We start from the raw sequence: 288,358 nt of genomic DNA on the forward strand, positions 1-288,358 counted from the left end.
TGACTGTATATAGTGCCGTCACAGTTCCATTCGTTGTATGCTTGCTTGACTTGACTATTGGCATAATATTTTCACTTCAGCAACATGGTCTTCCAAAGTGTCAAGTGCAATTGAGCAATTTTCGGTTTTGAACAAAGATAAAGAATCTGAAATGACAAATAGCTTTGACAACACATCCCTTCCAAATATTGCAGCATTGAGCACCTACAGTGGTACAATCTGGTATGTAATCAGAGGGTATGATCTTAAAACTATTAAGAATTTCAGACTGTTTTCTTTTAACCATGACAGAAATCTCTGTTAAATGGTATTCCAGTGTAAAAATTATAAACAATAAAAAAAACAAACGGGTCATTTTTCAACAGTATAAAGGAACTTCACGTAACCTGTACATTTCCAATAATCAAGAGCATTAATGCTAATGTAGCAAATGGTTCAAGATTGATCATTTGGAGAATATAGTTTGGTCACAGAAAGGTGTCTCCTCTTTCCCACTGATGCATTTCATTGAAGAATCCTTCATAGAAGTTGAAGCCTTGATCTATATTCAAAGGGGTCACTTGGTACTCTTCCTTCATCTCCTCCCATGGATGCCTTTGAGCATCTGAGAAAAAAGTAAAATCTTCAAATTGGGGAGTTTGGCTGGTGGTTTCTGCAAGAACTTGGTCCATTCCCATGGCGCACCATTTAGACTGTGGGCTAATGTGCCTTCCTTGGACAGTTAGGTCCAGCTCTGTCCCCAGTGAGTTCAATGCTGCATTGATGTCTAGGTCCTCAAAATTGCTCCCATTTGCATTGAACACATCATCAAAGACCGAGGCCCAGTCAAAGTCTCCCTTGAGGGATTCTGATTCTCTATCATCGTGAGCCAGCAGTGGAGACTTGGAAGTTCTGGCCATCTTCATTGTTCGTTTTGGCAGGGCTTGCTTGCGTTTGCTTGCAGTTCGTTGGTTGTCTGAGGAGTTGAAAATTTGATTACTGTGACCATTTTCCATGAACCGCATAGATGCATGTCCAGTCCCAGAGTAAGGCAGAAAAGATGGAGTTGATGGATTTAGTGAAACTTCAGATGTAGATAGAGACGGTAGTTTGTTTTGTTTGAGGGTGCTAAAATGAGTTGCAGGCATCCTTCTCCTTTTGAATACACCATTAACAAACATATCAGCATATTGTGGATCAATTTGCCAGAAACCTCCTTTACCAGGTTCATCCTTCTGTCTTGGCACTTTCATGAAGCATTTATTTAAAGAAAGGTTATGACGAATAGAATTCTGTAAATAAGATGGAAAAAAAGAGAGACATTAATATGACAAAATCTACATCTGAAGTATGAAAGAAATTACTGTTACTTAACTAGACCTATAAAAATAGTGCTCAAGGTGCATGAGTGTATATTAAAGTGGTATATTATTTATTTACAATATTTTGTTCCGCATTTTTTAGGAATAACCTAGTTTTAAATATTAAATTCAGTCCAATCTGGGCTAACCGTAGACATTTAAACATAGAAGAGACCATTTGGCTCATTATCTCATAGCTAGAGCAATCCAAAACTAATCCCACTGCCTACTCTCTTCACTTATCCTCCTTGTACCTTCCTTTGCTTCAAATATTTACCTGCTTTTTCCTTAAAAGATGCAATGGTCTCTGCCACAACCACTCCCAGTGACAATGTATAATTTTAAATTTATGACTCCATGTCACTGACTCAAAGCCAGAGTAAATAATCTTTCCCTTCTCACTCAATGAAAAAGTAATTTCAAAACACTATTACATCTCCTCTTAGCCATTTCTGCTCCAGTGGAAAAAAAATCGACGCACCCTTCAAGATGTAGTTCGGGACCTGGAATATTAAGTCCTTCATTGAAACTCCTGTGAACTCATCCCTTTTTGGCGTGGAAGCAAGTCATCCTTGATACGAGGGACTGCCTATGATGAGTGGAAGTAGTCCCAGTATAGTAGCGCTCTTTCCCATCCTTGGCACCATCCTGGCTATTCACTCTCAATGGCTTCAATTTTCTTTTTATAACAGGGTTCCCAAAACTGTACACACTTGTCTAACTGTAGATTAACCATTGTTTTGTATAAATTGATTAGATTATATCTTTACTTTGTACTTTATGTTCCTATTAATAAAACCAAAAATCTATTGCCCATTTTTATTCCTTTACTTACACTCAAAGCCCTAGATTTCTCAGCTGATCCATACCCTTCTGTGCCTTTCCATTAAATTCTATTCTTTGTCTTTTCTCTAAAGTGTATTGTTACACATTTATCCACATTGCATCTACCCATTCTGGTAACATATCTATATCTTATTTTACAATCTTGCACACTGTTTGACAAACCTCCTACTTTTGTTTCAGCATTAGAACTTGAGATTGTGTTCTCTATATCCAAGTCCAAATCATCTATATATGACAACAGCAGTAGACCCAACACTGAAGCTGTGGTACACCACTTCCAACCCTTATCCAGTCCAAGTAATACCCATTTGACCTAACTCTTTGTTTCCCGTCTGAAAACCATCCTCACTTCTATATTTCCTCTTGTACCACACACCTGAATTTTACTAACCAGTCTCTTCTGAGCCTCTTATCAAATGCCTCTGAAGTTCCATAAATACCACATTCTTGTGGTTGTCTTTTCTGTTCTCCCCTTGCTATCAACTTTCATTATAAAGCCATCATTTTATATTGCATGAAAATGAAATGTAGTTGTCTCACCAATTTATATTCCATGGTACTTTTTGTTCTATTTAATATGGCTTGTGTTATATGATGTCTTTGATAAATATTAAAGGTGACAAAAATGCCTATATATTATAAAAAGTGGCCATTACACTGGCCACTAATGTCTGCTGCTTGACCTATTAACAAACGTGTTTGTAGGACTTGTGCATATATGGGCTGCTGAGTTTCCTAGACTACAACAGTAACTACACTTCAAAAGTACTGAATTGGCTGTAAAGTGCTTTAGGACATCCTGAGGTCATGAAAGGCGCTATATAAATGCAAGATTTTTCTTTATCTTTTCACATCCCAAGATGTACCAAAGTGATTCATAGGCCATTAATTAATTTTTAAATGTCACTGTTGTTATGCAGACAAATGGAAAAACTAATTTGTGCACAGCAAGGTCCCACAAACAGCAAAGGAGATAATGACCAGTTTTGGTGGTCCTGGATGATCGATAAACTCTCCCGCTCTGTTCAAATAGTACTATGGCATCTTCTGCATCTACTTGAACAGAAATGGGGTCTGGGTTTAAAGTTTACTCTGAATGGCTGCACCTCTGATAATGCATTAGGCCCCCAGTACCACACTGAAGTGGCGGCTTAAATTATAGGCACTTATAATTTTATGTACATTGCATTTTATATTATCATTCATTTGATACTTATCTGCTACTCTGCATTAATCCTATAATCTCCCAAAAAGTTAATTCATCAAACATGGCCTCTATAGCTGAGATTTTCCACCTCTGCACTCCGCAGTTTGGATTAATTTTAAAATCATGGGCTGGGGGGGCCACAGAAACAATTCCAAACCCATATTTAAAAAATGTTGTTCCCCATTCTCCGATTTTCTGCATTTATCTCTCTCTTTATATGTCCTCTCAAGATGATGGAAGATATAATGATGCTTTTTGTAGCTGTGATGAAGTATTCTTTACACTCACATTTCTAATTTCAATACAAGTCGAGAACAAAACAGAGGAAATACCCCCCTGACCCATGCAGCCTTCTTCAGTCACAAGTCCAGGGCACTCTTGGCCACTATTATTATTGCTTCATCCTTCCTACTAATGATAAATCTCTTACACATCTTTAGTGTTGCAATGATCTACCTACAATATTTTCTAAGCTCTCCCACCACCAAAGAAACCACACAGTTAGTTTCCTGGGCAAATACTACCTAATTTGTAGAATTTCTGCAAAAGCAATTTCAATGTTAACAACAACTTGCACTGCTATAGCACCTTTAACGTAGTGAAACGTCCCAAGGTGCTTCACAGGAGTATTATGAGACAAAAAAATTTGACATCTAGCCACATAAGGAGAAATTAGGGCAGGTAACCAAAAGCTTGGTCAAAGAGGTAGGTTTTAAGAGCATTTTAAAGGAGGTGAGAGAGGTGGAGAGGCGGAGAGGTTTTGGCAGGGAATTCCAGAGCTTGGGGCCTAGGCAACAGAAGGCATGGGTTCAAATAGTAACTGTAACTGACTGGATATGTTGTGGAAGTAGAGAATACAAAGCTGAAGATAGTGGATTCAAGCCCCACTTTAGCACTTGAGCTCATATATCAGTTTAATACTTCAGTGCAGTAGTAAAAGGAAGTAATTCATTGTTTGTGGGGCTACCTTTCAGATGGTGTGTTAAATGAAGGCCCCAACCACCTGTTCAGATTGCATTAAAAAAAATCCCAGAGCACTATTTGAAGAAGAGAGGGGCGTTCCCCCGGTGACCTGACCAACATTGTTCTCTCAAACACACCATCAGAAACAGATTATTCGGTTATGTATCTCATTCGCTGTTATAGGATCTTGTTGCATGCAAATTAGCTGCTGCCTTTGCCTGTATAAGAACCTAATTACACTTCAAAAGTGATTAATTGGCTGTGATGTGCTTTGGGATGTTATGGAGTCTGCTGATCCTAAACTCAACAAGTACAGCCTCACATTTTACCTGATTGTGATTTTTTTTAAATTGCAATTTCTAAAAATCCATGATATATGTATAGGAATTATGGCCATTTCTAATAAGATCTTAAATAAAAACAGAGTTTCTCTTAAATGGATATTCTAAATGCAATTTCACACAAATGATTGTTACAGAAAGTTCTGTTCAGCTAAGGTCTCCTCAATAACAACTTGCATTTATATAGCAACTTTAACATAGTAAATCGTCCCAAGGGGCTTCACAGGAGAGCTAGTGAACAAAATTTGACACCGAGTCACATAAGGAGATATTAGGTCAGATGACCAAAAGCTTGGTCAAAGAGGTAGGTTTAAAGGACCATCTTAAAAGGAGGAGAGAGAGGTAGAGAAACAGAGAGGTAATTCCAGAGCTTAGGGACTAGGAATGTCCACCAATAGTGAAGCAATTAAAATCAGGGATGCATAAGAGGCCAGAATTGGAGGAACACAGAGATCTTAGATGGTTTTAGGGCTGGAGGAGACTACAGAGATAGGGAGGGGTGAGGCCATGGAGGGATTTGAAAACAAAGATAAGAATTTTAAAATTGAGATGTTGCTGGACCAGCAGCCAATGTAGGTCAGCGAGCACAGGGGTGATGGGTGAACGGGACTTGGTGCGAGTAAGGATACGGGCAGTAGGTAACAAGGTTTACTTTGAGGCACTGTATAATATAAACATATTGAAATTTTAATGATATGTTCTTACTTTATTGCTACAACCTCAATAAAATCAGAATAGTAACTCTGCTGTGTCAGAAGAGATTACTGAATAAAATTATATAGCCTGCCATCTTTCATTTATTTGGCTGTTCTGCTACAGGTAATGCCTGGCTCTGGTACCTGCTTAGAAAAAGCAATGCGAGTTGAAAGCACTGAATTGAAATACTGCTGGCTCTACACCACTCTGTACTCAGCCAAAGTGGAGTTCTGCACATGTATACTCTGCCAATTAACATCCAAATGTTGCCGATAATTTTGATATTAATAAAGGGTCAACTGTTCCGATTTTAATGTTTAGGAATTTTGCTTTGCAGTTATGCATTGTGGAGCGTGAAGCCAGAATAGTGAGAGTCCTGCTCCTCGAGATGGTTTCATACCACTTCTTGTAAATGAAACCAGGCTACTTACACTAGTGTCAAACTACAGATTATGGGCCCGAAATTGAAAAACTTACCGCACACTGCTGCCGACATTCCTCTGCAACATCTGTCCAGTGCCACTTTCGACGTGGCCTGGAGCGGGCAGGAGGAGAGCGCTGCCGGGAATGCCCACGTCAGCAAATGGCCAAGTCGCGCAACTGACCTCCCGCCCGCCGAGCTGAGATATTGGCGTAGAAATTCCACTTTCTCTTTCCCGCGGGCATTCGACTAGATTTTGAGAGAAAAAATGCGCACCTACCTGAAGCTGCTGCGCCCGCTCGACTTTCCGATCCACAGGCCTCCTCTCGCTGCGCGTCGCAGCGCGTGCATGTCGGGACGTGTGCAGGCCTGGAGCTGGAGTCACATGGCTCTGGGCAGCCAATCAGGTATAAAATATTCTCATTCATAATAATAGGAGTTTCGTAAGTCCGAAACTCCTATTTACTATGAATGAGAAACCCCCCCCAAAACACTAATTAAAAAATAGAAAATATACACTACATATTTAAGATTCATTTAAATTAAAGTTATTAATGTCTTATAAAAAAATATATTTTCCCGATTTTTAAAAAAAGTCTTTTTAATTATGCCTTAAAATAAGCTTACCATGTGGGGAGGGTTTTTAACAATAAAATATGTTTTCATAACTTTATTTTTATATGTTTTGTGTGTTTTAAAACACTTGCGCATGTAAAAGTAGGCTATGCGCCTGCTTTTTCAGGCACAAGATTTTTGAGGACATTTGCTGGGCAAGATATGCGTAAATATCGCAAACTTCCACGTACAAATGTCCTCGCTCCCGATCTGTCATGCTCTAACTTGACAGATTGGAAAAGCTGGTTTTCAGCGCATGTGCATTGCGTACGGGCCCGGGGACGTTGGAATTTCTACCCCACAGTGATGCAGGCGGGAGTCGGCGACAGAACGGGGATGAACCGCTGGCTGGAGGCTGGCCTGTCCCCAACGGCAGGCAAGAAGATGGCGAAAAAAAAAGGTTAGCACACTTTTTATACTTTATTTTGTTACAGGTACTTACCTGGATGGGGTCCCCTGAAGGATCTTCAGATGACTTTTTAATGCTTTTACTTTTCAGCTCCTCGACCCTCTGTGGGCCCAACTCCATCCTCAGCGGTACTTGGGCAGCAAGTGCCTTTGCCGCCGAGAATGAGACCTCCCGCCAAGATTGGCGGCATAAGTCGCTCATTTACCGTCCGCCGACCTTCAAGGGACCTCTCTGATGAAAATCCCGCCGAAAGTAGAGTCAGGTACCTCGCCGGTCATCGGCGGTCCTTTGGGCAGCACTTGGGCGGACGGAGACCTTCATCAAATGCGGGTTGTGTGTGTCAACTCAATGTGAGAAACACATTAAATTGGTACATTGAGCTTAAAATTTGTTTTCAAACTGGATGCCAATTATTGGCACACGATGACAAAACTCTAAAATGAATCCCAGCTTGTATCCCACCTAAGTTTTTTCTCATTCTGAAAATAAGTAATTTTCTATATATTTCATCAATCAGAATCCACAACTAAAATCCCAACTCAGTCGGGAAAGCTCACTGAGTGCATTTTAGAAAAATATGGAAGCAAACATGCTCCACAACAAACGTGGCTTTATTTGAAAGAGAAACTATTCATCTACATGTGATAAAGGGCAAATATTTTTAGACCCAAGATATGTTTTATGTAGATTGCATTGCTTTACAAACAAGTTAACTAACTCAACATACTTTTAAAAAGTGATTTGCTTGGTCAGAAAGCTTATCTGATTATTTGTACAGGAAATCCAAGCCATGTACTTCTTCCACACAGACTAGACCAGCAGTTCTCAAACTCTGGGGAGACATGGACATGTCTCAGGGGTGTGCAGACTTTTATTTTAAACAGTGGGCACCCACTGTGACAGATGAATCCAGCTTTGTCTGAAGCATGCGGTTATAATATTGGGAATTATTGCTCTCGTTGCGTGGCAGAGTCTTGTCCTGCATCAACTCATAAGTTTCAAGTAGGAGCCAGGAGAGGCAGCGAAGATCACCTCAGGGAACAGGGCAGAAGCAGCAGTGTATAACAGCTGGTGAGGACAGTGTTTTGTTGCAATCAAGGTACAATTATAGTTTGCAGTTTATGAATCATCAATTACAAATTGCTTTAACTGCAGTCTCCTTCTAACTCATTGCTCTCACCGCCACATTGAACTAAAATTAATGAAATGGAGATGAGATGTACTCAGGCAAACTTAGCCCATGTAACTGAAACCTATTTATGATCATTACGGCATATTTTCAAAAGCTTTATGAATATTTCAGCCATTATGTCTGTGATGGTGCTGGGCCCACATCAGAACTACCTATTAGAATTCCGTTTAGCAGCCTTTTCATCAGGCCCCTTCAATATTTGTCTTCATGTGTATCTAATTTCCTCTTAAGTGCCTTGATTAACTTGGGTTATCTTTAAGAATAATGAGATTCTAGCTCACGTGGTACCAATAGACGCCTGGAAGGTTCTTCGGTGGGAGATCAGTGGAACCCTATGGAGAAATGAACACTTTCTCTGTTTCTCCAACGATTCCACAGATCTCCGACTGAAGTTGTGGAGGAAGATCAGAACCATCTAGAGAGAAATCTCTCCCAGAAATCTGATTAAAAAGTCATACCTGAAATGTTAACCTATTTTTCTTTTTCAGATGTTGATTTATCTGTGCATTGCCAACACAGTTGCTGCTGTGGCAACACCGTTTTAGCTGCATGCACTAAATTTTGTAGAAAAGACCTTACATTGACTCTCACATTACAGATAAATGTACTTCACATGTATGTTCACTGAACAAACATCTACTACCATTTATTAACCAAAGAAGTAAAGCACTCCAACTGTGCTCATTTTACCAACAAATGCACAAAGTTAAAGTACACATGCATATGCCGTGCGAATACGAGTGTTGAGATCACATGAGCAACAATGACTATTACTCATTTTTATGCAATTAGTCACATTTGGATTCCCAATTAGCCACATGCGGCTAGTGACCAACGCATTGGACAATACTCATCTATATAAGAGTCAAAGATTAGTTAGAATATTTGCAGCAAAGCACTGACGCAAAAGTAGAACAAAGCAAAATGTTCAATTGTACTGAGCTCCTCTCCAACAGGCAAACTGTACACCATTTGTGGTACACCATGACCCCGATTTTAACTCGGGCGAGCCAAGGCCAGGATGTGAAACTCTGGCCATTCTAACTTCCAGGACTCATTTAAATAAGTTAGGCCTGACTCCTAAGGCAAATGTTACAGGAGGTCATGGTCGGTGACCCACACCACAGGAATGGTCCCCAACAATCAGGCAAGCGGTTGGGGGAGAAGGGGGGAAAACAGCGGGTTAGGCAATTGCAATCAGGTAAGGTGTGGGAAGTTTGGGGCCCTAGATTTTTTGGGGGGGCCTGGAGGATCAATCCTGCTCCTCTTGGCCCACAGAGAATGTTTAAAAAACTATATTTTCAACATCTTTTCAACCCTCTTGTGGGCCTGCTGTTCATTTGTGCCCGGTGCTACTGGCAAGACTGGCACCAAGCACTGAATGTGGCTGCCCAGAGTTAAAATAGTCCAGTCTGAATGACATCATCAGTCCCCAATGTTTGAATTTTACCTGCCTGCTGCGAGGGCCTCACTGGCTGGCCAGAACACGGCTGTTAAAATGGGACGCTGCCAGCGAGGATCGAAAGAGCAGTTCAGTGAAAGGATTTTAAGCCCCGCACCCCCTCATTCTAGTCAGGTATGGGGGGGAGGGGGGTGTTAAAATGGGGGCTCATTTTTCTAAATACATATAGAAAACTGGGTTAGAAACATAGGAAATAGGTGCAGGAGTAGGCCATTCGGCCCTTCGAGCCTGCACCGCCATTCAATGAGTTCATGGCTGAACATGCAACTTCAGTACCTCATTCCTGCTTTCTCACCATACCCCTTGATTCCCCTAGTAGTAACTCCTTTTTGAATATATTTAGTGAATTGGCCTCAACAACTTTCTGTGGTAGAGAATTCCACAGGTTCACCACTCTCTGGGTGAAGAAGTTTCTCCTCATCTCGGTCCTAAATGGCTTACCCCTTATCCTTAGACTGTGACCCCTGGTTCTGGACTTCCCCAACATTGGGAACATTCTTCCTGCATCTAACCTGTCTAAGCCCATCAGAATTTTAAATGTTTCTTTGAGATCCCCTCTCATTCTTCTGAACTCCAGTGAATACAAGCCCAGTTGATCCAGTCTTTCTTGATATGTCAGTCCTGCCATCCCGGGAATCTGGTGAACCTTCGCTGCACTCACTCAATAGCAATAATGTCCTTCCTCAAGTTAGGAGACCAAAACTGTGCACAATACTCCAGGTGTGGCCTCACCAAGGCCCTGTACAACTGTAGTAACACCTCCCTGCCCCTGTACTCAAATCCCCTTGCTATGAAGGCCAACATGCCATTTGCTTTCTTAACCGCCTGCTGTATCTGCATGCCAACCTTCAATGATGTACCATGACACCCAGGTCTCGTTGCACCTCCCCTTTTCCTAATCTGTCACCATTCAGATAATAGTCTGTCTCTCTGTTTTTACCACCAAAGTGGATAACCTTACATTTATCCACATTATACTTCATCTGCCGTGCATTTGCCCACTCACCTAACCTATCCAAATCACTCTGCAGCCTCATAGCATCCTCCTCGCAGCTCACACTGCCACCCAACTTAGTGCCATCCGCAAATTTGGAGATACTACATTTAATCCCCTCGTCTAAATCATTAATGTACAATGTAAACAGCTGGGGCCCCAATACAGAACCTTGCGGTACCCCACTAGTCACTGCCTGCCATTCTGAAAAGTACCCATTTACTCCTACTCTTTGCTTCCTGTCTGACAACCAGTTCTCAATCCACGTCAGCACACTACCCCCAATCCCATGTGCTTTAACTTTGCACATTAATCTCTTGTGTGGGACCTTGTCGAAAGCCTTCTGAAAGTCCAAATATACCACATCAACTGGTTCTCCCTTGTCCACTCTACTGGAAACATCCCCCAAAAATTCCAGAAGATTTATCAAGCATGATTTTCCTTTCACAAATCCATGCTGACTTGGACCTATCATGTCACCTCTTTCCAAATGTGCTGCTATGACATCCTTAATAATTGATTACATCATTTTACCCACTACCGATGTCAGGCTGACCGGTCTATAATTCCCTGTTTTCTCTCTCCCTCCTTTTTTAAAAAGTGTGGTTACATTGGCTACCCTCCACTCCACAGGAACTGATCCAGCGTCTGCTGCAAGTGAAGTAGTGAGTGATTAAAGTTTTGTGTCAGTGAAGGCACTGACCTGGGGAACTTAGAATTTAATATATCGCCAGGTGTTCACAAAGATGAAGCGGACTATTCAGCTCAGCGAGGTGACCTTCCACAGATACCGATAGTCCGGTCCCTTCATCACAACTGAATGTTGAATAATTCCAGAGTCTTTGCCTCCATTACATATCCGGAACATCAGGTGCCCATCACTCTGTGAAGTGTGTTCCTGACATCAGTCCTGACATTGCCTTGTATTTGTGTCCGTTTGTCTTACAGTTCTGGTTTAATTTGAAACACTGCTCTGGATTAACCTTTACTATTCCACTTAATACCTTACATATCCCAATAAGGTGCCCTTCCGTTTGTCTCCTTTCCAGGCTTGAGAGTCTGAGCTTTGCTAACCCTTCCTCATAACTTAGTCCTCGGATGCTAGGGATCAGCATCATGCCCCTTTTCTGCATCACTCTCAGGGTTGGGATGTTTCAGTGACCGAAACTGAATGCAGTTCTCAACATATAACCTGACCACAGCAGTACAGCTTCAGCACGATGGTCTCAGACTGGTACTCTGTTAATGTGACAATATAACTCAGCACCAGTTTGATTCATTGATTGCTGCTCTGCAATGACTGGGCATGGTCAGCGTAGGGTTGACTATGACATGGCTTTCAACCTCTCCCACAGCCAGTTCGACACATTTGTGGAATGTGCATGCCTCCAAATCTTTTCTTCCAAAGTCAGCGTCAAGAATGGAATTTTCTTTTATCGCTAAGTTCTATATCTGGGCAGTTGTTAAAAAAATAGCACTCCCCCTGCCCGCCCCCACAAATAGCTCAGCACGTTTATGCAGCTAGCGGCTAAGCCATACAAAGCAGGAACTTTTCAGGTTCAATTCTGTAAACTGTGCAGGTAATTTAGGTAATTTCAGTAAAGTTTGCCTCACTGCCCTGGGTAAGGAAGAGTACAAAGTGACCAGGGTTCTTGCTCCTGACCATTACCCAGTAACTGCTGCTGGAAATGCATGTGTGTGCAGGATCAGACTTGGTACGGATGCCTCACTTAAATTAAAGAAAAATGTTCCTTACAAAACTGTTTATCGCCATCACTATTTCGGTGCAGTGTACTCGGTGCTGAGCTTTATCCGACCTCCATGTACTGTGTGCAATGAAGTTGCATTAAAACTGTGCATGAGCAAGAATGAACGCCAGGGCTAAGCTAATGCCACCCAGCTCGCGTATATAATTGAACGTTTGTACAAGGAGGCACTAATTAATCTATTTTTGATCTATATTAAGTCATTTCACATGCATTGCAATTGAAAGATTCAAAGTGAAAATAAGTAAAGCTTCAGTGAGCGTGAGATATGAAACTTGGCAAAGTCGTAGATAGTGATGAGGGGAGTTGTAGGCTTCAGGATGACGGACAGGATGGTAAAATGGGCAAAGGCATGACAGATGGAGTTCAATGCAGAGAAGTGTAAAGTTATGCAATTTGCATGGACTAATATGGAAAGATGATATACTATAAATGGCGCGATTTTGAAAAGTGTAGATGAGCAGAGAGACCTTGGTGTCAATATACACAAATCCTTAAAGGCGGTGCGGCAAGTTAATAAGGTGGTTAAAAAAAACACATTTGGGTTACGTGGGTTTGTAAATAGAGGAATGGAATAAAAAGCAGAGATCATGCTAGAACTTTATAAATCACTGGTTCGGTCTCAGCTGGAGTATTGTGGACAATTCTGGGCACCACAATTCAGGAAAGATGTAAAGGCCTTAGAAATGGTACAGAGGAGGTTTATCGGGGATGAGGGACTTGAGTTATGACGAGAGGTTAGAAAAGTTAGGACTGTTCTCCTTGGAACAGAGAAGGTGAAGCTGTGACCTAATGAAGGTTTACAAGATGAGGAGAGGCTTTGATGGATTAGATAGAGAAAAGCTATTCCCTCTGGCGAGTGGGTCAATAACCAGAGGTCACAGATTCCAAATCATTGCAAAAGATCTGGAGGGGAGATCTGGAATGCTCGCCCTGAAAAGGTGGTGGAAGCTAATCCCATAAATAATTTTAAAAGGGAGTTGGATAGGTACTTGAGGATCAGGACATTATAGGGTTAAAAACAAAAAGCGGGAATGTGGAACTAAGCACGACTGCTCTTTCAAGGAGCCAGCACAGGCACGACTGTCTGAATGACCTCCTCCTTCTGTGCTTTACGTTTCTATGATTCTATATGACATGGAATCCTTTTTGCAAACTAAACAAATCGATTGTGCAAAAGAAAGTGTAAACTTAATATGCTAAATATATTAAATTACATAAATGATATATTGAAGTTTATAATTGATTGAAGTTTCAACCATAACATAATAATTTTGCAAATTAGATGATTTCCGATTGCAATTTATGGATTTTATTAAAAGTTTATTCCCTAATGGAGATAATCTGGAAGAGTAAGGCATAAGAATAAAAATGAAATCCATCAATTTCCAGATGGTGAACATACTTAGCAATTATATGTTATTCAATCAAATATTAAAAGCACAGCTTCCGTAATGGTTCTGTGGGTAACTGCACTGACCAGATGTGAATCCTCATCATAACCAGGCCAGCAGCTGGAGTCATACAATTGGCCTTGAACTTTCTGGGCTAGGAAGGGAAGAATAAAACAGCCAGTGTTGCTACTATTCCACTATCCAGTACCCTTGTTACAATGTGTAGGTATATAGGTGTTAGGTGAGGACTGGCTTTGATGCCTTTGGTTGTTTAAAAAAAGAAGCCTACTGAGCTTAGAGCTAGCCAGTGAGGCAAGATTCTGGACAGCTGTGCAAGGTACTGGAAAGGCTGGTGGCACCTGTATCCAGGTGTGCACCAGCAGCATCTTGACAAAGGGAAGAAGCTAAGCCACAACGGTCTTAATCAGGCAGTTACATGTTAGTTCTTGTACCTTGAAAGTGTGCCGATGCCACAGTGTGCTTGAGGCAGTCCAGAACCCAGCAGTACTGTGTACTGCTTGACTGCATCAGTGGGTACAGTCTGAGACTGCACAACCTCTGTGGAATGGATTACAGATACTTGAAAAAAAGTATAATATTTAACAATGCTGAAATGACTAACATTCACCAGCGGTTTCCGAATACGGGTATATGTGAAGTGGGGAGATGCTTTGTGGCAAAGATATTCAACTCTTGACCTGTTCATATAACCAAATCATAACAATTGCTTCTGGCTAAGTCAGTCACGGTCAGAAATCCACCATGTGCAGCATTTTGCATCAGGTTCAAAAGGAAATACTAGATGCTTTTTTATAGCCTTTCCCTGCAGCCTGTGTCTTGCCCCAGCACCTCAAATCCATGATATCATTAAAATATACTCAATCACCTCAACTTCAGTCAGTCTACCAATATCTGCCCTTTGCTTTTTCTTTAATGAATGAAAGTGAGAATAATGCAAGAGGACTAGTGTAATTTGACAGAGGGGCATTGAATTGGCGAGTGAGTTATGATGGCAGGTGCTTGCACAGTAAGTGCATCTTAGTCTTGTGGTAATTATATGGACTATATACAACTTATATAATTAAATAGTGATTTTTATATTAATGTAAATTCAGTATGGATATTGTTTCCACAGAAATCATATTTGATATTCATTTCATGATAAAAGCACATCGGATTTAAAATTATACAATTGCACCAACAAAATTAAAAACAAGATGCTACAGTGGATTGATGAGGGATATGTTTGTGTACCATTTTACTAAATGGAGATAATCAGGAAGGTTAAAATTTGATTGAAGTCAAATCCATCATTCTTCAGACTATCCTTAGTTTGACAAGATGGTGCACACACACTTTGGTGTGTTATTCAATTAAATTTTAATGACCTACATCTGTGCCCCTCCATCAAATGAACTTGACATATCACAAGCTATGGCATGCTGCTAACACTGTTTGTTGCACTATGAGAAGAAACATTACACCAGTTGTGGGCCAGTTTCATCATATGAAACTGAGAGACACTAAAATGAACTAAACAGGGCTAACATTAAAATGCGAGAGGGGAATTTAAACTATGTCACGTCTAGTTGTTTTAACAGTTAATTTAGACTAGGTAGTTAGTGTCTCCTCAGGCATCCATCACCTGTTTTGTGCAGGTCTGCATCCATTTATTTCAGTGTTCAGTCATCATTACTGTAAAGAGCAGCTTGAATTATGTCACTATTATAGAAAGACAATGTCGCAGGTACTGGAATCCTTGTCTTCTCTTATTGGAAAGATTCATTACCAACCCCCGTGTCATGTTACCGGATCCAGTTACATTGCTCAATACAATCCTTCCGAATACAATTGGTTAATTGTCAGCTGTCTTACAAGAGACCCTCTGCCCAAATTTTGACCACCTGATATTTTTTTTTCCACAGTCAAAGAATAATTAAATTGTCAAAACGACAAGTAGTAATGGAAAACACAAACACCAATGAAATAATCTCCAACCACTGACGCAACTAAAGAGTGAGCTGTCAGTCTCCTTTTACTAAACCAGAATTCTTCTGGCATAATGGCAAATTAAATGCTCATGTGGGTCCCACCAATACTTAGTATTGGGAGAATAATATGTTCCGTACTGTTCAGCACTGGACCAAACTACACACAAACCAAATACTTTCTGCACAATGAATAGCTCTAAATTGTCCCAAATATTTGCACCAGCACTCAATGAAAGCAGCTATTAGTAAATTAATTTTACAATTTGTTTTGGTACTGTGATTGGGATATAGTGAAAATGATTGCAATCAGATACATTCAGAGCAGTGTTGTCACTTGGTGGGTGTGTGAAACTTTCATACTATGTCAACTTGAACTATGAAAAATATCCAGTAGTACATTATAGATTGTGTCTTTCCAAACTTGGACTGGGTCTAACAAGGCTTTTTAAAAAGTTAGATAATGTTCAATGAGGCACTGGGTGGTTCCAAGTCTGTGGTTGCATTGATGTGGGGAAATTCAAGGTGACAAACTAAGTGCTGCATTAGCAGCATTTCATACAAAGTTAAAGTGTGTTGTCTTAAGCGTGATTTTTCCGCTGGAGATCGAGACCAATATACTGAATACACCTAATGATAACACAGACTCGAGAACAAACTATAAATCAACTGAATTGGAGGTATCCAAGCTTCTTATCTTCAACTGTTACATAAGTGCATACCAAGTAGAATCAGGGAACATCATGTAGTTAAAATCCATGTTCCTATTAATTCTCACAATTCTGGACTTGCTGATCTGAACAGATCTTGTTGAGATGTAGGATTTATCAACCAGTGAGTGAACAGTATTAAGTACAGCCATTCCCAAACTTCTGTGCCCATGAAATCAAATGTAAATGGGACTAAATTGCTTTGGCTTCAAAGGCAAGGATCCCACACCTCGGGATGCAGTTTGGACACCCCGGGCATTGTGATTATTCAGACTTCAGATTTGGCACAGAGTCCACTCCCCAACCCCCCATCCCAGCAACCCTTCTTCCCAAACCCCCATCCCAGCAACCGTGCAACCCAAACATACCCCTCCAACACCTTACCCTTCACCCCAACCCCATCCCCATCCCAGCAAACCTTCACCCCAAACCCCCATCCCAGCAACCCCTTCCCCCTTCACCCCAACCCCCATCCCTCCAATGCTTCACCCCCAACCCTCCATCCATCTAACCCCTTCACCATCGATGCCCAGCCCCATCCCTCCAATTGCCCTATCCCTCCATCTCCTTCTCCCACAGATCGCTCCAACCCCTTCCCCCACCCTATCGATCCAACCCCTTCCCCCACCCCTCCAGTTCCTCCCCCACCTCATCCCTCCAGTTCCTTCCCCCACCCCATCTCTCCAACCCCTTCCCCCACTCCATCTCTCCAACCCCTTCCCCCACCCCATCTCTCCAACCACTTCCCCCACCCCATCTCTCCAACCCCTTCCCCCACCCCATCTCTCCAACCCCTTCCCCCACCCCATCTCTCCAACCCCTTCCCCCACCTCATCTCTCCAAACACTTCCCCCTCAATCACCCCATCCCTCTAACCACTTCCCCATCAACCGCAACCCCTTCCCCCACCCCATCCCTCCAGCCCCTTCCCCCACCCAATCCCATGCCTCCAGCCCCTCCCCCACATAACACCAGAACCTTCACCCACCCCTCCAGCCCCTCATCCCATCTCTCCATCCTTTCCCTCCAACCCGTCCCTCCATCTCCCCCCCCCCACACACCCCATCTCTCCATCTCCCCCCCACCCACCCCGTCCCTCCATCTCCCCCCCCCACCCACCCCGTCGCTCCATCTCCCCCCCCCCACCCACCCCGTCCCTCCATCTCCCCCCCCACCCACCCCGTCCCTCCAACTCCCCCCCCACCCACCCTGTCCCTCCGTCTCCCCCCCCACCCACCCCGTCCCTCCGTCTCCCCCCCCCACCCACCCCGTCCCTCCGTCTCCCCCCCCCACCCACCCCGTCCCTCCGTCTCCCCCCCCCACCCACCCCATCCCTCCGTCTCCCCCTCCCACCCACCCCGTCCCTCCGTCTCACCCCCCACCAACCCTGTCCCTCCATCTCCCCCCCCACCCACCCCGTCCCTCCCCCACCCACCCCTTCTCTCCATCTCCCCCCCCCACCCACCCCGTCCCTCCATCTCTCCCCCCCACCCACTCCGTCCCTCCATCTCTCCCCCCCACCCACCCCGTCCCTCCATCTCTCCCCCCCACCCACCCCGTCCCTCTATCTCCCCCCACCACCCAGTCCCTCCATCTCCCCCCCCACCCACCCCGTCCCTCCATCTCCCCCCCCACCCACCCCGTCCCTCCATCTCCCCCCCCCACCCACCCCGTCCCTCCATCTCCCCCCCCACCCACCCCGTCCCTCCATCTCCCCCCCCACCCACCCCGTCCCTCCATCTCCCCCCCACCCACCCCGTCCCTCCATCTCCCCCCCCACCCACCCCGTCCCTCCATCTCCCCCCCCACCCACCCCGTCCCTCCATCTCCCACCCTGTCCCTCCATCTCCCTCCCCCCCACCCACCCCGTCCCTCCATCTCCCACCCTGTCCCTCCATCTCCCTCCCCCCCACCCACCCCGTCCCTCCATCTCCCCCCCACCCACCCCGTCCCTCCATCTCCCCCCCCCACCCACCCCATCCCTCCATCTCCCTCCCCCATCCACCCCCTACCCCACCCCTCCAGCCCCACCCAATCCCACCCCTCCAGCCCCACCCAATCCCATCCCTCCAGCTCCTTCGCTCCAACCACATCCCTTCCAGCAACCCCCCTCTTCCATCCAGCCTCTTTCCCCACCCCATCAGTCCAGCTCCTTCGCCCCCATCACATCCCTCCACCACCCCCCTTCCTCTTCCATCCAGCCCCTTCCCCTCACCCCATCCCAAATTGATGCCATGGACACAGAGCCATGGAAGTGAATGCCATGGTGCACAGTCACTCAATTATCATGGAAGCTGAAGAAATTAGATGGATCACAACACGCTAGTCCTTTAACTCACGGAAACATTTAACTATTTGCAAGTAACTCCACTGCAAAAGGCAACTGCACATGCCCTGCCATTTAATGAGAGACTGGGCCACTTGAATCCATTCTTCTCAAAATGCTCAGAAAGTACATCCACTAAGAAGCTGAGTCACGCTCTCCAAGACGGTATTCGATTTGATCCGCAGTCCATGCTGGGTTGGTTAATGTCAGTCAGGATGAAAGTATGGTTGTTACAATTTACCTCAGTGCCTCTGAGTGAAAATCAGTTCGGGGTTCTGATCCTGATCACTATCTAGTCAGTCCAGCTGGACATCCGCTGTCATCATCTAAGGACAGGAATGGGTTGCCATAGCTTAATAGCCTACTGACCCCATCAAGACATGCACGTGAATAATGCACACTTGGATATGGTGCCAGAGGGTAACAAGCACCAATGGAACCATAACCGACCATAGAATCCAAATTTTAGAAGAGGAGGGAGAGAGAAAATTGGTGGGGGGAAAAATTGATGGGGAGGGGGGGAAATCAATTGAGCTTAATCAGAGTCATTTGAAACAACCCAGAAAGTATATCTGTTGATTGTGTGACTTTACTATGAACTAGTTATGGTTCCAAGCTATGGTATGGTTCCAAGCCTCTGAGAAACTTTCTGCATTAGAGCAAAACTAACTCTCTAATAGGGTTATTCTTCATCACTATTCTAATCCTCCTCCCTACAAATGTACAATGGGCACAAAAAGAATTGCACTGTTTGAAATTGTTTAACTTATCATTCAGCACTAACAGTACTCACCCAATTCAAGCAGGCTATTGCGAAGCAACAATGCTGGAATGCATAATCACAACTGCAACCCTGGAATAATTCCAGTTATAGATACATATGCATGATTATACTGCTTACCCACGCTGTTTCATATTGTTGAATTATCCTCCAGCAGAACAGCTGCCAAGATCTCTGATTTAAATTGCTCTTTCTATCGCTGATAATTCAGATAATTGCTATTTACACAATTGGAACTTCAGATTATTAAAAGACTACGATAGAAAAAAAAAATATTTAGCAAACATTTTGGGGAAAGCAGAATTTAACCCTATTATCTTCTGAATGCTATAAGCTTCTACCTCAGTCTGTGACGGTCTCTTTATTTGTGCAAGCAATGAAACTTGATGTTTGAACATCGCCACATGATATACAGGCATGAAGCAAATTCAAATAAATAAAAATTGTGTCAGAACACAAGATAGCAAACTGTAAACTCCAAACATGATTTCATAGCAACTAACCCTTAGTAATAGGAACCTCTCAATTAAGCATAAGTGAAATTACTGCCCAGAAAATAAAATCTGGATCAAATCCAAACTGCTTAAATTCCTATTTTCTCCTCCAATATAGTGACAAACAATGTGAACATTTTTCCTCAGCTTTAAATATCTTTAATTAAGTCAAAGCTTATCTAAAGATAAACTTTACAAATCTCAGTTTTAATTTCAATCTAGGCAGCGGCATGATTGCCCTGACTGAGAGCTCCTGATTTGGAATACCATTGAAAGCCAAGTACTCTTTTGTACAGTATTTTTAAATGGTCAGCAAAAGAGCAATGCTGGCAGAGGCCTGGGAGCAGGTTGTCCACCCTTCTTGTTGGAAGAATCCAAAGTGGCAAGAGAAGATCCACAAGAACAAGTAAGGTACTAAATTTGGAATAGGAGAAAAGGAAAATGGATAACTTTAATGATAAATGTTTCTTGTTCATCTCTAATCTGAAACAAGCCAGCCTTTGATTGGGAAACATAACTAACAAGGCCTATGTTTCAGGAATGAGCAGATTGCCACTGTCTGAACGGAACACCCTCCTCCATATCACTTTACACACCTCAAGCTCCATTACCATTGTGTAACTGGAAGGTACAAGAAAATATAATTAAGAATGGGCATACTGAATCATGAAAAGTTAATAAACGCAAATATCTGAACAACATGATTAACTGGCAATTTTCATCACTATTTACATTTGTTATTAACTGCTAGATTCTGAGCTCATTTAGATAATATAGAGCACATTACATATGATTAATTTTCATTTAATGCAAATACATTTTTACTGTACTGTGCACAAGTGCAAAGAGGATATGCCCACAAGTCAACATCACGGAGACATGGCTCCAGGGTGACCAAGGCTGGGAACTCAACATCCAGGGATATTCAACATTTAGAAGGGACAGACAGAAAGGAAGAGGAGGCAGAGTGGCATTGCTGGTTAAAGAGGAAATTAATGTAATAGTAAGGAAGGACATCAGCTTGGATGATGTGGAATCAGTATGGGTGGAGCTGCGGAATACCAAAAGACAGAAAACGCTAGTGGGAGTTGTGTACAGACCACCAAACAGTAGTAGTGAGGTTGGGGATGGCATCAAACAAGAAATAAGGGATGCGTGCAATAAAGGTACAGCAGTTATCATGGGTGACTTTAATCTACATATTGATTGGGCTAACCAAACTGGTAGCAATGCGGTGGAGGAGGATTTCCTGGAGTGTATTAGGGATGGTTTTCTAGACCAATATGTCGAGGAACCAACCAGAGAGCTGGCCATCCTAGATGGGTGATGTGTAATGAGAAAGGACTAATTAGCAAGGCCCCTTGGGGAAGAGTGACCAGAATATGGTAGAATTCTTTATTAAGCTGGAGAGTGACACAGATAATTCAGAAACTAGGGTCTGAGGTGTGATGGTATGAGGTGTGAATTGGCCAGAAATGACTGGCAAATGATTCTTAAAGGGTTGATGGTGGATAGGCAATGGCAAACATTTAAAGATCACATGGATGAACTGCAACAATTGTACATACCTGTCTGGTGTAAAAATAAAATGGGGAAGGTGGCTCAACCATGGCCAACAAGGGAAATTAAGGATAGTGTTAAATCCAAGGAAGAGGCATATAAATTGGCCAGAAAAAGCAGCAACCCTGAGGACTAGGAGAAATTTAGAATTCAGCAGAGGAGGACAAAGGGTTTAATTAAGAGGGGGAAAATAGAGTACGAGAGGAAGCTTGCCGGGAACATAAAAACTGACTGCAAAAACTTTTATAGATATGTGAAGAGAAAAAGATTAGTAAAGACAAACGTAGGCCCCTTGCAGTCGGATTCAGGTGAATTTATAATGGGGAACAAAGAAATGGCAGACCAATTGAACAAAGGAAGACACAAATAACCTTCCTGAAGTACCAGAGTACTGAGGATGTAGTAAGAAGGAGGAACTGAAGGATATCCTTATTAGGCGGGAAATTATGTTAGGAAAATTGATGGGATTCAAGGCCGATAAATCCCCAGGGCCTGATAGTCTGCATCCCAGAGTACTTAAGAAAGTGGCCCTAGAAATAGTGGATGCATTGGTGATCATTTTCCAACAGTCTATCAAATCTGGATCAGTTCCTATGGACTGGAGGGTAGCTAATGTAACACCACTTTTTAAAAATGGAGGGAGAGAGAAAACGGGTAATTATAGCCTGACATCAGTAGTGGGGAAAATGTTGGAATCAATTATTAAGGATGAAATAGCAGCGCATCTGGAAAGCAGTGACAGGATCGGTCCAAGTCAGCATGGATTTATGAAAGGGAAATGTTGCTTGACAAATCTTCTGGAATTTTTTTGAGGATGTAACTAGTAGAATGGACAAGGGAGAACCAGTAGATGTGGTGTATTGGGACTTTCAGAAGGCTTTTGACAAGGTCCCACACAAGAGATTGGGGTGCAAAATCAAAACACATAGTATTGGGGGTAATATACAGTGGATAGGGAACTGGTTGGCAGGCAGGAAGCAGAGAGTCGGGATAAACGGGTCCTTTTCAGAATGGCAGACAGTGACTAGTGGAGTGCCGCAGCTCTTTACAATATACATTCATGATTTAGATGAAGGAATTGAGTGTAATATCTCTAAGTTTGCAGATGACACTAAACTGGGTGGTGGTGTGAGCTGTGAGGAGGACGCTAAGAGGCTGCAGGGTGACTGGGACAGGTTAGGTGAGTTGGCAAATGCATGGCAGATGCAGTATAATGTGGATAAATGTGAGGTTTTCCACTTTGGGGGCAAATCTCGAAGGCAGAATATTATCTGAATGGTGGCAGATTAGGAAAAAGGGAGGTGCAACGAGACCTGGGTGTCATGGTTCATCAGTCATTGAATGTTGGCATGCAGGTACAGCAGGTGGTAAAGAAGGCAAATGGTATGTTGGCCTTCATAGCTAGGGGATTTGAGTATAGGAGCAGGGAGGTCTTACTGCAGTTGTACAGGGCCTTGGTGAGGCCTCACCTGGAATATTGTGTTCAGTTTTGGTCTCCTAATCTGAGGAAGGACGCTCTTGCTATTGAGGAAGTGCAGCGAAGGTTCACCAGACTGATTCCTGGGATGGCTGGACTGACATATGAGGAGAGACTGGATCAACTGGGCCTTTATACACTGGAGTTTAGAAGGATGAGAGGGTATCTCATAGAAACATATAAAATTCTGATGGGACTGGACAAGTTAGATGCAGGAAGAATGTTCCCGTTGTTGGGGAAGTCCAGAACCAGGGGACACAGTCTTAAGATAAGGGGTAGGCCATTTAGGACTGAGATGAGGAGAAACTTCTTCACTCAGAGAGTTGCTAACCTGTGGAATTCCCTGCCGCAGAGAGTTGTTGATGCCAGTTCATTAGATATATTCAAGAGGGAGTTAGATATGGCCCTTACAGCTAAGGGGATCAAGGGGTATGGAGAGAAAGCAGGAAAGGGGTACTGAGGGAATGATCAGCCATGATGTTATTGAATGGTGGTGCAGGCTCGAAGGGCCGAATGGCCTACTCCTGCACCTATTTTCTATGTTTCTATGTTCATGACCTGATTTGACACCTCACAAACAACTTAAAACATCAAGATCAATTTAACAAGGGAGGGAATTAATTAACTTTTTATCTAAAGTTTTGCAAAATTTACATGGAAATTGAATGTAAATAGACATTAATACCAGTTGTGTAAACAAAGCATTAATATGAGCAATGGCATTTTAATAGTAAGCCAAGAACAAAGCTGGAGAGGGGAAAAAGAGACACACGTACAACCTAGAAGTACGTAGATGTACAGCACAGAAACAGGCCATTCGGCTCAACTGGTCCATGCCAGCATTTCTACATGAGCCTCCTCCCACACTACTTCATCTAACCCTATCAACATATCCTTCTATTCACTAACTTGATTGAATTCTTTGATGAAATAATAGAGGGTTGATGATAGTCCATATACACAACATCAACTGCACTTTCAAAAAGCATTTGATAAAGGATCACTTAATAGACTTCTTAGCAAAATTGAAGCCTATGTGAATAAGGGGGCAGTGGCTGCATGGATAAGAAATTGGTTAAGAGATAGAAAGCAGAGAGTGGTGGTGAATGGTCACTTTTCAGACTGGAGAGAAGTGTGCAGTGGTGTTCCCCCAGGGGTGAGTGTTGGGATCACTGCTCTTTTTGATATATAAATAAATGACCAGGACTTGGGTGCAGAGGGCATAATTTCAACATTTGCAGATGACACAAAATACTGAAATGTAGTAAACAATGAGGAAGATAGTAACAGACTTAAGGAGGTCGTAGACTGATTGGTGAAATGGGCAGACACATGGTAAATGAAATATAATGCAGGGAAGAGTGAAGTGATTAATTCTGGTAGGAGGATTGAGGAGAGGCAATATAAACTAAATTATACAATTTTAAAGGGGGTGCAGGAAGAGAGATATCTTGGGGTGCACGTACATAAATCTTTGATGGTAGCAGGACAAGTCGAGACGGCTGTTAAAAAGGCATGTGACATCCTTGGCTTTATTAATAGAGGCATACAGTTCAAAAGCAAAGAAGTTATGCTAAACCTTTATAAAACACTGGGTAGGCCCCAGCTGGAGTATTGTGGCCAATTCTAGACATCAATTCTTGATGCCACAGCCTTAGAGAGGGTGCAGAGGATATTTACTGGAATGATACCAGGGAAGGCGGCCTTCAGTTATGTGGAGAGACTGAAGAAGCTGGGGCTGTTCTGAGCAGAGAAGGTTAAGAGAAGGGTTTAGATAGAGTAACTAAGGAGAAACTGTTTGCAGTGGCAGAAGGGTCAGTAACCAGGGCACAGATTTAAAGTAATTGGCAATATAAAAAGAGGCGACATGAGGAACAAAAATTATGCAGCAAGTTATGATCTGGAACGCACTGCCGGAACGGGTTCCATAATAACTTTCAAAAGGGAAGTGAATAAATACTTGAAGGGGAACAGTTACGGGGCTATGGGGAATGAGCAGAGGAGTGGGACTAACTGGATACCTCTTTCAACGAGCTGACATCGGCACGGATGGGCCGAAAAGCCGCCTTCTGTGCTGCATCATTCTATCTCTTTCTGCCTCATATTTATCTAGGTTCCCCTTAAATGCACCTATACTATTCACCTCAACTACTCCTTGTGCAGCAAGTTCCACATTCCAACCATTCTCTGGGTAAAGGAGTTTCTCCTGAATTTCCTATTGGATTGTTAATAGTGGCTATCTTATACTGAGGGCTCTAATTTTGAACTGCCCTAGTATAGTTAAGAGGCTTGAATAAATAGGCAACTCAGTTGCCAAAGATACTTCTCATCAAACCAATTCATTGCAACACATGCCAGTCATCAACTCGATCAATCCTAGTAGCAGGAATTTTTCAAGCTCCAGTCTCTTGATAATTAGCTTTCCCAATCAATATTCTTTAAGGAAGACAACTATTTTAATCAGTTGGATAATGCAGGATACATTTTATTTTCCCATTTCATTCACACCAGACCTGGAACTAGTGCGACGTAGTCTTGCTAATGGACCAATCGGTAAACTCAGCACGTATACAAATACAATGATGTCATGGCATTGCATGCGGAGATATTTTCCTCCTACTGACTTTTCTTGCCAAGTATGCTAATGTGATTCTTTCCCATTCATCATCAGTCAAAACAAGTGGTGTAGCAACTATTCAACAAAAAGCCAACAGTGAGTAATATAACTGTTACATTAACTGTCATGCCTACACTAAAAACTTGTATCTGCATTTGATCCTTATCAGTTTATAGCAGCATGCCATGCCATTGTACTGGACCCACACAATAATGTATGCACTTGCGCACTGTGCCAACGGCCATCAATTGGCTGATCTATCCTCCGCTTAGTACGTTTATTATTGTTTACTCGGGCGTTCTTCACAATTTTGAAAAAAACATAGCAGTTGTGTTTCCCTGTGTTTAGAAATGGCACACTGGGCTGCTAAGGCACTGCCTGTCTCCTGAGGTCTGCCCTAATCACATTTGGATAGCCTCAATGGTGTTTGAAAGGATGAAGAAGCACCAATCGGCATGTAGGATTGTCCACGGATCGCACCAAATTCACACTACACCTCTTTGCTGCGGCGTTCAACCCATTTTAATTCTGGTTTTAAAAAAAATGGAAAGTATACGCATAGGAAATGGCATATAAATATCAAAAAGTACATATTAATCTAACTGTAAAATAATGTTGATATGTGAAACAGTATGCATTATGACAAGTTTAAGGAATTCAAGTTAATAGGAATAAGACCCAATGATGGTCAATATCAAATGACATGAAGCTTGAACACAGTCCTCGAACACCCAACCTACCTGCCAGCTGGGGTCAGCGTGCCTGTAATAGCAGAAGTTATCGGTGATCCAGTTGTAGATGGCAGACAAGGTGATTTTACTCTTCTTGCTCGCTTGCATTGCCATACAGATGAGGGTGGCGTAGGAGTAGGGCGGTTTCACATGGGGGTTCGTCTTGTAATCGACGTCCTGCACCGGGCTCTGGGAAGGAGGGTGGGACTGGATCAGGGTCTTGGTGCCGGTGGCGGCCGAGGTGGGTTTGCCCAGACTGAGTGGCATCCCGGTGGCAGCCGTGTCTCCGGCTGGAGGGGAGGCAGGCCCGTCCGACCCCGGGAACTGTTGCTTATAGTGATGCTGGGCGTTGGGGGGTTTCTCCAGGTTCGCACTCAGGATGGAGAAATCCTGCAGCCACTGGAGACTCGTCAAGCTGTCGTCCAGGTTCACGGCCCCGTTCACGTTCTCCTCGTCCTCCGGATGAAGCATCATCCAATTCTCCTTAAATTTAGTGGCGATTTCTGGCGTGGTCAGAACAGGCATCGTTTACAGTCAGGTTCTGAACTCGCAGTGAGTGATTTCACTCACTCCCTCTTTCGAACTGTGAAATCGAAAGGATTAGCAAGGTTTAGTAATTATGCGAGGCTGAAAAGAAAAATAATTCAGAATTATAAATCTGCAAAAGGGAAATGCTAGATTATTACAGGGACGATTCAGACGTCAAGCGAGCTTGTGTAAATCAGAACTATATAAATGCTACAACCTGCTAAACTTTGGAGCAAAATTCGCGTTTGACTATTGCGAGGCAATGGATTGGAGTTTCAGGCTCCATCGTTATTTCACACATTGAATATTTTATATAGGCAAGGATAACAGACAGCAGGGAATATCGCCTCCAACTGCAGGGGTAAGAAACCAGTCAGGATTATATTCAAAGTATTAACATTTCATGTCTTTAACATCAACATTCTTGATCTTTATCAGCCCCTTCCTTAAATAGTCAGAATTTCTAAAACGCAAAGACACACTGCACTAAACATGCTGGAGTTTGGGGTCCGGAATAAGTTGTATTTTTACGGATAGCCTGTTGCGTTTCGAGCAAGTGCCCCAGTCTCACCTGACGCCGTTTTCTTTTAGCAACGCTCTGAAATCCTTGAGTAACTGCAACACAAACTCCCCCAAAATGAAGATCTGTAACTTCAAAGTGAATGTCCTTTCAATTTGTTAAAATGCCTAGCAGGGAGTAGGCATCGAATCCGTTGTTGCAGAGGAACAATAATGCCTTCCTGAGCCCTAGTGGTTTGATCAAAACGGGTTTACATTTGCACAGCTTGCGGGGGTATAAAAGCAGGGTGGGTAGAGTGTCACCTCTCCTTTCACACGGTTGCTCAGGCACTTTATATGCCGTTAAACAGATCGCAGGCAGCTGATTGGCCGTCGGTTTCCAGGTTTCACCTTTCACTACTCCCAATGACGCGAGGCAGAACAGCGAGCCGCTCAGGGAGCGTCTCCAAAGTGCCCACTCCCGACCACAGAACTGTAGCTGCTGCTGTCCACCAGAATGTGCATATCCCGGTCTTTCCAAAACAAATGAACTGTCCCTGGCAACCTCTCCGATTTGCACACAAACCAACCAAAACAACCTGTCCTTGGCATGCGCGACAATTTAGACATTCCCAACCAAACTCTCCATTTGCACACTGCCAACAAACTATTCAAACTATCTGGCATCCTTTCTGATCTACATGTTACCAGCCAAACGCACTGTGGCTGATATCATCCGCAAACTACACATTCCCGACCAATCCCTTCAATCTAAATCAAATTACCTGTGTAACCTTCCCCCCACCCCCCCCAATTAAATACACTTATGTGGCCCTCGATATTAGCAGCCGAACTTTACCTGGAGCATACAACAACAACTTGTATTTAGATAGCGCCTTTAAAGTAGTAAAACGTCCCAAGACGCTTCACATCAGATCAAATCAAGTCAAGTCATTCCATCAAATTCTGGTTACACTGAGATGGGTTATTTATTCCATTATAATTACTAGTGAATCCCCCGTGGCATTGCTCATTGGTGTGAGTCAAAAGATCTGAAGGACATGTTAAGTTCCAACTTTATTCAAGAGGAAGGATATACATGGAAGGGGTTCCATGTATGAAATGGGATTTTTTTTTGATTGGCTCAAATTTGCGAGGCACTCACCTGAAAAGCATAATTGGCATATGAATTTGGCAGATGCCAGATACATTTAAAGTGCAACTCATCTAGCTCTACTCAAATATAGCAGGGAAATGAATCTAAAATGAAAAAGGATGCCCTTTTCTTCATTTTCAATAAAATTTTATAAAATATTTATGTAATGTGATAAAAAGCAGCAAATGTTACAACTCGTAGATAAAGACAGATAATGTTGGAATTACACCACAGATTGGTCAGCATCTGTAAATAGAAAACATGAATTAACATTGATTTTCTGCATAGATCTTTCATCAAAATTGTTTTGGAGATCTGATAAAGAGTTTTACTTTCAAGAGGCTGAAAGACAACTGTTGTGTTTTCCAGCTTTTTCTAAAATATGGAACTTTCTAGACTACTATACTTTCAAACTAGCTTTTACAATGTCAAGCTTCCTTTCCACAGGTCTGCACAATGCTTGAGACAAAATACTGTAAGATGCCAGAAGCTCATTTTTGCTCTTTATTTTTAAGTTTGCCTGGTGATCACCAAAATGACAGGCTGCTAAAAAGAAGCCTAGTTTTAATATCAGTAAAGGGACAAGTGTAAGGGGCAGCATCTTCATGAAAAAGTATTTTGCAAACCATTTCTTTTTATTTTGGGAGAGAAAAACCAGAAGAGCGGTGTGTCATTTTCATCACAATTATATCACATGCAAACAAATGAAAAAGTGTTTGCAAGCAATTATTTCCTGAAGGCATCCATGTGTTTGTTACCTCTTGACGTGACTATTCCAATGCACTCCTGGCTGGCTTCCCACATTCTACCCTATGTAAACTTGAGGTGATCCAAATATCGATTGCCCCATGTCCTAACTCGCACCAAGTCCCGCACCCCATCACCCCTCTGCTTGCTGACCTACATTGGCTCCTGGTTAAGCAACACCTTGATTTCAAAATTCTTATCCTTATTTTCAAATCCCTCCATGGCCTCACCCCTCCCTATCTCTGTAATCTCCTCTAGCCCCACAACACCCCCCCAAAAAATATCTGCACTCCTTTATTTCTGCCCTCTTGAGCATCCCTGATTATAATCGCTCAACTATTGGCGGCCGTGCCTTTCGTTGCCCATGTCCTAAGCTGTAGAATTCCCTGCCTAAACTGCTCTGCCTCTTTCCTCCTTTAAGATGCTCCTTAACCAAGCTTTTGGTCACCTGCCCTAATTTCTCCTCATGTGGCTCAGTGTCAATTTTTTTGTCACATAATATTCCAGTGAAGTGCCTTGGGACATTTCAGTATGTTTAAGGCACTATATAAATACAAGTTGTTGTTGTTGAAGGCAATGGTTTGTCAATACACAGAAAAGAAAGTCAGGGTAATAGTTATTAATTTTTTTTTTATTTAGCCATTTCAAATTTTTGTATCAAATTAACCAACATGTCACATGTTAAACAGCATATCAAATTATCAACTTCCTATTCATTTCTAGAATAAGACATAAAACTCTCGTCAAAATCAGGTGTGATTTTTACAGAATGTGTAAAATAGTGTAAAGATAGGTGTTAAAATACTCAATTTTTTCACTTTTGTTGTGTCTTTTAAAATGTTTTCCAGCTTGCCGGATAGGTGACTATAGACTGACACACACAACATTGACTAGGCTGCCACCTTCTGGGAACAACATGTACTGTTCAGCATCAGAACATTTATTGAACACTAAAGGGGGCGATTTTAACCCTCCTCACCTGGTGGATTCCTGGCGGATGGGCAGTTAAAATTGCCCAGGTTATTAATAATCCTTGAGCCCGCTGATCCTGCTGATCACGACTTTTATGTAGGCTATTGGAGGGTGGCTAAGCCAATTGCCCAAAGCTGGTGGAAATCTTCTATAAATAATATGCAGAGCAGACTGCAATTTTAACTCAGGCCCACCAGGCTGAAGACAACGAGGATGTGAAGAGACCCAAATAGGTAAGTTTGATTACTTTTCTTTGTGGGGTCAGGAGGAGCAGGAGTGCTTATCTACAAGGAAAGTTAAGGCGTCCCCTGACCCAGACTCCCCGCCCTTCCCTACCACGAGATGTCTCCAGAACCGCCTAACTGAGTGCCAGTGGCCAGCCAAGAGCTACCTGATTTTCCACAGGCTGGCAGCCGCTTCCCGTCCACTTCCTACCTGGCACAGGCGGGAAGTTAGCCGGCAACGTGTTAACGCTGTTATTCACCATGGCCTCACTCTGCTGCAGGCAGACAAGAAATTAACGCGTCAGTGCAGTTTCCCGTCGGAAACCCGCTACGCCTCAAGAGCCACCCATAAATCTACCTAAAGCTTCCAGTTGGGCAGCTTTGGCAAAATAATTTATAGTTTAAGCCAAAGTTTTACACAGGAAATTGGTGAAAAAGGTCAGTGTATTTTTAAAGATCTGCTTAGCTCTCTATATAACGTTTTGAATCTGTCCTAATATGGTAGTTCAAATGGTTTTAAGAACATAAGAAATAGGAGCAGGAGTAGGCCATTTGGCCCCTCAAGCCTGCGCCGCCATTCAATAAGATCATGGCTGATCTGATCATGGACTCAGCTCCACTTCCCTGCCCGTTCCCCATAACCCTTTACTCCTTTATCACTCAAAAATCTGTTTATCTCTGCCTTAAATATATTCAATGACCCAGCCTTCACAGCTCTCTGGGGCAGAGAATTCCATCGATTTACAACCCTCAAGAAATTTCTCCTCATCTCAGTTTTATATGGGCGGCCCCTTATTCTATTCTATTGAGTAGGTGTTATGAGTCTATGTTAATTCCATGGTATGAGTGATCATGTGGTTAGCATTCAGAACAAATACAGAGGCAGTCAATACATATCAATACCAAAAACTGAATGATTACGCAAGTTGTAATGATTCTAACTATTTAAAATGTTCCAACAAAATTTATGAAAGTTGAGCCAAGTAAAATTCAAAAATAAAAATTCTAAGTTTTAAATTATTATAGAGACCGGAGTCTGATGCAGCCTGGGAATCAATGTATAATCATTATAATAGGCAGTCCCTCAAACGAGGATGACTTGCTTCCACAAGAGTTCACAGATGTTTCAATAGAAGACCCGATGTTCCAGTCCTGAACTCCAATTGAAGGGGTGGAAGATGCCTATGCATGGATTTTTTAACGTGTGGTGACTGTTGCACATCAGCCACCATGCGGGCTCGACAGAACTAGGCCTTTCGTGGCAAGAGTTGAACCAGGACGACTGGAGACCTGCTCTGCCGCACGGGCCTAGTGCGCGCACATATCGCAGTGTGGGCTAGCCCATGCTGCCCCTGGGCCCTCGGCTCTTCTGGGCCCCGTACCTTCATTCGCCGCATCTTCGCCCTCGATGTTCCAGGGCCCGGCGCTCCAGCTCTATTTATATCCCCGACCTGCGGTGGTGTTCTCACACAGATCGGGGTGGCCCACACTGTTCCAGGGCCCGGTGCTCCCCGATGTATAATAAGCTCAGTGTCAGCTGCTGACACCTACTCAATTTGAATGTAAAAAAAATGTTTTTGTCCAAGAGCAATGCCATGGGATTGAACCAGTTTCTATAAAATTTCACTGTAGTTAACTGATGGAGCATGAATGATGTTCCAGGAAATTGTTTGAGTATTGATCATGGTATAAGTAGACTTGCCATGGAATCCCCCAAAGTAAGATATATTTGTTTGACTTAGATACTCGTGTCACATTTATATCATAAAGACAACAGAAGGATCCCAGTACACAGCCATAAAATCCAAAGCACTCCAATTACATGCACTTGCACAAAGACCAGCACAAGCCTGACACCAGACACCTCAGGTCAGTGGGTGATACGTTATTGTGTACGTGTGAAGTATGCCACCCAGTTATAATGACCCAGATTATAGGGCTCAATTTTCCCAGGACATTTGCGCCGTTTTTTCTGGCGTAATTATTTAATTCAAAGTTTCCCCCTGGAATCTGCGCCGGTATAACTGCTTTAGTTACAATTTTTCTAGGTTAGGTTTTTTTGATGTCATAGGGACGTCCCCTCATGTCTGCGGCAGTTTTCAGCATTTTTCGCAGTTTGCCCCCCAAATTTTAATCCACGTTGGCGTATCTGGCCACTCCCGAAAAACCTTCTGGTGAGTTAACAGAAAGCAGCGCACATTGAGAAATCGACGCTGGAAGACATAATTGTACTTCATCAAAGTTTTTGGAGGGAGTCGAGAACACTTTAAATATCAATGATAAAGTTCAACTTTTTTTTTTAAAACCTTTGAACGGAGTACATGGAAGTTTCTTAAATTTCTGAAGTTTCCATTTTTTTTTTTACTCACACGCCATCACTGAATGTCTTCAAGCAGGGCTGGAGGGTTATAGTGTCGACCATCAGAATCGACCCCGCGCCAGGGGCTCGGGGCTCGGCTGGAAAACAAGCCTGGGGTGGGGAGGGGTGGAGGGGGAGAGAGAGAGGTGGCGATCGGAAGGCTTCTGCACAGAGCCTGGGGAGGGAGGTGGCGATCGGAAGGCTGCTGCTCTAGGCACAAGACTGCAATGAGTTTGGGGGAGTGGGGGGAGAAGGGGAGAAGTCACAAGACTGCAATGAGTTGGGGTGGGGGGGAGAGAAGTCACAAGACTGCAATGAGTTGGGGTGGGGGGGGATGTCACAAGACCTGAGTGTGGTCGATTCATACAGACCTTGGGGAGAGACAACAAAGAACCTATCCTGCTTGCCTTTTGCCATTTTGAGCTTCTTGCAAAGGTAAAATTTAACTATGGGGGTAATACTGACAATGCCATACCTTGTGCGAGCCTTCTGCATGATGGTGCTACGTAGGAGACAATTGATTTGACATCATCACATGAGGAACATCAGAGCCGATAGGGTGCTGGGCAGGAGGCCTTACCCAACTCGGGTATATTGAGACAGGCATTCGTACCTGCACCAGAGTGATGCAGACTGTGTCAGAAGGCTGCGTTTCCACAAAGAAGTTGCAACTGAGATCTGTGAATTGGTAAAAGCAGACCTGCAACCTAGAAGCGTCAGGAGGACGGCTTTGTCAGTTGAAGTGAAGGTTACAGCTGCACTTTCATTCTATGCATCCAGATCGCTTCAAGCTACAACTGGGGATGTGTGCGCCATTTCTCAACATCCAACACATGTCTGCATTCGGCAGGTGGCAGCTGTATTATATGCCTGGAGGAATGGCTACATAAAGTTCCCCATGACTGCCCAGGCAATGCGTGACAGGGCTGTGGGCTTCTCCAGGATTGCTGGCTTCCCGAAGGTACAGGGCTGCATTGATTGTACCCACATCACCTTGCGAGCACCTTTGGAGGATTCCGAAATGTACAGGAACAGAAAAGGCTTCCACTCCATTTATGTACAGCTCGTGTTTGACGACATGCATCGCATCACGTCAGTCGATGCAAGATACCCTGGGAGTACCCATGATGCGTTCATCCTATGAGGGTTATATCTGCCATGTTTTAGCAGCAGCCAGAAGGGCAAAGCTGGCTACTGGGAAACAAAGGGTACGGCCTTGCCACCTGGCTCATGACGCCCCTACACGTAACCTGGATGGAAGCTGACCAGGAATACAACATGTCACACATTGCGATGCGCAGCATCATAAAGAGGACCATTGGTATCTTGAACAGCGTTTCCGATGCATGGACCATTCCGGAGGCTACTTGCTACACTCCCATGAGATTGTTGGTCACTTCACTGTTGTGTGCTGCATGCTGCATAACTTAGCCATCATGAGACAGCAGCAGCTGGTAGGAGGAGACCCACCTGAGGTGAGAGTGGCTGATGATAACGATGAGGAAGATGCAGATACCGAGCAGGAGGACAAGGATGAGGAAGCCATGAAACTACCTTAACCCAAAGCACGATGGCGGAGGAGGGCATGCCCCTTTAATGATTGCTTGAGCCTTGCACCAGCAGCTCATCTGTGAACGTTTTGCTGCCTGAAGGCTCAGCGACAACTATTCCATGGACCATGTTTACTGCTTAGACCTGTTCTGTAATGTTGTTTTGTGTTAATGGAACAAATGATGGAAGTGATTCTTGTTTACTTCAAAAGTTGTGTTACTAATCGAACAAATAATGTACATGATTCAGTTTTAATGTAAAATATATTTTATTCAAAAGTTTAACAGTATAACTTAACTTTAATAAAATTATTCTTACATCAAACATTAAAGTTTTCAGTTACGATCACTTACAAACTCTAAGATCACTTACTAACTTTTAAACTCGTAAATTTACATAACTTACAAAAATCTTAATTTGACAGCAACAGTTACAATAACAGCAGCAGCAAAGAAAGGCTGCAGCCATCTCTCCTCCACCTTATTCTAAGACCGCCTGCCAGACTTGCTCTTGGTGACTCTACCACCCCTGCCCGCAGGCAGTGGCGCAGTGTTTCTGAGGTTGGTACCAAGCTTATTCTTTAAGATCTTGGGTGGTGCGCATCTGTTTGGGGGTGGGGGGTGGGGGGTGGGGGGGAGGAGGGGGTGGGTGGCAGGCGGCAATGTGGAGGGCCCAGATTGGGGCTCTTCAGAGGCTGCTGTGGGGATTGGAGTGGGAGTGGCAGTTGATTCTGTCAATGGCTGTCGGGTCTGGGCATGTTCACTTACTGCAGCAGCTAACTCCAACATGCCGTCCCTCATGCGCCCTGACAGTGTCTCCATGACCTGCAACATTCCTTCCCTCATGTTGAACAAAACTGTCTCAACTACCTGTGATGTTCCCTCCCTCATGTTCACTGATAGTGTTTGCATCATCTCCGACATTCCCTCCCTCATGTTCACTGACAGCGCATCAGCTACCTATGACATTTCCTCTGTCATGGCCACTGACATGGTTTCAGCTGACTGAGATATTCACTCACTCATCGTTCCCATTTCTTGTGAGATTGCTGTTACTTCTCCCAACAGTCCCGCTACCTCATCACACACCCCACTGCTGGTGTCCAGGAGTGATAGCGTTAGGTCAGTGCTCTCCCCACTCATTGCCATCATCTGAAGCACATCTGTTAGATTCTGTACCTTAGGAGAGTGCGGTCGAGCTCTCCTTCCCCTCCTCCCAATGATTGTGGCTCACACCCCACCAGTGGAACCTGCAGCCTCGGAAGATGGGGCTTTGGGTGTGCCTCGCTGCACCACACCACTGGGACCCATGGCCTCGGATGGTGGGGCCCTGGGTGTGCCTCGCTGCACCCCACTGGAATCCCCAGCCTTGGACGGTGGGAAACCAAGGAATGTCCCATCAACACTCAAACCACTCATCAGGAAAGGGGTGAGCAACTCAATGGGTAGAACCTGCACCTTCTCCAAAGTCAGTAAAACAGTGGGGGCTTCATCCATCATCTCCCCCACCCCATCACCCCCATGCTCTTGGTCTGGAAGGTGGGATTGGAAGATGTTCTCCCTCTTCAGACTCGTTCTCGTCTGAATATTCTTCTGCATAGTCAGGGTTGGCCTCAAGTTCTGCAAAATATAACAGAACACAGACAAGTGGTTAGCAGCAGAGGAGGGGGCAGGGTGGGTGGTATGAGTAGACTCACACAGCGCAGGCACAAGCTGATTTGAAGGACCACGATGAATGATAGCACATTGCATCAACCGAACTGTTGGCGACATCCCCATGAACCGAAGCATGGCTAGCCCACGCAGTACTTAACATTTAGCAAAGCCAGACTGTGGAATTTGCAGGACTTACTCTCTCCCTCGAGTGTGGGCCCAGCTTGTGCAGTTGTGGTTTGCTTTTCTCCAGGCAGGACCCATCAAAGCAGCGACGCTCTCTTCCAAGGGTGTCAGTGGCTGCAGATTTGCCGAGTCTCCTTCTGTTCGAGTTCTTTCCCTTTTATTATGTGCCACCTTCCTCTGCAAAGATGAAAATGCAACTTTTTAAAGAGAGGGTGTCTTACTGTTGGGTGGGACATATACAGCTGGTTACATTTACAATTCCATTGAATAAATGAAAATATTACTTACACTAACTACTTGACCAAGGTCCTGCCACTTATTTTTACACTGGACTCCAGATCTCGTGGTGGTCAACATTGTGCAGTAATCTTCTGCAACTTGGTTCCAGCATTTCTTCATTTCTTTGGGTGGAACTTTTGGGTGACCTCTGTTGGTGTCCAGCTCCTACCATCTGGTCTCAATTCACAGTAACTAGTGCCTCCATTTCATCCTGTAAGAAATTCTTGGTCCTTGCACTGTGTTGCATCTTGTATTGCTGCAGCTCCGATTTTTCCAATGCTTTCACACAGCACTCAACGATGTCACACACACAACAGGCTCTTTACAAATGGCCGATTGCCAACCCGGAGCTATACTGCGCATGCGAATCCATTGAAATAACGTCAAAAACGTCACTTTTTTTCCCCGTGCATGCGCAGAAGGTGCGGCATTGCTTTTTCGGCGCAGACAGCAGGCTCCACCCCTCCCCGAGGTGACTGGACATGCTGAGTGGCACCAAATTTTAATTATATATCATATTTCTGGCGCATTTCTATCCTAGAAAAATGGGCGTAACTCTGGCAATATGCCAGAAAACGGGCTTGGGCAAAATTGAGCCCAGCATAACCAGAGAATTATTGATCACGTGGTTAGTCAGGCCATTCATATCAGAGAATGAATCACAAATATCAATGCGATTTCTAGAACACGAAACCATGATCATATTTTTACTATTGGCCAATAAATTGGCTCAAACATGACATTCATGTCTCAATAATAGCTATGTATTATATAGCTCAGTATTAAATAAACGTGAATCACCCGTAGCAGGTTTTTTTATTCATTCACGGGATGTGGGTGTTACTGGCAAGGCCATTATTCTACACTTGGGTTGACTTTTCAATCATTTGAAATTTAAAATTTCTTTAATACAATTCAGTTCTCTGCATAGACCTTCATATCAACAACCTGGAGAACAAAGAAACTTTTTAGTGACAGCTACTTCCAAGGGAAAACCATGATTAACATAAAAAATCAAAACACCTAACATGGGCTAGCAGGGTATCAGTTGTGCAAAGCAGGTGACTGAACCGTAACACCCATCAACTTGCTTTGCTAAAGGTGGCCTGAGAACAGAAGAATTACAGCAGCAATATAAAGCCTGTCACAACTGCAGCATCAGACTGAAATAAATGAGCTGCAGTATTGTCAGACTGGTGAGATTTATCACAAGGCTTCTTGAGGGCATACACTGAATAAAAGATACCACCTGTAGGAGTTTATATCAGCCTGAATGACAAATAATAGGACCATAAATTAGAAACTCATCAGAAGCTTAGACCAAAAGGAAACTGTTTCCCGCTCCCACATAATGAGGTAGGTTAGCATGACCTCGAAAGATTACGCACATGAAGTGTTAACAAAAGGGCTGACAAGTTTAACTTTCCCTCAATAATCTGCCTTTTCATTTCTGAAATATTATTTTCCAAAAATACTTGAGTGTTTTCAGTTCTTAATCGTCTTGTCTATTGTACCAAGAGATAAGTTTATGCTTTGTAATAGGTAAAAACATTGCTTAGTACATTAGTAAGCCAGAAAGGCTTAATAATACAATGCCTACCAGTCTGTGTTGAGTTAGCTGCTTTCGGCACCTAGCATAGGAAGGGGAAAGGAATCAGCCAGGATTCCCACTCTTGACTGCTGGCCAGTGAATCCTGCTGGAAAGTGTGCACGAGGTCAGGATCATGCTTGGTTGTGATGCTTTTCAGTCAAATAGCTGACCTCTGCTTACACTCGCTGTTTCAATTCACACATGAAGAATGCCCGTTAGGTTGCAGTCGTGAATCATGGCCATTGCCTGTCAGCACCTTCAGGAGAAATGGATAGACCAAAAAGGATTCCAGAAGGTGTGATACTTTGACTGAACATACTGAAGTTCCAGTGGCTTGTGCCGCATTAGAGAGATACGGGTTTGTAACTCCCATGCAGAAATCCTTAAGCACACCAATCCCATAAGAATTGGGGGAAGGAGAGCACAACTCACCCCATTATGACCTCACTCACCTCCAAACAGCACTTACAGATTTGTACTGTCAGACACTGAAGCAGATCACTGTCACAATGGCAGAAAAGTGCATGGGAAGAGGGCAACAATGGAAGGAGGAAGAAAAGAAAAGCAAATGATGAAAAATGGAGCAGTGGAAAACTAGTAATTTCCGATAAGCTACTGTTGTCAGATATAATTGCCAGATGAGGAACTTGCAGTGATAAGAAAGTCATACAAAAGATAATAGACATAGGAATTACATTTCTTACTTTGCAATTGTGAAATTCTGATCATCTGGAAGGTACTGAAAATGGATGGCATGGTTGCATGAGAGATAATATAACCCCTAGTTTTATGCTGATTAATGCATTTAATTTATTCTTGTACTCGTTCCATTCTCAGCTTTCTATGGGATTTCCAGTATATCTGTTTTGCTCGGCTAAGGAATAAGCAAAGAACAGAGCAACAAGGGGACTTATTCAACAAACTGGAAGGTTAAGTGTGGGTTTTCCAAATAATTATGTACAGTATCTACAAATTTAAAACATAAATATTGGTATTATGTCTCACATCATTGATGTAATGAAGCATCAATAGAACCATGTCAGATTGTAGATATCTACAGAAGGTGCATTTGTCTCTCTCCCTAAATCTTTAGTGTATTATTGATGCATACACACTGACAAAACTTATTCTTAGGCAGTCCCTCTTATAGAGGATGACTTGCTTCCACCAAAAAGGGATGAGCTCACAGGTGTTTCAATGAAGGACCTAATATTCCAGGTCCCAAACTGCATATTGAAGGGTAGAAGATGCCTTTGCATGGATTTTTTTTTTTTTTTTTAAAAACATGTGGTGGCCGTTGCACACTAGCCACCACACGGGCTTGACAGAGCTAGGTCTTGGTCCAGTGGCAAGGATTAACTAAGCCGACTGGAGACCAGCTCTGCTGCACGGACCTATTGCGCACACATATCGCAGTGTGGGCTGGTCCATGCTGCCGCTGGGCCATCGTCTCTTCTGGGCCCCGAACTCACGCCTCTCCTGGGCCCCCGATCACGTTGCTCTACAATCTCTCGCTGCTCCTTCGCTCCGACCTCCCCGCTCCTGCTGTACCTGCCCATGCTCCAATCAGCGAGCTGGATTATGGTGACGTCCAATCCAGTCGCCCTCTTCACAGTCATCGCCCTCCCTGACCAACTCGAGAGCTGTACATTGCAATGGTATGCTCCTTTTATGGCCCCGACCTGCCACTGATGGTTCCTTGCAGGTCGGGGCCTCGCTATGGGCCATGTCGCTGCACCTCCACTCCTTTTATGGTCCCACAGCGAGACCCTGACCTGCGAGGAACCTCTACACTATCCCATCAAACACTCCCCTGGATGTTTGATCGAACAGTGTAGAGGGAGCTTTACTCTGTATCTAACCCGTGAGACAAAACTACATGTATAGATGGAGAGTTGCATATATGTGAGAAAGCATTTTGAATTCCTGTCCATTAATTGACATTAAAGGTTATGGAACAGAGGATGCTGCTATAAAACAGAAGCTATTGCTTAAAAATAGTGAATGAAAATGGTTATATTGATTTTAATAATACATTTCATCAAGTGTACAATAAAACAAAGATGGATACAGTTTTCTTTCTATGGTTAGCAAATTAATGGCCCTTGGGTCATAGGAGGGACTAAGTTTGTGCAGTAATTACTCATTCTTCACCATTCACATCAAAGGGCTTTCTGGATTTTTAAGCAGCAGGGGACAGGGAAGACAGAACATAATCTAAATGAAAAAAAAATTAAGGGTTAACACGTCCACTTAATTCTCACAGTGGTTGTTTCTCAAGTAAATTTGGCCATTTCTGCAAACTCCTCAGCTGTAAGGGGACCATGACCTGCTGCTAAATGCTGTACATGGAATGGTTTTAATGTAATCAAACATTTCTAAAACTGCATCAGGATGTTTCATAATTTATAACATTGACTGTCACCTTGTGGGGTTTTAAGTAGCACTTACTGCTGAAAGGCAGAGCCCTGATAAAGTGCGCCAAGAAACCTTGCCATGGAGGGAGCAAAAAACCATGGCGTGCCTCCATCTCATCGCTGCCATGGTAACCGCTGGTGTGGATGGCATAATAACCCTGTTAAAATGCATCAGCTTGTACTACTGGTCATTGGGGAATTACTGGTTTAACTAACAAATTTAGATGATGGTTGAAAACAAAAGGCAGGAATTAATTTTTAAGATTTAAAAATAGTTTGTGTTCTATTAGTTCCAAGTACTAAAGGTAAGGTCATTTGCTGGCCTGGGAAATCTTGTTTTAGAGGGTGAGATTTACTATTAGGCGCTGTTTTCACTCTTTGAAAGGATCCAAGTATTTTGTTTAGTTTGGATGGAACAGTTGACTAGGAATGTTGTACTTTAGTTTTCTCTATTCAACAGTATGTCATCAAGGAGGCAACGTGTTCATCGCTGCCATCTCCATTTTTAAGTACCACCCACCGTAAAGATTTCTTACACTTTACTGATTAATTTTTCTAACCACCTTTGGGTAATTGGGTGCATCGTGGGGGAGGGGAGAGATGGCATTGTCAGGATTTTTAAATCAAACACTCGTTCCTCTCCAAGTGGCATTGTTCACAGAGACATTTTTCAAACATGTATATTTACTGTATATAATATATATGTATTAAAATACTATATATTTCTCATTATTCATCTCCCTGCACTACATATTTTTTTATAAATGTTACAATGTGCTGCGTCACCCTTTCAGTATGGGAATTACATTTCCCTGTTTCCAGTCCATCCCCCCGCCCCCCACTTCCCCTCCACCTCAACCCCCCCAGCTCCCTCCACAGCTCCACCCCCCTCCCTCCATACCCCTCCCCCACACCCCTCCTCTTCCGCCCCCTCCACACCCCTCCCCTTTCCCCCCTCCACACCCCTCCCCTTTCCCCCCTCCCACTCCCCTCCCCTCCCACTCCCCTCCCCTTTCCCCCCCTCCCACTCCCCTCTCCTTTCCCCCCCTCCCACTCCCCTCTCCTTTCCCCCCCTCCCACTCCCCTCTCCAACCCCCTCCCTCCCCACCTCCCGCCCCGCTCCCTCCACTCCCCTCCCCCTCTCTCCACCTCCACCTCCCGACTGATGAACACCTCTTTTGCTGTCATTTTCTTTTTAAATGTGTAGAGTTTTGAGAAAGGAAATGAGGTATGAGAAAATGTACTGCTGCCAGGAGGTTATTGCCTAGGAATCCCTCCTCCCAATTTTTAATGACAATTTCAATATTTTGACTTTTTCTAATGCAGGTGTTTTTCAAAAGTACCCTAAAAGCAGTAACTCCAATTATTCGCAGTACCACAAGATAGCTATTGATTTTAGTCCAACCTTTCATTGAAAATGACCATAAAGTCCATGCATTGTAGCATTTGATTGGTTCTTAACCGATTCCAGGTTATTTACCTCCACTCTTCCATCTACAAGTCCATTCCATTAGTTGGTTACTCTGTATGAAGCACCAGATATTTGCCTTTTACTAGTTTGAACCTCTGTCCCTTGGATCTACTCTTGCAATTTAATTCAATTTTCTAGCTTTATCTTTCTCATACTATTCACCAGAATCCACTTTGGGATGTCACTTCCTCAAATACATCAAGGTTAGTCAGGCAGGATCTTTCATGTTCACTACTGTTTCCTTAGTTACTACTGTACAGATAATCTTCAAGTTTACCTGACAATAAATTCCGTTAATTTACATGGGTTTGAAGTTGTCCAGTTCTGATGTATCAGCTTTTTTGAATGTGGGCACTGTTGTGTATGGAGAAAGAGTCAGACTGAACACAGAGCTCAAAGTGTGACCGTATTCTTTTATTGCATGTCTCCAAAGTGCCTCTCCAACCTGTGAAGCCTCCTTAAATACCTGTGCTCCCAAGAGATTATGGGATCCCTTGGGACTCCAGGGGATGAACCCTCTGGTGGCTATACAGAGTAAATACAAGTCTACATATATAACAACACTCCCCCCCCCCCCCCCAGTCAATAGTGTAACTATTTACAATGAGAGTCAATCTGGGGCCCTTCTTGCTCTGATTGATCGTCTCGGTGTAAAAGCTGGTGTTGTTGAATCATTTGTTGGGCCCTCGCTGGGCTGCTGTGCAGCTGGCCTTGCTGGGCTGCCTGGTGTGTTGGGCCCTGCAGCGCTGCTGTGGATGATGGGTTCTGCTTCGTGGTCAACTGTGGTGCCGGTTGCCAATGGTGTGTATGTTGGGGGATCAAAAAAGGTAGGGTCCAAGGTGGGTTGCTCAGGAGAGTCCGTGAATTTGAGTTTGATTTGGTCCAAGTGTTTCCGGTGAATGAATCCATTTGAAAGTTTGACCCGAAACACTCTGCTCCCCTCCTTGGCCATGACAGTGCCGGGAAGCCACTTGGGAACTTGTCCATAATTTAATACAAATACGGGATCATTGATTTTAATCTCGCGTGACACATTTGCGCTATCATGGTATGCACTTTGTTGAAGCCACCTGCTTTCCGCCTGTTCATGTGGATCAGGGTGAACTAATGAGAGCCTTGTCTTAAGTGCTCTTTTCATGAGCCGTTCAGCAGGTGGGATCCCAGTGAGTGAGTGAGGTCTCATGCGGTAGCTAAGCAGGACTCGGGATAGGCGAGTTTGCAGTGAGCCTTCAGTTACCCTCTTTGCACTGCTCCCTCTGCCTGACCATTGGACGCTGGTTTAAACAGGGCAGATGTGATATGTTTGAGCCCGTTACGGGTCATGAATTCTTTGAACTCAGCACTGGTAAAATATGGCCCATTGTCGCTCACCAGGACATCGGGTAAGCCGTGTGTGACAAACAAGGCCCGCAGGATTTCAGTGGTGGCAGCGGACGTGCTAGCCGACATTATCTCACATTCAATCCACTTGGAGTACGCGTCTACAACCACAAGGAACATTTTACCTAAGAATGGGCCTGCATAGTCGACATGTACCCTAGACCACGGTTTGGAGGGCCAAGACCATAAACTTAGCAGCACCTCCCTGGGTACATTGCTTAACTGCGAGCATCGGAGTCCGCATCGATACCGGGCCATCACACATGGAATCTGGCTATCGCTTTCATCATTACGATGCCTCGGTGGGTACTGTGGAGGTCATTGATGAAGGTGTCTCTGTCCTTCTTGGGGACCACTACTCGATTGCCCCACAGAAGGCAGTCTGCCTGTATAGACATTTCATCTTTGCACCACTGGAACGGCTTTATCTCATCCTACATTTCTACTGGGACACTGGACCAGCTTTTGACTAGAGATAATAAGGGGTCCTGGCTTGTCCAGGTTTTGATCTGCCGGGCAGTGACAGGTGATTGCTCACTCTCAAATGTTTCCATAACCATGGCTAGATCTGTAGGCTGTGCCATTTCCACCCCCGTGGTGGGCAATGGCAGCCTACTGAGAGCATCGGCGCAGTTTTCTGTGCCTGGCCTGTGGCGGATGGCGTAGTTGTATGCGGACAACGTGAATGCCCATCTCTGGATGCGGGCCGATGCGTTGGTATTTATCCCTTTACTCTCGGAAAACAGGGATATAAGTGGCTTATGGTCAGTTTCCAATTCGAATTTTAGCCAAACAGGTATTGATGCATTTTCTTTACCCCATAGACACACGCTGACTCTTCTTTTTCAATCATGTTGTAGGCTCTCTCAGCCTTAGACAGACTCCTGGATGCATAAGCAACCGGTTGCAGTTTCCCGAAATCATTAGCTTGTTGCAATACACACCCAACGCCATATGACGATGCATCACATACTAGCACCAAATGCTTACATGGATCAAACAACATAGCAATTTGTTTGAGCATAACAATTTTCTCACTTTTACAAAGGCATTTTCTTGGCTTTTGCCCCAAACCCATTTGCCCTCCTTCCATAGCAAGACATGTAGTGGTTCTAGCAGTGTGCTGAGACCCGGTAAGAAGTTACCAAAGTAGTTCAAGAGTCCCAGAAATGACCGCAGCTCCGTCACGTTCTGTGGCCTTGGTGCGTTCTCGATTGCCTCCGTCTTCACGTTGGTGGGCCTGATGCCGTCCGCTGCAATCCTCCTTCCCAAGAACTCCACTTCAGGTGCCAGGAAAACGCATTTCGAGCGTTTTAACCTGAGCCCCACCCGGTTGAGTTGACTAAGAACCTCCTCCAGGTTCTGCAGGTGCTCGACTGTGTTCCGACCTGTGACCAAGATGTCGTCCTGGAAGACCACGGTGTGCGGGACCGACTTCAGTAAACTTTCCATGTTTCTCTGGAATATCGCCGCTGCTGATCGGATTCCAAATGGGCATCTGTTATAAACAAAAAGACCCTTGTGCGTGTTGATGCAGGTGAGAGCCTTTGATGATTCCTCCAGTTCCTGCATCATGTAGGCTGAAGTCAGATCCAGCTTCGTGAACGTCTTTCCTCCCACCAACGTTGCAAAGAAGTTGTCGGCCTTTGGTAGTGGGTATTGGTCCTGCAGGGAGAAACGATTGATAGTTACTTTGTAATCGCCACAGATTCGGACAGTGCTGTCTCCCTTGAGGACTGGGACAATAGGACTGGCCCACTCGCTGAACTCAATCGGTGAAATGATGCCCTCTCTTTGCAGCCAGTCTAGCTCAATCTCTACCCTTTCTCTCATCATGTATGGTAACTGCTCTCGCCTTGTGATGGATGGGTCGCGCCCCCAGAATTGGGTGGATCTTCACTTTTGCTCCTTGGAATTTCCCGGTGCCTGTTCCGAACAGCGAAGGAAGTTTGATTAAGACCTGGGCACACGAAGTACGATAGCACTCGGACGTCGTCCCAGTTCCAGCGTATCTTTCCCAGCCAGCTCCAGCCGAGCAGCGTGGGACCATCGCCTGGTACCACCCAGAGTGGTAGCTTGTGCACCGCTCCATCGTAGGAAATCTTTATGGTAGCTCTGCCGATTACAGGAATCAGTTCTTTAGTGTAAGTTCTTAGTTTCGTAACTGAAGTTAAGACTGGCCTAGAGGTCTTGTTGCACCACAACCTTTCGAAAATCTTTTTTGCCCATGATGGACTGGCTCACGCCCGTGTCCAGCTCCATTGACACCGGGAGTCCATTTAGTTCAACATTCAGCATTATTGGGGGACAATTCGTGGTGAATGTGTGCACCCCATGTACCTCTGCCTCCTCGATCTGAGGCTCTGGTTCGTCGTGATCTGTCCTCCTCTGCAACATGGTAGTTTGAAGGTTTAACAGGCTTTGCAGCTTGCCTGCACACTCGTTGGAGGTGTCCCATTGTTCCACAGCCCTTGCAAACGTACTCTTTGAAACAGCATGAATGGAAACAATGATCACCCCCGCAGCGCCAACAAGGTGTTAATGGCCTTGCATTCATCACTCTTGATGGTGGACTCAGACATCTGTGGACATGCAGCTGCAGGTGTGTGTGACCTGCCATGTATGTTACGATTCAAAAACATCACTTTGTTCACAGTACTTGTAGCAGCACTTGTGTGCTGAGAGATTTGCTTCGTATTGTCACTGGTGGCAATGAACGCCTGGACTATCGCTATGGCCTCACTCAAGGTTTGGGTCTCTACAGTCAAAAGTTTGCGAAGTATGGTTTCGTGGCCAATGCCAAGTACAAAAAAGTCTGAGCATGCGCTCCAAATGTCCTTCAAATTCGCAATGTCCTGCAAGACATCTTAGCTCGGCGACATAACTCGCCACTTCCTGGCCTTCAGACCTTTTGTAGGTGTAGAACCGGTATCTCGCCATCAGAATGCTTTCCTTTGGGTTCAAATGCTCTCGGACCAGTGTGCACAAATCGTCGTACGATTTCTCCGTGGGTTTCTCTGGAGTGAGCAGATTCTTCATGAGGCCATACGTTGGTGCCCCACAGACGGTGAGGAGGATCGCCCTTCATTTGGCAGCGCTCTCTTCCCCATCTAGCTCATTGGCCACGACGTATTGGTCGAGTCGCTCCACAAAAGTTTCCCAATCATCTCCCACCGAAAATTTCTCCAGGATGCCCACTGTTCTCTGCATCTTTTGGTTCGCTATCTGCATCTCTGTCTATGGAGTCAGACTGAACACTGTGAGCTCAAAGTAAAGTGTGACCATAGTCTTTTATTGCAGGTCTCCAGAGTGCCTCCCCAAACTGTGAAGCCTCCTTAAATACCTTCGCTCCCGAGGGGTTATGGGATCCCTTGGGACTCCAGGGGTTGAGCCCTTGGGACTCCAGGGGTTGAGCCCTCTGGTGGCTGTACCAGACAAGACCACATATATAACAGGCACCACATTGGCCTGCTTCCAATCTATTAGCACCTATGCAGTGCCCACTGAATCCCTCACAATAATTTAGTTCATAAACCTCCTCCCCATTCTCATTTAGCATTCTGGGATAAATGCCTTATATCCCTATGGATTGTTTTTAAGCTCTTTTAGCCCATCTAGGATTTCAATTTTATGCATATTGCCTCGATAACTCAGTTTGGGGTGGCATATCACTTTTTTTTCCTGCCTTCTGAATAACAGGAGGAAGTATCATGTACTTATCTGTTTTGAGCCCATTTGGATCTTTTAAGGTTTCATCTAATCACTTATGCTACATTTTGCGTCTGCTGTTATGCTTTTTTTGTGGTCTCCTTTTGTCCCTCTGATCACCCTTTCTGCTGACAGAAGATGCCATCACACCTCGAGCTCTGAGCAGGCCATTAAAAAAATACCCTCAGATCAAGTCAACTTGCCTGCATCTTCCATTATCTGGACAAAGAGCTCCACCTGGTGGTACGACTGTGGCTAAAAAGTAAAACCAGCCAGAGATCTTGCACAAGGATCCTAAAATAATAAGATTTATATGGAGTGGTACAAAGTTTTTTCTCGCCATTAAATCTAATCTAAAATTAGGTGATTGAATCTCCAGATTTTCCAACAGTCTATTGACTCTGGATCAGTTCCTATGGACTGGAGGGTAGCTAATGTAACACCACTTTTTAAAAAAGGGAGAGAAAACGGGTAATAAAAGACCAGTTAGCCTGACATCAGTAGTGGGGAAAATGTTGGAATCAATCATTAAGGATGAAATAGCAGCGCATTTGGAAAGCAGTGACAGGATCGGACCAAGTCAGCATGGATTTATGAAAGGGAAATCATGCTTGACGAATCTTCTGGAATTTTTTTTGAGGATGTAACTAGCGGAGTGAACAAGGGAGAATCAGTGGATGTGGTGTATTTGGACTTTCAAAAGGCTCTTGACAAGGTCCCGCACAAGAGATTAGTGTGCAAAATCAAAGTGTATGGTATTGGGGGTAATATACTTACGTGGATAGAGAACTGGTTGGCAGACAGGAAGCAGAGAGTCGGGATAAACGGGTCCTTTTCAGAATGGTAGGCAGTGACTAGTGGAGTGACGCAGGGCTCAGTGCTGGGACCCCAGCTCTTTATAATATACATTTAACGATTTAGATGAAGGAATTGAGTGTAATATCTCCAAGTTTGCGGATGACACTAAACTGGGTGGCAGTGTGAGCTGTGAGGAGGATGCCAAGAGGCTGCAGGGTGACTTGGACAGGTTAGGTGAGTGGGCAAATGCATGGCAGATGCAGTATAATTTGGATTAATGTGAGGTTGGGGGCAAAAACACGGAGGCAGATTATCTGGGATGGCGGCAGATTAGGAAAAGGAGAGGTGCAACGAGACCTGGTTGTTATGGTTCCTCAGTCACAAAGTGGGCATGCAGGTACAGCAGGCGGTGAAGGCGGCAAATGGTATGTTGGCCTTCATAGCTAGGAGATTTGAGCATAGGAGCAGGGAGGTCTTACTGCAGTTGTACAGGGCCTTAGTAAGGCCTCACCTGGAATATTGTCTAAAATTTTGGCCTCCTAATCTGAGGAAGGACGTTCTTGCTATTGAGGGAGTGCAGCGAAGGTTCACCAAACTGATTCCTGGGATGGCTAGACTGTCATATGAGGAGAGACTGGATCAACTGGGCCTTTATTCATTGGAGTTTAGAAGGATGAGAGGGCATCTCGTAGAAACTTATAAGATTCTGATGGGACTGGACAAGTTAGATGCGGGAAGAATGTTCCCGATGTTGGGGAAGTCCAGAACCAAGGGACATAGTCTTAGGATAAGGGGTAGGCCATTTAGGACTGAAATGAGGAGAAACTTCTTCACTCAGAGTTGTTAACCTGTGGAATTCCCTGCCGCAGAGAATTGTTGATGCCAGTTCATTGGATATATTCAAGAGGGAGTTAGATATGGCCCTTACGGCTAAGGGGATCAAGGGGTATGGAGAGAAAGCAGGAAAGGGGTACTGAGGGAATGATCAGCCATGATCTTATTGAATGGCAGTGCAGGCTCGAAGAGCCAAATGGCCTACTCCTGCATCTATTTTCTATGTTTCTATATCCTTCAATAAAAACTGAACAACAATGAAAAAGTTAAAGGATTGAAGAATCAGTAATGAACCGAGGGAAAAAAAATGAAAAAAAAGGAACAAAGCATAAATAAAGGGTTAAAGAGAAGAGAAAACTTAGCTTTAAAAAAATGCCACCTCCCAGAAAAACATGTTTGGTATCACAAATGACTGTTTTTTCTCCCATGCCAAACATGTTTTGCTGGGAGGTGGATTTTTTTTAAAGCTAACTTATCTTTTCTCTTTAACCCTTTATTTATACTTTGCTCCTTTTTTTAAAAAAATGTCCTCGGTTCATTATTGACAAAACATTGAGATTTAGAGTTTTTAAATCTCACTTAAATTGTGCAGTAAAAACCTTTACACTGATTGCACACAGACTAACTACATACAATTCCATGTCCCCTTTGTTTAAATTAATCTCAAGGAGCCAAGCAATGTGCTTCGATATACCTTAATTTTTTTTTTACAAAATTGATGACATTTCATGTATTTGGGGGAGGATTTCAATTCAGTAACTGGGTCACTTGGTAAAGGCTGTTCTTCATGGTTTAGAAGGGGGCATATCATAATTTTGTGTGATTTGTCAGCTAGTACAAGGCAATATCTCCCTATGAAAAAGTAAAAATGTAATACTTTTTTTGAAGGTCAACCCCTTCCTAAATTTTATACTTGACTTTCATTGGTCAAGTGTTCGGAATTGAACATTGCCTGTTTGTAATGCATGAATTGTATGTAAGCCATAAGACAAAATTAGCACATCAATCACCTCAAGTTAGAATATCAAAATCACCAGCATAATCCAGCAACATTCAAATTGCCATGAAAGTGCATAATCAGGGACACTGAATTAAAAAAAACAGTGACATTGAGAAATGTTAACAAAAACATGGGGAGCTTTTATTGATTGCTTCATGAGTGGTTTATTTTCATAAGATACTGATCTACTCATCATCGAATCTTGCAGCACAGAAGGAAGGAGGCCATTCAGCCCATCATGCTTAAGCTGGCTCTTTCAAAGAGCTATCCAATTAATCCCACCCATCTGCTTTTGCCCATAGCCCTGCAATTTTCTCCACTTCAAGTATTTATCCAATTCCCTTTTGAAAACTACTACTGAATCTGCTTCCACTAACCTTTCATGCCATGCACTCCAGATCATAACTCGCTGAATAAAACAAAATTCTCATCTCTCCTTTGGCTCTTTTGCCAATTACCTTAAATCTGCGTCTGCTAGTACTCACCCTCCTGCCAGTGGAAACAGTTTCTCCCTATATACTCTTAACAAAACACATCATGATCTTGAACACCTCCATTAAATCTCCCCTTAATCTTCTCTGCTACAAGGAGAACCCAGCTTCTCTAATCATATTCAAACAGAAACCTGTGGTCTACGACCAGATATCCTAATTTTTCTTCCTATTGTATTCTACACATCTTGTTGAGATGCAAGCAAAAAAGTTTATTTTTGATTCTTAACCAAAATATTTTTGGACACTTTTCCTCATTCTGGGTATCAATCAATCATCATCGGCAGTCCCTCGGGGTCGAGGATGACTTGCTTCCACACTAAAAACGTAAGTGACTAATGAACTCATTTTCAACGGTGGAAGATGCCGGTGCGTAAATTCTCTTAACAAGGGGTGGCCGTTGCACACCAGCCACCACACGGGCTTGACGGAGTAAGGTCTTGGTCCAGTGGCAAGGGTATCCAAGATGACTGGAGACCAGGCTCCGCCGCATGTGCCAACACATACACACAATCTCAAACATACCCCTACTGTCCTCCTTCCCACAGGACCTCTCTCTACATGGAATTCATAGTACGCAATGTGAGCCTCACGATCTCACAATTGGCCACTGCTGCGCATTCACTTGGTCTTGTCCACACCTCTCCACTCCTCCATGACTTGTCCGTCCTCCATACTCCTGACCTCCATCCCTCGCCGCCTCGCCCCTCCCGACCTCCCGCCCCTGGGCTGCACCACGTTTTAAGAGATGCTACCAATCATCTACCTGCATTCTGATGAAGACTAATTTTGTCGCTTTCTCTCTCTCGACCGTTGTTTATTCTGGGTATGGCAGTCAACTGGGACACTATAACTGCAGTAGTAGTTTATAGGAGAGGTAAGTACTGGTATAAATGCATCTAGTGCAATATTGAGCATAATTACTAGACATAATTTTTTTAAGTATTAAAATTGTGCAATAAAAATTTACAGTATCCTCTGCAATAAACATGGGCTCAACATTAACATGAGACATATTCCAACTCATGCACACAAGCACAGTTCTCCCTCTAAATCTAATAGTTTCACACATACTATTCAATAATCAACCATTATGAGGTCACTATCATAGTTCACTAAAATACTATGAAGAAAAAAACCTACAGAAATCAGTGTGTTAAATATGGAGTAAAATATAAATTAATTCTACAACAAGCTGAAAGTCTGGTACATTACGAAGAATACTCTTCACATTATATTCCCTACCATAACATACAGCAGCCACTGTATCACAGCTGAAGGTGTATTTTTGATATTATAAATCACTAGTTGATTTTGGTATTGCGAATAGGAACATAGGAATTGCTGGAAGCAAAAACAAGGTCCATCTACTTCACCTTGTACCATCATGGTAGCTGCAGGATACATCCATAATGGAGTTGTTGACCAATCGTGGCAATCAATCTTTATCCATTAGTCTACAACAGACCCAGACATGAGGTGAGGAAACCCCCTGTGGTGGAAAGCTTTGGGAACCATGCCAAAGGCACCTGGCCTTCCCAAGCATGCAACACTTACATGAGTAATTTGAGACATGACGTAGAATCACAAAGTATTCTTTTCTGAAATAGATCTATATAATGGGGTCTCCCTCTTTTCCAACATGATGTCCTGGGACAATTGCGGAACCAGTTACAATATAGTACACAGAGATACAGTTGACTGGACTTAAAATGGATGGAGATATAGCAATCTAGAAATTCAGATAAATCCTCACAACCTAAACCAGCAACTATTGCAACTTAAATCCTTCAATTGTAGCAACTTAAACCCTTCAACTGTAACTGTAAGCAGAAATCTATGAACATTTGCCTTATCTAGCATATTATATTAAAAGTGCGGCTGTATCTGCCAAAGCAGCCACAACTTGCCTGTTGCAACGTGCCACTGAACAAAACAGGTGCGGATTCTTTAGCAGCTGCTTACATTCAGCATGTATTAGCACAGAATGCATTTCAATAGGCAAGTCATGTTTGCACTGGGAAGTTCTGCAACATTTAGAAAATCATGCACTTGCTAAGGAAAGATTCATTCTTCATTATTTTATAAGCAATGCAGAGCCTTCCAGATATATCCCACAGCAGCTTATAATGGGCCAATCATCCATGCGGAAACGAGTCCAATATGTGTCTTACACTGTATTTTCCTCTCCACCGAGAGTGTCTCTATTTTAATTCTCTCTCACAATTCTAAGATGTTAACTTGAGGGATTTTACACAGGTCTGGCATCAAAAGTCTGCAAAGTGCCGTTTTACTTTTAGAATAACATAGGCAGGAATATGTTATAATGAAAAGGTAAACTACAAAAGTATACAATACAAAGAAATATAGCAATTTCTTACCTTTTTTTTTAAAGTTAACTTTTTTTCTGTTCATGAACAGGGCATCATGGAAAATGATAACAGATACTTGGCTCCTGCTTATTTATGTACCTTGTGATTAGATCAAAAATGCTTTGAGCACTTAATTTGCAGGATGATTAAGGGAAAATCCTGGCTTCCATATATAATAAAAGTAGGTGTTAATATTTGGGATCCCACATTCTTTTGTGAAGATATCACTGATTATGTCAGAATAAGTGTACTGATGTCACAGCAACTTCCTGTGACATCATAAAGCAGTCCAACTACATTGTGTTTCACACTTAAATATTTTTTACATTCAAAACCTTTGTTTATGTGGCTTAAGTTTTACCTGTGCAATTCCAATTGTACAAATGCATGTGAACCTCCTGGATTAAAACCTTAAGTAGATATGACATTAGACCAGAGGAACCACAAAGTGATTTATGATAGATTAAACATTTAACCAGTAAAATTATCCTGCCATAACAATGCTGTGGCTCAGTAATTTTCGCTTTCTAAGTGGAAGGGTTTATTTACAGCATCCATTGCTATTATTTGATCATAGTTTACTACCATGATAGAAAGTGCAATGAAATAATTAAATACAGAAATACTCTGCAAATATGATCAGGTGCTGCATTTTAGGCATAACCCACCTAATACTTTTTAATGTGTAATAAATGATAGACTTAAAATCTTATTAGTGTTGCAACATTTTATTACAATACATATCCTACAAACAAATGCAAAATCACATTTATATGAAATGACAGCGAACTTCTTCAATCTTTTAAAATGATGCACTTGATACATTCTGTAATAAATGCAGCAATGAAGCTCTATTGAAATAAGTGACTAAATATTAAAAATCTACAATAGACAAAACTGCAGCCACATGATTCTGCAGGATAACCCACTTTATACGGTTCATGTATGTTTTCAGGGTCATTTCACAATACATTCAACTAAGCATCTATTTACAGTACACTATATAGAAAATTAATATTTTCATCCAAAACCGTTTGAAATTCCAGATTTTGCTGAATCACAATCACCAGATCAAATGACAAGATTTTTTTTTTACAAATACGTTCATCATAAGATCAGGTACAAGGCACAGAGTAAGGACACAATGTCAGCGGATGGAGCTGAATGAATATACTGTATTATCACCTGAACAGTCTTAATGTGACCAAAAATCATAAATATTCAAGAATAATGTGAATACAGCAAAAGGTTACACACACATTTTGCTTAGTGCGGATAACCCTTATACATATACTAATCATTTCCCTTTTGCAGAGCTGAATGGAGTGGGAAGAGTCCACAGCATAGTCGGAGACAGCGTGTTTAATCTATTGGAAGTGTACAGAGTGAACTACATTAAAACATTTTGGCTATTACAAAGTATTTAGCTGTGCTCTAATTCACCTGCATATTTTTACCATTTGCTTCTATATCAGTGTTGTTCTTTATAAAAAATCTGATGGAAAACTGGTTAATTGGTTAAGAAAGAACAGAATGGGATGCAAAAGGAATACAGTCCCTTTTACAGAACGGAAATCAACATCAACAATTAGTGTGAAACTACTCTGGGGGAGAAATCCAATGTTTAGGCATACAACAGTACTAGCAATAAATTTCAGCAACATCTATGCAGTCGCGGTGAAGATTTTAAGCAAATAGGTCAAATTAAAGTCTGAAGTAAATATGCAACATCATTTACAAATCGTCATTATTTGTCTTGAAAGTCAGACACAACAGAAGGTAGAGTAAAATCTAATGTAATTAGGTTGGTTTAGGACCAATGTAAAACCCCGGCAATGGTATATTGCAGGCTGGAGCTCGGAGCTTTTACTGCTCTAAAATACAGGAAAATTGTGGGCCATATCTGCTTTAGACAAATCTTCAATACTCGACTGCCATACTCATGTATGGGTTAGTAAGGTAGACACCACAATGCTAGACAGATTACAAGATATCACAAACTATGCATTAAAATACTACTACAGATTATACTTCATGTACATGAAGGTTAAGGTAGCCATAAGAAACGATATACTTTATGAAATAAACTGATATTTTTTAGACTGCAATGGAAAATAATCACCTGTACACACTTCAACAGCCTGGAACAGTGGACCTATAGTACACAACATTCTAAAACATGGTTTAGTATCCAGGAGTTCATTAGACTAAAGACAGTTCGCAGACATATAGGAAAGCGTAAAGTCAGATATTTCAGCACGCTTGGAAAGATACAAAATTTTAAAAAGGGACTTGTGCAAGAAACAATTCATTCTGCACAGGTGATAAAGTAGATACTGTCCAAAGTACAAACTTAGGATATTTGTGTCATAGAATGGTTACAAACATAGGACATTTGTAGCAAGCATGGTTTTATAAATGTAAGTATTTTCTTCAAACCAATCATGCACTATTGATCGTTAGTTCCTTCGGTGCAAAGATCCAAAACAGCTTCAATCTATATTAAGTAGAGTCATCAATAAATAAATGTCTTGGATATTATACTTTAGCCTTGTGCAATTGCATTTCTCAGTTAAACTACCAAGTGTTAATTTTGTTTTCCTATAAAATGAAAACCTGAGCAAGTACAATGAGCTGTCTTGGTTTTCTCTGCAATTAGTGGAGGAAAAAATAAGTTTAATGTGCCCAAGTAGTAAATGTGTTTTGAAATATATTACAGAACAATAACCATTATAAATTAGAAGTTTGAATGTTGTTTGGAATAGATTAGTCAAACTGCCAAAGTTATGGAAGCATAAAGAGGAAACAAGTTTGGGTCACATGGCTCTTTAAAAATATACAATGTAAATGTCAAATTAGCACACCATAAAGCATGGCGAACTATTACAAAACAAGACAGTTAAGTACATCATGAAGACAAATCTGGGACAACAGAGCTTACATGGCACATGCAATTGGTCATTCTGTTGTTGATTCAAATTCTCAAGGAAGCTGGTTCTCATCCTCTATATGGACAGTATTACAGGCAGCAAGAAGAGGCTGAGACGAGCTGTTGGTGCTCTGGCTTTTCAGGCTCTCGGTTGAATCTGAAGTTCCTGTAGAAAAATACACAAATGAGAAATATCTCACATTTCAGGTGACTATAATTCAGCCAAGTGGCTATGACCGCTTCACATTCAATAATATACTTTTTCAGTTTGGGAAAAGAAGGAGCCATGTGTCATTTCATCATATATAAGTGAGATGGCAATGTGATTTATGTGGTTGTACTGTATGTAAGGAAACAAAAAAGTTCAAACATTTTTTCCTGAAGATAGTGTCTCTTTAAGCCAACACTTGCCATCTGTCTCTAAATTAAAACTGAAATAATCAATCTCAGTCTAATCTCACAATTCATTAAATAAACTGATGATCCTTAGTTGATATTGACTGAACACAAAATTCTGGTACTGTCCCTGTGGTTAATAACCACAGCTCCGCTGCTATTTTATCGTCATTTAAATATTTTTATGCAGATATAATTTTATGAGGCAGCTAAAGCATTCATGATTGAGAGTCTTCATGTATTTTAATAAACTCTGTTTTTAAATTGTTTTTTTTGGGGGGGGCGGGGGGGGGGGGGGTTAGGTAGAGTTGCTCATTTATGAGTACTAATTGGAAATACAGAACACACCCTTTTACCGCTACCTGTTAAAGGTAACAGTAATTGGGCAGAACTCTCCAAAGCCCCACAGCATTGGTGAGGCCTTACATAAAACGGGAGACTTATGGAAAACCGAGGCTGCCTCAGAAAATTCTCATTACATAAATAAATAAGGATAAAGTAACAGCAGAGCTGTGGTTATTATCAGACTTTTAAAGATTGGCTAATATTGCTTGGGTATATTATGAATGATGATGCACATTTTGATTGTTTTAGCACAAGGCGAACACTAGGCACAGCATAGAAGGCAGTGGAGTACTTACGTAGCACCTGAGCATTGGTAAGTCATTGCAAGTCATACTGGAGAATCAAAATACTTTGCAAATTTAAGAGAGAATGATGGAAAATAATACCGTAGTTCAAGACATGTAGAACAAATGGTGGCAACATAAAAATGACTGTTTACATTTGAGACAAGTAAAATAATTTAGTTAAAAAAAAACAAATGACATTAAGAATCACAAGTATGGCATTTTTTTTCAATGGTCCCCAGAGTATTCCTTTAATTATTCAGAAATGATCATAACTTGCAAAGTCCACGAGATGTTAATTTACAAGAATGACCGTTCCATAAAATTGCACCTTCAAATTTATTTTCCAATGAATAATCTCAATTTGCAAACCATGAAAAGGCAACTGATCAAAATGTGGTAGTTATAGAAATATAGAAAAATAGGTGCAGGAGTAGGCCATTCGGCCCTTCGAGCCTGCACCGCCATTCAATGAGTTCATGGCTGAACATGCAACTTCAGTACCCCATTCCTGCTTTCTTGCCATACCCCTTGATCCCCCTAGTAGTAAGGACTACATCTAACTCCTTTTTGAATATATTTAGTGAATTGGCCTCAACAACTTTCTGTGGTAGAGAATTCCACAGGTTCACCACTCTCTGGGTGAAGAAGTTTCTCCTCATCTCGGTCCTAAATGGTTTACCCCTTATCCTTAGACTGTGACCCCTGGTTCTGGACTTCCCCAACATTGGGAACGTTCTTCCTGCATCGAACCTCTCTAAACCCGTCAGAATTTTAAACATTTCTATGAGATCCCCTCTCATTCTTCCGAACTCCAGTGAATACAAGCCCAGTTGATCCAGTCTTTCTTGATCTGTCAGTCCCGCCATCCCGGGAATCAGTCTGGTGAACCTTTGCTGCACTCACTCAATAGCAATAATGTCCTTCCTCAAGTTAGGAGACCAAAACTGTACACAATACTCCAGGTGTGGCCTCACCAAGGCCCTGTACAACTGTAGTAACACCTCCCTGCCCCTGTACTCAAATCCCCTCGCTATGAAGGCCAACATGCCATTTGCTTTCTTAACCGCCTGCTGTACCTGCATGCCAGCCTTCAATGACTGATGTACCATGACACCCAGGTCTCGTTGCACCTCCCCTTTTCCTAATCTGTCAGCATTCAGATAATAGTCTGTCTCTCTGTTTTTACCACCAAAGTGGATAACCTCACATTTATCCACATTATACTTCATCTGCCGTGCATTTGCCCACTCACCTAACCTATGATAGTTATCAAAAATTTCACTATGTACTTTATTGAAATTCAATTTCTCTTAAGTGTATATTTGCAAATTGTTCATTAATGTCCTAATTTGAACACAATATCCCTGGATAACAAAAGTAAACAGTTGGCTAAGAAATAAACTTATTGATCATAGGTCATGTTTGATAGATGTGGAGTTATTGTACACTAGTCTTCACAAATACAATGTTATGCTTTCAAAACCAGAGGGAATTATATGTATGTGCAGTAGTTCATCCCTATACTACTCGTTGAATTTCTTTGATGCAGTATTAGGTACTTGCAATATTGACTGCACACTAGTTTACCCCAAAACTCAGTAACAACGTTTCATAGACTAAATTTGCACTGAGAGCACAGGAGAACCCTGTACAATAGGAGAAGAGATCTCTCTAGGTAGAAGTGTGAAATACCTCAAATAAAATCTATTATAAGATACAGGACGGAAGGTTCTTCAGTATGCCTGAGAACATCTTAATCAAATAAACAGAAATGTGAGCTTTCAAGAATCATTGTGAAAATGTTGCTAAAGAGACTTGTATAAATCATTTGAATATGAGTGAACATGTAATGAGTACCATATATAATATGCAGATGTCAGAAAAAGAAAATGGCTCAGTTTTCTTCACTTTGCCAATTTTATCCTCTCCTCTCATATGGCAGGTTCAGTTCCACAGTTGCCTGCAGGGCAGTTACACAGGCACCAGTGGTCCTCCTATATTGGGCACAGTTCCAGGGATGAGGGACTTCAGTTACGTGGATAGATTGGAGAAGCTGGGGTTGTTCTCCTTGGATCCGAGAAGGTTGAGAGGAGATTTGATAATGATGTTCAAAATCATGAGGGATCCAGACAGAGTAGATAGAGATAAACTGATCCTATTGGCAGAAGGGCAGAGACCCAGAGGACACAGATTTAAAGTGATTGGCAGAAGAACTAAGGGCGACATGAGGAAAAATGTTTTTACGCAGCAAGTGATTAGGATCTGGAATGCACTGCTTGAAAGGGTGGGGGAGGCAGACCCAATCGTCACTTTCAAAAGGGAATTGGTAAGTACCTGAAGGAAAATAATTTACAGGGAAAGGTTGGGGGAGTGGGGCTAGCTGAGGTGCTCTTGCAGAGAGCCGGCATGTGCTTAACAGGCCAAATGGCCAACTTCTGTGCTGCAACAAATCTGTGATTCTATTCTATGAGTTACTCATACACCAGCAATCCTCCTGTATTGGGCAGTTTCACAGGCACTGGTGGTCCTCCTGTATTGGGGGTAAAATAACATAGGCAGCAATAGCCCTCTTATGCTGGAGTATTTAATTTGGAATCTGTGGTATTCTGATGAGCTAAAGTTATGCAGGCACCAGTGACCCTTTTGTGCACAGCTACAATTGCAAAGGTACTGATGGACCTCCCTTTATGGGGTGGTCACACAGGTTTTCTATGTTTCTATGTACCTATGACGCTTCTGTGCTTAGCCCAAGTTGTCATTCTTCATGTGTCCACTGGGTAGCAATCACTCAGCCGATTTTCACGTTCCTTATCCCAGGTGCACTGAAGCCAACTGCAGAGTTTTTATTGATCCCCAGATCAGAATAGCTAAATCAGCACAGACCCGGGATCAAAACTGCTACTTTCCTGATCTGTATCGCTCAGCTACACACGGATAAGCTTGATACCATTTTTAAAAAGGAACCTAATAAGCTTGATGAGCAGATATAAAATGTGATTACAGGTAGAACGTCCAAAATCCGGAGTTTTAAAAACCATAATTGTCTGAATACCGGATATTGTGCAGATTGCAAGAGTTGTTGTCCGGAATCTGGAAATATTTCCCGAAAACCCTTTTTAAGCTGTACAGGTACATACCTTTCTCGAGCAGGAATAACAAATACACAGCCCGGCACGGCCTCGAGGCTGCCGTCAGATGTAATGCTTGAAAACCAGAAAATTCACAAAAGTCGGCCAAAGTGTTTCCAGATTCGGGAGGCTGGATTGTCTCCGACATCCGGAAATACGTCCATGAGGTTTCTGGATTTGGGCCGTCGAATTTTCAGCTCCGAAATCTGGAAATACCCAAAAATCAGAATGGCCTCGGTCCTGAGGTTTTCGGTTTCAGGACGTTATACCTGTAATATCTGGTACAGCCTTTTTAAAGTCAAACTGATAAATTATTATTCACAAGAGTAGGGGGATAAAAAATATCAATTCACAAAAACTGCATTTCACAAGTATCAACAGATATTAGTCCGTAATACTATTTAAACCCTTGTTGACTCCTAAATTGATTAAAATTTTGTTTCAATGGAAGCACAAATTAGAATAGCAGAACATCTAATAGTATTTTAAGTACTGCAGCATACCGAGCCATGCTTGTGGCAAATAAGTTCAAAATGTGCATCATCTACAGTACACCTTTAAGACATTCTATCTTAAAACTTAGATTGCATTACCAACTGAAAATCAAAACATAGACAAATGCTAAAAGTGTGCTACAATTAGGGATGCCGTAGATTGTGGATTCCCCTTTAATGTAGAAAATGTCCCAAGAAGCTTTAGGCAGGGCAGGGGGAGGGGAGGGGAGGGGATGGCGAAAGAAAAAAAACACAAAGGAAATGGGCAACGAGCCATGGTGCAAGAAATGACCTTTTGCGAAGGTTTTTAAATATTGGAAAGAAAAGTAGAGACACACAGGGAATTCGGGAAGGAATTCCAGAGTAGGGCTTAGGCTCCTGAAGCAATGTTCTCCCGAAGGTGCGCAGCCACGCACCAATCGGGAGGTCCCACACAGGCCGCTCACCAGCTGCTGCCGCTGGAAAAGATACCGTGCAGCAAATTTAAAGGGAACATGCTCCCCGCAAAATATAGAGGGAGCATTGTCCTCGAGGCTCTTCCACAAATGGTGGTGTGAAGAGAGAACGGGATGTACAAAGGGCCAGATTTGGAAGTGGTAGGAGATGCATGACTAGAGAAGGTTGCAGAGATAATGTGGGATGAAGCCATAGAGCGATTTGAAGATGAGCTTGAGTATTTTTAATTCAATGTATTGGGGGACAGGATGCAGTGTAGATCAGCAAGGATGGGAGTGCTGGGCAAGCAGCACTTAGTGTGGGACTGTGCATTGATAGCTGAGTTATGAACAAGTTGGAGTTTATGGAGAGTGGGAGGCTGGCAAAAAGTACACTGGAGTAATTGAGATTAAAGTCGACAAAAGTGTGGATAACAAGTTTCTGTAGCAGTAGGTGGGAATTCAGGTGATGGTGCTGAGGTGGATATAATTGGTCTTGGTGATGGGACAGGATTTGGGTTTGAAGCTCAGTTCTGGTTTAACAGGATGCCACGACTATGAAAAGGAGCACAGCAGAAGTCCAGAACACCCACATGTAAAGAGAAAGAAATATGGGAGACAATCACATGTCTTAAAGAAACTGGCTAACCAGTAGCTTAGAGGATTGGAAGCAAGACCTCCAGCTCAAAGATATCTAATCCAGGAAGACTATAGTAAAGGGGAAGATGATGGCAGGTTGAAAGGGTTTTGAGGAAGCTTGTATAGGAGTCCTAGACAGTAGGGCCAAAGTGACTGATGGCTCTTTCAGCTAATGCTGGTGCAAAGGGAGAGGGGGGGTGGGGTGGGGGGGGATATGAGGCAGGAGGAGCAAAGTCATGGAGGGATTTGATGACAAGGATTTTATATTGGAGACAGGGAACTAAGTAGGGCAGCAAGATGGGCGATTGGAACTGGTGTGGGACAGCTACATTTTGGACAATTTGGAGTTTATGATGGATGGGCAATGGAAGGAGAGCATTGTTTTGAAGGGGAAGAGAGAACCATGGCAGCCAGGAGTGAAGTTGAAGGGTACCAAAGGAGGCGGGTCTTATGGAAGAGTTTGGAAAGGGTGGAAGAGAACTGGGGAGAAACTGCAAAGTGACAAGATTTCAGGGCTGGAATGGTTGGGAGACTGAGGGAGGTTGTGGGGCCACTCAGCCCTGAAAGGGCTAAATGTAACATTCTGAAATTTTTTTTTAACCATTTTCATGCACACAAGTGTAAACACAATAGCTGACTTGCACTCAAATTCATACAAAGGGAAAACAATAAAGAGTGTTAACATACCAGAATTACTCTTCTATACCAATTGAGCAGGAATCGGGACCCAGAGCTTCCCAAATCAGCAAAATTATGGATAGAAAGGTAAGGATATATTAGATAGGTAATGGAGGTAAGTCAACAAAGAACACACAAAAATGAAACGTAAAAGGTCCTTATTAATGAAGTGAAAAAATAACATTTAAAAAAAACTTGTCGGAATGCATTTTGTTTAAGCTATTGAATGTTCTTAGCGAATTATGGGTGACAGCGCATCAGAGGATTTGGTATCATAATAGCTTGCAACATAACAGCTTTATTTTTTCAGTTTAATTGTTATGCAAATAACTGATTTATCAGAATACTATCTTCAAATATCAGGAAATCTGAAAGAAATATATTACTAGCAATTTTCTGTTGGTAATATCTTGCAAATTTAATTGTAATGCAAGATTTTCTGATATGTTAAGTTTCATACTGTTACACTGAAATTGTAATGTGCAGAAACAATAAAAAGCATGCAATTACGTGGACAGACTGCAGAAGCTGGGGTTGTTCCACTTAAAGCAGAAAAGGTTGAGAGGAGATTTGGTAGAGATGTTCAAAATCATGAGGTGTCTAGACAGAGTAGATAGAGAGAAACAGTTTCCATTGGCAGAAGGGTCGAGATGCAGAGGACACAGATTTAAGGTGATTGGCAAAAGAACCAAAGGCGGCAAGAGGAAAACCTTTTTTCGCAGTGTGTGGTTAGGATCTGGAATTCACTGCCTGAAAGGGTGGTGGAGGCAGATTCAATTGTGGCTTTCAAAAGGGAATTGGATAAGTATCTGAAGGAAAAAAATTGCAGTGCAATGGGGAGAGGTCGGGGGAGTGGGACTAGCTGAAGTGCTCTTACAGAGAGCCGACACGGGCTCGACGGGCCGAATGGCCTCCTTCTGTGCTGTGACCATTCTATGATTCTATGATAACGCGTTTTCCTGGTCTCTCTGGAAGCTGGGCTCAAATCAAAGCCAGTTGGTCATAGAGTTGGCTGGTGTGAGGAACAGAACCATTCAAAGTGGCGCAGTAAAGGTGCTTCTCCAAGATTGGAGTCTCAAAGCGCCAAGGAGGAAGAATCGTGTAAGTTCCTGCCTTGATATTTTTTTTACGGGTCATTAATTGTTTCAGCTCCACGAGTTCAAATTTTGAGCCTTATAGCCGTCTGGTAGATTAAAGAAATTAATATTCTTTTAAAGGCTTCACTGTGCGGAAGAATTTTAATTTTTTTTAATAAAAGAACAATGAAATGCAATAGATGCAATTTATCTAGCTTTCCAAAATGCCTTTGCTGAGGTGCCACATAATAGACTAATGAACTAATGAATAAGGTCAGAGCATGCAGAGGCAGGGCTCAAGTAGCAGAATGGATAGCTAGCTAGCTGCAAGACAGAAAGCAGAAAGTAGGGGTAAAGGGTAGCTATTCAGAGTTGCAGAAGGTTTAAAGTGGGGTCCCACAAGGATCAGTGCTGGGACCACTATTGTTCACAATTTATATTAATGATTTAGACTTTGGAATCAAAAACACAAATTCAAAATTTGCAGATGACCATCAAATTGCATGGGGGGTAGTTAATACTGAGGAGAACTGCAACAAGTTACAAGACGACATTAATAAACTTGCAGAATGGGCAAATAATTGGCAAACGAATTTCAACATAGGTAAGTGTGTATTACATGGGTATTACATTTTGCTAAGAAAAATAAAGAGGTCACATATTACTTGGAAAATAAGAATCTAAATGGGGTAAGAGGGGCAAAGGGATCTGGAAATACAAATATACAAATCACTAAAAGTGACGACGCAGGTTAATAAGGCCAGAAAAAAAAGCAAGCACTAGGGTTTATTTTGAGGGATAGAATTGAAAAGTAGAGAAATTATTCTGAACCTGTATCAAACCTTGGTTAGACCTGGTGTACTGTGTACAGTTCTGGTCTACATATTGTAAAAAGGATATAGAGGAACTGGAGAGGGTGCAAAAAAGATTTACAAGGATGATACCAGAAATGCGAGGTTATACCCATCAGGAAAGGATTAAGAGGTTGGGTCACTTTTCCCGTGAGCCAATAGAGGTTTTTAAAATGATGAAAGATTTTGATGGAATAAATACAGAGTGTGTTTCCACTTGTGGGCAAGACCAAAACCATCAATACAATATAGTCACCAAGAAATAAAATACAGAATTCAGAAGAAACTTCCATCACCCAGAGAATGGTGAGAATGTAGAACTCGCTACTACAGCGAGTAGGAGAGGCAAATCGCATAGATGCATTAAAGAGGATGCTGGAGGGAGAAGGGAATACAGTGTTATGCTGATAGGATGGGAGGAACAGCTGAGAATCGGCTCAAGTGGGGCGGAAACACCAGAATGGATTGGTTGGGCCTAATGGCCAGTTTCTGTGCTGTACATAATCTATGCAATAAGGATTTACTTTGGACAGTTAACAGGAATAAAATAGGCAAAGGCAGAAAGTGAGGAGATTTTCAATTTACATTCAATTATTAGCAATAATCACTCAACAGGTTTTTGTCTAAGTGGAACTAACTGTAAATTATAGTAAGGTAAAAAGGGCCTTGCTCAGATTCATAGAATGGTTACAGCACGGAAGAAGGATATTCGGCCTGTTGAGCCTGTGGCAACTCTCAGCTAGTCCTACTCCCTTGCCTTTTCCCCGTAGCTTTGCAATTTTTTTCCTTCAAATATTCATTAAATTCCCTTTTGAAAGATAAAATGGAGTCTGTCTCCACCACTCTTTCAGACAGTGCATTCCAGCTATTAACCACTCGCTGTGTAAAAAAGTTTTTTCTTGAGAGGCCTTTGGTTCTTTTGCCAATCACCTTAAATCTGTGGCCTCTGGTTCTTGACCTTTCTGCCAATGGGAACATTTCTCTCGATCTACTCGGTCCAGATTTCTCATGATTTTGAACACCTCTATCAAATCTCCTCTTAATCTTCTCTGCTCCAAAGAGAACAACTCTAGCTTCGCCAGTCTATCCACATAACTGAAGTCCCACATTCCTGGAATTATTCTCGTAAATCTTTTCTACATCTTCTCCAAGGCCTTCACATCCTTCCTAAGGCGTGGTGCCCAAAATTATCAGCTGTGGCTCAGTGGGTAGCACGCTCGCCTGAGTCAGAAGGTTGTGGGTTCAAGCCCCACTCCAGGCACTTCAGCACAAAAATCTAGGCTGACACTCCAGTGCAGTGCTGACGAGTGCTGCACTCTCAGTCTTTCGGATGAGACGTTAAACCAAGGCACCGCCCCGTCTGCTCTCATGTGAACGTAAAATATCCCATGGCACTATTTCGAAGAAGAGCAGGAGGGGTTATCCCCAGTGTCGTGGCAAATATTTATCAACATAACAAAAACAGATTATCTGGTTATCACATTGCTGTTTGTGGGAGCTTGCTGTGCGCACATTGTCTGCCGCGCTTCCCACATTACAACAGTGACTACACTTCAAAAGTATTTCATTGGGTGTAAAGGGCTTTGAGATGTCTGGTGGTCATGAAAGGCACTATATAAATGCAAGTCTTTTTAAAGAAATTATCTCAAACTCAAGATAGACAGGTCTTCAGGACCTGATGGTACAGAATTTGTTGAAGTCTTTAGTTAGTTTGCAATTAAAATATTGTATGCAGTTTTAGGCACTTCATTATAGGAGGGCTATGAAAGCAATGGAAAAGATGCTATGTAGGATGTCATCAGGGATAAGGGATTACAGCTGTGAAAAGAGACTCAAAACGATAGGGTTTTAATAAAGTAAATTGTGATAGCTTGTTTCCATTCATCAGTCAGTCGGTGATACATGGGCACAAATGAAAATGATCACAAAATGAATGAAAGGGAGGTTAGCAAAAATTTCGATGCACATTCTTAGGACGATTAAAATGTGGAATTCACTCCCATAAACCAATGATGAAGCAGAGGCCATGAATCTTTTTAAAAGTAAACTAGATTCTTGTTTGAGAGAGAGGAATTTTAAAGGGTGTAGAATCACAGAATTTTACAGAGGCAGCCAACTGTGCCTCTGACAACCCTCAAAGTGCTACTCACTTCGTCCCATTCTCGTGTTCTTTCCTCATACTCTTCTACATTTTTCTTTATCAAATATTTACCCACTCCCCTTGGCAAAGCTATTTTGGATTTTGCTTCCGGTACGGTTTCTGGTAGGGCACTCCATGTCATAACAACCATGTAATTATGATTCTCTGACCCTTTCTTTAAATCCACTGAAATAATATAGGGAACTAAACAACATAAACTTATGACTTGTGACAAAGCATAAACTATCTTCTGATACACAGTGTGCAAGCCAAAAAGATTACATTTTAGATAGGAAAGAACATTCTATTACAGATTTTTAGGCTGATAACATTCAAGTAGGCATAGAAACATTTAACCTATCATATAGTTGTCGGGTGTATAGATGCTGTTAAAAGAAAAATAAAATACAAGATTACTATTGCAGTAGGTTTTGAGATTTCTCATACCACTGCATTTGTTCAGTGGCCATTGGAAGGTCAGTAAGTTGAGGCTATACTTTACTTGCCAATTTCCCAACAATTTATCTCTTCTGGATAGTATTGACTCTCTGCAGGTATATAATGTCACAGGCACCACACCAGTTACCCTCCTATACCTCATCCAAGTGTTTATTATTCATATGTGGACCTGGACAGGGAATGTTAGCAAGTTATTCGATCACAGGGGGAACACTACACACAAGCACAATACTGTCTTTACAGGGAGTGCTGGATAGTGATCAGGAGTTGGAACCCTGGTTGATTTTCTCCTCCTTAACCCAAGATCACTGAGGCCAACTGCAGTGCTCAACTATTTACAATCTATATTAATGACTTGGATGAAGGGACCGAGTGTAATGTAGCCAAGTTTGCTGATGATACAAAGATCGGTGGGAAAGCAAATTGTGAGGAGGGCACAAAAAAAATCTGCAAAGGGATATAGGCAGGCTAAGTGAGTGGGCAAACATTTGGCAGATGGAGTATAATTTGGCAAAATGTGAGGTTACCTACTTTGGCAGAAAAAAAATAGAAAAGCTAATTATAATTTAAATGGAGAAAAATTACAACATGCTGCATGCAGTACAGGGGGACCTGGGTGTCCTTGTACATAAAACACAAAATGTTAGTATGCAGATACAGCAAGTAATCAGGAAGGTAAATAGAATGTTGGCCTTTAATTGTAAGAGGGATAGAATATAAGAGCAGAAGTCCTGCTACAACTATACAGGGTATTGGTAAGGCCACACCTAGAGTACTGCGTACAGTTTTGATCTCCGTATTTAAGGAAGGATTTACTTGCATTGGAGGTTGTTCAGAGAAGGTTCACTAGGTTACTTCCGGAGATCAGGGAATTGACTTAGGTTGAGCCTATAATCATTGGAGTTCAGAAGAATGAGAGGTGATCTTATTGAAACATATAAGATAATGAGGGGGGCTCGATAAGGTGGATGCAGAGAGAATATTTCCACTCAGAGGAAACAAACTAGGTGACATAGGCCCCTATTTTTGCCACAATTGTGCACTGTTTTTTGCCGTCCAAATGTTTTTTGGCGTGAAATACTCACTTTCCAACTTTCGGCAACGACCATGTACGCCAGTTTAAAAATTTTTGCCGCAGACACGAGTCAAAACGGGACAGGGCGCCGTTCTTCTAGACTTAATAGATTTTGGCCGTCCATGATTTTTTTTCAGCGCAGCGCACACTGCCCAAAAGCCTCACAAAAAAAAACATACGTTAACTTAAGGAATCAGCGCGGGGCACAAGAGGACAGGAACAAGGCAATAAGGAGACACGATATGATGCCGTTTTTTTTCCCACAGGAAACTCTTTTTGGAGCAAGGGAAGAAGATTTCCGGGCCGAAAAGACTGCTTCCCACCAGCTGGACCCGCTGCAATACCGGGCCGAAAGGCCCCCCACTTAGTCCCACTCCACCTGCGAGTTGAAGTTCGGGAGCGGGAGGGCCATTCGGCCAGGAATTCAGCGGGTCCAGCCGGTGGGGAGTTGTCCTTTCAGCCCAGGAATTCAGCGGGTCCAGCCGGTGGGGAGTAGTCCTTTCGGCCCGGGAATGCAACGGGTCCAGTGGCAGCAGATCCAACCGGGAGGGGGGTGCGGTGGCCACGGGTCCAGCTGGGGGGGGGGATAGGGGGAAAGAGGTCTTATGTGGCCCTTTCGGCAGCAGTAGGGTACAAACCTTTTGGGGGAGCGGGCCTCTGCTTGCCCTGGCAACTTCAGATTTTCGCGCATGACCAGAGAGATTTTAGCGCAGACTTGAAGCTGCGACCCCCCGGACTGACGTCAGAGAGCATGGCGCCAAATTCAACTATTTCTTTGGTTAAAGTCCTGATTTTTTTTTCCAGGCGCAAACGTACACACACACAAAAAAAAAAATCATACGTTAACATGCGCAGGCGGCAAAAATCCAGCAAGTGGAAAATAGGGGCCATAGTTTCAGAATAAGGGGCCGCTTGTTTAAAACTGAGACGAGGAGGAATTTCTTCTCTTAGGGTTGTAAACCTATGGAATTCTCTGCTCCAGAGAGCTGTGGAGGCTGGGTCATTGAATGTATTTAAGGCGGAGATAGACAGATTTTATGAGCGATAAGGGAATAAAGGGTTATGGGGAGCGGGCAGGGAAGTGGAGCTGAGTCCATGATCAGATCAGCCATGATCTTATTAAATGGTGGAGCAGGTGTCAAATGGCCTTCTCCTGCTCCTATTTCTTATGTTCTTATCAGAGACCAGGGATCAACATTGGGACCTCCCAACTCTATGGATCATTGGGGAGCCTTCAATGGGGGAAGGAAGAGAAAGAGGGGAATAAAAGAGAGACTTGCACTTTTATAGAGCCTTATCACATCTTTCAAGAACATCTCAAAGCACATATAATGAAATGCAGCAATTGTTATGATGTAAAAAATTGCAGTTAAAACAAACCATTTACCAAATAAATGACCAAAACATTCATTCGCTTAAGCTGTAAAAGTACTTCACATTTGCCAAGCATACAGGATTGTAGCTGCCACTCATTCAGTTCCATCACATAATTAAGTAAACCAACATCTGAAATCCTGATTACATATAGAAGAAATATAGTTGTTAAAAGAAAGCTAAAAGACAAGTACCTGGCAGGGAAATTGCCAGAGGAGAATCACCATCTTCATTAGCATGGCTGCCATGTTCATTGTTGCTATCTTGTACAATTTCCTCAGAGCGAGGTCGGTCAACTGGAAGAAAATAAAGAGATAGGAATCACCCTGAAACGACCTAGATCTTTACAGCTACACTGAAAATCAATTTCTGACATCTTGTGGGTAAAACTGACTTTGGCCGATAGAATAAAATGTGCGATATTGGATCAGTCGCTTGTTCCACCCTTCTCATTTTCATTGACTTCCATGGTGCAAAGTCAAAATAACCCCCCCTTGTCTTTCCATAATTTTTATTTACATGGATGTTTTTTTCACTGTTGTTCCTGTAACTTTAAAGCCAGACTCTTATCAGTACACCTTTAAAAAAAGTTATAGAAAAATTATAAATTTTTTTTTCCTGCAGATCTGTAAATATTTTGTAAAGTCCTCATACATTTTGTAACAGTAGTCATACAAGAATACATTAGCATACTGGGGTTGTTAGTACTCTTCAGCGCATGGTGGGAACAGTGATTTTTGGGATCAGCATAATTTGGTGGCATTCCTGGATTTTAACTAGTTTAGGGGACTATTAATGGTCATGACTACATAAAAGGAGTATCACATAACTGGATTATTGTACTATGAGGGGTTTTAATCAAACAGATGAAAGTTCTTGCTGATTTGTGGTCACATTCCAAGTTTCCCCAGTCTTACTTTCTCAGTCGAACAGAACGTTAAAGTAAAAGTAAAAAAATTAAAATAAATGACTGCTTTGTGTCCTTGTGGCGATCTGATTAAATGTGTGCTGTCAACTGTTTAAGCATGGATCGTTACTGGATCCCAACAGTTTATGATTATCACACGGTTAAATGACCCATGCAACGAGAAGGCCACTATAGATATATATTACAAACACCAGGAGACAGGAATATTAAATTAGATTGTAGACATCTTTAAAAAGATCTATGAATATAGCAATGCTCAATAAATTAAACTTGTTATAAGTGCTATATAAAGCCAAATTAGTGTTGTTGTACTGTGGCGACACTAAGGGCTGGATTTTGGTTATTATTTGCGCCGGGTTTTTGGGTAGTATTCATATTTTTGGTGAAATACCCAGCGGATTGGAAAACTGGAAATGTAACGCCCCATTTAAAAAAGGAGGCAGACAAAAAGCAGGAAACTATAGACCAGTTATCCTAACATCTGTCGTTGGGAAAATGCTGGAGTCCATTATTAAGGAAGCAGTAGCGGGACATTTGGAAAAGCATGATTCAATCAAGCAGAGTCAGCATGGTTTTATGAACGGGAAATCATGTTTGACAAATTTGCTGGAGTTCTTTGAGGATGTAACGAGCAGGATGGATAAGGGGGAACCAGTGGATGTGGTGTATTTGCATTTCAGGAAGGCATTCGATAAGGTGCCACCTAAAAGGTTACTGCACAAGATAAAAGTTCATGGGATTGGGGGTAATATATTAGCATGGATAGAGGATTGGCTAACTAACAGAAAACAGAGTGTCGGGATAAATGGGTCATTCTTTGGTTGGTAAACAGTTACCGGTGCCGCAGGGATCAGAGTTGGATCCTCAACTATTTACAATCTATATTCATGACTTGGATGAAGGAATCGAGTGTAATATAGCCAGGTTTGCTGATGATACAAAGATGGTGGGAAAGCAAATTGTGAGGACACAAAAAAATCTGCAAAAGGATATAGACAGATTAAGTGAGTGGGCAAAAATCCGGCAGATGGAGTATAATGTGGGAAAATGTGAGGTATCCACTTTGGCAGAAATAATAGAAAAGCAAATTATAATTTAAATGGAGGAAAAATGCAAAATGCTACAGTACAGAGGGACCTGGGGGTCCTTGTGCATGAAACACAAAAAGTTAGTATGCAGGTACAGCAAGTAATCAGGAAGGCAAATGGAATGTTGGCCTTTATTGCAAGGGGGATAGAGTATAAAAGCAGAGAAGTCCTTCTACAACTGTACAGGGTATTGGTGAGGCCACACCTAGAGTACTTCGTACAGCTTTGGTCTCCTTATTTAAGGAACGATTTACTTGCATTGGAGGCTGTTCAGAGAAGGTTCACGAGGTTACTTCCGGAGATGAGGGGGTTAACTTATGAAGATAGGTTGAGTAGGTTGGGCCTATACTCATTGGAGTTCAGAAGAATGAGAGGTGATCTTATTGACACATATAAGATGAGCGGGCTCGACAAGGTGGATGCAGAGAGGATATTTCCACTCAGAGGGGAAACTAAAACTAGGGGTCATAGTCGCAGAATAAGGGGACGCCCATTTCAAACTGAGATGAGGAGGAATTTCTTCTCTCAGAGGGTTGTAAATCTATGCAATTCTCTGCCACAGAGAGCTGTGAAGGCTGAGTCATTGAATAAATTTAAGGCGGAGATAGACAGACTTTTAAGCAATAAGGAATAAAGGGTTATGGGGAGTGGGCGGGGAAGTGGCGCTGAGTCCATGATCAGATCAGCCATGATATTATTAAATGGCGGAGCAGGTTCGAGGGGTCAAATGGCCCACTCCTGCTCCTATTTCTTAAGTTCTTATGTACCACCGGCGGTTTCGAGCTAACACTGGGGAGTGGACTACTGGCGTGCAACACTAAAAAAAACGTTTCCGCCCAAGTTTGGTGGTAGCAGTGATCCGTAGGTGAGGAGAAAAAAAAAACGCCCGGGAGAAACCAGCGGGAGCAGCTGTTCAATCGGCGATAAAAATGAAACCCTGCAAAAAAAGTTAAGTTTAAGTTTAAAAAAAAATTGTTTTGCAGCAATTCAGTGCAGAAGGGTCCTGTGAATGTTTTCCTATTTTATATTTTTTGTTTTGTTGAAAACTATTTTTTGTGTTTTTTGCCGCTCCTATGCCCAACTCGCAGCCTCGCTCTAAATGTTCTAGAATACCACTAAATTTGATCAGGATAGTGTTTTCTACCAAAAATCCACGTAGAACACAGATTTTTCCCGTCAGGCGGATTTTAAAAAAAAGTGATCAATCAAAATTCCGCCGATCTTAATTAAAAAATCATAGCAGTTTTTTTCGGTGGTAATCCGGTGGTGGCGGTTTTTCACCAATATTCAGCCCAATGTCTCTCCCATTGGGCAAGGTGAAAGTGCAGGTTAAGTGCATTCCTACAGAGAAGGATGAAATCTGAGGATGAGCTATGTGAGCTGCTTTTGCAGATCCTTTAGTAGCTATCTCAAAAGTGAAGTTGACTGAATGGGAAATAGTAAGTATGGGCACGTGTGGGGTGTGTTTGTGGCGGTGCGTGGGATATGGGCTGTGGGGCGTGTGCTGTGTGGCTAAGAAAGAGAATTCAGGTACATAAAGAAGTAAAGTTAAAATAGAAATTACACAAGATCCTTTAAAATTAAATCAAAGCGATTTTATGTGGGCAGCTAGTGATTAACTGAAAATGTAAATAATTTTGTAGGTAGATATTAATTGCTCTGTGTGGAAATATAAAGGGATCAATTTTAAAGGGAGAGACCTGAGTGTGAATGTATACAAATCTTTGAAGGTACCAGGACAGGTTGAGAAGGCTGATGAAAAGGCATATGGGATCCTTGGCTTTATAAATAGAGGCACAGAGCACAAAAGCAATGGAATTATTCTAAACACTGGTTAGGCCCCAGCTAGAGTACTGTGTTCAATTCTGGGCACCATATTTTAGGAGCAATGTTAAGGTCTTGGAGGGGATGCAGAGATTATTTACTAGAATGGTACTAGGGATACGAGTCTTCAGTTATGTGGAGGGACTAGAGAAGCTTGGATTGTTCCCCTTAGAGCAGAGAAGGTTAGGGGGAAATTTGTTAGAGGTGCTTAAATTCATGAAGGGTTTTGATAAAGTAAATAAGGCTAAACTGTTTTCAGTGACAAAAGGGTCGATAACCAGGCGATATAGATCAAAGGTGATTATCAAAGAACCAGCAGTAACATGAGGAAATTTTTTACGCAGTTCTGACGTGGAATGCACTGCCTAAAGGGGTGGTGGAAGCAGATTCAATAGTAACATTCAAATGGGAAATGGATAAACACTTGTAAAGGAAACATTTGCTGTTCTATGAGGAAAGAGCAGGGGAGTGGGACTAATTGGATAGCTCAATGTGCCGGCACATGCACGATGGGCTGAATGGCCTCCTGTCCGATATCATGCTATGATCTCACCTTGATTTTGTGTGCATATTTCTGGAAATTCTTCAGTTGTAGTACTCTGAAAAGCAGAAACCCAAGTTGGTTGGCATATAGTAGTCAGAGCTTCAACAGAATTTTTTGAATTTCACATTCCCATACTTTTCTAAATATATGACAATGCTGGTAAATGAGCACATTAAGGAATATTTGTATTTTTTGTGAAATATTTTTAAATTTTTAAAAGGAAACTTGCACTTATTTTGCTTGATTTAAGAACAAAATGAATATTCTTCCAAACATAAAACTTGAAGTACGTTTCACTCACCCACCCCACTAAATTATTTAGGTTTAAGAACAAGAAACCTGCGGTGACTGTATGTAAGTTACAGGCCACATCTACACTTTTAAAAACATAGATTTAAAATAGCAACTCATCTTTTATATAGGTTTAGGTTTATTACTTTTTGCACTAAAGGTGTCAACCACCAAATCAAGCTCAGGTAAAGCAGAACTATAAAAGTCCCTCTTCTCTGCAAAAAATGCATGTTAACCCCAATCTCAAACCAATGGTCCATCCATGAATTAGTGTAACAAGTTCATTTCCAACAGGAGTAAACTTTTTGTCCAAGTAAGACTGACAAATAGTGCCAAATTAAATACACTTTTATGCTGTAGATCTCAGCCCATCGGGCCCTGGTTTGAAATTGACCAAACCCATTTCACTTGGGACCCAGACAGCCAATAGATCGAATACTTTAATCCCAGGCAAAGTTTCTACTCGTATCCCCAAAGGTAAATTTAGCACAGATTTTGCAGTAAGAATAACGGTGAGGCTATCAGCACTCGCCGTTATTATTAAGTAAATCGGACAGCAATTTCTGGCGTCCGCACATGCATAGTAAGACGAGAAATCAGGAAGTTACATTCCGATCTGTCCTGCTCTTCCATAAGCTTCGTTACACTGAGAGATGTGGCATTAAAACACAGCAAGGACATGAAGTTGCTGTACTTACCAACTAGATACCCAGTAAACACATCAAAAAAAGTGTTTTTTTTTTTAAATGTCCCATCTTTCTTTCCCTCTTGTCCATTCAAGTGTGAGAATTTTTTTACGGCGTGGTAAACAACGTTCCCTATAAGCTGTGCATCTCTGCTCGTCCCACGCAGCCTGGGAACGGCTTTTGCAATGTTAAAAGTTCACGCATTCGTGAAACTATGAATGGTCTGTGCACCCAAATAAATTACGGGGAACATTGGTGATCAGTCTTAATTACTGGCAAACAACCTTCCTGTCTCTGAAAATCTACTCTTACAAGCGTGGAGTCTCATTCCTTCAGAATTTAATTATTGTTGGAGATTTTTTTTTAATCAATTTTTTTTTTAACTTTTTTTTTTCAGTCTCTTATCTTTCTTTCCCTCTCTTTATTTTGTTCTGTGTACACGATTTTACATTGAATTAAGTATTTTAATTGACACTTCCTGGCTTAAACTCTGCGTGTCTCAGTAAGGATTCTTCAATGTGTGTCTCAGTAAGATCAGATCAGCCATGATCTTATTAAATAGTGGAGCAGGCTCGAGGGGTCAAAAGGCCTACTCCTGTTCCTATTTCTTTTGTTTTCTTATGTCTTATTATGTAAGGATTCTTCAATGTGATTGGTTAAAGAGAAATGCTGTTGACATTTGCCACATATCCCCTGTAGAGGGCAGCATGCTGAAATGGATCTCTAATTACAGTAAGCTGCTATGTAAAGTCCGTGGGCAGCTGTTCGTTCACCGCTGACTGCAAAATCCAGGCCCATATGAGCAAAATTCCAGAAAATCTATCTAACCGTACAATTCTACATTAGTCACCCTGACCTTCCTTGCATGACATTTCTATTGTCCTGGTAAATAATCTAGAGTTTTGGTTGATTTATATTTGAATGGGATAGGGGAAAGTAATAAGGAGGAAGTCGAATAATAATCTTAACTTGACAACATTAATATTAGCTCCAGGTTCCTTTTATTCATTGAGATGCAGAAACAGGGAATTTTTTGCCCTTGTTTATTAGTAATGGTCAGTCAACCACATATCCTGTACAACCACCAACTGTTTCTTGTCCTGGTTGCAATCAGCAACTGACTGTACGGAAATTAATTAATTAATACATTTGCAAACTTGGGTCAAGGAATTGTACTTGGTTTTTTTTTGTTAATTGTCCAATAATTATAATCAAAAAATACTTAGCCAAATTGCTTCTTTGAACTAATTTTTCTTTTAGTCGATCCCAACAGCCTCCCATTGTAACTTACTTCTTTTGAGCTAGATTCATTTGGCAGTTGTGGTCCATTCTTTTGTAACAGCACATCAGAATCTTCAGAGAGTTTTTCTTCATCCTCTTCTTGTATTGGGGAAGATGGAGACCTCAGACTGCTAAATTATTGTACATTTTTAAATTAGATATGCTTTGATATAAAATATACATAAACAACGTATAGATTTAAAAAAAAAACTCCATCAGGTCAACTGGAGCTATATACACAAACCTCACTGGTCATGGCAGACCTTTGCTGCATATTATGTATTTTATTTCTCTGATATTTTTTCTTACACACCAATGAGAACACACTAAAAGTAGTATGATAAAATTATTGAGGTATTTTGATCCAAGCTTATAAATTTTAATATTTATAATTCATTGCCTTTGAGGAAGACACAAATAACCTTCCGATTGTACTAGGGGACGTAGGTCTAGTGAGAAGGAGGAACTGAAGGATATCCTTATTAGGCGGGAAATTGTGTTCGGGAAATTGATGGGATTGAAGGCTGATAAATCCCCGGGGCCTGAATCCCAGAGTACTTAAGGAAGTGGCCTGAGAAATAGGGGATGCATTGGTGATCATTTTCCAACAGTCTATCGACTCTGGATCAGTTCCTATGGACTGGAGGGTAGCTAATGTAACACCACTTTTTAAAAAAGGAGGGAGAGAGAAAGCGGGTAATTATAGAACGGTTAGCCCGACATCAATAGTGGGGAAAATGTTGGAATCAATCATTAAGGATGAAATAGCAGCGCATTTGGAAAGCAGTGACAGGATCGGTCCAAGTCAGCATGGATTTATGAAAGGGAAATCATGCTTTTTGAGGATGTAACTAGCAGAGTGGACAAGTGAAAACCAGTGGATGTGGTGTATTTAGACTTTCAAAAGGCTTTTGACAAGGTCCCGCACAAGAGATTGGTATGCAAAATCAAAGTGCATGGTATTGGGGATAATGTACTGACGTGGATGGAGAACTGGTTGGCAGACAGGAAGCAGAGAGTCATAATCAACGGGTCCTTTTTAGAATGGAAGGCAGTGACTAGTGGAGTGCCGCAGGGCTCAGTGCTGGGACCCCAGCTCTTTACAATATACATTAACGATTTAGATGAAGGAATTGAGTGTAATATCTCCAAGTTTGCAGATGACACTAAACTGGGTGGTGGTGTGAGCTGTGAGGAGGACGCCAAGAGGCTGCAGGGTGACTTGGACAGGTTAGGTGAGTGGGCAAATGCATGGCAGATGCAGTATAATGTGGATAAATTGTGAGGTTATCCATTTTGGGGGTAAAAACACAAAAGCATAATATTATCTGGATGGCAGCAGATTAGGAAAAGGGGAGGTGCAACGAGACCTGGGTGTCATGGTTCATCAGTCATTGAAAGTGGGCATGCAGGTACAGCAGACGGTGAAGGCGGCAAATGGTATGTTGGCCTTCATAGCTTGGGGATTTGAGTATAGGAGCAGGGAGGTCTTACTGCAGTTGTACAGGCCTCACCTAGAATATTGTGTACAGTTTTGGTCTCCTAATCTGAGGAAGGACGTTCTTGCTATTGAGGGAGTGCAGTGAAGGTTCACCAGACTGATTCCAGGGATGGCTGGACTGTCATATGAGGAGAGACTGGATCAACTGGGCCTTTATTCACTGGAGTTTAGAAGAATGAGAGGGGATCTCATAGAAACGTATAAGATTCTGACAGGACTGGACAGGTTAGATGCGGGAAGAATGTTCCCTATGTTGGGGAAGCCCTGAACCAGGGGACATAGTCTTAGGATAAGGGGTAGGCCATTTAGGACTGAGATGAGGAAAAACTTCTTCACTCAGAGTTGTTAACCAATGAAATTCCCTGCCGCAGAGAGTTGTTGATGCCAGTTCATTGGATATATTCAAGAGGGAGTTACATATGGCCCTTACGGCTAAGGGATCAAGGGGTATGGAGAGAAAGCAGGAAAGGGGTACTGAGGGAATGATCAGCCATGATCTTATTGAATGGCGGTGCAGGCCCGAAGGTTCGAATGGCCTATTCTTGCACCTATTTTCTATGTTTCTATGTTCTCTAATGTTGCTTCAAGCATTCTGGTCTATGGACATATAACTAGTTATATCAATGCTACTCTGAGTTCTGTGAGCAACAAAACAGCACTCATTTGTCACTTTTCCAGTATTTCTCTCCTCGACAGTCCTTTTTTACCCTTCCTATCTCCAACTGGTAATCAAATTGGTTGTAATCCCAATACCCATTAATGTTCGCATTGGCTACCATCAGTAGGATATCTCATTATTTTAAAACATCGGTAACGATTTAATTAAAAATAAATGATTGACAATCATTTAAAATCATTGTAGATGGCATATTTTCCAAAAAGAACTTAAATTTCCATTTCAGAATTTAAAACTCGCCTGAGGAATTTCTTTGAAATAATTTTAGCAAATCATAAAAGTTAGTGATATTAGCAATAGTTTCATTTGATGAATGTTTCTATATGAGAACTATATGAAATTGAAAACAGGCATCATGCAAGTTTAGAATGCCAACACAGATGTACACAAGTTCCATAAACCAGTAGAAACCATTTAAACTATTACTTTAGGGATAATGGGCTGGATTTATCATCATTTAGCCCTACCACCAGTTTTCCGGCAGTATTTCGGTGCTAAATTATGATTTTGGCGGTATTTTGATGGTAATCTGCAATAAATTTACCACCGGCGGTATTTTCGGCGGTAAATGATCGGAAAAGTGATGAAAATCCAGTCCTTAGAATTTTGTCACGGTAAACAATACCAAACGGATGAGATGGTTGTTGAACACTTACCTTTCTGAGGATTTGCTCAGTTTGGGCTTTTGGGGACAGTTATCTACAATCCTGTCCATTGCTGACAGCTGTCTGCCTGATGGAGACAAGCCATCCCCAATCGCAGAATAGTTTATTTCTTCATATAGGGGAGCTGAAGGGATAGATGGAGAAACTGACCGAAGTCCATTTAAGGCTTCCAGCAGGGAAACTGGCTCAAATCCAGGAGGAATGTGGTCAGATGCCTAAAGATTTAGAAGAATTATGAGTACAGAATTGCTCAAAATAGCTTTACAAATACAAACATAGGAAGAGGCAAACAAAAACATTTGAAGTGCAAGAAGGCATAATCTAACTTTCTTTAAGGTATTTACTTGCTAAGTAACTGATCCCAAAGTTTTACTTACTCAAGCCAAGAAAGAATTGGGCTAAAATATATTCCAAACATTTGTTTTCAACCTTTCTTTCCTTCACCCTCAAGGGAAAATATAGCTATCTAAAACAAATAAATTTACAGATGATGAGGCACCAAAGCTGCTACCCATCAGTTAAGCCAGTAATAAATCCATTGAAGTGCTTTATTTGATGTTACTATGCACAAGGTGATTCAGATTACATTAATCTGAGCCCTCTCAGCATAGGAGACTTAATTTTGCTAAAGGAGGAAAAGCCAAAACATTTGATAGATGGATGTGAAGCAGATTTTTTAAAGAGTAAAAGTGAAGCGGAGAACTGGAAGAGTTTAGGGAGGGAGTTCCAGAGGGCCGAGGTGGCTATAGGCTCTTCCACCAGTGGTGAGGTGAAGGCAGAGCGGATGCAGAAAGTGGAAATATTGTGGTGCATTTTTAGTTCAAAATTTATTCCAATTAAAGGTACTAACTGTAGCAGCAAGCAGTATTTTTCTTGGAAAAAAAACAAACAATAATTAACTGAATTGGTGAATGCAATTAAGTCAATTGACCCTCAGACTGAGGAAATTCCTATCTTCCTGCACGGACTGATTTAGTTTGGTTTTTATTTTGCACACTGCAGCATTAAAATAAACATAAGAACATAAGAAATAGAACCTGGAGCAGGCCATACGGCCCCTCGAGCCTGCTCCGCCATTCAATAAGATCATGGCTGATCTGATCATGGACTCAGCTCCACTTCCCCGCCTGCTCCCCATAACCCCTTATCGCTCAAGAAACTGTCTATTTTTGTCTGAAATTTATTCAATGTCCCAGCTTCCACAGCTCTCCGAGGCAGAAAATTCCACAGATTTACAACCGTAAGGAATTTCTCCTCATCTCTGATTTAAATGGGCGGCCCCTTATTCTAAGATCATGCCCTCTAGTTCTAGTCTCCCCCATCAGTGGAAACATCCTCTCTGCATCCACCTTGTCAAACCCCCTCATAATCTTGTGTTCCGATAAGATCACCTCTCATTCTTCTGAACTCCAATGAGTAGAGGCCCAACCTACTCAACCTTTCCTCATTAGTCAACCCCCTCATCCCCCTCAACGTAGTGAACCTTCTCTGAACTGCCTCCAAAGCAAGTATACCCTTTCATAAATACGGAAACCAAAACTGCATGCAGTATTCCAGGTGTGGCCTCACCAATACCTTGTATAGCTGTAGCAAGACTTCCCTGCTTTTACACTCCATCCCCTTTGCAATAAAGGCCAAGATACCATTGGCCTTCCTGATCACTTGCTGTACCTGCATACTATCCTTCTGTGTTTCATGCACAAATACCCCCAGGTCCTGCTATACTGCGGCAATCTTTCTCCATTTAAATAATAACTTGCTCAGTGATTTTTTCTGCCAAAGTGCATGACTTCACACTTTCCAACATTATACTCCATCTGCCAAATTTTTGCCCACTCACTTAGCCCATGTCTTTTGCAGATTTTGTGTGCCCTCCTCACACATTGCTTTTCCTCCCATCTTTATATTGTCAGCAAACTTGTCAGTCCCTTCTTCTAAATCGTTAATATAGATTGTAAATAGTTGGGGTCCCAGCACTGATCCCTGCAGCACCCCACTAGTTACTGGTTGCCAACCAGAGAATAAACCATTTATCCCGACTCTCTGTTTTCTGTTAGTTAGCCAATCCTCTATCCATGCTAATATATTACCCCCAACCTCGTGAACTTTTATCTTGTGCAGTTACCTTTTATGTGGCACCTTGTCAAATGCCTTCTGGAAGTCCAAATATACCACATCCACTGGTTTCCCTTTATCCACCCTCTTCGTTACATCCTCAAAGAACTCCAGCAAATTTGTCAAACATGACTTCCCCTTCATAAATCCATGCGGACTCTACCTGACCGAATTTTGCTTATCCAAATGTCCTGCTACTGCTTCTTTAATAATGGACTCCAACATTTTCCCAACCACAGATATTAGGCTAACTAGCCTAAAGTTTCCTGTTTTTTGTCTGCCTCCTTTTTTTTTAAATAGGGGCATTACATTTGCAGTTTTCCAATCTGCTGGGACCAGAATCCAGGGAATTACAACCAATGCATCCACAATCCCTGCCGCTACTTATCTTAAGACCCTAGGATGCAAGCCATCAGGTCCAGGGGATTTATCTGTCTTTAGTCCCATTATCTTACTGAGTACCAACTCCTTAGTGACCGTAATTGTGTTAAGTTCCTCCCTCCCTATAGTCCCTTGACTATCCATGTTGGAATATTGTTAGTGTCCTCTACCGTAAAGACCAATACAAACTATTTCTTAAGAGTTTCTGCCATCTCCATGTTTCCCATTATTAGTTCCCGGTCTCGTCCTCCAAGAGACCAACATTTACCTTAGCCACTCTTTTCCTTTTTATATTCCTATAGAAACTCTTGCTATCTGTTTTTATATTTTGTGCTAGTTTACTTTCATAGTCTATTTTCCCTTTCTTAATCATTTTTTTTAGTCGTTCTTTGCTGGCTTTTAAAACATTACTCAATTATCACTTATGTTTTGTGGGACCTGCGTATATGTGGATTTGACCTGGAATTTCAATCATTAGCGTAATCAAAACTTCTGAATATATTTTAAATGAAAAACAGTAAAAAGGACATTCTAATTGGTCGCTATCTAACACCTAACTTTGCCTATAGTTTGCTACTGCCAATTAAACAGTAGACTGTATATAGAATGCAAGGAAAATAATAATTGAGTGCATTCAATTATTTGTTCTTACCCGATTGCACAACTGTAGACCAGCTAATTTGATTAGTAAGGAATCAACAGTGTAACAAACAAACATCACATATTCACGTACCTAGCTTTTATAATACTAATAGGCTAATGTCAGGCAAAACTATCAACTATAGACATGCAGTAGTTTAAAAAAAATGTTTTAATCTTAATGCAAAAGTGAAGATGAAAAAACAAGCAAACAACCTGACGGACTTACTGAATGGTCATCATGATCCATAGTCTGTGCTAGGACAGGACTAAATGAAACTGGTGACAAAGCCCCAGGCTTTTTCCTCACAGCTCGGATCTGCAACAGTGCTCGAAATGCTAGGAACAGAAAAGTTTTGTGTGAACATTGTACTTCCAAGCAAAAAATCCTGCACTACAACACAAGTTCACAGGTATAGAAATCCAATGTCAAACTGCCTATTTTGTTATTCTGTTAGATATACTTAATGTATATTTAATTATACTTAATGTAAATGTAATTATACTTGGTGCTTTTGTACATTTAAAGCAGATAAATATTTTCATATGGAAATAGCTATGACTTCAGTTTTGAAGACGAAAAATTCAAAGGTTTGAAAATGGCTGCTCTAAGTGCACTGCATGCCAAGGTGCTAAGGTACGAAGCCACACATAACAGGAAGATTGCAGGTTAGATGCCTATTCTTTACTATGTTATCCAATCTCTGCCAGGGCAGCAGTGAGAGTACATTGACCTGAAACGTTAACTCTAGTTCTCTGTCCAGAGATGCTGCCTGACCTGCTGAGTATTTCCAGCATTTTCTGTTTTTATTTCAAATTCCCTGTATCCGTAGTATTTTGCATTTGTATTAGTGAGTGTACAGCATTTGGCTTCAGTGTCCACTAATTTAGAGATCAAGGGTTGAGATTTCTACACCTGATCACAATCTAGGAAATCCCGCTGACAAAAATGAATGCATGGAAGTTGGATACAAACAAGACTGTGCTTGGCTATGATGCCCCTCATAGTTAAATAACCTATAAATGCTCACTACCCAGGCTCATAAATAAAAAATTGCCACTTGGGCTATTTAGTAGTTGCTATTTATTTCATGAAGTACTGGTTAATAACAACAGGGTTAGTTAAACATGGTCCTTTCTGCTCCAGATAGTAAATCATAAACTTAAACATTCTACATCATTATTTTGTATAAAAATCATTCAAATTTTAGTTTTAGAAATATTACTTATAAAAATAAAAAGTATGAATAAGCATGCTAAATTTTACTTGTAAAATCTTGTTCGTGGACCTTCAACAATCATCATGCTTGCTTTTAAACCCCATTTTGTGACTGACAGGATATTGCAATACTTACGCAGTCTGCAGATAGGACAGTTATTGGCCTGGTACCGTAGTGTATCTGCACAGGTACTGCATAGGCACAGATGTCTGCAGGGAAGGATTAAAGTATCACGTAGATCAGACAAACACACAACGCACTCATTGCTGTTGTCACTGTTCTCATCATCCGAAGGCTGTAAAGGAAGTTATTTTACAAATAAAAGAGCAAATCATTGCTTTCGCAGTGCTTCATTGCTGAATCTTTTTTCATTTATTTTCTGGTCCATATGGTAATTCCCAGAATTCTTCCCGATTACATACTGCCAGCAGAAAGCATATCATTTGTTTTTAGAATTAGTGTTACTTGCTCTGCCAGAACTCAAAACAAATATATATAAGGGTCAATATTTAACAAAATAAGCAGTTAAATTGCCCTCAGATCCTTCTTAATAAACACTAATATGCTTTAAGCTTTTTCGCAATGACTTTACTGCCCTTACCATGAAAATTATAACCTGGGTTATGACTAACTGAATTTCATTTTTGTACAGAGATGTTTTGGGTTTTAAATAAAAATACCACTCAAACTAGAAGATAACACATTACTGATTTTATAATGCTTAAAAAAAAACTAAAACTGGAATGCATCCAGTGCATGTTTCTACTCTGTCACGGAATCCAAAGCAAAGTCATTAACTGAGGACACCGGGAAATGGGTACCTTTGTTTCTTGGTTATTCTTATTTTCAATGCCATATATTTCTTGTAGTAAATAGCTGACTCGGTCGACCTACAGGAGAGACGAACAGAAATGCAATTCACGAGATGAGATCAAAGACACACTTGATTGATTTCCTGAAGTAAAATATTCTGTGAATCTTTAATGCAATTTTTGCAGTCACCAAAGTTATACAAAACATAACACGTTATATTTTAAAATTTCACTCCTATAAATTAATAAAACACATTGGTTAACTTCCATAGTTAAGTATTCACAGAAATGTCATCCAAGGTGAATTCAGCATTCGGAGTTAAGCTTTAAAAATTAGCTGTGGAAAATAACAGCTATTATAAGACCACTGACTGCCTCAACCACCTGGATGACACTGCTTTGCATCCCACTTCCTGTAAGAAGCCAATTCCTATCTCCCAGTTTCACTGTCTGATGATGTCACTTTCCACACCAGAGCTTCTGAAATGCCAAATTTTTCCTTCGCCAATGGTTTACCGTGACCGTGGTAGAGAGTGGGTCTGTGTCATTTCCCAGGCCTCTGCTCTTACTCCTTTACACACCACGATAGGGTCCCCCCGCTTGTGCTCATCTTTCATCCCACCAACCTCGGCATTTGCCAAGTTATCTTCAGTCATTTGCAACATAATCCCACCACTAAACATATCTTCCCCTGTCTTCCTCTCTCCACTTTCCAAATGACCATTCACTGTGCAATATCTGGGGTTACTCTTTCACCACCCCAGAACCTTCTCATGCAAGCAGAGAATACAACACCTGTCCATTCAACCCTCTCATACACTGTCCAAGGTCTCTACAACAACAACTTGCATTTATAGAACATATTTAATGTAGTAAAACATCCAAGGTGCTTCACTGAAGTGATTATTAAACAACATTGACACCTAGCCACAGAAGGAGATATTAGGATAGGTGGCTTGGTCAAAGAGGCAGGCTTTAAAGAGCATCATAAAGAGAGAGGTTTCGGGAGCAAATTCTGGTGTTTCAGGCCTAAGCCGCTGAAGGGACAGGTGCCAATGGTGATGCGAAGACAATCGAGATGCACAAGAGGTCAGAATTGGAGGAGTGTAGAGATCTCGAGGTTGTAGGGCTGGTTACAGAGAAAGGGAGGGGCGAGGCCATGGAGGGACTTAAACACAAGATGAGAATTTTACAATCATAACATTGTCGGACCAGCAGTCAATGTATGTCACTGTGCACTGGGGTGATGGGTGAACGGGACTTGGTGCGAGTTAGGTTACAGGCAGAAAAGTTTACAGATGAGCTCAAGTTTATAGAGGGTGCAAGGTGTGAGGTCAGCCAAGAGAGCATTGGAATGGTCGGGTGTGGAGGTAACAAAGGTATGGATGAGCACTTCAGCAGCATATGAGCTGAGGCAGGAGCAGAGATGGGCAATGTTATGGATATGTGGTCAGAAGCTCATCCTAGAGTCAAATAGGATGCCATGGTTGCGAACGGTCTGATTCAGGTTCAGAAAGTGATCAGGGAGGCTAGGGAACGGAGTTTGCAGCAGGAACTGAAGACAATGGCTTCGGTCTTCCAAATATTTAATTGTAGTAAAGAAGAGAAGCCGGGGGTTGGCTTTGCATTTCAGGATGATCCTGGAATAATGAGCAGTTTTGGCAGAGGAGAGCAGGACCCGATAGTGCTTTGTGTGGTCCAACCAGATCTGGCGATGAATTGGTAAACCAGTTGTCCAACATAAACATTCATGGATTTAAGGGAGCAGAGATAGAAGCTGTACTTGTAAGTGGGTGGGGGGGGTGGGGGGCGGGGGAGGAATGACCAGCGTGCGAGAGAGAGAGACATTGTTTTAATGGGGACAAGGGCATCACAGGTGGAGGCGAGGACTAGATTAAAGAGATCGGTAGCTGCATAAAATTTGGTGGTGAATGGAGGGTCAATACCTAGACAGTCGAGAACACTCCTTCTGGTTAAAAGAACAATTTGTGTGTACTTCCTCCAATGTAATATATTGTATCCGCTGCTTACTTTACATTGGAAAAGCAAAATGTATAATTAGGTGACCGGTTTGCCAAATAATTCTGTTCTGTCTATAAGTGCTACCCTGAGTTACCTGTTACTTACCACATTTATTCCCTGCCCTATTCTCACTATAACCTTTTGGCACGGGCCTGCGAGACCTTTCCAAGGTCAAAAAACAGCACTAATCCTACTAGGCATTTTGAAGCTTTCTAACCTTAACATTGACTTTAATAACCCGACGTTAACTTCAGCCACTTTGCAAGATTTTCCTGTTTCTATTTCAGACCTGCTTTACACCCCCACCCAGATATTTGTACATTCTCTGCTGCTTCAATGTCTTTAATTTAAAAAAAAATGATGCTTCTTTCTCAGTGTCTGATGTGTGTGCAGTCCACTTCCCTTTATTCTGTTCCTTTTTAAGTGCTGTTTATCTGTAATTATTATGAGCTCTGATGAAGGGTTATACCGGAGACCGTCTGTTTTCGATACAGATGCTACCTGGCCTGTTACCAGTAGTTTCTGCTTTTGTAGAAATTTCTGCAGAAACGAACAAAACTCATCTCAACTACTTAAGTTGGGTCTTTCCCCTCCCCCCCCCCCCCAAAAAAGACAAAAGCGTAAATTTTGTGGATGGACATCCATGGTGAGCAATTAAATCATTTTAATATAGTTTGAAGGTGAGGAATTATACATGGCAGACATGCTTAGTACACATTTGCTTTTTACAAATTATCATGAGCATTGACAGGTTTTGACAGCAGATGGCAGAGTCACACTGCTGTTAGAGTCACACTGCTGTTACAGACAGAATCAAACTGCTGTTACAGACAGAATCACACTGCTGTTACAGAATCACACTGCTGTTACAGACAGAATCACACTGCTGTTACAGACAGAATCACACTGCTGTTACAGACAGAATCACACTGCTGTTACAGACAGAATCACACTGCTGGTTACAGACAGAATCACACTGCTGTTACAGACAGAATCACACTGCTGTTACAGACAGAATCACACTGCTGTTACAGACAGAATCACACTGCTGTTACACTACAAATCCATGGGAATCTGAACATGCACAAAGTGAACTTCTCTGCTGGGAGTTTTACTGGAGCTCACATTTACCATTACTGTTACTAAGCACTTTAGGGCTACATAATCGTTCTGTGTAGTTCTGCATCATATGATCAGAAGAAGGACTGTTTTACAACATGACACCTTAATTCATCTGGGACTGGTCTCTGAATGTTATCTTACTTGGAAATATTCATATTTTCAAGTGACATGATCCCTAAAATTACAGCAGGAAGAATGTCACCATACTTTGGGTGAAAAGCTATAATGGTATTAACAACTTTTTGCTCGGGACAAAGTATGATACAATAAATAATCAAATTGAGAATGGCAATGAGTGAAGTATTTACTCTTCTTTTGTGTTAAAAAATCAGAGGAGCCTAAATGTTGTGTATTCAACTTGTATGCAGTAACTCTTGTGACCCACTTAGAAAGCTTACACTCATATTAGGTTTTTAAAATATAAAATCAGAGTACATAGTAACATAGAAAATAGGAACAATAGGCGGCCCTTCGAGTTGCACCATCATTCACTATGATCATGGCTGATCCTCCTATCTCAACACCATATTTCTGCTTTTCCCCCATACCCCTAGATGTCTTGTGTGTCTAGAAATCTATCTATCTCCCTCTTAAATATATTCAGTGACTTGGCCTCCACAGCCTTCTGTGGCAGAGAATTCCACAGGTTCACCACCCTCAGTGAAAAAATTTCTCATCTGGGTTCTAAATTTTCTACTCCGTATCCTGAAACTGTGACCCCTTGTTCTAGACTTCCCAGCCAGGGGAAAACATCCTCCCCGCATCCAGTCTATCCAACCCCATCAGAATTTTATATGTTTCAATGAGATCCACTCTCATTCTTCTGAACTCTAGTGAATACAGGCCTAGTCGACCCAATCTCTCCTCATATGACAGTCCTGCCATCCCAGGAATCAGTCTGGTGAATCTTCGCTGCACTCCCACTGCAAGTATATCCTTTCTTAGGTAAGGAGACCAAAACTGCACACAATACTCCAGGTGCAGTCTCACCAAGGCCCTGTATAGCTGTATCAAGACATCCTTGCTCCTGTACTCAAATCCTCTTGCAATGAAGGCCAACATACCAGTTGCCTTCCTAACTGCTTGCTGTACCTGCACGTTTGCTTTTAATGACTGGTGTACAAGGACTCCCAGGTCCCTCTGTGTATCGACACTTCCCAAGCCATCACTATTTAAATAATACTTTGTCCTTATGTTTTTCCTACCAAAGTGGATAACTCACATTTATCCACTTTATACTGCATCTGCCATGTATTTGCCCACTCACTCAACCTATCTAAATCGCCTTGCAGCATCTTTGCATCCACCTCACAACTCTCAATCCCACCTAGTTTTGTGTCGTCAACAGACTTGGAAATATTATATTTGGTTCCCTTATACAAATCATTTATATATATTGTGAATAGCTGGGGCCCAAGCACTGATCCCTGTGGTACCCCACTAGTCACTGCCCGAAACCACAAAAAAGACCCGTTTATTCCTACTCTCTGTTTCCTGTCAGTTAACCAATTTTCAATTCATGCCAGTACAGTACCCCCACTCCAATGTGCTTTAATTTTGCACACTAACCTCTTATGTGGAACTTTATCAAAGGCCTTCTTAAAATCCAAATACACTACATGCATTGGTTCGCCCTTAACTATTAGAAACATAGAAAATAGGTGCAGGAGTAGGCCATTTGGCCCTTCGAGCCTGCACCGCCGTTCAATAAGATCATGGCTGATCATTCCCTCAGTACCCCTTTCCTGCTTTCTCTCCATACCCTTTGATCCCCTTAGCCGTAAGGGCCATATTTAACTCCCTCTTGAATATATCCAATTAACTGGCATCAACAACTCTCTGCAGCAGGGAATTCCACAGGTTAACAACTCTCTGAATGAAGAAGTTTCTCCTCATCTCGGTCCTAAGTGGCTTACCCCTTATCCTAAGACTGTGTCCCCTGGTTCTGGAGTTCCCAAACATCGGGAACAATCTTCCCGCATCTAACCTGTCCAGTCCCGTCAGAATCTTATACATTTCTATGAGATCCCCAATCATCCTTCTAAACTCCAGTGAATAAAGGCCCAGTTGATCCAGTCTCTCCTCATATGTCAGTCCAACCATCCCTGGAATTAGTCTGGTGAACCTTCGCTGCACTCCCTCAATAGCAAGAACGTCCTTCCTCAGATTAGACGACCAAAACTGAACACAGTATTTCAGGTGAAGCCTCACTAAGGCCCTGTACAACTGTAGTAAGACCTCCCTGCTTCTATACTCAAATCACCCAGCTATGAAGGCCAACATACCATTTGCCTTCTTCGCCGCCTGCTGTACCTGCATGCCAACCTTCAATGACTGATGAACCATGACACCCAGGTCTCGTTGCACCTCCCCTTTTCCTAATCTGCCGCCATTCAGATAATATTCTGCCTTCGTGTTTTTGCCCCCAAAATGGATAACCTCACATTTATCCACATTTTACTGCATCTGCCATGCATTTGCCCACTCACTTAACCTGTCCAAGTCACCCTGCAGCCTCTTAGCGTCCCCCTCACAGCTCACACCGCCACCCAGTTTAGTGTCATCTGCAAACTTGGAGATATTAGATTCAATTCCTTCATCCAAATCGTTAATGTATATTGTAAAGAGCTGGGGTCCCAGCACTGAGCCCTGCGGCACTCCACTAATCACTGCCTGCCATTCTGAAAAGGACCCGTTTATCCCGACTCTCTGCTTCCTGTCTGCCAACCAGTTCTCTATCCACGTCAGTACATTACCCCCAATACCATGTGCTTTGATTTTGCACACCAATCTCTTGTGCGGAACCTTGTCAAAAGTCTTTTGAAAGTCCAAATACACCACATCTCACTGGTTCTCCTTTGTCCACTCTGCTAGTTACATCCTCAAAAAATTCCAGAAGATTTGTCAAGCATGATTTCCCTTTCATAAATCCATGCTGACTTGGACCGATCTCCTGTCACTGCTTTCCAAATGCGCAGCTATTTCGTCCTTAATAATTGATTCCAACATTTTCCCCACTACTGATGTTAGGCTAACCGGTCTATAATTACCCGTTTTCTCTCTCCCTCCTTTTTTAAAAAAGTGGTGTTACATTAGCTACCCTCCAGTCCATAGGAACTGATCCAGAGTCGATAGACTGTTGGAAAATGATCACCAATTCATCCACTATTTCTAGGGCCACTTCCTTAAGTACTCTGGGATGCAGACTATCAGGCCCCAGGAATTTATCGGCTTTCAATCCCATCAATTTCCCTAACACAATTTCCCGCCTAATAAGGATATCCTTCAGTTTTTCCTTCTCACTGGACCCACTGTCCCCTGGTACATTCGGAAGGTTATTTGTGTCTTCCTTCATGAAGACAGAACCAAAGTATTTGCTCAATTGGTCTGCCATTTCTTTGTTCCCCATTATAAATTCTCCAGTTTCTGTCTGTAAAGGACCTACATTTGTCTTCACTAATCTTTTTCTTTTTACGTACTTGTAGAAACTTTCGCAGTCGGTTTTTATGTTCCTTGCAAGTTTACTCTCATACTCTATTTTTCCCCTCTTAATCAATCTCTTGGTCCTTTTTTGCTGAATTCTAAACTGCTCCCAATCCTCAGGCTTGCTATTTTTTCTGGCAACTTTGTATAACTCCTCTTTGAATCTAATAATATCCTTAATTTATTTTGTTAGCCATGGTTGGGCCACTATTCCTTTTGTGTTTTTACACCAGAAAGGAATGTATAACTGTTGCAATTCATGCATTCATTCCTTAAATGTTAGCCATTGCCTATCCACCGTCATGCCTTTTAATGAATCCTCCCAATCTATCATAGCCAATTCATTCCTCATATCTTCGTAGTTTTCTTTGTTTAGATTTAGGACCCTAGTTTTGGATTGGATTACTTCACTTTCCATCTTAATAAAGAATTCAATCATGTTATGGTCACTCTTCCCTAAAGGACCCCGCACAGGACGACGGTTAATTAACCCCTTCTCGTTACACAATATCCAATCCAGGATAGCCTATTCTGCACAGTGTCCATTCAGCCCATCGAGTTTCCATCAGCTCTTTCGAGGAGCATTCCATTTAATCCCACTCCCCGACTCTTTCCCCATATCCCTGCAAATTTAAGGTTATCCTTAAAATTAGAGCTAAACCATTTAGGACTGAAATCAGGAAGCACTTTTTCCCGCAAAGAGTAGTGGAAATCTGAGATTCGTCCCTCAAAAGGCCATGGATGCTGGGACAACTGAAATTTTCAAGACCAAGATCAATAATTTGTGTTAGATAAGGGTATCAAAGGACATGGAGCAAAGGTGAGTAAATGGAGTTGAGGTGTAGATCAGCCATAATCAAGGCAGAACAGGCTCAAGGGGCTGAATGGCCTACTCTGGTTCCTATGCTCCCCATATCTTGGGACAGATCCAGCCTATGAGATATGTTGGATGGGCTGGAAAGGGGGGGGGGGGAATGCAGTGAGGCGAGGGGAGAGGAGAAATTAGTGGGACAGCGTCCCATTCAAGGCTTTATACTCTTGAGATTTAACCCAAGGCTGTTTCCAGTGGAGCTCAGTACTGGGTCCCTTGCTTTTTGTGGTATATATCAATGATTTAGACTTGAATGTAGGGGGTATGGTTAAGAAGTTTGCAGATGATACTAAAATCGGCTGTGTGATTGATAATGAAGAGAAAAGCTGTAGACTGCACGAAGATATCAATAAACTGGTCAGTGGGCAGAATAGTGGCAAATTGCAATTCAATCTGGAGAAGTGTGAAGTAATGCATTTGGGGAGGCAAAGGCATACACATTAAATGGTAAGACACTGAGAAGTGTGGAGGAACAAAGGGACCTTGGAGTGCACGTCCACAGATCCCTGAAGGTAGCAGGCCAGGTATATAAGGTGGTTAAGAAGGCATACGGAATATTTGCCTTTATTAGCCGAATCATAGAATACAAGAGCAGGGAGTTTATGCTTGAAGTGTATGAAACACTAGATAGGGCACAGCTAGAGTACTGCGTGCAGTTCTGGTCACCACATTACAGGAAAGATGTGATTGCACTAGAGAGGGCACAGAGGAGATTTACGAGGATGTTGTCTGGATTGGAGAATTTTAGCTATGAGGAAAGATTGGATAGGCTGGGTTTGTTCTCTTTGGAACAGAGGAGACTGAGTGGATACCTTAATGAGGTGAATTGAGGGGCCTAGATAAGAATGGATAGGAAGGACCCATTTCCCTTAGCAGAAGGGTCAACAACCAGGGGGCATAGATTTAAAGTAATTGGTAGGAGGTTTAGAGGGAATTTGAAGGGAAATTTCTTCACCCAGAGGGTGGTGGGGATCTGGAACTCACTGCCTGAAAGAGTGGGAGAGGCAGAAAACCTCACCACATTTAAAAAGTACTTGGATGTGCACTTGAAATGCCATGATCTACAGGGCTACGAACCAAGAGCTGGAAAGTGGGATTGGGCTGATTAGCTCTTTGTCAGCTGGCGTGGACACAATGAGCCGAAATGGCCTCCTAACATGTTGTAAATTCCTATGATTCTCTTGTATCTAAATCCCTTTCCACTGCTCTACAGATACTTGAGGTATTTAGAACTGAAGTAATTATGTAATAATCTATTTATCTGTTTTATCTACAAACCTGTCTGTAGTTTGAATTTTTCAAGTGATTAAAAGATGGAGGAGTTAGGATGGGCTAATAATCTTCCATTGTTCGGAGAACAAATGTAATCAGCAAGACTTGAGTCTTACTGGTCTAATAGTTTCTAGTTTGTACAGCTCTAGTTTGTACAGCTGCAAAATTGTCTCAAAAGATTGGGAGCTGCGTGAAACACAAATTTAGTCCAAAAATTAATATGTTGAATTGAGTGCTTTTAGACCATTTTTCTCAACCAAAACTAGGTTTATAATTTAAAAAAACAGGACTAGTATCTGTAAATGGTTACACCTTATTCATAGTGCAGATCATGACAAAGATCTGAACTCTCAATGGTTTCTGAAAATGCATTCATTAGGACAGTTAAAGTATGCTGTAAACATCAGAATTAAACTGTTTAAATGGTTTCATTTGAGGTGTTTATTTTTGTAGCTTGCATTGATATTATCGTAATGAAATGACAGTAATATCAGTACTTGTTTCAGAATTACAGTTCATTTATTTCAGAATGAGTGCGAGTTAAAAACACAGGCAAGCCCAAAAAGATTGCTGTTTCCCTGGACATTCCAACAGTCTGAGGGTTAAACCAAATTCAATCTAAAGTTTATTTTCATTCCTCATGTCCCCAAGTTCCAGAATCACCACCATCACTTCTCCGATTTCTCCGATGACACTGCTGAGTGAAGCATTAACTCGGAAACTAAGCAGCATGACTGAACCCATGGTGTCAGAGTTCTATATTATAGTGACAGACTGTTTGATAATGGATATTAATTTAGACCTTTTACTGGTCAAAATAATGGAAAATCTGTTTTGATGGGAAAAATGCCATCATCTAAATTGAATAGTGGATTCATTCAAAGAGATATTTTAATGGTCAAATTTCATGTTCGCACTGTCCCATTAGATGTTCTGGATGGTGTGTATTCTGAATACTAAAAACATTCTTCAAATTCATGCACAGTGGTGAGAAAAACCTAGGATAGAATTAGTTAGAACTACAAAGAACTAAAGGGAATAGAGATTTGTAGATCCAAGTCTGAATTAGACTGTTTGCAAGCTCAGCATCCAGTGCCACCCCAAGCTGAACTCTGACCCCATAGCTTCTCCATCAACAAAGACTACCCACTTCCAACTCAAAATACCTGGCCACCGCACCATGCCCCAACTCATCCAAATCCAAATCTGCTGCTTGCATTCCAATTCAGACCAAGTACTCTCACCCATCACCTCTGTCCTCGCTGACTGACTGTGACTTCTGATCCCCCAACACCTCAAATTAAAAATTCTCATCCTTGTATTTAAACCTCTCCATAACTTGGCCCGTCCCCATTTCTGCAACCTTTTCCAGCACTGCAACCAACCAAACTCTCCATTCCTGACTCCAGCCTCTTTGCATCTCTTCTCTGCACATAATAAAAATTGTGTACTTTTGAAGAATAATTTGAAGTTTTGGATAGTTAGTGATGAGGTGGCAGATACCTAGTTTCGTTTTATTCACCTTTAACTTTATATTTTGCACTAAGTAATCATAATCTGTGAATTGTTATTCTCCCATATGTAACGTGGATGAATTAAAGTTCAAACATATTACTGCATTTGAAGTTCGTTTATATTGGGCGAGAGTTTCCCTAACCTGTTTCTCTGGCGCCCTCACCCGACGTGCGCTGCTTTTGTCCGCCTCCAAGTGCGCCAAAAAAAGACGTCCGTATTCTGGCCGCTCCCCAGCCTCTCCTCGGTCGTGGCGCAGCGTGGCCCAATGGATCGGGGGCGGAGTCAGGTCCCGGAGCTGAAAACAGTGCTGGGACCTCTGCACATGTGCACTAGAGTCTGCGCGCATGTGCAGTAGCTCCTGGCAGGCCGTTTCTGCAAACGCGCGCTGCAGGCTGTGTAGGAGGGGCCCAAAGCACGCCGTCCCTAGCCCTGGCCAAATGGGCTCCCTCATCGGCGGCCCGCTGCGTTCCTCAAGGTAGGACTGCTATTTTTTATTTGTTATTTACTGATTGATTTTGGTGCTTTAGGATTCCTTCTATTTTTTTTATTTGTTATTTATTGATTGCTTATTACTTTGATCTTGGTGCTTTCGGTGCAGGGTTCCTTCTATTTTATTTGTTAATTAATTGCTTATTATTTTGTGTGCTTTGTTTGGTGCTTTAAATGTAGTTACTTGCGTCGATTCCTTAACTCTAGGTAAGGTTTTTCTGTGCGGACAGAAGTGGCGACATACGCTGGCCTAAGTTAGTTTGGAGCAACTATTTGCTGGCCAAACGCCTAAAACAGGGATAAGTGGCTGGGAACGCCCCCTTTTTGAAAAAAATTTTTTTTAAACCCTAACTAACTCACTTACACTGGCGCAAATTAAATGGCCAGTATTGCAACTAAAAAGGTAGTCCAGAAAAATCAAGTTGCTCCAAAAAAAAAAGGAGCAACTCCTGGGGAAACTATGGCCCATTGTACCCCCACTCCAGTCATCCCCCCCCCCCCCTCTTCAAATTACAATTTTAAATTTCCTGTGTAGCTAAACTTTTTCATTAGTTCTTAATACAGCATCAAACAGGAAATTAGGGATGCGTGCAATAAAGGTACAGCAGTTATCATGGGTGACTTTAATCTACGAATATAATTAAATGTGCAAAGAGTTTTACAGCACATTTTACCAGTTAGAGCAAACTTCCCTATTTCTACTTAAGCATCCAACTTAGATTGGGCTAACCAAACTGGTAGCAATACAGTGGAGGAGGATTTCCTGGAGTGTATTAGGGATGGTTTTCTAGACCAATATGTCGAGGAATCAACTAGAGAGCTGGCCATCCTCGACTGGGTGTTGTGTAATGAAAGAGGATTAATTAGCAATCTTGTTGTGCGAGGCCCCTTGGGGAAGAGTGACCAGAATATGGTAGAATTCTTTATTAAGATGGAGAGTGACACAGTTAACTCAGAGACTAGAATCCTGAACGTAAAGAAAGGAAACGTCGATGGTATGAGACGTGAATGGGCTAGGATAGACGGGCGAATGATACTTAAAGGTTGGCGGTGGATAGGCAATGGCAGACATTTAAAGATCACATGGATGAACTTCAACAATTGTACATCCCTGTCTGACGTAAAAATAAAATGGGGAAGGTGGCTCAACCGTGGCTAACAGGGAAATTAGGAATAGTGTTAAATCCAAGGAAGAGGCATATAAATTGACCAGAAAAAGCAGCAAACCTGAGGACTGGGAGAATTCAGCAGAGGAGGACTAAGGGTTTAATTAGGAGGGGGAAAATAGGAGTATGAGAGTAAGCTTGCAGGGAACATAAAAATTGACTGCAAAAGCTTCTACAGATATGTGAAGAGAAAAAGATTAGTGAAGACAACTGTCCCTTGCAGTCAGAATCAGGTGTTTTTACAATGGGAAACAAAGAAATGGCAGACCAATTGAATAAATACTTTGGTTCTGTCTTCACTAAAGGAAGACACAAATAACCTTCCGAAATACTAGCGGACCGAGGGTCTAGCGAGAAGGAGGAACTGAAGGAAATCCTTATTAGTCGGGAAATTGATGGGCTTCAAGGCCGATAAATCCCCAGGGCCTGATAGTCTGCATTCCAGAGTACTAAAAATAGTGGATGAATTGGTGGTCATTTTCCAACATTCTATAGACTCTGGATCAGTTCCTATGGATTGGAGGGTAGCTAATGTAACCCCACTTTTTAAAAAAGGAGGGAGAGAGAATACAAAGGAATTATAGACCGGTTAGCCTGACATCGGTGGTGGGGAAAATGATGGAATCAATTATTAAAGATGTAATAGCAGCACATTTGGAAAGCAGCGACAGGAGCGGTCCAAGTCAGCATGGATTTATGAAAGGGAAATCATGCTTGACAAATCTTCTAGAATTTTTTTGAGGATGTAACTAGTAGAGTGGACAAGAGTGAACCAGTGGATGTGGTGTATTTGGACTTTCAAAAGGCTTTTGACAAGGTCCCACACAAGAGATTAGTGTGCAAAATTAAAGCACATCGTATTGGGGGCAATGTATTGACGTGGATAGAGAACTGGTTGGCAGACAGGAAGCAAAGAGTAGGAATAAACAGGTCCTTTTCAGAATGGCAGGCAGTGACTAGTGGGGTACCGCAAGGTTCAGTGCTAAGACCCCAGCTATTTACAATATACATTAATGATTTAGACAAAGGAATTGAATGTAATGTCTCCAAGTTGCAGATTACACTAAGCTGGGTGGCAGTGTGAGCTGTGAGGAGGATGCTAAGAGGCTGCAGGGTGACTTGGACAGGTTAGGTGAGTGGGCAAATGCATGGCAGATGCAGTTTAATTTAGATAAATGTGAGGTTATCCACTTTGGTGGCAAAAATAGGAAGGCAGATTATTATCTGAATAGTGACAGATTAGGAAAGGGGAGGTGCAACGAGACCTGAGTGTCACGGTACATCAGTCATTGAAAGTTGGCATGCAGGTACAGCAGGTGGTGAAGGCGGTAAATGGCATGTTGGCCTTCATAGCGAGAGGATGTGAGTATAGGAGCAGGGAGGTCTTACTGCAGTTGTACAGGGCCTTGGTGAGGCCACACCTTGAATATTATGTACAGTTTTGGTCTCCTGATCTGAGGAAGGACATTCTTGCTATGGGGGGAGTGCAACAAAGGTTCACCAGACTGATTACCAGGATGGCAGGACTGACATATGAAGACAGACTGGATCGACTAGGCTTATATTCATTGGAATTTAGAAGAATGAGGGGATCTCATAGAAACATATAAAATTCCGACGGGATTGGACAGGTTACATGCAGGAAGAATGTTCCCTATGTTGGGGAAGTCCAGAACCAGGGATCACAGTCTAAGGATAAGAGGTTAGCCATTTAAGATCGAGATGAGGAGAAACTTCTTCACTCAGAATTGTGAATCTGTGGAATTCTCTGGAAAGTTGTTGAGGCTAGTTCATTAGATATATTCAAAAGGGAGTTAGATGTGGCCCTTACGGCTAAAGGGGTCAAGGGTTATGGAGAGAAAGCAGGAATGGGGTATTAAAGTTGCATTATTAGCCATGATCATATTGAATGGTGGTGCAAGCTCGAAGGGCTGAATGGCCTACTCCTGCTACTTCTATGTTTCTGTGTTTCTATGTGTATTCCACTCACATAGTATAATCTTCACAAGCCAATGTTTTGTGTAACACGACAAGGTGCGTAACAGAGAGAATGTTGTGTGACAGAGAGAATGCCCCATAATGGCATAAAGGTTTTAAAAAAGCATGTGTGATCCAAGGTCCAATAGCCTTATAACACAGACACCACTATAAATTTACAACTCTCCAACAAGGGGAAGTGTGTTAAGGTTATCCAAAAAAAAGACAATAGAAGCTTTGAAATTTCAGTCTCAATCTACTTTTTCCCCCCACTACAAGTCTCCCCCTGCTGTCTCCCACCAATACAAATGGAAGACACTAGTGATAACATTTCCCCACTAGCACTAGAAACAATACTCCCAACTGCTGTGATGGGATTTAACAGTCATTACTTCCACAGCCTGAGTCAGATATTAAAAACATTATAAAAGCATCATCTGAGCAACTGAAAATAAAAAGGTTATTAATTGAATTCATCACTGTTTGCTTAAATAGGGGTCGCCACATAACGGTTTTATCCTGTGTTATGCCAGAAGGATAGGGCAATCTGGACTGTGCACTCTCCACAACTAACTCTATATATTTCATATTATTACTACCATTAATATGCAATCCTTTTAAAATGTGCTTTGAATTAGAATTTAATTTTACGTTTTGAAAGTAACCATTTTATTCCAATGATTAGAAGTATTTTAAAAGTCACGTTAATGAATGTTGTTTTCTTTTAACAAATGGAATTAAATCACACAATGAAAACTATACAATGAGAGACTGCCAATCAGAAGATAATTTACTTAAAATCGTCGGTAAATTGTTAAAGCTGCAGTTAGTCCACAGGGCTTTTATATATAGTATTCTTTTTTTTAAAAACAGCCTAGTGCATCTACTTTGGTAGGATTTTCTTAATTCTTCAGGTGAAGTTAGCCAGGGTTAGCCCCAGATAACAGAGAGATTGGAAGAGAGAAGATAAGAAGATCACAGGAGCAGTCGTGACACCGACTGTGACTTATTTCCCACATAAAGCCACACTCCTGATCTACTCTTTTCTATTTTTTCAGCCAGAAAAAACCCAAAGATTAACTATTTATGAAAGAAGTCACCAACCAAAAAAAAACTGCATTTTTCATATCAAGTACAAGCATTTAGATTTCCAAAAAGGAGAACTGTGCAAATTAAAGGTTATTTTGTATAAAGAAGATACCTTCATTCAAAAGAATGAGAAAGACTTACCAAAATAAAATCAACATTCTTTCTTATTCTCCACACATTTCAGTATTCTCACCAAGTAACACCAACGGGCGAGGAATTTTTAATCTGAATCTAAAACTGTCGTCCAAGATTTATCTGCTAAAATAAATTGGCTTCTTCATCTAAACTGTAATATCCAATTCATGTACCAATGGCGTTTCACACAGGACCTTACCGGTGTTAATCCAAGTTATACTTTGAAACTGGCTCAAATAGCAGCATAGCTCTGAGTGAAACAGACCTTCAGCAAAGCAGACAATGTACTTCTCAGTTTGTACTATTTTGACACATGCCCCATTAGTCTCAGGGAATGGTATCTTCCTGCTTAATAATAATGTCAGATGTCAGGAATCATTTTGCTAGTCTCAGTTTTGAGAGAGATTTACCTGACATTGTGAGGAGGACACAAAATATCTGCAAAAGGACATAGACAGGCTAAGTGAGTGGGCAAAGATTTGGCAGATGGAGTATAATGTCGAAAAGTGTAAGGTATGCACTTTGGCAGAAAAAAAATCAAAGAGCAAGTTATTATTTAAATGGAAAAAGATTGCAAAGTGTCGCAGTAAAGCAGGACCTGGGGGTACTTGTGCATGAAACACAAAAGAATAGTTTGCAGGTATAACAAGTGATCAGGAAGGCCAATGGTATTTTGGCCTTTATTGCAAAGGGGATGGAGTATAAAAGCAGGGAAGTCTTGCTACAGCTATATGAGGTATTGGTGAGGCCACACCTGGAATAGTGCATGCAGTTTTGGTTTCCATATTTAGGAAAGGATATACTTGCTTTGGAGGCAGTATAGAGAAGGTTCACTAGGTTGATTCCGGGGACGAGGGGGTTGACTTATGAGGAAAGGTGAAGTAGGTTGGGCCTCTACTCATTGGAATTAAGAATGGGAGGTGATCTTATCAAAACGTATAAGATTATGAGGGGGCTTGACAAGGTGGATGCAGAGAGGATGTTTCCACTGATGGGGAGACTAGAACTAGAGCGCATAATCTTAGAATAAGGGGCCGCCCATTTAAAACAGAGATGAGAAGAAATTTCTTCTCTGAAGGTTGGAAATCTATGGAATTCGCTGCCTCAGAGCTGTGGAAGCTGGGACATTGAATAAATTTAATACAGTTTCTTAAACGATAAGGGGATAAAGGGTTATGGGGAGCGGGCGGGGAAGTGGAGCTGAGTCCATGATCAGATCAGCCATGTTCTTATTGAATGGCGGAGCAGGCTCGAGGGGCCGTATGGCCTACTCCTGTTCCTATTTCTTATGTTCTTATTTGAAATAAAAAGTAGTATCGACTTATAAATGGACGTTGTTTTGAAAAATAATAAACATGTATCCATGAAATACAATCGACACTTTATTTCAGAAGTAAATAGCCCTGGGTTGAATGAAGTAAGAAAAGGAAATTCGCCGTGGCCCGTTTTACAGGCCTGATATAGGCAGAAGTGCGTGCCAGAATCCGGAGGCCAATCTAAAATGAGGCCTCGGACCTCATCAACATATCACTGGAGAGCTGGGCATCCAGAGGCAACAAGCCGTTTTCATGAGGACAAAGTTGGGCCTGCTGCCTTCTTGGTAATGGCCCTCAGGAAAGTCTTCGGAGGGGGAGATCATAAGCAAGGGAGATGGGCGAACAGTCTTTAGGACTGCTATGGAGTCGGGAGAAGAACTCCTGCTCTTGCACATAAATTAACTCAGGAATAGTTTAATAACCTTGTTCGTCACTATTCTGACATACGGAAGTTGACAGGTTACTTACAATCTGCTTTTGCTTTAAGGGCTTCACAGAAAAACTTCCATCGACGTGCTGCAAAATAAATGAATGAAGTTATCAACAAGCTAGAAAAACTCCCACTGAATATCAGTTGAGAACATTTTATACATAAATAGAAAAATGGAAGATTTTTTTTTGAACTACTTTAATACACATGTTTATTCCTGTAGGATGAATTACAGCACCAACAATGTAAACTATCCCCTTCCCAGACAAGTCTACAGATACACACGTACACAGACTTAGCAAGAGAGATTCCACAGACAGCTGAAACATTATTTATACCAAGTAGTAGATATTTAGCATAACACCAGAATGGATGCGTAAACTTCCTGATGTTGGTACTTGTTCTTCCCTAATCATTTAGGTATTATTTTGTGTAGTATGATTCATACAATGTCTAACTTATGATATCGAAAACTTCAGTAAAACAGACCTTCATCAAAGCGGACAATATACTGCTCAGATTGTAATAATCACACACATGCCCCAACTTTGGCTCTGTTTTTTCACCAGTGAAAATCCTCTAAAGATTAAATAAATATCCACCCAAATTAGTCAACAGATTGGAGGGTGGTGGGGGTGAGAAAGTGGCCCCAAAAATCCAGGCTCTCGGTGTGTAACTTTGACGGGAGTTCGTTGGAAACGGGATCTCATTCCTGGATGTTGGGAGATGAGAAAAAGAGGGAAAATATCAGTAGCAGAGGTCCAGAATGGGCTCATCTCAACATTTACAATGAGATGTACTGCCCCACAGATTATAAGAACATAAGAAATAGGAGCAGGAGTAGGAGTAGGCCATACGGGTTTTTGAGTCTGCTCAGCTATTCAATAAGATCATGACTGATCTTCGACCTCAACTCCACTTTCCTGCCCATTCCCACAGCTCTTGACCAAAAATCTATCCAGCTCAGCCTTGAATATACTCAACCACCAAGTATCCACAGTCCTTTGGGGTAGGGAATTCCTCCTCATCTCAATCTTAAATGCCTAACCCCTTATCCCGAGACTAAACCTCCAGTCAGGGGAAAAAACCTCTCAGCATCTAAGCCTGTCAATCCCCCTCAGAATCTTATATGTTTCAATGAGATCACCTCTCATTCTTCTAAACTCCAGAGAGTATAGGCCAGTAACTATTACAGCAGCAGGTTCCATGGCCCAAGTTTCGGCCTGCGCCGAAAACGGCGCACCTCGGAGCTGGACGCCTGTTCTTCGCGCCTAAAAGTGCGCTTAAAAAAAACTCCGAGATTCTCCGGCTCCTCGGAGCTCTAACTCTGCTTGGCGCGGCACACACTTCTCAGCGGGGGGCGGAGCCAAACACTCGCACCGATTCTGGAAGTAGTGGGGGGGCGGGTCCAATTTAAATGAGCCTTCGTGGTGCCGGCAACCATGCGCGTGCGCGCTGGAGCGTGCGCGCACATGCAGTATCAAACAAACATTGGCACTCGGCCATTTTTAAAAGGACTGGAGAAAAAGTGAAGATTTGTTTCTTGGTCCCCTTCAAAGGTTTGTAATTTAATTTTTGTGATATTTCTGTGTGTGAGGGAGTGCTTTTAGCAGCACTGTTGAATAAATCACCTGCTGAAATCAGTGAGTTCAGCTTTTCACTGCTAAACTTGCAGAACCGGTGCTGCATTGGTGCATGCAAATTAAGGACTGTGTGTTTTGAGAAATAAGAGTGCCAATTCAACTTTGCAATGGATCAACGTCCACCAAGAACAAAGAATTTCTTGCATGAGGAAGTAGAGATATTAGTCAACGTAATTGAGCAGAGATGGCAGGAGCTAGATACCAGCAACAGAGGTCGCATAAAAGTGCCACCAAAAGAAATGAAGAAACGCTGGAACCAAGTTGCAGAAGATTACTGCGCAGTGGTGCATACCATGAGATCTGGAAGTCAATGTAAAAAGAAATGGCACGACCTTGGTCAAGTAGTTAGTGTAAGTAATATTTCCCATTTTTAATTTAATCGTAATTGTAACCTGGCTATCTGTATGTCCCACCTTGCAGACTGACACACTCTGTAAGAAGTTATATTTTACTCTTTGCAGAAGAAATTGGCCCACAACAAAAGGGAGGCAACTCGGACAGGAGGAGGCGTGCCCAATCTGCATCCACTGACACCCTTGGAACAAAGGGTAGCTGCTATGATGAGTCGGACATGGAGAAAAGCAATCGGTACAGCACAAGCTGGGCCCGCACGCGAGGAAGAGGGTAAGTGCTGAAAATGCATCATGACCCTTTAAATCAACCTGCTGCCTGGCCTGCTATGTGTGAGAGTACTCATGCCACCCACCCGGCCCCCTCCCTTGCTGTTAAGCATTTGACTGTTCTGATGTATTTTGCAGAACATGATGATGATGATGATGACAATGCTGCTGCTGCCAACCCTGAGGACCCCGAGGGTACAGAACAAGAACCAGTACAACCAGCTGCGGATGAACCAGACTGGATGATGGCAGCGATGACTGAAATGTCTGCAGGGGAGAGCTTCCAATTTAATGTTTATGAGCCCCCATCAAGGGGCATCAGAGTTTCAACCTCTAGCATAGGTCTTGGTTCCACCTTCCATGGTTTCGCTTCCGATGTTGCGGGTCCCAGTGTTGCTGCCGGTATAATGCAGCATTCTACAGTCAGTGCACTACCGTCCCAGCCTGCGCCTCCCTCTCGCATAGGTTCTGGTTCCACCTACTATGGTTTTGATTCCGACGCTTCGGGTCCCAGTGTTGCTGCTGATATCATGGAGCAGTTTACACCCATTCGTCCAACATCCCAGCCCACGGTTCGCACTCGAGTGCTGTCGTCTGGAACACCGAGCGTCCTACCGTTCCGCCGTCTGCAACACAGAGCTTCCCACCATTCCAGCCCGAGCCTCTCCCTCCAGTTCAGCCGTCTGGAACACAGAGCGTCCCACAGTCCCAGCCCGCGCCCCCCCGTGTAGTGGTGCCGCTTGCAACACCGAGCATCCCACCGTCCATGCCCGCGCCTCCCAGTGTAGTGGTGCCACGAGGCAGACCCAGGCAGAGGAGGAGATTGGAGACACGCTCTCCTGAGATGCAGTGTGCAACAGATGCGACTCAGGTTGTGGCATTGGGTATGGAGACCGATGAGCTTACCCGATCGCTCATCGGTGGCGTCAGTGCAGTAGGTGAAGAGTTGGCGGTCCTGACGGGAGAAATAGCAGTATTGACATGGGAACTTAGGGAGGGAATATCCGAGGGAGTGCAATTGACGGCACAGGCCGTCAGGGAGGGCATGCAAATTACGGCACAGGCCGTCAGGGTAGGCCTGGTTGAGGTAGCTGCTGCAATAAGGGCACATAGCCCAGCCAATCAAATGACACCCCCATGAGGAAGTGAACATTCATTGAGATATGGATGAGACATGGTTGCAGCCTTTCTTTGCTGCTTTTGTTCTTGTTCTTGATGTAGCTGTAGTAGCGTTTTTCAAATTGAAATTGTTTTGTAAGTTTTGTAACTTTACAACTTATAAGAGATCTTATGGTTTTCAAGTGATCTTATAGTGTAAATGCTCTCACATTTTGTATCTTATTTAATTTTGCACCTAAAAAGTGATCCAGAAGTTTAAGTGTTCTTCAGAGTGTAAGATTTTTCACATAAAAAGTGTTTTATAACTTTTGTAACTTTACAAGTTTTTAAGTGATCTTCAAGAGTCATATTAAAAAGTATAGTTTGATACAACAAATATTTTATTAGAGTGACGTTAACTTTTCAATGAAATATTTTTTCATTAAAACTGTTTCATGTTCCATTAACACAACACAACGTAGGAACAACTGCAAAGAATAAACATGTCCATACACAAAAGTGGTCGTAGAGCCCTTAGGCATCAGTAGTTGAAGCGTTCACGGAGGAGCTGCTGGCGCAAGGCTCGAGCAATCGTTAAAGGGGCACGATGGACGGCCCTCCTCCGACCTCGTGCTCCGGCATCAGGCACTTGCATGCTTTCCTGATTGTCGTTATCATCCACATCCTGGTCTTCAATATTATCATGCACTGGACCCTCATGGCGGTCTTCTGGTTCCACTACCAGCTCCTGATGCCTCATGATGGCTAAGTTATGAAGCATGCAGCACACAACAGTGAAATGACCGACAATCTGAGGAGAGTATAGCAAGTGTCCTCCGGAATGGTCCAGACATCGGAATCGCTGTTTCAATATGCTAATGGTCCTCTCAATGATGCTGCGCGTCGCAATGTGCGCCATGTTGTATTGACGGTCAGCTTCTGTCCGTGTCACGCGTTGGGGCGTCATGAGCCAGGTGGTCAAGCCGTAGCCTTTGTCTCCCAGTAGCCAGCTCTGCCCTTCTGGCTGCTGCTCAAACATGTCAGATAGAACGCTGTCGCGTAGGATGAACGGATCGTGGGTGCTGCCAGGGTATCTCGCATCGACTGACATGATGTGCTGCTTGTCGTCACACACGAGCTGTACATTGATAGAGTGGAAACCTTTCCTATTTCGGTACTGCTCAGATTCCTCCACAGGTGCTCGCAAGGCTATGTGGGTACAATCAATGCAGCCCTGTACCTTTGGGAAGCCGGCAATCCTGAAGAAGCCCACAGTCCTCTCATGAATCGCTTGTGCGGCCATTGGGAAATTCCTTCATGCATACAGTGCAGCCGTGACCTGGTAAACGCAGGCATGTATTGCACGTTGAGAGATGGCACACACATCTCCAGTTGTAGCCTGAAACAATCCCGAGGCATAGAAAGAAAGTGCAGCTGTTACCTTCACTTCAACAGACAAGGCAGTTGGCCTTCTGCTTCTGGCCTGCAAATCTGCTCTCACCATATCACAGATCTGTGATAACTTCTCTGCGAAAACGCAGCCTTTTCACACAATCAGCCTCGCTCATCTCCAGGTACGAGCACCTGGTTCGATATTGTCGACGTGGGTAAGGTCTCCTGCCCATCAACCTATGGGCTACGATGTTCCTGATGCGGTGAGCTCTAATCAATTTTCTCCTATGCAGTGAATTGATGGCAAACCATTGCATAATACGTGGTATTGACAATGCAGCACCCATTCTGCAAATTTAAGTATAAAACTGTCTATGTGGCTGCCTCTCCCTGTCCAAATGGCCTCAGTCCCCCTCACAGCTTGAAGGCTGCTGCTGTATCTTCGGCTGCCGTCGAGTCACTGACGCCGCCCCTAAAGCGTGGCCGAATGGCCTCAAGCACCATAAAGAGCTGCGTGTGTCAGGTGTTGATTCTTCGGCTGCCGGCCAGCCACTGACACCGCTGATATCCTATGGCCGAATGGCCTCACGCCCGTCCGCTGCTGATTCTTTGACTGCCGGCCAGCCACTGACGCCGCTGATATCCTATGGCCGAATGGCCTCACGTCCGTCTGCTGCGGATTCTTTGGTTGCCGGCCAGCCACTGACGCCGCCCCTAAAGCGTGGCCGAATGGCCTCAAGAACCTTAATGAGCTGCGTGTGCCCTGCGTTGATTCTTCGGCTGCCGGCCAGCCACTGACGGCGCTGCTATCTCATGGCCGAATGGCCTCGAGTCCGTCCGGTGTTGCTTCTTCGCGTCCAGCCACGAAGAGAATGAAGGCCTGCCTCAAGCACTGCAGCTCAGCTCGAAGCTTGCTGCCGCTGCCGTCGAGACACTGACGCCACACCCCTGCCTGTCTCCAACATGAAAGGCCTGCCTGAAGCACTTTCACACAGGTAGGAACTATGGTTTATTTAATCTTTTCTTTGCTTATAAATTTTTATTCAAGTTGGATTTATTTGTATAATATTTGTATAAGTATAAGTAAGGATTGATTGTAGAATTTAATGACTTCCCTTCCGCACCCCCCCCTCTCCCACCTCGTTCCCTACGCCTAATTTGTAACCTACACCGGATTTTCTAAAGTGTCGACAAGCGTACAAAAATCTTCACTTACTCCATTCTAAGTTAGTTTGGAGTAAGTTTTCACTGCCTAAACTTTGAAAACAGGCGTAAGTGGCCGGACACGCCCCCTTTTGAAAAAAAAAATTCTGTTCCAAAGTGAAACTGTTCTAACTGACTAGAACTGGAGCAAACTAAATGCCGAGAATTCCGATTTCTAAGATACTCCGTTCTACACCAGTTGCTCCGAAAAATCAGGAGCAACTGAGGCCGAAACTTGGGGCCCATTAGAGGAATCGTAAAAAGTTCAATATCTGAAATGACCAAGACTGCCTCTATCCTCATTCTGAGGAAGGCTTTTGAATATAGCTCCAGGGTCTGGTGAGAAGGTATTAACTACCTCTGAATTTCTGGCAGCATTCATCGAATAGAGTTGGTAACTCGAAGGTATCTTCAAACCTGACTTAAATGCAGATAATGCTCTTTGGAAGTTCCAGCTTCATGTTAATAAGGAATCCCAAATACTTGACAAGGATGAGTGGTGGAAAGTTCGAGATCCTTCCTGGGATTATTCTCTCACCATTCATCAAGTATTGGGTTGGCATGCAAGTCCCTCAGGTGCAGGACCTTTATCAGGATCATTACCAGATTGAAGGGTGCTGGTAGAAATAACCAGAACGGATCAACATGGCTGACTGCAGAGGAGTGGGTAATTGAGGGCCAGAAAATCAGATGGAGACGCTCCATCGCGCATCACACATGATCTTTGAGCTGACATAAAGTGTTCTCACACAAGACCTTTATCTCTATGTGAGAATAAATGCTCAAAGATGGAAATCAGTGCCGGTGCAATTCTTCCAATTTTCTCCTAGGGAATGTACAGTGCACGCAGGTCACCATCTAAAAGAGGAGATCAGGGTACAGCACATTCTGGGCGACAGGAACTCAGTGTTTGAAGGGGAACCAATTTATTTGCAACATATATGAAAGTGGACTTTAACTTTGAGCTGGTGTTTATTTTTTAAAACAGGTTTTCCCCCAGATTTCAGGCAGCAAAATCTGTCACTATAATCAAAATTCTGGTTATGAACTTCCAATGCGGATTCCTCTCTTTTAGAGCAATATTAGAATTCGGCACTAAATTCAATTACCATGGATGCCAATCCATCGATCTGCTAAAATCTTATTCTACACTGTCAACAGAAAAATCTCTGGATAAAGTATAAAGTGCAATCAAAATTAATTCTCTAAAAGTGACTTAATTATGTTGATAGATTGTTTTTGCCTTGGTCATTCCTTTTGATGATGGCATATGTTCTATATCCCAATTCTGTGCTTCTTCTCGGAGGCAGGAGTACATGCAGTGGCTGGCTGCTGGGTATCAGAGAGAACCTCTTGGGATTGCGGTGGCACTGCATCCAATACTGTACTGGCTGGCTGGTACTTCCCGCTTTTGTCATTTAATGGGTGGGGGTGATCGGATAGCCCAGATGAGACTTTAACACCATTTCTTCAAATAACTTTTTATGAACCTCTCCTGGAATTTTTAATAGAATTTTTTCAAGAGACAACTTGAAGACAGATTATATAATGTGAAATAAGAAAATCACATGCCATAAAGATGCAAATCTCAAAAGGAGTATGTCACAAATCTTTCGTCTCACCCACCCACCCACCACAAATGCTCAGGCCGACCGAGTGTGTATGGCAGATAGTGCAAGAACTTTCATTGATAGTGCCTTTCATGTAAGATGGGTGTCCCAAAGGGCTTCACAGCCAATGAGTTACTTCTGAGCTGTAGTCATTGTTGTAACATAGGTTGCTGTAATGTTGCTCTTGAGCTAATCGCCAGGAGATACCCACGAGTTTCCTGTGGGAAACTGGCCAGACTTTACTCCAAATGCCAAACTAATTTTATAGCGAATCACAGCCACAAATTTTCATCCTGCCATGATTCTTCTTTAACCACTTACTTTAATGCTTGAATTGTTTTATCTTTTAATCATTGCACTGCACAGTATTTCACCACAGATCGTGTTGATTTGGCGGCAGTCGACAGCTGTTGTATTTAAGTTCTCATTCTACTTTTAGCTATTACGGTGTGCTCTTTTGGGTTCTGCATTGTGTTAGTGTAACCTTTCTTTTTTCAGTACCTACACGCTTCCTGCCTTTGACTAATCACTAAACAAACTGTAGGTTATCACAGTAGAAAAATGTCACCGCCCACGACACCTTTGTTTGAGAATAAATCTATTTAAAGAATCGGCCTGAGACAGCTACTTTACTCAGAACATGTAACACTCGACACAAATCTGCCCAGTGATTAAAAAAAACAATTCATACTCTTCTTAAGTTGGCTGGTGTATACACAGGAATCCCAGAGGGTTAATATGGAGGCTAAAGTTCCAAGTATAACCAGATGGTACATGCAATCTTTGAAGTACAAATATTTACATTTTACACTGTAGTCCTGTTTAGCATTGCTATAAACTAAATTGAGATATATATTTACAAGTTTTGTCATTAACTCTGGTAGATCTTCCTGTCATTTAATCATAGTATCATAGAATGGTTACAGCAAAGAAGGAGGCCCTTCAGCCCATCGAGCCTGTGCCACTGAAGACTGACATTCAGAAATGATATACAATAGCACCACAGTAGTAGTACGGCCCAGGGCAGCATGGGCCAGCCCACACTGCGATGTGTGCGCACACTAGGTCCGTGCAACAGAGCAGGTCTCCAGTCGCCTTGGGTAATCCTTGCTCTGTCAAGCCTGTGTGGTGGCTGGTGTGCAACGGCCATCTCACGTTAAAAAAATCCACGCACAGGCGTCTTCCACCCTTCAGGATGTAGTTCGGGTCCTTCATTGAAACACCTGTGAACTCGTCCTTTTTTTTTTGGAAGCAAGTCATCCTCGTTTTGAGGGACCACCTATGAGTAGTAGAGAGAGAAGCAGCTGCTGGTATACTGTCGGTGAACCTGAATATAACAACTTGTATTTATATAGTGCCTTTAACGTAGTAAAACATTGCAAGACACTTCACAAGAGCGTTAGCAAACAAAATTTGACACCAAACCACAAAAGGAGATATCAGGATAGGTGAACAAAAGCTTGGTCAAAATGGTAGGTTTTAAGGAGCATCTTAAAAGGAGAGAGAGCTGGAGAGGTTTATGGAGGGAATTCCAGAGCTTAAGGCCGAGGCGACTGAAGGCACAGCCACCACTGGAGGAGTGATAAAAATCAGGGATGCACAAGAGGCCAAAATTGGAGGAGCAGAGAGATCAGGGAGGGATGTTGGGTTGGAGGAGGTTAGAGACAGAGAAAGGCGAGGGCATGGAGAAATTTGAACACAAGGATAAGAATTTTACATGAGATATTGCCAGTCCGAGAGCAATGCTAGGTCAGCAAACACAGGTGATGGGTGAATAGGACTGGTGAGAGTTAGATCATAAGCAGCAGAGATTTGGATAGGCTCAAGTATATGGAGTGTGGAAGATGGAAGGTTTGCCAAGAGAGTATTAGAACAGTCGAGTTAGAGAAGTAACAAAGACATGGGTGAGCATTTCAGCAGTAGATGAACTGAGGCAGGGGCAGAGATGGGCCTTGTTACGGAGGTGGAAGTAAATGGTCTTGTGATGGCGAGGATATGGGGTCAGATGCTCAGCTCAGAGTCAAATAGAATGACATGGTTGCAAGCAGTCTGGTTCAGCCTCAGACTGTGGCTAGGGAGATAGATGGAGTCGGTGGCTAGGGAACGGAGTTTATGGCGGGGATTGAAGACAATGGCTTCGGTCTTCCCAATATTTAATTGGGAGGAAATACCTGCTCATTCAATACTGAAAGTAGGACAAGAAGCGTGACAAATCAAGGGCAGTGGAGGGGTCGAGAGAGTAGAGTTAGGTGTCATCAGCATACATGTGGAATCTGACGTATTTTTGGATCATGACGACGAGGGGCAGCATGTAGATGAGAAATAGGAAGGGCCAAGAATAGATCCTTGAGAGGGACTTCAGAGATAACATTGCGGAAGCAGGAAGAGAAGCCTTTACAAGTGATCCTCTGGCTACGATTAGATAGATAGGAATCGAATCAGGCGAGTGCTGAATACTGGTGTGTAAGTTGGGTTAAGTGTCGAGGAATGGGAAGAGTTTAAACATGAAAGTAATTCTCCAAAAAAGTGCAAGTGTATCAACCAAAACAGTTCTGTGAATTTAACAGTCAATCATTTGAAGTATTTAGGTACACTCAAATTAATTATACTTCAATCATTGTAATTTTTGTTCAGCCAGCACAGTTAAAGTGTCTAATAAAGAACAAATGTACTTGCATTTATATAGTGCCTTGTCACGACAAAATTACTTTAATCCATTTTTGATATTGATTGACGAATAAATGCTGCCCAAGACACTGGGAGACCTCGCCTGCTTTTCTTCAAATAGTACCATAGACTCGTGTCCACCTGAACAGGTAGCTGGAGCTTCGGTTTAGCATCTCATTTGAAAGATGGCACCACTAACAATGCCAGGGACTTCCCCGAAGCATCAACTCAGATCATCTGCTCAAATTCTACAATGGGGCTTGAATTCATGACTTTATGATTCAGAGGTGAGAGGGCTAGCAGAGAGCTAAGCTGGCACTAATCATTCAAACTGCTATGAATTTAGAATTAAAAATGTACGAGAAATTGAGTATGAAAATATTACTGCACCACTTCACAATATATATTGTAGAATAAATATTCAAAGGTGCCTAATGAAAGAAAAAACAATCTTTCAAAATCAAACTTTATAACATTGTAATTATTGTAAACATGGATTTGATTTTTCACTTCATTACCCATTTTTTGGGAGGAGGCAGGAGACGGGGGAAGAGCCTGGTCTGCATTTTCTGTAACAGCACTGACAGTGATTGCAGAGAATCAAACAGTCAATACAGAGTATTAACAGATGCTGCTAATTCCTTCAGCATTTGATCACCTTCTGTGGAAACTCCATTTAAAAACTGGAAATCAGTTCAAAAGCATTCTCACTTAAAGCTGGACCTCGTTGAATGGGAAATGCATTTCTGCCATCCAAAATTATTTATTTCCCCCAAACGGTTTTATTTTGATCACTATAGTCAGTCTTCAGCATGCTGAAAATCAAGGATAGAAGGCGGCTTGGGGGATGAAAAGAAATTTACTGAATGACATGGCCTTACCAGATCGCCCACATCCAGAGGACAATTTTGTGTAAATAAAATTCTCACAATTCACAATTTAAATTTTCCACAATTAGTTACCACAGGAAAACCTCCTTCTGTAACACTTTAATAAGTGGTCTTCAAATATTCATGAAAGAGAAAAATAATTTAAATCAACCCAGTTAGATTCCCATTGGAGGTTCAAATTCAAAATTGTGCAACTGTCCGAAGAAAATTATTAGATCTTAATTTAAAATTGTAAAAATTCAATGTAATTTTAACAAAAGAAAGGTGATGAACAAAGACAAAATTGTTAGTCCTCATTTGAGGTCATACGTCGTAATTTTTCCTTCAAAGTATTCAACTTTGAATTTATTGTCAGAATCAACCCATTTCAACACTGAAACGAAACAGCAATATTCGAAAACGAATTCCAGAAATATTTATGCTCTGAACAAAATACTGCCTAGCAGAAATATTTTCTGCACCAACTCTGCTGAAATCAGCTATCTGTCTGGTGTGTTTCCAGACAAACTTCATTTATAAAGGCAGAAATAATTTTAAAGAAAGTGTGACTCTTTATTTATCAAACCCTCTATCATCCAAATTGATGCATGACTGCAATCTCCGAAAAAAAGTTTTGCCACCTTATAGCTAAAATGATATATTGTAACTGTATTTTTATACATATAGTGAGCAAGCTTGAAAAATAGGACTGGAATCCAGGTGCATGTCAAATACATACCGTATATACTCGCGTATCATGCGACTTTTGAAGACCTAAATTGTAACCTAAATTTGGGGGGGTCGCATGATACGCGAGATACAAAATTTGCGGGTGTGAAGTGCTGGCCAAGATTAGGCTGTTAAGCAGACCGTATCCACGCTGAATCTCGGCAGGTATCTCCTGGGCTGGATTGCAGCCTCTATTGTCACTTGTACTGTATCTTTGCTGTGGTCTAGAGATCGCCACCCACAACTCCCTTTGAAGTTTGCTGCATTATTAGAGGCTTTAACAATCAAATCTCCATCTATCTCAGCCTATGCTTCTTTTACCCGCAAACACAGTTGAGGCAAATCCGGAGCCTTCATATTCCCTCCCTTCGTAAGTGATTTCTCTCCTTCCATCATCCAGTCATTCCATTTCTTTCTTATATTGTCTTTAAATGGCTTATTAATGGATACGTCAAGTGGCTGAACGACGCTAGTCAAGCCAGCTGGAATGATTGCTCTATCGGTGTTCGATTCGCGAACAGCTTTCACAACAGAATCCACTCGATGTTTCATGATTCGGTTGTTAAGGTCTGTATTCGATCGTTGTTATGTGGTAGGGTACTTGTTACGTGTTGGGTACTTGTTAAACTTGTTTGAAAGCCTAGCCTAGTGGCATCTGGTATCTCAAAAAAGTGACTCGCATGATACATGAGATATATGATAAAATCATGTTTTGGGGACGAAAATTTAGGGGTCGCATGATACGTGAGATCGTAGGATACGCGAGTATATACGGTATGTGCACTGCAGGTGGCAATTGTTGCAAAATTGTCCTCAATTATTTTCACAGATAATGTGCTCAATTGTGTCTTGGAAACTGGGACTGAAACCCAGATGTGTATTGCATGTGAAAACATTTATGGGGAGACAGAGGTGCGTGCTGTAGGTGAATGTGCAATGTAAGTGCAATATTAGTTCACTTTTAAGATTCAATAATTACTATTAATTCAAGCATGCTGGGTATGTGAACAGCTAGCATAGCATAAATGCAGCAAGTTCAGACTTGTTCATAGTTTTATAACTAACATTGCCTGCTTTGTTTTTGTAATACTTACACCAGAGTGCACAATTAAATTTTAACGAGCTCCATTAGGCTGATAAAGAGCCTGTCTACAATCACTCTGTGCTGAACATTACAAAAACACTGATCTGCAAATTCCTCAAACGTGCACAATACCTCAAGTCCAGAAATGAAAATACATATTAAAAACAATACATCACATTTCTTCTGGAAACAATTATTATGGATGGAATTTTTTTCAAGCTTTTTATGTAGCAGACTCTGTTGAAATTGTTCAGAGGTTTATTATTTAAACAAAATATTGAAGGCCTAAGCCCAAGTCTGCCATTCTGAGGTAATAAAATAAGTCAAAACCATACACAACAGAACTTTGCAACTTCAGATTGAAAAGAGTAAATTCTGCATCACACAGGGATCCAGTGTAACCATTATTTTACTATGTGTTATATGCATTTGTGACTGTCTTGCTGTAGAGCTCTTAAAAACAAATTATTCAAAATTATGTAGCCCAATTTCACTTCATTAATTTACCATTTTCATAACCGGTTTTATTCATCAATTTCTATAGCCTACTGACATTAAGCTTTTTCAACAATTTCTGCAGTCTGTGCTGCTTTGTCATTACTTTTAACAGAATTATGAAACTCATAGGCAATCTTTTAACAAATGAAATAAATGTGGAATCTGTTTTTCAAAATAAACAATTTGACAATCACTGCAATTTTAATCAAGATCGGTTTCGTCTCCCAATATTGCCACCATGGAATAATATATTCTATTGTACTTCTAAATTATAACATTTAGATTGATATTGGATAACCAAGTTTCAGGAGCTCATTTTATTTAAATTGATATAATTGGCTTCATTATTATAAAATATATTCAGTATTTTTCGCAAAATGCAAGATCATTCAACTGTTTTGATCCTTAATATAGTACTGTAACAAACGTGAAGCTTCTCCTGTACATAGTAATTGCACATTTAAAATTAAATAATGAATGATACTGAAAGCTACAGTTAATAATGATCCCCTTTCCTTCAGGGTGGAAACATTTGTTTGCAGATAATGCTTAGGCAATAACCTAAGCAATACCATAAGCTTCAGGTTCAATTTCCCAGAATAAATGAAACTTGAATCCATCTGAAAACTTAGTCAGTCCCTTAGTCACTAGATGAAATTATTAGGGTTACACTACATTCAGACTGACAGAAGTCAATGTCGGATACAAAGTTACTGTTACTTACTTTTTCCATTGCAGCCAAAAGAATATGGGCATGCCCTGAGTATTCTGTAACAGAAATTCAAATCAAATTCATTATATTAAATAGTAATACAAGTAGCAATTTTTAAAGTTTCAAAAAGGCAGTTTATTTTTTTTAAGAAATGTGAATCCACACTTCAGAAAGAATTAAATATAAGTTTATGTTTCACTGGTGAAGACAATCCAATCACAATCTAAATCGAAAGTCACCCTGACCAGTGAAAAGCATATAGAATATAATATATTTGAGAAGGTTATACTGTAATTTAATCGATGATGCTTGGATTCATTCTTATACTTTAATCCCCTCTCCCTGCCAAATTATGCTGTTTTTTTTTTAAATCTCTTTGCCAGTTTTCTCCTCTCGTCTCCTTTCCTGAAGGCACTGGAATCACCATCCATTGACTTGCACAAGTATTTATCCTTAATGCATGAGCTTAGGCCATAAGCTTCTGCACACTATTTAATCAGAGTGTGTAGCATAGCCAAGCCTGATACTGTCCTCATCCAAAATCCACACCCATACTTCCAGCAGGGGCCACTGGATGGAAACGCACCGAAGGACCCTTACCGCTACTCTGGCTGAGATCAGCGCCGACAGGCATAGAACCTTGGGCCCTGCTGATTGTTTAGCTCAGCGGTTTGTTGCCTTAACTAGACGAATCATTGGAGGAGCCAATCCAAAGTTATTTCACAAAACAGTTTAAAATTGAAGCGCTTTGGAATTTACTCTCATCTATATATACAGTGAAGACACTAATATTTACAATACACAGTGGTACAGAAAATTTGAAATATTTTTTGGCTGTTTATTTGATATTAAAAGGATACCAGTGTCAGGAAGAAAAGAAATAGATAAGGCAATAGCAGCTACATTTATGACACTTTATAGAAAAATATATTTATACAATTCTGGGATCCATTTTCCTCATAATTATAAATGAGCAGCAGTACTACTACTTAAAACATTTTTATACCAATGAAAGTGTGTTAACAGCATTCAACACCAGCTTCCCAGAACTTCTTGTTAAGTCACCTTGGAATTTTTACATTTCCGCCAGGATATTGTTCATTAAAATCATTCATGAATATTGCCTTTAACATAAGAACATAAGAATTAGGAACAGGAGTAGGCCATCTAGCCCCTCGAGCCTGCTCCGCCATTCAATAAGATTATGGCTGATCTGGCCGTGGACTCAGGTCCACTTACTCGCCCTCTCCCCGTAACCCTTAATTCCCTTATTGGTTAAAAATCTATCGATCTGTGACTTGAATTCATTCAATGAGCTAGCCTCAACTGCTTCCTTGGGCAGAGAATTCCACAGATTCACAACCCTCTGGGAGAAGAAATTCCTTCTCAACTCGGTTTTAAATTGGCTCCCCCGTATTTTGAGGCAGTGCCCCCTAGTTCTAGTCTCCCCTACCAGTGGAAACAACTTCTCTGCCTCTATCTTGTCTATCCCTTTCATGATTGTAAATGTTTCTATAAGATCACCCCTCATCCTTCTGAACTCCAACGGGTAAAGACCCAGTCTACTCAATCTATCATCATAAGGTAACCCCCTCATCTCCGGAATCAGCCTAGTGAATCGTCTCTGTACCCCCTCCAAAGCCAGTATATCCTTCCTGAAGTAAGGTGACCAAAACTGCACGCAGTACTCCAGGTGCGGCCTTACCAATACCCTATACAGTTGCAGCAGGACCTCCCTGCTTTTGTACTCCATCCCTCTCGCAATGAAGGCCAACATTCTATTCGCCTTCCTGATTACCTGCTGCACCTGCAAACTAACTTTTTGGGATTTTTACGTTTTAAAGTTTAATTTGTTTTAATTGCCGGTGTTTTTAGTGTCCCCTTCCCTTTTATAGGGGGCACTGGGGAAAAATTGTGATTTTAGTGCCAAAAAAAAAAAAAGAAAAAACAAAAAAAAAAAAAAAAAACCCCCCAAAAAAAGGGCCTTGTAAATGTCTGGTGTGTCACCCAGGTCGGGTGGCACGATTTAATGTTTTATGTTTTTGCAGGTAGACTCAAAGAGTTTCATGCACAAGAGTTTCATGCACAAGGACCCCCAGGTCCCTCTGCACCTCAGCATGTTGTAATTTCTCCCCATTCAAATAATATTCCCTTTTACTGTTTTTTATCCCCCAAGGTGGATGACCTCACACTTTCCGACATTGTATTCCATCTGCCAAACCTTAAGCCCATTCGCTTAACCTATCCAAATCTCTGCAGCCTCTCTGTGTCCTCTACACAACCCGCTTTCCCACTAATCTTAGTGTCATCTGCAAATTTTGTTGCACTACACTCTGTCCCCTCTTCCAGGTCATCTATGTATATTGTAAACAGTTGTGATCCCAGCACCGATCCCTGTGGCACACCACTAACCACCGATTTCCAACCTGAAAAGGACCCATTTATCCCGACTCTCTGCTTTCTGTTCGCCAGCCAATTCTCTATCCATGTTAATACATGTCCTCTGACTCCGCGTACCTTTATCTTCTGCAGTAACCTTTTGTGTGACACCTTATCGAATGCCTTTTGGAAATCTAAATACACCACATCTATCGGTATACCTCTATCCACCATGCTCGTTATATCCTCAAAGAATTCCAGTAAATTAGTTAAACATGATTTCCCCTTCATGAATCCATGCTGTGTCTGCTTGATTACACTATTCCTATCTAGATGTCCCGCTATTTCTTCCTTAATGATAGTTTCAAGCATTTTCCCCACTACAGATGTTAAACTAACCGGCCTATAGTTACCTGCCTTTTGTCTGCCCCCTTTTTTTTTTTTTAAAAACAGAGGCGTTACATTAGCTGCTTTCCAATCCGCTGGTACCTCACCAGAGTCCAGAGAATTTTGGTAGATTATAACGAATGCATCTGCTATAACTTCCGCCATCTCTTTTAATACCCTGGGATGCATTTCATCAGGACCAGGGGACTTGTCTATCTTGAGTCCCATTAGCCTGTCCAGCACTACCCTGCCCTAGTGATTGTCTCAAGGTCCTCCCTTCCCACATTCCTGTGACCAGCAATTTTTGGCATGGTTTTTGTGTCTTCCGAAGACCGAAGCAAAATAATTGTTTACGGTCTCAGCCATTTCCACATTTCCCATTATTAAATCCCCCTTCTCATCTTCTAAGGGACCAACATTTACTTTAGTCACTCTTTTCCATTTTATATATTTGTAAAAGCTTTTACTATCTGTTTTTATGTTTTGCGCAAGTTTGCCTTCGTAATCTATCTTTCCTTTCTTTATTGCTTTTTTAGTCATTCTTTGCTGTTGTTTAAAATTTTCCCAATCCTCTAGTTTCCCACTAACCTTGGCCACCTTATACGCATTGGTCTTTGATTTGATACTCTCCTTTATTTCCTTGGTTATCCACGGCTGGTTATCCCTTCTCTTACCGCTCTTCTTTTTCACTGGAATATATTTTTGTTGCGCACTATGAAAGAACTCCTTAAAAGGCCTCCACTGTTCCTCAATTGTGCCACCGTTTAGTCTGTGTTCCCAGTCTACTTTAGCCAATTCTGCCCTCATCCCACTGTAGTCCCCTTTGTTTAAGCTAGTACGCTTGTTTCTGACACAACTTCCTCACCCTCAATCTGTATTACAAATTCAAGCATTCAACTGGAGGGGCTATGAAAACCCATAGCTTATATTTGAGTCAATTCCATCAACTTAATCTAACTACAGATCTTTTTGAATGAACAAACATTAGAATGGAATATTTACTCTGCTCGGTGTATCTGGCCTGAATCAAAATCGCATATGGACTTGCATCCTCTGAGTTGATAATTGAGAGTAGCAAGTTTAACTGATTTACTTTTGTTGTTGTCTGCATTTCTCTACTTCACCTTGAGGTGTTACTGCCAATAAATGCAGTGCACTCGCACATGTTTAATTTAGCTGAAGGTCACCCACACAATAAAACTTTAAATTAGCTGATACTGAAGTTTGTACTGAAATAGGAATGAATGATTCATGATCATTCAGGGAGAATTACATGGTTTTAAATCACATGTATGATTCCAAGGTTCCCAGTGGCTCGAATGGATAAGCCCATAGGTAGCAGAGCCACAAAGACCAGCAAGGTCTCAGACTCAATTCCTGGTCTGTACTGAATTAGCTGATCTCTATTGGGGCAGCACCACTGAGGCTACAATTGAACTCAGTGACCTTGGATTAGCAAGGTGGGGTAAAAGTTTCCAATGCCGTGTCCCTATGCAGGAACAGCTGCTGGAAGTACATGTACATGATTGTCAAGCAAGAGAAAGAAAGACTTGGATTTATATAGCACCTTTCACATCTCAAAGTGCTTTACAGCCAATAAAGTACTTTTAGAGACTAGTCACTGTTGTAATGTGGGAAACATGTGTAAAGGGAGGACCATGTATAGCTGGAATGTTGCCCCACCCATGGTTGAATAATCTGTCAACATTCACTATCAAGCTCACTTATGAAGACTAACCATTTGGGCTCCTGGCATCTGTGGACCTGCACCACAGTAAGGAAAGGAGGGGAGGGAAGAAGCCAGTGGAAAAGCAGCTGAAGTCCTGCTACTGCTCTTGCACTTATAAAGCCTCACATAACAAAGCAGCTGCACTCAATCAGAACATGCCTGTTCAGCAATCCAGCTGACCATAGTATTCTATATATGGCAAGATTTATTTTGAATGACTTGTATTCAATCAAGTCCACTCATATTGTATCACCCTCTAATGCATGAATATGACTCAAACAATCTGGTCTTGTGTCTCACAGATAGTATGATCTCATTCTCAGCTGGTGGTCTTGTAAGAAAAGACAGATTCTATTTTTCTAGTTCAGTATAATTTCTTAGTATAAAGTTCTAAAAGAAAAAAAAAACACAATTTTGTAATTTGCTGCAGGGTGTAGCTCAACTTTGGTCACAATCATAGCCACTGCACAAAATGCAAATAGCATTTTGCTGAATTTTAATTTGCTGTCAATTCTGTAACATATGTCACAATTTAACACCAGCGAATTTCATAGCAGTTTCAACTGTCTGATAATGCAACTCTTCAGCTTCACAGTTGGATTAAATTTACACAACCTCAAACACTTATGGATTAATCCGAAAAATGTATTTCTATTGTTGGACCCAGATTTGCATTGTGCTCAAAGGAAGCAAAGGAAAATACCTGCATTTATATCCATCACTTGCATCAGCCACGCTCATGAAGACAGCCACCTATATCAGGCAAATGGCACTAACTGTTTGCCGTTTCCACTGAAGTCAACTGTAAAGGCGCTGCTTATTTTGGGCAATGCATTAAGATTTTCCCACCTCCATGGATCATTTTGTGTCTGTGCTGTTTTTTTTTTTATGTCTCAGCAGATTTTATTAAATTAAATTTGATAGTCATGGAGTTGTAGAGTTCAATCATCACCCGTTAGATGTAGGAGGAGGCATTTCCCCCGATGTTGGATGAGCAAAGTGATAAGTTCTGGATGGACGTTGTCAAACACAGGGAAGTGCGCACTCACTTTGGAGAGATCTCACCTTCCATGAAGGGAAGCACATTCTTTGGTAAACAAACTGGTGAAATGTGTTCTCCTCATTGGTGAACTGTGGGCACAGCTTAAATATGGCAGAGTGGTGCCTGGCTGCGAGTGTGTGTGTGTGTGTGTGTGTGTGTGTGTGTGTGTGTGTGTTCTCAATCCTCCGTTAGCGAGGATGGTCTTCGTGCCAATAATTCCCTTATTAACCCGAGACATGCTGGCAAAGATGGCAGCATCTGTGATGACAGCCACGCACTCCTGGCTGGCCTCCCACATTCTACCCTATGTAAACTTGAGGTCATCTAAAACTCGGCAGCTCGAGTCTGAACTCGTACCAAGTCCCGTTCACCTATCGCCCTTGTGCTCGCTGACCTACATTGGCTCCCAGTTAAGCAACGGCTCGATTTTAAAATTCTCATCCTCGTTTACAAATCCCTCCATCGGCTCTCCCCCTCCCTTTCTCTGTAATCTTCTACAGCCCCCCCCCCCCCCACCCCTGGGGAGATATCTCCTCAAATTCTGCCCTCTTGAGCATCCCTGATTATAACTGCTCAACCATTGGTGGGTGGCCTGGGCCCTAAGCTCTGGAACTCCCTCCCTAAACCTCTCCGCATCTCTTTCCTCCTTTAAGACGCTCCTTAAAACCTACCTGTTTGACCAAGCTTTTGGTCATCTGCCGTAATTTCTTCTTATGTGGCTGGGTGTCAAATGTATTCGTTTTGTCTTATCATAGGCAGTTCCTCGGAATCAAGGAAGACTTGCTTCCACTCTTAACATAAGTTCTTAGGTGGCTGTACAGTCCAATACGAGAACCACAGTCTCTGTCACAGGTGGGACAGATAGTCGTTGGGGAAAGGGGTGGGTGGAACTGGTTTACCGCCACTCTTATTACACTCCTGTGAAGTGCCTTGGGACGTTTTACTATGTTAAAGGCACTATATAGATAAGTTGTTGTCAATCCCGGCCTCAGATATTTCCTGTTCCCGTTCTCTCTCAATGTCTCTAAAAGACGATACTCCATCCAATGCTTTTGGCGGGCTAATTGTATTTAAACCAGCGATAAGCGATGAGGGCAGCAAATGCTTAAAAAATCCTTCAAATCCAAACAGCTAGGTTGGCATAAGGAACTCCCCAGTGCAGGCCAAAACCCACAGTGCAAAACTCCAGCACAATACAGTACACCAATCTACCACACACCATCCCAATTTTCTTCAAGTTATGCATTTAAAAATGAAGTCGTTTAAATTACACCCTTTCATTTCTCTTTGTGTTTTTTTTAAGTCTGTGTTTCCGCCATCTAAAAATGTAAGATTCCAGTGTATCAAACAATACTACTTACCATCCACTTCATCTACCATAGCTCGAATGACTAAAGGAAAAACTCCTTTCTCTAGATCAAAGTTTAACTAAAAGATAAAAGGAAAGACCAGTCAATAACAAAGATAAAAATCGTTATTAAATTTCAAAAAAAAGACTTTAGAAGTAATGCAAAATTTAGAATGTCAAAAAAAACAATGCCCTTTTTACATTGTGCATATTTCTGAGATAAATACCCCAGGTACACTACAATATGAAAACGATTTAGTATATCAAAATTGTTTTTTTAAGTTTGTCAGATTGTGACACTTACAACATTGAAATAAATGGGTAATACTGTAACATCCCGACTCTATTGAAATCAATAGATAATGCTGTAACACTACTATCTGTTCATGTTTGCTACAGAGATGGTACGAGAAATTCAACTCAACCAGCTGAAATTTCCTCAAACTATAAGCGATGCCACAGGAGTTTAGACGTAATTCATAAACTTATTGCCTTTATACAATATTTACAACCATTAAAATTTAACTAATTAAAAGATCTTGACATTTAGCGAGAGTTTGGCAGGTAGTTCAACTGAAAAACTACAACACCAGAATGGTATAGGGCAAATTTTAGAAAGATGTAGAGCAAGCTAGCTGAGGTGAGATGGAAAAATAAATTGGCACAAGAGTGTACAGCAACAGTGAGATGTTTTAAAAAATAAATATTGCAAAAGATACAGAATAAGTATATTCTATTTAAGAAAGGAAACCATGAGTAGTTTTAGGATGCCATGGATAAATAGAGGTCAGAAGCCAATTAAATAGAATGTAACGTAACCAAGTTTGCTGACAATACAAAGATGGGAGGAAATGTGTGAGGAGGACATAAAAACCATGCAAAAGGACTTAGGCAGGCTAAGTGAGTGGGCAAAAATTTGGCAGATGGAGTGCAATGTTGGAAAGTATGAGGTTATTCACTTTGGCAGAAAAAAATCAAAGTTATTATTTAAATGGAGAAAAATTGCAAAGTGCTGCAGTACAACAGGACGTGGGGGCCCTGGTGTATGAAACACAAAAGGTTAGTATGCAGATACAGCAAGTGATCAGAAAGGCCAATGGAATCTTGGCCTTTATTGCAAAGGGGATGGAGTATAAAAAACAGGGAAGTCTTGCCATAGTTATACAGGGTATTGGTGAGGCCACACCTGGAATACTGCGTGCAGTTTTGGTTTCCATATTTAAGAAAGGATATACTTGCTTTGGAGGCAGTTCAGAGAAGGTTCACCAGGTTGATTCCGGAGTTGAGGGGGTTATGAGGAAAGGTTGAGTAGGTTGGGCCTCTGCTCATTGGAATTAAGAATGAGAGGTGATCTTATCGAAACGTATAAGATTTTGAGGGGGCTTGACAAGGTGGATGCTTCCACTGATGGGGGAGACTAGAACTAGGGAGCATAATCTTAGAATAAAGGGGCCGTCCATTTAAAATTGTGATGAGGAGGACTTTCTTTTCTCAGAGGGTTGTAAATCTGTGGAATTCTCTGCCTCAGAGAGCTGTGGAAGCTGGGTCATGGAATAAATTTAAGACAGAGATAGACAGTTTCTTAACCGATAAGGGAATAAGGGGTTATGGGGAGCGGGCAGGGAAGTGGACCCGAATCCATGATCAGATCAGCCATGATCATATTAAATGGTGGAGCAGGCTCGAGGGACCAGATGGCCTACTTCTGCTCCTATTTCTTATGTTTAAAATTGATCAAAGCCAATTATGACTCCCCGAGAAAACAATCAATTTGTAGGTAATGATCATAAAATTATGGATATTAAATATGTACTTTGCTAAAGAGAAGGATATTGAAGAGATGAATCCTTAAGTGTTGAGAACAAGATGAGCGATATTCGAATGCATAAACAGAAACTTTTGGTTAAATTAGTTAAGCTAAAGGACGACAAAGCACCAACGCCCAATGGGACAGAAAGGGAGACAGAGCTAATCGTGATAATTACAGGCCAGTTAATTTAACCTCTGTGATAGAGAAAATTTTGGAGTGTATAGTTGAGGATGAAATTACTATATACCCAGATTAAGAAAAATAGGTCGAAGTAGCCAGCACTGATTTCAAAAAGGGACACTTCAGTGCATAAATGAGGAAGTGCTGCACTGTCGACGGTGCGGTCTTTTGGGTAAGCCGTTAAACCAAAGGAGAGCAAGGAAATTCTCCATGTGCCTTAGCCAACATTTATCGCACAACCAACATCACTTAAAAAGACAGATTAATTGATAATTACTATATGTGGAACCTTGCTGGTTACAAATTGACTGTCGCATTTCCCAACATGACAATAGTGACTGAAAATTGGTTGTGGAGTGCTTTGCAAAGTCCAGAGGTCGTGAAAGCTTTGACAAACCTCACAATTCTTTGAGGAGATAACAAATCTCCTCAAAGAATTGTGAGGTTTGTCAAAGCTGTAATGAGAGAGCATTAATTAGCAACCTCGTTGTGCGAGGCCCCTTGGGAAAGAGTGACCATAATATGGTGGAATTCTACATTAGGATGGAGAATGAAACAGTTAATTCAGAGACCATGGTCCAGAACTTAAAGAAGGGTAACTGTGAAGGTATGAGGCGTGAATTGGCCGGGATAGATTGGTGAATGATACTTAAGGGGTTGACAGTGGATGGGCAATGGCAGACACTGCGAGACCGCACGGATGAACTACAACAATTGTACATCCCTTTCTGGCGTAAAAATAAAAAAGGGAAGGTGACTCAACCGTGGCTATCAAGGGAAATCAGGGATAGTATTAAAGCCAAGGAAGTCGTATACAAATTGGCCAGAAATAGCAGCGAACCAGGGGACTAGGAGAAATTTAGAACTCAGCAGAGGAGGACAAAGCGTTTGATTAGGGCAGGGAAAATAGAGTACAAGAGGAAGCTTGCAAGGAACATTAAAATGGACTGCAAAAGCTTCTATAGATGATATGTAAAGAGAAAAAGGTTAGGTAGGCAAACATAGGTCCCCTGCAGTCAGAATCAAGGGAAGTCATAACTGGGAACAAAGAAATGGCAGACCAATTGAACAAGTACTTTGGTTCAGTATTCACTAAGGAGGACACAAACAACCTTCCGGATATAAAAGGGGTCAACGGTCTAGTAAGAAGGAAGAACAGAGGGAAATCCTTATTAGTCGGGAAATTGCATTGGGGAAATTGATGGGATTGAAGGCAGATAAATTCCCAGGGCCTGATGGTCTGTATCCCAGAGTACTTAAGGAGGTGTCCAAGGAAATAGCGGATGCTTTGACAGTCATTTTCCAACATTCCAGAGACTCTGGATCAGTTCCTATGGAGTGGAGGGTAGCCAATGCAACCCCACTTTTAAAAAAAGTAGGGAGAGAGAAAACAGGAAATTATCGTCCGGTCAGCCTGACATCGGTAGTGGGTAAAGTGATGGAATCAATTGTTAAGGATGTCATAGCAGCGCATTTGGAAAGAGGTGACATGATAGATCCAAGCCAGCATGGATTTGTGAAAGAGAAATCATGCTTGACAAATCTTCTGGAATTTTTTGAGGATGTTTCCAGTAGAGGGGACAAGGGAGAACCAGTTGATGTGGTGTATTTGGACTTTCAGAAGGCTTTCGACAAGGTCCCACACAAGAGATTAATGTGCAAAGTTAAAGCACATGGGATTGGGGGTAGTGTGCTAACATGGATTGAGAACTGGTTGGCAGACAGAAAGCAAAGAGTAGGAGTAAATGGGTACCTTACAGAATGGCAGGCAGTGACTTGTGGGGTACCGCAAGGTTCTGTGCTGGGGCCCCAGCTGTTTACACTGTACATTAATGATTTAGACGAGGGGATTAAATGTAGCATCTCCAAATTTGCAGATGACATTAAGTTGGGTGGCAGTGTGAGCTGCGAGGAGGATGCTATGAGGCTGCAGAGTGACTTGGATAGGTTAGGTGAGTGGGCAAATGCATGGCAGATGAAGTATAATGTGGATAAATGTGAGGTTATCCACTTTGGTGGTAAAAACAGAGAGACAGACTATTATTTGAATGGTGACAGATTAGGAAAAGAGGAGGTGTAACGAGACCTGGGTGTCATGGTACATCAGTCATTGAAGGTTGGCATGCAGGTACAGCAGGCGGTTAAGAAAGCAAATGGCATGTTGGCCTTCAGAGCGAGGGGATTTGAGCACAGGGACAGGGAGGTGTTACTACAGTTGTACAGGGCCTTGGTGAGGCCACACCTGGAGTATTGTGTGTACAGTTTTGGTCTCCTAACTTGAGGAAGGACATTCTTGCTATTGAGGGAGTGCAGCGAAGGTTCATCAGACTGATTCCCGGGATGGCGGGACTGACATATCAAGAAAGACTGGATCAATTGGGCTTATATTCACTGGAGTTCAGAAGAATGAGAGGGGATCTCATAGAAACGTTTAAAATTCTGACGGGTTTAGACAGGTTAGATGCAGGAAGAATGTTCCCAATGTTGGGGAAGTCCAGAACCAGGGGTCACAGTCTAAGGATAAGGGGTAAGCCATTCAGGACCGAGATGAGGAGAAACTTCTTCACCCAGAGAGTGGTGAACCTGTGGAATTCTCTACCACAGAAAGTTGTTGAGGCCAATTCACCAAATATATTCAAAAAGGAGTTAGATGTAGTACTTACTACTCGGGGGATCAAGGGGTATGGCGAGAAAGCAGGAATGGGGTACTGAAGTTGCATGTTCAGCCATGAACTCATTGAATGGCGGTGCAGGCTTGAAGGGCCGAATGGCCTAGTCCTGCACCTATTTTCTATGTTTCTATGTTTCTATACACGATAAATGGGGAAATGCAGTGCATGTAGTGTGCATGGACTTCAGAAAAGCATTAAAGTACTACATGGGAGATTAGGAGAGATGATTAAAGAGTATGAAATTAGGAAAGCCTAGAAAATTGGTTTAAAAATGGTTAGAATGGAGAAAACAGATTATGAGTTAAGAGAAATTTTTCCAGTGTGATTGGAAGTGGACAGTGGTGTCCAACAGGATTCAGTTCTGATGCCAGTTCAATGTGTACATCAATGATTTGGATTGTCATTAAGGGGCTGGTGTAAAAATTTGCAGATGATACTATAAGAGGTATTGTTAATTTGTTAAAAGACCAAAAGCAGCTGCAAAGCGATATGGGTAAGATGGGGAATGGATTATATTAAAAAAAAAAAAATTGCAGAGGGAATTCAATGCAAGTGTGAGGCGATACATTTTGCTAAAAAAAATTACACCATAAATGGAAATAGGCTGTGATATGAAAAAGAGGGATTTTACTCTTCATTCAGTGGTGAGAATGTGGAACTTGCTACCTTCTACCTGTAGTGGTTGAGGAAAATAGCACTGATGCATTTAATGGGAAGCTAGATAAATAATCGGAGAGAAAGGGAGAGAGGATATTTTGATAGTTAATCAACTTCATCCCTCCCTATGTCAAGATTAAATTGAATAGGTGGAAGGAGGATAAGGGGTAAAGATATACGGGAACAGGTTAAATATAATTAGGGATACTGCTCACAAGAGATTGGGCCAAACGGCCTCTTTACAGGTTGTAACTTCAATGCATTTTGTTGATAATAGAGCTGAGTGTCTACTGTATACCTGTGCAAGCTACCCCATATCTGCAGCTGAAGTTACCAGAGGCAGCACAAAAATGTTGCATTTATGTAGCAGCTTTCACGACTTCTGGACTTTGCAAAGCATTCCACAGCCAATGTTCAGTCACTATTGTCATGTAGGGAAATGCGACAGTCAATTTGTAATCAGCAAGGTTCCACAAATAGTAATGATCAATTAATCTGTCTTTTTAAGTGATGTTGGTTGTGCGATAAATGTTGGCTAAGGCACATGGAGAATTCCTTGCTCTCCTTTGAATAGTGCACTGGGATCTTTATGTCCACTGGACAGGGAAGCCTGGGCCTTGATTTAATGGCTTACCCAGAAGATCGCACCGTCGATAGTGCTGCACTTCCTCATTCATGCACTGAAGTGTCAGCATGGATTATGTGCTGGAGTGGGGCTTGAATTCACAACCTAGCACTGAGCCAAGACAGAGGTGTTGTCGGAGGATGGTGTGGCTGACCACGTCAAAGATTGCAGAGCGATCCCAGAGTACAAGAGGAGATAATGGTGCAGTTATGGAGAACTTCATTAGTAACTTTGGTTAAGGCCTAGTCAGTGCTGTGGGAAGGGTAGAAATCATATTGGAAGGATTCAAACAGGGAGTTGCAGGAGACAGATCTGGGAAATGACATGTTCAAGGACCCTGGATAGTAAAGGTGGCTGGAGGTAGGGCAGCAGTTTTTAAGGACAAAGCGGTTAAGTGGTGGGAGGTGATAATGGTGGTTTTGTGGGGAATGAAACAGTGTCTGAGGAAAGAGAAGAGCTTACAATGTCTGCTAACAATGGGGATAGGAAGGAAAGTTTGGTGGTCAGCATCTTAGTGGGGATAATGTTGAGGGAGAAGGAGGTGGATCCTTTGGATGAGATGGGTTCTGAAGGGCATGGGTGAAAGGAGAGAGAAAAGAGAGAGAGAGAGAGAGAGAGAGAGAAAAAGGAGATTTGCATAGTGGGCAAGGGGAGGAAGAATCTATCTCGCTGACAAAGAGGACCATGAACTCCTTGCTCTTATTGCTAGAGGAAAGTGTAGAGGACAATAAAAGGGAGTTTAAAGGAAATAATTGGTAGCGGAAAAAAGAAGTTATAATAATCCTAGAGTTTTGGACAGGTTTGGCAGCGAGCTGCGATGTCCGGTAAGGCTAGATGTGCTCCAACCAGATATGATGATGGATGGTTGAGTCAGTTGTGGGTCACGATATGCTCAAGCCTGCACCACTTGCACTTAAGGGATCAAAGATGGGGGGAATGACTAGAACGGGAGATGGTAAAGGCTTTGCTGTGGCCAAGGGCATCAAAGAGGGAGGGGATTGAGTGTTCCAGAAAAGCTATTGTAGTGAATGGAAGGCCAAAGGCTAGGCAGCTGGGAGTTTGAAAGCACAATTGTAAATGACATGCAGGAGTTTATTGTCATAGATGACATAGAAGGAAGTGGAGGTAGAAGGGTGTGGGTGGTGAGGGATACACGGAAGTGATCAGAGGTAGCCACGTCAGTGGTCAAGACACTGGGAGTCAAGATTGTCATGAGATCGAGAGCTGGGTCATGAATATAGGTAGGAGTGTTTATATGGAGGAAGAGGTTTAGGGAGGGCAGGGGCAACAAATTCAGAAGAGACAAGGAAAAGAAAATTAAGATGGAGTTTGAAATTAATGAGGCTCTTAAGTTGCCCAGTGCAGAGGCTAAATGAGGAAAGGAAAGAGGCTACCTTGGTGAGCAATTTAGAATGGGGCGGGGAATTTATGAAGTGAATTTTATATATGCAAAAATAGACATTAAAAATGCTAGTGTTAATAGTACACACTGAAAATTTGCTTGCAACTGGAAACTTTTCTTTCTATGTCACAGCTAACCTCAACTAGCTATCTAAAATCCACTTTATTTAGCAAATGTACTGTATATTTTGAATTTATAATTCCAGCCAAGCGAAGAGAAATGTTCCAAGTCATAAAATTCAGTACCACCAGAAATTCAGTTTTATTTAAAAATTGACAGAAGGCCAACTATTAATAGTTTTTATAACAAGTGGTTAGGTGTTTAAGAATTCCAATGAGAACATACAGTGCATCACTGTACTTATTAAGGAAATGTACTTCACAGCTTAATCACACATTTGGGAAACAGTGCATGAAATTAAAACATTAGAACTCACATAAATAATTCTACTTGTTCTCTACAGTGTCTGTACATGCTGTACATTTGGTTTAGGTAGAAACACAGCATAATTATACATTAACAAGACACTTTATACAGTTATTCAACTCTTAAAATGGTCTACAGAGGGTGATTCACGCTACGTCAAAGTAATTCTTTTTGTGAAGCAATGAGATGTTTTGGAGGTGCTATACAAATGAAATGATCATTTCAAACAGCAACAGAGTAAAATTCAAACATCTGTACATACAAGCAGCTAAAATCTATAGACTGGTACAAGAGCCTTTAGGCAATTTGAGAAAAGTTCAAGAATGTAATTACAAACAGATTTGTTTAATTGTCGTTACAATTAATAATGATGCAATTATAGAAACAATTCATTCAGCTAGAGCAGCAATGAGGCACTATAATTGGTGTCAGTGTCCAAAAAAAAAATTAAAATGCAACAACAATTAAAGTTTAAATTAATAATCTAAAATGCATGAAATGTGAAATAATTCAAAGAAATTATAACACCAAACCGTAGACAAGATTTGAAATTTAGTAAAAGAAAAACCTCTGCTGATATTTTATTATAAACAAAGGAACAACAACAGAGGTATGTCATTGCTTATAATCTTACACAATATAAACAGAATATTAAATTATGGTTGCAGCAACTGGACAGTGCAAATACTTCCAAAGTTATTTATGGGTGCTTTAGCATGGCTATTCTCACCCATCTTCTTATAATGCGGTCAGTACAGCACTTAAACGGCACCAGCATCTGTGGAGCCCAGGGTGATTCATCACCAGAGCCAATGATGACGCAAGGGAGGTTAAATCCAGTGTTTTAGTTTTACAGTAACTAGTATGTATTCAATGTCTAGCCTCAAGCACAGATACACAGATAGAAGATTGGCACGATAGTTGCATTTAGTTCTCAATACCAGCTCAAAAATGGAGCAGGGACACAATGTAGCTTTAAAATTTTGCCTCGACAGACTTACCTTGATTTTTTTTGTTAAAAGCAAGACAATAAAAAGGTTTTCAAGAAGAGGCCGTCAATGTGGTCTCAAAATGTCCCCATTTCAAAAAGAACTTGAGAGGAATTTCATTGAGTTCAGCTAGAATCTGATAAAGCCTTTTAAGTTAAGATTACAGGACTGAGATCTGTAATTTACAGGCCTACGGGTGAACAAAAAGACAGACAACATAAAAAATAAAAGTTTAAATATATTTGTGCCTACTTCCCCATGAACAGAAATTGCACTCGACTTCTAATAAATATGTTTGTATCCATTGTCTGCATGGTCAACTATTTTCATCAGAACAATGTATTTTTAAACAGCTTGTGGGAACAGATTTGGCAACCAACATTACTGAACTTGAAGACCTTTATAGAGTTTAAAAGGTCAAGGACATTGTAGATTCTGAATGCTCCATTGTTTTGAATCCAGCATATAAATGTCCGCAAAGAATTTACTATTTTTAAACATAAAAAGACAAATTATATTTTTACATCGTGCTCAGTTTTCAATTGAACTTATGAATATTTCAACAAATTACGTAGACATTTAGCTCAAGTATCAACAAACACAAACAAGTAAAGGTTACAAGTACAAAATTCAGGACATTGCGGTTCTTCCCAGGGTTACTACCACAGAGCTTAATATAATTCATCAGGCAAAGAATAAAAGCTGCAGAACTGCCAACAGTGAATGCAGAACCAATGCAATTATCTTGTGCTATACTCTTCGACTACAGCTCAATGCAATTAATTCAAAAACGATTTTGCACATCTAAACAGGCTGAAATAATTCATCAGTTTATAACTAGAAATTGGTTCAACTTAATGTAACATTAAAAAATATGAAGATGGATGTTCTCTTAAAACATTCCACAGAAACAAACCACTCAAGTGACAACCGCAAATCTGTGATGCTCAGATAAGTAGGATTGGATTGAATGTATTCACATTCTTAAGGTATTTCTCCTTTCAAATAATGCAAAATCTAAAACAATGTAATACTATCTAAACTGAACTCTGCTTTGAATGACATATATATGGTTACAGAATGGACACAACCCAAATTAAATGGTACGGTTAAATGAGTTTGAAGACATCTTTACGAAAAGCAGTACTGTTTTGCTTTTCAGAGAAAAATGACATTATTTGCACCAAGATTGCTGTATCTATAATACCATAAATTCACTCCTTTTTGTGCATCATTTCCTGCCTTGCTTCTTTGTGGCACCTGAATAGGATTTCCCAATATTGTCAGCTGTCACAGAAATCCAACCACACCACTTCAGCCCTCACAACTAACCCATTATACAGGTTCTCAGCCAAATGATGCAACCAACCTTACATCCGTTCTACTTGCATAATCCATTGAAGTAAATGTACTCATAAACTGATTTTTTTCTAAACCGTCCTGATATAATTCAGTTTTTCCTTATAATGTTTAACTTTCCAGACCCTACCCATCTCTTCCCCAGCACCAATATCGATCTAAAGCATGCCACATCCCCCCACTCCCCCTCCGGATTTCTGATCGCAACAGCCTTCACCAATATTCATTTGAACTCTCCCAACTAAAAAATGATTTTTTAATTATCCTTATCCTCTACAATTTTTTTTTTAAGTGTTAATTTTGTCTAATGTGTTAATTTTTACAAAATCAGACCAATGGGTTTGACATACCTCCAAACCCCAACTCCCACCTCAAACATCTTCGCACAACATGCCTCCAGATCTCTGGATACGACCCATTTATCCACTCCCCACTATCCAAATATTTGTACTTTTAAATAGCAATTTTGATTTTTCATTATTCGGTCTAAAATATTTAGTGTCCGTCATTAGTAGATTAGCATTTGCGATTGCAATACAACAGGGCAGTACCAACGGTGAATTAAAGCACAATTAATAAAGAAGACAATGGCAATAGACAACAGCACCAACAGCTCCAACTCCAGTACATGTACATTAGTACACATTATAGCTGTTAAAAAGAATTTCTGTTTATTTTAACATATGAAATAATGTACAAACGTTTTACTAATCCAAAAGCTATTTGGTTTAATTTTCTTCGTCAATATACTGGAAAACATATAGGGCCCAAGTTTCCACATGATTAGCGCCTGATTTTTAGGAGCAACTGGTGGAGAACGGACTATCTTAGAAATCGCAATTCTCCACATTTTTTTTTCTGCAGTTCTAGTCAGGTAGAACAGATCCACTTTGAAACAGAATTTTTTCTTCAAAAGGGGGCATGTCCGGCCACTGACGCCTGATTTGAAAGTTTCCACAGTGAAAACGTACTCCAAACTAACTTAGAATGGAGCAAGTGAAGATTTTTGTAGACTGAAAAAACCTGTTCTACACATTAAAAAATCAGGCGCAGGTTACAAATTAGCCGTCCAGAACGAGGTGGGGGGGGGGATGGAGAAGAGAAGTCATTAAATTCTACAATAAATCCTTATTTACACTTATACAAATAAATCCAACCTGAATAAACATTTATAAGCACAGAAAAGATCTTCCTACCTGTGTGAAAGTGCTTCAGCCAGGGAGAATGCTGCAGCAAGCCTCACAAAACGAGGCAGCCGTTCCCGAACGCGGGGGGGGGGGAGGAAGCCGTTCCAGACGGCGGGAGGGAACCGACCGAACACTGGGGGGGGGGGGGGGGGGGAGGAAGCCGTTCCAGACGGCGGGAGGGAACCGACCGAACACTGGGGGGGGGGGGGGGGGGGAGGAAGCCGTTCCAGACGGCGGGGAGGAACCCAACCGACCGCAGGGGGGGAGCCGTTCCAGACGGCGGGCGAGCAACCCGAACGCAGGGGGGAGGGAGCCGTTCCAGACGGCGGGAGGGAACCGACCGAACACTGGGGGGGGGGGGGGGGGGGGCGAGAGGAAGCCGTTCCAGACAGCGGGCGAGCGACCGAACGCAGGGGGGGGGGGGGCGGAAGAGTGTGGGCCCGACTGAACGCAGCAGGGGGGGGGGAGGAGACAGAAGGCTACAGGAAGCCTCAGAAATTGAGGAGCCATTTCCCAACGGCAAAAGGGGGAGGTCGTCGGGAAACGGCTGCCTCAACTCTGAGGCTTCCTGCAGCCTTCTCAGTGCTGATGGCAATGTGGTTTTATTAAAAAATGTTCAAAAACTAAACAGCTACAAAGAACTACAAAAATGGCCGAGTGCCAATGTTTCCTTCACACTGAGCATGCGCGAACGCTCCAACCCGCACACGCAGCATTGCCGGCAGGAAAAAAACTAATTTAAATAGTACCCGCCCCCTCCCACTTACAAAATCATTGCGAGTGTAGGCTCCGCCCCCCTGGGCGCCGCGCCAAACAGACAAGGAGCTGCAGAACGCTCCAGAATCGCGGGTTTTTTTTCTGGCGCTGTTTTAGGCGCGAAAAACGGGCGCCCAGCTCGGAGGGGCGCCCGTTTTTTATCGTGTGGAAATTTGGGCCCATAGTTCCTATACTTATCTTATAAAAGGTGCTGCTCAGGTAATAGTTTGAACTTAATAGTAGGAGCTTCAGTTTGAGAAGGAAATCCTTGTAACAGAGTCAAATCTCTCAGAATCAGATGTCCTGACTTCAGCAAGGCCGGTTAAAGTAGGTGGCACAGTGATGCTGCATTGGTTCCAGTCTAATAGCCGAGTCCCACACTGAGGGCCCAAGTTTCCACATGATTTGCGCCTGATTTTTTAGGAGCAACTGGTGGAGAACGGACTATCTTGGAAATCGCAATTCTCCACATTTTTTTTTCTGTAGTTCTAGTCAGTTAGAACAGTTCTACTTTGGAACAGAATTTTTTCTTCAAAAAGGGGCGTGTCCGGCCACTGATGCCTGATTTGAAAGTTTCAGCAGTGAAAACGTACTCCAAATTAAAGTAGAATGGAGCAAGTGAAGATTTGTGTAGAAGTGAAAAAACCTGTTCTACACATTAAAAAATCAGGCGCAGATTACAAATTAGGCGTCCAGAACGAAGTGGGGGGGGGAGGGGGGGGGGAAGGGAAGTCATTAAATTCTACAATAAATCCTTATTTATACTTCTACAAATATTATACAAATAAATCCAACCTGAATAAACATTTATAAGCAAAGAAAAGATTAAATAAACCATCTTCCTACCTGTGTGAAAGTGCTTCAGGCACGGAGAATTCTGCAGTCAGCCTGAGGCGCCCGTTCTTCCCGCGGGGGGAGGGGAGAGGAGGCGCCCGTTCTTCCCGCGGGGAGAGGGGGGGGGAGGAGAGAGTGAGAAGGCTGCAAGTGCTGATGTGCTGATGGCAATGTGCTTTTATTAAAAAAATGTTCAAAAATTAAACAGCTACAAAGAACTACAAAAATGCCCAAGTGCCAATGTTTTTTTCACACTGAGCATGCGCGAACGCTCCAACGCGCACGCGCAGCGTTGCCAGCAGGAAAAAAACAAATTTAAATAGTACCCGCCCCCTCCCACTTACAAAATCGGCGCGAGTGTAGGCTCCGCCCCTCTGGGCGCCGCGCCAGGCAAACAAGGAGCTGCAGAACGCTCCAGAATCGCGATTTTTTTTTTTAGGCGCCGTTTTAGGCGCGAAAAACAGGTGCCCAGCTCGGAGGGGCGCCCGTTTTTTATCGTGTGGAAACTTGGGCCCTGAATCCCAGAAACCACTGAATGTTATAACATCACAGTATGCATTCTATCTACTGTATATAGTATACAGAGCTTGGTCTCCAGTCGTCTTGGTTAACCCTCGCCACTGGATCAAGACCTAGCACTGTCAAGCCCGTGTGGTGGCTGGTGTGCAACGGCCATCTCACTTTAAAAGAATCCACACACAGGCATCTTCCACCCTTCAACATGTAGTTCGGAACCTAAAATGTCAGGTCCCTCATTGAAACACCTATGAACTCGCCCTTTTTGGTGGGAAAGTGGGTCATCCTCGATACGAGGGACTGTCTAATACTATACTGTACTATATAGCTGAAGAAAAGTGAGTTCCCTCCCTTTAGCAAAATCACACCCAGTAGCAGATCTAGGTTTATAGCTAAACAAAAACATTTCCTCAAAAATGTTAATTTCTACACAAGATATTTGTACTGACCTCTGACTAGGGTAATAACAGTAGAAGTGAGGATTGTTTAGTTCATTTCACTCGTCATAGCAAAAATATTAATGTCCAAATAAAGATTTTTATAAATTACTGTATAATGACAACAGTGTACATACAGAATGTTGAAATATGGGCAGACTGCAATAACCAAACCCAACATGTCCATTTTCAGGTAACCCAACTGAATCAGAAAAGAACTTAAGTTCTTTTCAACAAGTTGTCAACATGTTTTGTTTTTTTTTTAAAAAGAACTTAAAGTAATTGAGGTTTTACCATTTTTGTTTTATAGCTGTGAATGGTTGTGAGCAAAAAATATCCCAAAAAGCAGAATTATTATCCATTTTGGTATAAAAGTGGACAAAATGGTTTTAGAGGTGACAATACCGTAAATTATCCCTCCCTAAAACAGCTAAAAATGAAAATAAATTAATACAGCACCTATTTCTAAATTATTGATTAAAATAATGTAAAAAACTACCAAATTGTTGCATTATTTCTCCATTCTTCTGAAAGGGACTAAAACAGGATTTAAATCTCAATTATAAAATAATTACTGATTAATCAAATGGCAAAGTAAAATTGGATTGGAACCCTTTAATTGTGTATATGATATTTTGTTTTCCTTGTAGCCAGCTGGAGTAAGCCAACAGCTTAGTGTAAATACAAGAAAAGTTATGCTGTGTATTCATTTCCACCAGGAACGAGATTAAAACTATCCAAACCTATTTCACTTAGCACTTCAACAACTGGTTTTCACCTCATCAGTCGGTACTAAAATCAATCCAAGCTCCCAAAAGGTGAAACAACAGTATTCTAACTCACTGTTTTCGGACATTTATTTAAAAATATTTACAGAGAGGCAGTTACAAACATGACATTGAAGCAGAATTACAATTTTGATTAATGGTGCCTGTAAAGTACATATCCATCTACGTGTTCACTAATTGAATATCCAGTACTTAAGAGAAATCTGAAGTAGCTCAGAAGACATCAGTTTCAATGTACAATAACTTGTATTTATATAGCGTCTTTAATGTAATAAAATGTCTCAAGGCACTTCACAGGCGTATTGTCAAACAAAATTTGACACCGAGCTACAAAAGGAGATATTAGGACAGATGATCAAAAAAGAGGTAGGTTTTAAGGAGCGCCTTAAAGGGGGAAAAGAGAGGTGGAGAGATTTGGGGAGGGAATTCCAGAGCTTGGGGCCTAGGAAGCTGAAGGCACGGCCACCAATGGTGGAGCGATTAAAATCGTGGATGTACAAGAGGCCAGAATTGGAGGAGAGCAAAAGTAGAGTTGTAGCGCTGGAGAAGATTACAGAAAGAGAGAGGGTGAAGCCATGGAGAGTACTGAACTTGAGGCATTGCTGGACCAGGTGCCAATGTCGGTCAGCGAGCACAGGAGTGATAGGTGAATGGGACTTGGTACGAGTTAGGATACAGCCAGCAAAGTTTTGGATGAGTTCAAGTTTATGGAGGGTGGAAGATGGGAAGCTGGCCAGAGGAGCATTGGAATAGTCAAGCCTTGAGGTTACAAAGGCATGGATAATGGTTTCAGCACCAAATGAGCTGATAGAGACAATGTTAGGAAGATTATATAGATGGTCTTGGTGATTGAGCAGATATATGGTCAGAAGCTCATCTCGGGGTCAAATTGATATCAACATTGCGAACAATCTGGTTCTGCCTCAGAGAATTGCCAGGGAGAGGGATGGAGTCAGTGGCTAGGGAACGGAGTTTGTAGCAGGGGCTGAAGACAATGGCTTTGGTCTTCCCAATATTTATTTGGAGGATACATCCCACGGAGGTCAGCTCGGTGAACTTTTAGGAAATTCTCACTGAGCAGTACTGATTTTAGCTTTAACGGGTCTTTTGGCCAACATCAGAAGGGCATGCTTCCAATAAAATGGATATCTTGTTGTCTCTACAGAGAAGTGCCTCAGTTTAGACTTTCTCTGAAAATAAAGATGCTTAAAAAATGCATTATGTATTAGGGGCAATTATATATTGAAAACACTTCCCCACAGCTATCTTCTTCTCCGAACATCATGTCTAGATTCAGATATGCTCAATTGTCTGCAATTGATTGTGGTGTTTTAATAATTGCCCAATATGATTTTTTTTTTTTAAAAAGCTTAAACAATGTTTCACACTGTTTCAAATGTTTCTAAGTATGGAAATTTTAATTACAACAGTACTTAAGGCATCCATCTTGTAGGCATTTAATTGTTTATAGCTTTTATGCAACCCTGCTGTGATGCATTAATTGACTGCATGGAACACATCAGTACTTAAAATATAAAAAGAACCTTGGTGTATTCCACTCTTGATAATGAAACATTGCTGTGATACTAGCTGAAAGAGTAGCTTATATTTTTATATATGTAATGCAAAGTTATTCAAAACTTATTAGCAAGCTACTTTGAAGTTGACCACTTTCAGGGATAGCTATACTTCGGATCAAACTCCCAAAGTTCAAAAAGCATAAGGTGTTGTGGCATAATAGTATCATAGAATGGTTACAGCATGGAAGGAGGTCATTCGGCCTGTCGAGCCCCTGCTGGCTATCCAGAAGAGCAACTCAGTTAGTCACACTCCTCAGTTAGTACTTATCAAACTCCCTTTTGAAAACAGTGATTGAGTCTGTCTCCAGCACCCTTTCAGGCAATGCTTCCAGATCCTATCCACTTGCTGGATAAAAATGTTTTTCCTTATGTCGCCTTTGGTTCTTTTGCCAATCACCTGAAATCTGTGTCCTCCAATGGGAACAGTTTCTCTCAATCTACTCTGTCCAGACCCCTCATGATTTTGAACACCTTGATCAAATCTCTTCTACTTTAAGGAGAACAACCCCCCAGCTCCTCCAGTTTATCCACATAACTGAAGTCCCTCTTCCCTGGAATCATTCTCGGAAATCTTTTCTGCACCCTCTCCAAGGCCTTCACATCCTTCCTAAAGTGTGGTGCCCAGAATTAGACACAATAGTCCAGTTGAGACCAAACTAGTGTTTTATACAGGTTCATAATAATTCCAACACTTTTGTACTCTATATTTCTATTCATGAAGCCCAGGATCCCGTAAGCTTTTTTAACTGCTTTCAGCACATATACCCCTAGTTGTCCCTGTTCATGCACCCCCTTTAAGATTGTACCCTTCAGTTTATGTTTCCTCTCTTCATTCTTTCTACCAAAATGTATTACTTTGCACTGTTCTGCATTAAATTTCATCTACCACATGTCCGCCCATTCCACCAGCATGTCTATGTCCTCTTGAAGTCTATCACTATCCTCCTCACTGGTCACTATATTTCCAAGTTTTGTATCATCTGCAAATTGTGTCCTCAACACCCACATCCAAGTCATTAATATACATCAAGAAACATAGAATCATAGCAAATAGGTGCAGGAGTAGGCCATTCGGCCCTTCGAGTCTGCACCGCCATTCAATGAGTTCATGGCTGAACATGCAACTTCAGTTCCCCATTCCTGCTTTCTCGCCATACCCCTTGATTCCCCCTAGTAGTAAGGACTACATCTAACTCCTTTTTGAATATATTTAGTGAATTGGCCTCAACAACTTTTGATGGTAGAGAATTCCACAGGTTCACCACTCTCTGGGTGAAGAAGTTTCTCCTCATCTCGGTCCTAAATGGCTTACCCCTTATCCTTAGACTGTGACCCCTGGTTCTGGACTTCCCCAACATTGGGAACATTCTTCCTGCATCTAACCTGTCTAACCCCGTCAGAATTTTCTATGAGGTCCCCGCTCATTCTTCTGAACTCCAGTGAATACAAGCCAAGTTGATCCAGTTTTTCTTGATGTCAGTCCCGCCATCCCTGGAATCAGTCTGGTGAACCTTCGCTGCACTCCCTCAATAGCAAGAACGTCCTTCCTCAAGTTAGGACACCAAAACTGTACACAATACTCCAGAGGTGTGGCCTCGCCAAGGCCCTGTACAACTGTAGCAACACCTCCCTGCCCCTGTTCTCAAATCCCCTCGCTCTGAAGGCCAACATGCTATTTGCTTTCTTAACCACCTGCTGCACCTACATGCCAACCTTCAATGACTGATGTACCATGACACCCAGGTCTCGTTGCACCTCCCCTTTTCCAAATCTGTCACCATTCAGATAATAGTCTGTCTCTCTGTTTTTACCACCAAAGTGGATAATCTCACATTTATCCACATTATACTTCATCTGCCATGCATTTGCCCACTCACCTAACCAAATCACTCTGCAGCCTCATAGCATCCTCCTCGCAGCTCACACTGCCACCCAACTTAGTGTCATCCGCAAATTTGGAGATACTACATTTAATCCCCTCGTCTAAATCATTAATGTACAATGTAAACAGCTGGGGCCCCAGCATAGAACCTTGCGGTACCCTACTAGTCACAGCCTGCCATTCTGAAAAGTACCCATTTACTCCGACTCTTTGCTTTCTGTCTGCCAACCAGTTCTCAATCCACGTCAGCACACTAACCCCCAATTCCATGTGCTTTAACTTTGCACACTAATCTTTTGTGTGGGACCTTGTCGAAAGCCTTCCGAAAATCCAAGTACACCACATTAACTGGTTCTCCCTTGTCCACTCTACTGGAAATCAGTGGTCCTAGTACTGACCGCTGGGGAACACCACTGTATACCTACCTCCGGTCCGAAAAACAACCGTTCATCACTAATCTCTGTTTCCTGTCACTTAGCCAATTTCTTATCCATTCTGCCACTGTCCCTTTTATTCCATGGGCTTCAACTTTGCTGGCAACCCTATTATGTGGCACTTTGTTGAATGCTTTTTGGAAATCCATGTCAACCGCATTACCCTCATCAGCCCTCTCTGTTACCTCATCACAAAACTCAATCAATTTGGTTAAACACGTGTGTCCTTAAACAAATCCGTGCTGGCTTTTCTTAATTAATCCATACTTGTCCAAGTGACTAAAATTATTTCCTAACAAAATTAAGATAACTACTCCTTTGTGGAATTACACAGCTCAAGATTCACTCTGAAAATAATTTCTGACTGATAGTACACCTGTACTATTATGTATCAGACTTTAGACAAAATACTACAATAGAGTCAGTAAGAGTGTTATGCTGAAAGTGCAGTTCTCTCATTTCATAAATTTACATGAATCAGTACTGTTGTGATGAGGTTTAAAATAATCCAAACTCAATAGTTAAACCTGACCTAGTCCCAACAGTTTATCTTTTATTCAAGTTAAACCCTTTCACAGCAGTCATTACTGTTGCTAATCTTTACATTTTCTTTTAAAGCTTATTTATGATGGCATTTCTGCACTTTGAACAAAATACCGCATTTGTATCACAAGAGTGTTCCCCCCTCCAAGTGTTTTAATCCATTTGAGAAACAACCAAACCTCCTTGCCTTTTTCCAAAACCACTGCTTTCCTTATATTCAACCAAAAGAACAATGCAGAATCTACCTTGACCATCACTCTGTTTTCTCCTGATGAAAGGCAATTAGATTTTGGTTTTTCCGACATGTATCTCACTACCAGTTGCAAACCAGATTCTATAGTTGGCCTATCCCAGTATTTAAAGAATGTCCAGCCAAATTTCTACTACAATTTGGTTTGTAACTATAAAATCTTTGCAGAACACTGTATTTGGTCAGCAGATAAAAATCAGGGGAGGCTATTTTGGACCATCGTAGCTCAGTGCTAGCTCCATACTGGAACCATATGCTCTAGCCGCAGTTTCCTGTTCTTTGCCTATACAGTTTGAGCCCAATTTTGGCCATGACTTGCATCAATTTTTTTGGAGTAAGTTGGTTTTTTTCTGGTGTAAGTTAGAAAATGCCATTTTCCCCAAAAAATTTGCTCCAGAGTAAGTCAGTTAGGTACGATTTTTTTTAGGTCAGTTTTTTTTTCCCCAAAAGGGGGCGGTGCCAGACACTTACGTCAGTTTTGGCCATTTATGCCACTTTGGCCAGCTAAAACGTACTCCAGATCCACTTAGGTCAGCGTATGCAGCCAGCTCTGAAAAACCTTGCGGGCAGTTAAGATAAAGCAGCGCACATTCAACAGACATTAGGGCAGGGATAGGGGAGGGAAGGAAACTGGAGAGGCCCTCAACATACAAGCAGCAAACATTAAGGAAAAGCTCAAACCAAATACAATAAAAAAAAAGTAAATTCTACCTTATCTTTAAAGTCTGCCCGGGAAAGGCAGCCGGCCAGCCTGTGTGTGAGGCTATTCGGCCTGGGATGGGGGGAGGGGGGGAAACGCAACGGAGAAGTTGCAGCTGTTTAATCGCGGTGGGAGGGGAAAAGAGAGCCCGCCGAGCCACCCGAGAAGCTGCTGGAGTTGCGTTTAGTGGGGGGGGGGGGGCAGGAAGAAGAGAGAGCGCCCGCCGAGAAACTGCTGGAGTTGCGTTTAATGTGGCGGGGGGGGGGGGAAGAGAGCTGACTGAGCCACTGGAGAAGCTGCTAGAGTTGCGTTTAGTGGGGGGCGGGGGTGGAAGGAGAGAGAGCCCGCCAAGCCAACCGAGAAGCTGCTGGAGTTGCGTTTAATGTGCGGGGGACGGGGGGAAGCCCGCCAAGCCACCCAAGAAGGTCTACCTGGGAAAGGCAGCGGGCTGGCCTGTGTGTGAGGCCATTCGGCCTGGGATAGGGTAGGGAAGTTGCTGGAGCCAAGTTTTCTTTCTATCTCTGTCTATTGCTCATGCGCGTACATCGGGGTCGGCCCCACTGCGCATGCGCAACGGTGCCGGCAGTATTTTCGGCACGGGCGTTTGGCTCCGCCGCCCCCCCCACTTCAACACCAACGCCACGCCAGGACTCCGGGGACTGCACGCAGCGGCCAGGTTGGGGCGGGTCTTTGCCTGCGCCGTTTCCAGCGCGCAAAGTCGCCGTGCTCGAGGTCACTGCACCGACAAAACTTGCTGTGGAAAATCTAGCCCTTTAATAGGAATAACATATGATGCAACAGGGCAGAAATTAGCCTTGGTGCAGTGACAGCACATGCCCCAAAGCAGGAGGCCCGAGGATCAATAGGATGCTTAACGCCAGTTATAGGCTTTCGCCCAGGACATCTAGTGAATGAGTCCCAAAAATTTGGCAGTGGGAACTACTGCGTAGATTAGCACCCTACCTCTAAGTTGGTATGTTTGAGTCCATTGTACAACTGAAAATCAGGCACAATGCATACTAACATGGGAAAAAAGAAACAGAAAGATCTGATTATAATTACTGTAAACAATACCTAGGACTTAGTTGCAAACACTAAGGCAACATATTTTTTTGTTGAATAAAAGGCTATTTGCATTGTCCGTAGGCCTGGTATGAAGATTGTACATGACTGACAAGTATATTTCATAAAGCACCTCCAAATCAATTGTTCAAAGTAAGCTTTTATACTGTGTTTACAATGGGTGTTGCAACACACCAGCAACTTTAGAAAAAACAGGAACAGGATAGATAATTACATTTTAATACATGGTAAAAGATCAACATTTTATAGTGCTTTTTGATCTGCTTTCCTAAAATATAAATCTGCCAGCAAAACTGTCTGGCACAACATTAGACGTCTGAAATTTTAAAATGTTCTCCCAATGAACTTCGTTTTCCCTTTGTATTTATCATACTTATTTCACAATGCAAATCAGTCTCCATAGAAACCATAGGAACAAGAGTAGGCCACTAAGCCCCTCAACATGTTCTGCCAATTTATTCGATCACGGCTGATCTGTACCTTAACTCCTTTTAGCTGCCTTTGATCCATAGTCCTTGATGCCCTTGCATTACAAAAATCTATCGATCTGTCTTGAAAATTCCCACTGACTCAGCATCCACAGTCTTTTGAAGGAGAAAGTTCCAGATTTCCATTACCCTGTGTAAAAAAAAAAAACACTTCCTGATTTCATCCTAACTGGCCTAGTTCTAATTTTGGGATTATGCCCTCTTCACCAAAAGAAATAGGTTTTCTGTATCTACCCAATCAAATCCCTTTATTATTTTAAATATTTTGATCAGATCACCCCTCAACCTTCTAAACTCAAGGGAATACAAACCAGGCTTACCCTCACAAAGGCCCAGTATCATTCTGATGGATCTGCATTGCACCCCCTGTTTGCCCAAAACTGAACACAGCACTCCAGACTGGGTCTGACCACAGCTCCATACAACTAAAGCAGCAATTCCTCACTTTTGTGTTATTATTGAGATAAAGGCCAACATTCCATTAGCCTTTTTGATTGCTTTTTGTACCCGTGCTTGCCTTCTCTTTCCAATTGGAAACAATATGGGCCCAAGTTTCCCCAACTCCTTTTTCCAGCGCACCTGCGCCAACTTTGTGCGTTCAAAACGGCACCAAAAAACTTACTGCATATTCTGGCAGCTCTTCTGTGTCTCCCTGGTTTCTGTTTGAATGGGGGGCGGAGCTACAGCCCTGCGTCGAAAACAGTGCCGGCAGCTGTGCGCATGCGCAGTGGAGTCTGCGCGCATGCGCAGTAACTCTTCACCCTCCCAAATGCTCGCCGTCCCTATCCTGGGCCGAGTGGCCTGCCACTGTTAAACAGATTTGATGAGTATATTAGCTGCCCCACTATGGAGATATGAGATTCGTGTTTGACGTTTTTGGGTCTTTTCTACTTTGGCCTTTGTAATTTAGATCACACTCAGTGGCTCTGATTTCTAGGTACGTTTCTGATTACGAGCTCAAGATAATGAACAGAAAGCTTTCTGTAAATTACTGCTGGATTTATTCTATGCCTCCAATGGAACTTTCTTCCATCTTTCAAAAGCAGCAGAGCATCACATCACACTTCATTTCAGAATTAACAAGTGAATTGATTGAATAATGTGTGAACATGTAACAGTAATATATCTACAGTTGATATGCTAGCCTGCTCTTCAAAGGAAAAGAATAAAAGGTCACTATCTATAGGCTATTAATTTGTTGTTTATCTTTATAAAAGTAGCTCCTCGCCCTCCCAGCGCGTCCCGATGCTCGCCGCCCCTATCCCGGGCCGAGTGGCCTGCCGCACAGGCTGACCGCTGCCTTCCCGCCCCGTATCTCTTCTCCCCCTCCGCCCCGTGTCTCAGATTAATATACAAACAAGTTAATGTAACTCTTTGGTAAAAGGAACACTTGTTCAATCACATGCTTTCACATGAAAAAATAGCAGTTTCTAGGATCCGTTTTGGCTAAGATTGCTACTACACTTCCCTTTCCCCCCCCCCCCAAATTTCTGGCTACTCTCGCTGATTTCTTAATTAACCGCAAGGTTTTTCTGAGCGGACACATACGCTGGCCTAAGTTAGTTTGGAGTAACTTTTAGCTGGCTAAACTTGCTCAAATAGCCAAAACAGGCGTAATTGGCTGGTAATGCCCCGTTTTGAAAAAAAAACTTAACTCACTTACACTGTAGCAAATTAAAATGGGGAGAATTGCGATTTTTAAATTGCTGCAAAAAAATCTAGTTGCTTCAAAAAAAAAACGGAGCAACTCCTGGGGAAACTTGGCCCAATGTTAGTCTTGATTGTAGACTTTTACACAATGTATACAGCATTCAACTACTGACAAGAAGGCAGAGGAACTACAGCTGTAGCTCTCGCAAGGCTAATCATCCGATTAAAGTTTTAAACCCATCTATCCCACCCTAAAGATCAAATGGTTCAATTCCATTTGGTTGTCCATTTGCAGGGCATAAAATTCACCTAAATCAAGCAAGTTTAAGTAAGAGGCAGCTCCAAGACCATTCACCAACTTCTACCCAAGAGTAAAATATTAAGCTGTTGCACATTAACTGTTTTAATTTGCAAATTGCAAAAACAAAGGTTGCGTTTAGCGACTCTAAAACGGGTTCCTGAGGATGATTATAAAAACAATAATTTCAGTGATCACAAGCGTGCAAGGCAATAAAAAAGGCTCTCCTGTTGATCAATGAATGGGTACAAACAACTTTTTCCAAGTGGGAAACAGCAGCTTGTGGTCATTATGCAAAACAAGACTTCCTAAATACTGAGGAAAACAAACATTGTATCAAGTTTTTTGGGGAAAGTTCTTTAAACAGTTGAAGCACTAATTTGGTCCGTTGGGGTCACTAGGTGGCCTTTTTAGCACAATCATTTCAAAAGCCCTAGAGGTTCCTTTGGCCCCAAATCACAAAATAGTGTGTGCAACCAATCCAAAGTCATGACACCTGAAAAACTCCAGAGCGGTTGGGACTGGCTGCCTATGGATTCTGAGCATTCGCGCTGCAAGTCAATAGAAGGCAGAGCAAAACTTTAAAAATTTGTAGGACAAACGCATTGATGCTTTTTTTTTGGTAAGTTGATCCCTATTTTCATACTGCTAAAAGGGCATTGTATTTCCCCAGCCTGCCAGGCAACGTACAAAAAGCTTTATTTCAGCCAACTCATCAGATAAATGTGTTTGGTATCTAGCCTTCCATTTTTGTTTGTATGTCACAGTCAGGTTTGTACACTAATCTGTAGATGAAACCTCATGAGTCACAAGTATTTCCCCCACCCCACCCTCTTAAGCTTCGTGCTATTGTTGTCTAAGCAGGACAACAAATGAATGAGTACATCTAGCTAGTGAAAGTATGATTACCTCCAAAGAGTCCAGGAACAGAGATATGCTGGCACTTACATGAACAGGAAATTGTCTGTATTTACTTGTTCTACAATGAATCATACCATAAAACCCACAAATATCTTTTGATCGTACAATAGACTAACAAGGATTTGTTACTCATTCTATTGTTCTGTAATCTTCCAGCTTTACTTTCAACTGCCAAATTACAGAATACAATGAACCTTAAAAAGATCAAATGTTAACTACCAAATTATTGGCAAAAGTTCAGAAATCAAACTTAAGTATGAAAACAGCAGAAACTATACTGTAAATTTAAAATACAAAGTAAAAATTTTATGAACCTGTAGCATTACATTTAAAATAGATTATTCTTTAGCCATACATATCCCAGTTCAATCCATGCTTTGCAACGACAGGGCAATTTCAGCTAGGATAATGTATTATATTAAAATTGCTGAATGGTTCACAACATTCAATTTTAATTTCAAATACAGATTGGGTGATCGCTTTGCGGAACATCTTCCGTTCAAGTCCGCAAGCATGACCCTGAGCTTCCGGTCGCCTGTCATTTTAATTCCCCACCCCACTCCCACGCTGATCTCTGTGTCCTTGGCTTCCCACACTGTTCTAATGAAACTCAACAGAAGCTCGAGGAACAGAACCTCATCTTTTGGTTAGGCACTTTACCACCTTCCAGACTCAACATGAAATTCAATAGGGGTATGGTAGCATAGTGGATATGTTACTGGACTAGTAATCCAGAGGACCGGACTAATAATCCAGAGACGCAAGCTCAAATCCCATCACGCCTGCTGGGAGAATTTAAGTTCAGTTAATTAAATAAATTTGGAATTAAAAATGGTGACATGAAACTACTAGATTGTTGGAAAAACCAAACTGGTTCACCAAGGAAATCTACCTGGTCTGGCCTATATGTGACTCCAGACCCACAGCAATGTAGTTGACTCTTAACTGCCCTCTGAAATGGCCTAGCAAGCCACTCAGTTGTACCAAACCGTTACGACAAAGTCAGTACCTTCACCACAAGGACTGCAGCGGTTCAAGAAGGTGGCTCACCACCACCTTCTCAAGGGCAATTAGGGATGGCCAATAAATGCCAGCCTTGCCAGTGATGCCCACATCCTGTGAATGAATAAAAAAAAATTCAGATCATAACCGTTGCTCCCATTCTGCTATTCTCATTTATACCTCCTCTAGATCCATCTTTTGTTTCTTTACATTACCATCCCCTTTTGCCTTGCACCATCATTCCTTTTGTCATTTAATCACTCCGCCTTCCACATCTACGGATGATGGTCACAGTCACAGAAAATGTCATTTGTGACTTTAGTTAGGTATGTTTCATGCTTTGGCAGAATCAGAAATCAGACAGTAGAGATTCAAATACGGAATTACCAGAAAGAAGGGCAGATTTGCGAGACGGCAAATCATTAAAGTACTTGGAGAAGAAACGGAGGTTGCCGATTTGATAAGGATAGAGGAATCGAGGGCGCTTTGTTTGAAATTAAGGGGCAATAGCAGCAATTTTGAAAGGAAGGAATCATTTACAATGTTAGTTCGCATGCAAGTCAGGAAGGTTCAGCAGTTTGGTGGGAGTGAGATCAAGGCAACAGGAGGTGGATTTCATGGACATGATGAGCTCGGAGAGGGCGTAAGGGGAAATAGGAGAAAAAGTAGAGGAAAATGCAAATGCAGGTTAGGGCAAGAGGAGCCTTGGTTATGATTTGGTTTGGTGGGTGGGTGGGGGGGGGGGGGGGAAGAGGTAGGGACAGCAGAGGGAGCTGAACAGATGGTCAGGATCTTGGTGACAAAGATGAGCTCCTTGCATTTGTTGGAAATAAAGTTGGAGGGTATAGGGGAGAAGGATAAAGGAGATGGTTGATGGTGGAGAAAACAAGCCAAGAGTTATCTTAGTGCTCCAAAATGATCCTGGAGTACTTGGTGGTTTTGGTAGAGAACCGCTTTAGCACTGGATCCAGCCAGATTTGGTGACGGCTGGCTAAATGGAGTACCCTGGATTCCTGCATGTCTCTCCCCTTTCTTAAACTTATTTTGTCAATTGTGGGATGCCCCCCTTTCCTTTCTACATCTGTGTTTTGACTCAACCCAGTGTCCCACCAGTGAAGCCGCCCTGCCCTCACCACATTCCAGCTCTACTTCTTGGACGAGATCCTTAATTGCTGGTTCTCGTTTTGTTCACCTCCCAGCTTATTCCCATTCCACCAGTTGCTGCTCTGCAGGCTGAACAGTCAGCCACTCTCCTATCACTTTCACACCCGATTCTCTGCCATCTCTGGTCAGCCAGCCTGTAGTAGGCTGACAATACTGCATGTGACAGATCTTTTAACTTGCATTGTTGAAGTTGCATGTACTTTTCTGCAGAATACCTAACACATTGGTCCATAATTTGTGGTCAGCGGCGATGCGACAGTGATTGTCGCTGACCTCGAAGAAAGTTGCCCAGAGATCGTTTAATTGATTGTAACGCTGTCAACAGCAGTGACATCATCAATCTGTGTAAGCAGTCAATCACATTGAAGAACTTTCAGACAGAAAATGAAAAGCACGGATTATCTGCACTTTTAAAAAATGTTAAAAAGAGCGAAATAAAGATTGTGACATACACATAGGGTTATGGTAGAAGCTGAAATGTCAAACAAGTTTTATTAAAAGTGTACTTCTATAAAAAAAAACAAATCTAGTAATTATCATAATGGACAAATGTGACATTCTACAAATATAAACTTACTTTTTCAGGACCAGAATAGTTGTTTAGCAATTAGTACACTGTTAAATCCCCAAAACACCTATTCCAACAATGCTCAACATTTAATGAGGTGTTTAACAGCGACATTAACACAGAAAAGCTTAAGTTTTCATCAGTTCCACTGATTGCCGGCTATGATTTGGGGGGGGGGGGGGGCGGTGTTGGGGAGAAGGAAAGGTGGCCCACAGCACAGCCTGTGTCGAAGCAATGAATGATTGACGGCAACTTCAGGAATTCCGCGCTTAGCTGTGCACGTATTAAATCCTGAGGTTATGGTCTGTTTCAGAGGTGTAATGACGGCAAACACTGACAGTTCGCCATTATTATCCACTGCAAAATCCGGGCCAGTATGTTTTCATGATGATCCCAAAACCAGTACAATTAATAATCAGGGTCAGTGTGCGGATGGGAAACCTTGCTACTGCCACAAACCAAATTTAAAACTAGCTGAGACCATAACATTGTAAGAACAGCTGCTCCAAGTAGAAATTCAGCAAGCAGAACAAGTCAGAGAATGCTTTATTCCGTGGAAATCCATTACCTTCAGTGCTCTAGGGTGGACTGTTCATGGAAACAGTAACAGAATAAAAAAGAACTTGGAACCAGAAGCTATCTGCAACAGAAACTGGGGAACTGAACAGTCCTGCATCAAAAAATGAGGAAATCATAACCTTTGAAACAAGAAGGGACTGTCTGACTAAAGGATTCCAATATCCAAAATTTTGCAAGATGCAACACCCCTTTCTCCTCCACGAGAAGCATTACTTCGCTCTCCCCTACGAAGTCAATGGGCTGGATTTTCCGGGGGGGGGGGGGGGGGGGGTCAGCGGGCATGATCGGTGGGAAAGTGTTTTTTCCCCCAGTGGATCGGGACCCCGCTGTGAACTCCACCACCGTTGTTGGATCTGAGCAGACCTGACACGCAGCAGCAAGTTCACAGCGGGGGACCCAATTCAAGTAATTAGTGGCTTGTTTTGAGCCATTTAAGAATCAATTTCAGCTCACTTTCTGCATCTCACAGCTCGCCCACGGTGTCCACGTTGGTCATGGACCATGTCTGTCAAGCTGAGGCGGGAGTTCAGTAGCCAATCAGCTGTTGAGTTGACAGCTTTAAATGTACAGTAAAAGCTCCCACCTTACAGATATATCTTCTCTCAACCACTGCATTTCCACAACAGATTCACCACGTTACAAGTCTTTACACAAGTCTCTATCCAGTCTGACCTCATTACCTCTCACAGATTGCTCCGGTCATCTCTACTTCACCTGCCACCTATTCCATCAGCAGGGGTGCCCTTTATACTCTCACCTTGGTCCTCAGAATCACCTGCCCCAACACCAGCAGCACTAACACCACCACCAACCTTCTCCACAATCACCCGATGCTACACAGGGCAGTGGGCATCAGCACCCAACCACATTTCTGCCCGAGAGGCCAGGGATCGGCCTCGCCATGGCCAGATTTCCTTCACTTGAATCTGTACACCCTGGCTGTCACATGATGCGCCAGGTAGACACCACCCTACACCAACACCATAAAGCATCCCTACAATGCCCAAGCCATTCCTTTCACATTCATCACCATTTTGGGGGGGTATACCCTTCTGTCTTCACCATTTACTACAACTCACTAAGCCACTTCTAAAGATGCATACAAATCTGTCCAAGAACTCAAAGTGTTAAAAATAAAGGCTTCAATTTTTGACACCACATTAACAGAAACTTTACATGAACATTTCATCCATATGCCGATCCTTGTGTGTTGTTAGTTGGTATGCTTGCAATAGGATGAGAGAGAGTGTGAAGGGCGGCTAGTGAGATGGGGATCATCATAGGCAGTCCCTCGGAATAGAGAAGGACTTGCTTCCACTCCCAAAGTGAGTTCTTTGATGGCTGAACAGCCCGATACGAGAGCCACAAACCCTGTTACAGGTGGGACAGACATTCATCGGGGATGTGATAATAATGATAGAGAGGGATGGGTGGAGATGTAAGGCAAGTTGGTGTGAGTAAGGATGTGCAGGAGTAAGGTAGGGAAAACAGAGTGATGGGGATGTGATGGGAGGCATAGCAGGACGAGGTTGAGTGTGGGATTGAGTGTAGCTTTGTCCCAGCATTTCATAATCTACTGAGATCATTGAAACATTTGCGGCACTGCACCTAGGTCCTCCTGACGACATCCCTACTTGTGCCCTTCTCTGCAATGTGCAACCATGCTGTGTTGATCTCCTGGGGAGATCTCTTCCGCCCAAGGGAAGGGAAGAGCACTTCCCTGCGTGCTGTGATTCCCTTCATATCCATATGCATGGGAGAGCCTGGGTTCAGCCCTGCACCTCTGTGCAGTGCTAGTCAGTGTTTACTGTACCTCAATGCTGTAGAATACCAAATACTGACAAAGATTGGCCATGGCCCCTTTAAGGAAACCGGCTGATGACATGTCATCAAATTACAACACTAGACCCGCTTCCTCTAATTGGTCAGTAAATGTGCTGGCCGGGCTTAACAAGCTCCATCAAGGGAACGTCATTTCAGATACTGGGATGGAGACAGCAGCGGGGTCGCAACCCGCCACCGTCTTCACCCGCCACGGACCCGTTGAGGTCAGCAAAATCACAGCCAAAAAATGCAGGGACAGTCTGGCAGACTGCTACCCTCCCTCACAGGAATTCCAAGCCCGGCAGAAATGCTACCTGCTGAGCAGCATACCTTACTCCCAGCAGCTCCCTTCTCCGCTTCCCTTCCAGCTCCCGCTTCCCCTCCACTTCATTCCTCTTCCTGTCCTAACCTTCCCACTCCCCTTATCCATGTCCCTCCTCTCCCATCCTTTTCTCTCCCACTCTTCCTCCCCAACTCACTCCTTCTCCCTCCCATCCCCTTTTCATGCCTCTCATCTTTGCCCAATATGGCTCCCTATCCCACTTCCCCGGCATGGTCCTATTATTCCTTCATCTTCTAACCTTGCTGGGCATGAGCACTGCCTTGGTTTTGACTCCCCGCTTGCAACATCATAGTAAATATATAATTTTTATAAATACATCAGCTAGCTATACCACTCCCAAGCTCTATTGAATGACCCTTACTGGAGGTTTGTGTCTTCAGGTGAGGACAGAGTTGTACTCCAGGGTAGAATAACTCACCAGCACTCACTGTACAGGTTCACAAGTGAAAAATGTTCACATGGGTGAGACACTGAAGGATCACCAGATTTTACTTCACTTGACTCTGTCGACCCTGGCTCCAGCATGGGTTGCCTCCAGAGAGAAGGGAGTTGGAGAAAAATTGAAGGGAAATCTTGATTAAAGGGAAAAATAAATAAAAATAAGTATTTACCTCATCTTCCTTCCATTCGGAGAAGTCAATCTTAAAAGAAGGAAGCGAGTACTGCTGGCTCACACCTCTCTTGTAATGGATGGTTTCCGAATGCATGGAAGGATGCTTTGATGTATATCTAAAACAAACAAAAAGCACCGCTATAAAAATGTAATAGCTCTCTCCTACCGAATAACTTAAAAGATTCTGACATCTAGTGTTAATCAGTGATGAACTTCACGCTTGCCTTCACATTCACAGTATACAGAACGTTTGAGCATAAGCAATATGCCAGGTTTGTGCTAAGCAGCATTGAATTAATAAAGATAGCAAGCAGTTCCACAGGAGTTCCTGGTCAGTATTCTTTCTGGCCCCCGGTAGCAACTGGGAGACAACCAAGTTCGAAAAATGCAATGCCAGTTGCCAATTGCTGTGTACTCTGTCAGTCCTGAGTATTCCGGAGCTCAAGTCATCTGATTGGTATTCTTTCAGGGTTTGTATGCCAATTTGCAGAATTCTTTAAGGGGCCAATTACTAACATTAGCTAATTGAGAATTGAGATGTAGCGAATTGCATGTAATTAGTAAAAGGAATAACAGACACCATTAGGCATGTGATCTTAATATTCATATTTGCAAGTTTTATGCTTGTGTACTTTAATCTTTTTGTCCATTTGTTGGTAAGATGGTAGGACAAAAAGCAGAGTCTGCGAACACTTTTTGATTTTTGTGTGTGCTTTACTTCCTTAGTTCCTGCTTATTGGTTATCTGCTAAATGGTATGCAACATGGGTGTAAATATCAGATTTTAGCACCATGGAAACAACAATGACAACTTGCATTTATATAGTGTCTCTAACGTAGTAAAACAGACCAAGGTGCTTCACAGCGGCATTATCAAACAAAATTCGACACCAAGCCACATAAAGAACATAAGAAATAGGAGCAGTAGGCGGCCATTTGGCCCCTCGAGCCTGCTCCGCCATTTAATAACAACATGGCTGATCTGATCACGGACTCAGCTCCACTTCCCTGCCCGCTCCCCATAACCCTTCACTCACTTATCGTTCAAAAATCTGACCATCTTCACCTTAAATATATTCAATAGCGCAGCCTACACAGCTCTCTGGGGCAGAGAATTCCACAGATTTACAACCCTCAGAGCAGAAATTCCTCCTCATCTCAGTTCTAAATAGGCGACTCCTTATTCTTAAACCATGCCCCCTAGTTCTAGATTCACCCACGAGTGGAAACATCCTCTCTGCATCTACCTTGTCGAGCCCCCTCAGTATCTTGTATGTTTCAATAAGATCACCTCTCATTCTTCTAAACTTCAATGAGTATCGGCACAATCTGCTCAACCTTTCTTCATAAGTCAACCCTTTCATCTCAGGAACCAACCTAGTGAACCTTCTCTGAACTGCCTCCAATGCAAGTATGTCCCTCCTTAAAGACCAAAACTGTACGAGGTACTCTAGGTGTGGTCTCACCAATACCCTGTACAGTTGTAGCAGGATTTTCCTGCTTTTATACTCCATCCCCCTTGCTATGAGGACAGATAAGCAAAAGCTTGGATACAGAAGTAGGTTTTAAGAAGCGTCTTAAAGGAGAAGAGAGAGGCAGAGAGGCCAGAGACTTTAGGAGGGAATTGTAGAGCTTATGGCCTAGACAGTTGAAGGCATGGAAGCCAATGGTGATTAAAATCAGGGATGCACAAGAGGCCAGAATTAGAAGAGCGCGAGATCTCAAAGGCTTGAAGGGGAGGAGGAGGCTACGGAGATAGGGAGGCGTGAGACCATGGAGGAATTTGAAACCAAAGGTGAGAACTTTAAAACTGAGGTGTTGCCAGACCGGGAGCCAATGTAAGCCAGTGAGCAGAGACATGAGACTTGGTGCGAGTTAGAATACGGGTAGCTCAAGTTTACGTAGGGTGGAAGATGACATGCAGTCTAGAGGTGACAAAGGCATTGATGAAGGTATCAGCAGCTGATGAGCTGAGGCAGGGGTGGAGCCAGGTGACATTACAGAGGTGGAAGTAGGCTGTCTTGGTGATGGAGCAGATATGTAGTTGGACGCTCATCTCGGGGTCAAATATGACACCATGGTTGCTATTGGTCTGGATCTGCCTCAGATAGCTGACAGGGAGAGGGATGAAGTCGGTGGCTAAGGAACAGAGTTTGGGGACCCTTCAGTCTTCCCAATATTTAGCTGGAAGAAATTTCTGCTCATCCAGTAATGGATGTCGGACAATTGTGACAAATCAGAAACAGTGGAAGGGTTGAGGTGGTGGTGGTGAGGTCAAGCCGGGTGTCTTCAGCATACATGTGGAACTTGACGTGCTCACGGTTGATGTCGCCGAGGGGCAGCATTTAGATGAGAAATAAGAGGGGGCCAAGGATAAATTCTTGGGAGACTCCAGAGGTAACGGTGCGGGGAGCAGAAAGAGAAACCATTGCAGGTGATTTTCTGTCTACAATTGGAAAGTTTTCAAGGAAAGATGAGTCAAGGATGATGTCCATGGGTGTGCATATTTTGGCTGCCATTTCAGTCCTGAGCCAATTATTTTTATCTCCCTTTTTTCTTCCCATCTCCTCCCCTCCCCATCATTCAGTTTTGCCACAATTCATTTTTCACCTTTTAACTATTGTGCCTCCCAATCCTTACCTCAGTGCATCACTACTCCTCTGCCTTCCTACTCTCCTGCCGATCAACAATCATTATCCCTCTCCACATTTCCTCTGGAATGTCGATTCACTCAAACAAAACCCTTGTATTGCGGACGATAGCAGCGACATCCCAGTTTTGACTGAAACTTGGCTCACGGCTAACAATAACACTTTGCCCCTTTGCAAAGCCTTCCTGCCTGGCTATACTTTCCACCATCTTCCCACCCACAACCACGGCAGCATGGCCCTTATCGTCAAGTCACACCTTGGTCTCTCCTGTTACTTTCTCTTCCATCAAGCATCTCACCTTTTTCCATCCTTCTCGCCTCTCTTTTTAAAATCTTTACTGTCAACTCCCATCCTAGCCCTGAACCTGCAACAATCTCTAGTCCCACCTCCCCAAACCCCCACCCAGAGTTTGCCACGAGATATTTGCACTCCTTTCCTGCCTCTGCACTGAATGGCAACGCATCTTCGGTCATGTCAATCTTTGACTCAGCTTCCCTGGTCTCCTCTCCTCTGAATTTACTATCTCCCTGACCTCCCTAAACCCTATTTAAGCTCTAATACTCATATTTACAGCTAACCCCATCATTGCCATCTTCCATGACATTTCTACTTCCATGGTCTCAATCACTGATGAGGCTATCTCCTAGACTCCCCATTCCCCCTTCCAACCCCACTTTCCTTTTCATCCAACCCTGGAAAAAAAACTCTTGCCATGTCACTTACAACTGCATTTTCAAACTCACAACTGCCTAGCCATTAACTCACCATTTACCATGATACTAGCTTAACTACTCTATCACCTCCTTTGATGTTCTTGTCTCCAAGCAAAACATTTACTCTCTCCCATCCGTCACTCCTTTTGGTATGGCCCCATCTTCACTCCCTCAAGCTCAAGAGAATTGAATGTATCTGATATACAGCTGGTTCAGGCATCTATCACTGGCTGAAGCGCATCAAACCTCACTCTGCTCTGACAAAACTGCCCAGGTTCATCCTGGAGACCAAAGATGGCCCCAGCTTCTTTTCTCCATTGTCAACCACCTCCTTAAGTTCCCTTTAGCCCCCTCCACCCTCAGTTGCAACAAAAAGTGCAAGGAGCTCATAAACCTCTGTCACCCAGATTGAGACCATCCATTTAGCCATCTCTGCTCCTTCTCCTTCAACTTCCCCATGCTCACCAAGCCAAACCTCCCCTCGAGTTTACCCTATGATAGTCCAGAACCCATCTCTACTTTCTTTGCAATCTGCCCTCATGCCTTCTCCAGCTCATTTCATCCATGAAACACACCTCTGGCTCCTTTGATCCTATTACTACTAAAATTATGAAAATACAAAAAGTAACAGGCAGGAAAATATGAGTTGGTCCATCAAGCCTGCTGACCAACTTCCTTGCCTGACCCTCATGCTAGATGGCATTCCCACTCCTCAGATTTGGTCCCCCTCCTCAAAAAGCTCACCCTGGATCTCTGTGTCTTTGCAAACTGCTGTCCCATTTTCAAACCCTCTTTGCTCTCCAAAGTCCTTAGGTGTGTTAGCACTTCCCAATGTCCACGTCATTCATTCCTTCAACTCTGTTTTAATCTCTGTCATTAGGTTTCTGCTCATGACACAGCACTGAAACAGCCCTAACCAAAGTCACAAATTACATCTACTGTGGCTGTGATGCAGTGTCCCTCCTCGCCCTCTCTGCAACTTTTGACATGGTCAATTACGACCTTTTCCAATGCCCCTCCTCCTTTGTACAGCTCAGGGAGACTGCCTTTGCTTGGTTCCACACTTGCCTATCTGATCATAGCTAGGCATCTCCAACAATGGCTACACCTTGGGCATTCCCCATTTTAAATCGCTCCACCATTGATGGCCAAGCCTTCAACTGACTAGGCCCTAAGCTCTGCAATTCCCTCCCTAAACCTCGCCGCTTCTGTAACACTCTCTCCTCCTTTAAGACATGCTTTAAAACCTACCTCTTCGACCAAGTCCTAATAGATCCTTCTGTGGCTCGGTATCACATTTTGCTTGCTCACGCTCCTGTGAAGCGCCTTGGGACATTTTACTACGTTAAAGGTGCTATATAAGTGCAAGTTATTGTTGTACATTGAGATGGGACCAGGAGCCAATTTAAAATTCTCATCCTCATGGTTAAATCCTTCATGACTTTGCCCCTCGCAGTCACTGTAACTTCCTCCAGCTCTACAAAGCTCACACCTCCAAACGCTTTGTTCCTCTTGCTCACCCCTCCTCTGGCAGTCATCCCATCAGTTGTCTTGCCCCACGCTCTGCAATTCTCACCCTAAACCCTTCCGCCTCTCCATCTCACTCTTCAAGACCCTCCTTAAATCCCACCTCTCTGACCAAGTTTTTGGTCATCCCTCCTAATATTGTCTTCCTCGACTCTGTGTCTATTTATCTAGTTAAATCTTAGTGAATTACCTTGGGGCATTATTCTATATTAAAGGTGTTCTATAAATGCAGAGTATAGGATTGTGCCTATTTGGTTTAGTGTAACTTTTTGGAAGTATTAGATATAGTTAACTCATACTCTACATACCTTCAAATAGTTTTTAAGATGTTAAAACTAACAATATAGTAAAATATTAAATGTTTGATCAATATTTGAAATTAGAAGTAGTTATTAACTTACGTTGCCATACCACTCTGGAACTCCTCTGTTGCCTGGCAGTAGATTGTTATAGCAACACGTGCATCAGCATCAAAGGTGAACTCCACACTGTACAGCACTTTTGGCTTGGCATTCTCTTCAGTAGGACTGTCAGCTTCATCTTTATACCTGTGGGAAAATAAATATAAATATATACACACACACACCCCATCAGGTATTAACTTCTGTTCATTATAATTGTAGAGGTAGTGTTACATATCACTGTTTAAGTGCCCAGTGCCTATTTCAACACTTTTAATTAAGGTTTAGACTTTTGCTTAAAAGGGAAGAAAAAAGTTGGTCATTGTTTATATAAAATATTACGGCTTATCTACCCGCACCCAGCTGCAACATAAGAGCATTAGCATTCTTTTTAACTATTAAGTTTACAAAAGTAACCTTCACTTCAACTTATTTCTGTACACCCACCAAACACATTTTTTCCAACTCAATCTAACTGTGGTTCTGTTACCTATGAGCATACACATAGACAGTCATTTGGTAACCAGTTATTCTTAGTGAAAACTAAAAAAAAAGTTAGACATATTCCCATCCAAACTCGAGGAACCTACGATTGTCTGATAGAATTCCTAGAAGCTACTGGCAATGGCTCATCATTAAACCAAGGCACAATCTACCTGTTTCAGTGGCTGTAAAAGATCCCACGGCATATTTGAAGAAAGGCAGAGGAGCTCACGCCATTTGTTCATCAACATCCCTTCAACCAACATCACCAAAGTAGATTATCTAGTCATTTAACTCATTTGCTGTTTTGTGGAACCTTGTTGTGTGCAAATAGCTTGCTGTGTTTGACTACAAAACAACAGACTACATTTCAAAAGCAATTGGTTATTAAGGGTCACGTTTCGGGCCGCGCCGAGAACGGCGCAGCCCCGACATAGACGTCCGTTTTTCGCGCTTTTAAAACTTACCTTGGATTCTCGGCCTCCCTGCAGGTCCCTCGGAGCTCGGCACGACGCGGACATCAGCGGGGGGGGGGGGGGGGGGGGCGGAGCCACAACGTCGCGTTAATTCTGGAAATGCGGGGGGGGGGGGCTAACTTAGCTGCGAGGACGTCGTGCCGGCAGCCCTGCGCGTGCGTGTTGGTCACAAACATTGGCACTCGCCCATTTTTAAAGGAACTTGAAGAAAAGTGCCGATTTGTCTCGTGTACCTCTGGAAAGGCTTGGGATTGAATCTTGGTGCTTTTTTTGTGCCTGAAGGAGTGCTTTTAGCAGCATTGTGGAAGAAATCGCCTGCAGTCAGTGAGCGCTGCTTTTTGCTGCTAAACTTCCAGAACAAGTACTGCATAGGGTGCATGCAAAATAAGGACTGCGCGCTTTGAAAAATAAGCGTGTCAATTCAATACAGCAATGGAACAACGTCCAAGAAGAAAGAATTTCTTGCATGAGGAAGCGGAGATATTAGTAAACGTCATTGAGCAGAGATGGTAGGAGCTGGATACCAGCAACAAAGGTCGTATAAAAGTGCCACCCAAAGAAATGAAGAAACGCTGGAACCAAGTTGCAGAAGATTACTGCGCAGTGGTGCATACCATGAGATCTGGAAGCTGGTGTAAAAAGAAATGGCATGACCTTGGTCAAGTAGTGTTAGTGATATTTTCATTTTTTAATGTCATCGTAATTGTCATGTGACTATCTGAATGTCCCATCCTGCAGAAAGACACACTCTGTAAAAAGTTATATTTTACTCTTTGCAGAAGAAATTGGCCCATAACAAAGGGGAAACAACTCGAACAGGAGGAGACACGCCCAATCTGCATCCACTGATGCCCTTGGAACAGAGGGTAGCTGCAATGATGATTCGTACATGGAGAAAAGCAAGCAGTACAGCACAAGCTAGGCCCGCACGCAAGGAAGAGGGTAAGTCCTGAAAATGCATCGTGGCCCTTCAAATCAACCTGCTGCCTGACCTGCTATGTGTGAGAGTACTCATGCCACCCATCCTTGCTGTTAAACATTTGACTGTTCTGATATATTTTGCAGAACATGATGATGATGATGATGCCAACTCTGAAGATCCAGAACAAGAACCAGTAGAATCAGATGCGGACAATCCAGACTGGATGCTGGCGGCGATGACTGAAATGGCTACAGGGGAGACCTTCCAAATTAATGTTTATGAGCCCACATTAAGGGGCATCAGAGTTTCAACCCCTTGCATTGGTTCTGGTTCCACCTTCCATGGTTTTGATTCCGATGTTGCGGGTCCCAGTGATGCTGCTGGTGTAATCCAGCAGTTTACAGCCAGTGCCCCACCGTCCGAGCCTGCGCCTCCCAATCGCATAAGTTCTGGTTCCACCTTCCATGGTTTTGATTCCAACGTTGCGGGTCCCAGTGGTGCTGGTGATATCATGGAGCAATTTACACCCATTCACCCACCATCCCAGCCCGAGTCTACCACTCTAGTGCTGCCTTCTGAAACACTGAGCGTCCCACCGTCCCAGCCCGTGCCTCCCAGTGCAGTGGTGCCGCGAGGCAGAGCCAGGCAGAGGAGGAGAGTGGGGATACGCTCTCCTGAGATGCAGCGCGCAACGGATGCAGCTCAGGTTGTGGCATTGGGTATGGAGACCAATGAGCTTACCCGATCACTCATCGGTAGCGTCAGTGCAGTGGTTGAAGAGGTGATAGTACTTACGGGAGAAATAGTATTAATGACACGGGAACTTAGGGAGAGAATGTCCGAGGGAGTGCAATCGACGGCACAGGCAGTCAGGGAGGGCATGCAAGCGACGGCACAGGCCCTCATGGAGATAGCTGCTGGAATAAGGGCACACAGCCCCGCCAATCAAATGACACCCCTATGAACATTCACTGAGATGTGGATGAGAGATGGTTGCAGCCTTTCTTTACGGCTTTTGTTCTTGTTCTTGATGTAGCTGTAGTAGCGTTTTTCATATTGAAATTGTTTTGTAACTTTACAACTTATAAGTGATCCTAGGATTTTGAAGTGATCTTATAGTGTAAATGCTCTCTCATTTTCTAACTTATTTAATTTTGCACCTAAGAAGTGATCTTGAAGTTTAAGTGATCTTAAGAGTGTAAGATTTTTCAATTTGAAATTGTTTTGTAACTTTTGTAACTTTACAAGTTTTTAAGTGATCTTCAAGTTTCATATTAAAAAGTAAAGTTTGATACAACAAATATTTTATTACAGTGACGTTAACTTTTCAATAAAATATTTTTTCATTAAAACTGAATCATGTTCCATTAACACAACACAACATAGGAACTCCAAAAAATAAACATGTCCATGCGCAACAGTTGTCGCAGAACCCTTGGGCATCAGTAATTGAAGCGTTCACGGATGAGCTGCTGGCGCAGGGCTCGAGCAACCGTTAAAGGAGCACGATGGACGGCCCTCCTCTGACCTCGTGCTCCGGCGTCAAGCACTTGCATGCTTTCCTGATCATCGTCATCATCCTCATCCTGCTCTTCCAAAATTACTATCAGGCACTGGCCCTTCATGTGGGTCTTCTGGTTCCACTACCAGCTCCTGCTGCCTCATGATGGCTAAGTTATGCAGCATGCAGCACACAACTGTGAAGTGATCAACAATCTGAGGAGAGTATTGCAAGTGGCCTTCGGAATGGTCCGGGCGTCAGAAACGCTGTTTCAATATGCCAATGGTTCTCTCAATGATGCTGCGCATCACAATGTGCGCCATGCTGTATTGACGGTCAGCTTCCGTCCGTATCACGCGTGGGGGTATCATGAGCCAGGTGGTCAGGCCGTACCTTTTGTCACCCAGTAGCCAGCTCTGCCCTTCTGGCTGCTGCTCAAACATGTCAGATATAACGCTGTCGCGTAGGATGAACGCATTATGAGTGCTGCCAGGGTATCTCGCATCGACTGACATGATGCACTGCTTGTCGTCACACAGGAGCTGCACATTGATGGAGTGGAAACCTTTTCTATTCCTGGACTGCTCGGAATCCTCCACAGGTGCTCGCAAGGCGATTTGGTACAATCAATGCAGCCCTGTAGCTTTGGGAAGCCAGCAATCCTGAAGAAGCCCACAGCCCTCTCATGGGTCGCTTGTGCGGTCATTGGAAACTTGATGAAGTCATTCCTCCGCGCATAAAGTGCAGCCGTGACTTGGTAAACGCAGGCATGTATTGCACGTTGAGAGATGGCGCACAAATCTCCAGTTGTAGCCTGAAACGATCCCGAGGCATAGAATGAAAGTACAGCTTTACCTTCACTTCAACAGACAAGGCAGTTGGCGTTCTGCTTCTGGGCTGCAAATCTGCTCTCAGCATATCACAGATCTCAACGACAACTTCTCTGCGGAAACGCAGCCTTTTGACACAATCAGCTTCGCTCATCGAGCGCCTGGCTCGATATTGCCGACGTGGGTAAGGTCTCCTGCCCATCAGCCTATGGGCTATGACGTTCCTGGTGCAGTGAGCTCTAATCAATTCTCTTCTATGCAGTGAATTGCTGGCGAACCATTGCATAATCCGTAGTGTTGACAATGCAGCACCCATACTGGAATTACAAATGTAAGTTTTAAACTGGCTAGCTGGCTGGCTCTTCCTCCCGGTGCTTTGCATGCCTACCCTGTTCCCTGGCCGAATGGCCTCAACCCTCCTTTGTAGCTTGAAGGCTGCTTCCTGTTTCTTCGGCTGCCGTTGAGCCACTGCCGTCGCCCCTATCCAATGGCCGAATGGCCTCAGCCTCCTTCACAGCTCGAAGGCTGCTTGCTGTTTCTTCACCTGCCGTCGAGCCATTGACGCCACCCCTGTCTCCTACATGGAAGGCCTACCTGAAGCACCGCAGCTCGAAGGCTGCTGCTGCTTCACACAGGTAGGAATATCCAATATTTTGTATTTGCTTTGTTTATAATTTTTTTATTCAGGATGGCTCTTTATTTGTATAAGACAGACTGTTGAATGCTTGTAGAATTTAATTACTTCCCTTCCCCCTCCCCCGCCCTCGTTCCCTACGCCCGATTTGTAACCTACGCCTGATTTCTAAAGTATAGGCAAGATTTTTCTGTGTACACAAAAATCTACACTTACTCCATTTTAAATTAGTATAAAGTAAGTTTTTACTGCCTAAACTTGCAAAACAGGCGTAAGGGGCCAGACACGCCCCCTTTTGAAAAAAACCTGTTCCAAAATGAAACTGTTCTAACTCACTAGAACTGGAGCAAACTAAATGCTGAGAATTACAATTTCTAAGATACTCCATTCTAAACCAGTTTCTCCAAAAAAATAAGAGCAACTCAGGCCAAAACTTGACCCCTAAGTGCTTTGGGAGATTCCATGATGAAATACAAATTATTTCTTTACGTTATAGGGCACTCTATTTGTGTTGGTCAATGAAATATGTATTTTGGATAGGAAAACAAATGCCAAATTTCAATCACAATGTGTTTGGTTAGTGTTTATAATGAATGAGTCATTATGGAAATTTTTATTCCTCTTTGCACAGGCATGCTTTTCAATAAAATTGGCTCATTGTGTTACAAAGGTTAATGATGGAGCTGTTTACATACATACTGAGAGAACCTACATAAATCTATTTAATTGTAGGCTAGCAATGTATGCAAAAGGTTAGATTAACAATCAGAACCATGCTACTAAAATTATGCAAAGCATTTTATTTACTTAAAACATTTATAATGCCAATTCAGCAATTCTAAGACATCAACAGGCACACCAGTTCCTTCATGACAGACAAGGCATAACTTTGTCTTAAATGCCTGCAGTTCCCCAATCAAGTTTCCATATTTAAAATACTATAACTTGGCAGCCCTACTCCAAGGAATTGTGGCCTGTAATTTGGCTTCCGATGAAATTAATGACAATGAATACTGGAGCCTTCTTGCCAACCCTTTTCACAACACACCTCACCACAGAAGGTCAACAGGGGCCTAGAAATAGCCTATACATCAACATTATTAGCCTGGAGACAGTCTTACTGGTCTAATCTCGTGATACCAGAAAATCTCATTGGGCCTATTAGCTCTTTCTCCAATTTGACACAATGGAGAACTCTCAGAATCATTGGTTACAGATGGCTTCTGAGCTGGTTCAAGAAAATGATCACCAGACTATACCACATCATCCTCACAGGAAAAGGTTATGGCTGTCCAACAGTTAGCAGACTGATCAATAATTACCTCTAGCTCCAAATTAGGATTTGCCTCTATAACTTAGCAACCATTTGTTTTCTCTGATTGCAAATTAGTGTAGAACTACATGTCCACTGTCTTGTGAGGTACCATAAACTTGAATTAATCCTGCACAATAAGACTTTGATCAGCAATTAGAGAAGAAATGGCACATTTCAAACTGCGAAACAATTAACGGAAGATCATAACACCAAACATATTACACTCCATACAAACTCAAATGCTAATACTCCCAGAAGAATGATTGATAAAGAGGCCCTAGTCAGAAAAGCACACTATTTTGCACATGCTCTAGTTGTCTTTCTGCATCCAATTATTTGGACAATGACAAAGAACATAAATGACCTTACAATCATTGTAAATGTAGCTAAATTCCCATCAGCATACAGATTAGCACACTCTCTTATCTGACAGAAGATACATTCCACAGCATGAAGAAATGTATCACGTCCCACAATAAACATATACCATCATCATCATAGGCACTCCCTCGGAATCGAGGAAGACTTGCTTCCACTCCTAAAGTGAGTTCTTTGGTGGCTGAACAAGAGGGCCACAGACCCTGTCACATGTGGGACAGATATTCGTCGGGAGAATGTGGGGGGGGGGGTGGGGCGGGTGGCACTGATTTACCAAACGCTCCTTCCGCTGCCTGTGCCTCATCTCTTCACGCTCACAGCGTTGAGATTCGAAGAGCTCAACGCCCTCCCGGATGCACTTTCTCCATCTAGGGCGGTCTTCGGCCAGGGTCTCCCAGGCGTCAGTGGTGATGTCGCACTTCACCAAGGAGGCTTTGAGGGTGTCCTTGTAACATTTCTGCTGCCCACCTTTGACTCGTTTGCCATGAAGGAGCTCCGCATAGAGCAGTTGCTTAGGGAGTCTCGTGTCTGGCATGCGACCCAAGTGGCCTGCCCAGCGAAGCTGATCGAGTGTGGTCAGTGCTTCAATGCTGGGCAGACACTGATGTTGGTGCGTCTGTCCTCCCAGGGGATTTGCAGGACCTCGGAGACGTCATTGGTGATATATCTCCAGCAACTTGATGTGTCTTCTGTAAGTCGTCCATGCCTCTGATCCATACAGGAGAGCGGGTATTATTACAGCCCTGTAGATCATGAGCTCGGTGGTAGGTTTGAGGGCCTGGTCAGGCGGCCGAAGGCTGCACTGGTGCATTGGAGGCGATGTTGAATCTCCGCATCAATGTCTGCCTTTGTTGACAAGAGGCCCCCGAGGTATGGGAAGTGGTCCACGTTGTCGAGGGCCACGCCGTGAATCTTGATGACTGGAGGACAGTGCTTTACGGTGAGGACAGGCTGGTGGAGGATCTTTGTCTTATGGATGTTAAGCGCAAGGCCTATGCTTTCATATGCCTCGGTGAATACATCAACTATATCCTGGAATTCAGGCTCAATGTGCACAGACGCAGGCGTCGTCCGCGTACTGCAGTTCAACAACAGAGGTTTGGATGGTCTTGGACCTGGTCTTGAGGTGGCATAGGTTAAACAGCTTCCCACTGGTTCTGTAGTTTAGTTCTTGTTGACAGGGAGGTGGAGCATGGCAGCGAGGAAGATTGGGAAAAGGGTTGGTGCAATGATGCAGCCCTGTTTGACTCGGGTTCGGACGTGGATTGGGTCTGTAACGGATCCGCTGGCAAGGATCACGGCCTGCATGTCGTCGTGGAGCAGGCGAAGGATGTTGACAAACTTTTGGGGAACCCAAAACGGAGGAGGACACTCCATAAGCCCTCACGGTCGACAGTGTCAAAGGCCTTTGCAAGTTCGAAAAAGGCCATGTACAAGGGCTGGTGCTGCTCCCTGCATTTTTCCTGCAGTTGGCGTGCTGCAAAGATCATGTTCGTTGTTCCCCGTAGGGCACAAAATCCGCACTGTGATTCCGAGAGGAGCTCCTCGGCTACAGGGAGGAGACGATTGAGGAGGACTCTAGCGACAACCTTCCCAGTGGTTGATAGTAATTCCCCTGTAGTTGGCGCAGTCGGATTTGCTCCTCTTTTTAAAAACGGACACGAGCACTGCGTCTCTGAGATTACCCGGCATGCTCTCCTCCCTCCAAATGAGAGAGATGAGGTCATGTATCCACGCCAACAGTGCCTCTCCGCCATATTTTAGTGCCTCAGCAGGAATTCCATCTCACCCGCAGCCTTGTTATTCTTGAGCTGTTTTACGGCTTTGCCGACCTCGTGCAGCGTTGGAGTTTCACTGAGGTGGTGGCGGGTTGCATGATGCAGGATGGAGCGGAGAACACTCGCGTCAAAGGCAGAGTCTCGATTGAGGAGATCTTCAAAATGCTCCTTCCAGCAGGCCCTGACGGCCTCGATGCCCTTGATGAGTGTTTCCCCGTTCTTTGCCAGGAGTGGGGTGGGGCCTTGGGAGTTTGGACCATAGGTGGCCTTGACTGCAGTGAAGAATCTTTGTATATCGTGGCTGTCGGCTAGTTGTTGCATCACCTGCGCTTTCTCTATTCACCACCTGACAAAATGTCTAGAACACGAACTCCTCATCACCAACACCCTGTTCCGCCAGAGGGACAAATACAAGGCACCGTAGCAGCACCCTCGCTCCAAACACTGGCACCTGCTGGACTATGTCATCGTGCAAGCCAAGATCGCAAGGATGTGCGCATCACCCGCGCCATGACAGGTGCTGACGACTGCTGGACGGACCATCGCCTAATCCGATCCATCATCGATATTAGCATAGCCCCAAAGCAGAGGGGACAACAGAAGCAGTGCCGCAAAAAAAATAATGCCGGGGCACTTAAAGACCCAGCTAAGAGAGCCCTATACAGCCAGTGCCTCATAGCCAATCTGGCGTGCCTTGATGACCCTGTGATGCTCAATGCCCACGGCGCTTGGTCTGCCCTCCAGGCCTCCATAACCAGTGCCTGTGAAAAGACACTTGGTTACTCAATCAGAAAACACCAGGACTGGTTTGATGAAAACGATCAGGAGATCCAAGAACTAATAGATCGTAAGCACAGAGCATTTTTGAGCCTCAAGCAACAACCAAACTCGGGAGCTACAAAGCAACGTTACAGACGGCTCAAGGCGGAGGTCCAACAAAAAATCCGGGACACAATAAACATATACCATTTGAATTAGGGAAGCACAACAATCGCGGGAGTCCAAAAACTACCAAGCAGTCTATGATTCTACACAACATAGCCCCTGGTAGACTAAAAAGAAAAGCCTCTTCCCCACAAATTTTGAGAACACTTCCAAAACAAAAGCACTGCTGGGCTCCTCGTGCTGCCAACAATTACACAAGTCTGAAGAGCCTTTTCCAAAGCATAATGAGATCTTTGAAATGCATTCTTTTTTCAAAACTTGGCTTTATCTTTAAAATGAATAATTGGGGCCAAAAACATACTACTTCAGATGGGGTTTTACCAAGGCTCTGTATAACTGAAACTTCACTTCCTAACTTTTGAATTCCAACCCCCTCGAGAAAAAGGCTAGCATTCCATTAACCTTATTGATTACTTTTAGTGCCTATGTACTAACCTTTATTTATTTGTGTACGTGGATACCTTGCTGCCACAGCCCTTAGTCTCTCAACATTCAGAAAATATTCTGATTAACCGCTCAAATCCAAATTCACACTTCTTTACATTGAACTCCATCTGCCATAGCTTTGATTACACATTTAGACTGCATATCCTTTTGTAACTTCTTGCTCTTATCTATATAAGCTACAGTGCCTAATTTAGTGTCATCTGAAAACTGGGATGTACAACTCTCTATTCTTTCATCCAAGTGATTGATATATATGGTGAAAAGCTGAGGTTCCAGCACAAATCAGTAGGCATCACCACTTATCACATCCCACCAATCAGAGTGCATACCCTTTATCCTCATGGTTACCTACAATTCTATGTGCTCTTATTTTTGCTAGTAATTTTGTGCGAATCCTTATAAAATGCCTTTTGGAAGTCCATATGGACAACATCCATGGGCACCAGTAATCTCAAAAAATTCAACCAGATTAGTCAGACATGACTAATTACTTCACAAATCCATGCTGATTATCTCTGATCACCTGGATATTTGTCCAAGTGCCCAGTCACTTTGTCCTTGACGATGGGTTCCCCACAATTGATGTTAATCTGACAGGTCTGTAAATACCTGGTTTCTCCCTACCTTCCTTTTTAAATAAAAGAGTGATATTTACAATATCCGAGACGAAGGGCATAATTCCTGAATGTAGAGAGCTTTGGAAAATTACCACCAACACATTTGCAAATTCCTCATCTATTTACTTTAAGATCCTAGGATGGAAACCATCAGGTGCTATAGATTTGTCTATGTTAAATAATTTCTGCATTACAACTTTCAAAAATTATATTAAATTGACTAAGTTCCTCCCTTGACTTATTTTTAGCTTCCATTGTACCGTTGGTATTTTGTCCTCTTTCTCCACTGAAATAACAGATACAAAGTACTCAGTGAACAAGTCTGCCATTTCCTTATTATCCATTATAATCTCGCTTGCATCCATCTTTAATGGGTCTGCATTCCCCTTTAATACTCTCTTTCTCTTAATATATTTATAAAAACATTTCTGTTAACTTTGAAATATCATGCATTTTTTCATACTCCTTTTTGCACCTTATTACTTTCTTTGTAGTCCTGTATGCACTTTATCTTGCTTTTCTGCAAGTTTTTTCTTTTAGATTGATACTGTTGCTCACCTCACTTGTCGACCACGGTTGCTTACCTGTACAGGTGGAGTTATGTCATTTAGGGTATGTACTGGTTTTGTATTCTACCAAATACTTCTTTGAATATTTTGCACTGTTTGTCTGTATGTTTACTCATTAACAGCTCAGCTCGGTTTACTGTGAACAAATCATTTCTCATCCCTTTGAAGTTTGCCTCAAGTTTAAAACTTTGGGTTGTGACTCAGTTATGTTCAGTATTTGCAAGATGCCCCCTTCCTATCAGATTGTTAATTAATTCTGGTTTGTTACTCCTCACTAAATCCAGTATGGTCTATTCCCTGGTTGGTTCTAAAACATGTTCTAGAAAACTGTCCCAAATACATTCTAGAAATTCATTGTCTTTACTACTAGAGATCCCAGTCTATCTGGAAATTAAAATCACATTGCTTTTGCTACATGTTTCCCTAATCTCCATATATCCCCCCAAATCATCAGCATCAGGAAACTGTAAACAACTCCTACCAGAGTGCTGTATCCTCGCTCCATTCCTACTCCGACATCTCCATCCTCAGCCTCCTACACTGTTCTAATGAAGCAAATGCAAGCTCAAGGAATAGTACCTCATATTTTGTTTAGGCACTTTACAGCCTTCTGGCCTCAACATCGAGTTCAACAATTTCAGATAACCCCTACCCATTTTTGGCTCCCTTCCTGCAGCCCGCCCCCCACCCCTCCCCTCATCACCGGTCAATTTTGTGTTTTTTTTTCTCTTTGTCTCCAATGGCAGCTGGTAATTATTCTGCCATTCACACCCAATTTGGACAAACCTTTCAATTCGGCCCATCATCTCTTTTGTCTCTCTAATCTCTCCTGCCTTCCACCCTATCACAGACCTTCCCTTTTGTTCTTTCTTCCCCTCCCCCTTTCAGTGCTCCTTAAGAATATTCTTTTCGAACATTCGTCAGTTCGGCCCCAAAAGTGGTCCCATTGTCCCAGGAATCTGAACCCTTCCCTTCTGCATCATCCTTCCAGCCTTGTGTTGACAATCCTAATCGTTCTCTTCTTATCCGGTCTAGTACATGGCATTGAAGTCATCCTGAGATTATTACCCTGGAGGTTCTGCTCCTTAATCTAGAATTTAACTCCTTGAAATCCATTTGTAGAACCTCAAACCAACTCAGATTTCATTAGTTCTCACATGAACGAACACCTCTGGCTGCTCGCCCTTCCATTCCTGATCCTTATGTATTTGCTCCTTGATGTACCAAAGTCTGGCACCTGGGAAGCAACATACCATTCAGGTCTCTGGATCATAACTACAAAATAAGTTATCTCCTCCCCGCCCCTCCCAACTGCCGAATACTCCACAATCACCACTTGCTATTCTTACTACTTGTATTCTTTCCCTCATGGGCAAACACTCGCTCCACAGTGCCTTGTGTTCATTCATGGTCACCCTCCTCTCACTCTTTTTGTCCACATCTCTGGAACCCAAACAGGTATACATTTTAGACAAATCCAGCTCCACTTTCTATCCTCACCTGTCGCTTCCTGTTCTGTCTAGCAATGGTCACCCAGTCTCCCATGCCAGCTTCTCTCTTCCGAGCAATCTGTAGGCTGACCAGCTCGAACATCTGCTCCAGAAAACATTCTCCCTCCGAATGATGCAAAATGTGTCCAGTCAACTCTAAAGCTGTGAAACTGTCTGCTCGAGGAGCTTTGCACAGTTCATACATGTGTATTCACCCTGCATGCTATGCAAGTCCAGCCAGGTCCAAATCATAAGAACAAGAACATAAGAAATAGGAGCAGGAGTAGGCTATACGGCCCCTCGAGCCTGCTCCGCCATTTAATACGATCATGGCTGATCCGATCATGGACTTGGATCCACTTCCCTGCCCGCTCCCCATAACCCCTTAATCCCTTATCGGTTAAGAAACTGTATCTCTGTCTTAAATTTATTCAATGTCCACATTCATGCACACATTACTCCACATTCTGATCCTGTCATATCTATTTATATATTTAACCCAACATATATTTAAGCCAATAGATTTTTTGCTATTTATTGAATTATTTCTATTTACTAGCTAAAGTGAAAACTTGGAAAAATCATTTGGTTTGGACAATAATTTCCCCGGACTGGTTGGTAATCTAACAGTTTAAAGGTTTCATACCACAACATTCAACTGATAAGCTATGAAAATTTGATTTCAGTAGCAATCCAGTATTATCGAGCAGTTGGAATCCTAGCCAAATGATTCCTGTACTAACAAGGGCTCATCTTATATACTTCCATGTATTCAGGAAGTAGTTATTTTTAATCTAACAAAGTATCCAACAGGAATTTATAATATATTACTCGAGGCAACTACTGAATTATATGATAAATAAGTTTGCAATGAAGTAAATTAAATATTTCATTCACAAATAAACCATTTGAATAATCCATTAAAAATTTTCTAAAACAAATTTAACATTGTTCAATTCTGTTTACAAGATGGCCATCTAATGTTAATTATAGTAAATGAATTTGAATAATCTTTGAAAATGCAATATTAAGAAATCATGAAACAATGTGAAGTAACTCAAATGCAGTTTTTAAATATAGAAAGCATTCCTACTTCACTATATATCGCTAAAACACATCCCGTTGAGCATTTTAAATTCTAATGCATTTTATAGGCATAACAAGGGCAACATGCTAGAGTTCAAAGTAGTCCCTCTAGACTTTCCTTTGCCTTTGAAAAAAAACTCATTAAAGAAAGTAAAATATTAAGCTAATTGCCTTGAAACAGGTCACATTTTAATGGATCGCCATGAATTGAACTTTGGTCCAAAGTATACAATCCAGTGGGAACCTCAATTAGAATGCAAACTGTTAAATGTTTTTCTACCCAAGGGGTATGAATAACTTTACAAATTTTAGTTCACTTCAATTCATACCTTTTAAGAACTTGCACACCGTTGTTCACAGTGATAAAGACCAACACCAGTTGTTGTGCGTAGCTTTCAATTTCATATCATTTCTTCTGTAAGAATGTTGGTTTTCATTATGTTCAGTGCATCAGGCCACAGGTTAATATAGTGCATGTACCATTGGAGAATAGAGTATCATAGTTCCACCACCCAAGTGTTACCAATTGAGGAATGGTGAAAACAACCAACAAGAATGTTTAAGGCAGTTATACTACATTACTGGTACATGTGGTGTGAGAAGCACAAATTAGCACGACCAGAGTTATACTCTGGGCTATGACTTATCCATTACCCAACAAGAGAAAGCTCTGTGCATGCTCTCCCAGTGACTATGCATTTATGTTAACAAGACTGTGATCAGTAGCATTTGCTTTTTCATTACATTGAAAATGCTCAAGAGTCCACAAAGTCCAATGGACTGCCCGAGTACTTTTTACAAACTAACTTCACTCTAAACCGAATTTCCCACCAATTCGATTCAGTGTTCTCGGATGTCAGTTCGAAACTGACTATTGCCATTTTTGAGCCTTTGCGCACTGAATCGAAAGTGGCATTCAGTAACCAATTGCCGAGCGTTCTGTTCAATCCTTTTAACTTAACATTATGATTCTTACAACCTTTACTATTAGGTCTTGATTTCAATGAACTTACACAACTTCAATTGCAACAACAACTTTTATTTTATATACCACCTTTAACGTCCCAAGGCGCTTCACAGGAGTATTGCAAGACAAAAAACTTGCAATATTAAGGAAACCATTACAATAACAAAAACAAAGATTTGACTTCAATTATCAGCCAATTTTGAAATGAAAAAAGTCAGAATTAAGTCAAAAAGGGGGAAGAAAGCAAACCAATTCTTAAAAGAAAGTCAAGTTTTTTTCCCTTAGGGCTGGTCGCTTGTGGAAAAATATATCTCCAGATACTGTAATGGTAAATCGATAGGAAGGTATCGAGACAATATATAACTTAAATCTAGAGAAAGCTGGTGAATTAGTGACTGATATAATGGCCCAGAAATCACGGCCTCCCCGGGTCCGTACGAAGTTTCTACGGACCCAGGAAGGCATCAGAAAAGCAATGCGCAGGCATGAAAAACGGCTTTTCTGATCTGTCAAGTTTCTGGCTTGACAGATCCTCCGCATCTCAGGAGCGAGGACATTTGCAAGGGTAAGATTGCGGGATTTACGCATACCTTGCCCAGCAAATGTCCTCAAAATTCTTGCGCCTGATAAAAGGCGCATAATCTACTTTTACAGGCGAAAGAGTTTTAAAATACACAAAAACATTTTAAAATAAAGTTATAAAAACACATTTTGTTAAAAACCTTCCCCACCATGGTAAGCTTATTTTAAAGCATAATTTAAAAAACATTTTTTTAAAAATCGGGAATACATATATATTCTTAATACATTAATAACTAATTTAAATTACTAAAAATAAGTTGTGCATTTTTTCTATCTTTTATTAGTGTTTTGAGGGTGTTTCTCATTCATAGTAATAGGAGTTCCAGACTTACGAAGCTCCTATTACTATGAATGAGAATATACTGCACCTGATTGGCTGCCCAGAGCCATGTGACTCCAGCTCCAGGCCTGCAGACGTTCCAACATGCACGCACTGCAACGCGGTCAGGAGAGGCCTCCGGACTGGGATCGCCCGTGGCCGCAGCAGCTTCAGGTAGGTGCGTATCTTTTCTCTTATTTTTAGTTGAACGCTCGCGGGAAGAAGAAACAGGGATTTCTGAGCCAATGGAACTTAAAGGATGACTGGAAGATTTAGGGCACTGGACCCCTTGTGATACCAATTTATTTGGCAGAAAGGATCTCTCGAGATCTAGCCATTTTCCTATCTTGTGGTTTAGACTTCACATACAATTACTCTTCTCCTATATTCCCAACTTCCTTCCTACAACCATCTGACTACAATATCTATCCTTGTACTATTGCTTCCAATGTTCTAATGCACGCCATGCGTTTGTCCTTTGAATCGCCTTGAGACATCTGGTTCCTTTAAAAGGTATTATATAAATGCAAGTTGCGGATATGTTAGGGAAATTAATGTCACTTCAAATACAATTCAAATAAACTTGATTTCTGTCAAGTGGTGGCTGCCCATAATACAATGCATTTCAACATGCATATGCAAACTTTGTGTGGTTCAATTAAAGTTGTCACAGAAAAAAAACAGAAACCATGAAATACGTGAAAGTCCCTGAACTGCATGGAGTTTTCCAACTTAGCAATCTCCACTCCAGATTGTTTAGGGGTGAAACTTTATTTATAAAAGTTACACTTCCATTATTTGTTTTTCTGTTTATGGTTATTCATCCACAAGAGCCAAAATATATTCAGGCTGCTTTTGTAAAAAGCTGTAGCACCAGTGTAATGTGTGATAAATATGAGCTCACATGGGCAATTTTCCACTTCTTCAGGTCCCAATACAGCCAGGCTCCCTGGAGGCAATATCAAATAGAGATGGAGTGCATCAGTTTAGTGAGGAAAACAACCAATTAAGTCAATTGTACTGCCTCATATACTGGCAGAAGTCGACTTAAGTCTAGGACGAGTGCCTGACTGCTTCAGTTAAGAGAATGGTGCATGATGGGATGGGGATGGATGAGGAGGAGGAAAGGGGAATGTATCATTTTAAAAACAATTCAAAGATTAAAATTTTATGACAGTTTGCTTATTAATCTGAAATAATCAATAAAGGTATGATCAAACTGCACCATGAACAAATGAAACTATAACTGACATTGCAAAAATTTAGCAACAATTTATTTTCTAGTATTTTGTACAGGTACTCACCTGACCAAGCGAAGAGAGTCTTTTCGAATATTAACCAAACTGCGCAAAGTCTTCACAGGCTCGTGAGCAGCTGGCGTCACGTATGGAAACTAAGATTTTTAAAAAGTCATATCAAAGTATAAGCACAATAGTCTACAGTAAAAAGATAACATTTATGACAATAAAGAAAACTTTGGAAGTATCTGGTCAGTATTAGGTTGCATGCATTTACTAGCTCCAGTCTACAGGGAAGGAAGGAAAATTCAGCAGGCACAGTACGGCAAAATCATCTCATTTGACAAATTCAAGATTAGATTAACATACATCAAGTTAGGCTCTGTGTATACCAAGGATACATTTTGGACCAGAGGCAGAGGGAAACAGTGCTAGAAAATAAGAATCTCAGCGCATCACCAAAATTACCATATATACACGTGTATTAAAAGATGCCCGAAACACAATTTCTACAAGCTTTTAATTTTAGCTTACTGATGTTGAAAAGCAACTAAAAGCATCCGTTTTCCAGAATTTGAAATAAAAATTAGCATGTTACATCTAAAGTAACGGAGAGGGTCGATGAGGGTAGTGCGGTTGATGTGTATATGAACTTCCAAAAGGCATTTGATAAAATACCACATAATAGAATTGCTAGCAGAATTGAATCCCATGGGATTAAAGGGGCAGTGGCAGCATGGATACAAAATTGGTTAAGGGTCAGAAAGCAGATAGTGGTGAACGGTTGTTTTTCATACTGGTGTCCCCCAGGGGTTGTTTTGCTAATGACCTGGACTTGGGTAGACAGAGCATAATTTCAAAGTCTACAGATGACACAGAGATGGCAAAAGAACCAGAGGAGAGATGATGAGAATTTTTTTTTCTACGCAGCAAGTTATGATGATCTGAAATACACTGCCTGAAAGGATGGTGAAAGCAAATTCAATAGTAACTTTCAAAAGGAAATTGGATAAATATTTGAAACAGAAAAATGTGAATTGCTATGAGGAAAGGGCAAGGGACTGGGGCTAATTGGATAGCTCTTTCAGATAGCCAGCATAGGCATGATGGGCAGACTAGCCTCCTTCTGTGCTGTATGATTCTATAAAGTTGATCAGTATAAAAGCAAGCACTGAAAAACACGAGGGCAGCCAATAAAAATCAATCTTCAAACACTCAAAGCTAAAAATTAGTTCAAAGCCTATAGATGTGTACAAATATATCACAATTTAATCAATGTAATTTGGTCCAAGATTATGTATAAAATATATGATAGGAGTCAGACAAGAGATATCATTGTAATTTTCTAAGCAAAGGAAATAATAGAATTATTGTTCAATTCCATTTCACTTTCACGCCTTACTGGGAAAGGTGGAACTGTGTGTGCATATGATACCAAAGTGTGCAGTAGACTTGTTCATATTCAGTGTTTAAATACCATTCAGCAGCCTTTCCATTGTAGCTAGGCCATGGAACAGAACTCATAGTTTGAGTCTTGGCATGAAAAGCACTTGTAACTGTCCCCAGTGTAATAAGTAGACAATGATGCCTTTAGTTCAAAATACAAATGGAAATGTTTAGCATTTTACTATGTTTCACCATTTTGAATAAATGTTACATATATCATTTGTAAAATCACATTGTACAATTTCAAAATTTGTGCAAGGTGATTTTACAAAATTCTATATTAAAGAAAGACTTGCATTTATATAGCACCTTTTCATGATCTCGGGACATTCCAAAACACTTTACAGCCAATGAAGTCACTATTATAATGTAAAAACGCAGCACCAAATGCCCTACAGACAGCAATGGGATAAATATTGGCCAGGACACTAGATGGAACTCCCTTGCTCTTCTTCAAAATAGTGCCATGGGATCTTTTATGTCCACCCGAGAAGGCAGACGTGTCCACAGTTTAACGTCCCATGCAAAGGATAGCACCTCTGACAGGGCAGCACTCCCTCAGTATTGCAATGGAGTTTCAACCTAGATTTTTCTACTCAAGTCTCTGGAATGGGACTTGAACCCACAACCATCTGACTCAGAGGCAAGAGTGCTACAACTGAGCCACAGCTGACACTATAACTTCATGTTCTCCCCATGTCTAACAAAACTGTCCACTTCATACTTTGGGAGGGTTGACTGCACATGCCCTAATGCCTCAGTTGGTAAAACGAATTAGGAAGGTCCATGTACAACCCCTGGTCTGTGTTGAGTTAGCCGGACTAGCAGTAAAACAACTGCAATTGGCCTCAACAGCTTGGACTAAGAGAAGGAGGAAAATCAGCCGGTACTCCAGTCCTGATTACTATCCCATGACTCCTGGGGAAAGATGCTGGTGTATGGATATCAGGTGAAGGTCTGCAACAAGGCTCCTACAGCCTGTCAACACTCACCATCTGGGTTCACATTTGAAGAAAAGCCACTTGAACGAAGTACCGAGTGTGGCTGGTAACAGTCTCTCACAGTATTTCATAAATTCATGTCTATTCCAACTTTACTAAACTCTCAATATTGGTGACAAACAGGCAGACTGCAGCAGTTCAAGGCGGCGGCTCACCACCAACTTCTCAAGAACCATTAGGGATGGGCAATAAATGCTGGCTTTGGAATAAAAAAAAACAGGCACCAAATCATCTGAATTTTATTAATTACCTCAGATGTTCCCTTTTCCTACTGCACAAAAACATATAAATCATCTTCAATAGACTTCAACTGTTTAAATACATTAAAATGAATGAACTGGTAGGAAAATATCCTTTGTAAAAGGAATGCTGCCATAAAAACAAACGCACAGTAACTGGTGGCACTGTCTCTCTTTTTAAAGAAACTTGAAATTTCTAATGTGTTTCCATGATCAACTCAGACTGTAAAGCCCTGAAAACCAATCAGAGCAAAGATGAAAAACCATCCTTCAAGACACTACTGATATTCTTTTGTTCTCTGGAAATATGCATGGAAGGCTCATTTACACTACGAGTTTGCCAACACTGTCCTGTTGTAGTTGGCAGTAAAAATGCAAAATTACTGAACTCATAGGCAATGAGCACTAAAGTTATGAATAGGCTTCTGAAAGTACCTGCAATAAAACGCAAATGGCACCAACAGTGGGGAGCCAAACAAACATGACTGCAGTCAGACCGAGCAGCTGCAGTACCCCGCTCCCCTCTATACAGGAGGCGAGTCACGTTTTGCTACCACACATCTGTACTAAGCTTCCCCAATCATTGAAAAAGTTACAGGGTTCAAAGTGGAACAATTCTTTTAATTGTACTTATTCACCTAGTTACATGCTCATCGTCAGGTACTGCCACTTTTCATTTGCTGCTGCACACCTGTTTCAACAACATAAAGGCTCACCTTTGAATTTCCCCTCTCTGACCCCGAACGATCAGTCCACAGCAAAGGCCTGAGCTTTATCCCCTTTCGAGCTCGGCACGGTGCTGAGCTCTTTTTCCATCGCCTTCATCTCTGTGCCCATTTCTTTGGCCAGGAGACTTCCCGGCGCACAGCAGACCCTTTCTCCCACTTTCAGAATTCTCGTTATACCTGGACCCCTCCCTCTGGCCTCTAACCTTCACTAGATCTTCAGCGTGACACTGGTAGTCTCAATTTCTCTGCTTCTCTCACTCCAATTTACCTCCCTCTGAACTTGCAGCACTCTGTTCTCTCCGATCCAATCCTAACATTGTCATTAAACGTGCTGACAAGGGCGGCACTGTTGTTGTTTGGCAAACCAACCTCTACCTTGTGGAGGCTGAACACCAACTCTCCGATACCTCCTTCTACCTCCCCCTAGACCATGACCCCACTACCAAACATCAAGTAATCGTTTCCAAGACTGTCACTGACTCTCATCTTCTCTGGAGAACTTCCCTCCACAGCCACCAACCTGCCCGCTTCTACCTCCTTCCCAAGATCCACAACAGGACCCATCGTTTCAGCCTTTTCTTGCCCCACGGAACTAATTTCCTCCTATCTCGACTATGTTTTCTCCCCTTGCCCAGTCTCTTCCCACCTACAACCGTGACTCTTCCAACAACCTCTGCCACTTTAACGGTTTCCAGTTTACTGGCTCAAACTGTCCCCTTTTCACCATCCCTCTACACTTCCATCCCCCACCTGGATGGCCTCAGGGCGCTCCGCTTCTTCTTCTTCAAATAGAGGCCCAACCAGTCCCCATCCACCACCACCCTCCTCCGTCTGGCTGAACTTGTTCTCACATTGAGCAACTTCGGCTTTGACTCCTCACTTCCTCCAAATTAAAGGTATTTGTTATGGGAACCCATATGGGTCCTAGCTATGACTGCCTTTTCATAGGATATGTGGAACAGTCTTTATTCCGGTCCTACTCAGGTCCCCTCCCTCACCTCCTTTTCTGGTACAATGACTGTGTCGGTGCAGTTTCCTGCTCTCACCCTGAACCAGAAAATGTCATTCACTTTGCTTCCAATTTCCACCTTTCCCTCACCTCCACATGGTCCATCACCGACTCTTCCTTTCCTCAACTTCTCGGTCTTCATTTCTGGCGATAGGCTATCGAAAACCTGACTCTCACAGCTACCAGGACTATACTATCTCCCGCCTCGCTTCCTGTAATGACTTTATTCCAGTCTCCCAGTTTCTCCGTCGCATCTGTTCTGACAGTGCCACCTTCCATACTCGTGCTTCCGATAGGTCTTCTTTTTTCCTCAACTGAGGATTCCCCTCTACTATAATAGGCATGGCCCTCAACAGCGTTCATTCCATTTCCTGCACTTGTGCTCTCGCTCCTTTCCATCCCTCCCAGAACCACGGAACGGATTCCCTTGTCCTCGCCTTTCAGCCCACCAGCCTCCACATTCAACGGATCATCCTGCACCACTTCCGCCAACTCCAGCGTCATTCCTCCACTGAACACATCTCCCCCTCCCCTTTCAGCGTTCCAAAAGGGACCGCTCCCTCTGCAACACCCTGGTCCATTCCTCAATCACCCCCTTCCATTCCCACGGCCCCTTCCCATGCAAGTGCAGGAGATGCAACATCTGTCCTTTTACCTCCTTCCTTCCCACCATCCAGGTAAACACTCCTTCCAGGTAAAACAGCGATTTACTTGTACTTCTTGCAATTTAACATACTATATTCGCTGCTCACGATGCGGTCTCCTCTACAATGGGGAGACCAAACCCAGATTAGGTGACCACTTTGCGGAATATCTCCGTTCAGACTATAAGCGTGACCTCGAGCTTCCGGTCGCCTGTCACTTTAATTCTCCGCTCCACTCCCACTCTGACCTTTATATCCTCGGCCTCTTACACTGTTCCAACGAAGTTCAACATAAGCTCGAGGAACAGCATCTCAACTTTCCATCATCATCATAGGCAGTCCCTCGAAGCAAGGGTGACTTGCTTCCATGCCAAAAAGGGATGACTTCACAGGAGTTTCAATGAAGGACCTAATATTCCAGATCCCGAACTATATTGTGAAGGGTGGAAGATGCCTGTGCGTGGATTTTTTTTAATTTTTTTTTTTTTTTTTAAAAACATGAGGTGGCCGTTGCACACCAGCCACCACACGGGCTTGACAGAGCTAGGTCTTGGTCCAGTGGCAAGGATTACCCAAGACTAACTGGAGACCAGCTCTGCTGCACAGACCGAGCGCGCACATATCGTAGTGTGGGCTGGCCCGTGCTGCCCCTGAGCCCTCCCCTCTTCTGGGCCCCAGATTCACGCCACTCCTGGGCCCCGGTCACTTCCCTCTATGAACGGAATAGAGAGTTACACGGATAAGAGTTAGATGAGGAAAGACAGGAGGAGGCTGGATTGGAGCATAAATGCCAGCATAGACAGGTTGGGCTAAATGACGTGGCAGATGGAGTTCAATGTAGAAAAGTGTGAGATCAGCCATTTTGGATCAAAGAAAGATAGATCAGGGTATTTTATAAATGACGAGAAACTAGGAACTGTGGAATAACTTTCCATTAGGCACTTTATTTACAGTCTTCTGGACTCAACATTGAGTTCAACAATTTCAGACCACTGTCCCTATTTTTTCAAATGGCAGCTGTTGATTCTGCCATTCCCATTTACACCTCTTTTAGACCAATCTTTTGTTTCTTTACTTGTCCTATTACCATCTCCTTTTGCTTTGCACAATCGTATTTCTTTTTCAATTTAATCTCTCCTGCCTTCCACCATATCAGATCTTCCCTTTTGTTCTTTTCTCCCCTCCCCCTTTCCCTGGCTCTGCACTTGCTTAAAATCTGTTACATCTCTAACTTATTCCAGTTCTGACAAAATGTCATTGACCTGAAATGTTAACTCTGTTTCTCTCTCCAGATGCTGCCTGACCTGCTGAGTAATTCCAGCATGTTCTGTTTTTATTTTATATTATAAAGGCTCACATCTCTCCTGTGGTACCTTATTAAGTTGATTCCACTGCTGCCTGCTCGAATGAAGTCAGCACATCTTCCATAATAGTGTCTCATTCCACTCCGGATCATCAGCATGGGTGTGGCCCAAAGCTCTATTCCTGGATCTTTCCTTTTCTCTGTTTGGATGCTGTCCTTTGGTGACATCATTCACAGGCATGGGGTTAGATTTCACAAACATGCTGATGACATGTAGCGACTGGGTCGGCAAGAATTTTCTTCAGTCAACATTCAACTCCCACCAAAAACTCAATACCTTACCTCAACTCCATCCCGGACCTGCCAGCTGCTCAAGAGAAGTCCCACAATACGAAAACTCGACATCCTATTCAACCCCGAGCAGAACTTCAATCCCACATTATAGCCTACACTAAAACCACCTCCACAACATATCCATCTTCATCCCTACCTCATTCATAATGCCACTGAAACACTTATCCGTGTCTTTATCACCTGCAGACTCTTCGTCTTGGCTTTCCAAAGTCCATCTTTAACAAATTGAACTCATCCAATCCTTTGTTGACACTAACTCCAAATTACCCTTTCCTGTTTGATCTTCATTATCTATCGTTCAATACCTCAATCTCAAAATCCTTCGTAATTCACAAGTCCTTGCATGGCCTCTCTCCTCCATATATCTTTGTAACCTCCTCCAGCTCCAAGTTCCTGTAGCTCCCACTATTCTTTTGGCCCCAGCTTCTTTTTCAACAACCTCTGCTCCACCTTCAGTCGCAGAGCTTTCAGTTTTCTTGGCCCCAGCTTTCAGGTACGCTCCTTAAAACCCTTCACCTTTGCTACCTTTCTCCCTTCTTCAAAAGCCTTCTCAAAACCTCCCTCTTCAATTATGTCTTTGGTCGGTGTTTGTTAATATTTGCCTCTGAGCGCTACGAGATGTTTTATTATAGTAAAGGCACTATACAACGGCAAGTTTTTGTTGTTGGCTATGAGTCTGCATTTACTTGTAATTGGAATGAAACCAGAAGGAAGGAATTTAATTTGTGTGGGGTGGGAGAAGAGGAAAAGAGAAGAGGGTTTAAACAACAATGTTCCCTTATGAGTACAGTACAAGCTTAACATTGTTATTGTGCTGCATCAGATTAATGGTTGTTATTGAATATACAATACCTGTACAGGGCGATTTCCCAAGAAATTCAAGTCCATATTCTCACCAAACAGGTATCCCTCCGGATGTGGTGTATCAAACTTCTCACCACCCATGAAGAAATGACTTGCAAAGTAATTCCCTGGAATATCAAATAACAATCTAGTTATAAACAGTACAGTAAAAACAGTTTTTAAAATATCAAATGAAAGTGGAGATAGAAAGCATTTAATATAATGAATGCAACTGTTAATATTATTAAACACAGTTTCTTCACTACAGAAATAATTGTATTTAAACAATAAAGTTATGGAATAAATGGGCAGACTCACTCAAAACTCACAAGATTGGCTGTTATGGAAACAAAGATTAAATTAATCTATAAAATGTTTTGAGACCATCCATCACACTCCAAGTGTAATTTCAGATCACACATTTTGAAGTATGAAAAGTATTTGAAAAAAGTAATTTCATATTTTTTTCATGTGGGGCGAAGCCAAAAAGTACCCTGATGTGCAAAAATCCCTCAACAAATAGCAAACAAACCAGATTGACCTCAGTCTGTTTATTTGCAGCAATTAGACATTACAGTCTTAAAAGTACAGAGAAACATAAATGAAGCTTCACCTTAGCAGCAGAATACATAGGTCCCGAACTTGGTGGCCTTACCACCCACTGCCGCTGGCTGCCAACCAGTTTTTTGGGCGGTCTCCCCTCGGTGCCAGTTTCCACTAGGCCGCCCACCAGCGGGAGGGTAGGACCGCTGGGAGCCACCCGCTGACGGCTGCTAGTGTGCAAGGCATGTAAATGTCCTCCCGCCCGTCGAGCTAGCAGATTCCTCTGGGCGGGAGTCAGCGGCAGCAGGGGGAAGGACCACTGCGTGGAGGCAGGTCTAACAGGTACAAAGACCTGCAAGAAAAGGTTAGTGAACTTATTTTATTTTTTTCAGCGATTTATGTGGATTGGGTCCCCTGAAGGTCTTCCAGTGTTTTTTTTTGTGTAAATGTTTATTTTTATGTGCTCCTCCCCTCCCTGGACCCGACTCAATCCTCGGCGGCACTTTGGCGAGGATTGCATTTGCCACCGAGATTGGGAGCTCCCGCCCGCTACCTTCCAGATTCACGGCGCAAGTCCCTTTTTTGCTACCGGGTGGTCTTTCAAGGCCTTTTTCATGAAACTCCCACCCAAAGTACTGTCAGGTATCTCGGCGGTCCTTTGGGCGGAACTTAGCTTCCACCAAGTTCGGACCCATAGTCTATTACATGGTATAATGCTAGTCGTAAAACACTCAACTAACTCGCTATGCACAATGCCACAGATATCAGCTGATCTTTATAATAAAATTTCTATCGTTTACATCATGCCCGTTTGTCATTGTTTATCTTCCCTTTATTCAGTCAAGTACTCTTGCTCTCTTCCTCATTTGTGCTTTCAGTTTTTCTTCTTTCTAATTAGCTATTTTTGATTTTCGTTTACCAAATATATTGTGCAAAACCTTTCTCCCCGTTACAATGTTCTACCCAAAAATATTCCAGCAAAAAAACTCTCAAATGCAGCATGATGATGGATCCTCAGTAATCCACTCCATTCCCTATAAATGTGAAACACATTTTTTTTCAAAACACAAGATTACCTAGAAATATGGTTTTCGCCTCCTTCAACCAGCCTTTCCACAAACATTAACATCCAGGGACCTCTTCTGCTCAATATCAAGAACCATATCCAGCCAGCTATCTCCCCATCTTTGGAAGCTCAATGTGTCCTCACGTTAGCCAACAAAATGCCCATGTGTAGCAGTCAGTCTCCAATGTAAATAACTATAATTCCCAAGTCACCCCTTTGAGCCACAGTTCCAATACGGGCACTTCAGCTATGGTTGTGGGGGGGGGGGGGGGGGGGGAGGTGAGAAAGAGAGGGGGAGAGAAAAGGGAGAGAGACCCCGAGAATGGGGGGTAATGAGAGACACAAAGAAGCTCTCAAACAAAGAAGAAAAAAGGACAGAGAACTTTTAAGCACTGGGTAAGGGTGAGGGACAGAGACCCACTTGTGGACATAGTTTGGGGGAAGGAGGGTTTGATGCTAGACAGACAGAAACTGATGGGGTAAGGGTGGGAAAGACAGACAGTGATAGCAGTGGTGGGGGGTGGGAAGAGAACATGATAAATACCCTATAAGGAAAGAGAGACACAAATTCTATTATGGGAGGAGAATCCCTGGTTCGGCTCAGCACAGGAGGAACAGCTGCTGTTGAGCTGAGTCAGCTCAGGTTATGAAATAGGGAGAGGGGCAGAGCACGATTCGCAACTGTCAGCTGCCATTTCTCACCTGCAAAACGGACAGCCGAAAATTGGGGGAAAACAGGTCAGCCAGGTTGGCCCCATTGACACTCAACACCAGCCTGATGAGGTGGCCCAGTAAATGGGCTATCAGCACACACACCCATTTCTGGCAGAAGGCTGCTTAAATATGCAAGTTGGGGGTCCTACGCCATTTGTGGGAATTGACATTTTTAATTTTTATCTTTGTGGGCCAGGAGAAGCAGGGGTTCTGGATTTCTCACCTTCCCACAACCAGCAAGCTGCACTGGGGGGGGGGGGGGGGCACCTTTTTTTATACCCAAAGCTCACTGGTAGCCGTCAAATGAGGTCTGAACTGAAAATGGTTTGAGGTCCCGATGCTTTTGGGCAGGGAGCTTGGCCACTCTACCAGCTTTGTGCCTGTTTCGGGCATAGGTTGAATACAGGCCTCAAAGTATTCTCACTGTGGACACTACTACAGGAAATCCTGTACACCCTGACTGCATTGAACATTTCCAAAAATGTTCTTGCACAAATCAGTTTTATTCAGCATAGACATATTTTATTTAAACCTGGCAGCAATGAGATTTTAAAAATCCATTTGATTCAACCAACTGCGTTATGCAAAATGGGCATTACTAAGCTGGAAATCAGACAGAATAAAATATTGTATGATAATTGGTTGCTGCTGCTGCAATTGATCATTTTGCAGGCCTCCAGCGGTCACATTTTACACGTCACCTTTCCGTTACTACTTCAACATTGAGAAAATACACTATTCAAGTGTGAAAAGGTTGGAGTTACAGGAATCAACAATAATTAGAATATATATTGCAACCAAATAATAAAGTAGAAACGAGACAGTGAAATTGGTGCATGAAGAGTGCAATGCCAGATAAGGGATGATCCAAGGCATTTAAAAAAATGTATTCTTGATATATGCCATATAGAAATACTGGTTGGTAGCCTTCATACTTGAGAGTCCATACCCAACTCCAGGACTTAGCATTGCATTGATGGAGATATCATCCATCAAATTAAGTGTGTATCATGTGCTTGTTTCAGGCCAATGTTAAACATCTTATGATATTATGCAAAGAAGAGCAGGGAGTTCTCTCGGGTGTCCTGGCCAACATTTCTCCTTGAATGACTATCAAAAACAAATTTACTGGTTCTTCATCTTATTGTTGTTTGTGGAATCTTGCCACGTGCAGAACGGCTGCTACATCACTATACTCCTAAATCCAGCAAGTCAGGACTACAGAAACAGCATCCAAGGAGCATAGAGGGAACCCAAAATCATGTTTCTGCATTTTTGCCCATACCGGCACCTTATTTTTTTGCTGTATACTAGTTTACAAACAACATTTCTGCATTGATGGTACCTGTACTGTTTTCTTTTGGGTGGCCAACTCCATCTTTCAAAAGTTTGGGACCGTCAATATTTGCAGGGATCATCCACACACAAAAGTTTCAAAGCTGCTGACTGAGGACTGCGCACTTACCTTAAATGCGCTCACTTTGCGCGCTGGAAACGGCGCCGAAAAAAAGGGGCCCAATCCTGCCCGCTCTGCCAAGTCTCCGGTATCCCAGCATGGTGTAGCTAGTGAAGTGGGGGGCAGAGCAACAGGCCAGCGCAGAAAGCACTGCCGGCAGCTGCGCACATGCGCAGTGAAGTCTGCGTGCATGCGCCTGCCTTCCCAGCACGCCCTGTGGGCTGTGAACAGGACCCGATGCTCGCAGCCCCTATCCCCGGCCGAAGAGACGCCTGATCTTCGCCGCACCCTATCCCCGGTCGAGTGTCTCCCGCCCCGACCGACTGACTTCCCGGGCCGAGGTAGAACTTCAGTTTTATTTTTTATTTATTGGTGGTTGTGCTTGAGAGTTTTGACTGAGGGGGGGGGGGGGGGGGGGGGAGGAGGAGGAGAGTTTTTTCGGGGGAGGGGGGTGAGGAGGAGGAGAGCGAGAAAGAGTGTTTGGGGGGGGGTGGGGGGGCTTCAAAAAAAAACTTGATTCTGGCATAAAGGTAGGACTTCTATTTTTTTTATTTGTTATTGATTGATTGCTTATTACTTTTTGTAGTTTGTTTAGTGCTTTGTAAGTCTTGGTGCAGGTCCTCAGCTTCCTTCTATTTTTTATTTGTTATTGAATGCTTATTTTTGTGCTTTGTAAGACTTGGTGCTTTAAATGTACTAACCTGCGCCGATTTCTTAACTGCCCGCAATGTTTTTCAGAGCTGGCCACATACGCTGACCTAAGTCGATTTGGAGTAAGTTTTAGCTGGCCAAAGTGGCATAAATGGCCAAAACTGGTGTAAGTGGCTGGGAACGACCCCTTTTGAAAAAAAAAACTAAAAAAAAATCGTACCGAATTGACTTACTCTGGAGCAAATTTTGGGGGGGAAAATGGCATTTTTAAACTTACGCCAGAAAAAACTTACTCCAGAAAAATTGGTCAAAATTGGGCCCCTAAATAGGAGTTACAAATGTCTGTTCACAAACATTTTCGTAAATCTACTTGATAACAGGCAGCATTGATCTGATGTGCAGTATTCTGAAACCTAGAATCTGCAGTACTTGTATGGTTAACACACCAGTTTGACACAATTTCCAAATTTACCACACTTAAAACAAATGGATTTGTATGGTGCTTCGTTTATTCAGCATACAACATGTTCTGCCAAGAGATCTTTTCTATATTTGCAATTCAATGAACGAGCTGTTGAGAACTTGAAAAATTGCCAACAAACAATCATAATCTCTTTTGTAAATGCCATTCGTATTTCAAATTCAATTTACTATTTCCATGTGTTCTTTAATCGAAGGTCTGTTCCAAGCTGCATCAATCAGCTCAACATAGTATCCAAAAGGGAAAAGATACCATCATTGAAAGCAGGCATTTTCATTCTGCTTCAGTCACTTAAGATTTTTCTTACAATAAATTGTTATTTTTATGAGGAATACAATACTATATTAAACAAGGCCCTAGATGCTCTAATACTTCTGTTGCTATATAGCGACGTGCTTAAGACTAGCAAATGTAACAAGTAGAATGGTGCAAATTGATTTTGTGCATGCCAGATCAGTGTCTTGTTTACACTTAAACTGTAGTCACCAAATATTCTGCCATATAGATTTTACATTATTGAAGAGACTGCAATGGATCTTCCACTCAATCCCATTTTGACCATAGAAGCTGGTTTCTTACATTTACAGCAACAACTTGCATTGATATAGTACTTTTAATGTAGTAAAATGTCCCAAGACGCTTCACAGGAGAGAGTTAGTAAACAAAATTTGACACGGAGTCAATAAGGAGATATTGGGCAGGTGACCAAAAGTTTGGTCAAAATGGTAGGTTTTAAGGAGCATCTTAAAAGGAGGAGAGGTGGAGAGGTTTAGGGAGGGAATTCCAGAGCTTAGGTTCTAGGCAGCTGAAGACATAGCTGCCAATGGTGGAACGATTAAAATCAGGGACCCGCAAGAGTCAGAGATCTCGGAGAGCTGTGGGGCTGGAAGAGGATTCAGAGATAGGGAGGGGCAAGGCCATGGAGGGATTTGAAAACAAGGATGAGAATTTTAAAATAAGGCCAGACCAGAGCCATTGTAGGTCAGCGAGCACAGGGGTGATGGATGAATGGGACTTGATGTGAGTTAGGATGCTGGCAGCAGAGTTTTGGATTAGCTCAAGTTTATCAACAGTTTTTGCATTCAGTAACAATGCTGGCAACAAACTTTTAAAACACGCTTCTCTTTCCTACTATCAACTTTATCTTGCAATTGAGTTTTCTTTCTTTTCCAAATGTATCCCCTCCTGAAGGCACTGGCTTGTGCTGGTGTGTGGCTCCAACAGTTCTACCCTAAGATTTCATTCTTAATTGATAAGAAGTTTTGCCAAGTTATTCACATCCCAGCTTCTTCCTAACCTCAGTGTCCATGATGTGCAGTTTCCAGCAGCGGTTACTGAACAGCAATCAGGGATGGAAGCCCTTGCTGCATTTATTTTTCCGCTGGCCTGATCCTCATGGCCGCATCTAGTGACACCACTATTCCAGGCCAGAGTGCAGATGATTGGCTGAGAGTGATGGATTGATTTCACACATATAATTTATATGCAACAATCCTCCACTCACTGCATTTTGCTGGAGAAATCACCGGGGCCGAAATTCAGGCCTGCCAGAAAGCTGGCGCACTTACCGTTTTTTTAAATTGCTTTTACCGCCGTCTCAGAAGAGGTCGACTCTTGATCGATATTCAGGTCTTCGTCTTTTTTTTTTCCAAGCGCACCAGAAGTCAGCCATAATAGGGGCGGAAGTGCGGTGGTAAGTGCTGGTGAGGGGCGGAACTGGAGGCGGTGGTGACATCATTGCGCGTCTGCGTCACCACGTCTTTCCCCTTCTTTAAAGGGGAGAGAATTGGCTAATCTTTAGGATCGGCCACTGGGCCACCAGAGGGGTTACTAGGCTGCCTGTTGGCGGCCCAGCTGACCCAGGGGCATAATAGTCCAGCTGACATGGAAATTGGCCGGCAAAAAAAATTAATTGGCGGCGGCGGCATCGGACCCTTACCTTTAATGGCTGCCGCACAGCCAGAGCTCACAGAGGGAATAAGAACAAAAGAACATAAGAATTCGGAGCAGGAGTAGGCCATCGAGCCCCTCGAGCCTGCTCCGCCATTCAATAAGATCATGGCTGATCTGGTCGTGGACTCAGGTCCACTTACCCGCCCTCTCTCCGTAACCCTTAATTCCCTTATTGGTTAAAAATCTATCTATCTTTGACTTGAATACATTCGATGAGCTAGCCTCAACTGCTTCCTTGGGCAGAGAATTCCACAGATTCACAACCCTCTGGGAGAAGAAATTCTTTCTCAACTCGGTTTTAAATTGGCTCCTCCGTATTTTGAGGCTGTGCCCCCTAGTTCTAGTCTCCCTTACCAGTGGAAACAACCTCTCTGCCTCTATCTTGTCTATCCCTTTCATTATTTTAAATGTTTCTATAAGATCACCCCTCATCCTTCTGAACTCCAACGAGTAAAGACCCAGTCTACTCAATCTATCATAAGGTAAGCCCCTCATTTCTGGAATCAGCCTAGTGAATCGTCTCTGTACCCCTTCCAAAGCTAGTATATCCTTCCTTACGTAAGGTGACCAAAACTGCACGCAGTACTCCAGGTGCAGCCTTACCAATACCTTATACAGTTGCAGCAAGACCTCCCTGCTTTTGTACTCCATTCCTCTCGCAATGAAGGCCAACATTCCATTCGCCTTCCTGATTACCTGCTGCACCTGCAAACTAACCTTTTGGGATCACAAGGACCTAAAAGAGTTTCATGCACAAGGACTCCCAGGTCCCTCTGCACCACAGCATGTTGTAATTTCTCCCCATTCAAATAATATTCCCTTTTACTGTTTTTTTTCCCCCCAAGGTGGATGACCTCACACTTTCCGACATTGTATTCCATCTGCCAAACCTTAGCCCATTCGCTTAACCTATCCAAATCTCCTTGCAGTCTCGGAGTCCTCCACACAACCCGCTTTCCCACTAATCTTAGTGTCATCTGCAAATTTTGTTGCACTACACTCTGTCCCCTCTTCTAGGTCATCTATGTATATTGTAAACAGTTGTGGTCCCAGCACTGATCCCTGTGGCACACCACTAACCACTTATTTCCAACCAGAAAAGGACCCATTTATCCCGACTCTCTGCTTTCTGTTCGCCAGCCAATTCTCTATCCATGCTAATACATGTCCTCTGACTCCGCGTACCTTTATCTTCTGCAGTAACCTTTTGTGTGGCACCTTATCGAATGCCTTTTGGAAATCTAAATACACCACATCCATCGGTACACCTCTATCCACCATGCTCGTTATATCCTCAAAGAATTCCAGTAAGTTAGTTAAACATGATTTCCCTTTCATGAATCCATGCTGCGTCTGCTTGATTGCACTATTCCTATCTAGATGTCCCGCTATTTCTTCCTTAATGATAGTTTCAAGCATTTTCCCCACTACAGATGTGAAACTAACCGGCCTATAGTTACCTGCCTTTTGCCTGCCCCCTTTTTTAAACAGAGGCATTACATTAGCTGCTTTCCAATCCGCTGGTACCTCCCCAGAGTCCAGAGAGTTTTGGTAGATTATAACGAATGCATCTGCTATAACTTCCGCCATCTCTTTTAATATCCTGGGATGCATTTCATGAAAGGAATGAAAGGCGCACCGCCAAAAAAGGCCGTCGGGGGGGCACTGCTTGGCGGCATTAGATTTTTTGGTCTGACTATCGACAGAAGTGTGGGGTCCTGGCAGTGCACGTACTGATGACGCATTTACGGCCGCTCGGCAGCGGTGGGGCAGAAGTGGGGACCGCCAGAAAATAACCCCTGCTGAATTTGGCTGGCAACAGCCATTCAATCAGAAATCGGCGGCCATTGTATTCTGCCACCTGGCTGCTGCATCCAGCGGTAACCGGCCTTATCGGGACCCTGAATTTTGGCCCCACCATGTTTTTAAACAGGAGAAATTGCTGCAGTTTTGGTATTGCATGAATGCGTTTTGCTGCACCCGTAGAGACTCTTTTTAAATGGACTTTGCTTGCTTTACTGATCACTGAGTAAATAAAACTTTGTTTGCTGTAAAATACACCTGTTTGCTGTAAGTCATGTCCAAGTCCCACTCCGCCTTAAACTCCTTGGCTGACATAGTAATGTCAGTAGACATGCTGAACCCACATTGCTACCCTGGCTGAGATCACTAACCCAGAACAGCAACTGAGCGTGGGATCTTACTTGTCTATATGGCCCAGTGCCACACCAGGTGGTATATTTGCCCACTGATCTTTAGGGGAACCTGACTTGTGACCGTTAATATATATATAAATGTGCACATTGCAGGTTTAACTTGTTTTCTGTGCTAAATTGGTCTGCTTAATGTAGCCTGAAGTTTCTCTTAATGCATGGGGGGGGAGGAAGGAAATAAAACCCAATTAGAGTCTTAACTGGTTACAATGGGAAGAAACAGAGCGATGTGGTTGACAAGCCCCGAAAGTACTGCAGAGCTAATTATGGCTCTAAAATACAATATGAGCAAACTTCTCACCACCAATATGTTTCTCCATTCCATTTGACACACAATCCCCCAACTTCAATTGTTAAAAGCTTTGCAGCCTGCATCAAGTTTCACCCAGTAAATGTTGAGGGATCAGTTTCAGATCAATAGGGCAAAAAGTGAAATAAAGTCAAACACCTCTCCTTTTCCTCCACACTAGGTATTGTCGGTTTGTATGCTTCAATGGTGATTTTCATCAGGTGTTAATGAAAAATTCCAGGGTAATAATTAAACTTTGGCCTATTAAAATTCCTTATGTTGTGGTACTGGAAACAATTCAGCCACTCATTGCACCTCAAGCGCTTGAGATTGTGATGTAAAATTAAACAAATTGACATTTAAAAGAAACGACAAAAAGAATAGAATGGTACTATTCAAATTGCTCAAAATACCAATGGCACTCCCCAACTGGCACAGTGTGCTTATCTAGAAAGCCGCTCAGCAGTACAAACCAGGAAGTAGTCAAATTCAAAGCCCTGTATCAAGCTAGTTGATGCTGCATGAGCTGCTGAGTATATTCAGCATTTTCTGTTTCTTTTTTTGAGTTAGTTGATTGCAGTCAGGCTGGCACAGTAGGGATACAACTGGACACCGTGCCCCATCGTGGAGTGGAGGAGTGTGCACATACAGGGTCATCAGATGACTAACGGCTTAGTCTGATGCCCCGATGATCACAGAACCTGCATTATCTAGGCCTATACATCACCCGAAATTCTTTGGTGATTGACAAGTGAGACCAAGTATTCAGCGTGTGTGCCAGTATTTACTGTTTGTAAGCCTGCCCCCTCCTCTGCACCAATTGAAAATGACTGAGGACTAAGAGTGCCAAAGGAACCATTTGAGGAACAACTAAATTATTCATGTTGGGATTTTTTTTTACTTGTGAAAAACATCAAAGGTAGAGAATAACTGAGGAAACTTTTAGAAAACTGTACGCTATTACATTGCATGAGTTAATTATTTAGTAATTACAGCCTATTACTTATGACAAATAGATTGTAGATATTTTTGAAAAGGGCAGAGAATTATTTCCATTTTGCACCTGTTGAGATTTAGAAGAGTGGGAACTTCAGTCTGCCATCATTTATAATAGCCTCAAAGTACCATTCAGAATTTACCAGACTGAAAAACAATCAACTCACAGGGACCAAGTTTCGGCCTGAATTGCTCCTGTTTTTTTGGAGCAACTGGTTTAGAATGGAGTATCTTAGAAATTGCAATTCCCGGCATTTAGTTTGCTCCAGTTCTAGTCAGTTCGAACAGTTTCAATTTGGAACAGATTTTTTTTTTTAAAGGGGGCGTGTCCAGCCACTTACGCCCGTTTTGAAAGTTTAGACAGTGAAAACATATGGCAAACTAACTTAGAATGGAGTAAGTGTAGATTTTTGTACGCTCAGAAAAACCTTGTCTACACTTAGAAAATCAGGCGTAGGTTACAAATCAGGCGTAGAGAATGGGGGGGGGTCGGTTTAAAGAGAAGTTTACAAACATTAAACACTTCAGTTTTACAAATAAAGAGCCATCATCAATAATAAATGATAAATACATCAATAAATCAACCAATAAATCAATCAAAAAAATTAATTAAAAATTTAAAAAACAATAAATAAAACATTTTTTCACTTACTGACTGCAGCACCGGGAGTCCTCCAACAGCGTGCTGGGACAGCCCCCACCCCCACCACCCCCCCAGTGTGTCTCTGTCAGTGTCTCTATCTCTCTGTCTGTGTTTCTGACAGCGAGGGGTGGGGGGTGGAGGAGAGAGGAAGGAGGGAGGGAGAAGGAGGAGGGGGGGGGGGGGAAAAGAGTCGACAGGAGGAAGCAGGAGCTGGGCGTGGGAGGCAGCCTTATCCACGCAGCCCCAGTGAGGCCATTCGGCCAGGGCTAGGGGCTGCGTGCTTCAGGCCCCTCCCACACAGTTTTGGGCGCCTGGAGCTGCTGCACATGTGCGCCCACTGTAGCGCGCATGTGCAGAGGTCCCGGCACGGTTTTCAGCGCAGGGACTTGGCTCTGCCTCCCACAGCTCGTGCCGTGCCGCGCCCAGCTCCAGAGGACCTGCAGGGAGCCGGAGAATAGGTGAGTTTTTTTTTTAGGCGCGCTTTGTGGCGTGAAAAACGGGCGTCCAGGTCGGGGCTGCGCCGTTCTAGGCGCGGCCCGAAACTTAGCCCACAGTATCCAGAATTGCAATATCATATTATCCTTCAAAACAGTAACTATTAAATGATTAAAGCAATGGATTTCTGATGGCCTAAAACTTTTCATCTGGCAGTATTTGAGGCAATGGTAGGGCAACCACAAGCTATTTTCTTCTGTCTGACACAAACCAAATATTGTAAGGCTTTTGTAAAATGGTTGCAGACTGCAGACACCAATGTTCCGATCCTCAGCAGATGCAAACATCAAGATATAACTAGGTAATGGTTACTAGGCAATGCTAACGTTGTTTAACTTTGTAGCATGCAATTTTCTGGGAGCTACCAGCCAAAACATTAAATAAATACCAGATGACATCAATGGCAAATAGGACTGTGTTTCACAAACATAGGATTATAAACTCAACAACAACTTGCATTTATATAGTGCCTTTAACATCGTAAAACATCCCAAGACGCTTCACAAGATCGTTATCAAACAAAATTTGACACAGATAAGGAGATATTAGGACAGATGACCAAAGCTTGGTCAAAAAGATAGGTTTTAAGGAGCGTCTTAAAACCTGAGAGTTAGAGAGACGGAGATGTTTACGGAGGAAATTCCAGAGCTTAGGGCCTTGGCAGTTGTCGCCAATGATGGAGCGATCAAAATAGGAGATGAGCAAGAGGCAAAGCCATGGAGGGATTTTATAGGATACTCCTATAATAACAACAACTGGCTACTGCAATTATACAGACCAAATCACAGAATGGCTTGTTAAAATGTTATTTTTGACATATTAGTATATCTATTACATTAAGCCCCTTTATTCTGTTTCAATATTGGTATCAGAAAAACTGGTTTGGGGAGGGGGTGGGGGCATGGGAATTGCCAACCCAGATGGAGAGAGTATTCTGAATTAGCATAAGTGTCTAATTATTTAAAAGGGCTGTGACTGTGGACTCAGTTGTTACAGGTAGCCATTGTTCTCTGTAATTATTTTTGTTTCAAAAAGGGGACTGGTGTCCAATGGTTCATTTTCACAACAAAACTAGGTTTTAAGAGTTTATGGTCATAAAACATGTGAAAAATACTGCAACCAGTTTTGTCCATTGTTTTGAATCATAAAACAAGGTAACATTCAGTATACTGATGGAAAAAATTTTTTTTAACACATCCGGTTTACAATATATTTTAAGTATATGCTACACTTGCTTCAAAAGAGGATGTGTTGCAAAAATTGTACAACAATTTAAAATATCGGTCAACTTTCTATTGTTTTTTTAAATACATAAATGCAGCGGTACTCTGTATTTAGTTAATGACAACAGCAAAATACTGCAGATGCTAGAATCTGAAATAAGAACAGAAAAAGCTGGAAATACTCAGCAAGTCAGGCAGCATCTGTGGAGAGAGAAACAGAGTTAACGTTTCGGGTCAATGACCTTTCGTCAGAACTCTATATTGCAGAAAATCTCTTGAGATTAATACTCCCCTTCTGGGGCGACTGCAACATTGTCGGACCCAAACTTCTCAGCCTTTTTAAACAATATGACAATTGTGTTCTGTGATTGCACATATCGTTGTTGCATTGGACCATTTATCAGTGGAAATTAGAATCATTTGCTTATCAGGTCTTCTTAAAAAAAAAGGACATCATCATCTCTAAAGTTGTTAGGAAAGTTTTATCCCCTAGTTTAGAAACAAAAAAAAGTTCAAGCATCCAAAATATTTGGGCATGAGGACATTTTTCTATTTCAATATGACCATGTACTTTATACCACTTCAAATGAAAATACCATTAAAACCAAGGGTTTTTGTTACACATAGGTTTTAGTAGTTTCCAATGATCCTTACACGATATTTTAGCCCAGCAATAGAAAAAGAGACGACAGGACTGAGTTAAAGCATGAACTGCAGGCCTTAATCAATTATTCCAGAATAAACAATGGAGCATTCATTATGAATATCAGCCAATGTTTTCAGCTTTGGAGGTTTCAGCTCTGGAACAGCAAAGCCTCAAAACTTTGTTCATGATGATAAATAATCTTGTTTTCGGAATGCATATCAAATGTTAATTCCCATTTCCTTGGCAGACTGGGACAGATTCTTTTATTATACCATAGATTAGTTGAAAGAAATAATACTTCAGTGTTGTGGTATCTGTAAACAACTATTCTGGCTATGAATTCCATCTTTTAAATGGGGTGGGAAGAAAGGGAAGAGAGAATTGAATGTTGCATGAATCTTCACTCACCTAAATTTTGCATAGAGCGATAATTGCAAACTGACTGCTGTCTCGCAGGTACTTCTCGTTATTGGGCCACAATTTACTGTCAAAATAATGGTGAGGGCAACAGCGCTCACCGTTATTTATGCACAAATCGGAGAGCAACTTCAGGCGAGTGCAGATGCGCAGTTAATCACAAAAATCCCGAAGCTGTTGTCCGAGATGCGCTGCTCCCAAGTAAGCTGCACGAAAACAGTACCTCGCCATCTGAATCCCTATTCAAAAACATTGAACGGCGTGAAATTCCTGCACTGACGTCATAGATACAGACTAAACTCGCCACAGAAAGTTAGGATTTGTCCATTTCAGTCCAAGTATCCTTTTTAATGGAGTGATAAGTCTTAATTACTGCTTGAAAAAAAACTTTTCTGACACTGAAAATTGCCACGGGACGCAGACTTGAACAGATATGGCAGACAACTGATTTAGCCATTCACCGGCAGATCTGGCTGGATCAAATAAGCACCATCGGGTGTGCCAAAACTGCTCAGTATTCCAGGATCATTCTGCAATGCAAAGATAATCACCAGCTTCTCTTTACTACAAACCGTCTTCTTAAACCCCTTACCCCTCTTCCACCCTCACCTCCAAGTGCGAGGAGCTCATGGACTTCTTTGCCTCTAAGATTAAGACGATCTGTTCAGCTGCCTCTGCCACTTTTCTTTCTTCCCCTAGGGCCAAACTGCCTCCAAGATTCCCCATTGCCCTAGCTCTGAAGCATCTTTCTCCAGTTTCTCTCCGATCTTCCCTCCTGACCTCTCTGCGCTCATCTTGTCCACTTCCTGCTCCCTCGACTCTACTCCCATTAATCTGCTGACCGCCCAACTTCCTTTTCCGGATTCCTTGTTGGCTGATATTGTTAACGGTTCTCTCTCTCTCCGGGTAATATACCCCTCTCCTTAAAATCTGCCGTTATCACCACTCTCCTCAAAAAAACAACTTTTGACCCCTCTGTCATTGCAAACTACCGCCCCATCTCCAACCTCCCTTTCCTCTCCAAAGTCCTTGAACATGTTGTCGCCTCCCAAATCCGTGCCCATCTTTGAATCACTCCAATCAGGTTTCTGCACCTACCACAGTACCGAAACAGCTCTCAAAGTTACAATGACATCCTATGTGACTGTGACAAAGGTAAACTATCTCTCCTTGTCCTTCTCGACCTATCTGCAACCTTTGACACGACTGACCGTTCTATCCTCCTCCAACTTGAGGCCATCCAAAACTCGGCTGCCCGTGTCCTAACTCGCACCAAGTCCAGTTCATCCAGCACACCTGTGTCTCCTCCCTCTCTCTTTTCCCTCCCCCCCCCCCCCCCCAAAACATCATGCAAGTTCGAGGAACAGCACCTCATCTTTCATTTAGGCACTTTAGAGCCTTCTGGACTCAACATCGAGTTCAAAAATTTCAAAGCGTAACCGCTGCCAATCTTTGGCTCCCTTCCCTTCCCCCCGCCACTCCTCTCCCTCCCCTCCCACCTCAGAGCTTATTGCTTTCTTTTTTTCTCCTTGTCTCGAATGGCAGTTGGTCATTATCCTGCCATTCACACCCTATCTTGACTAATGTTATTCTAACTCCTGGAATTACCATTTGAATTTGGGCCATCATTCCTTTTGTCACTCTAATCTCTCCTGTATTTCACTCGATCACAGACCCTCCTTTTTGTTCTTTCTTCCCCTCCCCCTTTCAGCGCTGGTTAAGAATCTGTTCTTTCCGAACACTCTCCAGTTCTGACGAAGGGGCATCGACCCGAAACGTTAACTCTGTTTCCTCTCCACAGATGCTGCCTGACCTGCTGAGATTTCCAGCATTTTCTGTTTTTATTCCAGATTCCAGCATCCGCAGTATTTTGCTTTTGTATTTGTGCAGAACTGTCTACAACACAGGTACAACACAAAGTTCTATTCCAGTGATATTACAAATAGGAAATATACCCACAGCCACCCATTCCAATTTAGGATCACTGTCAAGTGATATTTCAGATCATATGAGCAAGTTCTACACAAATTGACTATTCTCAGAATGTCTCCATTAAAACACAACATCTATGGCTAACTGAGGAACATCACTAAATATATAGGGAACATGTGGTCCCAAGGCTCCAAGGATGCAATCATTCATTTTAAATATTGTGGCACATTTTCCTCGCTGGGCTGCTGAGGTATTACATCATGCAACACTGTGTTTCTTTAAGCTGACAGGCAGAAAACATCAACAGTTTGATCTAGTATTCTGATATCTAATTTAAGTAACCAGTTTGATCTAGCATTCTGATTGATTGAAAAACTTCTGAAACTCTTTCAGTCAGAGATAGATTTCCAAAAAGAGAATGACGGCAGATGAAAATGAATAAATTTAGTAGTTTTGTCTACAAAACAGTCACTACATTTCAAAATAATTTGTTGCATGGGTATTCTGCGGCGAGTGGCTCACCTCCAGACTCCCCAAAGCCTCTCCACCACCTGCAAAACACAAGTCGTGTGATGAAATACTCTCCACTTGCCTGGCTGGGTGCAGCTGCAGCAACACTCAAGAGGCTCAACACCATCCAGGACAAAACAGCCTGCTTTATCGGCACCCCATCCACTAGCTTAAATATCAACCACCTCCACTACTGGCCACAGTGTCAACTATCTACAGGATGCAATGCAGCAAGTTGCCATGATTTCTTTGACAGTACCCCTGAAAACTATGACTTCCACTACCTCCAAGTCACACACCAACCCGATTTGGACATACATCGTCATTCCTTCACTGTCGTTGGGTCAAAATCCTGGAACTCCCTACCTTCATCACATGGACTTCAACAGTTCATGGATGCCCACCACCATATGCAGAGAGGAGGCCCAGCAGGGAGTCGGGAGACGGAGCGGGACGTCGAGGAGGCCTACAAGAGGCCCAGCGTCGGAGAGGAGGCCCAGCAGGGAATCGGAGGCGGAGTGGAACGTCGAAGAGGCCTACAAGAGGCCCAGCTTCGGAAAGGAGGCCAGCCGGTGCAGCTGCAGCAGGGAAGCAAAAAGTAGTAGAAAGAAATCGAAAGGTGACGGCAAGGGGGTAAGTGATTGGTGAGTAGTTTTTTTTTCTTTTCTATATCAGTGAGTAACCTTTAGCATTGTTGTTGCCAATTTAAGTATATCTAAGGGTTAAGTCATGGCAGGAGAGCTCGGACACGTGTTATGCTCCTCCTGTACTATGTGGGAAGTCAGGGACGCTTCTAGTGTCCCCGATGACTACGTGTGCAGGAAGTGTATCCGCCTGCAGCTCCTGACGGACCGCATTGCGGCACTGGAGCTGCGGGTGGATTCACTCTGGAGCATGCACGATGCTGAGAATGACATTAATAGCACGTTTAGCAAGTTGGTCTCACCGCAGGTAAAGAGTACACAGCCAGATAGGGAATGGGTGACCAACAGGAAGAGCAGTGGAAGGAAGGTAGTGCAGGGGTCCCCTGCAGTCATCCCCCTGCAAAACAGATACACCACTTTGGGTACTGTTGAGGGGGCTGACTCATCAGGGGAGGACAACAACAGCCAAGTTCGTGGCACCGTGGGTGGCTCTGCTGCACAGGAAGGCAGGAAAAAGAGTGGGAGAGGGGATTCAATTGTAAGGGGAATAGATAGATGTTTCTGCGGCCGCAACCGACATTCCAGGATGGTATGTTGCCTCCCTGGTGCAAGGGTCAAGGATGTCTCGGAGCGGGTGCTGGGCATTCTGAAAAGGAAGGGTGAACAGCCAGTTATTGTGGTGCATATAGGTACCAATGATATAGGTAAAAAACGGGATGAGGTCCTACAAGACGAATTCAAGGAGCTAAATTAAAAAGTAGGACCTCAAAAGTAGTAATCTAGGATTGCTACCAGTGCCACGTACTCGTCAGAGTAGGAATCGCAGGATAGCTCAGATGAATACGTGGCTTGAGGAGTGGTGCACAAGGGAGGGATTCAAATTCCTGGGACATTGGAACCGGTTCTGGGGGAGGTGGGACCAGGACAAACCGGACGGTCTGCACCTGGGCAGGACCGGAACCAATGTCCTAGGGGGAGTGTTTGCTAGTGCTGTTGGGGAGGAGTTAAACTAATATGGCAGGGGGATGGGAACCTATGCAGGGAGACAGAGGGAAGTAGAATGGGGGCAGAAGCAAAAGATAGAAAGAAGTAAAAGTGGAAGGCAGAGAAACCCAAGGTAAAAAGCAAAAAGGGCCATATTATAGCAAAATTCTAAAGGGGCAAAGTGTGCTAAAAAGACAAGCATGAAGGCTCTGTGCCTCAATGCGAGGAGTATTCGGAATAAGGTGGACGAATTAACTGTGCAGATAGCAGTTAACAAGTATGATGTAATTGTCATCACAGAGACATGGCTCCAGGGTGAGCAGACTGAGAATTCAACATTTAGGAAGGATAGACAGAAAGGAAAAGGAGGCGGGTGGCATTGCTCGTTAAAGAGGAAATTAATGCAATAGTAAGAAAGGATATTAGCTTGGATGATGTGGAATTGGTATGGGTGGAGCTACAGAATACCAAGGGGCAAAAAACGCTAGTGGGAGTTGTGTACAGACCACCAAACAATAGTAGTAAGGTTGGGGACAGCATCAAACAAGAAATTAGGGATGCATGCAATAAAGGTACAGCAGTTATCATGGGTGACTTTAATCTACATATTGATTGGGCTAACCAAACTAGTAGCAATGCAGTGGAGAAGGATTTCCTGCAGTGTATTAAGGATGGTTTTCTAGATCAATATGTCGAGGAACCAACTAGGGAGCTGGCCATCCTAGATTGGGTGATGTGTAATGAGAAAGGACTAAATAGCAATCTTGTTGTGCGAGGCCCCTTGGGGAAGGGTGACCATAACATGGTAGAATTCTTTATTAAGATGGAGAGTGACACAGTTAATTCAGAAACTAGGGTCCTGAACTTAAGGAAAGGTAACTTCGATGGTTTGAGGCGTGAATTGGCTAGAATAGACTGGCAAATGATATTTAAACGGTTAACGATGGATAGGCAATGGCAATCATTTAAAGATCACATGGATGAAGTTCAGCAATTGTAGATCCCTGTCTGGAGTAAAAATAAAACGGGGAAGGTGGCTCAACCGTGGCTAACAAAGGAAATTAGGGATAGTATTAAATCCAAGAGGCATATAAATTGGCCAGAAAAAGCAACAAACCTGAGGACTGGGAGAAATTTAGAATTCAGCAGAGGAGGGCAAAGGGTCCAATTAAGAGGGGAAAATAGAGTACGAGAAGAAGCTTGCCGGGAACATAAAAACTGACTGCAAAAGCTTCTATAAATATGAAGAGAAAAAGATTAGTGAAGACAAACGTAGGTCACTTGCAGTCGGATTCAGATGAATTTATAATGGGGAACAAAGAAATGGCAGACCAATTGGTTCAGTCTTCACAATGGAAGACACAAATAACCTTCTGGAAGTACGAGGGGACCGAGGGTCTAGTGAGGAGGAGGAACTGAAGGATATCCTTATTAGGCGGGAAATTGTGTTAGGGAAATTGATGGGATTGAAGGCCAATAAATCCCTGGGGCCTGATAGCCTGCATCCCAGAGTACTTAAGGAAGTGGCCCTAGAAATAGTGGATGCATTTCCAACAGTCTATCGACTCTGGATCAGTTCCTATGGACTGGAGGGTAGCTAATGTAACACCACTTTTTAAAAAAAGGGAGGGAGAGAGAAAACGGGTAATTATAGACCAGTTAGCCTTGTCTCAGTAGTGGGGAAAATGTTGGAATCAATTATTAAGGATGAAATAGCAGTGCATTTGGAAAGCAGTGGCAGGATCAGTCCAAGTCAGCATGGATTTATGAAAGGGAAATCATGCTCGACAAATCTTCTGGAATTTTTTGAGGATTTAACTAGTAGAGTGGACAAGGGAGAACAAATGGATGTGGTGTATTTGGACTTTCAAAAGGCTTTTGACAAGGTCCCACACAAGAGATTGGTATGCAAAATCAAAGCACATAGTATTTGGGGTAATATACTGACGTGGATAGAGAACTGGTTAGCAGACAGGAAGCAGAGAGTCGGGATAAACGGGTCCTTTTCAGAACGGCAGGCAGTGACTAGTGGAATGTCGCAGGGCTCAGTGCTGGGACCCCAGCTCTTTACAATATACATTAATGATTTAGATGAAGGAATTGAATGTAATATCTCCAAGTTTGCAGATGACACTAAACTGGGTGGCGGTGTGAGCTGTGAGGGGGATGCTAAGAGGCTGCAGGGTGACTTGGACAGGTTAGGTGAGTGGGCAAATGCATGTCAGATGCAGTATAATGTGGATAAATGTGAGGTTATCCACTTTGGGGGCAAAAACGCGAAGACAGATTATCTGAATGGCGGCAATTAGGAAAAGGGGAGGTGCAATGAGACCTGGGTGTCATGGTTCATCAGTCATTGAAAGTTGGCATACAGGTACAGCAGGCGGTGATAAAAACAAATGGTATGTTGGCCTTCATAGCTAGGGGATTAGAGTATAGGAGCAGGGAGGTCTTACTGCAGTTGTACAGGGCCTTGGTGTGGCCTCACCTGGAATATTGTGTTCAGTTTTGATCTCCTAATCGGAGGAAGGACATTCTTGCTATTGAGGGAATGCAGCGAAGGTTCACCAGACTGATTCCCGGGATGGAAGGACTGACATATGAGGTGAGACTGGATCAACTGGGCCTTTATACATTGGAGTTTAGAAGGATGAGAGGGGATCTCATAGAAACATATAAGATTCTGACGGGACGGGACAGATTAGATGCGGGTAGAATGATCCCGATGTTGGGGAAGTCCAGAACCAGGGGACACAGTCTTAGGATAAGGGGTAGGCCATTTAGGACCGAGATGAGGAGAAACTTCTTCACTCAGAGAGTTGTTAACCAGTGAAATTCCCTGCCGCAGAGAGTTGTTGATGCCAGTTCATTGGATATATTCAAGAGTGAGTTAGATATGGTCCTTATGGCTAAGGGGTCAAGGGGTATGGAGAGAAAGCAGGAAAGGGATACTGAGGGAATGATCAGCCATGATCTTATTGAATGGTGGTGCAGGCTCAAAGGGCTGAATGGCCTACTCCTGCACCTATTTTCTATGTTTCTATAAATGCCAGCCTTGCCAGCGGCACCTACATTCCGAATTGATTTTAAAAAATTAAAATGTGAAGTGTTTTGGGATGTTTCCGGGAGATATAAGAGGCTGTATAAGTATAAGTTGCACTTAGTAAAAATAAAGAGAAGTTAAAGGATGAAAAGACAACACAAACAATGTTTCCGTTAAGCTGCGCAGCAGTGTGGAGGTCCCGCGCAGGCCGCTCATCCGCTTTTAAATGGAAAAAAAGCACATGCACGAAAAATTGAATGAAACGCTCAGCCAGTTAAACGGGCCACGCACACAAAAGAATTAGTGGGAACATCGAATACAAGTATAAAATAGAAATTGGAAGACTGGTGAAGGAAATTAGAGCCTGAAGAGAAGGCACATAGAAATAAATATTTTATTGTTTACTTTTAAGTTAGTCAGCTTAGTCAAATATACATAATACATTTCATCAATATTACAGTACACCAGCACATCTTGTGGTATTGCTTACATAAGAGATGGAGGACAGCCTGCTGTATAGTCTCAAACCATGTTTAAAAAAACAGAAGCATCCCTGCTCCCCACAACCCCCGACCTCCCCCTCCACCCCAGGGGCACCAGCTCTGCTGAGCTTAGGTCACAGGTCACATGATCACATGGCATAGGTGGTGGAGCTGGGGCCAATAAAATCACCAAACAAGCATTTTTTTAATAAAATGGACTCCGACAATGCACAAACTACGATGATACACCAAGAAATACAGAAAAACATACAACAAATAAATGGATAGCAAAATTTCCATGGACAGACTCAGTGGTTGAAATCCACACAAGAGCAATCTAGTTCTACAGTGGGGGCAATAATGAAACAACAGAAGGACAAACAAACTGCAGGAAAATTAATGTAACAAAAAATATGTTTGAGGTCCCACAGATAAAGGGGCTTAATCGTACATGCGCAGATTGCAGAGTTGAAGTCAGTGCATGAACAATAGGATAGAGTTTTAAAATTTTAATAGGCTAAAAAAACAGAATAGAAGAAACTATAACAGAGGAAACACTTAAAACTATTGCTCTCGGCTCGGGATAGGGACATGCTTCAGTACACCTGAATTGCTAAATCAATTTTAAACATACAAGCAATAAGTGGCTATGTTTATTGATTTTGTTGTGAATTATGTCTTTATGTGATTATGTTAGAAACCTTATTTTTAGTACTCTGTCCTGGAGTTACTGACAAAACCAGATGGTGGTTCCATTAGTTCCTCTTCTCATCATCAGTTATTCTATTGGTAGCTGTCATATCTGCTTATTACTTGGTCATTAATAGGTTCCCTACTTGTCCAGTTGTGATTGGTTTGTTTTTATGAATGGCATTTGAGCCAATCAGGTTCAAGTGTATGTGTGATATTTTCAAGTGTGACAGAAGTGTGACACTTTGAGGTGTTTACAAGTCTTTGGAGGCAAGGCATTCAATTATACAAATTACAATAATAGTTACTAAACATTTCAATTTTTGTTAAATACCTGGCTCAGAAAAGCAGATTTCTCCAGAAATGATACATTGGTTCTTCTGTTCATTGTTGCATAAAAATAGACTTCCATTTATTTGGTGTCTTTCACATCCTCAGGATGTCCCAAAGCACTTCACAACTATTGAACTACTTCTGGAGTGTAGACATTGTTCTTATGGCAAATGCAGCAGACAATTTGCACACAGGAAGGTCTACTAAACATCAAATGTGGAACACCCCTCTGCTTTTTTGAAAAATGTCATGGAATCTTTTACATTCACTTGAACAGGTAGACGGGGCCTCAATGTTTAACGTCTTATCCAAAATTATTATTCCTTCTCTTCTGTGCTTAATGGCACAAGAAGCAACCCATTTCTTCCGTTGCTTTTTACAACCAATAACTCTGGGTTACTTCCATAACAATGACCTTTCTTATGTGGACAGGTCATTAGCCTGACTCACAACTCCCAAACAGGAAACCCAACCAGATGCAGTGGGAGCTCACCACTGCACTCCCCACAGTCGCGAGGATCCTGCAACCCGTATTAGGTGGCCTGAACTCTCATCTTCACTTGCCAGGACTCATCCAAAATTGAGAGAAAAAAATTAAGGGAAATATCCTTTCTATTTAAATATCAAGCACAACTAGTAATGCTGACAACAAATTTGTACTATTAAAACAATTTAAGATGTACAGTTCCGATACAAGTTGTACAAGAGCTCTTGGCTTTGAATGGGTACAGTATCTTTACTAGCATTAATGATAATTAATTTCTACTTTTCTGTTGAAGGTATTGATTCATATTAGAGTATGGTTCCATGTCTTCACAAAAACACATTTAAGTAGGAGGCACTGGAGAGTAAACGAGAGCTGAAATCCTGACTGAGTTTTCCCCAGCCCCGAAAGCAACAAACTCACCCCCCCCACCCCCACCCACCCCATCATTATCCCCATTGAAGTCAGCTCACTGAGCAGTTTAGGGATGAAACGTAGGATCTACCTGGTCTGTATGACTCAGTATCAGGAGCACATCATAAATGCATTAAAGGACTTAAATTAATTACAAGTTTAAGGTCATCAGTAGTGCACTGTATATAACATGGTCAACTAGTCATTCAAGTTGAGTCAGTGTGACCACAGTGTAAGAGTATACACACACACTTCATTTAATCAATCAAATACCTGGCTTGAGTATTCAGTGACATTTAGATTCAATGAATACTAAATATTTCCCACTACCATCTTACTACTACATCGTGCATTTATACACCACCATCTTGCTGAGATTTTGCTGCGCTCAACCAAAAATGCATCAGCTCTTGCAGCAACATCTATAACAGGTGTAATGTACAACTGGTGAATATATATTATTTCCCAGACATATGTGGTATAAAATAGATTAGGTAAATGGCATCCTATATGGCTCAGAGACATGGACTATATACACTAGACACCTCAAAAGCACTGGAGAGGTACCACCAACGCAGCCCCTACAAGAGCCTGCAAATCCACTGGGAGGATAGATGCACCAATGTCAGTGTTCTCGATCAGGCCAACATCCCCAGCACTGACCACACTCGACTAGCTCCGTTGGGCGGGCCACATCGTCCGCATGCCCAACAAGAGACTCCCAAAGCAAGCGCTCTACTTGGAACTCTTACATGGCAAACGGGCCCCAGGTGGGCAGAGGGAATGTTTCAAGGACACCCTCAAAGCCTCTTTGATAAAGTGCAACATCCCCACCGGCACCTGGGAATCCCTGGTCCAAGACCACCCGAAGTGGAGGAGGGGGGCGCTGAGCACCTCGAGTCTTGTCGCCGAGAGCATGCAGAAATCAAACGCAGACAGCAGAAGGAGCGTGCGGAAAACCAGACTACCCATCCACCCTTTCCTTCAAGTACTGTCTGTCCCACTTGTGACAGAGACTGTAATCCCCGCACTGGACTGTACAGTCACCTGAGAACTCACATTTAGAGTAGAAGCAAGTCTTCCTCGATTTCGAGGGACTGCCTATGATGATGATGATTATACATCAGCTTTAAAGTTAATCGTATTTTTAAAAAGAGCTACCAGGATTGTGATCACATCCAGTGAGACTACTGTACCATTTGTTGCTGCTTTAAACTCAATCATTTCAATAATTCCACAGATTATTAAATTGCCAAAATAATCAGTTAAATCCCCCACCCCCCTACAAAATTATAAGATTGCAGAATCTAATGTATTAACTATTTAGAGCGGTCATATTTAAAACCGGTTTCCAAAAACGTTAAAAAACAAAAATATTGCACGACCAAAAACACTATATAAAAGAAGAAAAATCAAAGCTACTCTCGCAGTTCAATTCCCTAAATACCCGGTCCGAGGTCAATCCCAACATAGACAATGCCCATTGTGCAACATAAATAGTGAATCATTTTAATCACTTAAAACATCTAAGACATTAACAGGTACGGTTGTGTGACGTATATTTGCGGCCTCTTGAAGAGTTGAACCTCGGCCAGGTTCACGTACATGGTAAAAACATTTAATAGCTCATTAAATCTGGAAATGGTAGTAACCGAGGGCCGATGGAACAGACGAGCCGGTGTTCTGTCACTCCCTTACCAGACTTGGGTGGGTATCGGTAGGCCGAGTTGGCCTGGATGTCGATATCCTCGACTCCTGCGATTCTCCTGCTCAGCACCGAGCCCATGTTCTCCCCGCTCAGTGAATAAAGCACCACAAAACAGGCAGCGTCCGATCCCCTCGCACCGCGGGCTGACGGCGGCAGTGAGACAGCAGCCGAGCAACAAAACTGGGCCGTTTAAAACTCAGTTCAACGGGGAGCAAATTGTTGTCTTCAGATTAAAGGGGGGCGGGGGGGAAACAGGCCCTTGTTTGAATCCGAATAAAACGGACATTAAAACACACACAAGAAGAACCTATTCAGAGGGTGTCTTTCGCTGTTAAAGCACAACAAAAAGACGCGAAAACAAAGACTAATTCATATCTCAGTCATGGGAGAAACACGAAGGAAAAAAAAACACCAACAAAAGAACATTTTTTGTTCCGTCATAAAACCGTCGCAAACTTTCCCTGCCGGAAGCGATTGCCCGACGCTTGACGTGCAGGGGATTGTGGGAGGCGTAGTTCGGGGGCGTGGTTTGTAGACTGTGTTGGCGGGAGAAAAGACTACAATCCCCAGCATGCACTGTCACCTCCTCACGTTCTGACAAAGCTGGGAAGTTTCGCGGGGATGGGCTGTGTTTTCATGGAGTGTATTCAGTTACATTGCAAAGCCTGCTAGCTTTTGTGGGCGACAGGATTTTTTTTTAAACAACACTTCAATTTTTCTTCCCCCACCATTGTTTGGAATCCCTGCTGAGATTATGGTCCCATGGATACCACTCCCTTTACTTAACGCAGTCTGAACAATAAAGGGTTCATGCAAGATACTTTGCTCTGTTTATTCATATTGTGCAGGCATGATTGTGAATTTTATAACTGAAGCAAAGTGAACCTTGTAAAAAAAAAAGAACAATACTACCAGAGAAAAGTTGACATGGTAGTACAAACATTTCCCTATTAATAAAGATACCTGGGTACATGTCCTGGTGGAATGTCACTGCCTAGTTTCATTAGATCAGTAAAAAGTGACACTGAGCCAAAAAAGCAGGTCCAGAAGTACCCCCTAATCTGAGGAGGCAGCACTAATACAATAATTTGAACGTGAGGTCCAAGCAAACTAAAATAAATTTATGTTGATGTTAAAATATAATAATATTGTCAATGTCAATTACACAGTGCATGGCTTATGGTCTACAGGGCTGTAGTGATACCTGCCCTCCTGTATGGCTCAGAGACGTGGACCATATACAGTAGACACCTGAAATCACTGGAGAAATACCACCAACGATGCCCCCGTAAGATTCTGCAAATCCCGAGAGGACAGAAGTTCTCGATCAGGCCAACATCGGAGCACTGACCACACTCAACCAGCTCCATTGGGCGAGCCACATTGTCCACATGCCGGACACAAGATTCCCAAAATAAGTGCTCTACTCGGAACTCCCACACGGCAAGCGAGCCCCAGGTGGGCAGAGGAGACGTTTCAAGGACACCCTCAAAGCCTCCTTGATAAAGTGCAACATCCCCACCGACACCTGGGAATCCCTGGCCCAAGACCGCCCTAAGTGGAGGAAGAGCATCCGGGAGGGCACTGAGCACCTGGAGTCTCGTCGCCGAGAGCATGCAGAAAACAAACACAGGCAACGGAAGGAGCGTGCGGCAAACCAGACTCCCCCACCCACCCTTTCCTCCGACTGTTTGTCCAATCTGTGACAGAGACTGTAAATCCTATATTGGACTGTTCAGTCACCTGAGAACTCACTTTTGGAATGGAAGCAAGTCTTCTTCGATTTCAAGGGACTGTCTATGATGATGATGCATGCCCTGCAGTGACCACTGGTCGGGGAAGGCCTTGAACATACCGGTGGCCACCGTATTTTCCCTTTCCAGGGCCATCCAGACACAGACAAGATTGCAGAAGAGAGGAAGGCATCCATCGTGATCATCCCTCCAGAGTGAGCACATCCTGGACCTGTGAATTTCTGTTTTTACCAGGCCCAGGAGCAGACCCACAAAAAGGTCCTCTGACTCAGGCCGCAGATGATACAAGTGGCCTGGGTACCTGTGAAGTGGTTCAAAATCATATTAATGGCACTGCTCAATGCAACACCCTCCACCCGAGATCCCCAATGGTGCAGGGAAGGATCCCCACATTTCCTTTTTATTGTTATTTACTTATTAAGGATGCTCTGTTGTCTTGATAAATGGCTTGTTTATGTTTCTGTTACTTTATTAAAATTTAGTTTTAAAATAACACAATAGTTCTTGCTAAAACAAATAGAACATATGCTACTGCACCTTTCCTAAAGATCAGTTAAGTAACTATAATTAAGTTTTCAGATTAAATTTAGTCCCTTGATATTCCTTGCACTGACCTTACCTGAAAATAATATGGTATAACTTTACAGCACAGAAAAAAGGTCATTTGCTCCATTGTATCTGTGCTGGCTCCCACTGCCCTGCCATCTTTCAGATATAGGCGTCATATTTGACTCTGAAATGAGCTTCCGGCCACATATCCGCAGCATAACTAAAACCGCCTATTTTCACCTCCGTAACATTGCCCGTCTCCGCCCCTGCCTCAGCTCATCTGCTGCTGAAACCCTCATCGATGCCTTTGTTACCTCTAGACTTGACTACTCGAACATACTCCTGACTGGCCTCCCACATTCTACCCTACGTAAATTTTAGGTCATCCAAAATTCAGCAGCCCATATCCTAACTCGCACCAAGTCCCGCTCACCCATCACCCCTGTGCTCGCTGACCTACATTGGCTCCTGCTTTTGGTCATCTGTCGTAATTTCTTATGTGGCTCGGTGTCAAATTTATTTGTTTTGTCTTATAACACTCCTATGAAGTGCCTTGGGACGTTTTACTACATTAAAGCTGCTATATAAATACAAGTTATTGTTGTTGTTGAGACATTAACCGAGATCTCATTGGGCATCTCATGTGGACGTAAAGATCCCATGGCAATATTAGAATAATAAACAGGGGAGTTCTCCCTGGTGTCTTTGCCAATATTTATCCCTCAACTAACATCACTAAAGCAGATTATTTGGTCATTTATCTCATTGCGGTTTGTGGGACTGTGCTGTGCACAAATTGTTTCCTACTTACAACAGTGACTACACTTCAAAAGTACTTAATTGGCTGTAAAGGCCTTTGGGACATCTGGAGGTCATGAAAGTTGTTATATCATTTCTTTCATAACTACAGTTTCTTGTCCCTGATACTGTTTTATGCTCTCTGTGGCTCAAGATGAGCATGATAATTTTTTCAAGTTTTGTTTCTTGTAGATGGATGGAATTTTCTCAGTGTATGTATAACTTATGGCCATTGGAGAGTGGAAATTGAAACCATGAGCTGCCAAGTACTCAAATCGACCTTTAGAAACATAGAAACATAGAAAATAGGTGCAGGAGCAGGCCATTCAGCCCTTCTAGCCTGCACCGCCATTCAATGAGTTCATGGCTGAACATGAAACTTCAGTACCCCCTTCCTGCTTTCTCGCCATAACCCTTGATCCCCCGAGTAGTAAGGACTTCATCTAACTCCCTTTTGAATATATTTAGTGAATTGGCCTCAACTACTTTCTGTGGTAGAGAATTCCACAGGTTCACCACTCTCTGGGTGAAGAAGTTTCTCCTCATCTCGGTCCTAAATGGCTTACCCCTTATCCTCAGACTGTGACCCCTGGTTCTGGACTTCCCCAACATTGGGAACATTCTTCCTGCATCTAACCTGTCTAAACCCATCAGAATTTTAAACGTTTCTATGAGGTCCCCTCTCATTCTTCTGAACTCCAGTGAATACAAGCCCAGTTGATCCAGTCTTTCTTGATAGGTCAGTCCCGCCATCCCGGGAATCAGTCTGGTGAATCTTCGCTGCACTCCCTCAATAGCAAGAATGTCCTTCCTCAAGTTAGGAGACCAAAACTGTACACAATACTCCAGGTGTGGCCTCACCAAGGCCCTGTACAACTGTAGCAACACCTCCCTGCCCCTGTATTCAAATCCCCTCGCTATGAAGGCCAACATGCCATTTGCTTTCTTAACCGCCTGCTGTACCTGCATGTTAACCTTCAATGACTGATGTACCATGACACCCAGGTCTCGTTGCACCTTCCCTTTTCCTAATCTGTCACCATTCAGATAATAGTCTGTCTCTCTGTTTTTACCACCAAAGTGGATAACCTCACATTTATCCACATTATACTTCATCTGCCACGCATTTGCCCACTCACCTAACCTATCCAAGTCACTCTGCAGCCTAATAGCATCCTCCTCGCAGCTCACACTGCCACCCAACTTAGTGTCATCCGCAAATTTGGAGATACTGCATTTAATCCCCTCGTCTAAATCATTAATGTATAATGTAAACAGCTGGGGCCCCAGCACAGAACCTTGCGGTACCCCACTAGTCACTGCCTGCCATTCTGAAAAGTACCCGTTTACTCCTACTCTTTGCTTCCTGTCTGACAACCAGTTCTCAATCCACGTCAGCACACTACCCCCAATCCCATGTGCTTTAACTTTGCACATTAATCTCTTGTGTGGGACCTTGTCGAAAGCCTTCTGAAAGTCCAAATATACCACATCAACTGGTTCTCCTTTGTCCACTTTACTGGAAACATCCTCAAAAAATTCTAGAAGATTTGTCGAGCATGATTTCCCTTTCACAAATCCATGCTGACTTGGACCTAAATGTAAGAGGAATTTACATTTTACTGAATACTTTAATAAAGTAATAAAAGGGTCAGAATTTGCTGTGAAAATAATGTTAAGGCTAATGGTTGCTCACCGTTATTTGTGCACAAATGGTACTAATACAACTTGAGGCAAGGGGCAGATGCTTGGTTAAACTCAAAAATCCAAAAGTTGCTGTCCGAGTTGTGCTCCTCCACTGTGAGCTTCGCAAAAGTAGCTTCTCACTATTTGCCTCACCATTAAAAGACATGAAGTTGCAGTATTTGCACGGTAGATATAAACTAAACTCGCCACGGAAAGTTAAGTCAAGTAATTTCAAGTTGAAGTACCCTCTTAACAAGTGCTAAGGGACATCCAACACTGCCTCCAGTGCACCAGCGCAGCTTTCGGTTGCCTGAGGAAGAGAGTGTTTGAGGACCAGGATCACAAATCTGGCACCAAGCTTATGGTCTACAGGGCAGTAGTGATACCCGCCCTCCTATATGGCTCAGAGATGTGGACTATATACAGCAGACATCTCAAAACGCTGAAGAAGTAATACCAGCGCTGCCTCCGCAAGATCCTGCAAATCCATTGGGAGCACAGACACACCAACATCAATGTTCTCGCTTAAGCCAACATCCCCAGCATCGAAGCACTGACCACGCTCGATAAGCTCCGTTGGACGGGCCACATCATCCGCATGCCCGACAGGAGACTCACAAAACAAGCGCTCTACTCGGAGCTTCGTCACGGAAAGCGACCCCCAGGTGGGCAGAGGAACCGTTTCAAGGACACCCTCAAAGCCTCCTTGATAAAGTACAACATCCCCACCGACACCTGGGAATCCCTGGCCCAAGACCACCCAAAATGGAGGAAGAGCATCTGGGAGGGCGCTGTGCACCTCAAGTCTCATCGCCGAGAGCAAACAAAAACCAAGCGCCAGACAGTGGAAGGAGCGTGTGGCAACCCAGGCTCCCCACCACCCCCTTTCCTTCAACCACTGTCTGCCCCACCTGTTACAAAAACTGTAGGTCCCGCATTGAACTCTTCAGCCACCTGGGAACTCACTTTTAGAGTGAAAGCAAGTCATCCCCGACTCCAAGGGACTGCCTATGATGATGAAGTGTTAATTGTGGCCAATTAACCTTTCTGGCACTTAAAAAATGTCTGATTTAATTTTATTTAAATGTCTTACTTTTCCTTTCTGTCTCTTTTTTCTTTCTATCTTAATCCAATATTTCTTTTCCTCTCTTTTATTTCTCTCTCAGGACCTGTTTTGACATTGAAATAACCCACTCCAATTTACATTCTTCTCAGACATTGCGCAGTTAATTTCACAATCCTCAATCTGATTGGTTAAGGAGTTGCAGTTGCTTTACCTGCTCATTCAGGTCCCAGATGCCCGGTTTCCCTCACTGCAACATTATCAGCTCGCACTTTCAGCAACTTGCCACGCAAATTAAAAAACCTATAAATGCAAGGGCTAATCTAACTAACGCGCACACCGCTAGATGTCCTGCTACAACAGAATTTGGCCCAATATAATTTTATGTGTATTTTATTTATTTTTCAATTAAATTTCGAGGAGGTAACCAGGAGGGTCAATGATGGCAAAACATATGATGTAGTGTATATGGATTTAAGCAACGCTTTTGATAAGGTCCTACATGGCAGACTGGTCACAAAAGTAAAAGCTCATGGAACCCAGAGCCAAGTGACAAGTTGGATCCAAAATTGGCTCAGAGGCAGGAATTAAAGGGTAATGGTTGATGAGTGTTTTTGCAACTGGAAGGATGTTTCCAGTGGGGTTCCGCAGGGCTCAGAGCTAGGTCCCTTGCTTTTGTGATTATACATCAATGACTTGAATATAGGGGGTATGATTAAGTTTGCAGATGATACTAAAATCGGCTGTGTGGTTGATAATGAAGAAGAAAGCTGCGGACTGCAAGAAGATATCAATCAACTGGTCCAGGTGGGAAGAGCTGTGACAAATGGAATGTAATCCAGAGAAGTGTGAGGTAATGCATTTTGGGAGGGCTAACAAGGAAAGGGAATAACATTAAATGGTAGGATACTGAGAAGTGTAGAGGAACAAAGGGACCTTGGAGTGCATATCCACAGATCCCTGAAAGTAGCAGGCCAGGTAGATAAAGTGGTTAAGAAGACATACGGAATGCTTGCCTTTATTAGCTGAGGCATAGAATACAAGAGCAAGGGGATTATGCTTGAACTGTATAAAACACTGGTTAGGCCACAGCTGGAGTACTGCGTGCAGTTCTGGTCACCGCATTGCAGGAAAGAGATGATTGCGCTGGAGGGTACAGAGAAGATTTACGAGGATGTTCCCGGGAGTGGAGAATCTAAGCTATGAGGACAGATTAGATAGGCTGGATTTGTTTTCATTGGAACAGAGGAGACTGAGGGGAGACCTCATTGAGGTGTATAAAATTATGAGGGGCCTAGATATAATGGATAGAAAGGGCCTATTTCCCTTAGCAGAGGGGTCAACAACCAGGGGGCATAAATTTAAAGTAATTGGTAGAAGGTTTAGAGGGGATTTAAGGGGAAATTTCTTCATGCAGAGGGTTCTTGGGGTCTGGAACGCACTGCCTGAAAGGGTGATAAGAGACAGAAACCCTCACCACATTTAAAAAGTACTTGAATGTGCACCTAAAATGCCATAACCTGCAGGGTTATGGACCTAGAGCTGGAAAGTGGGATTAGGATGGATAGCCTCTTGTTGGCTGGTATGGACACGATGGTCTGAGGGAGATAAAGTGATTAAGAAGGCATACGGAATGCTTGCCTTTATTAGCTGAGGCATAGAATACAAGAAATGGCCATCCTTCCGTGCTGTAAATTTCTATGATTCTATGAAATAGTAGTTGTAACAGCTCATTTAATAAAGCCAAAAATATTTTTTATTTTTTCACCTTCAAATCAATGGTGTTGCCAAAAAATGGACTATAAAGCTGTGATTTTTCTTTAACAACTAAATAAATGTCCTGTTCTACCACCAACACTCCCAGCTTTTTGACACCTCTTCATCAAAAGTACACATATATCACACATTGACTATTTAAGGACAGGAATTTGTGACTTTAAGACCATGTATTGTTCAATACTTTCAACTTACACACTTTTCAACAGGTCTGACTCTCATCCTCAAGAGTTATTGAGCTAACTCTCCAAAAGACCAGGTCCAGATAGCACAAAGAAGGAGCAATAAGAGCTACAACCACCTGCAAAAATACTGTTTTATTATTTCAAGAACACCATGACTGATGGCAGTAATATGGCTGAAAATTAAAATTTATCACTTGCAAAAAACAAAAATCAGGAATTTTTCCATCAAAACCTATGAGACTCAAAAAAATGTCTGACCTTAAATTATATTGTACAAATAATAGCATACAAAAGTAATGGATTTGTGTGGAGTTTCTTTGTGCTTTCGTTTAGTAGAAGCATAGATGATTTACAGCACTAAACATTCATATGCTAATATTCACACAATGTAATTTCAAAGTCTATGAGATTTATTAACGACTTGGAAGAAGGGACTGAGTGTAACGTAGCCAAGTTTGCTGACAATACAAAGATAGGAGGAAAAGCAATGTGTGAGGAGGACACAAAAAAATCTGCAAAAGGACATAAACAGGCTAAGTGAGTGGGCAAAAATTTGGCAGATGGAGTATAATGTTGGAAAGTGTGAGGTTATGCACTTTGGCAGAAAAAAATCAAAGAGCAAGTTATTATTTAAATGGAGAAAGATTGCAAAGTGCCGCAGTACAGCAGGACCTGGGGGTACTTGTGCATGAAACACAAAAGGATAGTATGCAGGTACAGCAAGTGATCAGGAAGCCAATGGTATCTTGGCCTTTATTGCAAAGGGGATGGAGTATAAAAGCAGGGAAGTCTTACTACAACTATATAAAGGTATTGGTGAGGCCACACCTGGAATACTGCATACAGTTTTGGTTTCCATTAATACGAAAGGATATACTTGCTTTGGAGGCAGTTCAGAGAAGGTTCACTAGGTTGATTCCAGCGATGGGGGGATTAACTTATGAAGAAAGGTTGAGTAAGTTGGGCCTCTACTCATTGGAATTCAGACGAATGAGAGGTGATCTTATCAAAACGTATAAGATTATGAGGGGGCTTGACAAGGTGGATGCAGAGAGGATGTTTCCACTGATGGGAGAGACTAGAGATAGAGGGCACAATCTTAGAATAAGGGGCCGCCCATTACAAACAGATGAGGAGAAATTTCTTCTCTCAGAGGGTTGTAAATCTGTGGAATTCGCTGCCTCAGAGGGCTGTGGAAGCTGGGACATTGAATAAATTTAAGACAGAAATAGACAATTTCATAAACGATAGAGATAAGGGGTTAGGGGGAACGGGCAGGGAAATGGAGCTGAGTACATGATCAGATCAGCCATGATCTTATTGAATGGCAGAGCAGGCTCAAGGGGCCAGATGGCCTATTCCTGTTTCTATTTCTTGTATTCACTGGAGTTCAGAAGAATGAGAGGGGACCTCATAGAAACATTTAAAATTCTGACGGGGTTAGACAGGTTAGATGCAGGAAGAATGTTGGGGAAGTCCAGAACCAGAGGTCACAGTCTAAGGATAAAGGGTAAGCCATTTAGGACCGAGATGCGGAGGAACTTCTTCACCTAGAGAGTGGTGAACCTGTGGAATTCTCTACCACAGAAAGTTGTTGAGGCCAATTCACTAAATATATTCAAAAAGGAGTTAGATGAGGTCCTTACTACTAAGGGGATCAAGGGGTATGGCGAGAAAGCAGGAATGGGGTACTGAAGTTGAATGTTCAGCCATGAACTCATTGAATGGCGGTGCAGGCTAGAAGGGCCGAATGGCCTACTCCTGCACCTATTTTCTATGTTTCTATGTTCTTATGTTGCAGGGCTGCTGTGCCCTACACATGTGCCAGTAAAAATATCACATCAAGGAGAACCAACTTGTATCTGCATAACTACAATATATTTGGCCATTAAAAGATTAATTGTTCTGGCCATTCTTGTGCACTTTTCAGCAGATTTTGCAAGATGCCAAATGTTTCCCTTTCAGGTAAGTAATTATGTGTGATGTACTACTGTATTATTTTTGCAGATTTTCCTAATGGTTTCACACTTAACTCTGAATAACAATGTGGAATCTACTTTGCTTCAACCACTCCTGTATTTTAAAGATAATCTGCTGCATTTTTGTTTTATTTACATGACATTGAAAGAAAATGATCTTTCAAATGTAACAATGTGCTTGGGCACAAGGTCAAATGAATATGCATTTGTACATTGCTTTTATTGGATTCTAGGTGATTTCCAAAATATATTTGTCTGTTTTTCCCCCAAACAATTCTGGCCTGCTGTCCTTCCCTTTTGGATTTGCAATGCCTGTATATCGTGCTACAAAGGGGTAGTTGGTATTCTCCATTGGCACGGGAGTTAATTAACAGATCTCTAGGAGGCTATGCGTTGTCAAATTTCTGCACTTCCAAGATGTGTGTATTCTATTGATGGCTATTTAAAATCAAATGTCCAGAGGACTCGGAATAGGATACAGTAAGGTCAAAGGCATTATATTCAGACGAAGTTCGAAAGTGAGCGCGTTCAGTCCCTGCAGCGTGGTGTAAAACAAATGAGCTCATCAGTATGATCAAAAACAGCAGGAGTTTATATCCCGGAGTCGTAAAAGAAAGCATACACGCTTCTGTTTACACATTGGTGCGGAAGAGGCGTATAAAATGAAGGGACTGAAAAAATAAATATATAATGATATAGATGTTTGTATGAATCTGATTAAGCTTTGACCACACTGACTTAATCACAACGATGCACAAAAATCAGTCCAATTACAACAGTGCATGCACGTTACTGTACCACTCCCTAGCTTGCAGTCAACATCCAACCTACACATTAACCGCATGCATCGGGTCATGTGCCTGCTGCCTTTGATAAAAATAACACGGTGCCGCGCGTCACACCAGACAGGCCAGCCCCTCCGCGATTCTCATTGGTGCAACCTCAGTGTTTACCTTTTTCGGTGAAGCCCAACATTCTAAGGCTGCCTTTTATGGTCAGATACTAACACAAGTCAGCTTCCCATTGGTCGCGCCTGTCTGCCAATCAACAGCACGTCATCTTCTTTTCTGCTTGGGAATGCCGCAAGAGGCAAGGGGAATGCCGGGAGCGATCCCACAGATTTAATTTTAGTTTGTCACCCTCTCTCTTGCCCCACCCACCCTCCAGGTAACTGGCCGAATTGTGTTATTAAACAGCAAGATGGCCAACTTCGGGGCCTTGCCCCTTGTCACCGTGCCGCGAAAACACACGAATATCCGCCGAATCCACGTCATCCAGGCTGCTTCATCTCAATGCGGGGAGGAGGAGGGGGGGGATTTCAAACCGCCAGCCGCTGGCTCTCGAGCGTGCGCAGTGTCCTCTAGTGAACGTCATCATTATGTTGATAAATACTTTTCTTGTAAAATTTCAAACAAAATGTGAATGGGAAATTTTTTATCTTTTATAAAAAAAAAACCCAGCTTCTATATCAGTCAAGAGCAAACATCACACAGCATAATTTTTAAGAGGGTGGCGAAATTATTTGAAATTTGAAAGAGAGCGGAAGTTAACTTCCTCCTCCCCGCGCGCCTTTGAGTTCGTTGGGAGCGCGAGCATGGGGGGGGGGGGGTGCGGGGTGCGGGTGACGTCACCCGTCGGTCAAAGGGAAAGGGCGGGCCGTGACGTCACCTGCCATTCAAGCGGGAAGGGGGCGTGGCGCCGGGGCTATGGGAGGGGGGGAGTCTGAGCGCTACGTAAATATTTGTATTCGTGTTGGGAGCCGATGGTGTCTCGGAGCACGTTAGTGTAAAAAAAAAAGGGGGGCTTGCGAGGAAAAACAACAACAGTAAAAGATCAGAAGCCCCGGGCAGAAGAGCAACAAAAAAAAAAAGTTACTGACTTATTTCTTCTATATATATATATATATATAAAGAGAGACACACGCATCAATCTTTAGGAAGTGTGTGTGTATGTGTGGGGTGGTGGGGGGGGAAAAGGAAAGAAAAAGTCTCTTCCTTTCGCCGGTCGGGCTAACGATGTCGGTTAATATGGACGAGCTTAAACACCAAGTTATGATAAATCAGTTCGTACTGACCGCAGGATGTGCGGCGGATCAGGCCAAGCAGCTCTTGCAAGCGGCGCACTGGCAATTCGAGGTGAGGCAGTGTGTGTGTTTTCTTCATTTATTTAAAAGCGAGCCGCCTTAATTTTTCGAGATGTTTCCACGGCAAATCGTGTGATCAAAAGTGACCGTTTTTTTTTTCCCCTCTCTTGTCTCTCGTTGATTTTCATTTTAGACGGCCCTGAGCGCCTTTTTCCAAGAAGCCAACGTCCCGTACAATCATCACCATCAGATGGTAAGTGTGGGGGAGAAGGGAGGTGGGGGTGTCCCGGCATTTAGAGTTTCTCCTCGTCCTCCCCCCTCCTCCTCCTCCGCCCGGTCGGTCAGTGCCGCCATGTTGGGATCTGGCAGCGAGAGGGGGGAAAATAATAATAATAAACACAAAGCCGGCGGTTGCCCCGGCCTCCTCATGTCCGACCCAAGTCACCCACACACTACCCCGGCAACCCGGCTCTCTTTCATTTAGATTAACTCACCCCGCATTATCTTAGTCACTCAATAGGTGGGCGTCAATGTGCTTTGGGGAGAGGGTGAAGAAAATGCCCTTTTATATATTTTTAATGCGGTCTCACTTTCTGCCTTTTGTTATTAAAATGCGCATTCTTTCCAGTTCGAATAACTTAACGTTTTCCTGACCCCTCCCCTCCCAAAAGCGATCGACGATAAAACGTGTTTGCTGGAAGAGTTTGTCACCGTGCGTGTTGTGATCGCAATGTTATGGTTTTCGCTCGCCACGTTAAAGCCCATTAAGCTCACTATAATTTACATTGGAAATGTTTTTATCGGTGCTGCTTGCCCACTTTTTTTCTGTTTGTTAGCAAGCTTTTAGTTTGCGATGTGCCCCACCAATAAATATTTTAAAACAGTTGCACTACCTACTTTCTGTGTGGTCAACGCCGCCCTTTCGTGGTTTTTTTTTGAAAGGGACTCTGTGGTATGTGAATGGTCGTTGGTATGTTTGGCCTAATCTTGTGCGTAGCGTATTAGATGTCAGTTGATAGCCTACTGTGAGTGTTTTAAAATGTGTGCTCCGCCTATGCATACATAACTTTCATTTTCGTAAAATGTAATCTGATTCTGTGGTTGTGCAATAAAATACTTAGATATTTGTACCATCAAACATGCATATAAATAAAGCGAAGTAATATTAAGAGGCTGGTTTTATAGAGCTGTAGATTGTATTTAGAAAGTCGAAGATTATGGGGCAGCCATTTTTAATCTAATCTACTTGAACATAAAATTTGGTTATACACAAACATGTAGCAAACTCTTTCCTTATCTGTGTTACTTTAATATAGTATTAATCTACACTTCAGTTATAAGTTCTTGAAATTCTCTTTAGTTATGTGAATGCATTTTAGAGGGTAAGGGATAACTACTGGTATGTTTTGAAAATCAAGAGTGCATTGAGACAGTTTTTTTGTGAGGGGGGGAAGGTACATCTTTTCAATGGCTAACGATTTAAAAATTGTGAACATCATTGTCTAGCGCAAAAATCTCATCTGTTTTAAGCTTGTACAAAAAATGAGTAAATGTTGAGCAAAACTTGGTTTTGTTCCAGGCCAAAGTACAATTTGCTTTATTTCCAAATTGTTCATTCACACTTGCTGGTTTGTGCAAGATTAAAACAAAATGTCTTAACAGTTTTAGTAAAATGTTGAAAAATTATTGTCCTTTTTCTTTTAAAACACGTGTGTGTGTGTGTGTGTGTGTTTGTGTGTGTGTATATATATATTCTAAAATCTTAGAAAGAAGGAATCTCATAAATTCTATTCCTTGTGTAATCTACAAATGGGGCTGCTGAAATAATGTCTGGTGCCCTCATTTCCCTACAATCATCACTCACAGCTTACAGAAGAACACGAGTAAATAGGCACAAAGCTATTGTCAGAGAAAATGAGAAAGCAACAACATGATTTTGCATTAAGATTTTAAGTGATTTGTTGCAGCATGAAAAGATGGAATTCAAACACCGGTAAATGATAAAACCGCCAAGTTTAGTTTCTCCCAAGTCTCGGCATGTGTTGTGATGCCATGTTTATTTCCTGCCAGCAGTTTTTCTCCCATCCCCCACGTGACAATTCCCTCAAACACAGTCCTCCATGTAAACACAGGCATTTCTCATTTGTCAGGAAGTTGAACTAAAATGGATTCCTTATGAAACAGCAGTGGTGTTGATGAAGTTTGCCTCTAGAATATCAATATTGTTAGACCTGGAGTAAATTACATTGATTTTATTGCTAACTCACTGGTTTTCAAAGAAGTAAGAAAAATATATACATGATACAATTTCTTTCATTTTGTGTGCTTTATACTATGTGAATGCTAGTTGTAAATATAATGTTTGTGGCAGTTATTTTCAATAAAAATAATTTCATAAGCAAATGGTTAAAACACATTACAATTGACGCTGTTGTGGTTTGACTTCTAATAAAGTATGATCTTAAAATGTATGATGGTTATTAAGCAAGAGCTTTAAGGAGATAGGTAAAATTAAAAACTTCCTGTGATTGGGAGATTGTCTTGCATTTTCTGTCGAATGCAGAGGTGTTTGAATTTTGTCCTCCTTCTTGAGGCTGGTTATGGAAAAAAACTCTGATTTCTATGAATAGAGGCCTGAGATCTGGAAGTGATATCCGTGCTTATTCGAGAACCAGATGTGACCTGCCATTTCAATTGCATCAGATATAGCCAAACCTCAAGCAACCTAGTCTTGTCTGCCAGACCAGGCTGAGATTGCTGGAAATGAGACATTAATGGATTAACTGCAAGGCTGACAAAATGAAATAAATGATGTGAGCACCATTCAGATTTCTTGCTGTGAACAAAACTAAATGCATCTTAATGTTACATTGGCGTCAGCTGCTTTTCATTGACATAAAAATATATAATCGAAATTATGGAAAAATAGAAACTTCTTATAAACAAACAAAGATTGTGAAGACATTTTCTAGATACAAAGGACTCTTATTTACAAAAAGCCAGATTTTTTGGTTTAGTTTTGCTGATAATTTTTATATATAAATATTGTAATAAGAAAAAAACAGTTTAGAAGGTGAACAGTGTATATAGTGAAGGGGAAAACTGTGATATAAACATTTTTTTCTTAATGAACTAACGTTTCTCAAAGTGTGAATGGATGTGAAATATCTTTTCCCCTAATCAAGATTCACTTGTCTTTCATTTTTGGTTTTACCTCTTGTCCCTTTTTCGTTAGAACCTAACATCCAAAAGAGAAACAAATTTTATGACAGGGAAATTATGTTTAGCTAAGAACTAATACTAAAGATATGAGTTATATTGCCACTTCGAATTTATAACTTTGTTCTACTGTTTGGGCCAAGACTGCATTAATATGAGGTATTAACAGGATAACAATATGTACAGTCCAGTTGACTATTCGTTTTAATGAAGCTCCTGTGTGTGTTAAATTCTCAGGACTCATGTTGAAAATTCAGCTTTGGCTGTTGCACGTCTTTTGTGCTTCAATTTTTTTTGAATACTCCAGCTGTATATTCCCTTTTCCCCACATCTACCTTTTGCTTCACTGGACCATGTTAAAAAAAAATCTTGTGCTGAAACTGCTGATGTATTACACCCACAATCGTATATTTGGGATCTGCAGTTAATTTGAGTGACTTCTGCATTATATGGCTCTGTTGAGATAAGGCTTATTTATTTTTAATGGGGAAGGCATTCTGAGGTTTTTTCTCCTCCCCATTATCTATTTTCTTCTATTGCTCTTCTGAAGGCATTGACTCCTTGCTGGTGTACAGTCGAGTGAGCACTCAACATTTTTCTGGTGTCTTGGTCAAGTAACCAGCCCCTTGCATGTGAACTATGTGAGCGAATGTCCACTGAATACTGGTGGTACAACAGTCAAGCCAAATCCTATCCTCACACAATGTCCATAAAAAATTATTTTTTTCTCCCGGGGCACTGAGGCTGATTGTGGCGCCCATATCGCTGCCCTGACTCAGATCAGCGAACTCCACGCAGACTCTGGATTGTCACAGCTACCCACGGGATAAACTTGATAAAGTGAAGTAGTTCTCAATGAAAAACGAATATTCCGTTCTTTTTTACAGTAACTTAAAGTGCATTTGTCTAGGCACATCTGCTTGTACCAAATCTGTTTTTTGTGGCAATAATTAAGTTTGCTTTAGATTCCTGGAAAAATAATATGGCAACAACAATGACACAGAGAAAAGCACATTGTACAAGAAAAGCAATCAAGTATAAGAACATAAATAGGAACAGGAGTAGGCCATACGGTTCCTCGAGGCTGCTCCGCCATTTAATAAGATCATGGCTGAACTGATCATGGACTCAGCTCCACTTCCCTGCCCACTCCCCATATCTCTTTATCCCTTATTGTTTAAGAAACTGTCTATTTCTGTCTTAAATTTATTCAATGTCCCAGCTTCCACAGCTCTCTGAGGCAGCGAATTCCACAGATTCACAACCCTCTGAGAGAAGAAATTTCTCCTCGTCTCAGTTTTAAATGGGCTGCCCCTTATTCTAAGATCGTGCCCTCTCGTTCTAGTCTCCCCCATCAGTGGAAACATCCTCTCTGCATCCAGCTTGTCAAGCCCCCTCATAATCTTACACGTTTCGATAAGATCACCTCTCATTCTTCTGAATTCCAATGAGTAGAGGCCCAACCTACTCAACCTTTCCTCATAAGTCAATCCCCTCATCCCCGGAATCAACCTAGTGAACCTTCTCTGAACTGCCTCCAAAGCAAGTATATCCTTTCGTAAATATGGAAACCAAAACTGCATGCAGTATTCCAGTGAATGACATGAGGCAATATGGGTTGGGTTACTTTCAAATCCTATTGCAAAACTATTGCAAAATTTTTTGTGATCCCGTTTGTTTTTTTTGGAGGTGGGGTTGAGAGATGGCAGGCGCTTATTAAAATTAAAAAAAAAATAGTATGATTGAAGAGGACAGGACAATTGTGTTATCTATGAGTTAAATGGCATTGCAAGTCAGGAGTTGATTCATTGGCCTACATGAACTCTTTGTATAGTTTTGGTAACAATTATTCAGTAATCTAATGGTGAATGGTTGCAAATGTCCTGTTTGTAGCAATAGAGACCAGGTCTGTTTAGAAAACCTTTTCACTATTATATCTAAAGATGGCTTATGGTTGTTGCTTAAAGTAGTACATAATGGATGTGTAATGTTGAATAGCATAATAATTGCAATTTTGCACTGTCTTTGTTTTATGAAAGTATTTTTTGTGGGGTATAAAATCATCAGACCTTGTGTTTAAATTTTGTGTCCTACTGGAGTGTGATGGCACACATTTTAAATAAACAGCAGCACCAAACTAATTGGTAGAAGGAATACATTGGGTGAATTCCAGAGAACAAAGTATCGATTGGTGTGGGGTGCATAACTCCAATGATACAGGCTCAAATTAACTAAATTGACCATACCATGAATGATTTATTTTCCATAATTTACCAATGTTCTTTGTTTTTGTTTATACCACAGATCTAGGTATATTTTTATTAATGAGCATGTATGTTTTGTAGTTTCAAAGATCCTTGTGCTATCCTTCATTATGGAGGTGATGCCTTTTGTACTGTTAGTGTTCATTGAAGTTGGACATTTTATGATTTATTAATTCTCCTTCACATTGGAGATGAAGGCAGAAAACAGAAAGAGAGCAGTGGGGAGATGCAAGTAACAAGAAAGATAAAGGGGCAAATGTGATGGGTATATCCCTGAAAACAACTGAAGTATCTAGGACAGAAAAAAATCTAGAGACAAGGCAGCACGAGGGGGGAAGCAGTGAGTAACTTCCAGGGCAGCAGGAGGTGGCTGGGAATGTGAGTTGGTCTTGCAGAGGTTGTTCCAAGTGTGTCATACAAGTCCTGTGATTTGCTGTTGTAAATGTCACATCCTAAACCAAAAGAAAAGACCTGAGGTATTTAACATAAGTTACTTATAAAAATAAAATAATGGAGACAGTGGGAAATTCAGTATGATACAATATTGTAAAAATAATGGCTTGCTGTATGTATATGTAGGAAGCTGTCCCAGGGGTTTTGGTGTACCTACTGACTTTGTTTTGTACTAAGTATAGAATAGACCTGAAAGCCTACAGCAGTGGTTGTAACATTATAAATAATCAGTGCATTCAAGTGATAAAAGCATAGGTATTGTATGCTATTTGCAGGCTGAGTGAGAAACCACTGCAACAGTCTTTGCAAATGCCCGAACCCACAACATTTTCTGGATCAGACCTAATTATGTATTCTTAACAAGCTCCTCAAGTGTGTTGCGCGAGTCATTGGGAACTCACTATTTGGGGAAGTAGGATATCTGGTGCTCCAGTAGGGACTTAAAACTCACAGCAGCTGTTTGAAGGAGATGGTGTTTTTAACGACTAAATGTTTGACTGAGTCACAAATCGTTGTCTCTGCTCCGTTGTCACATCCAAAAGCCCCCAATTTGTTGATGCATTAGTAGGGGTGGCGCTGAAAGAAATGACAGAAAGAAAGAACTTGCATTTATGTAGCCTTGGGACATCGTAAGCACTTTACAGCTAATGCATTACTTTTAAAACATAGACATTGTTATGTAGGCAAATATGGCAGACAATTTTCAGATAGCAAGGTCTCACAAAACGGCAATGAGATAGAGGGGAATTGTGCTGTATGACACTGTCCACACAGGCGAGCTGAACACCATACAGGTGGTGCTCCCCATTTTGTGGCTTCCACCATGCAGAGGACCTGACTGCGAATATAGAAGTTGTTTCGAGAGCACAGCAATTTAACCATGGTAAGAATATCCACCATGACCTTGTACCAAATACATTGACAATGTCTGCATGCCACGAATTTTTCTTCACCCTCAAGCTAGGTTACAGCACTTTCTTAACATGCATGCAACATCAAATTATACCTGATACTCTTGCCACACTAGCAATCATACAGAGCTTCACCCCAAAAAACATGATGTCTGTATATGTACTTGTACCCAAGATGGGTACTTGGATGTCGCTATATGTGTTCCTGGTACTCTACATCTCTCAACTCTGCTTGTAGGACAACGTAGTGCTTAATTCAAGGGGCAGACAGAGATGGATGGAGGAAGGGCCTGTAATATAAAACCCAAATTTTTGAAAATATGTCAAACTGAAAATCATTAGCACAGAGGGCATTGGGAGAGTGTGGGAAGATGAAGTTGGAGAACTTGCTCTATCTCAGGGCTAGTACCATCCTTGTCATGTTTTTCATCCAATCCTGCTCACTCACACACCGTTCCCGAGGCATATACTTGAGCTCAATACCATATAGCCTGTTTCTTCTCAAGTAGGCAGTGGTTGAAGAGTGGCATGAAGCCAGCATTGTAATCTGTGCTCTTCTTCCTTTTCAATAGGTGTCACACGAAACAATGCTAGGTGCCAGTGCTGCAGAAGAAGCCAGCACTTCAGTGTACCCTGCCTTATTAATGGTGCAAGCACCAGTACAGGCACATTTACCCTGAGAGTTTTAAGTTTCAGGAGGGAGCATTGAGCATGAATGGGAAGAACAAGAACTGGTCAGGTTACATCTTTCCCCAGTTGCAAAGTCCTGCGATTGAGACTTCATGGTGCCTGTATTTATAAGGATGCTTGTCTGAAAACTAATGTTTTATTCATCCATTTATAGGAATGCCTAACACCCTGCAAGGGTTGTTGGTGAGTGTGAAGGAATTCACTAATCTCAGTTGTGCACAAAGGCTTCTCAGCACCTCAATCCGCCGTGAAGAATATGGTGCTTCTCTGGCCTTTTGCAGCAGAGCCCCTAGTGATAGATGTCCTAAACCCAGTCAGATTAATTTTGGTCTCAATCTACAACAGGCTGCTTGTCTGGGTTCAACATGCTGAGGACCCGATAGAGACTATTACACAGGATTTTTTGGGACCATTAGTTTGCTTCAATGCAGATCACTGCTAAATGAATGCCTAGCAGCAGGGCATGACTGGAGTAAGGATAGATGTGGTTGCTGCCTGAGGGGAACAATACATATAACCACTTGAGCCCCCCCCACCAACCCCGCCCCATTAAAATGAGAGAGCATTTGGCAGAAAGCAAGCTGGACAAAACAACCGCTGCAACAGTGGATGTGGGAGAGTGAGTTGCAAGGCTTTCTTGTGACCCAGCCGAAGGAAGTCAAATCCTACCTCCACCCAGAGGCTCCTACTGATGCCCAGCAGTCAGCCGCCTAACAATCCTGCCACCAGGGGAGCATCAAGACGGAGTGTAAGATTAGGAAGTGAGACGCAGAAGTTATTCACTACCACCAAGAGGAAGCTCTGGGATAAAATGCACTGAGAATTTGTAGGGTAATACTATTTAGCTTCAAGTTTCTTTCTGCAGCTGCAGATTAAGATGCCAGCAAATGCCTCCTATCAGCTTTCATCGGGTTAGGCATTAAATATAGTTACGTGGACTCTTAATACAACCCCTAGTAGGAAGATTTTTTTTAAACTTGCCAAAAAGGGTGTGACTGTTGTTTCAAGTTAGAAGCCATCTGCAACTTGAGTATTGGCATTTTACAGATCCCCTCTTCCTGAACTTTTGGAAGGAGTTTTTCTGATTCTGTAAACAATGATTCTGGTCTGTCACCAGAAAAATTTCCTCTGTGCTCTTTCAAAAAAACAGGAAAATTGCATTCAAAATAATTGATCTGAAAGGCCTATGGCTCTTTAAGTATGATTTGATCATGCAGCTTATCTTTTAAACTCTGGTCTAAATGGGCAGAAGTAACACTAAGGAATATTTCCACCCAACTGTAGAGAGATTCGACAGGCTGACTGAAGGCCCTGATTAGGAGGTGTACAAAATGAGGTCCCCACTTGGATTTGAGTGGGACCCTGAATGGAAATTTTTAATGGGGGCGTTTCCAGCAGGGACTGAGTGGAAGCGATCAATGCCCATTTTTCTAGTTCTTGACTGAATCCAGCCAGCAACACTTAAAATCTCCATTCAAGATAGTTTAATTTAACTCATAATGACATGCTTTTAATCAGTCCACAGTGTCAACATTAAAGGTCTCGTAGTGCAGACTAACATATAAAAATGACTGATTCTGTGCTTCTGAAACTTGCTTTACCCATTCAAAACTACTGTATTTAAAATAAAACTTTGGTTAAAGCCTAAAGTGCTCTCAGTAGTTCAGCTATTCAAAGCAGTGAGTAACTGAAACATCTAGACCAACAACGTCCTAGGTTTAATCCACAGTCTTGCTGGATTAGCTAATTTAATTCAGAGCAGTAATAAAGGTGCTGCAGGTGGCATTGGTAACCCTGGATTGGGGAGGGGAAACTCGGCAAAGGTTTCTGCGCCAAATCACCCTCCCTGCTGGAAATGTTTGTGGGCGCCAGATGAGAACAGGATCAGACTCGGCTATGATGCCTGCTCTCCTGCTGATCAAATACTCAACCAATACCGAGCATCTTGCGGCATGTCCCGTTGGTTAGACTTTTTCCTTCACCCTTCAGAAAGGAAAAGTAATAAAATAAAATTAATTCAAGTTTAAAAAAAAATCTCCAACAACAATTTGCTATCTGTAGGAATAAAACGCAACAGTTTCAGTTGTTCCCTTTCTGGGCCAGAGATGTTCAGTGGCAGTGTAGAAACATAAATCTTGTCATTAAAAGGGTCCTTAAGGTGTTAAGTACCCACCATAACTCTGTGCCAAGTTTAATTGGTAATTAATGCACAAATGTAGCAATTTCTTGAATCTCACTGGGAGGTTGGTGGTAAGTTACTGTTTTTGTGAGGTTGACGGCAGAGTGGCACAAAGCTTCCAACAATTCGTGGCAATTCACCACTCGCGGGGTATCTCTTCCGCGCCACACATTGCTGAACGTTTTACACGCTAATAACAACATACACATTAAACTCGCCATTATTTTGCCTGAAAACTCTGCCACTTATTGTCTAGGCCAACATGTGTTAAAATGGCCACATGGGAAAGGTACCGAAGCGCTGCCAGCACCCATGGAACCATGCTTCAGCAAACGTAATTTTTTCAGGGCAAGGGAGACAAGAGGGCATCTGTTGATTACCATTTTTTGGATTTCAGTTGTATTTTTTTCACTTTGAAAAAAGCAATGTCAACACACTTCATTCATACTTTTTGGCTTTGTTGCATAGTGGGAAAAACATACATAGTATGAAGTGTAATGTCTTATTTAAGGTGAGTCCTCTAACCGGTTATTACAGTGCAGAGCAATATTGAAAACATTTCCGCTAAAGAACATGGCTAGTGTTTACAGCACCCGTAGCTCCCTCTTGTCACCACACTTTATTTGGTGAATTGCAGACTTCTCCACGGCTCCTGTCAATTGTCTGAAAAATAGAACTAGTTGCACCAGTTCTCTCACTAATTGAAGTACTCCACCTAGTAACCTAGCCAGCAACAGCCGAAATGAATTCAATGAATGCAGTTGGGTATGAATGAACCTTCCTGTGCACCCCTGCTGAGCTACTTGGCCATCTGTAGCTAATGTGTTTGTAAACAAATGTGAACCTATAAATTCAAAAAGTGCTGCAAGTTCTTTACTTTTGAGTGACATTTTCATTTATTTGGTTGCTAAGTTGTGTCCTGCAAAAATAAGAAAACGAAAATAATTACTAGCACATTTCAAAAATGTCTACATTGTCTCACCATTTACATTCGGGTGAAAGTCACAGTGAGACAATCTGGGAATGGTGTCTGGTGGGTGGCGAACAATGCATTCCGTTTTTTTCTCCAAATGTTACTGGGGGAAATTGATACTACAGCTATAGTTCTGCAGAACTTTTAAATGTTATATTTCCATTAAACTATATCCTGAATTTAACAATAATATGGGGGTAGAGGTTTTAGAAACTGCTGCGATTATAGTACACTTTTATGACATTTTGGCAATTCTGAATCCATGTCAAAATTTTCAGGAACACCGAGTGTGTTCAAAGCCAGAACAAAGAATCTAATTTTGAGAATTCTTCAATGTGATAGGAGAGGGGAAGAAGATATTTGAATGTTAAAACTTTAATGCTGTTCCAAGTTGACATTAAAAGCATGAAGACAGAACCTCTTCCACTGTACTTTTACTTTCATCAGTACAGACTTGTAATGTGCACTCTGCTATAAAAAGTAAATATAGATACAATATCCAGATAACAGTCAGTTTTCCAGTTGTTGCCTCAGCAACAAGAAGTGATTAGTGTGTGATATTTGCCATACTGGGCTTGTGTGAGATTTGGCACTGAACATATTGTACTGTACTTCAACTGGATGTGGAAAGTGCTTTTGAAATTTCCAGACAAAACAAGACTGGTAGGTATCTGTTAGGATTGCAAATTGAAGCACTAAAATGTTTCATAACACTTGCTGATCTGCATTTAGCTGAGACACTAAAACCTTGATGACTCCAAATAATTATATTGTCCTAGCCAAAACATTGAATGTATTGCAAGACGACTTATTCAACAAAATAAACATTATTTTCAGCCTGGTAATCTTGCTTTTGAATAAGCCAACATATACAAAGACATTTTCTTAAGGTCCTCATTTTACCCTTGCCATTATAAATTTATAAGATACAAAGTCCAGATCGCTGAAGTTGTAACTGCAATTTTGCATCCTCTGAAAATATATTTTATGTGCTTTGCCCTGTATTTATAACACTTTTTTCTTCCACTCCTTCAATAGAGGTAGTTGTAAGTTTAAATTATACAAAGCACTTACCCACGCTGAATGTAGGTAGTAACTGACTGTGTTTTCATAAAAAGACTAAAACCAGTTGACTGTTCACGGTAGTATTATTCCCACAGATTTCAGAATCGCTCCAGGTGGGTGTGGGACAGAGCCAGCATCGTCCTGGATCACCTGCACCTAGAGGCAATACAAACACCACATTAGGCTCATTGAATAATTTCACAGCTCACTAGATTGGCAGCAAACAGTTTGGCAAAGTCACAAATGTCCATTTTATATTGGTGTAGTATGTCTATATTCCAGTGACAAGCAAAATAAAATAAATAACTTTTATATAAGCAGAATGTCTTTGCAGATTTGTACTGTACTGAACATTTATTGGACATTTCCTTCATGTTGCGCTTTCTTTCATTGACAGTGTGATAACTCGGGGAAGTTGTGAATTAATCATCTTTAGTCAAACATAAATCTTCCTATCTAACCTGGGGATGAGCAGTAAACTGTTGAATGAATACAAAATTAGTCAATAGTTAGCAATATATTTAAAGTAGCAATTTATTTTGATATTAAATGGCTATTTTCAAATTTTTATTAGCTGAAAACTTGAGGGCAGTCCTGTGATTTGTCACTAGCAATCTTTAGCACTCTTGTTAATGAACATAAATCCTAGATGTAAATCTTTATGATACGTAGTATATATTGCAAAATAAAATGTTTACCATAAAGAGAAATTTCCATAGCAAAAGTTTCATCAGGGAGTAGAATTATCATGGGGTAATGGAATAACACTGCCTTGAAATTTGCACAGTGTGTATTGTCCATTCACTTCAAAGTAATCTGTGTAAAGAACAGTCTCTCTTTCCTCCCCTCCCCCCCCCCCCCCTCAGTTTACATTCTGAAATTAGAAAATACTTCTTAAGTTGGTGACACATATATTTGGGTACAGTTCCATGGCATCAGTACCATCCCAAGTGAGCATTTACACAGGTTTTAATACACTACTGAAGTTACTGATTGAAGCAGAAACCCTGTCAACTTTTAGGGATATGGAAACGGGGTTAGGACTACAGTTTGTGTGGAGAATAAACAACGACTGGTTGGGCCAAATGGCCTGTTTCAGCGTTGCAATTTCTTTGTAATCCATGCAAGAATTTAGACTGCGTGTCGGGAGAGTATTTGAAGCACAATTTCCATGAGGGGTATCTGGATAGTGATCCAAATCAGAAACCCTGGTCAGTTATTCCCATGCTTCCTTTTTCACTTAGCCCCCAAGCAGTGTCACTCACACACCTTCAGGTGATGCATTTGCTCACTGAGCCTTTTAGCCACATAGTAATGCATTTTCATAAAATATTTTGCTATCGCGCTAGCTAAAATGTTTCTTGCACCATCTTTGATATATTTTTGAAAAAGTGTCCGAATACAAAGCTAACCGTTGGAATTTAAAACTGTTTACTTTTTGCATCGCTATCCATTGTAGTTCCTTTGCATATACTTTTGAAAAGAAAAATAATACTGATCTATTCTTGTTTTAGGAAGCAATTCTTAAACACAGTCTAGATCATGCTAAAAAGTAAAACATGACATTTTGGTGTATAGTACATAATATGAAGTACTTTTTAGATAGGTGGTTCTGTTAACCAATGAAAGGTAACAAAACAAATTTGAAAGCTTTTGGATACAAATATTTCACTTATGGGACAGTGTTACACATGTCGTTAAGCCACCCACCCTATCCCAGCTTTCTGGTCAGTCCCCTATGTTCCCCCATAAATATTGTGTTTTATTTTAAACCAGCAGGGAAGCATCAACATAATTTAGTTGACAGCCAGACTATTGTAATAACTCCCAGTGCCTCGTTTGCCCTCCCCGTGAAAGTGTGGACACCTTCCTGGGGTATGTTTCCATGCATACTTCAGCAGTTGGAGCTCCCCAGCTAATTAATTGCCGACCTGGGATATCCCTGCTCTTTGTATCTCAATTGCTGCTGGTTAAACTCTGTACTGTTGGGGAAGTGCAGTCTAATTGTACGCACAGTAATGAGGAAATTCTAGATTTTGTTCCATAGTGGAGGTGCCATGCACATTACAGTAGAGTGGTTTATCAAGTTCTGTTTATCTGTTAAATTTCAACCAAATTATTTCAGCAGCCATCATGTCTCACTATTCAAGGATACTTTATAGCTAATTTGTTTCAGTTCAGCTGCACCTATGTTGATTATAAACCATCCGGTTTCTGACATAGCATACGTCCAGGTTGGCTTTCCTAACTTGCGTACAGTAGACGTTAACAATGGACTTGGGGCTAGAATTTCGGTTTTCGGTGAAAATGGTAGTTTTACGCCAAATTATCATTTTCACTTCGCTACCGTTTTTAGGCCCGCTTTTCGGCCTTTGATTTGCGCATTGGTAAAAATCAGTGTTGCACGAGGATTCGCGGCGCAAACTGCGAATTTCAGCAACTTTAGTCAGGGGCCGATAGCGCTGCGAGAGATGCCTTGGGAAGGGGGGGAAAACAACAAAAAATTGCAACAAAAAAAACATTCTCAAACCCTTGCCTACTAAATTGCTGAAAAAGAATTTAAAAATAAAAACTTCAGCTTACCTTTTCAGGTCTTCATACTTACCACTGCTGGCAGGGTTGCACCAACAGATTTTACTCTGTCGGTAGAATACGGGTCCTGAGAGAGCCAAAAATTGATTGCAAACGCTATTTGCAGTGTTGCACATCGGCGCTCTTCTCCCCGGCGGTACAAAGGCACCCCAAAGATCCCACCAACCAGGTTTTTGCCGCGAAGGGTCAAATCGCGGCAAAAACCCAGTCGCAAAGTCGTTGCAATTCTAGCTCATGGACTTTCTCCATGGCTTGCTTTCCGTTTTCCTACTTTTAGCAATATTCCCTGAACCAAGCAATTGCTGCCCATAAATCTCATTGTAACCAAACCTTTTACAGCTGGACTTGGACAAAAACTGACCATACCTTTCAAGTGACTTTATTGTGTGATGATTTTAGCTTATTCTAGCTAAACTAAGTTATGATTCAATACTGCTGACTTGCCATTGATTAAGATGTATGTTGACTTTTGTTTTTATATTTTTACAGATGTGCACTCCAGCTAACACACCTGCAACACCTCCTAATTTTCCAGATGCACTTACAATGTTCTCAAGGCTGAAAGCTTCAGAAAGCTTCAACAGTAGCAGCCCGATTGCCTCAATGGCAACGTCTCCTCCTCCTGTAAACTTCAACTCAGGCTGGCCCATGTCTCCTCCAAACCAGCAGGGCATGTGGACTCCAGCAGCACCAATTCCACGTACTGGCTGGCCAGCAGCAGTGTCCCAACAAACCACCTCAGAACAGAAGGTTAATGTTGCCATGGAGGCTGAGAGATGAGGCCTGGTTAAGGCTCTAGAGGAAGCGGGAAAAATCTTGCATGGGTCAATATGAAATAGTTTCTGTTGTATTGTGCTGCAGCTAATCTGAACTGAAGGAATACAATAGGGAAGATTCAACTTCATAGCAGAAGAATTATGGGTCCAGCAATTTTCAAAACGAAGCCTTGTTTCTGGAGTTTGCATGTGTGTGACACAATTAAACGACTTTAAAGACCATCAACCTGACTTCAAAATGGAATTGTTAACTTTGAGAAACTTGTTTTTGATCGTTGGCCCTTCAAAAGGAACCTATCAGTGATTAGCTGCTATATCAGAGACAACCATGAAGATCACTAATGGTTTTTAAAGATTACTCCGTTACTTTTTTGCAGTAAAATTGTGGCAGTTGTCTAATGAATTACAGGGTGGGAGTGTACGGAGTTGCAACAACGGACAATTAAAACAAATAATAAACTTTAATACAGGGATTGCAAATTAGGTTTTCGAATCATTGTTTATCTTTGTATTTGGTTTGTGAATGAGGTTTTTTTGGGGGGAAGGGAGAGCTAGGATAGCAGTCAATAGTGTACTGACTGCAGACAGACTACTACAGTAAGGTTTTAATGTTTTATAAAAAAAAGTGCCATTGCATGATGCTGTACATTAAAATGTAAACATTGAAAAAACTAAGTTTAAAAAAAAAAGTGTGTTTTGCTACTCTTAACAACCGTGTGATAGAATTTAAATTCACTTTAGCAACAGTTGCAATGAATACAGGTTTGTCTTTTTTTGTCAAACTTGGACTATATAATTTTTTTGTACTACGTTATGCACAGTCAGGGAGTACCAATTATTTCTAGAATTGTTTTATCTATTTTATCACTTCCTCTTTCATTACTGTCCTATGCTGTCCATGTCCCTAATTCTGGAATGTTTATGGTCAAAAGAAACCCAAGTTGACGAAACAAATCTTTGCACAAATTGTTTCCTTTACTTCTAAGTGGAGATTTCATGCTTCTTAAGGATTGCTTGTTCTGAATAGATTGATATGTATTTTTTTTAATGATACTGTTCCACAATATTTGTGGAGTACCTGATAAATAATTAACTTATCTTTGTGTTGCTAAATAAATATTGTATGTACTAATGGTACTCCTCCTGTACTGATCTTATATTTAACCTTAGCAGATGGTAAGTATGCCATCAGTTTAAAAAAAATAAAATTCTGAAGCACAATAAAATATGAATTGAAACTAAGTGTATCTGAAGATTCAATAGTTTGATTATATTCAGTTTTAAGCATCATTTACAGGTTTTCAGTGGGCTTCTCTGATCCCTTCTGAAGCAACTGGTTTTGCTAAGTGTGCAAATAGAGGATAGGTCATGATTGGCAGGCTGAAAAATAGTAATGTTGGAGCATAACTCAAGCCCAAAGAGTATGTGACTCATGTAGCCCAATCTGATTGTGACATTTTTTTGCAAGCCATTGAGTATGACAATTTGTGCTGAAAATTGATTATTTTAAGTTACTTTTTAAAATAAATTTGGGGCAACATTATGCATTTATTCTAGTTGGACTTGCAACTACAAAAGAGTACATGCTGAGAGATCTGTGGTATACAGTGAAGCAATCATGTAGCAGTTGGGAAGTTGGTGTGGAGGTGGCTTGATATTGTACATCCTGTAAAGTTTCAGAAAATAGGCAAATACTCATTTTTCTCTAAGTGTTACAAAAAAATAAATGCTGTGTAGCAAGCATATTATTTGATCTTTGCTCTATATAGTAGCATGAACTGGTATCCTTGTTTATGTTCATACGTCTCATGATAAGTTGTGTGCTTTTGGGAGACAAAGGCTTGTTGGTTTCAGTAATCATCCACTGCAAATAAACCAATAATACCTATTCGACAGGTGTGCTATGATGCATCATCTCGCTTCTCATCCCCACCCCAGTCCTCCAGTATAGACCTGTTATTTTTTTCTCTGCACACCCACAAGAAAGAACCTTTTTCTTTTGAGTGTGCCTTGTTTTCAACCTATGGAATTGTGAACTATTTATTAATGAGCTTAAATGCAAGTATTTTAAAGTATAGGTTCTCAAACCTTTCCATAGACTCTGTGATATGATTCCAGAAGGATCATCTTTCACATGATTTCAGATTTCTTTTGTTGGAATTTATCCTTTTACCAGCATTTAGTATATGTTGCCATGTACTAATAAAACACATTTTCTCCAATGGTAACACTGTCACTTTGGGTAAAGTGACCCTGTCACAATTTAGGACAGCGACTCCTTGGAGCATGTCAATCGTTGCAGTGACTTCCCCACATTGAAAAATTTGACAGCTCTGGATTTTGGGCCTTGTCCTAATTTCAAAATCTGGAACAACTACACAAAAGCCTATTCTGTGATTGAAATCCCATCAGTGACTTCTGTTGGCTTGTTATTTTGCATTTTGCAATTTCTTTAAATTGTCCATTTAGACCATCTTCTATAAGAATACATTGGGAAAGAGCTATGTGGAGTTGCCCCAATAATGTGACTAGTGCAGCAGACATTTAGAACAATTATGGGCATTACAAAACTTTGACATTCCCACCCGATGAAAGTGATCAAAGACCTTGAGGGCCAATTGAGTAAAGTTATCTTGCACATCCAGGTCTCTTAAATGACATTGTAGTAGATATGGGGAATACAGTATGTTAATTAATTCCTTTTTAAAACGTGAATAGATATTTGCACAAGGTAAATATAGAGTATTAAATGCTGCACAAAAACCATAATTCTATTTTGTTGGAACATGGAATTTTCTGGTGGGGTTTTAAACTGGCTATTCACTTGCCTAGGGCGATTAAATAAGTTGGGATGAATCAGCTACTGTGCAAAATGTGTTGGAAGGAACAATGTTACTGAGCTGAATAGCATCTTCTAATTCCATCCTTCCTCATGGGAAACTGTTTAAGTCTTTTTAAGTGATTGTTAGATTGTTACATGGTCAGTTATTTAAAATGATTCCAGGAACTTTAACAGTTTGCGAGAGGGGACAACTTCAAAATTCAAAGTGATGCCAGCTGGTCTTCATTCAGGATAATATGGATGTGTTTTTCTACAAAATCCACTGAATTAGCGCTATCTAGTGTGATTAAATATTGCAGGATTGACTTCAGTTACATTTTATTAACTAAATCATGTTTACCAAGTTAAACAATTGAGATAAAATCACCTCAACAAGGAGTTGTGAATCTAAGAAATTAAACTTCATAGCCTGCCCTGCTCTGGATTTTTCAGTGGCCACCAACTACATGTATATTATATATTTTTTAAACTTTCTCTGGAGCCAGGCTGAGCAGGAGTGCTTTCCTCCCCCAACACCAGTCCTGGCGATCGGCCCCTGTGTTGCTCGATCTGACCCGTTCCCCTGAGTTTACGTGAGGGCAGCTGCCGACGGCCCAAAATTAATGTTTCTTGTGATGGCCTCGGGCCTGTATTTTTGGCTGCGGGACTGAGTCTAGGCCCAAAAAAGGGCCCAGACTAATTTCTACACTGTCTCCTACTCTCCCTCAGAGTGCCATGGGATCGTTTACATCCACCAGAGAGGACTTCAGTTTAGCAACTCATCTGACACCTGACTTAAAGACAAGTATGCTACCACTGAGCCAAGGCTAACACCTGAACTGAAAAACATATAAAGATTTGAATCTCATGTCTGTCATACACCAGACATGACACTTCAGAATGCTATACTATGTTATACATGCAAAGCAATCTTCAAAAGGGAAAGAAAGCCAAGCCCTCATGCTGGTTTCTTTGGACTTGAAGCATTACATTTACAAACCATTAACAATTGCTGTCAATTCGACCTCGGAATTTTACAAGTAGCTTCAGTTACCCGAATTTGCTTATTTGGATCAATTGAGCACTGTCATTAAATTGATAGGACCAGTTACCACAACCATTTCTTAACATCACAGCCAGACCCTAGACTTTCCATGAGCAAAGCCAAGGAAAATCGGCTAGTATAAATCGGAAAATAATTTTCTGCCCCATGAATAAAAATGAATTGACTGCCATTCCACACCCAAGCAATGAAATTGCTGGATAACTTTGCGCTGATTCCCAAGGATCTCTGAGAAAGCAGAGAAATACATTGAACCTAATTCGTCTATACCAGTCATAAAATCAGAGTTCTCTGCTGACTTTCCTCCTCCAATCTAGCCATATTGAGTGCTTTTAACTTTCTCAGAAGGCAGACCTTTTTTTGCCTGATGCTTGCAACAAAGGTCCTCCTTGTGATGCAACACAAAAGAGCTACTGGGTTTTATCTATTTTAGTCAGTTTTGTTTAACTGCTTTATTTAGAGTATTGATTTAACACTTTTGTCCTGACTTCAAAACTTGAGCTATAGGAAGCCTTTTCCTGTAACTGACTCTCACAGTATTTTCCATACTTTGCATTATGTAAGTTTTAAAGATCCAGAAAAGGCCTACGAAAAAGCAGATTAAGAAAGTAATCCAGTCTAGGGTTTATAAAAACTGCACCCCATAAGTAGCATATTAAATAATCCTACATGATTTTTCTCTGAAAGTAAATTGGCCAGGGAATAAATTCAGCAGGCTGAATAGCCTCTTCTCATACCATACTTTCTGATGAGTGTTCGAAAAGGTTTTCTTCATAAATGATGGCTGAGCTGTCTCAAACTATTAGCTTGATAGACCGGGACTTCAAGTACAGCCTGGGTGAAAGAATTAAAATCAGATATCTTGATTTGGGCCATACTTGCCTTGGTAAATTTTAATGTCAACTCAAAAGTTGCAGTGCCTCTCTGGAGATGGTAATGCAGAAAATGAGAACAGGCCATTCAACCCATCAAGCTCAGTCCCACAAATGATTCTGCCCCGTCTATTTAATCTCATGGGGGAAAATTCTGTCCAAAGATTCCCTAATGCCCAAAGGTAATTAAGCAAAAGAACAAACTATGTTAATTCATTACCACATCACTGTTTATCTCTGGATTTCAGTCCTGCTACAAACAAAATCTCTCACAGCCCCAAATATACAAGAACCAGCATTTTCCATGTAGTATTCAATAGCTTGGTCTGCACTCAGGCCTGTTATCAATCCCATTGCCAACCAGATATTTATCTGGCTTGCAAATCGTGCTCATTATTTGTAGGAAAGCACTTTTCATCATATGCATAAAAAGACAATGCAGCTGTTCTGCTTCATGAGCAAAAATCATAGGGCTTTAATTGTTTGGTAATATACTGTATCCTCATTGCCACCAGGGGATAGGAAGAAATTCTGACAAAATTGAGTCCTGCCACAGATCTGCCAAATATCACTTATTGAGAATGGTAATCACTCATTTTGATTTAAAAATATGAACTATTTTGATGTATATCATTCTTAAAAATAAATACTACTCTGCATAAGTAGGCTTGCAATCTTATGATCGTTGATGTTAATTCCAATATTGCTCCAATGCTAGCAGCTATGAGTTTCAAATTGATTGCACTTCACTACCTGGTTTAAAAAGAGGCAGCTCGTGCAGAGCACGGAGTACAGCAGCAAAGAGTGGCATTCGTGAGTTTGGTAAGTGGGTGAGTTTTAAGGGTAAGTGGGGGTGGCAGGTGCTGTTTTGTCTTGTTTTTCCTACCAGTGTTGACACTATAGGAGCTGATAAGGAGTGTGAGAGTAGGAGACGGAGGCCAGAGACCAGCCCAACCAGCTGCAGAGAAAGATAGAGGGGTGCGAAATCGAGAGGTGACATCACAACCAATCTGGTAAGTGGTTGGCTGTTCGACTGGTAAGTATAACTCTCTTTTAGACTGACTTTTAGATTGGTTTAATTGGCAGCGAACTAAGTAGCTGTTTGGTGTTTAAGTAAATTTTAGTAAGTAAATTAATTTAAGGGTTAAGTCATGGTAGGAGAGCTCTGACCCCGTGTCATGCTCCTCCTGTGCTATGTGTGAAGTCAGGGACATTTCCAGTGTCCCTGACTACTATGTGTGCAGGAAGTATGTCCAGTTGCAGCTCCTGACAGACCGCATGACGACACTGGAGCTGCGGATGGATTCACTCTGGAGCATGCATGATGCTGAGAATGTTGTGGATAGCACATGTAGTGAGTTGGTCACGTCGCAGGTAAGGGTTAGGATAGATAGTCAATGGGTGACCAAGAGACAAATCAAGAGCAGGAAGGTAGTGCAGGAGTCCCCTGCGGTCATCTCCCTCCAAAACAGATATACCGTTTTGGATACTGTTGGGGGAGATGACTTACCAGGGGAAGGCACCAGCAACCAGGTTCATGGCATCATGGGTGGCTCTGCTGCACAGAAGGGCGGGGAGAAGAGTGGGAGAGCTATAGTGATAGGAGACTCTATTGTAAGGGGAATAGATAGGAGTTTCTGCGGCTGCAACCGAGACTCCAGGATGGTATGTTGCCTCACTGGTGCAAGGGTCAAGAATGTCTCGGAGCGGCTGCAGAGCATTCTGGAGAGGGAGGGTGAACAGCCAGTTGTCGTGGTACATGTAGGCACCAACGATATAGGTAAGAAGCGGGAAGAGGTCCTACAAGCTGAATTTAGGGAGCTAGGAGCTAAATTAAAAAGTAGGACCTCAAAGTTAGTAATCTCTGGATTGCTACCAGTGCCACGCGCTAATCAGAGTAGAGGGAGCAGGATAGTTAGAATAAATACGTGGCTTGAGCAGTGGTGCAAGAGGGAGGGATTCAAATTCCTGGGACATTGGAACCAGTTCTGGGGGAAGTGGGACCTGTACAAAAGGGACGGTCTGCACTTGGGCAGGACTGGAACTGATGTCCTGGGGTAACATTTGCTAATGCAGTTCGAGAGTGTTTAAACTAATATGGCAGGAGGATGGGAATCTATGCAGCGAGACAGGACAAAGTAATATGGGTCAGAAACAGATGGTAGAAAGGTAAAAAGCAATAGTGGAAGGCCAAGTAAACAAAGGCAAGAAACAAAAAGGGTCACACTACATCATAATTCTAAAAGGACAAAGAGTGTTTAAAAAAAACAAGCCTGAAGGCTTTGTGTCTTAATGCAAGAAATATCCTAATAAGGTGGATGAATTAACTGTGCAAATAGATGTTAACAGATATGATGTGATTGGGATTACAGAGACGTGGCTCCAGGATGATCAGGGCTGGGAACTCAACATCCAGGGGTATTCAACATTCAGGAAGGATAGAATAAAAGGAAAAGGAGGTTGGGTAGCATTGCTGGTTAAAGAGGAGATTAATGCAGTAGTTAGGAAGGACATTAGCTTGGATGATGTGGAATCTATATGGGTAGAGCTGCAGAACACAAAGGGCAAAAAACGTTAGTGGGAGTTGTATACAGACCTCCAAACAGTAGTAGTGATGTTGGGGAGGGCATCAAACAGGAAATTAGGGGTGCATGCAATAAAGGTGCAGCAGTTACCATGGGTGACTTTAATATGCATATAGATTGGGCTAACGAAACTGGAAGCAATACGGTGGAGGAGGATTTCCTGGAGTGCATAACAGATGGTTTTCTAGACCAATAGGAACCAACTAGGGGGGAGGCCATCTTAGGCTGGGTGTTGTGTAATGAGAGAGGATTAATTAGCAATCTCGTTGTGCGAGGCCCCTTGGGGATGAGTGACCATAATATGGTGGAATTCTGCATTAGGATGGAGAATGAAACAGTTAATTCAGAGACCATGGTCCAGAACCTAAAGAAGGGTAACTTTGAAGGTATGAAGCATGAATTGGCTAGGATAGATTGGCGAATGATACTTAAGGGGTTGACAGTGGATGGGCAATGGCAGACATTTAGAGACCGCATGGATGAACTACAACAATTGTACATCCCTGTCTGGCGTAAAAACAAAAAAGGGAAGTTGGCTCAACCGTGGCTATCAAGGGAAATCAGGGATAGTATTAAAGCCAAGGAAGTGGCATACAAATTGGCCAGAAATAGCAACGAACCCGGAGACTGGGAGAAATTTAGAACTCAGCAGAGGAGGACAAAGGGTTTGATTAAGGCAGGGAAAATAGAGTACGAGAGGAAGCTTGCAGGGAACATTAAAACGGACTGCAAAAGCTTCAATAGGTATGTAAAGAGAAAAAAGTTAGTAAAGACAAACATAGGTCCCCTGCAGTCAGAATCAGGGGAAGTCATAACAGGAAACAAAGAAATGGCAGACCAATTGAACAAGTACTTTGGTTCAGTATTCACTAAGGAGGACTCAAACAACCTTCCGGATATAAAAGGGGTCAGAGGGTCGAGTAAGGAGGAGGAACTGAGGGAAATCCTTATTAGTCGGGAAATTGTGTTGGGGAAATTGATGGGATTGAAAGCCGATAAATCCCCAGGGCCTGATGATCTGTATCCCAGAGTACTTAAGGGGGTGGCCTTGGAAATAGCGGATGCATTGACGGTCATTTTCCAACATTCCATAGACTCTGGATCAGTTCCTATCGAGTGGAGGGTAGCCAATGTAACCCCACTTTTTAAAAAAGGAGGGAGAGAGAAAACAGGGAATTATAGACCGGTCAGCCTGACATCGGTAGTGGGTAAAATTATGGAATCAATTATTAAGGATGTCGTAGCAGCTCATTTGGAAAGAGGTGACATGATGGGTCCAAGTCAGCATGGATTTGTGAAAGGAAAATCATGCTTGACAAATCTTCTGGAATTTTTTGAGGATGTTTCCAGTAGAGTGGACAAGGGAGAATCAGTTGATGTGGTGTATTTGGACTTTCAGAAGGCTTTCGATAAGGCCCCACACAAGAGATTAATGTGAAAAGTTAAAGCACATGGGATTGGGGGTAGTGTGCTGACGTGGATTGCAAACTGGTTGTCAGACAGGAAGCAAAGAGTAGGAGTAAATGGGTACTTTTCAGAATGGCAGGCAGTGACTAGTGGGGTACCGTAAGGTTCTGTGCTGGGGCCTCAGCTGTTTACACTGTACATTAATGATTTAGACGAGGGGATTAAATGTAGTATCTCCAAATTTACGGATGACACTAAGTTGGGTGGCAGTGTGAGCTGTGAGGAGGATGCTATGAGGCTGCAGAGTGAATTGGATAGGTGAGGTGAGTGCGCAAATGCAAGGCAGATGAAGTTTTGGGCCCAAGTTTCGGGCCACGCCTAGAACGGCACAGCCCCGACCTGGACACCCGTTTTGCGCGCCACAAAGTGCGCCTAAAAAAAACTTAGATTCTCCGGCTCCCTGCAGGTCCTCTGGAGCCGGGCGCAGCACAGCACGAGCTGTGGGGGGCGGAGCCAGGTCCCTGCGCTGAAAACAGTGCCGGGATCTCTGCACATGCGCGCTACAGTGGGTGCGCATGTGCAGTAGCTCCAGGCGCCCAAAACTGTGGGAGGGGCCCGAAGCACACAGCCCCTAGCCCTGGCCGAATGGCCTCACTGGTGCTGCGTGCATAAGGCTGTCTCCCACGCCCAGCTCCTGCTTCCTCCCGACCCGACTCGACTCCCGCTTCCCCCCCCCCCCACGCGCCCCCCCCCTCGCCCTGGACCCAACACGCGCTCCCCGCCCCCCCCCCACCCGACCCGACCTCCCTCCGCTCCCCCGACCCGACCCGCGCTCCCCCCGACCCGACCCGCGCTCCCGACCCCGGACCCGACCCGACCCAATGCCACCTACCTGTAAATCTGGTGCTGGGGACAGGCCCTGCCCGAAGTCTTGGGCCCGGCCCGTTCAGCCTTCCCCCCCACCTTCTCCTCCCCCTCTCTCCTCCCCCCCCCTCTCTCCTCCCCCCCCCTTCCCTTCCCCTCCTCCCCTCTCTCCCCCTCCTCCCCTTTCTCCCCCTTCTCCCCCCCCCTCTCCTCCCCTCTCTCCCTCCCTGCACCCCCTCTCTTCCTGCCCCCCCCTCTCCCTCTAACCCCCTCCTCCCCCTCCTCTCGCTGTCAGAAACACAGACACTGACCGACAGAGAATGAGAGACAGACAGAGAGATAGCGACACTGACAGAGACACATTGGGGTGGGGGGGGCAGCATCCCAGCACGCTGTTGGAGGGCTCCCGGTGCTGCAGTCGGTAAGTAGAAAATGTTTTATTTATTGATTTTTTAAAAAATAATTTCTTATTAATTTTTTTTGATTGATTTATTGGTTGATTTATTGATGTTTTTATCATTTATTATTGATGATGGCTCTTTATTTGTAAAACTGAAGTGTTTAATATTTGTAAACTTCCCTTTAAACCCCCCCCCCATTCCCTACGCCTGATTTGTAACCTACGCCTGATTTTTTAAGTGAAGACAAGGTTTTTCTGAGCGTACAAAAATCTACATTTACTCCATTCTAAGTTAGTTTGGAGTAAGTTTTCACTGCCGAAACTTTCAAAACGGGCGTAAGTGGCCGGAGACGCCCCCTTTTGGAAAAAAAAATCTGTTCCAAACTGAAACTGTTCTAACTGACTAGAACTGGAGCAAACTAAATGCCGAGAATTGCAATTTCTAAGATACTCCATTCTAAACCAGTTGCTCCAAAAAAACAGGAGCAACTCAGGCCGAAACTTGACCCCATAATGTGGATAAATGTGAGGTTATCCACTTTGGTGGTAAAAACAGAGAGACAGACTATTATCTGAATGGTGACAGATTAGGAAAAGGGGAGGTGCAACGAGACCTGAGTGTCATGGTACATCAGTCATTGAAGGTTGGCATGCAGGTACAGCAGGTGGTTAAGAAAGCAAATGGCATGTTGGCCTTTTTTGCGAGGGGATTTGAGTACAGGGGCAGGGAGGTGTTACTACAGTTGTACAGGGCCTTGGTGAGGCCACACCTGGAGTATTGTATACAGTTTTGGTCTCCTAACTTAAGGAAGGACATTCTTGCTATTGAGGGAGTGCAGCGAAGGTTCACCAGACTGATTCCTGGGATGGTGGGACTGACATATCAAGAAAGACTGGATCAACTGGGCTTGTATTCACTGGAGTTCAGAAGAATGAGGGGATCTCATAGAAACGTTTAAAATTCTGACGGGTTTAGAGAGGTTAGATGCAGGAAGAATGTTCCCAATGTTGGGGAAGTCCAGAACCAGGAGTCACAGTCTAAGGATAAGAGGTAAGCCATTTAGGACCGAGATGAGGAGAAACTTCTTCACCCAGAGAGTGGTGAACTTGTGGAATTCTCTACCACAGAAAGTTGTTGAGTCCAATTCACTAAATATATTCAAAAAGGAGTTCGATGTCGTCCTTACTACTAGGGGGATCAAGGGGTATGGCGAGAAAGCAGGAATGGGGTACTGAAGTTGCATGTTTAGCCATGAACTCATTGAATGGCAGTACAGGCTCGAAGGGCCGAATGGCCTACGCCTGCACCTATTTTCTATGTTTCCATGTTTGTTTAAGATAATTACATGAACTAACATTCACCAAACACGAGTTGGATTTGGCTACAAAGAGCGATGCGCCTTTTGCTGGAGTTGTACTATCTCTGTTTAGTCATGGCAGTCTACACTTCAGAGTTGCCCATACCTGGAGGATAATCATTGAATATTAAAGGTAAGATTACTTCTAATTATTTCTCATTCTATTTATTACATTTCCTAACCTTTTCAATTACAGATGTCGGGCTTTGGATTTTGCTATTTGCTATGTCTGTTGTTTGTCCTGTTTATCTGGATATATCTAAAAAGTGAATTAGTTTAACCTTGATGTTAATCATTACTTACTTATTATTGTTACGGGTTATGGTTTATTGTTTAACAGGGTAGTTTAATTAAAATAAAAGAGGAGAATATATTTCCTGCCAGTCTCATATTCCAGTGACATCTTGCCTCACCTGAAATGAACTTAAGAAAGTTGTATTCAGTCTGGGAGTCTCATTTAAAGTGTGCGAAATAGGTCACAGTAATGCCAATTGAATTATTTTTAAAGGGACAATAAATATAATGCAGTCAACTGAAAATAAATATGGTTAATTATTTTTAACAACACATTGAATCTTACAACAATCAGCTTCAGATTTACAGAATTTTTCATATTTAATAGTAAGCTCAGGTCAAATATTGATACGCACAGGAAAATGGCGAAGTCATAGGATGAACAGCACAGAAACAGGCCATTCAGCAACCTCCAACCGCTCTTCATCTGACCCTATCAGCATAACCTTCTAAACTTTTATCCCTCATGTATCTAGCTGCACCTTAAATGCGTCTGCTATTCACCTCAACTATTCCTTGTGGCAACGAGTTCCACATTCTAACCGCTCTCTGGGTAAAGAGGTTTCTATTGGATTTACCAATGACTATCTTAAATTTATAGTCCATTGTTTTGGTCTGCCCCACAAATGGAAACCTCTCTTCTACGTCTACACTATCAAACCCTTTTATAATCTTAACCTCCATTAGGTCACCCTCAGACTTCTCTTTTCTAGAGAAAAGAGCCCCAGCCTGTTCAATCTTTCCTGATTAGTATAACTTCTCAGTTTTGGTATCATCCTTGTAAATCTTTTTTGTACCTTCTCCAGTGATCTAATCCTTTTTTATATTATAGAGATCAGAACTATGCACAGTCTAAATGTGCTCTAACCAAGGTTCCATACCAATTCAACATAATTTCTCTGCTTTACAATTCTACCCCAGTATGCTATTTTAATGGCCTAATTAACCTCAGTTGCTATTTTTAGTCTTTTATGTATCTGTACCCCTAGATCTCTTTGCTCCTCTACCCTATTTAGCCTCTTATTCTTCAAGGAGTACGTGGCCTCCTTATTCTTCCTATAAAAATGTACCACCTCACACTTTTATCTGTATTGAACTTAATTTGCCAATTACATGCCCATTTTGCACGTTTATTAGTCTTGCATTTTGTCTCCACCTTCCTCAATATTACATATACCCCACAAATTGGTGCCATCCGCAAATTATGAAATTGTACTTCCGATTCCACAGTACAAATCATTTACATAAATGGTGATCATCATCATAGGCAATCCCTCGCAATCGAGGAAGACTTGCTTCCACTCTAAAAGTAAGTTCTCAGGCGACTGTACAGTCCAATACGGGAATTACAGTCTCTGTCACAGGTGGGACGGACAGTCATTGAAGGAAAGGGTGGGTGGGGAGTCTGGTTTGCCGCACGCTTCTTCCGCTGTCTGCGCTTGGTTCCTGCATGCTCTCGGCAACGAGACTCGAGGTGCTCAGTGCCCTCCGGGATGCTCTTCCTCCATTTTGGGCAGTCTTGGGCCAGGGATTCCCAGGTGCTGGTGGCGATGTTGCACTTTATCAAGGAGGCTTTGAGGGTGTCCTTGAAACGTTTCCTCTACCCACATGGGGCTTGCTTGCTGTGTAGGAGTTCCGAGTGGAGCGCTTGCTTAGGGAGTCTCATGTCAAGCATGTGGACGATGTGGCCCGCCCAACGGAGCTGGTGATAAATGGTGAACAGTGGTCACAGCACCAATCCTTGTGGAACACCACTTCACACCTTTTGCTAGACTTGAGTAACTACCCGTAACTTTTGATTTCTGTTTTGTAACCAGCTTGCTATCCATTCTGCTACTTGTCCCCTGACTTCACATGCTCTGAGCTTAGTCATGAGTCCACTATGCATTCCCTTATCGAGGGTTTTTTGAAAATCCAAATATATTACATCATCTACATTAGCCTTGTCTACTCTTTCAGGATGGAGTTGTGCTTTCCCTTTCCAATTCTAAAATAGGATCTGGTCATTCAAATTCTTACCTTTTTAAAATAACTGTCCAGTCTGTGTACCCATTTTAATTGCAGTATTTTTTCTAGGCTTATCTCCTTCAAATTCCATCAAAACTAACAAAAAGCCAATGAAATGATGCCCAGGCTGAATGAACAATGATGTCAAGCCCGTGGTGACTCCTACCTGTCCAAATTGTCGGCTGCATGTAGTGACAGTACTATTTCCAGCGAGAATGGAGATTATTGGATAATTCCATCGTCAATCACGCTTGGAGACTGCACTGCTGAAGTGACTGGAATTGATTTTACACACATAATTTGTATGTAACTATCGTCCACTCACTACATTTTTCTGGAGAAATATTGAAACATACAAGATAATGAGGGGGCTTGACAAGGTGGATGTAGTGAGGATATTTCCATTCAAAGGGGAAACTAAAACTAGGGGGCATAGTCTCAGAATAAGGGGCCGCCAATTTAAAACTGAGATGAGGAAGAATTTCTTCTCAGAGGGTTGTAACTCTATGGAATTCTCTGCTCCAGAGAGCTGTGGAGGCTGTGTCATTGAATATATTTAAGGCGGAGATAGACAGATGTTTGAGCGATAAGGGGATAAAGGGTTATGGGGAGCGAGCAGGGAAGTGAAGCTGAGTCCATGATTAGATCAGCCATGATCTTATTAAATAGCGGAGCAGGCTCGAGGGGTTAAATGGCCTACTCTTGCTCCTTTTTCTTACGTTGTTCTTAAATAATCAATTTGTTTTATGTAACTATCCTCCACTCACTGCATTTTGCTGAAGAAATCACCGTGCTTTTATCGGGAGGAGTTGCTGCAGTTTTGGTCATGAGTTTCGTTTGCTGCACTCTTTTTAAATAGACTCTGTAAATAGACTTTGTTTGCTTCGCTATTTGCTGTAATATACATTGTTTTTTCTTAAGCCCCAACCTGCCTCCAACTCATTGGCTCACACAGTGTAACTCAATTGCTGGCACGGTGGTGTCAATGGACACTCCACACATTGTACAGTTTGACCGCTCAAATGTTGACACTTGTAGAATGCTCCACTGAAAGGAAAACTAGCAAAGACAGAAAAACGAAAAAAGGGGAAACAATCAGAGAGAGAGAATGTACTCTCAAGCAACATTGTTGGTGGCCTTGAAGAATGTCATGCCTCGGAATAGACAGTCCTAACACTAAAAGGAAGTGCTGGTGACACTTTAATATAGCAGTAAGTTATAAATATCTTATAGGTAATAAAGGATTCTTAAGAATGATTACAAAGTATTATTCTAACATATACTTTCAGATGGCATCACAGCTTGAGAAGAAAGCTAGTGCAATTCATGAACATTAGCAGAACTACGTGATAAGTCTTGCAGTCTGGGTTTTCCAATTCTGTGCTTGCCAGACAAAATTTATTATCCACTCAATTTGATGAGTGAAAAATTGTGTGTTGGCAAGTACAGAAGCACAAAACCCAGGCTACGATCTTAAACCAACTGCAACGTTTTGGGGGGGGGGGTCTTTCCTTTTTTTCATTAATTTTCCCCCATCTCTTTCCTCCCTTACTGGGACGCAGGTCCAAACACATGTTTCAGTCCCTCGCACAAGCGGCTAATCTTCACACTTGAGCCTATTGGTGTTCCTCCAATTCTGACCTCTTGTGCATCTCCAAGTTTTTTCGCCCCACCACTGATGGCCATACTGTTAGCTGTTTCGACCTAAACTCTGGAATTCCTTCCCAAAACCTCCCAGCCTTTCTCCTCCTTTAAGACACTCCTTAAAAATGACACTTTTGACCAAGCTTTTGGTCACCTGTCTTAATATTTTCTTATGTGGCTCGTGTCAAATTTTGTTCATAACGCTCCTGTGAAGCCTTGGAATGTTTTACTGTATTAAATGCGCTATGTAAATGTAGGTTGTTGTTGTTTAGTCTCGATAGTGAATATTGGCTGGCTGTTTGAATATGAGGACCATCACATGCGAGCTAGACTATATCCTCACCTGATATCCACACATACAGACTTCCAGTAGAAGTTTTTAGATATCAAGCAGGAGGAAGAACCCTAGCCAATGTTCCTCTCCCTAACCATAGGGGAACTGAGACTACCTGCATTGCCACTGCCAGCTCCGTGGCTAAGAGCAGCTAACTCATCTCAAAGATCAAATTTCAAACCTTTCTCGCTGCCTTAAGCAGTTGAGCCATCTAGGGAGCTCAGCTACATGGTTTGTCTTCAGTTTTCAGTTCCCTTAGCTTCTGGCTGTATGGATGAGGACAGTCACTGTGCCCGTTGCCACAGAAAGATTCATGATTGTGTCATAATCACTGCCAGCTTATTGAGAAATTATTTGAGGTTGATTGCCCGGAAATTCTGTGGCTATTATATGTTATATTGTACTAGTTAAAAATATACCAACAATTTTACTTTCTTTTATACCTTTATAGGTATATGGCCATATGTACATTCAGGATAAATATAGAGGTGGGGTGGGATAATTACTGTACATGAATATGGGTCATTGGAACATGAAAGTTTGCTTTTAAGCAAAATTAATCTAATCACAAATTTACTTTTCCATGAAATTATATAAATCTTAACCAGTCACAAATTACCACAATACAGTATTTTCTAAACATAAAACAAACTTTAATTGATAAATAAGAGACATTTTGTAACATGTACTGCAGAGCTTCAGCATGTGCAATTAACCCATTAACATTTATTACATTTTTTTATCCCAATTGTAAGCCAGCTGTACTATCCCGATTCATAAAAGCTATTTCAGCTCAGAGTGGGGATCAAAGCTAGAACCTTGCTGTATAATATGGTTGAGCTACTCTGTCTTCAGCAGCTGAGCCATCAGAAGAACTCAACCAGGTGTTTTTTTTTTCAGTTTCTATACCCTGAGCTTCTGGTAGTATGGGTGATGAGTTTACCATGTGCCACTGACGGATTTGTGCGTGTTTGCAATTTCTCTACAAATATGAACCAGAGGAAATCTTCATTAGCACATTTGACAACCAGAGCAATTTCATCTCGATGTTAGCTGGAAAATCATTCAAAAACAGGTACAAAGATAACACTTTATTACTAGTACTGAATTTTACTACATAATGTTGCAAAGCATTAAGCAAATATGTAATTTACAGAATAAATATTATGCATTGAGATACTTCAATAGCCAAATGTAAAATCTCTGCACTATGCTTCACCCCCGCCCCCACCACCTCCACACACACACACACACACACACACACACACACACACACACCTCCAGTAATTAAGGCAAGTTTCTGTCTGCTTCCCTCGTACTGACCACATTTTTATTTGCTTGGAGTCAATAGTATACTGGAGTTAGGCTTCCTGGCTGAAAGAAGAGTGGAGTTCTGCCAAAACAGGCCTCGAGGAGTCTGCCCCAGCATGGAGATGCAGGCAGCATCCGTACTGCCCACAAAAAAGGTTTTTTCTCCGTTCGTCAACCATTGAATGCTGAACACCTAGACCTTGCATCCAACTGGAGGTTGCACTTCACTCATTTCCATACTTTTTACAATATGCAAAGAATTGGGGTCGCATTGAGTGCCACCCCTGGTATCTTTCCACCCCAACCTGGCCCAGATCTGCCAAAAATCGGTGGGAGGGGGCAGAAAGCCTTACAGACCAGAAGAGTGAGCTGATATCAGCTAGGACAGTGATATGGGTGCTACAATTGGTCTATGTTGTGGCGAAATTATTACTGTGACACAACAGTCTGCTTCTTTGAGTTAACACAGTCTTAGTGACAAGACTCACTTACCGATTTAGGACTGGATGGGCATTGGATTTGTCTCATGTTCTACATCTGGCCCTTCTCCTGTATCTGACCTTCCGGCATGAGATAGACAGTGGAAGCTTGTTTCATTCCATACTTACGCTGATCTGGCCTGTGAGCTGTTCACCTGGCACCCTGCCTGGTACTCTCCTAGCCTTTTCTTGGTGCGCTCTTGGCCAAGTGCATGGTATCCTTCTGGTGGTTTTAAAGCACATTGGGTTGTGCTTTCATTTCTCGGATCTGAAGCAGATTCTCAGCCTCTGCAATGCCTTTTACAGAGTACTTTAAATTTATGAGTCCAACATTAGATGGTCACCTCAGACTGAAGGACAACTATTATATCTCTAACTGTAATAAGAATAAGATGTTAAGAGTTAAGTTAATGAAGTGCTTTTAGTTCTCCACTATGAACTGTATGACCCTATCAGCATTGTGCAACTGATGCCTAAGTATCTAACAGTGTTCCTTAAACCAGGACTGTGCAGTTATGAGAAAACATATTCAAAGGTAATCAAACAAAATATTTTTGTACTACCCACCCAAGACATTGTGTTCGGGAAAATACACACACAGACAATCCTATTTCTCCATAACTCATTAAGAAATTCTCTTAACAGTCATTTTGTTTGTTTCTTTTAAGAGAACATTAGACTTTTGTCCTGTAATTAATTGTCGTTAATGATCAATAAAGTACTTGGGGTGATGAATATACTCTTAATGGAAAAATCACAAAAGGGTGTGTCGGGCTTCAATTAAATAATTCCCTGAAAGTCCAAGTGCAGATGGATTAAAAGAAACGCCCAATAGAATTTTCAGTTTTATAATAACTTTTATTTATATAGGGCCTTTAATGTAGTAAAACATCCCAAGGCGCTTCACAACAGTGTTACAAGACAAAACAGATAAATTTGACACCGAGCCACAAAAGAAATTAAGGCAGATGCCCAAAAGCTTGGTTAAAGAGGTAGGTTTTAAGGAGCATCTTAAAGGAGGAAGGAGAGGTTTAGGGAGGGGGTTCCAGAGCTTACGACCCAACAAGCTGAAGGCATGGCCACCAATGGTTGAGTAGTTATAATGAGGGATGTTCAAGGGGGCAGAATTTGAGGAGCACAGATATCTTGTGGGGTTGTGAGGCTGACAAAGATTACAGAGATAGGGAGGGGCATGGCCTTGGAGTGATTTGTAAACAAGGATGAGAATTTTGAAATCGAGGCATTGTTTAACCGGGAGCCAATGTAGGTTAGCGAGCACAAGGGTGATCGGTGATCAGGACTTAATGCGAGTTAGGACACGGGCTGCTGACTTTTGGATGACCTCAAGTTTACGTAGTGTAGAATGTGGGATGCCAGTCAGGAGTGAGTTGGAGTAAAGTGTAGAGGTAACAAAGGCATGAATGAGGGTTTCAGCAGCTGAAGAGCTGAGGCAGGGGCAGAGGCAGGTAATGTTACAGAGGTGGAAAAAGGTGGTTTTAGTTATGCTGCGGATATGTAAATATTATAAATAGGGGCACAAAGTACAAGAGTAATGAAGTAATGATGAATTTAAACAAAGCATCAGTTAGGCTACAATTGGAGTACTGTTTGCAATTTTGGGTGCCTCATTATGGAAAAACATGTAGAGTGGACAGCATTGACTTATCAGGATAATATCAGGAGTGCAAAACTAAGGAGAGACTTGAGATATTGGGTCTATTTCCACTGGAGCAGAACTGGCTAATGGGTAATTTAACTGAGGTTTTAAATGTTATTAAGGGTTTTGATAGAGTGAATGGAGAAAGACAATTTCCTCTGTTTGGGGAGTCAATGATGAGAGATCATCAATTTAAATTTATTACTAAGGGAGTGAAGAGTGATGTTAGAGAAATTTATTTACATAGAGGGTTGTTTGAGTATGAAATTATTTGCCACAGAGAATGATTAAGACAGAGACAAAGAGAAATTAAATACATATACAAGGCTATGGGGAAAGAGCAGCAGAGTGGGATTAGTTTTGGTTTGCTCCAGCAAAGATCCAGCCCTAACACAAGGGGCCAAATGGCCTCCTTCTGTGCTGTAAAATTCTATGGTTCTAATAATCATGTTGGCAGGGTACTTGGCTGTGTCTAATACCAGGTTTAAAAATCAAGCCTTGTAGTTACAGATCCATCATAGGCAGTTTCATTAAAGATAGAATTATAGTTATTAGAATAAATGATCAAATCAGATTTAGATTACAGAAATAAAATAGCCTAGATTTGACTTAGGTAGATTGTGCCCAAATTTGGCCCTCCGTTTTTTTCGGCGCACCTCTGAGCCCCCCGCCAACATTTTAGATCAGAAGCAGCGGCAAAAAAAATACTTGCGATCACGGCCGATTCTCGGGCCGTCTGTGGAGCTGGCATGGCGTAAAATGAAGAGAGGGGGCGGAGCTAGATCCCGGTGCTGAAAACAGTGCGGGAACCTCTACACATGCGCGCTAGAGTCTGCGCGCATGTGCAGTAACTTCTGGCAGGCCGTTTTTGCAAACGCGCGCTGCAGGCTGTGTGGGAGAAGCCCGAAGCACGCCGTGCCTTGCCCTGGCCGAATGAGCTCCCTCATCGGCGGCCCATTGCGTTCCCTAAGGTAGGAGTTCTATTTTTTATTTGTTATTTACTGATTGATTTTGGTGCTTTAGGTGCAGGGTTCCTTCTATTTTTTTTATTTGTTATTTATTGATTGCTTATTACTTTGGTCTTGGTGCTTTAAGGGCAAGGTTCCTTCTATTTTTTAATTATTTATTGATTGCTTATTACTTTGGTCTTGGTGCTTTAGGTACAGAGTTCCTTCTATTTTGTTTGTTAATTAATTGCTTATTACTTTTTGTGCTTTGTTTGGTGCTTGGTGGTGCATTAAATGTAGTTACTTGCACCAATTCCTTAACTGTAAGTAAGGTCTTTCTGTGCGGACAAAAGTGGACACATACACTGCCCTAAGTTAGTTTAGTACAACTTTTTTCTGGCTAAATTGGCATAAATGGTGTAAGTGACTAGGAACGCCCCGTTTTGAAAAAAAAACTGACCTATCAAAAAACCTAACGAACTCACTAACTGGTGCAAATTAAATGGCCATATTTGCAACTAAAAAGATTCAGCAGAAAAATCAAGTGACACCAAAAAAAAACGGTGCAACTCATGGGGAAATTTGGGACCTGTAATCCTCCGCACCTAATTTTCATCTATACGCTCCACTCGGACGGTCATTTGTGCCCAAGTGTCAAAGAGGAAAATCTGCCCTATAATATCCTTAATGCAATAGGTATGGTTGGAACTATTGGTGAGTACTGATATAGAGGTAATGTGATTTTTAGACAAATTAGACAGGAATGTATTTACAATAAAGGCAAATTTTGAGACAATTGGATATTAATTATCCAAAGATGAAAGGGGAAGTTCTTTTTGCAGTGTGTTCACGACTGTTTTGTCAGTTAATATGTTATTACTCCAACAAGGAGCCAAGGACAACTTGGCCCCGATCTAGGTAATGATGCAGAGCAAGTTATCAACCTAACAGTAGGGAAATATTTGGGAAATGGTAACCACGATATATTTGAGTTCAATGTGAATAGAAGATGAAAAAGAAAAGTGAAGGATAAGAGTACTTGATTGGGCGAAGAAACAAATTATAGCTAGATTGAAGGGACCTTGCCCAGATTAAATAGAAGGGAAATTGGCAAAGAGAACTGAAGATCAGCAATGGGAAATATTTAAACAGGAAATGGAAAGGACACAAATCAAATACATTCCAAAAAAAGGGTGTATTTGAAGGCTGGGATTCTATGGACAAATAAACTTAAAAAAAAGAGAAGTATTTAGTGCTTCTAGGGCAGATGATAAAAAATGAAACCAGGGCAAGTATAAAGAATACAGGAAACGTACCAAAAAAAAAGGTTAGAAAGATGCAGAGGGAGTATGAGAAAAAAAATAGAAAAAACTGTAACAGCTTGTTTATAGACACATTAGTAGAAATAGGATAGCCAAGGTTGGGGTAGAGCAGTTAAGAGATGAAGGAGGCATGCTTATAGTGGAAAGTGAGGGAATGGCAAAGATAGTAAATAAGTTATTTACCTACTTTTCACAGAAGAGTAGGTTATGGGATTATAGAACTGTTAGAGGTGTATATGTTCGTGAAAATTAGTATTCAAAGAGAAATAGTACTAAAGAAGCTATTTAAACTTAAGGTAGAGAAATCAGCAGAAGATAATGGTTTACCCGTGAAGATCCTGAGGAAAGATATGAGAAGAATAGTGGAGGCCCTGATTATAATTTTCTAAAAAGGAAAATTCACTGGAGGGTGGCAAATGTGAGAGAATTCTTCAAAGAAGAAGACTGGAATAAATCATAAAATTATAGGCCTTTATTTGTTGGTGAACTAGAGTCTACAATACAACAATAACAACATTGACTTGCATTTATATCGGACCTTTAACGTTGTGAAATGTGCCAAGGCACTTCTTAGAAGCGTTATCAAACAAAATTTGACACCAAGCCAATAAAGAGATATTAGGGCCGATGACCAAAAGCTTGATCAAAGAGCATCTTAAAGGAGGAAAGTGAGGCGGAAAGGTTAAGGGAGGGAATTTCAGAGCTTAGGGCCCAGGCATGGTAACCAATGGTGGAGCGATTAAAATCAGGGATTCGCAAGAGGCCAGAATTGGAGGAGCACAGATATCTTGGAGGGTTGTGGGGCTGGAAGAGGATTCAGAGATAGGGAGGGGCGAGGCCATGGAGGGATTTGAAAAGGATGAAAATGTTTTAATCGAGATGTTCCTCAATCGGGAGTCAATGTAGGTCAGCGAGCACAGGGGTGCTGGGTGAACGGGACGAGGTGCAAGTTAGTATATGGTCAGCTGAGTTTTGGATGAGCTCAAGTTTGAGGAGAAAGGAGGGAGAGAGAAAACTGGGAACTAGAGACCAGTTAGCCTGACATTAGTCATCGTGAAAATGCTGGAATCCATTATTAAGGAAGTGTTAACAGGGCACTTAGAAAATCATAACATAATTAGCCTGAATCAGCATGGTTTTATGAAAGGGAAATTGTGCTTGACAAATTTATTAGAGTTTTTTGAGGATTTAACTAGCAGGGTAGATAAAAGGGAACCAATAGATGTAGTATATTTGGATTTTCATAACGTGCTACATAAAAGGTTGTTACGCAAGATAAGGGCTCATGGGGTTGGGGTAATATATTAGCATGGAAAGTAGAACGGTTAACGGACAGAAAGAGAGAGAAGGGATAAAGAGGTTATTTTAAGGTTGAATCTAGTGGGATGCTGCAAGGATCAGTGCTTGGGCCTCAGCTATTTACAATCTCTATTAATGACTTAGATGAAGGGACCGAGTGTAATGTATCCAAGTTTGCTGATGATACAAAGCTAGGTGAGAAAGTAAGCAGTGGGGAGGACACAAAGGACGAGATTTTCCTTACCTCGGCAGGTCAAGTGTGGCCAGGGTCGGTGGCAGGTCGCAGCCCCACTGCGAGCTCTATCCCGCCCTGGAAAATTAATTTCCGTTGATAATGTTTGTTAAACCCGCTCAACACATCATCGACCGGTTTCCTTAAAGGGACCATGACCAACTTTCTTTTGACATTTGTGCTGTCAGTTTTCTGCAGCATTGAGGTACTGGAAGCACTGACCAGCAATGCACAGAGGTGCAGGGCTGCCCTCAGGTTCTCCCATGACTCCCTCCATATGCTTTTGGAGGGGGTCAGAGCGTACAGGGCGGTCCTCTTCCCTTCCCATGGGTGGAAGAGACCTCCCCAGGAGACCAACACAGCCTGGTTGCACATTGCACAGGAGGACACAAGCAGGAGTGTTGTCAGGGGGACCTGGGTGCAGTGGCGCAAACCTTTCAATGATATTAGATCACAATACATTCGTTCAAAGCCACACTCATCTTCATCCTGCTTTGCCTCTCATCCCCATCACTGCCTGCCTTACCTTACCCTTGCACATCCTTACTAACACCAACTTACCTTGCACCTCCACCCATTCCTCTCTCTCTTTCTACATTATCACTTCCCCTATCCCACTAGCCACCCCTCACATTCACCCTCATCCTAGTGCAATCATACCACTAACAACACACAAGGTAGCCAGTTGGGTATTTTATCCAATGTTCATGTAAAGTTTCTGTTAATGTGCTGTCAAACATTGAAATCTTTATTTTCAACACTTTGCGTTCTTGCACAGCTTTATGTGCACCTTTGGAAGTGGCTTCGTGAGTTGCAGTGAATTGTGAAACAGCTGGAGCAATGGCCACTGAACTCCTGCCTCAGGTTGACAGCCGTGATCCCCGAACAACATGGTTCCCATGGCCATGAAGTTAAAGTCAAAAGGTAAGTTTTTAAAAAGTCCTGTTAATCATTTGTCAACTAAATGCTAATGAGTTTAATTGGGCCGCCCGCCGCTGCCTGCGGGTCTGCTCCATGCTGGCAGACCCGACATTGGGAAAGGTGTTGTGGCGGGTTGTCAGCGGGTTTCTCGAGAAAAACATTTTCCCACCCGATCCGCCACCAATCCTGCCCACTGACACCTCAGAAAATCTCGGCCAATCAGCCTGCAAAGGGATATAAACAGGTTAAGTGAGTAGGCAATAAGATGGCAGATGGAGTATATTGTGGGGAAATGTGAGGTTATTCAATTTGGTGAGAAGAATAGAAAAATAAAATATTTTTAAATGGTGAGAAGCTATTAAATGTTGGTGTTAAGAGAGATTTACGTGTCCTTATACAGGAAACATAGAGAGTTAGCAAGCTGGTATTGTAAGCAATTCATCATTATCATCATCATTATAGGCAGTCCCTCGGAGTCGAGGAAGACTTGTTTCCACTCTAAAAGTGAGTTCTCAGGTGACTGAGGAGTTCAGTGCGAGACCTACAGTCTCTGGGGCAGACAGTGGTTGAAGGAAAGGGTGGGTGGGGAGCCTGGGTTGACGCATGCTCCTTCTGCTGTCTACACTTGGTTTCTGCTTGTTCTCGGCGATGGGACGCGAGGTGCTCAGCGCCCTCCCAGATGCTCTTTCTCCATTTTGGGCGGGCGTGGGCCAGGGATTCCCAGGAGTCGGTAGGGATATTGCATTTATCAAGGAGGCTTTGAGGAAGTCTTAAAGCGTTTCCTCTGCCCACCTGGGGCTCGCTTGCCGTGTCAAAGCTCTGTGTAGAGCGCTTGCTTTGGGAGTCTCATGTCGGGCATGCTGATCATGTGTCCTGGCCAATGGAGCTGATTGAGCGTGGTCAATGCTTCAATGCTGGGGATGTTGGCCTGAATGTCTATCCTCCAGTGAATTTGCAGGATCTTGCGGAGGCAGCGCTGGTGGTACTTCTCCAGCGCTTTAAGATGTCTGCTGTATATGGTCCACATAGGAGGGTAGGTATTGCCACTGCTCTGTAGACCATAAGTTTGGTGCTGGATTTGAGGTCCTGGTCTTTCAGGTTTCCCGGCACGCTGTGGGGTTTTAACTGCATGCTTGTGACGTCAGGGATGGGCTCTCCGCCCGGAAGTCAGCCTGATTGACACTCAGAGAAGTTCCCGAGCCCCGGGATCCCCAGTCGCCTGCAATAAAACCTGCAAAACAGGTTAAAGCAGAGGCTTCAGGCCTCATTATAATATTTAAATTGCCAACCTGGCTCCTAACAGCGGGTTGGCAGCCCACATCTCCGTCCTGCCTGAGTTAAAGGTGAAAGGAGGCAGGTTGGGGTCTGGGTTCACATTTTTCCAACTTTCACTTCCCGACTCTTTCCACCCCGCTCCCGCCCCGGTCCCATGCCTCCAACTTATCTCTGAAAATTCCGGCCAAACAGAATTGTGGATTTTGTATCGGGAGGCATAGAAAACAAAAGCAAAGAAGTAATGTTGAACTTGTGCAAGACCTTAGTTAGGCCACAGTTGGAATATTATGCATAACTTTTGGCACCCTATTATAAGAAGTAAATAAAAGTAATGGAAAATGTGCAGTGCAATGTGGAGTTATAACCACGGGGAGTTATGAAGTGAGACTTAAAAAGGAAGGACTTTTTCACTGGCGTTAAAAATAAAAAGTTGTGTGTGACCTAATAGAGATTTGTAAGATTATGAAAGATTATGATAGCGCAAATAATGATAGATTGTTTCCGCCAGCCAGCAACATTATAACGGGAGGGCACAAGTTTAAGATAATCACAAAAAGGATTAAAGAGGGAGATTAGAAAAAGATTCCTTACACAGAGGGCAATTAGAATGTGAAATTCCCTGCCACAAGCTGTTCTTGTAATAGAGTCTATAAATTCTTTGAAAAGTCAGCTAGATAGCTGCTTGAAAAAGGGGGAATATGAAAAGGAATGGGAAGCAAATAGAAGAATGAGATTAGACTATGTTGCTCATATGGAGAAAAGCAAACTTGATGGAGCACAAGCCCTACTCTTGTGAGAAGCACACCCGCTAGAAACCAGCGGGGTCCTTATTCAAATATGCAAATTGGGCTCGGATGTCATGGGCCTGAGTGGGGAAGAGGTTATGGCTTTCCTGCAAAATAGAGCGCAAGAGAAGCCGGATCCATAAGACACCCAAAGAATTAATTTTAGCTTTCCTTATGGGGCCAAGAGGAGGCCACCCCTGCCACGGCTTCCCAATCATGAGGCCCTCCCAAAACTTACCCGAGTGCAGGAAACTGTTCCTTCGGTCCCCGGCTCACTATTTGGCATCCAACGGCCAACCAGCTGCTGCTTCCCACTGGTTTCTGATCTCCTGGGCCCCATGCCTCCGAGAGTAAGACAGTTGCCACCTACCTTGCCCCCCGCCCAATTCCCATCCCGAGTTAAAATCAGGGCTTCAGTGTTGTGAGCAAAGCTAAATTGCTGAGTCCGAAAGTGAGAGTGATGGAAATGTTATTGAGAGGCAATTGCACATCTCAGGACTTCGAAGAGGAAGTAAAGGTGGGAGGGTTGGAAATAGAGTGGCTGTTGGAAACAGTGGAGGAGTCAAGCGTACCTTTTGGAGCTGCTTGATCATGCTGGTTTTGAAAGAGCTAGGAAAGATCACAGGGGACACAGAAAGGTTCACAATCTTGGGGAGCAGAGAATGGAGGAAGGCAAGTTGGATGGGTAGAAGTTGGGAATGAAGGAGCATGTATTGAGATTCATGGGCAAGATGAGTTTAATAAAGGGTAGGGCAATGAAGGAGAGGCTAAAGAGTATGGGTAGGTGGGGGCAGTGAGAAGAGGACAGGAGGAAACTAGGAGTCAGGAGGCAATTGAGCTCCTTGTATTCGGTGTCCATGTTGAGGCTGGTCCTGGAGGAGTTTGAAGTCATTTCTGCTTTCCAGGATTATTTTAGAGTAATATGAAGATTTGATCATAGAAATGGAGTGACACTGGAGCACGAGTTGGATGAGCCATTTCTGTGGTAACTCGACCAACTCCGTTGGGCGGGCCACATTGTTCACATGCCTGACACAAGACTCCCAAATCAAGCGCTCTACTCGGAACTCCTACACGGCAAGTGAGCCCCAGGTGGGCAGAGGAACGTTTCAAGAACACCCTCGAAGCCTCCTTGATAAAATGCAACATCCCCACCGACACCTGGGAGTCCCTGGCCAAAGACCGCCCTTAGTGGAGGAAGAGCATCTGGGAGATTGCTGAGCACCTCGAGTCTCATCGCTGAGAGAATGCAAAAAGCAAGCGCAGGCAGCGGAAGGAACGTGCGGCAAACCAGCCTCCCCACCCACCCTTCAACGACTGTCTGTCCCACCTGTGACAGAGACTGTTCAATCACCTAAGAACTCACTTTTAGAGTGGAAGCAAGTCTTCCTCGATTTTGAGGGACTGCCTATGATGATGAGTTTGCCTAGTACATCCAAACTTATGGCCTACAGATAACAGGTTATTAAACTTAATGGAGAATGTGCCTGTTGTCTTGCCGAATCAGCTCACTGCAATAGAATTGCTTGTTGAATCTCTGCAGCTGGCAGGAGCAGGAAGTGTTCTCTGATAAATTCATTTGCAGTCAGAAACAATTGGATAAATTTGCAAGACATTGCACCTTTAAATTGATGGCCAGAAAGTCAGAAGTTATACTGATTCCTCCAACCTGTGCTCCCATCAGGTGAGACCACTTTACTTGTACTTCTTTCAATTTTGTATACTGTATTCACTGCTCACGATGTGGTCTTCTCTGCACTGGGGAGACCAAACGCAGACTGGGTGATCATTTTGCGGAACACCTCCATTCAGTCCACAAGCACGACCCTGAGCTTCAGCTCACTTGTCATTTTAATTCTTTGCTGCAGTCTAACCTCGGCCTCCTACACTGTTCTAATGAAGCTCAACAGATGCCTGAGGAACAGTACCTCATCTTTCGATTAGGCACTTTATAGCCTTCAGCATTGAGTTCAACAATTTCAAATTATAACCACTGCCCTTATTTTTTTTCAGACAGCGGTTGCTGGTATTGATTCTGCTATCGTCATTTTCAGCTCCTCTAGACTCATCTTTTTTTTCTTTTATTGTCCCATTGCCAGCCCCTATTGCCTTGCACCATCATCCCTTTTGCCATTTTATCCCTCCTGCCTTCAACCCTATCACAGACCTTCCCTCTTGTACTTTCCTCCCCTCCCCACACCTTTCCCTGCCTCTGTACTTGCTTAAAACCTGTTACATTTCTAACATCTTCCAGTGCGGATGAAAGGTCTGAAACCTTAACTCTGTTTCTCTCTCCACAGATGCTGCCCGACCTGCTGAGTAATTCCAGCTTTTTCTGTTGTGATTTCTGATTTCCAGCGTCCGGGGTGTTTTGCTTTTGTTTTGACGAAGGACCACAAGCCTGTACCAGAGCTGTCTGATTTTTCTTCCATTAATTTAATGCTCAGGCAGAAAAGACTAAAGTCTACCCCACCATATGATAACAAAACATGCAACAGCTGTTCAGTTACTATAAGTTTTTAATAATTAGGGCTGACTGCAGCTCTGTGACTGGCAGTTTTAATTTCAGCCAGACCGTAGCCCATTTATACTGCCTCGCTCAAACTGCAGATCTTTCGCTCAGAAGAGAGCTGTGCATCATCATCATCATCATCATAGGCAGTCCCTCGTGTCAAGGATGACTTGCTTCAATGACAAAAAGGGATGAGCTCACAGGTGTTTTAATGAAGGACCTGACATTCCAAGTCCCTAACTACATGTTGAAGGGCAGAGGATGCCTGTGAGCGGACTTTTTTAACGTGTGGTGGGCCGTTGCACACCAGCCACCATACGAGCTTGACAGCTAGGTCTTGGTCCACTGGCAAGGATTAACCAAGATGACTGGAGACCAGCTCTGCTGCACGGACCTAGTGCGCACGCATATCGCAGTGTGGGCTGGCCCTTGCTGCCCCTGGGCCTTCACCTCTTCTGGGCCCCGAACTCCTGCCTCTCCTGGGCCCCAATCACATCGCTCTGCAATTTCTCGCCGCTCCTTCGCCCTGACCTCGCCGCTCCTGCTGTACCTGCCCAATCAGCGACCTGAGTTATGATGACGTCAAATCCAGTTGCCCTCTTCACAGCCATCGCCCTCCTGAACCGGCTCGCATTACACCTTATAAGAGCATAAGAAATATGAACAGGAGTAGGCCATACGGCCCCTTGAACCTGTTCCGCCCTTCAATAAGATCATGGCTGATCTGATCATGGACTCAGCTCCACTTCCCCACCCACTCCCCATAACCCTTTATCCCCTTATCATTTAAGAAACTGTCTATTTCTGTCTTAAATTTATTCAATGTCCCAGCTTCCACAGCTCTCTGAGGCAGCGAATTCCACAGATTTACTCCTCATCTCCTCATCTCTGTTTTAAATGGACAGCCCCTTATTCTATGATCATGCCCTCTAGTTCTAGTCTCCCCCATCAGTGGAAACATCCTCTCTGCATCCCCCTTGTCAAGCCCCCTCATAATCTTATATGTTTCGATAAGATCACCACTCATTCTTCTGAATTCCAATGAGTAGAGGCCCAATCTACTCAACGTTTCCTCATAAGTCAACACCCTCATCCCCGGAATCAACCTAATGAACCTTCTCTGAACTGCCTCCTTTCGTAAATATGAAAACCATATTGCACGCAGTATTCCAGGTGTGGGCTCACCAATACCTTATATAGCTGTAGCAAGATTGCCTTGCTTTTTTATACTCCATCCCTTTTGCAATAAAAGCCAAGATATCATTGACCTTCCTGATCACTTGCTGTACCTGCATACTATCCTTTTGTGTTTAATGCATAAGTAACCCCAGGTCCCGCTGTACTGCGGCACTTTGCAATCTTGCTCTTTGATTTTTTTTCTGTCAAAATGCATGACTTCACACTTTCCGACATTATACTCCATGTGCCAAATTTTTGCCCACTCACTTAGCCTGTCTATGAAGTGGTATGTTCCACACTGCTCCTTTGCCCCGACCAGCTGATAGTCCTTGCAGGTTGGGGCCACTGCGCCAACCTGCAAGGACCAATGAACTGTGCACATGCATGCTTACACACATGCATAGAGTATGGTGGCTGTGTCTGTAAACATTTAAATCCTAAGCACTTTTTAAACCAGATTTGACACCCCACTGAGTTGCATTCCATGCCCAGGTACTGTGTGGGCTCACTCTGTTACAGGGACCACACACTGCTTCTCTTCAGAGTCAGACCAGACTCTTAAGTCTGAAGTTATGCTGCAGCTTTAGCATCTCTGAGGAACAGAAACTGCATTGAAGCAGTGCTAAAATTGTTGTATAAATGCACACTTACAGGTATTCTGCAAAATAATTAAAACATAAGATTTCATTGATAATTTCTGAAATGGCTCTAGCTATTTTGATGAGAGTTGTATAATGTGCATGTACATCATTTAAAACACTGGAGAGCAGGCTGCAATAAGAACATAAGAACATGAATTAGGAACAGGAATAGGCCATCGAGCCCCTCGAGCCTGCTCCGCCATTCAACAAGATCATGGCTGATCTGGCCGTGGACTCAGCTCCACTTACCCGCCCGCTCCCCATAACCCTTAATTCCCTTATTGGTTAAAAATCTATCTATCTGTGATTTGAATACATTCAATGAGCTCGCCTCAACTGCTTCCTTGGGCAGAGAATTCCACAGATTCACAACCTTCTGGGAGAAGAAATTCCTTCGTAACTCGGTTTTAAATTGGCTCCCCCGTATTTTGAGGCTGTGCCCCCTAGTTCTAGTCTCCCCGACCAGGGCAAACAACCTCTCTGCCTCTATCTTGTCTATCCCTTTCATTATTTTAAATGTTTCCACAAGATCACCTCTCATCCTTCTGAACTCCAACGAGTAAAGACCCAGTCTACTCAATCTATCATCATAAGGTAACCCCCTCATCTCCGGAATCAGCCTAGTGAATCGTCTCTGTACCCCCTCCAAAGCTAGTATATCCTTCCTTAAGAAAGGTGACCAAAACTGCACGCAGTACTCCAGGTGCGGCCTCACCATTATTTTTAAAAGCTCAAATTGCAGTAAGAACCCTTGAAATGTACTTTAGGGAACTCTAAATAAAATATAATATGAAATTTGACGACTAAATCTTCTTGCACCTTGCTTCAATAAACATATTCTAATGATGTTGGTTCAGACATTTTGATTTTGCATGTAACCAGAAAAGGGATTCTGTACTTCCATGATTAATAGACTTACAGCAAAAATAAATCTGCAATTATATTGCACAGCAGGCAGCTGCATGTTGACAAGTCTATTCCCTACCAGTTCAGCCTGTGGCATTGTGATTTAACCAAGGTTTAAATGTTTTAACAAGAAAACTACCCAGATTGTAACACACACATTTCTTGCAACACCACAATTTGTAGCTCAGAATAACATCTAGGGCCAAGGCATGAGCAGCTAGTGTTCTTTCTCGATTCAGATTATATCTCCCAAGTGTAAATCCTTTCTGTACCATTCCTGTGGCAATCCTCAGTTCACTTTTGAGAAGCATTTAGCAATTTCTTTTCATAATTTATTAATCTGGGAGGGACTACTTTCTTAATTCTGGGACAATCACAAAGATTAGAACATGTTTACATCTATCTGAATGAAGCACTCGCACTACAAATATTTGACTTCGTAATCAAATCTGAACTATGATGAGGCAAACAGATGGCAAGAGTAGCTGGAAAAGCTGGTTGTAAGAGTGTGAATTCTCCAGAAAGCATTTCCTGCTGAGCCTATATTGATCTAATGATGAGTCATTGTAGCCCTTTTGGCAATCTGCAGAGAATGTCCATCTCTTACTCATATTCTCAGTACAGTCCCAAACAATAAAGACCAGTGAACTGGATGAGGATGTTTAGATCCAGTCCAGAGTAACTTCTACATGAATTGGAGAATGGTCCATGAATCAACGTTTCAAAGAGCACATTTGATGGTTTGATTTGGGTCTTGATTGCAATTTTTCAATTAAAATACTGCACACAAACACCAACAACAACTTGCTTTTATTTTTTGTATTCATTCATGGGATGTGGGCATCGCTGGCAAGGCCAGCGGCCATCCATAATTGCTCTTGAGAAGGTGGTGGTGGTGAGCCGTCTTCTTGAATCTGAAGAGCAGGCAGATTATGATATTAGCCATCAGACGCTGCATCATGGTGAGTTCCACAGGTGTGCTAATGCAGGTTACCACTCATTCCACATTGGAAAGGATGGGCTCCAAGTCCAAACCCTGTGATAACTTGGTGCTGGGCCCCTCCATGCTCCTTGATGTTGAGCGCAGGCTTTCCAATGCACCAAGAATTTGGTTATGTACACCATCAGTCGTCTTCTGTAGCCTGACCCATCAAAGTCCTCATCTTACTACTGCAGCAGAACTAGAGTGTGACCTCGCCCCCCGTCGTCTTGGCTCCTGCACACTTGTGCCCGGTGTCCCACCACATGCAGGTCCCTCCTGTATCCTAGCCTCTAAAATACACACACAGTCAGTATCTGAGTTGGAGGCTGTGAGTGTAAGATTGAGTATAGTGTCTCTTCATCTTGACTCTCTTCTCTTCCTCTACAGACTGGGAAGACTCTAGTTCTTGGGTATCTGAAATAAAAAAGGGACAAGGGTTGGGTTGTGGTGAGGGGAGAACAGAAAGTAAGAAGTGTATGCTTACACCATCTACAGCTTCTAAATCAGAAGAGATTGAGGGATGAGGGAGAAATGGGGTGAGAGAATGAGGATTAGATATGCATCATTGATCGCTTCAGCCCCGCCATGGCCTCAGTTAAGCCCCTTCCCATGATAGCCAGCACTGTCTCCTCCATGTGGGTTAAAACATACAAGTGCGCTTGTCCTCCTCCAGTTCTTTCCTGCCACCTGCTGTTATGCACCAACTTCTCCTGCAAGAAAGAGGGAAGTAACTGTCCTACAATATGTTTGGGTGATATGACTGTCATTGTTGAATAGCTGCCAGTGTGTGCGATCTGTGAGTTATGGGTGCAAGGATTGCAACAGTGCTAAATGTGTGAGGCTAAGGATTTCAGTGACCGTTAAGTTAAGGCAAGAGCAGAGACAGGCGGAAATAGGAGGTGGAAATAGGCAGTCTTGGTTTTGAAAAGGATATAGGATGGGAAGCTCAGCTCAGAGTCAAATAGGACGTCAAGGCTGCAAACAGTCTGTTTCAGCCTTAGACAATGTCCAGGGAGAGGGCTGGAGTCGATGGCTAAAAAATGGCGTTGTGGCGGGGTCTTCCCAATATTTAATTGGAAGAAATTTCTGCTCATCCAATGCTGAACATCGGGTAAGCATTATGAGAAATCAGAGGCAGTAGAGGGGTCGAGAGAGGTGGTGGCAAAGTAGAGTTGGGTGTCGCAGCATATATGTGAAACCTGACTGTGTGTTTTCAGATGATGTTGCCAAAGGGCATCATTAGATGAGATTTAAGGATGGGTTCAAGGATAGATCCTTGGAGGACTCCAGAGGTGCAGGAGTGGGAACAGAAACCTTTGATGGTGATTCCCTGGCTACGACTGGATAGATAGGAATGGAAGCAGACGAGAGCAGCCATACCCAGCTGAACAATGTCGGAAAGGCGTTGGCGAGGATGATGTGGTTAACAATGTCAAAGGCTTATGACCGGTCGAGGAGGATGAGATGGGATAGTTTACCATGGTAACAGTTATTGTTATGTATGCAATAAAGGTTCAAACTGAGTACTGTTTAACTAAGCAAGGTTCGACCTTGCTTGTGCTTTATTTAGTCCCAAAGTGCCTGACTCTCAAAATGGCTGGCCTTTTATACCCGAGCAGCACCATGTGCATGCTGCTAAGTGGCCTCCAACAATGACACCATCTGGTGGCTACAAACAACATGTACATACATGACAATACCCCCCTCTGAGATCTTATCACAGTCTTTCACAGGTTGAGACGGTCCGGTGCTTTACACTCCCGGGTTGACCGTCTCAGTTCAATTCCGGCCTTGGGTGAGTGTGCGGAGTCTGTTGTGGCTGGTAGCTGGATGGTTGACTTGTTGGGGGTGGCAGTGGCCACGTCAGGAATTGCAAGTCCATTTTTATTAAACAAATCCGTGATGGAAATTCCAGGTTCACTGATGACCCTTGAGTTCACTGAAGGCTGCTGGTAGGTTGGTTGGTCGTCGACGGTTTCTTCGTCCGACTGCTCTGGCTTGTCTGTGTGCCTCAGCTTTGTTTGATCCATGTGTTTCCTGCAAGTTTGCCCATTCTTGAGCTGAATAACGAATACTCTGTTGCCCTCCTTGGTCATGACCGTACCAGTGATCCATTTGGGACCCTGACCATAATTCAACACATATACAGGATCATTAACAGAAATCTCGCGTGACACAGTTGCGCAATCGTGATACCCTTGTTGACATTGTCTTCTGTATTCAACATGATTACTTAAATTTGGGTGTACAAGAGATAACTTGGTCTTTTTATCATGAGTTCAGCAGGCGAGACCCCTCTGAATGTGTGGAGTCTTGTCTTGTAACTCAACAGTATGCAAGACAAGCGGGTCTGCAGTGACCCTTGGGTTACTCTCCTCATGCTTTGCTTGATAATTTGTACTGCACATTCTGCTTGCTCGTTGGATGCAGGCTTGAACGGTGCTGACCTTACATGTTTTATGCCGTTAAGTTTTACAAACTCCTGAAACTCCTGACTGGTGAAGCATGACCCATTTTCGCTCACCACCATGTCAGGCAGGCCATGAGTCGTAAACATGACATTGAGATTCTCTATGGTTGCCGTGGACATACTGGATGACATGATTATGCATTCTCTCCACTTCAAGTAAGCATCCACCACCACTAAAAACATCTTGCCCAGGAAGGGACCTGCAAAATCTACATGGATCCTGGACCAAAGTTTGGATGGCCATGACCACAGACTCAACGGCGATTCCACTGGTGCTTTGCTGAGCTGCATGCAGGTGTTTCACTGATGCAAGCATGCTTCCAGCTCAGAATCAATTCCTGGCACCATACATGAGACCTGGCGATGGCCTTCATCATCACTATACCAGGATGTGTGCTGTGTAACTCACACACAAACTTCTCTCTCCTTAGGCATTACGACACAATTGCTCCACAATATGCAATCTGCTTGAATAGACAGTTCGTCCTTGCGACGAATGTACGGCTTGGTCTCCTCGCATATCTGCTTAGGTATGACAGACCAATCCCCTTTGAGGATGCAACCCTTTACCACCAATAATATCAGGTCCTGGCTGGTCCAGGTCTTAACTTGTTGAGCTGTGACAGGGGTACCTTCACTCTCAAAAGCATCCATGATTAACATTGAATCTGCCGGTTGTGGCGTTTCCACCTCCAGTGTGGGCAACGGCAACCGGTTCAAAGCATCGGCACAATTCTCTGTGCCAGGTCTGTGGTGAATGACATAATCATAGGCAGATAATGTCAGCACCCACCTTTGGATGCGGGATGAAGCGTTGGTATTGATATCTTTGCTCTTAGAAAACAACTAAATGAGAGGCTTGTGATCAGTCTCTAATTCGTACCTCAGACCGAACAGGTATTGATACATCTTTTTAACACTGCACACACATGCTAAAGCTTCTATTTCTACCATACTGTAGGCTCTTTTTGCTTTAGCCAAACTTTTGGATGCATACGCTACAGTTTGAAGTTTCCCCGACTCATTGACTTGTTGTAACACACAACCAATTCCATATGACGATGCATCACAGGCCAAAACTAAACGTTTACATGGATCATAATATACCAGCAGCTTGTTCGAGCAAAGCAGATTGGTGGCTTTCTCGAAAAATCTGTCTTGCAATGCGCCCTACACCCAATTGTTGCCTTTTCTCAATAGCATGTGCAGTGGTTCAAGTAAGGTGCTCAATTTAGGTAGGAAATTATCGAAGTAGTTGAGTAGACTCAGGACCGAACGCAGCTCCATCACGTTCTGCGGCTTGGGTGCATTCTTGATGGCTTTGGTTTTCACGTCAGTAGGTCTGATGCCATCAGCGGCGATTTTCCTCCCGAGGAATTCGACCTCCGGTGCCATGAAGACGCACTTCAAGCGTTTAAGTCTGAGTCCCACTCTGTCCAAACACAGTAGAACCTCTTCCAGGTTGTTTAGATGTTCCTTGGAGTCACAACCGGTGATCAGGATGTCATCTTGGAACACGACGTTTCTGGGAACGGACTTCAGTAGACTTTCCATATTCCTCTGGAATATTGCTGCAGCCGAGCGAATTCGAAATGGGCACCTGTGGTAAATAAACAATCCCATTTGCGTGTTAATGCAAGTAAGTCTCTTCGACGTCTCGACCAACTCCTACGTCATATAGGCCGACGTCAAGTCCAGTTTTATGAACGACTTCCCTCCGGCTAACATCGCAAACAAGTCATCAGCCTTCGGTTATTGGTAGTGATCTTGTTTCGAAACCCTGTTGATCGTAACCTTGTAGTCTCCACAGATTCTGATTGTGCCATCACTTTTCAGCACAGGAATAATGGGGCTGGCCCATTCATTAAATTCGACCGGTGATATGATCCCTTCATGCTGGAGTCTGTTCAGTTCAATTTTGACCTTCTCCCTCATCATATACGGCACTGCCTGAGCTTTATGATGGACGGGTGTTGCATCTGAGTCCACGTGGATCTGCATGTTGGCTCCCGTGAAGTTACCGGTACCCGGTTCGAACAACGAGAGGAACTTGCTCAATACTTGGGTATCTTGCTCCGACGACAACGCCTTTATGTCATTCCAGTCGCATCTGATTTTCTCCAGCCAGCTCCTGCTGAGCAGCATTGGGCCATTGCCTGGAACAATCCACAGCGGTAACTCGTGAACTGCACTGTTATGCTACACATTAATTTGTGCACTGCCAATCGCCTTTATCAGTTCTTTGGTGTACATGCGCAGCTTGGCGTTAACAGGGCTCAGCCTGGGCCTCGCAGTCTTAGTATTCCATAGCTTATTAAATGTCCTCTCATTCATGATCGATTGACTCGCCCGTGTCCAGTTCCATCGATACCGGTATCCCGTTAAACTTCACATTAATCAAAATTGGTTTACTCTTGGTTATGAAAGAGTACAGTCCATATACTTCCTCCTCTGACATCTCGGATTGTGTATCTGGATCTGCACTAGTCTGACTCTCATCCTCCACGTGATGTGTCGCAGCTCGCTTGCTCATCTGCGGATACTTGCGCTGGAGATGCCCCACTCTCAGACAGCCTTTTCAACTATATTACTTAAATTGGCACTGCTGGTACCAATGATTTCCCCCAACACGGAGAAGTTGGCGGACTTTGGGCAGCCACAGGTTTTGCGAACGCAGCCAGATAGGCCCTGCCATGTGCCGCTCTGCCGAACGCCGAATCATTCGCGAACGCAGCCGGATAGGCCCTGCCATGTGCCGCTCTGCCAAACGCCGAATTGATCGCATTTACAGTACTTGCCGAGGTTCAGTTCTTCACCGACATTTGCTTTAAACTCCTGTCTGTCGTCATATATGATTGAGCGATCGGGATGGCCCTTTTTAAATCAAATTCCTCCACTGCCAGAAGTTTGCGCATGGTTGATACCGATAACAAAGAAGTCCTGCAGCATGTCTGCCAACCCCGTCCCGAACTTGCACGGTCCTGCTAGACGTCTCAGATTGGCAACGAATTCTGCCGCACTCTGGCCCTCTGATTGAACTTGTGTATAAAATTTGTATCTCGAGATGATGATGCCGTCATCTGGCTTGAGGTGCTCCCCTACCAATGTACACAACTCCTTGTACATTTTCTCTGTTGGATCACTCGGCATGAGTAGATTCTTTATCAGACCGTAGATCTTTGAACCGCACACAGTGAGGAACACGGCCCGGTGCTGATCTGCATCGTTGACCCCCTTCATTTTGTTGGCCACGAATTACTGGTTCAAACGGCTCACAAAGTCTGCCCAATCTTTTCCTTCCACAAATCACTCTAAAAATCCAATCGTGCTCATTTTGCAAAGGTTCTTGTATTCTCGTCGCCAAATGTTATGTATGCAATAAAGTTCAACCGAGTACTGTTTAACTAAGCAAGGTACGACCTTGCCTGTGCTTTATTTAGCCCCAAAGTGCCTGACTCACAAAATGGCTGGCCTTTTATACCCGAGCAGCATCATGTGTGTGCTGCTCAGTGGCCTCCAACAATGACACCATCTGGTGGCTACAAACAGCATGTACATACATGACAGTTACGTGTCACATGTAATTTGTGACTTTGATAAGAGCCGTTTTGATACTGTGGCAGACGTGGAAACCTGATTGGAGGAGTTGTGGGAAAAATGGGTATGAATTTGAGAGACGACAACATGCTCAAGGACTTTGGAGAAGAAATGAAGGTTAGAGATGGAGCGGTAATTTCCATGGACAGAGGGGCCAATGTTGGTATTGGATGATGAAAGCAGGTTTGAAGGGGAGGGACTCCAGAGGTAACATTGCAGGAGCGGGAAGAGAAGAGATATTGCTAATGCTTCCTAAGAAGGAACCATTAGTAATATCAGCTAACATGGCGGACAGAAAGGGAGTTGGGTGGTCAGCAGTTTGGTGGCAATAGGGTCGAGAGAACATAAGAACCTAAGAACATAAAAAATAGGAGCAGAAGTAGACCGCTCAGCCCCTCGAGCCTGCTCCGCCATTCAATTTGGTCATGATCTGGTCATGGACTCAGCTCCACTTCCCTGCCACTCCCCATAACTCTTTACTCCCCTATCACTCAAAAATCTGTCTATATCCGCCTTAAATATATTCAATGACCCAGCCTCCACAGCTCTCTGGGGCAGAGAATACCATAGGTTTACAACCCGCTGAGAGAAGAAGTTCATCCTCATCTCAGTTTTAATTGGGCGGCCCCTTATTCTGAGACTATGTCCCCTAGTTTTAGTTTCCCCTATGAGTGGAGATATCCTCTCTGCATCCACCTTGTCGAACCCCCTCATTATCTTACATGTTTCGATAAGATCACCTCTCATTCTTCTGAAATCCATTGAGTATAGGCCCAAGCTACTCAACCTAATTTCATAAGTCAACCCCCTCATCTCCGAAGAGAGCAGGAGGTAGGTCTCCTAGACAAGATGAGTTCGGAGAGGGCATGAGTGGGGATACAAGAGAAACTAGAGAAAGATGCGAGTTCAGGGCTAAGGCGGGGGAACCTTGGAGGAAGTTTGGCTTGGTGGGCCTGGGAAAGGGGAGGAAGCACAGGGGCAGCTGAACGGATGGCCTCAAACTTAAAACAAGTCCATGAGCTCCTCGCACTTGTTGGAGATGAGGGTAGCGGAGCAGGGGAGTGGGGTTTAAGAAGACGGTTTGTAGTGGGGCCTGTATTTCTGCCTTCCAGGATGTCCCTGGAATAGTGAGCGGTTTTGGCAGGACCCGATAGTGCTTTACATAGTCCAGGCCAGATCTGGCAATGAATGGCTCAACCAGTTGTTTGTCATAAATTTTCAAATGTTGGTCTTAAGGGAACGAGGATGTGTAGGTGTACCATGGGGAATGACCAGGGTGAGCGAGAGTATTGGTTTTAATGGGGACTAGGGCAACAAAGATGGGGATGAGGGTGTGGGGGAGCAGATCAGTAACTGCAGAAATGTCGTGGTGAATAGAGGGCCAATGGCTCGACAGTTAGGATTTTGAAAGTGTCATTGTAAGTGACTTGGGGACGTCTTTTTCCAGGGGCGGACACAGAAGGTAGTGGGATTGTGAGGGGGAAGCGGTACGTGAGTGGAGAGAGATACAAGGAAGCGATCAGAGGTGGCCTTATCTGTGATTGTCACGGATGGGAGGTACTTATGGCACTCATGTTTTTTCTGAACTGAGCTGGGGGGATGATTATCCGTAGTTGCTTTGTACAGCACCATTGTAAAACAAATGCACCAAGACTTCCTTATTATTTCCAGTGAAACTGTAAAGCTGTACTTCTGCAACATGTTTATAATTTCACTCAAGATTCTACCAGAGGAAGTCTTTATTTGTTTATAATGCTGTTGGATACAGTGACTTGAGAAAATCAGGAGAGGAAACTCTGCATCAGTCTTAGCTTCCCCAGCCTGGGGACATTGAGGTCACTTGGAGCATTCGTATTGCTGCCCTGGCTTAGATCAGCAAACTCTATACAGAGCTAGAATTTAGTCCACAAGCTTCTTGGGCTTATGCTCAGTGTCGCAAGCTATACCTACCAAACAAACCATTTTAGTTTTAATTGAATTAGTTTTTTACTTGATATTATTGGAAAATCTTGCTGGAAAGACTGCTAAAAAACAAAGCCTACATGAGATTAAAACTTTTGCTCGTCAACTAAGAATGGATGCTTAACAGGATCCATTCTAACAGCCTGGCCTAATCTGACAGCCAGCGTCAACAATCATTCTACAGTCATGAAATGGTATTACTTTCAAATCTGGATGAGCTATATAACATAACCCAACTGTAATAAGCAAGCAAAATAAATAGATAGCAGCCACTTCCAAGCAAATTGACACAGAATGGCATTTAGACCAGCTGGACAACCAGATTATCACTGGACAGTATATTACACAAAAGTTCTCATAGCACAAGTAAGCAAAACTACTAAACACTACTGAGAGAAGAGTGACAATGTTTTATAAACTGAAGGACAAATGTTGAAGCAACAGCATCTTGGCTAACCTTTCACATTTGGCTATACTCTGGATTCCATGCCAATTTTTTTTAACATATCCCACATGTTCTTTTAATGACAGGCTGATGCAGCTTTCTGTGGCTAGTCAGATCCTGATTTGTTGCACAACTTTTATGAAATAAAAGGAAGATTCCACTTCAGTTCCTTCTTGGCTGACCTGTGGTTAGGTTTTTTTTCCTGTTGCCTTCTTTGCATCTTCTTTTCATATTATTAATTTTCAGACATCGGAGATCTTCAAGCTTTGAAATCTTATGCCATAGGCTTCCATGTTCCAAACCCCAAATGTTCTGTTGAATGAGCGTGCTGTCTTTAAAACAAAAGAGCTGGCATTCATATAACGCTTTTCATGCCCCAAAGCGTTTTACAGTCAATGACATGCTTTTAAAGTATTTTAATGTAGGGGAAAGTGGCAGCCAATTTGCGCACAGCAAGGAAATAAAAAACCAATTCAACTATTTTAATGATGTTGATTGAAGGATAAATGATGGCCAGGAAAACTCCTCTGCTCTATTTCAGTCAGTACCATGGGATAAGAAAGATAAGAAACATAAGAAATAGGAGCAGGAGTAGGTCATTTGGCCCCTCGAGCCTGCTCTACCATTCAATAACATCATGGTGAATCGTTTATGTTCATCTAAGAGGGCACACAGGATATTGGTTTAATGTCGCACAGCACCTATGTCAGTGCAGCAATCCCTTGTTACTCCACTGGAGTGTCAGCTGAGATTATGTGCTCAAGTCCTGGAGTGGGACTTGTACCTGAACATTCTGATTCTGAGGCAAGGGCCTCAGACCACTGGGCCTAGGTCTTCGACACCAAAACTAGCTACTTCCACCTTCATAACATCATCGGTTTCCACCCTTGCATCAGCCCATCTGCTGCTGAAACCTTCATCCATGCCTATGTTTCCTCCAGACTCGCCTATTCTAATGCTCTCCTGGCCAGCCTCCCACCTGCCATCCTCCATGAACATGAGCTCATGCAAAACTCTGCTGTCCATATCCTAACCCGCACCAAGTCCCATTCATCCATCACCCCTGTGCTGGCTGACCTACATTGGCTCCCGGTCCACCAGCGCCTCAATTAAAAAATTTGTATCCTGGTGTTCAAATCTCTGGCCTCGCCCCATCCTATCTCTAACCTCCAGTACTACAACCATCCGAGATCTTTGCGTTCCTCCAATTCTGGCCTCTCCCACATCCCCGATTTCCTTTGTTCCACCATTGGTGTGCATGCCTTTAGCTGCCTAGGCCCTAAGCTCTGGAATTCCTCCCCTAAACCTCTCCGCCACTCTACCTCACTCTCCTCCTTGAAGTCACTGCTTAAAACCTACCTCTTTGACCAAGCTTTTGGTCATCTGACCTAATAGCTCTTTATGTGGCTCAGTGTCAAATCTTGATTGATAACATTCCTGTGAAATGTCCTGAGACATTTTACTGCATTAAAGGTGCTGTATAAATGCAAGTTATTGTGGTTGACAATGCAACCATTGACACAGTGAAAAGAGAAAAAGGGATTTCTGTTATTAGCATCACACCATTTCAAAATGTTCAGGAAATAGAAATTTATAAATGTTTGATATACGCTGCTGCTCCTGATCCTCCATTGTAACTTTGTCAGACAGATTCCACTGCACCGCTGGTGAAGTTACCACATCAGAAAGGGAGCAGCTCCAAGGAAATTCTGAGCCAAAAAACTTATTTGCAATTACCACAGAGTCATGCATCATTTTTTAATGCTGTGAAACCTGCTTTGAATAAGGAAGGATATTAATATACAGAAAATTCCTAGTAACAATGATCTGCTTAAGATAATCTTTTGTTCAGGGTTAAACTATTTTGAAAGTAAGAATTCAAAGTTTTGTACAGGTACAGCATCAAGAATCCGGAGTTCCGGAATCCGTACTGTTCCAGAATCTGGACACCGGGACAATCCGTGGCAGGGTCATTCGGAATCTGGAAAATGCTCCGGAATCCGGACCGCCACTGACCTCTACCCCCCTCGGACCACTGCTGACCTCTCCCCCTCCTCGGGCCACTACCGAACTCACCCCCTCCTCGGGCCACTGCTGACCTCTCCCCCGCCTCGGGCCACTGCTGACCTCTCCCCCGCCTCGGGCCACTACCAAACTCTCCCCCGCCTCAGGCCACTGCTGACCTCTCCACCGCCTCGGGCCACTACCGTCCTCTCCCCCGCCTCGGGCCACTGCTGACCTCTCCCCTGCCTCGGGCCACTACCGTCCTCTCCCCCGCCTCGGGCCACTGCTGACCTCTCCCCCGCCTCGGGCCACTACCGTCCTCTCCCCCGCCTCGGGCCATTGCTGACCTCTCCCCCGCCGATCTCTTCCCCGCCTCGGGCCATTGCCGACCTCTCCCCCGCCTCGGGCCACTGCTGACCTCTCCCCCACCTTGAGCCACTACCGACCTCCCCCCCGCCTCAGGCCACTGCTGACCTCTCCCCCGCCTCAGGCCACTACCGACCTCTCCCCCGCTCGGGCCACTACTGACCTCCCCCGCCTCATGCCACTATCGTCCTCTCCCCCGCCTCAGGCCACTGCTGACCTCCCCCCCGCCTCAGGCCACTGCTGACCTCTCCCCCGCCTCAGGCCACTACCGACCTCTCCCCCGCTCGGGCCACTACTGACCTCCCCCGCCTCATGCCACTATCGTCCTCTCCCCCGCCTCAGGCCACTGCTGACCTCCCCCCCGCCTCAGGCCACTACCGACCTCTCCCCCGCTCGGGCCACTACCGACCTCTCCCCCGCTCGGGCCACTACCAACCTCCCCCGCCTCAGGCCACTACCGTCTTCTCCCCCGCCTCAGGCCACTGCTGACCTCTCCCCCGCCGACCTCTCCCCCCGCTCGGGCCACTGCCGACCTCTCCCCCGCCGACCTCTCCCCCACCTCCAGACACTGCTGACCTCTAACCCGCCTCGAGCAGCCTCGGGTCGAACCCCCCCGCTGCCTCCGCTAGACCCCCCCCCCCCCCACCTACCTTGGCCCAGGCATTTCCGGCCTTGGGACATCAGAAAGACATTCCAAAGTCCGCAAATACACAGAATTCGGAGCAACCTCGGTCCCGAGGCATAAGCGAAAGAGAAGAGACAACTGTTTTTCTGTTAAATATGGATAGATTCAAAATTATTTATTCATGCTTTAGGAACTTTACTATCTCAATAGTTTAATTTTATTCAGTCTCACCATAACAAATCTAGACTATATATCACCTCGTTTCAAATTTATGTAATACTGGGAGCAAAAGGGGTCTCTGCTAAATGTTATAGGTGTTGTACCTTCACCTCCCTGCTGCAGTCCTGGAGCTCACAGCAGAGAAAACAAAGCCCGACATATCACAGGTCAGATGCATTTGTGGACACTGTGCAGTGTTGCTTCAACCACGTACATGCATGGCAGTTTAAGAATTTGATATCAGTTTGAAAAAAATCTGGAACTAAAAAGCTGGTGTCAGTAAAAGTGATCACGAAGCTGTTAGGTTGTTGTAAAAACCCAACTGGTTCACTTTAGGGAAGGAAACCTGCTGTCCTTCCCGAGTCTGGCCTATATGTGACTTGCGTGGTTGACTCTTAATTGTCTCCTGAAGTGGCCTACCAAGCCACTCAATTGTATCAAAACGCAACAAAGAAGGAAGCCTGTTACCACCTTCTCAGGGCAACTAGAGATTGGCAATAAATGCCAGCCTTGCCAGTGATGCCCACATCCCAAGAATGAGTAAAAAATATATTTTGCTGTTCAAGTTGCCACAGCATGTTATATCTCTGATCAGTATGATGTTGTATGCTTGTGATACTTAACTAGTCCTGTTTCATGCCTTGGTTTAAAATGAACTAAGATAGCATCGGTTAGAAAAGTTACTAGGCAAAGTCCAAGACCTTATAGTGAAAGCCTAAAGTCATAAGAATCCATTCAAATTATTCTTTACATCTTCATGAAAGGAGCATTATGATGAGAAATTTATGGTTTGCAAATTAGATATTCTCTTATGAAAGCAGCAGCTAGATGGTAACCACTAAATACTCTTCAGTGTTTTCCACAACTGTGGACAAGCAAAATGGTGATAGCAGAACAGAAAGATGATTCAGGAAGTAAATGAGCTGGTTTAAATATATGCTTTGCAAATTCCAGGAGGAAAATATGATGTTAGTCAAAATCCAGATGGCTGACACAAGTGGTTGAGCTTCCATAATAAAATGAAGTTTTGAACAGATTTAAAGATATTCTTGGAGAAAGGTTTATTCTTCACTCAAGTGTACAGGCAACTTTGGGATTTCAACTCATGTCCTTTCAGGTATAAATTAAATACTCAAACAAGTGCACAGTATCGTAAGTGAGATGAAATAACAGTGGGTGATGCAGATAAAAGTATCCTTTACAGATATTGTACACAGAATAATATTAACCAAATGTCAAAGAAATTATATATATATAAGTCATCGAAGTCAGTGCCCCCAATACAACATTCTAAAGCAACTGGAAAATTTTGAGATAGATATAGATCACATGATCTAACTTGACTGGATCACATGACATCACATGAACTCTACATATGGTGTCTGAAAAACAATCTACTAATTATTTATCAACCTATTAATCAATTATTGATGCTGTAACCTGTCCACCTGCAAAATGCTTTTGGTACATTTTTGGTATTTAAATTGGAAATTACAAGGGGCAAGTTCAATTAATATTCAACAATGAGCTGGTTTAAATATATGCTTTGCAAATTCCAAGTTTAACCTATTTAGTTGCCCACTGTGTTTTAATCAGTTGTCTTAACACGAGTAAGTTCCTGCTAACACTATTTGTAGTCAGGTCTTGAAGACTTAGGTACCAGAGAGCTCAATGTTTCACACTTCTGTTTCACGCTAATGTTCTGTATAGGCAGTGCTACTGAACAGGGTTTTACCGATATAAATACAGTTCCTGCTCTCCCCCCCCGCCTCTCTATTGTCTCTTGGTAATATTCGGGGTAATTTTAACATTGGGTGATACTGTGAAAATGGCACTATCAGATTGTTTATGCAGTATACACCTTGCACGATTTTCTTATCCATTCACCAGAGGTAATAAAAATCAGGCAAGGTGCATCATGGGATCTGATATCACCCTTTTCACACTCTCGCCAAAAATTAAAATTGTCTCTATTGCGTATAAATTTTAATGGTGTATCTCTGCAGAGGAGGCTTTCTGTCTTTCATTTTGTTTGCATTCACGGAGTAAATTGGAGAGCAGCTGATGTGATTTCAGCCAATAGTGTGAAATGTAGTTTTACAATCAAAAAATAAGTTAAAATGATTGGAAAAGAAAGACTTGCATTTATATAGCGTCTTTCACCTCCTCAGGATGTTCTAAAGCACTTGAAAGCCAATGGAAGTACTTTTTGAAGAGTAGTCACTGTTGTAATGTAGGAAGCACAACAGCCAATTTGCACATAGCAAGCTCCCACAGAAAGCAATTGTGATAACGACCAGATAATCTGTTTGTGACGTTGATTGAGGGATAAATATTTGCCAGGACACCAGGGATAACTCACCTGCTCTTCTTCAAAACAGTGCCATGGGATCTTTTACGTCCATCTGAGAAAGCAGACGATGCCTTGATTTAATGTTTCATCCAAAAGATACTGCACTGGAGTGTCAGCCTAGATTTTTGTGCTCAAGTCCCTGGAGTGGCATTATGAGCCCACAACCTTCTGACGCAGAGGTGAGAGTGCTACCCATCATCATCATCATCATCATCAGAGGCCATCCCTTGAAATCGAGGAAGACTTGCTTCCTTTCTAAAAGTGAGTTCTTAGGTGACTGAACAGTTCAATACAAGAATTACAGTCTCTGTCACAGATGGGACAGACAGCTGTTGAAGGAAAGGGTTGGTGGGACTGGGTTGCCGCATGCTCCTTCCGATGTCTGTGCTTGTTTTCTGCATGCTCTCGGCTACGAGACTCAAGGTGCTCAGCGCCCTCCCAGATGCACTTCCTCCACTTAGGGCGGTCTTTGGTCAGGGATTCCCAGGTGTCGGTGGGGGTGTTGATTTTATCAAGGAGGCTTTGAGGGTGTCCATGAAATGTTTCCTCTGCCCACCTTGGGCTCGCTTGCCAATTAGGAGGTCCGAGTAGAGCGCTTGCTTTGGGAATCATATGTCAGGCATGCGAACAATGTGGCCACGGCTGACAGCTGAAGCCTCTTGTGTCACTGAGAACAGTTCTGTGTGCTATGTGATCCACAGGGTATACAGAGTCAATAAGTGCAGCCTTGCCAGTATCACCCACATTCCCAAGAACAAATAAAAATAATTATTAATATATTTGTGCATAGCATCAAGTTTAAAAATATGTTCCAATATTAATTGAATTGTATAAATTATAACACCTTGAAATACATTTTGAATATTCAAGCAAAGAACCATTCCTTGATTCCTATACGGTGTCTAGTTGCACTCGCAGTATGATCTGATGCAGGCAAGTGATTTAAATATCATTCAGTAGTTATGTATTCATCATTGCCTTTTTTCGGGTGACAGTCAGAGTACTTTTATGTTTACAAAGCAATTTTAAAAATTCTTTCTCACTTGTTATCTGAGTGGTTTGATGCCACATATAACACATGAAAATATGATTGCAATGATTTTTCTTGTGACCATACTTTGTACAGAAAACATTTTGTTCAGACCTAAATATAGATTTGTGGAAAACCAATACATGGGTTTAAGTGTGATAACAGAGTGAGTCACACACAGAAACCTACTGCAATACTTTGAGAATAAGCCCAGTTTGCCCAGTTAGCTTCTCTTTGAGTGGAAATGTTTCAATAAATTGCTGTTTATTGATCAGGAATAAAAAAGGGAAAGATAAGCATATTTTGTTTATGCTAAGTATCTGATTAGCAAACTTCATTTTGTGACTTTGAAAATAAGCAATTATACCTTTCAATCCCACCTCCCACCCCTCCTTGTTGCCAACTTTCTCCTGTCCCTTCCTCAAGGTATTGATTCCTTTTTGGGGTATGGTCCCACAGGTGCTGGTCATTCTCCAGTACCTTGCCAATCTGGCAATTATTCACATGTGGTCTAAAGAGTGAATGGCAGCACAGTATTCAGTAAAGGGGACATAACAGCTAACCTAAATCTGACCACTCCTGACATCCACACAGGCATTTTACAACAGAGGGTCCCTGGATAGCAATCGAGCAGGAACCTGACCAGTTCTCCTCACTCTAACTCAAGCATGTTGAGGCCAATTATAGCGTCCCTACCATTGCCCCTGCTGAGATCAGCACAGACTGGAGTTCAAGCCAGGGTATTCCTGGGATTTTATTTTCGGCAACTTTGGGCGCCGTTTTTCTGGCGTCCACTGTTTTTTTTTTGAGCAATCTTGATTTTGCAACTTTCCTCAAAGTTTGTACGTCGATGGTGACTGTCAGCGGCGGATTTTTTGTACGGCAGATTTTTTGGCCCAGGGCTGGGTGAAAGCTGATTTCCGAGCCGACTTTGGCCCTTGAACCGATTTTCGTCAATGCTGATTTTTTTCAGGGTGGTGCACAGTGGTCTTAAGAACTGATCAGAAAAACCCCATGTTAACTTAAGGAAATCGCCGCTGAGTATATTTCTGATTTTTTGGAGCGAGGGAGGCAGACAATTTAAAACTTAAATTCATGATTATTTTTGTAGAGGGAACTCGGAAAGTTAATTTTTTCCACAGAATTTTTTTGGGAATGGTCAAATTGCGACTCCGCCACACCACTGAATCTCTGCTCACGGGGATCCAGGCATAGGTCGGAGGAGTGCCGGCCAGCCGGCGGCAGGATCACTCCCTCGGCCGGACACAAGTACAGGAGCTCAGCGCTTGGATTCCACCCACCCCCACCGGGCTCAGCTTGGAAAGAAGCCCAGGGGGTGGGGGTGGGGGGCCGGGTGGAATACAAGCGCCAAGCTTATGTTCTTCTGTCCGGCCGAGGGAGCAATCCTGCCAGCATGCACTCCGAACTGTGCATCGGAGACAGCACAGCAACAAACATACGCATTTCAGCAAAAGCTATAATTAAAGTGCTATAAATCACTGTGCATCGTGTCTCAATAGAGACAGAGCTTAGTGTTGCGCATGCGCGCAGACCAGGGTGTGGTCCGTTCTGCTAGGGCATCATCCAGCAAAGGTGTGTGTGCTGTGCTTCAGTAAATACTGTTTCACATTAACAAGAATAACAAAATGAAGCATAATAATTATGGGTGCAACTATTACTACGCTTCATTAATAAGGTTGATTTGCATGCATGCCATGCAGAGGCAACAGATAATACGGCGACACCATCGCAGAAACCAGATCGTTCGGGCAGTAATGGTGGGGAGACCAAACCCTGATCGACAGGGACAGGTGCTCATACCTACACCTGAGTGAGGCAGACTGCATTCACAGGCTGCAATTTAGAAAGGAGGTCATCACCGAGATCTGCCAGCTAATCAGGTCAGACATACAGCCAAGAAGTGGCAGGAGGAGTGCCCTATCTGTGGAAGTGAAGGTCACTGCAGCACTTGCCTTCTATGCTTCTGGCTCATTTCAAGCAACAACTGGGGATGTATGCTGCATTTCGCAGCATGCCACACATTGCTGCATTCGATAGGTGACTGCTGCACTGTATGCCAAAAGGGACCAGTTCATCAATTTCCCTATGACCACCAGGCAATGCGAGACAGGGCTGTGGGGTTCTCCAGAATTGCTGGCTTCCCAAAGGTATAGGGTGCAATCGACTGTACCCACATTGCCTTGAGAGCACCTTTGGACGACGCTGAGATTTATCGCAACAGGAAAGGTTACTTGATCATGCTCTGCTTCTACTTCTGTCTCTTCCTGATGTGCAACATCTGCAAAACATAACACAGCAAATGTTTGGTTAGCAGCAGGGGAGGGGGCAGGGTGACATGAGTATGCGGGTCACACAGCGCAGGCTCTTTTCAAAGACCATGATGTCAACCCAGACTGTGCAATTTGCAAGGCTTACCCTCTCTTGGTAACCTGGGCCCAGCATCCACATTGGTGGTTGATCTCCTCTTGCGAGATTTAATCACATCAGCGATCCTCTATTCCACGGCTGTCAGTTGCAGCCTAGTTAGCACACCTGCTTCAGTTTTTGACCTTTCTCGGTTGATCTGTGACACCTTCCTCTGCAATAGGACTTTTTGAGAGAGGATCTTTCTGCCACGGTGGCCACACACACATACACACACACACACACACATATATTAGTCACACTTCTTTTTGACCTGCATGCCACTTCTCGGGGTCATGGCCACTGCATTAAACTCTTCTGCAACTTGGTCCCAAAGTTTTGCTCGTAGAGGGTTTCAGTTTCTTTTGTCCCATTCTTCCTTTGTTCTCCAGCACATCCCATCGCCTCTCAATGATGTCTACCAGGGGCTCAATTTCTTCTGCTAGAAATCTCTTGACCCTTCTCCCTTCCCCTTCCCCCTTCTCCTTGTCCGTCTCCTTGTTCTTCCCCTTCCCCTTCTCCTTCTCCTTCTCCTTCTCTTGGATCCATCTTTTGCAACTAAAATGTAAATGTCCAGATCCAGTTCCAATCCGAATGTGTTCTCACAAGCTGCTGATCCACCAGGAAATTCACTGTGGATGTGCAGACATACCCGTCACGTGGAAAAAGTGATTTTTTTTTCCGGCACTGCTCACTGACTTTTCAGCGCGCACTTAAAGCTCCACCCCCAGACTTAACTTTGGGTAGTGCAGCGTCAAAATTACATTTTACTTTGGCGAAAGTTGTACTTTTTTTCCGGCACAATCGGGCACAAAAAAAATCGTCCGTTCATCCTCCTGGGTGTCAAAAATCAGCAAAGAGGAAAATTGAACCCCTGGTCTGTCCGTTTACAATCTCTTTCAGATAGGAGTCAAATGCACCGTGATTCTGATTGACTATGTTTTAGGAACTAAAAATTGCAATCAAAAGACATTTGTTTATATCAGACGTTATGTAAAGTCTGTGAATGTTGCAATTATATTGTGCGCATGCAAATTGGGGTGGTACAGTTAAATGAAATCTCGATCATCTCACAGTGCAGAGACAAAGCTGTATCTGGAGATATTGATGCTGAAGATCCTTTGCCCTTGTGGTGCACTCCTGCAGCAACTCCGGCAGAAGGGTGGGAAAATGGGTCCGGGTCTTGATATGCTGCATCCCGCCCTCGACTTCCAAATTCCAGATGATCCTGTCAGGGCACAGTCTCTGGCTACCCCAAACAAGACCATCATCGTGAGTGGCGGAGGAGGGCAGGGGGAGAGAACGGGGTGCGCAATTTTGAGCAGAAACGCCCTACATCAAGAATTCTGTTGACCTCAGCTTTCTTTTTCCCCCCGTCCCTTTCACTGCAAGCAGGAGACAGAGGCGACCTTTGGCCTCCTTCTGAGATTCGTGCTGCAAAGAGCGCGTTACATGAGAAAATCACCGTCACGCTAATGTTAATGAGCAGGTAGAACCAAAATGCCGGTACTCCCCATGCATGCTCAGCCGGTGTCCATTATCCTCGGTCGTCAAAGTTACTGGCAAGTTTCCAGCGTTTCCCAATTCCTCGGCCCATGTTGCTACACCCATCACACTTTCTCGCCTGAAAGCATGAGCTATTGTTGGAATATACTATCCCCTTAGTAACTCACTCAAGTGATTATTCTGCAAGCAATTGGAGATGATTTTCAACTGCCGGCCACCCGTGTCTTGCCCGTAAAATGGGCAGCCAACAGTTCCACCACTTGTCCCGCCCAAGCTGCCGCTCTTATCACCAAACCACACCTCGGTCTGCCCCCCTACTCATCCGGCATCTTCCCCTCCTTTGAGCATCTCACCTGGTTCCACATCTCTCACCTCTCAAATAAAATCCTCGTTCTCTACCACCCACCCAAGTTTCTCATGGAGATATCTTCACTGCTTTCTTCCCTCAGTCTCTGCACCAAGCAACTTCTCATCCTCGGTGATTTCAACCTCCATCTCAATTCATCAAGCTCTCTCTCCTCTGAGTTCACTGCGTTCCTATCCTCCGTTAATCCCTCCCTCCATGTAAACTCCCCTACCCACAGTCACAGCCACCTCCTTGACCTTGCCATCTCATATAGCCTTGTTACTCACATCGTGTCAATCACAGATAAGGCCATCTCTCATCATTTCTTCATATCGCTCTCCATCCACATCCCATTTCCCCTTCCCAACCAAACTTCTTTCTGCGTCTGCCCCTGGAAAAAACTCTCTCCCAATTCAACTACAACTTAACTTTCAAAATCCTCAAATCCTTTGTCCCTCCATTCACCACATTCCTCCAGCTATCAATCTGCTCAACCACACCCTCCACCTTTGATATCCCAGTCCCCATTAAAACCATTATTCTCACCCTGGTCATTCCCCTGGTACTGCCCTCATCTCTGCTCCCCTAAATCCAAGGGACGCAGACTTGATTGCAGATGCGGACAACTGGTGTAGCCATTCAGTGCCAGATCTGGTGGGACCAAGTAAAGCATATATTGGGTCCTGTTCTCTTTTGCCAAAACTGCTCACTATTCCAAGATCATCCTGGAATGCAAAGATAACCCCCTGCTTTTTTTCTCTACTGCAAACCGACTTCTTAAATCCGTCTCCCATGCCTCCTTCACCCTCACCTCCAACAAAAATCAGCCATGATCTTATAGAATGACGGAGCAGATTTGAAGGGCCAAATGGTCCGCTGCTCCTATTTCTTATGTTCTTAACAATTGCGAGTAGCTCATGGACTTCTTTTTCACAAAGATTGAGTCCATCAGTTCAGCTGCCTCTGCCATTTCCCTCCCTTCCCTAGCCTATTGGGCCAAACTTCCTCGAAGGATCTCCCCTGGCCTAGCCCTGAACTCATATCTTTCTCCAGTTTCTCTCCTAGCTTCACTAATGCCCTATCCAAGCTTATCTTGTCCAATTAGACCCTATTCCCCAAAACTGCTGACCACACAACTTCCCTTCCTGGCATCCATGTTAGCTGATATTGTTAATGGTTCTCTCTTCTCAGGTACTGTCCTGCTCTTCCTCAAATCTGCCATCATCACCCCTCTCCTCAAAAAACGAACTCATGACTCCTCTGTCCTGCAAACTACCTCGCTTTCCTCTCCAAAGTCCTTGAACGTGTTGTCGCCTCCCAAATCTGTGCTCGTCTTTCCAGGAACTCCATGTTTGAATCCCTCCAATCGGGTTTCTGCCCCTGCCACATTACCAAAACAGCTCTTATCAAAGTCACAAATGACATCCCATGTGACTGTGACAGTGGTAAATCATCCCTCTTCATCCTTCTCAACCCTGTCTGCAGCCCTTGACATGGTTGACCCACTCGATCCTCCTCTTACATCTCTCCACCATTGTCCAGCTGGGTGGGACTGCACTCACCTGGTTCCATTCTTATCTATCTAATTGTAGCCAGAAAATTTCCTGAAATGGAATCTCTTCCCGCTCCTATAGCATTACCTCTTGAGTCCCTCAAATATCTGTGCTTGGCCCCCTCCTACTTCTCATCTATATGTTGCCCCTTGGTGACATAATCAAAACACAATGTAATGCTGATGACACCCAGCTCTACCTCACCACCACCATATCTCTCGACCCCTCCTCGGTCTCTAAATTGTCTGACTGCTGTTCAACATCCAGTACTGGATGAGCACAAATTTCCTCCAACTGAATATTGGGAAGACCGAAATCATTGTCTTCAATCCCCCTGCAAACTCTGTTCCTTACCACCGACTCTATTCCTCTCTCTGGCAATTGTCTGAGGCTGAGTCAGACTGTTCACAACCTTGAAGTCTTATTTGACTCTGAGATCTGCTTCTGACCATCTAACCATTCCATCACTAAGACCACCTATTTCCACTTCTGGAATATCACCTGACTCAGCCCCTGACTCAGCTTATCTGCTGTTGAAACCCTCATCCATGCCTTTGTTACCTCTCAACTTGACTATTCCAACACACTCCTAGCCAGCCTCCCATAACCGCCGCCCCCCCCTCCACCGCCCCATAAACTTGAACACATCCAAAACTCTGCTGCCCATAAGCTAACTCACACCAAGTCTGGTTCACCCATCACCCCTGTGCTCACTGACCTAAGCTATGCCTCAACTTAAAAATTCTCATCCTTGTTTTCAAATTCCTCCATGTTCTCACCCCTCCCTATCCCTGTAACACCCTCCAGCCCTAAAATCCTCTGAGATATCTGCACTCCTCCAATTCTGGCCTCTTGCGCATCCCCGGTTTGAATCGCTCCACCATCGGCGACCGTGCCTTCAGCTGCCAAAGCCCCAAGCTCTGGAATTCCCTCCCTAAACCTCTCCACCTCTCTATTTCTCTTTCCTGCTGTATTCCTGATATTTGGATACTTTTCCACAGTGAACAATGTTACTGGATCAATCTGGAGAATCTATATTAAGGCCAATTTTAACCACCACCCCACCTCCCCCCCCCCACCTGGTGCGGCCATGTGGGGTAAGGTGGCAGAGAGGTGCTTGCGGCGCATTTCTGAAGCGTTCACATCCCCCACCGCACCCCATCCCCACCCCGCCCGGCACCAATTTTACTTGCCTACATTCAGGCACAGATAAGCTGTCTGTCCCAGAGGAGTGGGACATAACTTAAATGGCTGTGTTGCGTCCGCGGTGTTATGTATGTAACCACAATGTAACACCACTGTATTACTGTATACACTCAACCTAGATGCACACCTTGACCACAAGGGGTGAACTTGTCCCCAGAATGTGCCTCGTGTGGTTTCATGCTGTAGAGTAAGGACTTTATCATCAGAATGCTCATGTCATTTTAACTGTGGGCCCAGCCAAGGCCTGCATGGTCGCCATCCTGCCAGCTAATGCTAGTGGCAGCAAGGATCCAGGACCAGGTAAGTGATCTTTTAGTAAAATGTAAAGATTCCTTATGGTCCAGGAGGAAGAGACGTGCTCCCCCTGGCCCCACGAGGATACCTTGGACCGCCCACCCCCGATGGCAGACGTGCTGTAAGTGGTGTTGCCCTTGGTGGTTTCAAATCACCCCCTTACAACAGTTCTAGACACCAGAATTATAGTAGTGAACAGAAATACACAGTTATAGCCAGATCTTTTGGTCTCAACCGTCGCAATGCTTTTATTCAAGTTAAAGCACACACCTGCATCCAGTAAGACACACCTTGGTGATGTAAAACAAACAAACACAGTACAACATACAACCCTGGCCTGTCTGAACAGGCCCCTATCGCGAAGCACCCGTGACTAAAACACCCCTGCTTGGTTCGATAGGGCACCACTGAATCGGTCTAACAGAATGTGCATACGCCTATGATCCATGCAGAAACCTCCCCAC

The 288,358-nt window shown here is 42.7% G+C and overlaps 3 protein-coding genes across 5 annotated transcripts; 1 reads left to right on the forward strand and 2 right to left on the reverse strand.

The window, feature by feature from the left end:
• Positions 1-324: 324 nt before the first annotated feature.
• Positions 325-26,859, reverse strand: foxj1b (forkhead box J1b). The gene is made up of 2 exons (XM_070856784.1): positions 26,340-26,859; positions 325-1,271 (listed from the first exon to the last, which is right to left on the reverse strand). Exons 1-2 carry the CDS (start codon positions 26,853-26,855, stop codon positions 468-470), a joined length of 1,320 nt encoding a protein of 439 aa, XP_070712885.1. The 5' UTR covers positions 26,856-26,859; the 3' UTR covers positions 325-467.
• Positions 26,860-53,253: 26,394 nt separating this feature from the next.
• Positions 53,254-217,486, reverse strand: LOC139281161 (E3 ubiquitin-protein ligase MGRN1-like). Of its 3 annotated transcripts, XM_070901174.1 has the most exons (17): positions 206,393-206,871; positions 181,402-181,520; positions 173,892-173,980; positions 157,249-157,395; positions 151,956-152,073; positions 121,411-121,477; positions 114,525-114,568; positions 100,426-100,473; positions 83,510-83,578; positions 82,824-82,983; positions 81,698-81,807; positions 78,325-78,548; positions 75,502-75,622; positions 73,243-73,288; positions 69,044-69,145; positions 61,884-61,929; positions 55,551-55,639 (listed from the first exon to the last, which is right to left on the reverse strand). In XM_070901174.1, exons 1-16 carry the CDS (start codon positions 206,478-206,480, stop codon positions 61,889-61,891), a joined length of 1,593 nt encoding a protein of 530 aa, XP_070757275.1. In that variant the 5' UTR covers positions 206,481-206,871; the 3' UTR covers positions 55,551-55,639; positions 61,884-61,888. The 3 variants fall into 3 exon arrangements, with proteins under 3 accessions (XP_070757274.1, XP_070757273.1, XP_070757275.1); XM_070901173.1 differs by lacking the exons at positions 61,884-61,929; positions 206,393-206,871 and adding an exon at positions 217,146-217,486 and having other exon boundaries at positions 53,254-55,639; XM_070901172.1 differs by lacking the exon at positions 61,884-61,929 and having other exon boundaries at positions 53,254-55,639.
• A 428-nt stretch (positions 217,487-217,914) lies between these two features.
• Positions 217,915-234,648, forward strand: ubald1a (UBA-like domain containing 1a). Its single transcript, XM_070856785.1, has 3 exons — positions 217,915-218,327; positions 218,469-218,528; positions 233,111-234,648. Exons 1-3 carry the CDS (start codon positions 218,142-218,144, stop codon positions 233,399-233,401), a joined length of 537 nt encoding a protein of 178 aa, XP_070712886.1. The 5' UTR covers positions 217,915-218,141; the 3' UTR covers positions 233,402-234,648.
• The last annotated feature ends 53,710 nt before the right edge of the window (positions 234,649-288,358 follow it).

The sequence above is a fragment of the Pristiophorus japonicus genome, chromosome 15 (assembly GCF_044704955.1).
Source record: "Pristiophorus japonicus isolate sPriJap1 chromosome 15, sPriJap1.hap1, whole genome shotgun sequence".
Lineage (NCBI taxonomy): Eukaryota > Metazoa > Chordata > Chondrichthyes > Pristiophoridae > Pristiophorus > Pristiophorus japonicus.

Bases quoted from the DNA above. Each gene is read 5' to 3' on its own strand.
- foxj1b (XM_070856784.1), bottom strand. From the start codon at position 26,855: ATGCCTGTTCTGACCACGCCAGAAATCGCCACTAAATTTAAGGAGAAT. The intron at 1,272-26,339 runs GTAGGTTGGGTG...TCTTATTTACAG, and splicing joins ACGCTGACCCCAGCTGGCAG to AATTCTATTCGTCATAACCT.
- ubald1a (XM_070856785.1), top strand. From the start codon at position 218,142: ATGTGTGGGGTGGTGGGGGGGGAAAAGGAAAGAAAAAGTCTCTTCCTT. The intron at 218,328-218,468 runs GTGAGGCAGTGT...TTTTCATTTTAG, and splicing joins CGGCGCACTGGCAATTCGAG to ACGGCCCTGAGCGCCTTTTT. The intron at 218,529-233,110 runs GTAAGTGTGGGG...ATATTTTTACAG, and splicing joins ACAATCATCACCATCAGATG to ATGTGCACTCCAGCTAACAC.
- LOC139281161 (XM_070901172.1), bottom strand. From the start codon at position 206,480: ATGGGCTCGGTGCTGAGCAGGAGAATCGCAGGAGTCGAGGATATCGAC. The intron at 69,146-73,242 runs GTGAGATCATAG...ATTTTCTTCCAG, and splicing joins AATATGCACACAAAATCAAG to TTGACCGACCTCGCTCTGAG. The intron at 55,640-69,043 runs GTACTTGTCTTT...ATTTTTCTACAG, and splicing joins TCTGGCAATTTCCCTGCCAG to GAACTTCAGATTCAACCGAG.